Raw genomic sequence first — 288,358 nt, forward strand, 5'->3', positions numbered from 1 at the left:
CCAGATGAAAAAAATTACTTCTGTAAGGTTATCTCCCATGCAGGATTCTGTGGGCAGGGATTCGTGGTGGAGTGGTTTATAATAATATCCTTTCCCTTAGTCATACGTAATTGATTCGATCAAGAAGCAATGAATCTTCTTATGGATTCCCTGAGAACTCAGCATAGAGAAGGCTAACTCCTACCTCCAAGTACCATTTCTGAGGAGCAGTGAAGAGCCAAGTCCTTTGTGAAACACCTACGCCATTTCTCCAAAGCTATACTCCTATTTCCTAGCCCCTGTGTTTGAACAATAGTGTAGCAGGGCTGTGTGTGCTCTGCAGGTTTTTGGCCCCATGCACAAGGAGCTAGAATTCTTTTGAGATCTTTCTAGCACCTAGTTGCTCCAGACCTTGCTCAGGGCTGGCACTGATAATCTATTTTCTGTAACAAATGCTTTTATAACTATCCAGTAGCTAGCTATTAATTTTGAAACTCAAGATGTGAATAGCTAAATCAACTCTCCAGAAACATGGCTATAAATCTACAGAAGAAATTGGCAGAATGAAACTGCATTTCAACTGCTCAAGTAGAGAAGTAACGCATTAGAACACCAGTAATGAAGCAACATGACGTGCAGTTTGACTTCAACAGCTGAGTAGCAGCAGTAGTTTTATAGTGCCCATGTTGTTATCAACTGCACTGGAACCGCATTTTCCTGCAGAACTGGATTATGAAATCAGCAGGGCTGTAAGTCTCCCTGCCTACCCTGTAATGGCAAATGAGGTCTTGTGATGGGTTACAGTTAGTTTGATTCACACGGAGGATGTGGTACGGCTGATTCAGCCTGCTAAAAATGGCCCAGGGACTGAGGAAGCCACAGTGAACAGAGCTACATAGACGACTTGTACTTGCTAATCAAAGCTTGTATTTACTTCCCAGTCTACCAACACTCTAAACATCTGTCTTGGTTTTTGGTTTTTCTTTTAATTCCTGGTAGCATACTATCATCAGCACGATAGGCACCCATCAGCCAACAGTTTCAGCAGATGGACCAGTTGGTGGCCAGCTTTCCCCTTGCCTCACAGCTCACTGCAGTGCAGTATTGAATAACCCATGCTACTGTGGCCTATGTTACCTCTCTCTTATGAAAACAGATTGAGGCTACTGGTTTGTAATTACTCAAGGACAATAAAGTTACTGATAGTGAGCAAGAATTGTACTTTTAAGAAATTAACTGACCTAAAATTTCCAAGACCTTTACTCTGGTTTCCCAGAAGTTTTTAGATAGATAAAAGGCAAAGTGAGCTACCGTATTCACATCCTGTAAGAGATACAGAATTGAGGTGGGTTTATAGCCCCTTTGCAGGACACTGCTGTCGTAGTTCAAGATAGCCTGTACATTTGAATACTCAATTGCTCTTCCCTTTGACAAGCTTTCCAAGTTTCTGCCACGTCTTTGTGCTTCTGACAGGGAGAAGTCCTGCAAGTCATCATCTTCACATCCTGGTCCCTGAGTCAAAAACTGTTTTTCATTGGTGTTTTTCCTCTGTAAGACTATTTAGAATTTAGCCCTCCTATAAGCTCCGTGAGCTACAGAGAAGGGTGAAAGTTGAAGTAGCAGGGAATAAATTATTACAGAAAAGCATATTGATTTATGTAAAGCATCAGAGAGAATAGAGTTAAAAACAAGAACAGACCTATATTCATATTTTCTTTAATATAATTTTCATACTCTGTAAATTAGGTCCCGCTTGTCCCAGGGCCCTTCTCCACTGTGTCTGGATGAGGCAATCTAACCCCTTGCTTCTGTCTCAGAGTGCCCTAAATCTGATTTTGTTGGGTTTCTTTTTACTTATCTTGTTCCAAAACTCTACCTCTGTCCTGGAACACCTCAATAAGCTGGTACAATTTACACTTTTTAAGATGGAGATGAAATTTCAGCAGTGGATTTAGAATATTTGATCATCAGCAATTAAGTTAAGCGTCACTGCTCATTTAAGTAGAGAGAAGTAAAATCCTTCAGAATGGAATTAACTTTTTTCCTCTGTGTCGCAGAAAGTGTGATTGTGTATGTATATAAAGTGTTGAAAATACTAGTTAAAATCATAAGGACATCTCCCACACTTTTTCAGTCTCAGACACAAACCTGCAGAATCCACTCCTGTAATTTTTAATTCCTTTCGAGGATTTGCTATTCTAGTTAAATATCAGGTGTGGTCCCACTGTTGGTTGTGAAGGGTTGTTACAATCCAGGGTACAGCCATCTTTTCTGCACCAGCTGTTAGAGGGGTCTTATGTGTGTCAGTGACTGCCAATGACGGCTAATGAATACATAAATGTGAGTATCTTCCCTTTTTGAATATTTTGTATTTGGTAAGAAAAAAATTAAGTTCACAAGTACATTTCTAAGGAAATGTAATTTTTAAGTAGCTAAAGGCACAATTGTTCCTGGGCTTTGTGCCTCACACTGTAACTGAGTTTTGCAGCAATGAAGGTGACTTCCTATTGTGTCTTATCACTTAAATATTTATCAGTGGTGAGCCCTACATCTGTTATCATCATGCATTTTCCATACAGCGCAGCAACTAAGCAATACTACAAAGCCAAGCTAATCTTCAGAGCTGGCTCTCCACATTTGCCTATTAATATGCATTGGCATTTTGAGGGCTAAACCCCGCCTAAGGACACACACATGAAATGACTATTGAAATGACTTGTATGTTCTGTCAATAGGCAAGGAGTATGCATACATATCCTGGTAAAACAAAACAGGCTCAATGGGCCTCTTCATCCAAAGTATTCCAAGGATACTGAAGTTGAGTCTCTTCACCCTTTCCTCTGATTAAAGAGTGTTACAGTGATAACAATTAGAAGAATAACCTTCGTTTGTTGCAGTGAACTTTACTCCAGAATCAACTAGTCCTTCCTCTCACAAGCTTTCTGTTTTCCCTGCCTATTTTTCAAAGGAAGCCTCTCAAGTATGGAGAGATATCATACGGAAAGTGACTGATCTCTCGATCTCTCTCGGTCAGAGCAGGTAAATTTATTGGAAAGTCAAAAAGGAAAGTGAAAGATGAGACAGAGCAAGTAGGAGCAATTTCATATGTTTTTTCATATTTTTATTATATTTTATAATTTTTATTTTTTCCACACTTATTGTTGCTCTGGACCCAATATATAATCAGTCATATAATGGGATAAATTCATGTGCAGTCACACAGAGTTGTTTTTACTGAAGCATATGAAGGTGTGTAATTTTTGCTATATAAAGGACGCTAAATGACAGAGCTTTTTAGTGTTGGGGTTTTTTTCCCAGAATGTGCTAATGGCCAAACATATGCACACAGTTCCAGAGAAAACAAAGGAATACACAAATATTAAATACTAACAGCTGCTCTGTTCAGGCAGCAGCCACATGCTGGCCTGTTTTATGAAAATTAATTGGAAAAACTTCCACATAAAATAATCATCGTACTTGAATTTTTAAGAGCCAATTTAAAATGTTTTACTTTCAGAGGAATGGCTTCCTACAGAGTTCAGATCTACATTTGGTTGTAAAAGTACCTGCCTTGTATTGCCAGAGAGCATGAAATGTAAAGCCCAAAGTGATTGTCAGAAATCTACCAGTTCTAGCCTAGTCCTTTCTGGTGAGTTAGAACATATTCATCTTTGTCTAAATGTCCTTAAAATCTTTTCTGTATGGAGAGTCTGCAAATTAATTTTCCCTCTTGTTCTTGCTCCAGTGACCAATGAAAACAATTGATTGCATCTTTGTTACAGAAGCAGGGGGGTAATATCAAATTAAAACAGGTGAGCTTAATGAATTTGTGTATGGAGAGTACGGTAGGCTGTCTTGCCCAAACTGGAAAATACAAACATTATTTGTCCCACGCAATACCCTTGTTTCTATATTATGGCATCTTGATTGGGGCCCTATTAGTCTTTCACTTTTTAGAACAAATAAGAACCTATTCACTTTGAGCTTTCACAAGCAGGCCATAAATTTTAATACTCTAATCATTTTTGCTGATCTGCTTTAGAGGGTCCCTCCAGTTTTTCTGCATTTTTCAATTATGCGTGAAGCCATTTCACAGACCGTGATGCATTTGTGAAGGATTTTTCTCTATATATTCCTCTATATACATGTATATGTATCTAACTACATGTATAACATTCACCAACTAATTATTTGCCTGGTTACTGAGGATATGCCTTTGTACTTTCAAGCTTATAATGAAAAATGAGTAGTCAGCAAGGCCATAGATAACCTGTGGCAAACATATCAGCCTTAATAAACACCCTTTGTGTTAGTGCTCTCCCCCCCCAATCCTTGTAATTTAAAATAATCAAAAATCCTTGTAGGATGTATTTTGAAATGTTTGGAACGTAATAAACATAATATCTTGCTAAGGCTTATTTTCCATTTACTAGTTTAGCAGTAAATATTTTCTCACAGGTGTCAAGCAGCTTGATGCATAATGCGATTTGAAATGAGATTATTTAAAGATTAGTTGTCAGCAACATTTCTACTTTTCTACTTCCATTTGGGACTTTTGGCATTATATGTGTTTTAGCATATAATATGTGTTTTTAGCATCTTAACATTTCTCACTAGCTTATTCCTCAGTCCTTCACTACAAAAATAGAATGGCCTCTATTGAGCTACAGGGGTTTTATTTTGGCCATGTTAGACGTCATGCTTGTTTTTCAGTTTTGAATTCTGCACTTCTTGCCGCCCTTCTTTTTCCTAGCCTGAGAGTGGGGAATATTTTATTAAAAATTCTACGGACAAAAAAGTCAGTAGACCCCATTGACGACAGTTTTTTGTGACACAAGGCACAAGTTTATGTAGACAGATTGTCCAGCTAATCATCTAGAGGAGACTGAGCAAGGCTGTGTGACCCAGCTTTACACTCTTCTCTTTGAAAGATATTCACAACTGCAATGACCAGTAGTTGAGGTAAACAGAAAGGAAGGCATGAAAGAAAGACCTGGTGGACTTATGGTTGGGTACCGAAGGCAGCCAAGAGCCCAGCTTGAGAGGCAGATGGAGGTTATGAAGCAGCTGTGGCAGAACTCTGAATCTCCCTTTCCTGGTATTAGTTAAACTGCAAACAGTGGATTCTTGTGCAGATGTCCCTTTTGTCCTGTTTTTGTGTTTTCTTGTTGCTGTAGGCTTGTAGATGGGATTACCACTTCAAGGTCTAAGAAACCGTTGTCACCTGATAGTCATGTCACTCACGTATGAGGAAACCTTGCCTCACCTGTGTCTTTCAGCAAGCCACTTAAATTCTCCATGCATGGTTCTCATACCTGTTGATGGGGTTGTAATGCACAATAATTTTGTGCATTAACATTGGTGGCTATGCTACATCAAGGCATTCAGTAGTCTACAACTGCCTCAAACTAAAGCATCTTGACTTTTCCGTAACTGGAATAGACCACACAGAATATGTTCATTTGAGCAGCTCTGTCAGCACTGTATATGCCTACAAAGATGGTGAGCTTCTTCCCTTGCATATACACTGTGTTAGCTACCAATATCTTTGTCACTGATTATTTCAGTTCCTTATGTTTGGGGAGTTTAATCATGTCTTCTGGAACATAGTGCTCTGTTCTTTACAAAACTCTTCTCTGAGGCTTGCACACATAGACAAGGCAACTGGCTTTTAAAAGAAGCAGTGTGATCTGCAGCATATATCATAAGACAGAAAAAAGCCTAGAAAACATATTGAGAGACAGATGCTACCTCAGATACCAAAGTTTTTATTTCTGGATACTAGCTTTTCATCTGTGAAACTTGTGCTTTGGTCTGAACACTTTTGCTGCTCACTCAAGAAAATAACTAGTTGTACCATTTAATTTAGAGAACCATTTAATTTACGTGAAAAGTTATTGTGTCTATTTGAATAAACTTAAAGTGAAGGGATCGTCTTCTATTAAGTGTGTATTCAGGCAGTATGTATATTTATATACACTCAGGTTACAGCGTTATTTAGAGTCAACAGCTAAATAGAGCCACGTGCTTAAATAATCTTCATTCTATTCTTCTTTGCCTTAATTTGTTGTTCTATTGTCATAAACATTAGATTATGTGAATGGACTCAGTTTATATGAATGGAAGATTCTTCACATTTTGATGTGTAAAACTATAAAGTAGACATAAAAAATATACAGTTGTCATTTGGTGAGATTATTTTCTGTGTCCGACATTTCATTTAAAAGAGAATTTAAGAGGCTGGAAGCTGATGCTTGACGAACTGTATTTTGAGTTGACAGTTCCATAATGAAATTAAGCAAAACCAGGAATGTATGTGTTGTCTCCAGGTACTTAATGAAATAAGCAGCATGCACTTGACCGAGGTTCCTATTCTCTAAAATAAGAAGTGATTTCTCTTTTTGCTTACCATTAGGTTTTCCCATTCTTCCAGTTCTGGAAAGTTAGGCCATTTATTTGGAATACGTACTCTGTCCGTATTGGTTTATAAAATGTTCCTATTTGGGCACTTGTTAATCAAGGTATGTGAATTGGGAAACACTCCTGAGAATTAAAGATTCCTCCAAGCAGTGACTACCAGAATCGGTTCCCACTATGGGAAGTGGCAGTGTTTGCTTTATCTGCAAGTGAAACGCTGCATTGCAGATAAAGGGAGATGGCAAAGTCAAGATTCTGTGTGCATGTAATGGTAACCACAGGAGTGACTTACAAATCTTAACATGCAACAAGATTTTGATTAAAGTAACAGCAGAATAACAAATTTAATAACCCTCCTCTTTTTTAAAGTGTATTTGGATTCTGAAAGCATTCTTGTCCTTAAACAGCACATTGCCTTTTAAAACAACATATTGGGTGACTTATTCTGTACTGACTCACTATTTATTGTTCTACCAACAACGTTTTGTGAGGCTGAGAGCTACGTACCAGGCAAGCATCTTAAACTGAGTTGCATAATTTTAGCCATTATGAGTTACGCACAGCAATAACCAGGATAATACAGTGAGAAAAGCTATGCTTTTACTGCAGGCCATTTTTTCAGAGTTCCTCTTCCAAACATAGCACAAGGAGAAATAATCTTTTATTTTCTCAGTGCACTTTCCCATTTTTCATCCTATTAGCATTTTTCTCAAATGCTTTTTTCTGCTGCAATTCATCCAGCAAGCATTCCTCTCTTTTGCCTTCCATTCCTTTCATTTTAATAGCTCTTGCACTTACCTATTTTTAGAGGGGTTGTAAGTACACAAGCATACGTAAATACATGTTCTATCTCACATCTCTTTATTTGATGTGCCTTTCACTTGGGGTTCAGCCTATGTTTTCTTCTTAGGTTCTCAAGCTTCAAATCATACAAAGCACCGAAAAAATAGTTCATAATACGTTCGTTTCCTTGGTGTAAGGTAGAAGCTAAGAAGCGATACATGAGCCCACCAATGTGTCCGGCTCATCACAAAAGCAATTAGTTCAACAGAGGTTTCTTCCAGTGGTAGCACCAAGACACTGAAAAATAAGAAGGTGAAGAAATGCTGGCAAATCTAGTGTCATAGATCCAAGCACTGTCTTATCATCATGATGAGTCACAGCATTGTAATATGGAGATGCCAGGAGCTAACCACACTACGTCTGGGTAACTCAATACTGAAAAGGATGAGTGACAAAAGCATTTATAATGACAAATTTTCCCTGTAATTGGAAGCAGGAGGTAATTCCCTGTGGCTTGTTCCTTTCTTCACTGAGGCCTGCTGACAACACTGCACAATGGTATTTCTATAGTTAGGTTGTAAGGCGGTCTAATTATTCCTGAGGACTAAAGTGTAATCAAGCACCCCATCCATCCTCAGGGAATTAGTTCAGTGGGCTTCTTGCTTGGAGGCCGGACCTAGGTTGGCTGCTGCCATGTCCTCTTATGGCATATGTTTAAGATGGTGTGTGGGTGTGTTTCTGTTTGGGGATAAATAACCCCTCTCCATTGATTACAGAAGGAGAACCTAGAGTAGATAGTCAACTTTTATACAACTGAAGTTGTGAGATGAGTAACCATACTACTCTGCAAATGCTATGGTCTTACTTACGCTTATGGGAAGTCAGGTAGGTGTTACATAGCAAGTACCAGTGCTACTGGCCAGTTTCATATGCACACAAGTCTGTCTAGCCATTCCATTTGCTTAAAATCAAGTCGATCTGCATATTTTTAACTTTCTGTGGGTCCCAAGTGAAAAATAATGAGTTCACCTACCCTAATAGTAAAAGCCTTAACATTTTTGTCTGGATTTGGTGTTGGATTGTGCTCCCATAAGCACAGCTATGCCTGAAATGCAGATGCATGTGACAGCGTTACAGTGCTTGTTGGTGCCAGCCAGGGTTGTTCTGTGCATTGCTGTTACAGGACATTCAGAAAAAACCTACATTAGTATTCCCCACTGAAACACAGGAGACTTCATTTTACCTCTACAAAAAGCAAACTTTTTTTTTCAAGCAGGTCTCTGGGCCTTAATAAGTTTCTGAAAGCTGCAGTTGTATTTTCAAATGACTACTTGATGCAAATGCTTTCTGCAATTTGTGTGAATTTGTTGTAGCTGGGAATGCCTACATACTATTAACACACACAAGTAAATCCAATGGAAATGTTGTGAATTATACCCAAGAATGTTATTTCAAACATGCACAGGAATTCTCCAGCAGAGATCATTATGTAGGTATGAGACTCTTACCTCAACAAAAGCCTTGATCAGGCAGCTTGGTTATAAAATGAGCAAATGCAAAGGGCCACATGGAATAATCACTGTTGTCCAGATTGTGAAAGCCATTCCATTGAATCTAATCCCTGCTCGAGGCATGGTGGTCCCTTTGATCACACTCCAGCCCTTTCTTCTCCAACTTGCACCTGCCCTTGCTGAAGCCCGCCCTATTACTACACTCCGTTTATAGCATACAGATAAATTAAAAGAGATGATGCCAGAGGCTGAAATTTAGGAATATGCAATGCAGTCTTTGGTTTTCACCAAACTAGAAATTTGTTGTGCTTTGTAAATGACTCTAAACTGTGTCTCTTGGTTGCAGCCCTGAGTAACTTCTGTTTTTCCTGTCTAGAAAATTTGACTCTATGTAAATGACTCTAAACTGTGTCTCTTGGTTGCAGCCCTGAGTAACTTCTGTTTTTCCTGTCTAGAAAATTTGACTCTATTACAGGAGAAATGAGGACACCTATCCTAGGCGACAAAATGCTACCTATGGCTTCATTGCCAGGGGAATCTCTACAACTGAAAAGACAGGCATAGGATATATATATTTACTGACATGGTAAGATTTTATAATATGCCCTTCATAGGCCTGGGGTGGAAACTGTAGGGCAAATGTAAACTTCTTCATAGCTGCAGGAAGTAGAGAAGCCAGTATTTGCCTTGGGCAACTGCAGAGAGGTAAGGGTCAGCCATAGGAAATATCAGCAGTCAGAAACAACTCTCCAGAGCTCAGTTTCCTCAGATCTGAGAGGAGGAGCTAGGAACAAAACCTGCCTATAGCCCCAGCTAAGCTGGATACAGATACTGGTGTTTGGATTTGGGTCACTTGCATCATGTCTTATGTAGAAAGCAGTTTCTACTAGAAACTGATATATCAGAGGAAGTTCATCCTAGCCAAAGTTATATTGAAGGGTTTAAGCTCAGCTGCACAACTGTCTTCACAAATAAAAAGGAGGCCAGCGCTCAGTGCCTCTCAGAGACACATGCGTGAGAGGGCCCTCCGAGGGGAAGAGAAGAATAGGCAGGAAGGGGTGTGGAAAGCTTTCTTATGACTAATTGCTGTTTGCAGCTGCAGGTGCTTAATTATCTGCTATATGCATGCAAATTTGGTTTGCTGTCACTAGAGTCCAGATGTTCCCTGCCATTATACTAAGTACAACAAACAAAAGGAAAAGGGTCAGAGAGCAAAATAAAGGGGGCCAGGAGTGCCAGCTTCGTGCTGTTTTCCTTCCTGTCATATGCTAGGCCTGGCCTACCATTTTTCTGAACTCCCCAACACAGACAGAGATTTGTGAGTTCATAGGCTGAGCATCTGGTCAGAGAGGAGGTGAAGCCTGAGAAAAGCTGTTCCCCCAGCTCCCCTCCCCGGGCAATAGTGGGGAAGGGGTGCAGGCAGGCACCCAGCCCCGCAGCAGGCAGAGGCCGGGCTGCAGAGGGGGCTGGGGCACCGGGGTGCCATGCAGGCATGCAGGAGCTGCCCAGGAGCATAGCACTGAGTCTTGGGTTGGAAGGGAGCAGTGGCTGGGCTCCTTGACACCACCATGTAGCATGAAATTGTTCAGTCAAGCTAACAGTCATCACAGTTTCTAACTAGCTTGTCTCCTGTAGACATTTCCCTTGGCAGGTGTAAATCCTCTCGGAGCAGTCCTAAGGCTTACTTTTCCTTACATACCTTTCCTTCTTCAGCTATAAAGTCTTTTTCTTTCTATCCATCCTCTAGACTCATATCTGTTCTTTAGGTAATTTTTTGTACTGATAAAAAAATACAGTATTTTTTTCACAGAAAGTTAATTGAAACTTTCTTTGTTTTAACTCTTTGTAGCAAAGTGCTTTTCATAAGATCTATACACTGTGTTCCCAACATTTAAAAACAAGAGGCTACATAAACAAGACTAGATCCTTTTCTCCTATCAGCCCAAAGCCAGGAACAATAGAGCTATGTTGATTTATACTGATCATGCACCTGGCCTTTATTCTGTTTGATGGCATTCAGTGTTCTTTGGAAGATTTAACCTATTCATTCCATTTTAATTAAATAATGATGATCATTAGTGGTTTTGTGGTGTCTGTTTTGAATTAAATTTGTTCTGAGTATATACATCATGTTGATTTGTTTTATCTTTTGTGATAAATGCAATATACATAGATTCAGTGATCACATGTCCTTGTAAGTGGCTCAGCAGTGGGAACATTTCCTTCCTTTACCATGGTAATATCAAGTTACAAGAATCTGCCTAAATACAACTTAGTTAAAAATTTGGTCCTACTCCTCTGCATGCAAGGATAATGAAATTTCCAGAAGGGTTTTCTTTTCTTTGAGCCTGGTAAAGGCATAGTGGGATGACTGCAGTTACTTCTGATTTCAAGGAGCATGGTGTGCTGGTTTTGGCTGGGGTACAGTTAATTTTCTTCATAATAGCTAGTATGGGGCTATGTTCTGGCTTTGTGCTGAAAACAGTGTTGATAACACAGGGATGTTTTAGTTATTGCTGAGCAGCGCTGACACAGAGTCAAGACCTTTTCTGCATCTCACCCCACCCCACCAGCGAGTAGGCTGGGGGGGCACAAGAAGCTGGGAGGGGACACGGCTGGGACAGCTGACCCCAACTGCCCAAAGGGACATTCCGTACCATATGACGCCGTGCTCAGCATATAAAGCTGGGGGAAGAAGAAGGAAGGGGGGATGTTTGGAGTGACGGCGTTTGTCTGCCCAAGTCACCATTATGCGTGATGGAGCCCTGCTTTCCTGGAGATGGCTGAACACCTGCCTGCCCATGGGGAGGAGTGAATGAATCCCTTGTTTCGCTTTGCTTGTGGGTGTGGCTTTTGCTTTCCCTATTAAACTGTCTTTATCTCAGCCCACGAGTTTTCTCACTTTTACCCTTCCGATTCTCTCCCCCATCCCAGCAGGGGGGAGTGAGCGAGTGGCTGTGTGGGGCTTAGTTGCCAGCTGGGGTTAAACCATGCCACACAGGAAAGGGCTGAGCCCAGGCAGACTCTTCAGGCTCACAGATGGTGGTCTGAGACCACCCCCCAGTGCTGCCTTCACCACTGACACTCATCAGGCAGAATGGTTTATCTGCGTGGTCTCCTTGCCTCTACCCCTATTGCTGATGCAAATACCCTTTGCATTTGTGTAAAGTTTCCATTTATGTATATTTACATAAAAAGGGTTATCTTAGGTTTTCTGGAGACTGTCCTGCCCTGTATTACGTAACAGATTTAATCTGCAATAACAATTCCCTATAAACCTTGGCAATATCTTAGAATACATTTTTTTATAAACTGTATGTAAGATTTTCTGAATGTTTTAATAAGGTGTGTGAGCCAAAGTCCTGTGAAGTGCTTGGATCTTTCCACTAAGCCACTGAACTTTGGATCACCCCTACGTGTGTTCTTGGAGAACTGCCCAGAGCGCCTTTAGCTTCTTTACTACTTATGTTACTGTCCCCAGGGGTATGTCATTACTTTTGATTTAACTGAGTACAGCAAAAGGAAAGTTAGAACTTTATTACTGATTTGACACCTTGTTCTCAGGTAAATTTTATTAGTGGAAACCCTTGCCTTAGCCAGGGGAATCGGTATCCAGGTGTATTACTGACTTTCTAGGCTTGTAGCATCCAGACAGTAATTCTGATCAGAAAGTAATCAGAAGGATCTAGAATTAAGATTTATGGCAGGTGCTGTTACCTAACAATATAAATCCTCTATTAAGTAATATCTCATGCTGATAGACTTCAGCTCATTATGTTATTAACACATTGTTAATTAAAACTGTGTGTGCAAGAGCTGGACACAGAGCCATTTATTTCTGTATCCTTTAAAATGATTTTCTTCATTATGCCTTCAGGCTTCAAAAAATTGATCTGAACAGTTCTTTCTGGATTGAAATTCTAACAGTATTCTTCCATATTAATTTATAAATTACTGACATTTCTATGAATGTAATTATTCATTCTTACTAGTGCATAGTCCTCCTGTGACAGGAATCTTAGACATAGGCTCCCGCACAATAGAGAAATCTGTTGCTGTTCCCAGTTTAAATATAACTGAACAGAGACAAAAGATCATGATGCCAACTATCTGTCTTTTTATTCTGTGTAATAATACAGCAGTGCTCAATCTTTATCAACGAGCGGGTGACATCTTAACAAAGAAACTGTGTCCCATGGAACATTTCATGTATGCTTCACATTCAGAACAACCTGTAGGAAACACAGTAACTGGCTGAGGTCTAAAGTAATGATAGGAGAGTGTTTAAAAAAATCTTATCTATTTTGAATGCTATCATCAGCTGCAAACTGGGAGACACAGTATGATACGAACAACAGGTCATAGTTTGGTTTCATTGCTACAGAGGATCCCCAAAATTGACAGAGAGAACATAAAGACTCATTGGTTATTTTGCTTGCAATTCTTTATACTCAGAGGATGCTTCATTGCAGGTCTGGCAATGACCAGCCTCTTGCAGTTTTGAGATGTCTGGGCCAGCTGCACAAAGGAGGTTTATGCTTATGCCTTGCAGTCTTAATGCCTCCAGTGAAGCTATAACATTGTATTATGGCACTATCCCCTTTAACGTAAAGTAGTTCCTTTTGCCAGGGACATCCATTTAATGTATTTTTAGAAAATACAGACAGATTTACAGAAGACTGGACCATTGTGCCCTAAATTTCTTTACATCATTGGAGAAAGATGCAGCAGTTTTTTTTAAATGAGGAAACCACAAAGAGAATGGTAAGACGCAAAAAGCATGGCAAGAGTTCATTACAAAGCCATAATGCATTTATAGCGTTTTCAGTAAGACCGCATTTTCCAGGCTATTTTTGAGGAGCAGAAAGGAAGCAGAGGGGAGAAAAAAACCCAAATAATTCACAGAGTACTCCAGAAGAGGCAAAGCTACTATCAAGAGGAAGGGATAAAATGAAATGGCTCACAGGTGACTCCAAACAAGTGGTTACAAAACTGGAGAAAGTTAACTCACCCAATTCATTTTGCTGCTGACAGAAGTGAAAGGTTGATGGCTCTGGATTTTACATGAAAGCTTTACAGTAACAAAAGCACAGACCTTCAAGCTCAGGTACAGGAAGGCTGTTAAGAGGTTTTACTTGGAAGCTTTTGTTTTTAGAAACGTAAGTTACAGTATCGTTTATAAGCACTGAAAAGGAAAAATGTTTTCCTTGTATATATATGCTCTTTTCTGCACTGAATGTGTATTTCTTCCTACATTGCCCTGTGACCTATTTCGTTTTATTTGCCTGCAGTTCTCAGTGTTAGGTTCCCTAACTGTCTTTCAGCTCCCATTAATCTGGCTGTGTTTTGTCGTTATAATAAATGGAACTTGGTGTCGTCCGCCTCAGATAACATGATCCTCTTAAGTCTAATTCAAATTAACTGGAGGAGAACCCTTTACCCTTGATACTTTTATGGACAAGAGAGAGATTTGGTGCTAGCAATACCTATGTGGTTTAGTCTGGAGAGGAAATCTTCTGCTCTCCTTATGTAATTAATTTGGGATTCAGATGAGCCATTATGGCAATCTAAACACACTGTTAAAGATTGTGGGTTTTTAGCCATGCATTCTGTGTGTATTGAACACTATATTAGATCCTTTTTCATTAAACTTTTCAAAACTTTCCTCAGAAGCTTGAATTTCAAGAAGTACAAACCATATAGCAAAATCTTGCCAGCAGACATTAACATATGCATTTCTTTGGTTATTACTTCTAATTTTAAGGTGGATGAAGCAAAATGCAAGCTGTAATACCTTTGCACCCTTGAACACAAGCAATGAGTAATAAATGTAGGCTTAGAAAGGATGACTGGAGTTGAGAGTTTTTCACCATTGAAAATATTAGTATTAGTTAAAGGCTTGAATAGCAAACAGTAAAGATGACTAGAGAATAAAAAATTACAGGGAAAGCCTCTCCTGTGGGAGTTATTTACTTTTGTTCTAACACAGAAATTGATAGATAACGGGGGGCCACCTGAAATGCTATAGACAGAGGAGGTAAATAATCCATGGAAGTTACTGTCAAATGGCAACACTTGGATGATGAAAGCCTTGGAAATACTACTTATAACAATAAAAAACCCATGACACAGTGTTTACCCAAGGCTCACATTGCTATTTATTCACATAACAGTTCATCTTACTAAAAGATTTAGTCACATCTGGTCTGCTATAAAATGTATTGGGGGAATTGTTAATTTTGACTTTAACAGAGATCTTTGCTGGTGAACCTGAAGAGAAGGAATCTTTACAATTGAAATTATGTCTACCATTCATGACTTGAAATGCTTGAAAATTGCATGAAGCCCCCATAATCCAAGGGGAAATGGTTAGTGACCTGCTACACCACTTAGACACACACAAGTCTATGGGGCCGGATGGGATCCACCCAAGGGTACTGAGGAAGCTGGCAGAAGTGCTCACTAAGCCACTTTCAATCCTTCATCAGCAGTCCTGGCTAACCGGGGAGGTCCCAGTTGACCGGAGATTAGCACATGTGACGCCCGTCTACAAGAGGGGCCGGAAGGAGGCTCTGGGGAACTACAGGGCTGTCAGCCTGACCTCGGTGCTGGGGAAGGTTATGGAGCAGATCCTCTTGAGTGCCATCACACAGCACATACAGGACAGCCAGGTGATCAGGCCCAGTCAGCATGAGTTTATGAAAGGCAGGTCCTGCTTGACCAACCTGATCTCCTTCTATGAGAAGGTGACCCGCCTAATGGATGAGGGGAAGGCTGTGGATGTTGTCTACCTAGACTTTAGTAAAGCTTTTGACACAGTTTCCCACAGCATTCTCCTGGAGAAACTGCCGGCTCATGGCTTGGATGGGTGTACTCTTTTCTGGGTAAAAAACTGGCTGGATGGCCGGGCCCAAAGAGTGGTGGTGAATGGAGTTAAATCCAGTTGGTGGCCAGTCACAGGTGGTGTTCCCCAGGGCTCTGTGTTGGGGCCAGTTCTGTTTAATACCTTTATCAATCATCTGGACAAAGGGATCGAGTGCACCCTCAGTAAGTTTGCAGATGACACCAAGTTGTGCGAGAGTGTTGATCTGCTTGAGGGTAGGAAGGCTCTACAGAGGGATCTGGACAGGCTGGATCGATGGGCTGAGGCCAACTGTACGAGGTTCAACAAGGCCGAGGCCAATTGTATGAGATTCAACAAGGCCGAGTGCCAACAACCCCATGCAACGCTACAGGCTTGGGGAAGAGTGGCTGGAAAGCTGCCTGGTGGAAAAGAACCTGGGGGTGTTGGTCAACAGCCAGCTGAACATGAGCCAGCAGTGTGCCCAGGTGGCCAAGAAGGCCAATGGCATCCTGGCTTGTATCAGAAACAGTGTGGCCAGCAGGACTAGGGAAGTGATTGGCCCCCTGTACTCAGCACTGGTGAGGCCGCACCTCGAATGCTGTGTTCAGTTTTGGGTGCTTCACTACAAGAGAGACATGGAGGTGCTGGAGCATGTCCAGAGAAGGGCAACAAAGCTGGTGAACGGTCTGGAGCACAAGGCTTATGGAGAGTGGCTGAGGGAACTGGGGTTGTTTAGCCTGGAGAAAAGGAGGCTGAGGGGAGACCTTATCACTCTCTACAACTACCTGAAAGGAGGCTGTAGCCAGGTGGGTGTCGGTCTCTTCTCCCAAGTAACAAGCCATAGGACATGAGGAAATGGCCTCAATTTGCACCAGGAGAGGTTTGGATTGGGTATTAGGAAAAACTTATTCACCAAAAGGTTTGTCAAGCATTGGAACAGGCTGCCCAGGGAAGTGGTTGAGTCACCATCCCCGGACGTATTTAAAAGACATGTAGATGTGGTGCTTAGGGACATGGTGTAGTGGTGGACTTGGCAGTGCTAGGTCAACAGTTGGACTTGATCACCTTAAATGTCTTTTCCAACCTAAACAATTCTATCATTCTGTGAAAATTCAGGCTCTTGTTTTCCAGAAGATGTTTCCCATGTGAGAAAAATTCAGAATATTCTAAGCACAGAACGGACCATGCATGAAATACAGTTCAGTGTCCCTGTGGATTTCTTCAATAATAAGAAGTCTTCATCAGACTAATCTAAACAGGACAACTTCTTTCCTCATATAAAGATTATCCACTGGCTCTTCAGGATCAAAAAGCTTTTTACTAAGTGTTTATCACTTTTTACTAAGTGTTTAAAGCTTTTTACTTAGTGTTTATAAACACTAAGTGTTTATCAGTTTATCATAGATTTATCTATGTTAAAGTACAAAACCTGAAACTCTAGTTGGCTTTTATTGATTGTCCCAACAATATGTGACAGACTGACTATATGGAAGCAATACAACTGAAGCAACTGGGGGAAAAAACCCAACAACCAAGAACCTTAAAAACCAGAGAAACTTTTCTACTTTTTTGTTATGCATTAGGAATGTACTGGAATTAATACTTACTAATCATTATAACTTATATTTACTCAAGTCTTTATACATTTTTCATTTCTTCTTGTCAGCATTAAAGCTGCTTCTGATAAAATAAAATCAGATGGAAGGGAATTGAAATCCAGGACTGGCTCCAGGTTGTGATGCAAAAATCTTTGCCATGTTTGCTTTTTCTGAGGGGGGAAGGGAAGAAGGAAAAGGCTTTTTTGTGACTAGGGAAAAATCTGCTTCAGAGAGCAGCCTGGTGGGCATGAGATACGAAATGTTACTAGAGAATTGCTTGATAAAGTCTAGCTGTTCTTCCTTTCTCTTTGTGGAAATTTTCAGTGCCAACTAAAGCCAGTAAATCAATTGACTATTTCCACAGTTTTGGTCACCTGAATATTTGACAATCTACTTCAAAGGCAGGGAGCTTTACGTGTAGAAAGGATTCAGTTGTTGCTATCTGAAAAGATGATTTCCAGACCCCACCACCTCCAGGCCGACAGGTGTTTCTGTCTCACATGGCAGGCAGCCATACAGGAGAAGCTGTTTCTGCAGAGCATCTCCAGAGAGAGGGCTCTGCCATTACGTGCAAATCCTCTGCTCCCTCAGAGGTCTCAACCCCGGGCATGCTTTTACTGCATCCCATTCGGTCCAAAACTAGGTCTACAGATAAGAAACCTCTGTATGGACAAAGATTTGCCTGTAGCAGAGTTGCCAATAAAAGAAAAAGGACAAGCTGGAGAAGTGGGCCTGTGTGAACCTCATGAGGTTCACCAAGGTCAAATGCAGGGTCCTACACCTGGGTCAGGGCAATCCTCGGTTTCAATACAGGCTGGGGGATGATGTGATCGAGAGCAGCCCTGCAGAGAAGGACTTGGGGGTACTGATGGATGAAAGGCTGGATATGAGCCAACAATGTGCGCTCACAGCCCAGAAGGCCAACCGTGTCCTGGGCTGCATCAAAAGAAGCGTGGCCAGCAGGTCAAGGGCAGCAATTCTGCCCCTCTACTCTGGTCTGGTGAGACCTCACCTGGAGTACTGCATCCAGCTCTGGAGTCCTCAGCACAAGGAGGACATGGAGCTGTTGGAGTGAGTCCAGAGGAGGGCCACAAAAATGATCAGAGGGCTGGAACACCTCTCCTGCAAGGACAGGCTGAGAGAGTTGGGGTTGTTCAGCCTGGAGAAGAGAAGGCTCCAGAGAGACCTTATAGCAGCCTTCCAGTACTTAAAGGGGGCCTATAGGAAAGACGGGGACAGACTTTTTAGCAAGGCCTGTTGTGACAGGACAAGGAGCAATGGTTGTAAACTAAGGGAGGGCAGATTTAGACTGGATTTAAGAAAGAAATGTTTTACAATGAGGGTGGTGAGGCACTGGAACAGGTTGCCCAGAGAGGTAGTGGAGGCCCCATCCCTGGAAACATTCAAGGTCAGGTTGGACGGGGCTCTGAGCAACCTGATCTAGTGAAAGGCATCCCTGCCCATGGCAGGGGGGTTGGACTAGATGACCTGTAAAGGTCCCTTCCAATCCAAAGCATTCTATGATTCTATGAAAAAGCAACACAGGATTTGGTGTGAACAGCTTTCTGACACTTTTGCCATCCTGCAAAGCTGCAAAAATTTGATAAGGGATTAATGACCAAAGCCATAAGGGCTATTGGTCTGGCATCTTCTTCTATTAATCCAGCTAGCACCTCATTCCAAACACACTGAGGACATGCTGCTGCACCTTGAGCAAGAAGGCAGTGGAAGGTGCGAGCAAACGTTGCATTAGGTGGGAAGGAGGGTTTGTTTGCATCGCTGTCTACTGCCACCTAGGACCAGCCTTAGAAAGTGTTTTAATTTTGGTAAAGAGGGTTGGCATCAGGGAATTGGGAAAAAAAAAAAGTAACTATCAAAATGCTGCTTCTGAATGATAGTGAAAGAAGCCGCCATGTCAAGTCTATTCAGTCCAGCCCTGTATTCAGAAGAATAAGGCAAACTGGGTCCCCCCCCTCCACCATGGGTCATGATCAGGTACAAAGTAAAGATCTGAATGTCAAAGAAAACAGTTTTGCTGGTTTAGTCCTGCAATTCATGCTACATAACTGTAGCAGGTGCAACTGCTGTTCCTAATATAACTTGTCTTCATTTAATAAAAAAAAAAAAAAGCCCATGGAGGAGACTTTCTGGCTCTGAAGATTACAAGAAAAATTACTCTGAGGTTTTTATATAACCAAATTCAAATAAGCAGAGATGATGGACTCCTGCTTATTCAGGAAAATAAGCTTCTTAAAGCTACAGAAATATTTGCATAAAGCAAGCAGGATTTAGCAGCCTGTAAAAAGCACAAAAAATAAACACCAGGTTAAAATAACCAAACAAGAAGATGGATGGTTTTAGGAACATACTGCATTTATTTGGTCCCAGAATTCCTAGCATTGTAACAAACTCCCAGAGTTTCACTCCTTAAAGTGCTTCAAACTCCATTTATATTATTATTACTTTTAACATTAATGTACATTTCTGTATAAACATCAATCCAAAGAGATTTATATTTTTATAAAATTCTTTATATTAGTGGATCAAATTTGCTCTCAAGATGACCAGCATTAAGGCAAATTTCCAAAATTAAGACACTGGAGTTACTCAAGTCTGTGCTGTTGTGGGCGAGAGCAGAATTTGGCCCTGTAGGGTATATACAATTCTATTTTCTGCATATATTTCAAAAGGCACAATGGATTACCTTGGAAATCAATAACATTTAAAAGGGAGTTTATCAAAGCAAATACTTTTAATTTGCTTTGGCGCAGTCCACATCCAGAGGATGCATTTGCTCACCAGCTGTTCTGAATAACCAGCCTGATGACAGTGACAAGGTGATCAGCAGAAGGGGAACCCACGTTGTATGAATTCACACAGTACTTCAGCAGACCCAACCCGATGTGCGTACAAGTACCATAACAGCAAAGTTACTTCGCTGGGCACCCGTGCAAACTCACTACACCGTGAACCTCTGAAATTCTCCTGGTGGAGACATGTTTGTCATTGATGCTAATATTCCGAAGACAACCAAAAAATGGGTCTTTAACTGGAAGCCACAGCATGTCCAAATTTGCTACAAAAAACAAGGCAGAAAGATCAAGTTAATAAAATGAGAATAATTTTAAAGAACATTAATTACTGCAAGGCTTTCAAAAGAGGGGGGATTATATAGGACTACATGCATGAATGGGACCTTTGTTTTGGAAAGGAAAAAAAGCCAGTAGATACATGAAAAAATAGGAAGCAATAATATTACCTGGAATTTTGCCAAAGTAGAGTGGCTGATGAACATGTCTAGGAGGAGAGGGTGGAAGTCCAGTGGTATAGTTACTTTGTGTGCCCACCTCTAGCTGCACCATGTTCTCCTTCTGTGAGACTGCAAAGAAGCAGGTAAATGAGTGCTCTTTCTTATCCCTATTACAGAATCAACTAGATATGGCACTATTTTTAAATAGCATCTGTCTTGAAATTTAACTTGTAGGAAAAATAGATTTTATTTTAATTCAAAGTCAGATTGACACATCTAGGTACTCTGGGGCTAAATACAGTCCAACAAACCCATCTTATGTAAAGCCTTGAATTAACACAAGACACTTACATTTTTCCAAAGAGTATTTTCAGAATAAACAGAAGTGAAATGATTAATAAAAATCTGGAGCTGCAAGGCTCTGTGCCCACCGTCCTTTCAAAGTTTCAGAAGAACTGGTATGATATAATGTACCTGCAATAGTATGCCACTGTCCATTAGACAGAGGTTGCTCAGGTGTGACTGATATCTGGAATTCTCCAGCACCAATATTTCCAGCAGCAATGACCTGTAAAAAAAAAGTTATCTTTTAGGTTAGCGTGGCAAAGAAAAGAGCAACAGAAAAATACAGTACTTTAAGTAATTTACTGAACTTGTGATGGCTGGGTTTCACCTAGTTTTAAGAGTCACAGTCATTGTATACATATTTCAGAAATTATCCTCTCCCAGAGGAAAGTAAATTTCCCTAATAGAATCCCAGGAGAGGATATCTGACAAATTTTACAAGCATAAATACATACCTTTGTCTTTCCCCCTCAATCTTACAAAATTATGGTAATTCTTTTGACATAATCTCTCTGAGACAAGGTCTTTCCTACTGGGCCCTCCTTTCCCAAAGCAGTCATCTATACGCTTGGCATCTCCTGAGAGAATCTCTGCAATATATTTCTCTGGCCTTTCACACAGTTTTCTGTTCTGAGTCCAAGACTCACATTCTGAAGCTGTTACATTATGAAAGAGCAACAGTGATAATAATCACCACCATGACACACTCATCAACTAGAGGAGAAGATGTTAACACACAGCAAGACTCATAATACTCATAATTCACTGACAAAGCTTGCAGCCTGACTATTTAGGATGACATTCTGAACAAGCACCTGCTTGTGCTTTCTCACATCTTGCTTCTCATTCCTTGTAAGTGCATTATTTTTTTTTCAACATCTTCCTTTCAAACTCTCTTTTGGTGTGAAGGTTACAACAAACTTGGTAATGGTCAGGTAACTGATATGCTGAGTCCACTTCCTATCAGGCTGATTGATGGTGTCGCATTGACCTTTTATTCCTTCCTGTTGCATCCTGTCCATACTGACAGCCAGCATGAATCTAAGTTACTGCTGAAAAAAGTGGTCAATCTTGCCCTTAAGGAGTCCCCAGCTGTTGATGCCCCTGCTTCCATGTTCTAGTTGTGTCTTGAACCAGATCAGTGATCTGGGGGAAAATAACTGATGACAGAAGGATAAATAATAAAAGCAAGTTCCCTAATCTGGGAAGAGAAGAGCAAAGCTGAGCTTTCTAGAGTTAGGTAGACACATGCTGGTTAAACCGTGTCATGAGACAGCAGGTTCTGTGGAGCGCTGACATCTTTCTATTTGATGTCCTTCCAGCAGCAACCACAATAGTTTTGTAGTCCAAGACTCACATTCTGAAGCTGTTACATTATGAAAAAGCAACAGTGATAATAATCACCACCATGACACACCCATCAACTAGAGGAGAAGATGTTAACACACAGCAAGACTGCTCAAGTTCTATAACGGATGTGGTTACCGAGCTGCATCAGTACAGCCACATGATGGCTGATGTAGGAATGGGAATAAGCCACGGAGTTCTGGAGCCCCTGGCCAAAACCCCAGTGCATTTTTGCAAAGGCTCAGAAGCCTGAGAAAATTAAGACTGTGCCCTGCTGCTGACCACTGTGAAGAAGGCATGTGCAAGCTAGTGTGCACACAATGGAAGCTGCTAATGTAGGCATAGAGACAGGTTAAATGCTCAGTTTTCCATGCAATGGTTTTGAACAACTCTGAGGAAGTTGTTTAATGTTATACCTACAGACAAATGTTGTAACACGTTAAGTCCAAAGTTCAAGGTCAGAATTCCCCCTGCTGAATGAGGGCAATACAGCTGAAATGGAAACACAGCCTGTACTTACCTTTCCTCCTTCCATGTAAATAGTCAAGTAGTTGTCCTGCTTGCTTCCAGCATGGAGGAGTATACCTGTTGAAGTCCTTGGTCGAATGGTAAATACAATCCTAAAATCCAAGCCCATCAGCAAATTACCTGTGGAGAATTAAACAGTGGGTAGAGGAATGATCATAGGAGGAGATACTTGGAAAACCACGTAAAAAATAAATAAATCAATCCTTACACATACCCACTTAAGACATAATTCCATACACCATAATCTCTACACAGCTTACCAATGGTGATGTATCCTCCGTTATTAAAGAAAAAAATCCCCGTGACCATGGGAGCATCCAGACATGGAAGTATGCCATTTTTTTGCTGAGGTGCATTCATGACTTTTCCATTCATCTTAAAATTCCTCAGGCAACCCTTGAAACTGTTCATTGGTATATTCTGAAAGCATATTTCAAAACATGAATACTAAAGCATGACAATTTTTTTAGTAAGAATACCCATTAGTTCTTTTGTACTGTTGGACTGTAGAAAGCCAACTGGTACTAAAGGCACCTAAAACCCATCTCTGATGCAGTGAAAGGGTATTCTGAAGTTTAAAAAAAGAGCTTAAAATATGAAAGTAACAGTTGATTCTGAGTTATCTGTTCTGCAAGCAGAAATTATGTTATTTCCCAATGATGTGTCAAAAAGACAATGCAACAGGAGTTGTGAAATCTCAAGGACACCCTTCCCTTCCAAAGAGGCTGTTTATTTAAATCTGATTTTATAAAATGCCCTGCATCATTGATTGTCCAATTTTTAAAGTAATAGGAACCACACATATTTCAGGTTAAAATCCAGTTCTACATTCATAATTCCTTAATGAGAAGGATTCCTTTGCTTCTCTACAGATTATCACTTAGTCCACTGAGGTAAATATTGTGCGGGACGAGGGTATTCCTGGAATTACAAATGTGACTTCGGTCTTTTCTATTTTTTAAATAATTGAAATGAAAATAGTACATGGTTGTCATCAGTGTCTCAGCAACACACGTTGAAAATATGGGTCCAGCTGAGAGCTGTATGAACAGGTGAGGAAAAAGATCTGTAATGAACAACTGCAAACACCAGTCACAGATGGTGCTCACTCGGTGCTCAGAAATATCCCCCAAACCTTTTCAGCATGGAAATCCTGCATATTAACAGTTTCACATGTAATTAGTGCAGCATGGGGAGTGTGTGGGGGTGGATGTGTCAGTTACTTACCTGTCTTTTCAGTGATGGCAGCCCTCCCAGGTAGATTGGTGGCTTAATGCTGATGGCAGAATTTCTTGCTAATCTTCTATGCTGGGCCCTTAGACCATCAACAACAAGGCGGACATTCTTCCCATCTGTGCTGAAGACCACCTTTGCAGGGTGCAAACACAACAGAATGAAAAACCCCAGGGCCAATGAAAGCCACTGGAGATTTTTTTCCTTGACCTTAAACACCATACTGTTGAAATATTTAAACTGAAAATAACATGCTGGGACCATCAATAAGCTCTCTCATAACAGAGACCTGTCAACCACATGAACTTTCAGGCATAGGAATTAACTTCAGGTGACCAAAATGGGATTTCTAAACTTAAAAATTCAATAGGCTGTGCCTGCTGAATGTTAGTTGTGGTTTCACAATGGTTCCTGTGCCATACTACTTACAGTGTGCCATTGCCCATCATTATATTTAATACTGGTTTTGATTTTGATTCGTTTTCCTCCAAAGCCAAGTGAAAAGACAAAACGTCCTTTTGAAATGTGGAGAGCCATAAAAGAGTCCTCAGACTTGTCCTCCATGAAAACTATTAATCCTCTTGTTGATTGAGTCCGTACATCTACAGAAAAATTTAACCTGTAGTGGAAAGTAAGCATATTTAAATATAGGTCTATTTTGTCAGTTGTATTCTTTCTGTTCTCCAGAAAAACACCAGTGAAACTCCATTTGTGAAATGCAGAATAGCTTTTGGGTGGAATCACAGTGTTCTACATTGCCTGCATTTCTGAATGTGAATGAAAGTTGACATATTCAGGCTTAGGACTTGGCATCAATATGCACTGTAATTGTTCACCACATCCAAGTCAATCTACTCAGTCTGGGTAAATGTTAGTGAAGAAAAAAAATGCCTAAACCGTTAGAACCACTCTTCCGTTATGCCCCAAGACATGAGCAAGAAGAAAGTCCTAGCTCTTAGCACTCAAAGATTCAAGCAGCTTTGACCATTCACGTATTAGGAGGAGAACAGAGAACATTTGTATTACCTGTCTGTAGATGACAGTGGAGAAAACATGTAGGATATGAAACTGTTGGTTGTGTTTCCAAGGAGATATGCTTCACCGCTGACATTTAACTGAGTTGGTAAAGTGTGCTTTTGCACATTAGCGGCTTTCAAATAATCAAGGTATTTTTCATTCTGTACCTGTAAGACAGAATTGAAATATTTATTATACGTGGACATGAAAAAAAACCATTTCAATCTAACATTTAAGAGTTCCCACCTGAGGCAGTCAACAGCCTCCTCTAAATGACAGAGAAGCTGTTGTCATTCTGGACAGGTACGGGTTTAGCATGGAACTTCAACACAGAAAGAACTTGCTTCAGATGTGAGATGGAAGGAAAATAACATCTGAATCTCAGTTCTACAAACCATGGCTGTGCAGACAAAGCCTTGGCAACAATATGGAGTGAAGATGACAGTAAAAATAAGCATACCTTGAGCATCCGAAACCTGAAAGGATTTTTAAATTCTTCCAGCAGCAGTGGTTCAAGGTTCTTGTATTTGTGGCAAGCTCCGAGGGCTACACCAGTCTTCGCAGTATTATTAACAAGATTTTGAACCTCAGGGAGCTGACCGGCCCTAGAGTGATGAAAGCAGTAAATGCTGTGACACAGCATTTCTTTTCTTTAGTGTAATCAACAACATACTGTAAAACTGTGTTCTGTACAAAATAGATTTCCCAGTGACCTGATGTTAAAGTACCAGTTTTCATTTTTCAATGAACAGCATAGGTTCAATGCTTTAAAAAGTATTCATATTTGTCCTGGTTCTGCCCATTTGTTTTTGGCTATGGAAAACACACCAGTGCTTTGTTCTCATATCTTCTTCTACACAAAGTATTTTTTGCTAAAAGCTATCTATTTTAAAAAAACAAACGTTGCCATTGAAAAAAAGGTGAAAAAATGACAGCAGCCTTGATTGAATAAGATTTCTGGATCAGGCTACAAAACTTTGCTGGTTAATTATGCATAACCAGTGGCAGATCAAGAAAAAATGGCAACATCAGGTCCTGCTAACTCGATTCACTCTCTCCTTAAATAAGATCTTCTAGTGAGATTTGTCAAGGGGCAAAGCCCATCACAACTTAATATGTAGCTGTAGTATTATAGCCAAATTATCAGAAAGACTGTCAAAACCAACTCCTGGTGTGTATAAAGAATAATATTAAAGTAATACTATCATTTTGTAAGTTGTACACAGCATCTCTAATCAGTAAATTACAAAACACTTTATGACTAGAAAAAGCAATGAAGCTCCTTGCCCATGGTTTTCTATGAGAAGAGTGGCACAGTTGGGAGCAGAACCTGAACTTCTTCAATTCCTGTCCAGTTCTCCATTCACTTGATCAGACTAGCTACAATATTAATTCTCCATCTATTTTTGTACTAAAAGCAATTTTCCAAATTTGGCTTCTGATGGGGAGGTTAATATACAAGTTACTTCATTGTCTTGCAGTTCTTTAAATGAAGATATAATTTGAGCAACCTGATCTAGTGAAGGATGTCCCTGCCCGTGGCAGGGGGGTTGAACTAGATGATCTTTAAAGGTCCCTTCCAACCCAAACCATTCTGTGATTCTATGATAATCAAATCCAAATACACTATTTTTTGTAAACTCTACACATGTATAAACATTCATCAAAACTTAGCTAAAATAAAGCCCAGTGGGACATCACTTGTGACCCAAGGGGTACTATTCTTTAAAAAAGAAAAAACCAAACATATTTATGCCTAATTTTTCTCCTAAATTTTGCCTGAAAGATGTCTCTAATAACCAGAAAAACACATGTGAACAAAAGAGACAACATAAATCAGGCATTTAATTTTTATACATATGCCCTCATTTGTTTGTGTAACTGTTTTGGTTCTGCCAGTAAGCTTCCTTCATTTCATTACCTGGCTCCCTGGGTAGCTATAATGATACAATCTAGCAGATCTTTTTGGATGCCTTGTTGGGATACTTCCAATTCACTGTGTTGAGTTTATTCTTTGATTAAAAGATTACTAAACAGGTATGATTCAGACTAAAATTCCTTTACATCTGAACAGCAGATTTACTTACAACTTGATACCATGTATAATCTGCCTGAATAAAATAATATTTTGAGGCAGCAAAGTTATGCATTCATGAAGGCTTCACACATGTAGAAGAGCAGCAATTTAGCTAAAAGTGATTCTGCATGATTAAAGAAGGAAAACAGGCCAAAATGCATGAAATTAAAATCTTTCTAGGCCAAATACCTCTTTATAAAGATGTTTGAGATGCAACCTTCAAAATTATCTCCACCAAATTTTATAGTTTCAGTTAATGCCTGTGGTCTTGGAGAGCCAAATGATGCCGATTCATCATCAACCATCAGATATACTCTGAAACAAAGTGAATAAAAATAAGCATGAAATATAAAGAAATAGTTATGAACCTAAATGAAAAATACATATTAAAAAAGAACCATTTGACAGATGTGTTTTCTTGTTATATTGTAACTACGCTAGAGCTTCATTAGCTTAATTCTGGGATTTTTTCAGTATGTGCTCATTGACTGCTACGAAACTGCTCTGCTTTTCGGTAGTAGATACTGAGCAAGAGTTGAAGCTAGTACTTCAGTCCTACAGTGAAATCCTGGTCCAACTGAAATTTCATGAAAAAAACTCTCATTGACAACTATGGGACAGGATTTCATCCTTTGTGTCAAAATGGTGCACTTGACATGTTAGCAACAGCTAGTACAGATAATATGAAGTTATAAGTACCTGAAATTATAGCCAATCATTCAAAACTTTCCACTTTAACTAACACTTATGTCATTTTATGTGTTCCACAGAAATCAATATGATTTAGGAACTTTTCAGTAAATTGTGTCTTCTGATATCTACATAACAGATCATTGTTGAAAAAACAGACACAATATTAGCTTCTCCCCTGGGCCTTTAACCACCTATGTTAGTGACATATGTAAAGGCTATGGGAAGGGGAAGAGCTCCAAAGCTCCAGCTTGACAATCAGTCAAAACTCACACAATCTATAAAAGACATGCATAGTGATGTATGTACAGCTGAAACATCACAGGTACCAACATGCACATTCATAGAACAAAAATCTCCTTTTGCTTCATTATTTCAGTATCCTTTGCTAGCAGAGGCCATTTGTAGCTATGTACCCAAAGAACAAGTCACACAAAATTTTAATCTTTCTCCAACCACAACATAAAAGAACCAGATAAAGAACTGGACTCACCTGTTGTCTGTTTCTATTACTGTCACATAATGCATTGACCCATCTTCGTATTTCTTTCTCAGTTCAATTTTGTTCTCTCCCATCTTTGCAATTACAAAGCCAGGTCTCAGAAAGATGGTAAGAATATCAGGCTATAAAAGAATCCCACAAAACGATCAGGTAAATGCAATATCGCAATATCTCCTTGATATTGTCATTAATGCAGTTCTCAGTGCTCTCTTATGGGAAATAAATTTTCTTACACTGAAACTGCATTTCTCAGTCATCTAGTACCAGATATTACGCCCCATTCTGCACGATTAGCATAGTTCCTGTTTTAAAATAGCTCTGCACTCTGAATACCAAACAGTTATTTAAAATACTTGTTTAAATTATTTTTACAAAACACAGAGGATTCAGTTTTCCATCTCTCAAATGCCTGGTGTGCACTCACTTAAGTTCTCCAGCCACCAAGAATGGGGTTTCGCTTGAATCTCCCTGCTTTCTGAGGGAACATAGCCAAAATCAACCCCTTTTCTCTGCATATTTGATCATGGCAACATTTCGGTGTGGGCAGAATGCCAGTTTTTCCTGAGAAAATTTCCAGCCAACTGTATTAGGCAACAGTTATCTTACTGGGATGGTGGTGTGATGGTGCATGAGCACCTCTGCAGAAGGCTCAAGTTCAAAGCTCAGTTACTTGTCGAATCAGTTGTTAGCTGAGTGAAGAAATTGCCAGGATGAGTTTCTGTGGCCTATGACATGCAAGATGTCATGCTCAAAAAATGATTCATAGCCATTTCTTGCCTTAAAATACAGGAATCTACATGAGACTTATGACAAACTGATGCCAAACTGACACAGTCACAAATAGACATGACTGATCCAGAAATAAAACCAATCACGTATTCTAAGTTTAACATGTTTCATACCTGTAGATTGTAATTTAAGAGTGTTCCAGTCGATGCCATGGTCTGAAAGCCAAAGCCAACTTGGAAATCCTTGGGAACTGGGAAACCCGCTGCACTCAGGCTCAGTGTTCCCTTCTTGGAGAAAGCTGCTGATCTGATGAGCTGAAAGAGAGACAATAATGTTTTCAGTTATTTTCTTTTTAATCAGAAGAAATGGCAACATGGGACAACTGCCCTACTCAACATAAGTGCGACTAACTCCAGTCGGCAAGGCAAACTGCAAGTACAATTATTTCAGTATAGAACAGACTGACTGAATTGGTTCCACCAGCATTAACTATGATCTGAGAAACTCTTAAGGGAGATGAGCTTGCTGAGTATAACGAGCTGTTCATCTCTAGCTACTCTTTGCATTGACATGATGGCTTTGCAAGCTTTCACATTTGGGGACACAAAAGTGAGCAGCTGGAGGAATGGTTCATAAGTATGGAGCTGTGCAGATGAGCTACATAACTGAAACTGTGCAAGTCACAGGACAGAATATACCTGGGCCTTTTTGAACACAACATGTTTTAATATGAGAGGTTATACAGGTACAGAGAGAGAATGAAGGTCAGACCTTCTGCATAGGGAAATGGCCTGCAAAGAAATTTCTCTGTGAAAAGTTTAGATGCCACAAAAGGAAAGCAAACGAGCACAAACTTTCAGTGCAATGCCATAGTAAAAAGGGCAAATGGGATGATGCACCATGTGAGTAGCAGTAAGTAGAAGCAGAAGGGTAGTTTTCATCTGTCCATGCAGCATTGGTTAAACCAACACTGAAATGTCACATTGTCTCATTTTAAAAAGAACGTGGCAAAACTCAAGGGTGCACAGAAACTAATTATAAAACAGTCAGATGAGTGGAGCAATAGCCTTACAAAGAGACTTCGGCGGAAGTAGGGTCTGCTTAGCTCTTTCAAGAAAAAAGGTTGAGAGGTCATATAATTAGGAAGCATAAGCGCCTTGGCGAGAAGAAAGATCCTGAGTAGTATTAAGTAACTAAGTATTCTGGCCTAATCAATAACAGAACTGGAAGCCAACAAGTTTACATGGTAAATGTGAATTCTTAATTGTACACAGTATTAATTAAGAGGGTGGACTATTGTCCTGGAGCAAGCTATCACAGTAGGAGTGGAATCTCCTTTCTTCCATATCTTCATACCAAGCTCAGGTTCTTTTATTACCATCACATGTTAACCAAATACAATTTTTGACCTAAGTAAAACATAATGGTCCAGGATTTATAGACAAACCAGACTCTGTGAACTCTAGCAGAAGTTTTTAAGGAACTTTGTTAGTTACCTTCCAGTCATCTGAACATTTCTTGCTGACACCAACAGTCTCATCAAAAACAACAGATGCAGTGTTAGGGTTTTTCACATTCTTCATGCAGCCCCGGAATGGAGGTGTGGATATATTAAAGCTGGTTTCAGGGAGTGGAAGGAAAAAGAGTTCAGTAGGCTTGCATTTCAAAGCACACACCAGTATAGTAGCCTGTAAATGCTGACAATATAAGAAACAGAAAAACAAAACAAGACCAATCTTTCTTGCACACACATACTTCATGCTGATGAAATCCAATCTTCAGGATACAGTCCAACAAAGATCCCCTTAGCCAAAAATCACAGATTACGATTATGTATTATACACTGGTTATTTTCCTATTGTGTATGACACCCGATACAGTGTGAAAGAAATTGCCTAAGGAAAGAGTTTAGATGGAGTTTCCATACAAAGACTGTGTATTAGTCTTTTTATAGTTACTCACCGTTCCCGTAGAGAAGGTGGAATTCCACCTAGATAATACTTAGTGAAAAAGAAGACATTTATGCGGGCTTTAATATTAGGACTGACATGAACAGTATTCGTACTTCGGGCAAGCACCAAATGAATCTGAAATAAGTGAATAATGAGAATTACTTCACTTAGCAGAAACAAAAATCATTTAGCAGATTAAAAGTACTCCCACAGAGCAGGACACAATGTTCTTTTTTTCCCTCCTCTTGTTTACTACTGCCTTAAATCCAGAATAATTGCAGTAGTTCAAAGATACTTTGCAAAATTTGGGCATTTAGCCAAAGCAAATGCCTAAGGAAAATGCTTTACTATCTAAATACAAGGTGAGGTTTTATTTTCCTCAGGAAGATTGCCCTAAAAATACACCTCCTTTGTTTTGTTCAAACAAAACCTTTGTTTTGTTCAAACAAAGGTTTGAACAATGTCTTTATGATTTCACTCTAGTAGTGCTATAAAACAGCTAGACTGAAGCTAAGTAGACAAGCAACAAAAAGACTACAAAAAAGTAAGCTCTGTAAAGATAAGCCTGGCCTGAAGAAATAAACCCTTAGGTGGTAAAAACACTAATCTAAGTATTAAAATAATGCTAATAATTGCAATGTATACCACTCACTCTAAATAAAGCAATGCTCTGTCAAAGAGGTTTTTTCTCTGGTGGTTTTTCTGTTAAAACTGAACTTATTCACAGGAAAGCAAGACAGTAGAAAGGTTAATTTTCACATGTCCAAACTAATCCCCAACAGCTTGATCTCCTCAACACAAAAGGAAAACTTCACAACTAAACTTTACAACAAGATGTTTAGTTTCAGCTGATGTGTATTTTTACAAATAATGTTCACTTGATTGTTTAAAATGACATACTTGTTTATATGTTCCATCATTTACAGTTGCACTGCTTTCTATTTCTTGTGGAGGCTGAGAGCCAACTTTGTATCTAAAAACTGTATGGCCATCTCTAATGAGCACACTGATGAACTCATCCTGCAATAAAAAAACCACCATCACAGTTAATAACTGCCAACATTTCATATATATTTCACTGTCATGTGATTAATTTTAATGAAGCTATCTAGTTGTTTCAGTAAAGCTTTTGGAGGAAAAGATAATGCAAAGCAGACTAAAACTTATAAGAATAACAGCCATAATTACATAATTACTTTAAACTGTTATAAACAGATCTGGTATCAGCTCCAGATGTATTCTCCAAATCTCTAGAGGACTTTTTGTCATTTCAAGATGTCTACTGACTTTTTACAGCATTGAGAAATTATCCAGAACATGTCACAGTGATTGCAAACATGCCTATAATATTATCAGGTAAGTAGCATCACTGCTGTTTTGAGCACCTTTACAGGTATAAGTTACCACATCACTTTCTAAATTCTTCCTTACTCTGTTACCACCCATAGCTAGATTTGGGAAGAGTGCACTTCCACTTTTGGAGGATTTCAGTATTTCAAAATTGGTTTGATCCAAATTACATCCTCCCTGCCTGCCCCTCGTTCTGAATTCTCTCCATGGCCTAATGGAGGAGCTACTTGGAGTTATTTTTTTCTCAGCCTTGACAAAGTGAGTATTCAGCAGCCATTATAGAATCATAGAATATCTCAAGATGGAAGGGACCCACAAGGATCATCGAGTCCAACTCCCTGCTCCTCGCAGGACTACCTAAAACTAAACCATATGACATTAAGCATACAGCAGAATCTACTAATCTGCCACACTGACAAAAATAACACTTTCAAGAAATTTCCTTACAGTTATTACTAAATCTAACATGTTCTTGAGTAAGAGAAGTTTTAAAAAATGTTTTTGGACCACAAAACAGACAGAAGCATTGCACAAATTACCTCATTTGCTGCAAAAAACACAATGCCTTCATCTGCAGTAGTCTCAATTGTCTGCTCGTAGCGTACTTGCCTGGGGGTATTTGGTTCTTTCACTGTGACACTGGCATAACCAGTGCCTTCAAAATAGGTTTGGTCAGTCTCTTCTTTATACCTGTAATAATTCAGTGTCACAGAGGTGAATATATGAGAGCAAAAACTATTACCACATGGACTTACTGTCATTATAATTTTAAAAAAGCTTAAGTTAAAGCATTTGGTACAGGGCCACTAATAGGGCCAAATTCTGATCTAACCCAAGTAAAGAGAAAACCTTCCACTGGCTTCTATTGGATTCGCATATGGTATTTAGAGAGGAAATCATTAGTAACTGACTTCTTGCACTTAATGTAATATTTATCCTAAAAAGGAGCTGAATACATTAGTCCATTAACTGTGTCTGGGTATTGTAACATTTACATTGTTGGCCAGTGGACTGAGATTGCCATAGAAGTGAATCGTGCCAACACTGAGGATTTTCTCTAAGAAATGTAGTAATGACCAAGAGTTAGAAAAAAATCACCAGTTTAGCCACAGTGGTTATTCTCCTGGATGTGAAAAGACAAGAATTCATCATGATAGAGTTACAGAACTGTGAAACACTTCTGTCTTTATATCATACCTTCTGCAGGGTTGCACTTCAGTGGTATTGAGATTAAATGTCCTCCTGAAGTTGTAAAGGCTGATAAAATGCTCATTTAGGTTGTCTAATTCAATGCAGCCTTCATAATGAGGATAGTCTAGCTTAGGTGGAGGCTGCAAAACAGTATTATCAAAAACATTCCATCAACATCAGCTGACAAAGTTTTACATTGACATGTAACTGCTAAGACTTACTTCAAATATTAAGACACAGAATATGATATTCTAAATACCATAAAACTATTATATCTTCATGTATAATATCCAAACCATCTGATACCACCCGAGGAGTTCTGCAGCACAATTTAAAGCAGAGTCATATGGATGGATTGCGAATAGTACTTAGCAGGCCTGGACAGGTTTCACGCTGTCCTCAACAGATGAAATACCATCATGCTCCCTTCTTTGAGTTCTAGCATACTACAAGCCAGGCAGCTTCTGTAGGAAGTAGCATCTCCTTGCATCCCATCTATTCCTACTGACATGGATGAACTTTTACACAGCCTTTGAAAGACTGCTAGTTCCAATCTTTACTTGTAAGAACAACAGAATAATTAACACGGAAATCTCTTTAAAAGACTAAGCAACTGTTTGTACCCTAAAATCTGGTGGGTATCCTCCAACATAAAAGACAACAGTGCTGGGATCAAGATTTAGGAGAGTGTCATTGCCTCCACTGCTTGCAGTCAAAGGGCTTGTATGCTCTGGAGAAGTTGATGTTGCTGCTTTGATGTAATTCAGCTTCACATACTGATAAATCCTAAAACCAAAACAGACAGGCAAAATATCACATCACACTAATAAAAGGTGTTCTTAGCAGGTTTTAGAAAAGACTGTTGTGCATTGTGGATGTTATACCTTTCAAACTTAACTTGATCCATAACGGCTTCCTCAGTTTCGCTTTGAGTCACAGATGTCTGCACGTCTATTTCTACATCGCCGCCTCCCAGGTTATAGACACAAGTGAGGTGACCGCCTTTCACAGCCATACCAATATAGTCCTTGGAAGCCTAAGAATAGCAAAGCAAATAATTATTCATAAATGATTAATGTTAATGAAGGTAAAATACAGCAGCACTTCCTCAGAGACATGATCATACTCTGCATGAGTCATAAGAAATCCACCCACCTAACCATGATAATTGTTATTAAGTTTATCGGTTCTGGGAAGAAAAAGTTGTAATCTTGCATGTTGCACTGATTCAGTGAATATAGTTATAAATTAATTGAAGAGTCATGTGTGTCTTTTTATTTTTATAACAATACTAGCTAAAATAATTTTCACATTTGTAACATCTCCCAGCTAAAGCCATGAAAACATGACACCTTTACTGAAAATTAGACTCAACATTTGTGAAATAAAAAAGATGTTCGGAACAACACTAAGTCAAGGACAATGGTTCTTACTGAGGTGACTGGAAGCAGTCATTTTCCCCAAACAATTCACGTTTTATTTCTCCAACATACCATATTTCACAAGTAACAATTAAAATGCTGTCAACAGAAGTCCTGGTCAGATATTCAAGGGATAAAAAGGTGAAATCCAGTGTAGAACAACTACCTTTAAACAGCTTTCTGTGTATGCACAAGACTCCCTACAGATACAGCTGCTGTCAGATAACAAGACTTAAAAATACATACTTAGGAACCACATGCAGGAAATTTTTAAACTGTTTGATGGTGCTTGAGCAAGCCTGAATGCATAAGCAGGTCTGTACTATTCTGCATATTCAGAAGAGAAAGAAATTAAGGGCTGAGGGACTGAATTTTAAAACTGAAATGATCACTTTTTTTCAAGCAGAGAAACTCGCAGTGACTTATATTGTGGCAAGAGTCAAAGCTCTGAGGCAGGACTTGGGCTGATTTTGTGCTGACTGCTGCAGAACCTGACACTTCTGACAAGACTGTATGATGGTATCCATGACTGAGAAGTAACTTCCAAAGGAGCAAAACAGCAAAGCAGTCAGTCACCCAACAAGTTACTTTGCCGGTGGAGGAATGAACTATTCTTCACAAAACACTTCTGCCGCCACATAATGGCAATTATAAAGAAATGGGCCAACAGTAGCTATAAACTTCAGTCAAAATAAATCTTCTCCCATCCATTTCTCAAAGCCTGTTGTCTATTCTAAAAATCAGATTAAGTCTCAAAATATACCTACATCTTTATTACCCAGGTACAGTACAAACTTATTTGATGCCCTCTGGGGGGTGTCTAAGCTTGTCTGAGGTCTTTGCAGAAAGAAAGAAAGTGAAGTATAGCCTTTCAGGTCTTCAAGGTTGCTCGGAGGTCGAACCTCTACACCAGAGCTGCCATTGAACCTCATAGGAATAGCAACCTGTTAAGAAAAACAAAATTCAGTACACTATAATTATCTATTGCTACTACTCCTACTTATTTCACTGTTGTGTTTAATTGCCAGAAGTAACCTATTACATATCCTAGTCATGTTACAGCCATCAATTACTACAGATTTGGACTCTGATCCTACCAAGCAATATAATTAGGAAACAGATTGGATAATACAGTATTCTGTATTATCAATACTTATCCCTTAACACAGCACTTTTTCACTCCAGACATCAGTTAATCAACCCCTACCACGCCTGTCAAGTAATTGTTACCTTCAGTACACAGACAGGGAGGGATGTACCCTACAGCTCTAAAGAGCAAGCCTATGAATTATTTAGATGTCTACATACATATCCTGATGCTTCACTTAGCTGGACTTGACTGTCTGTTGGAAATTATAATGCACCTCTGATATTAATAAAGACACATCCTATTACAGCCATTTACACCATGGTCACAGATTCCTCTTATTCATTGTAACTGTAGGTTATTTGTGATGACCTCAGGGATGCTCCTCAGGGACCTGAGACCACTCTTATCCCTTGAGAAACTACAGCAGTTGCTTAAATGGATAAAGGGCAGGCTAATAAAAAGCTGCTAGTAGCCGACTGCTAATGTCTTGGGGCAGCTGGAGACATGAGAGCACAGGGCTACACAACTTCTTTGGCAGTGTCAGCATTCAACTGGCCATGCAGAGGTCGAGAGCCCTGCCTCTAAGCTGCAGAGCCGACTGCCCCTGCTGCCAAAGCCACCACAACGTACCTTGGAAGGCAAGAGGCTATTGTACAAATAAGTATTGCAGAGATGCCCTGGAAAAAACCCTACGGGAGGAGGATGGAGCAGGATGCTACTGCATCCACTCATTTTTATGTACAAATTATTATGCTTCCCATCATCACAGTTACTTTAAGTGCTGGGTGGTGCTGTTGAATTAAATTTATGTCTGGTCTTTCACACACATTTTAACAAAGTGATTTAGAAAGAGGAAGAGGAAAAAAAAAAGTACTGCTGTGTGTCCAAATCGCTGAGGTCAAGCATGATTGCAATGTTCAGGACAGACCTTATTTGCAGCATCTCTTGCCTGCTGAATCAGCTCTCTTATGCGATTTACGTTCTCAGAGATGTTGCTTATTGGCATCAGCTGTTGGTTGATACTCTCGATCTTGCTGAACAGATCTGGAAGTTTGTTTGTTAATTTTTTCACTGCAATGAAAGAAAAAAATCATTGATGACAGAAAGGAGGAGGAAAACAGATGCAAAAATATGATACCACTACACGATTATCAGATGATGACAGAACTGTTTTCATTAGTCCTACAATATTAGGAAGCCCTCACTGAAACCAGCAGTTTATACAGAGGTTATTGTACTCCTGGAATTTGTGGCCAAAGGTATTTGTGGAAGCAGAAAGAAACAGCACTTTCAAAAATGTAATAGATAAATTCAGGTCCAGAAAAAAATATTAAATAGAACAGACAGGGATGTGCTCTCTAACATTATCAACCAGTGACTGTGGATGCTAGGGTAGGATGAGGATAATGCACAGCAGACAGGGGTCAGGCTTATGTGCATTCCCTGAGTAGAATCTCCTGCTGTCACTGTTGGAGAGTGAATACTGGGCTAGGCCGACTGCTGGCCTGACCAAGTAGGGCATGTCTTATATTCTTGTGTCAGGGTTGCTAGCCATCACAATTCAGTAGTGAGCCTTACTCTGGGCAGGTTTAATCTGGGCAGGTTTATTTCAGGAGAAAAGGAGATACTATGAGAATTTCTACTTTCATTAAAACAGGAAACAATTTTTCATCTCCTGTGATTGAAAAAAAGCCTGAAAGTATTAGCAGACTGCAACCCTATGATGCAGAAGGCAAATAAAAATCCAGACCTATTATTTTTCTAAATATGGCTTCTAAGCCGGTCTTGTCCAACCTCTGTGCTCAAGCACAGCCATCTTGTTCCAGTTGCCCAGAATCATGTCTAGACGGCTTTTGAATATCTCCAAGGATAGAGACTCCACAACCTCTCTGGGCAACCTGTGCCAGGGCTCGACCACCCTCACAGTAAAAGTGAGGGTGATGTTCCTGATGTTTAGAGGGAACTTCCCGTGTTCCAGCCTTTGCTGCAAGGGCACATTGCTGATTCATGTTCAGCTTGGTGCCCGCTAGGAGCCCCAGGTCCTTTTCTGCAAAGCTGTGTTCCAGCTTGGCCCCCCCCCAGCATATATTGGTGCATGGGGTTGTTTCTCCTCAGGTGCAGGACTTCAACTTCATGAAGTTCCTGTCAGCCCATTTTTGTAGCCTGTTGAGGTCCCTCTGGATGGCAGCATGACCCTCTGGTGTATCAGCCACTCCTCCCAGTTCTGTGTCATCAGCAAACTTGCTGAGGGTGCACTCTGTCCCATCATCCAGATCATTAATGAAGATGTTAAACAGGATTGGACCCAGTACTGAACCCTGGGATACCCTGCTAGTCACTGGCCTCCAACTCTTTAGAGAGCAGTCATGGTATCAGCTTTTAACACATACCACAGGACGGCCTGAATCACCTTCTGCTGTACTTGTCCCTTTCCACTGGCAATAAAGGAAGCTCAGAATACTAGCTTAGGCTAGGTGCCTAACTTTTTCATGACTAAAATTTCTGCTGCAAAACTGCCTGTGTTCATCTAACAGTGACTTGGCAGGTCTCAGATAGCACCTGCAACAGCAAATACAACACCTACCTGAACTGTTTGCCTCCATCAGTGCTTTACTGAAACCAGCACTCTGCGTGCTTCCATAGGTACTCTTCATTTTTTCCACATCTACTTGAATTGGGAGCAGTTCATCCAATACATTAGTTGTGACATCCTTGGCACTTTTTACCATGTTCTTTGCACTGGTGATGATGCTGTCGATGTCATCTGAAACACACAAAAATGCATGTGCAGATTCTTATAGTAACAGATGAAAGAGGCAAAACAGAAGTGAGCATTAAGTAACTGACCTCTGTTTATCCCATTAAGATTATTTTGAAGAGTGACAAGATCAATTTGCAGTGTATTCTTCTTTCCATCAGCAACATCAAGTCTTTGCTTTATGTCTTCAAGGGTTAGACCAACAGCTGCAAAACAGTGAATGCCCTGTATGAATTTTATACAGAAATACCACCTCCCTGTTGGACAGGTGGTGTGGCAGCAACAGTCTGCACTCTTACACAGCTCATGTTGCCAGTGAGCACTGAATGAGCATTTGCACTGCAAAACAAGTACAAGGCTAAGGATTTGCTGGACAGGAGTACTGCAAAGGTGTATAGCATAGCAGAGGTACGAAATCCACTTTCTTGCCTTTTTGCCATTGGCAATATCCATCACCAGATGTCCCATTGTAATGGAACTAGCCTCTTCTGGTTAAATGTGCGCTGCAGAGCTTTGCTGAACTGTGAAAATTCATGGTTCAATGAAAGCTTGTCATGCTGTGCCAACATTTCTACTATCACTTTCTTTCCCAGTACCTTGCAATGTCCTTTCAGTCTCCTGTGCTTGATTCAAGAGTGCACTGCTCTCTGTTTTTAACTTTGCAGCTTTTCCTGATAGGTCTTCTCTCTTCACAGTCTGGTAACAGAAGCACGGTACTGTAAGACTGCTTTAATAATTATACTAAAATTTAAAGAGTAAAAGAGATAGCCCAATCCAGTTTAAAAACCCAACTATACAAGGGCAGAGATTTCATGTGAAGAACACCACCTTAAATAACAATTATCAAGATGAATTTAATCATAATACAACCTTGGTCTTTAGCAAACTTCTGATGGATTTTGGGGCATTTGGAAGAAATGACTAGTACACAGCTGTTAGATGCTACTCCTCTGCTGAAGAGCTTGTGGCTATTACTACTGCAAAGTAAAAGAGAATACCTGACATCACCTTCAGTGATCACCAGGCTTGCCTTATGCAGATCTCTCTATTTTGCACTGAAAGGAACAGTTAGTATTCATATGGACAGCCTCATCAGAAATGCAGTAACTAGCCTGTTTAGTGCTGAACCAAGACTAATTCATGAACATGCAGAATATCAGCTCATATAATGGCCACAGACAAATAAGGCCTGCCAAGACACATGGGTCTTTTTTTGGTGCCTCTCTGATAGTTAAAAAAAGAAATCTATTTGTAACAAGTTTACCATCATTTGGCCACTTAGGGGTACTTACCAATAAAGCTGAGTCAGCTGCATTCCCAGCTTTGTTGGCTGCTTCCTCTGCCGCTTTGATGGCATTAATAATATTGTCATAGGCAGTAGAAGCTTCCACAGCACAGCCTACCAACTCGTCCTTCCTGGCACTGTTCTTTATTCTGTGGGAAACAGGGTGAAAAATGCAGCCTTCTGCAAAGACCATGGCCTATGAGAAGTATTCTGAATCCACCTGAACTCAGTATTTTCTAATTAATGCCAATACAGAAAGTGTTTTTCAATTAGATCTCTAATTTCATTCTGCAAAAATATCAAACTTAGAGGCAGACCAATACGAAAAGGTCCTTCAGAAGATGGGATTGATTCAGGTGCTTGGAAAAGGACAGCTGTGGGCCTCCAAAGCAGTCTTTAAATGATTAAGATTGTGAGAATTCACCAAGGCACAGGGTCAATAAGCCACCTCCATCACAGCCCCCCAAATACACTCCAGTTCAGAGAACTGCAGCTTCCAGATAATCTCTGGGTGCTCCAGCATCCTACAGGAGCAGCAAGGAGCACAAGATGGAGCAACTACACGACCCTTGGGCTTTTCCCAAAGAACGAGCGCAGCAGCTCTGGAATCAGAAACAACAGACAAAATCTCTTGTACCCACTCCCCGTGAGCTATACAACTGCCCAATATTAGCTGCCTTGTATTTGTGAGAACAATGTCTTCTTAACTGAAAAAAATCACACTGAAAACTAACAAAAAGTTAATGATTTTTTTTTTAACCAAGAATTTTCCATCTGAATTAAGTATTTTGGAATTTAACTTTGAGAGTTTCTAGTTGGTGTAACAACAAAATGCAAACAATTTGCACAGGGAAAAAAAAAAAAATCAGGGTTTCACTTTTTTCATTTTGTTCTGATGTACCATAGAAGGCCTCCAAAACCTCACTCATAACTCCCAGGTAAAGTACAAGTAATGGAGAGAGAAACGATTAATATCAAGTTTTTCATATTTTTGCCTTTCTAGAAGATTCCTCGAAGGATGAGAAAACTATAGGAATTCTTCTCCTCATTAAAGCTAAACAGGCATGTCTGAAGACTCTGCCAAGACAACATTTCTTCCAGTTATTTGCCCCAATTCATTGACATCATAAAGGTATCCCTGAGTATACATACAGAAATAACACTACAAAAAAGGTATTCTAAACATTTTCCCACTCTGTACACGAGGATTTTCTCTCGGTAGTAAGAAGTTAATGAAGTGTTAATGCAGTAATATAAAGCTGTATTATAGGAGTCCCCACTTCTGGGGGGAAAAAAAAATCAGGAAAAATACAGGAAGACCTGGTTTGTGGGGGAAAAAAGAAAAAACATCTGTACATCATGAAGAAGCAGAAAAAGACAAACCTAACTTCTTTCTAACTTTGCAAATGGTCGTTAAAGCAAGTGAAGTTACAGACAGAGCATTGCAACTATGGATGTTATGTACAAAAATTGCTCATTTACAGGAATAGCAACATACTCTTCCAGTTGTTTTGCCAAATCTTGCAAAGATTTGGCATGTTCCTCAGCCCTCACCACCAACGGTTCTTTGCTTGCTGATAAGGAGTGATTTGTCAGCTTTTCATTCATATCCTTCCTTGCTCCATCCAGCTGAGCAGCTAGGCTTTCATATTCCTATGGGTTTATAAAGATAAAATTTTATTTGTATTCATACATGTTTGATTTTGTCCTCGTCTCCTTCAGTGTTACATATACCTTGCACCTGAGGAGACCAAAGGGAAAAACATTCCCTTCCAACTTACTCTGCAGGTTACTGGAAACAACTGCTAGTCATTACATTATGCTTCTAGACCCATTATGTAAAAACAAACCCTGCTGTACTGAGTCAGACCAAAGGCCCTTCTAGCCCAGTATCCTGTCTCTGACAGTGGCTAAAAGCAATTGCCTAGAAAGAAATACAAGAATAGCACAATCATTTATGATATTTCTCACAGATATTCTCCCAAATTCAGATATCTGCAGTTCAGTGTCTTCCTCAGACTCATCACAGCTTTCAATAAGCTTCTCTTACAGAAACCTGTGCAGGCAGGCTCCCTTTGCACCCAGGATGGGCTGTGAGATCCTTCCCTTTTTGGAAGGCTAGATAAGCCTCGTGTCCTAGCCATTGAGCTATGCTACCCATTACAGTGACAGCAAGATATTGGGGGTTTTAACCTTAACTTAAGAAGGTTAACTATACCTCTTTGCTCTTCTGCAATAATCCAAGTACACTGTTAGCTTGCGTCAGGGAAGATCGGGCAGAGCTCAGAATATCCAGGATACTGTTCTGTTGTACATTTGTCTCCTCAATCCGTTTCTGAGGAAAAAGAAAAGGTTGAAAAACATGTGATTGGGTTAAAAATGAGAGGCAGGGAAAGCCATATCTACCTAATCTAGCTTGCAGTAGGATTTACCAAAGGTAGTATCGCTGTGTTAATCAGATGCCTATAGTGTTTAGGGACTAAAGCTATCCTACTGATTAGGAGAGTGAGAAAGCTCAGGAGTCTGCAGTAGTAGAGCATACAGCTGGGCACCAGGCTATAGTAGTTCAGTTATTAAAGCTCAGGCAAAGTAAAAGTAGTACGGGTCAGCTGAGACAAACTGTCAGGACAGACCATCTCTCAAACCTGGAAACTTCAAACCTGGTAACTTTAAAAACAGCTCCCTGGTGACTACCCTGATCTTTTCTGTTCTCTCAAACGCAGAAATAAAATGATTACACTATCTCTTCATCTGGGGATGTAAACAGAAAGGGGGTGTGAAACCTCCCCACCTTATCATCTTGAAAGCTCTGAGGGGAAAACGAATGAAGCTCCTTGATCTAGAGCAGCCCTGTGACAATCCACAGCATAGATCTAGGGTAATGGCACACCACAAACACAGCCAGACAAGTGGTGTTGCAGGAAAGGATGCATTAGCTCTTTTCAGCTGGGTTTCTATCATTGTAACATGTCAAATCTCTCTCTACCAGAGAAGTGTATCAGGAGATTTGACTTGTGCAGATGCATCCATCTTTTAAGACAACTGTGCATACTTGTGTGGCACACGTATTGTACGGTCCATGCACATAAAGGTACAATTAAATATTGAAAGGGACAGTTGAATGTACAAATTCTTTTGTTCAAGCAGTGTTAGCAAACTGGATGGACACGAGTGTGCTAAAACAGTGATATACTTCAGCAAAACCACAATTAATTTAAAAGAATGGGTCCTGCAACACACCCTTATTTCTTGTACTATTTCACCAGCTCTAAGAAATCAAGCACTGCTCCGGAATGACAGCTGTTTCTTGTCACCTTTCTAATGAGACCTCAGAAGCAGTTCTGTAGAGTATCTGATATAATGCCCAAATAATTTAACAGTGTTGCACACATTATTGCTCCCATCTTTCATGGCTGTTAAAGCCAAATACTTGAAGGAACTTATGAGAAGTACATCAGCATCAGGGATTTGATCTATAAGAGGAAACAAAAAGGCTAGTGGCAGCTGAAGAGAAGGGCTAGGCAGAGACTCTGAGCTATATCTTGGTCAGACTGTCCTGGTCCCACAAAGAGGCCGCAAGTGCAAGTAGACTACATTTATACCTGTCCATACATACATCAAAAGGTGGAAAGAGACCTTGGAGGAAGTCTAAAGAATTAGTGCTACTTGGCTTTGCAAGGTCAAAAGCAACAATCAAAAGCATTTCTTATCTCCTGAGGTTTAACTTTCTTCTCCCGAACCCTGACGTTACCTTAATGTCTTCCAACAGAACTCCATTATCTCTGTTTAAGTTTTCAGCCTGCTTGATTTGTCCCGTCGCCTCATTCAGAGCTTCACGAAGGTCAGTGATTTTGGATTCATACTCATTCAATGAATCCCTCACAATTTTAATAAGCCCATGATTTTCCTGGTGGTACTTTTGTAGTTCATTCTTAATACGTGCCAGTACTGCAGTATCAGGACCAGAAAGAAAAGTTTTGTTCAGAGAAGAAGGGAACCAGAACAAACTTCCTTCAAAAGGGCTTGACATTTAGGATTAGAAAAGCTGTGGTTGTGTGAAATACTGAATATCCTTTGCAGTGCTAATTTTAGTGTTACTATAGCAGAGATGCTATTCAGCATCTCTCTGGATCAAATCTGCTCACAAGTTTGCTGCTGCAGACACAGAGCACAGAAAAACATTTATTTGGCTATTTCTAAATTAAGTAAAGATGAAGATGGTCTGCAAATACTGAATCATTTTCTTTTTCTACATGGAACTAACACAATTTCATCAACAACTTCATCTACAATGTAGACATCTACATCTGCGCTAGTCAAAGCTTCCTCTGTAATCAATGGAGAGATACAGGCACATTTCATCTCAAAGAAGGTAGAAACATAAAAAAGGTCAAATGAATCACACTCTTAAGAGCGCCCATTTCACTGCCTGCAAGATAGAATACAGAAGAGTTACTCAGAGGTAGGTATCAAAGTTAGGGGAAATTACTATCACTCGTAAGGTCTTTCACATTTCTCCACTATACCCCTGGTTAGGAGATAAGGCTGTGACTTTGCTGTTCTTGCTGCCTCTAATGTCCAGAATCAGGTTTCTGAATGTCCCAGTCAAATACATGCAGAGAACATAAAAGGGAGTACAACTAGTACAACTAAAACTTCTGAACTTCCTTATCCTTGTATGATCTGGCCCTTGGACTACCCTAGCAGCTTCTTAAAATCTGTTGTTAAATTACATGTGTAATTTCTCTAATAGCTGCATGTGCCATAGCTTATATATTATAATACACCAAAGCGCTGCATGATTGGCTACGTCTTTGTTTTACTGTGATTCATCAGTTATTAAAGAAGGATCTACTGGGTTTCTTCCCCAGCTCAACTCATGAGCTCAACTAAAAATGCCTTTAAATCCTCTCCAGAACTACCACTTTCCTGTTGACTAACAACTGCTACAGATCCCAGGGATACATTGCAAAATGCCCCTCCCTGCACTCCATCCCAAATAATCAATAATGCTTCAGATTTAAGATTGATCTTTCTAGAGAGTAAGAAGCTGAGAGAACAAGGCCTTACACAGCTGAGCTTCTGTTCTCTCCTTCTCCGCCTCTGCTTGAAGTTGGCCAAAGTTGCGGTTTCGCATCTCCGTCATCATGCGTTGAGCTTCGGCCAGTTCTTTGGCAGCATCTCCCAAGGGCAAGTTGTTACTTTCTGCATTTGTACCAGCTATTTGTTCCAAGAACACTGAAAACAAGTATTGTCAAAGTCAAAGAGAGGATGCGCTTAAGCCTATGCAAAAGACACAAACGAGAGGGCCCATCTCTTTTCTGAAAAAGGCATGCCTATTCCTGAATTCCTTAATGAAGCAGATTCATTTTGCATTAATTGTATTAAGCTGAAAAATATCCCATGTCACACAACCAGAGCTAGTAAGATGGCATCGGGCTTGAAATTTGTCCCAAATGACCAAGTTCACAGCAATAATTTTAAGCTTCTAACTTAGAAGAGACTATGATAGCAACCCAGACTAAAGTCACACTAAAGTCAGGATAGCCTATTGCTCTAAATGTCCCTGTGGTAAAGCTTCTCTGTCCTTATTCACCATATAGGGAAGGTAGACTCCTAAAGTAACATTATATATTAGATTTCTAACAGGAATAGTGAATTCCACAGCTATGTCTAAATTCTGATTTATGAAGTTTTTTTCTAAGAAGTTGTTTTCTTAATTCATGCTTAATTAAGAATATTGTAAATAAACTGAAAAGATTCCATAAAACAAAACATGTTATGGAGTTAGAAACTATTTTTACCTTGTATATTGTTGACAACTACTTGTATTCGTGAAACCAAATCCTTTCCTTTCTGATTAATTTCGCCAAAATTATTAAATAACATCTCAGCTGCTTTGTAGTTCACTTCAGCCTAGCAAGGGAAAAAACTGATTAGATTAAAAATACCTGGATACAACATGCTAATATGTAGTCAAGAGATGTGTATTTTTAAATTGATTTGGTAAGTCACCTTTTCCTGGAGAGCATCTAAATCATGATTTAGGTTAATGAATTCTGTCTCCAACTCATCTACCTTTGAACCCTGATTACGAACAACAGAATGGTAATTGTTCAATAAGACCTGAAAAGAAAGAAAAAACATAATCCAATAAATCACCCATACACAGGAGACAAAAAGCTAAAATTCACTGGGTTAGATCTTTACCCAAGATAAATAAAAGCAGCATTACTGACATGAAGGCTGACCAATTGCTGCCCAAAACCTCAGCTTTTTTATCTGTGAGTATAGCAACTGCTATTCCAACCAAAGAAAATTTTTTTAGGATGAATTTTGGTATTGGCAAATGGAATGTTGGGGTTTTTTGGTAATGCAGAGACATGAAGTGCTGGAAAAAGACAGAGCTATAGAGAAACCTCAGAGATATAGCTTTGAAGGTGAGCAGGCCTCAGAAAAAGCAGAGATACTGATTCTCTTTCAGAGCATGTCATGGAAACAATAGCTGTCTTCTAACAGGTGAAGCCCAGTGCTGTCAGCATCTGGTATTTGATATCAAAAGTTGATGTATGTTTCCTTGCAAGCTGACAAAAAGATGGTATAAGTTCAGCTCTTATCCGCTTAATCTGAAATCCACTTTTCTGTTTATGTGTGCCTACCTTTAAGTCCTTGATGCGTGTTTCCAGACGTCTCATCTGCTCCAGTGTGTGGGTACTTGCATGGACATTTTGCAGCTGAGATTTAATCAGCTGAAGCTCGTCACCTATTGTGCTCAAATCCTTCAGCAGTGTAATTACACAGCTATCACAAGCTGGAGGGAGCATGAGCAAAGGAAAAAAATATATATATTATTGGTATTTGGTGCAGAGAATATTTCACTGAGTACATTAATAAATGAGATGCAATGGAAACACTTTGATGCTTGTCACCTGGTCCCACCTGAAGAACAAAGGCAACAAAGCCCACAGTATTAAGGAGAGTGACCAAAACCAGAAATAAGGAGGAAGCCCCATTTACATCTGGCTAGCTGACCACCTCTTTTATAATTTTTCCAAGTGTTTGGTTGAATGTTTCTTTTAAAAGATTCATTACAGGACACCTCCAGTCCTTTTTAAACTCTGCCACCCTTAAGAGAGTCATCAGTATATGTCTGAAGTCAGCAGACAGCAATCTAAGTGCAGTTCTATTTTATTACTTACAGTCACAATCTTCATTTGGATCCACATCTTTTGGTTCGTTATTGAAACATTCTGAAATCACAAGACTTTCATCAGTAACCAAAGCTTTCTTATAGAAATACTACTATTGCATTTTTGCCCTCACTTTTCATGGTTGGAAGCCATTAAAACACAGTGCTGCCCCTTCATAAATCCATACCCACTGTGAACAAGCTGAAATGCCCAGAAGGCTTGAGCTTGCCAAAACATTCAGCTCCCACTTATGCCTTGCTGAGATCAATACCTTTTTCATCTCTCAAAGGAAACTGACTGTAACCCCCCCCAATATATGCTACTTGGGTAGCAGCAGGAGCCTCTCTCACATCAAGTGTGCTGAATGTATTGCTAGAATTTGCCTAGAATAACACCACTGCGACTGGAGCCAAGACTGCATTGTTAAAGCATTTTACTCAGAACATAGGTTCAAACCCCTTTATCTACTTCAGCATCCACGTTCAAACCGCAGATTCGGATTCCCCAAAGGATGTCTTACCCACAAGCAACTAAGAAATGTTTATGGCCTTCCTTCATACCTGTCACAGCTTGCAAGATTAAGGGATTAATCAAGCTTGAGAGAAATCCACGGTGTGTTCATGGAAGGAGGCACTGTATGTAACCCAAGGCATGGAGCTTGGACCACAGAAACGGGTGGTATGTAGCAAACGTTGCCCTCAGACTTTCCAACAAGCTAGCACAAATGACTGCCTGTCCAGTGTGCTGTTTTGTTTGTTTGTTTTACAAACCCTGTTATAAGAAGCTTAACATTCTTCAGGTGCACGTGGGATTGTAACATCCTGGGATCCTAACTTCTAGGAGGTAGGAGAAGAACTGGCTCCTAAAAATGCCATCATATAAGATAGGAGTCTCCCCGCCTTGATGCCCAAGTCCATTTTACAGGCTTGGTCCTACTGCCAAACTCATCTCCTCTTGAAAATGAAAAGGGCTGTGCATGTCTTTTGCTCTAAGGAAAAGGATGCACTCGGGGTATAGGCTGCTGCTGTCAAGAGTCAACAACAGCTTGCAACTGTGAGAGGTTACAGTGATAAAATTGGACCTGAACTTTAACAGCAGCATGAAACAGCCTGGAACAAACTGCCTAGCTGTGCCATTTCCTTTGGCACTTGCACATTAAGTCATCAGGAAGTAAAATGGAATTGGTAGCAAGCACTGCTGCCAAAAGAAGACAAGTCAAAGAATGTATTTGTAAGAGAACGAAGGAAATTATTCCTAAATTCAAATACCCGTGCAGTTCTGCTGTTATGTAATTCAGCTAACACCAGACACATTTCAACTGTCACTGTGAAGTACCAATTAAATAAAACTATTATTACAGCTTGTGCACAAACAACATCAGCCAAGAAACGGTGAAATGAAAAAGTCTGGCCAAGTGCCGAACATCACGCACAAGAAACCTGCTAGAACATGCTGTGCTGATGATCACAGAGGGTTTTACTCCTAATGTGGAGAAAGAGACAGCTGATCAGAATATAGAGTTGGAGACAAACTGAAAACAAACTGGCTTGTTGAATTTTGCCCTACTGTCACGGTTTAACCCCAACCAGCAACTAAGCACCATGCAGCTGCTCACTCACTCCCCCCCTGGTGGGACGGGAGAGAGAACTGAAGAGCAAAAGTGAGAAAACTTGTGGGTTGAGATAAGAACAGTTTAATAATGGAAATAACATCTAATAATAATAATCATAACAACAACAATAATAATTTTTTAAAAATGGTAATGAAAAGGAAAACAACAAGAAAGAGAGAAACAAAACCCAGAGAAAAAAAAACTCAAGTGATGCAACTGCTCACCATCCGCTGACCGATCCCAGCCCATCCCTGAGCAGCAATCACTGCCCCATGGCCAACTCCCCCCAGCTTATATACTGCGCACGATGTCATATGGTATGGAATAACCCTTTGGACAGTTTGGGTTAGTTGTCCTAGCTATGCTCCCTCCCAGCTTCTTGTGCCCCTCCTCGCTGGCAGAGTATGGGAAGCTGAAAAGTCCTTGACTTAGTATAAATACTGCTTAGCAACAACTAAAATACTAGTGTGTTATCACATTATTCTCATGCTAAATCCAAAATACAGCACTATACCAGCTACTAGGAAGAAAATTAACTCTATCCCAGCCGAAACCAGGACACCTATGCATTAGTTTGTCCTAGCAAACTCTTGCTTCAAGAAGAAAGGAATGAAAAAACATCAAGCACTGCTTGGATCTGTTCCACACAAGGTATAAATATAATAAAGATGTATTACTTCAATAAAGAAATATGAAATGAGAACTAGCTATTGAAAAATTGCACCAGCTGCCAACAGCAATTCATATCACTTGCTGGTTTTCTAATTTCTGTGACCAAGGAAAAATAAGGTGATCCTTGGCAGTCATTTGAATGCAGTATGAAGAGCAGTGCAGAGAAATGAAGAGCATGGAAATATTAGGAATTATTAATTTGACATTTCACTAACATCTGAGGAGGAAAAGCTGCCTACAGGGAAAGGGGAATTTTTAATTTTAAATTTTAATTTTATTGGGGAATGAAAATATGGGCCAACCAAGGTCCTTTTCAGGAGCAGTGGCCTATGTGTTTCTGAACAGAAATGAGTATCCCAAGGGATTAAAGTGAATTGAAGTAAAGACAGTCTGAGGAATGTAGGCTCAGGCCCTTTACTTCAGAACTATAATAGATAAAGCAAATATATGCCAATGGCATAATATTCTCATAAGATCTTACTAGTAGTGCAGTACACGTGTGACTGATACTGGGAAAATCACAGATGTCTTAGATGGCAGAATGGTGTAGAGCAGGATTTATAAAACAGCCTCCTGAGTCAGTTCCTAACCTCCACTGTAAACACAGTTAGCTTGGATACCTAAGATGGCAGTGCCTGATGCAGATTCTGAAGATGTCACTGATCTGTCCCAAATACATTTTAAAAATGCATACTGAGACTGCTCAGTTTCATAAGCCCATAACACAAACTGGCAAGATATGACTTAACCATGTCAGAAGAGGAACCATAATGCATTTAAAAACATACCCGTGAAACAGAAAAACAAAACAAAATTGGTAGTATTCATCAAAGGAAATAGATGATAAAATGGCTTACAAGGGTGAACTCGATTACTCAGGACAGCCCTTGTACTACCATGGTGTTATGTTTTAGGAAACCTTACTTTTTGTCAAAAATGATCTGCATTTCCTGTAAGTCTACATCTTTCCTTCAGTTCAACTGATCTAAGTACCTTCCTTCTCTGCTTCCCAGAGAGAAAACAATGCTCCCTTCCATGTTCATAGGCCCTCACGTACCTCCAGTCAGGCGGTCACAGCTAGCCAGCTGTCCATTATTGTTACAATTACATATCTGGCAGTAGCCTCCATATTTTTGTGGATTTCCAAAATATCCTGGAGCACAGCTAGATAAAGAGATACAAATAATTTTTATTAAATATTTGAAGCTGCTTTTGTGAAATACTTTCCCTTGACAAAAAACCCAGTTATTCTCCTGAATAAACTTTCAAGAACTTTTGATTTCATGTCTTGACTTAGACAAAAAGGGTGTATTTTTGGTTTACAGTATCCTCTGCACTATGCTAAAAATATCTTCCCAAATACTGCAGATTTTTTTTCTAAAAATAAAAGAACTTCCACAATGCTCATATAGGAATAGGTCACTTAATCTGAAAGAACACAATGCACACAGATACATACATATATAGAGAATTTGGCAAAGCTTAACCCAGCAAACCACACCATTCTGGTCTGTGATCCCACCAGAAAACACATATGAAGGAGGATCATACTGCAAGCACATGTTGAGATTTCAAAACAGCAATGGCACTGAATGACATTATCACCTTTCTGCTGGGTGATACCTCCTCTTGCCATCTGCCAGCAAAGAAGTCTGTGTGAGTGATCCGTAAATATTTTATAGGTAAAATATATTGCCCAGACTGGCTAGCTAATATTTCTAGAAGACACTCTGTTGTAAGATCTATAGGAGCGGTAATGCATGATTAAAGAGCCATGATGAGCAGCTGAGGTACAGCTAGATCTGGAAGAGAAAATCTGTCTATAACCTGCAGCTTAGATGTCAAAGGTAACAGTCTTGAAGCACAAGACAATGTGCTACTGGAGGTATTGTCTTCAGGTGAGACATCATGACTTATTGGCCTCAAGTTTCCAAACCAGATAACACCACTCCATTATGCTTAAATTCCCCCTGGATTTCAAACTCAGTGAAATTGCTTCCTCTGCCTGCCAGAAACCGCCATGCTCTTCCTCTTGTGCTTTGCCAAACTGCTGCAATCTTCCAGCAAAAGAGATGGCTTCAGTGTTGTGTTTGTAGGCTCCACCTGTGGAGCACATCAGAATGATCTGGGATGAAGGATATGGTGTTAATGTGGTTGCTGTTGGATAACTACGAAAACTGAAGCACCATCAGGTACATTGGAGGAAACAGGAAAATGTTTTTAACTTGAAAAAGGAAAAGTGGGAGTCACTGTTATCAGAAAGAGTGGCAAGGATAAGGCAAGACACAGGGCACTTAAGCGAAGAGGCTGACATTTCTCTTTTTGGTAAAAATTGTGTAGTGACTAAATAGGCTGTAGAGAATTGTTTACATTTCTTCAGGGAGTGTTGGGTTTACATCTAGAATTATACTATAGCACCACACTATAGCAGCTGTTTATATAAACAGATACTCCCTAAGCGTGTGCATACTACGCATATGCATACATCCATATATTACCCAATACAGACATACCTCCTTTTATGGTGCCTCTCAAAAACCTTGGTCTTGAGAAACAAGTCACTTACCGTTCACAACGAACTCCAGTATAGCCTTCTTTGCAGAGACATTGAATTTCTTCACCATTTGCCACACAGCCAGTTGCAAATCTTTAAGAAGCAAAAAACATTATGGTAAGCACATCATCAAATAGGTTTTACACTCTAGAGGCTAAGCTCAGTTAAATGACTTTCAGATTACAAAGTTTTTATACCACCAAATTACTTCTCAGCTAATTTAATTGCCTCTAGATAAATTGCTGTGACTAATTCTTTGAAGTTTCATATTTTTCCTCTAAATTCTTTCCTTAGACAAAAAAATAATAATTTCCTGACCCTCTGGACTGAGTATAATAGTTCATTACCCAAAGGAATGCCTAAAATAAACCTTAATAGTGATGTTGTAAAATAAAACAAGTCTGGGTAGCTATTTTATCTTAGTAGGCAAGAATCAATAGCCTATGCTAGACAACACTTCCTCCTGTTTGGATAGCTTGTTTTTTTTTTTTTAATGGATGGAAACATTAGAGGATATTTTCATGTAGCTAATATTGTTTGGGTTTTTTTTAACTAAGGCAGAATAGAATTGTGCACCATTTTGGGGAGCTCTAGAGTATATCTGGTTAATGCAATGAACATTTTTGTCTGCTTTTTCTAGCAGATTAATCTAGATTCACATTTCTCTGTGGAGGAAAACCATTATTTGGCTGATGTTTGGTAAGGAGAAGGCAGGAGGCAAAGTGGGGATAGCCCATGTTTGCTATTTCCATTTTTTAACCTATGAAGAGTTGGTTAAAGAAAGTCTGTGTATCAAAGACAGATGTCTGCACTAAGAATTACATATAACTTGACTAGGTGGAAAACTGTCAACTCCAATAATGCCAGGTGGGGTGCATTTCCTACGACAGAAATGGTATTTACCACCCTAATGTGCAGCTATGAAACTGCACGGGTTTATGGTCTCCCTAGGTATTTCAGCACTCTTAAAGCACAAGATGACCAAAAATATGTTCAGTCAGCCTCAGGCACCTGCACCTGCAGAAGAGGCCAATGCTGTCGAAACCAGATCTATCAGAGAGTTCTCTGATAAATGAAAAACCTGTCTATTGTCTGCTAGTGTAAATCTCTTACTTAAGGCTACTTGGTGTTTGCTAATGTACCTGGCAAATACTATGTGGTACCTTTAGCAATTTATAGCTTAGTTTTTTTAAAATAATATTTTTTATTTAACACATTTCACATTTCAGAACTGACCAATGATGACAAACAATGTGGCTAAACATACTATGCATTTAAAATGCAATTTACTGCCCAATTTTAAAAGCCTGGCAACTTTATTAGATCCAAGGAAATTTAATTTTTTCTAGCTCAGTATGTTTGCACTTCAAATGGAGCTTCCACCTGAAGAGCAACCATACTCTTTCAGAACTCTAGATACGTGCTTAAAAGCTTTAACATTTTTATATTATTTTTGCATCTTACTAAATTTTCTGAATTCATATAAAAGGCTTGTTTCATCGTTGTCACTTATCTCCTAGACAGAGTAATGGTGTTAAACGTGAGACTAAAGATAACTTACATCATGCTTTTCAGTAAACAAGAAAGATTCTGGATATGCCCAGTAAGGGAAAAGACTTCCATCCTATATTTCTCAGTATGAAGGAGTTACTGGTGGTTTTGTGCATAAGCCCATTACAACTGCCTGTGGCTCCCCCATGCAATGAGCAGTGTGCCTTTGTGGTTCAGGAACTGAGTGAGAATTGGAATACTCAGCTTATTAAAAAAGGCAGTACCATGAGACAAGAGCACCAAGTTACTGCTGGTCTAACATGCCTCAAATGGGTCTGATGCCCCACCATGTCGGGTGATATGAGAGTACAGGAAAAGATCATTATCCTCCTATGGTAGCAAGTTCTTTTTCTTATTTTCTTTTTCCCCTCCCCTTTACCCTCTGCTTGACTACCCGTGACCTTTTACTGTACCTGTTTGTATAAGGGCAAGGACACACCCGACAGGAACCTTGAGTGGCATCTCCAAAATACCCATCTTTACAGCGCTCACATTTCTCCCCAGCAGTATTATACTGACAGTTCTTAAAAGGAAACAAGCAAGACAGTTATCAGTGCTTTACCACTCAATATGGCTTTATTATTATTTTAAAAAAATTATAACCAATCTACTCAGAGGATATGTTCTTTCCCTTCCACATAATCAAGCATTTACTGCCAAACTGCCTTCATGACCAGGATAGATTGATTCCAGTCATTCTGTAATTGTAGAAAGCACGATTTGCTTACCATTGTGCAAAAGCAACATACAAATAAGCAGCATTAAACATATTTTTAAAGAAATTCAATCAGATGCATAGTTTAAGGAACATTCTATTAATGCACTCTCTTGTCTTGATATTTCAATTAAATGTCTTGATATTTGAATTAAAAATCACTATGTTTAAATGGAACAGTAGATTTTGCATTTTAACACTAATTAGAAGGCAGATATAATTTAAAAGCATGCAATTAATTGAGCCCAAGTACATTCTTAAAAAAATCCCATTAAATTAATACAAAAAGTATTTATCTTAGTAGATTCAGATCAGAATTGAATTTCATGTACTTTCTTCAGTGTATATGTAATTCTTATTTATCTGGGGTAACTGGAATAAATAACGAAAAGCAAAGGCTAGGAAAACAATTGAAACTGATACAACGGAGCCACTTTTTCCACGACAAAATTGTTGGGAGTTATGTCTTATTTTAGAAACATTCTTATTCCTGGTGCTGTCTAATTGTCACATACATTCAGTTGGACTCAATGATCTTAAAGGTCTTTTCCAACCTAAATGATTCTCTGATTCTATGATTCTACCTTTATACATTATGGGAAGAGGATGAGCAAGTTGCTTTTGCATTACCTAAAGCGATGCTAATTTAAAATAGAAGTTGTTCAAATACATTTTTGAGCAGCCATAAAAATTCCATGTGACCAACACTCAATAGGCATTAAAGCTCCCAAGTTCTAAAACTGTCTTCATCAATGTGCAACAGACTGATCCAGTGTCCCACAGAGCTGAGGGTGTACTAATAAAGTGAAAGATGGAAAAAGAAAGTGGGAAATTGGCTGGAAGCAGTCACTGAGCAGATCGCACTCCCATTTCATGAACTTAGACGGCTTAGGGCTATGGTTGAAGGCCTACTACCATGTTTTGCAGCAGAGCAGCTTTTTTCCCTACAAATGAGAAACCGTTCTCTCTCCCACCTCTTACACTCCATTCTCCTCCACATTTCTTCACACCCAGATTCCTTCAACCACATCAACAGCCCTTCCCTCAGACTCTGCATGTAGTAACCCCTAATTTGTTTTCATTTTGGTTAAAGAACTAAATTTGTGGCTCACTTGTGAAAGATCCTGAGAAAGAACAGGAAAAGCTCTGGTTCACATATGGGCCATTTAACTAGGGGAAGCTAAAGTAATGTGAAGGCACTATGTTTGTAAAAGGAACCATTTTAAAACGCAGCCTCTGTAAAAGCTGGTGCATATATTCCTGCAAAAAGCTAATGGAAAATTCAGAATGTTTCTGAATAATTACTGCACATTTTGATAAACCTGAAGAATATATTAAACTGCAAAAGAGTAAGAGAGGTATTTAAAAATATTTGTGTTGGTTTCATCTTGGAGCAACCTCCCCCCCCAAGTTATCTCCTGGCTTTTGTTTTGCTCACTCTGTCTGTAGAAACTGAAGCAATTCCATGACTGCCGAAGAAAGTTTAAGCTATTTCACATATAAGCCACTCGGAATGTGCCATGCTGTTCCTCTAGCTACATGGCGTAGAAGGACTGGAGAACATAATCCAGTGCCCCCAAGGCATGGTGGAATGAAGCCAGAGCAGCAACTCCCTCATGCGTCTTCAAGTTTCATAGGGCCAGAGACACCCTTGGAGTCACAGCATCTCCAAACCATCAAGTATTGCAAACTCTGAAAGGAAGACTCTCAGCTGACCCCATATGCACCCATATGGTACAGGGAAGTGAGAGAAGAGCGTGTCAGGGCCACAACAGAAACACCTATGTACATGGGGTTACGTGACATGAAACAACATGTCGTGGGACGGGCTAGTCTCAGCACCGTGCTGCTGCTGAGGGGACTTGCCTTTCAGGAGGAGGGGCAGGGACCACGAGGACACAAAGCGTGATTAATGGCAGAGGGACAGCTTTTCCCCACACATGAGAACCAGTGCTTCTGTCTTCTCCACCTCCTCCTGTATTCTGTTCTCCTCCACTTTCAGCAGTGCAGCACCGCACCCCTCTCCTTCCACCAGCACACAGCAGGATAGCTATCACCTGAGCTGGGGAGGATTGCACTGCTGCCACAGAGGAAAGAGTCAGCCTGGGCTTGGCCTCACAAAGCCTTCTGTGGAGGCTGTCGCTGGAGAGAAGCGGACATGTGAAGGTACTGGGGCCCAGTGCTCCAGGTGAGCAGGAAGAAGGAGCCCAAGTGAGCAAGCTTTGCACTTTGGATATGAAACTTGATGACTCTGCTTTGGGAAGCCTCCTTGCCTTCTCTGCACCGCTGCAGGTCTTTGTCCCATGGCTGCTCTACAGAGACAAACTTGTTCCTTATAGGTGGAGGCTCATGATGGAAATATAGGCCCTCTGGGCTTTCATTTTTCACCGCATTATCCTGGATGACTTTGCTTGCCCTAAATTTTGTCCCAGGGCCAAGTGTCAATTTAACTCTACCTGAAAATTAAACCAGCTGTGACAAGGAGGGGACAAAGAGAAACCTAAAGCACATACTTCACGAGGTAAGAGTGAAATCTGCTTTTTTTCCTTTATAATTTTCATCTGAAGTAAAACTTCCTCGTCTTTATAGCTCTGCTGCGGCACTTTCCTGTCACGGCCTGCCCTGCCTCTCCAAAGCAGCAGCCTGTAAGTCATCCCCCAGAACGTGCTGAATTGGTTTATAGTTTCCGTTAAAGCAAGAGGGTTGGTTGAGACAAAGTCGGGGGGAATGACACAACGCGCAGGAATGCACCGCAGGCAGAACAGATGCAGCACGAACAAGGAAGAAATAACAGAGAAGACAGACCATGAAAGATGTTGGCAAGGTTCTTGTTCATACAGTAAGTGAAAAATTAGTGAAAAGTTTTAAAGTGGGAATTTTTCAGAACAAACTGTTCAAAGAAGCGTCAGGGATATATGCTGGAGAAGCACAGTCGGCCAAACGTCACACTTGCATTGCTACGAGGGCTGATCCACTGCCATGAGGCTGCTTTAGGTTTAATACGGTATGCCAGGGAGTGAAATCTGCCCCACTGTACCTTCTGTAACAGCTGAAATGTTCTAATTAATCTAACTTCAACCCCCTTTATCTCATCTTATTTAATGCAGTATTTTTAATCCATCTAGCTGTAAATTAAGATAAGTGGTGATTTACTGATGCTGATTAAACACACGATCCTGCAAAGACTATGCTATGCATGAATGTGCTATTTGTCAGCATTGGCAAACCCTAGTATATATGTATAAAACTAAGGACTGCATATGCCAGGATAAAACCCCATATTTATTATAAATAACTGCAAACACTTACATATGTGCTAATTTAGTGACCTTTTGTACCATGAGCTAACAAAAAATATAGGAGAAAGAAGAAAACAAAAACAAGGACACAAATTATTCTGATCACCCACAGTTACATTAAGCATACATGTAAGTGTATGCAACTTGCACTCATTAACAGTACAAGATATAGAGAATGAAGCATGCAAGGATTATTTTTAGTTGCTAGGAATTTAACAATACTATATAGTGCATACTGCTGTAAGGTAAATTTTTTTCTCCTTTTTTTCAAATTAATTTCTTGAACATTAGTATTTACTTACAATACATTTTCCAGTACCATCTTGACACCTATTTGAATTTCCATTGCAGTTGCAGGGGAGACAGTGTCCAGTAAATAGTCCTTTATTCTCACGATAAAATCCAAGGCCACATTCCTAGGCAGTAAGCAGAGAGAAAAAAAATAGTGAGTGTTGGTGGAAAGAAAGTTTTACAGATTATGGGAAGGGCATTTTGAAATTGTTTGCCATTTCCAAGGAGTAGTGGAGGTGTACGTTTCCTGGCAAGCTCTTCTAAGCCATTATTATTGCTTAAATAGTAAGTGTTTTAACACAACAAATGACAATTAAGAATGGAGCTGAAGAAGTTTCAGCCTAAGCATCTGAACCCCGTGCTCTACACTTTGTGGTAGTGGGGATTTTATCAGCTTGACTCTAACCTCTGAGCAAAACACATTTCCTGTGGCTACGTACAAAGGTGTACAATATGACTTTTAAACCACAGAAAAAGATTTAGATATAGATTCATACTACAGTCTTCTCAAAGAATAATCCTCCTGGGGGCTATTACAAGTCAAATGAAGCACGTGATTGGGAAAAGCTAGCATGGATTCACCAAGGGTGAGTCGTGCTTGACAAACCTGATTGCCTTCTACGACAAAGCAACCTGCTCAGTTGATTTGGGGCAAGTGGACATTGTCTACCTGGATTTCTGCAAGGCTTTCAATACGGTTTCCCACAGCCTCCTAGAGATACTGATGCATTACGGTCTAGACAAGTGGTTTGTGCAGTGAGTGGGGAACTGGCTGACAGGCTGCACCCAGAGGGTGGTGGTAAATAGCTCCTTTTAGAACTGGCAACCTGTAACAAACGGAGTCCCCCAGGGATCGATATTGGGCCCAATGCTGTTTAATATTTTCATAAATGATCTGGATGATGGGATCAAGTGTACCCTGATGAAGTTTGCCGATGATACCAAACTGAGTGGGGAAGTGGACACTTCAGAAGGGGGAGCCACCCTGCAGGAAGAGCTGGATAGGCTGGAAGAGTGGGCTAACAAGAGCCTTATGAAGTTCAACAAAGACAAATGTAAGGTCTTGCACCTGGGAAAACATAATCCAGGAGTGCAACACAGGCTGGGATCTACCAAGCTGGGGAGCAGCTCTGTGGAAAGGGACCTAGGGGTCCTGGTGGACAACAAGCTTAACATGAGTGAACAGTGTGCTGCTGCAGCAAAGAAAGTCAACAGGATGCTGGGTTGCATCAAGGGCATTACCAGCAGAGATAAAGAAGTCATTATCCCACTCTACTCAGCACTTGTCAGGCCACACCTGGAATACTGTTCAGTTTTGCTCCTTGCCATACAAAACCGATGTGGACATGCTGGAGAGGGTCCAGAGAAGGGCCACAAAGATGATCAAAGGACTGGGAAGCCTGTCATATGAGGAAAGGCTGAGAGAACTGGGTTTGTTCAGCCTTGAGAAAAGAAGGCTTAGGGGAGACCTTATTACCATGTTCCAGTATTTAAAGGGTGGCTACAAAGAAGATGGAGACTCCCTTTCTACAAGGAGTCACATGGAAGAGGCGAAGGGTAATGGGTACAAGTTACTCCTGGGGAGATTCCTATTGGACACAAGAGGAAAATTTTTCACAATGAGGACAATCAGCCATTGGAATAATCTCCCCAGGGAAGTGGTGGATTCCCCAACATTGGACACTTTTAAGATTCGACTGGACAGGGTGCTGGGCCATCTTGTCTAGACCGTGCTTTTGCCAAGAAAGGTTGGAGCAGATGATCCTTGAGGTCCCTTCCAACCTGGTATTCTATGATTCTATGAACATATGGAAATCTCACATATTAGCTAGTGGTTACATTAAATATTTATCTTAATTTAACTACGGTGTATTCCTTGGAAATACTTCTAATGAGGTATCTCTTACATGAATTCATCATGACTTCCACAATAAGTCTACCTAGAGCTATAGAAAGCCATGCTTAGACAGAGCTAGGTGATATAACAAAACACACAGCAGTCTAATTTCTAAGTACAGGCTTGTCCCAGAGACCTGGGAAGCTTGAGAAGAATGTTCAGCTATTGAGGGCACAGGAGCAGGAGCACAGCCTGTCGTATCAAAGTCAGGTTTAAATAGGGAGCTGAACCAGAGGAAGATTATGAACTAAAACAAGACACATGAAGTTTGTTAGCCTACACCAGGAAGGCAGTAACTAATATGTTAAAGCCAGGTTCTTGCTTGGCATGGGCAGGGAAAGCACAAGGGTAGGGAAAGTATAAGGAACTCTTCCTGGGCGTGGAGCCTTCCCATATACAGACCAATTCAAAAATTCATGCTCACCTTCTCTGCTCACTATCCTCCTGGCACACCAACTACACCAAAAATGACTGGACATAAGTCTATTGCTTCTATTCCCTAACTCGTTTTCACTAGTAACTAAGCTGGTGTGGTGCAAGGAAGATCAGAGGCTATATGGAAGCGGGGAGAAAGCAGTGCTCCCCACAAAGCAAACACCTCCCAGGTTCCTGCCTCCAGCAATGTACTTCTGCACCATACCTATACCTCACCTGTACCTCACCATTAGGGGCTGGCCCCAATGAGATTCAGAAAACAAGTGACAGTTGAAATTTAAAGCCATAAATCTTTTCTCATAGCAATTGCACCATCAAGACTGATGGGACTAATCTGAAGAGCAAAGGGTTTGCGGGACAGTGTCTCAAATCATGTACCAGTGGTTTGAGGTGTAAGTATTTATGCAGGGACAGGATTAACCAGTGAATTTATCAACCATGTAACTACCAGAGAAAAAAAAAAAATTCACCTCTCCCAAAGCAGATCCCAAAAGGAATATTGAGTTATTGCTGTTTAAACAACAAAGGTGCTAGTGGCACCTTTGCCTTCTTTACATGTGGGATAGATGGGGGGAAAAAAAAAAAGTATGCAGAATACAAATATCATCAACAGCTTTTAATACTGACTTCAGTGTGAGCAGGGACTGAATTTAGAAGCACTTGAAATTTTTCAGATACATTTTTAAAAGGGTGGATATGTTCCTTGAACAACAGGGAGCCAATATACACATCTTCTGAAGAAACCAGGGCCTGAAATACATTAAACTGCATGACTAAGTAAAATATAGGCTCTAATGCATAGAAATTTTATTTACTGAAAGTCTCTTTTTGGAGAGCAAAATGAATCACTCATTTTAAAAATATATCCAAATGCATTTGGAAAAAATCTATGCAGCTTTTTGTTTTTCTATTTATGCTGTCTTTAAAACAACACATTTGGAGTACGTGGGCACTTTGTTGTCAAAGCAGCATTCATGATACTGAGAAATTGATTCCGTACGAAGATAAAGCTCTAGGCACTTTCAAGTGCTTAGCAGTTCAGGCTGACTGTTTTCAAGTAAACAAGAATTTAAAAGAAGCTTCTCGCACACACATTTGTTAGCAAAGTACTTAGAGATATAAGATTAGCCTTCTTATTACTTTTATATTAAGTAATTTAGAAATTGTTATCAAGTTAGTTCATTTAAAAACAAAGAGAAAGGAGGAAGCAAGCGAGAAAGGGAAAATTAACAAATTACCTGTCTCGGGTAAAAATCCCTTTGAACTTGCTGCTGCTGACTCCTCTCCTGAAGGTGAGGATACCACAGCCTCTGTTGCAGGCCTTGTGCTAAGCAACACCCCAGGGCTACTAACGTGACAACCAGCCATCCTACATTCCTCGGCCCCTTCACCTGGGCCATCATTTTACTTTAGCTCCACTGTGAACATACACTGCTATCCTTCTGGCGCTCACCCCTTCTCTTATACTCTCCCTTCTCCAGCTTCTGACTCAGATTAATGAGGCTCTGTGCTGTGATGGGCCCCACCTTTAAACTTTATACATGAGTCAAGTTGTACAGCACACATTACCATTCCTGAGGTTAACAAGTAACCCCGCAGTTCCTGTAGCTCATTATATACCTAAATCGGGGTGTGGCAGGCATCACCTCCTCCCCACCTAAGGCAGCCAGACAGAGCTAGGTGATTACAGCAGTAAATCACTGCCTGAGTAATGCTGTATAAACATACGGGGCTTAGGAACTACCCAGGTGAGTGTCTTGATCACTTCCTTTGGCTATGTATTTCCACTAGGTTATATAAAAAAACCCAACACCTTAGTTTATGAAGGCAGTATGTTGAAAGCAATGGGACGGCAGTAGGGATTTCAGTCAATGCTCGTCAATTTGCATGTGGCACAGAACATAAAATGTGTGAAAAAATGAGTTTCTAGAAATATTTCCAAAATGGTATTCGGCAGATGATGAAGAGCTGCCCTGAGCAGTAGATGTACACGCAGGACATAAGCCAACCGTAAATGTTTTGTTCAGTCTCTCTGCAGCTGCTCTGGTCTAGATACTATTCTTTCATTCTCATTTCGAAAACATTTACAAGGTTAGTACAGCAATTGCTGCTTTATGGTAACCCTCAACCATTTTTTGACAGAATAATTCCTCATATTTTGTGCACTTTGTACACCGCTTATCTCTCCAGTACTTTACTTTATTCTGCTGCCTTGAGTGCTTACACATGGGAACAGTCAAGCTCTAAGCTAAGCAAAGTGACAACCAAAAGAACTACAGTTACAGGAACAGCATCAGGGATAGGATATACAGTTGCGTCTAGGATTTCACCATTCTTCAGGTAACAGCATTACTTTGCAGTGCTTACATTGTCTTTCATAAGTATATCTCCAAATATTTTTTTTTTAATATTTTAACTTCAGCTTTCAAATATTTTCCTATAAAAATAGGAAAAGTGTTAGTCACTCTGTGAAAATAGGAAAGTATCCAGAATTGTCTAGGTTCAGGTTACTTCCCTTGGACCTTATCATGTATTTCCCTGATAAAATAAGGAACCTTGTCCACATGTAGGGTCTCAGAGACTTTGATCAAGTCAACTCTGACCTTCCCTCCATTAAAGTAAGTATCGACCGAGATTATTCAGCCTCTCGTAGGGCATCACAGAAGAATCCCTCATTATAGTGCCTTACACATGTAAAATGACATTCACAGTTCCGCAAAAGCAATCATGAGTTGAATAACCCTACAGTGCTTCTTAGACAGTGAAAGTATTTGAGCCATTGAAAGTGCACAGGCTTACAAGAAGCATGTTTAATTACTTTAATAACTAGCCTGTTCCTCTAACTAAACCAGTAGGTATAGCTGTAGGCAAGAGAGGAGATAATGGTACAGTATGGAGGCAAACGCTTCCTACCTGACATGAGTCACCAGCGTACTCCGGAGGGCAGGAGCATGTCTCTACACTGTATGCAATGCTGCCGCTTCCTGCGCTGGTGGCTTCTTCCAGCCCAACCTCACCCAGGGTTAATCGCTGAGTCTCCGTGAAGTAAAGGCCTCTGATATGTAAGCCATCTAGTCTAGACAGGATTATCATCAGTTCTTCTCTGGATACAAGGTTATTGCTGCTGGCATGCCTGAAGTTTCCCTGCACATTAAGGGTACAAAATGAGCAAAGCCCTGCTGCTTCTTAAAAAGAGTATCATCTGCAAAGAAGACAGGATGACAGAAAAAGGGAGAAAAACCCCATGGAACAGACCCCTATAGTGCCAATTAGTGTGAGGTGAAATAGACATCAGGAAAATAAATATAACGAATGTAAACACAGGATAGGTGGGAAAAGGAATAATGAGCATAAAAAGGGATGTACCCTTTACTTTGCAAGGTACATATGGCTTTGGGGTATCGAAAAGTGAAGAAGCATATAGGTGCTTCTTCAGTCATCCAAATTTCTTTGAGGTATCACCCACCAAATCATAAAAGGGTGGAGGAAAATGCTTTTATTTTTACGAGTAAGCGACGTCCTAGAAGTCTAATCTTTGAGGGCTCCTTCACATGCTTTCTTGCTGCTAATAGACAGAGCATTACTGAAAATGGAATCTGGCTTGAAGAAACATCTTCCGCTGGAGAAACAGCGGCTGAGGGGAGACCTTATCGCTCTCTACAACTACATGAAAGGAGGTTGTAGTGAGGTGGGTGTTGGTCTCTTCTGCCAAGTAACTAGTGGTAGGACGAGAGGAAATGGCCTCAAGTTGCATCAGGAGAGGTTTAGATTGGATATTAGGAAAAATTTCTTTACTGAAAGGGTGGTCAAGCATTGGAACAAGCTGCCCAGAGAGGTGGTGGAGTCACCATCCCTGGAGAAGTTAAAAAAATGTGTAGATGTGGCACTTCAGGACATGGTTTAGTAGGCATGGAGGTGTTGGGTTGACGGTTGGACTAGATGATCCTAGAGGTCTTTTCCAACCTTAATGATTCTGTGATTCTATGATCTTTTTTGCCTATATATGAGACAGAAATAAATAACCTAGTTGGACCTTCTGAGCACAGATTTAAGGTAGGAATAATTCCTACTAAGTTCACCTGCCTGAATGTTGGACACCCATTCTAAACTAGGTAGTTAGACACCAAGTAAAACAGATAACAGTTCATTCCATCCCTGTTAAGTACAGTCTGGGGCTGCAATGAATCATCTTCCATTGATGACTGATTCAGTATTACTCCACTGGCCCTGGAGGGAGTGCTAAGGGCTAAATTGGACAAGATGCCTAACTTAGAGATGCTAAAATTAGGTGGCATGAACCAGAACCTAGGTTCAATGTGGCAGTAAAGAGAGAGAAAAAATGTTTATATTTAAGGTCTACAGTATTTAAGTTCATATTCATTAACATTATCAAGTATTTGGTATTTCTGCATGTATTACCTGCGTATTTTTTATGTGCCACTGGGAAGAAAAGGGAAGGCCATTCCATTTTCATTTCTTACCTCAACTAGCTGCACACGGCCATAATATTGACGGTCAGGCAGTGGGTTGTTGGGATCCATATAAACAACTTTCATTTGCTGGCCCTATGTGAGAATGAGGATATAACATTGCCATTTCACTACTTTTTGTGGTAAAGTGTTCAAATGCAATAAAATTTGGTGAAGCACATTAATCCTGTTCTTTGGGGGATAAAAACTAAGTAATACGAGGAAAACTGTATGTGATTTTGTCAGTGAAGTGGTATAGCAAGCACTGTGTTCTAGTGTCATCAGGGTTTTCACTGCTCTTGCCTACTAACAACCTTACTTTCAAATAAAACACCAAAAGAATTAAATTAATGCTGACCAATTTTCACAGGAACTAGTTATTACGTTTGAGTAAAAATATTTTTGCATTTTCAAACACTCTCCTTTGCATCCTGGTGCACAAACAACTTTGGATACTACTGTAGTAGTTTATGAGGCATGTTTCCCAATAAGAATCCTAGAATACTGAATTGGTATTTCTGATGGTCTGAAGAAACAAAACCACCCCGTTGGGAATGTCAACAAACAGTAAAAGATTTCAATTTTGGCCCTAAAGTGGTTAAATTAAAAAACTGTTAACCTAAAATGCATTTTTACTTCAGTCCCTTGAAGCCTTATAATTATGCTTAATTTTATGCTGAAGAAAATTCTCACAGAAAATTAGACTAATTACACATGGAATCCAGGGCATATTTTGCAGCGTCAAGGCTATACTTGTTGACAAGTGTGCAAGGCATTAATTAATTTTTTTCCACAGGTGCATTTTACAGAGAAAATTCTGTTTTATGTTTTTATTTGCTCTCAAGTCAGTTATGCTTAATAATATGTTACTTTGGCAACAGAGATAGGTGTGTTGACAGCTTTGAGCAAAATGCAGTAAAATCACTTTTATAGAAATGCAGCAGGTTGCTATAAAAGTTAAGCACACTGTAGGAGCAAAATTTGCCATAGTTGTGAGGTAACAGAAAAAAATCATGGTATTGTTATTGCTTGAAATAAAATAATATTTCAAAACTTACTGTTAGTTGTATATCAGGTCTCTTATCCAGAAGAACCATGCCCTCACTAGGTAAGCCAAAAGATTTCACTTGGTAACTTAGGAAGCCACCATATGAAGAAAGCTATAATAAAATGCACAGGACCAGAGATACTTTACTGCACTATTGCTTGATATTAATATAACTTTGTATTCAAGTTTACCCCATTTTCCAGCACTGTAAATAATATATTCACTCTTTGTTCTTTAGTCCAAATATGAAAATACGTGTTGCTTGGAAGAAATTACTTTTAATTTTGTTTACTTTGTGTATCCGACATCACGTTTTGAGCAGTACCTGTTACTGTTCTCTGGAAGGTTACCTGCATTGGGGTTTTTTTTCATACCTGGGATCATGCCATCTGTGGTCATGGACAAATCACATGTTCACATGAACACTGTTCTTCCCCAAGACTCTACAGAACAGGTTTGGCTCATCAAGAGCAGATGTCAGACTGACAGTGAAAGCGGTAATGAACCCCATGAACAGCTATGGATCAAAAGGAGAACTCAGACTAAGCATGTTTAAAGGTGGCTTTCATAGGCCAGCATTTTCTAACCTTACCACAAACATGAATCTAATCAGGAAATCTTTGCTCCACTTTCTGGAGGACAGGACTTCTACTGATATCAACTGATTATCAGCTCTGTTGTAAACAGACCGTTGCTGTAGGCTGCACCGAAACCACATTTCTTTAGGCTCCACTATAGGTGACCACAGGCAACCTCAAACCCAACCAAATACATAGGCTGCTGCTCAAAACAAACACTTAGGCAAGTATGTTTGAATCATCTGACAAACAGCTTCATGGGTTGTGTATGAGTGAGTCAGTTCAAAACACACAGAGAGGAAAAGAAGCTCCAGGCACAGCCTAGCCAGTTTTTGTTCCAAGAAGAGCCTAGAAGGAAGGTTTGTGGGTACTAGGTGAAATCAGGTGTTTTGCCACAGATATACTACTTTGTTTTGCACCCCTTGCTGTTTGCCCTTATAGCTTATGCTTGGTTTTGACATGGGAGGAAGAACTGCTTTGTCAGGTTTTGGTGTTCTGCAGGTAAGCATCAGCCTTCGCTCTACCTCTTTCCATATACTTTGATGAATTACAAACAAAACACAGACATCTCAGTACTAAATTTATTCCTGGGATCACAGGGCCGTAATTAACGCTATTACCTTTAGCCAACTGCATTTTCAAAAGCGTCATTTGGAACATTGGCTATATTTTGCCAACACAATCAAAACATCCCTGTATAAATAACTTTTTTGAAAAATATAAGAAAATTCAGATCAGAGCTAATTTCCTGTTTAACGCACATTTTAGCACCATATGACAGGCTGTTACATTACTGCTTTTTAACTTTTTAATGGAAAAATATTGGTGTTACAAACTACCCTTTGTATTGTATATGTACAGTATTTATTTTCTAACATTAAGAGCACTCAAAGAGAATGTTAAAATACACAAGAGCAGAAAATGGGGGTGATGTGATCTGAATTTCCCAATGACAGTTTCTGCACTGCTATAGATTTTATATTTGATTCCCTTTTAACTTTGTAAACAAATGATAGAGAGAGGAAAGGAAATATACTCTGCTAAATATTAATGTTCCAGTGGAACTAGCTAAAAGGTTTAAGATAATGGAAAAAAGTATTTATACCCTCATTATAATGAAAAATGTCTGGAGTGATCTTGTTCACATTTTCCAAAAGAGGTGCTATCACTGAAGTAGACCAAAACCTGACATTTTCAGAATACAATAAAGTAAATGATTGGTAAATTTATGAGCTTGTAAAACTAAGAATCAAGATACCATTTTGGGGGGGACTTTCACTACTGTAGTACAGCCAGTGCCAAAACATATACTTACACACAGTGTACGGTAAAAGCAGGTCCAAAAATATAACTATTTTATTTACAGTGTTGTTATGGCAAATAAAAGCAAGTCATGGCATGCCTAGTTAGATACTGTGACATGCAACATAAAACTCATAGCACTGTTCTTAATAGCTGTGTTTAAAAAGAGTTATTGCCTGCTTTATATTTTGTTATCGGAACAACAAAAGTCCTTCTGGTTTAACACTGTAGTAGATAAAGTATTCTTTATCATGAAATTTCTTTGCAAAATCACTTGTAGACATTGAAACAAGAACTTCTATAACATTAACAATATGCACCCTAACTAAACATGCTGCTCAACTAAAAGATATTTACCTCTAAGCATAGGAGAACAGGATGGAAAATACTGCTCTAGTCCTTAAAATGGGGACTAAGAGGAACTTCAAAAATTGTACCATCTTTAATGCTCTCGTGTCTACCCCATTTGTTTTCACTTGTGTGACAGTAGGATTGCATTTGAAAAGCCTGCGTGCCCTACAACTGGCTTGCAACTATCGACACTGTTGCAAACAGGGAGAACCTGGGGCTCTGGGCCTGCAAGGCACCACTAGCAAAGTCCCCCTGGTCGGTGTAATCCCCAGGCTGAAATGTTGATAGGTGTTAATCATGAGCAAGGGACTGCCCCCATGCATGAGTAGAAAGAGCAGCAAGCAGTTCAAAGAATACAAAGGTTAGAAAACCAGGTGTTGCTCTTCCCAAGCAACATATTGAAAGCAAAAGGTTGGGGTTTTTGCGTGCCACTGAGCACATAATCACCTTTTATTCTTTTGGAAATCTGCCCAGGAGGTACTCTTGGGAGTCTAAAGGATATTTGGGCACATTGGCAAGCTCTATGTGTTCTGGGTTTCAGAAAAGCGGCTGAAGGTACCAGCTCCCTTAACCATAGCTCCTGACCATGCTGTTCACATAAAGACCTCTCTGGCACCCAGCAAGATGATTAATTCTGTATTATTGGTTATAATTTTAACACTGTACTCAAAAGTCAAATGCTGTGATTCCTAGAATGTCAGGGAAGAGAGATAAGAATCTCGTGAGGGAAGAGACAGAAATGTATCTAAGAAAAACAAGGAGACTGTTTATCAATGATGCTGGCAAAAAATGAATACATGTTATTAAAACAGATGAGCTAGGTGTCATTTACCTTCTCTCCCAGGTAAGATGGCGGTGCTTTCCAGTACAAACTACGCACTGAAGCAGGCAATTCTTGAACATCAGCCACTACACTGTTACTGACTGGATTGAAAGTGACTGGAATGTCAATATTTTCATCCACTGCCTCCAAGCGCCAGTTCCTCATGTCCACAAACTAATGAAAATACATAAAGGAAATAAAAGCTTGTTTCATCCTTTATTAAACTTTACCAGCACCAAGTAATGAGGAGAAATCGTTTAGCCTCTGTAATTCCCCAAGCATGAAATTCAGCCCCTTCAGAGATAGCCTAAAATCTTTGCTCAACAGACGTTGCAAGGACCTCAAAAGACAGCGTAAGTGGGACAGATGTGCCAAAGCTACTTGGGATGCAGGCATTTGGTTTATCAGCTGCAAACTAAATTCTATCTTCAGTCACATGAAGGCATAACCCTTCTGGAGATGACTAGGAGTTGTGTACACAAACGCAAGGACATAATTGGGAGGCGCTTTTTTAAGTCCATTCCAAAATCAAACCAAGGACACTAACCTAAAAGACAGAGTGCGGACCTGCTGTGGTACATTAACTAGGAGAGAGGGGACATGGCAGGATATTTTGGGAAGGCATGCAATGTAGCCTAATATTCTGGCTCTTTGATAATGCACATTTTATGTTAATGGCTCTTGTTTCATGAAAGACCATACATCCTGTTATTTATCATTATGCTGGGGGAAAGACAGCATCATGCATATGTATCAGAACAGTTCTGTGGTGGGTTGACCATGGCTGTCCAGAGCAATAAAACAAAAAGATAGACATGTTTTCAAAAACAGTCTTTGGTGAGGACAAGTAATCACTAGAGGAAATCTTCCTAAAGCAAATGGAAGTTTGCTACTGACTTCGCTGAGGCCAGATTTTTGTCCTTTGTGTGTAAACAATAAAGTGCCACAATCTCGATTGTATCAAGTCTATGTCTAACCCTAAAGTCCTCATCCATCATTCTGGGGCTCTGCTTCTCTCTTTTCTTTCTCTTGCATTGTTTCAGGCAGTTGTTCCTTCTTTTTCAGCCATCTTACCATTCAATTATGCTACTAAAAATCTATCTTCCTCTTTTCTCACCCTTGATGTAATATGTTTTTTAATAGGGAGGGAAGAAAGACAATATTTACAATCTCTGTGGAATCTGTCACACATTTCTTAGGTTTCATAATGCACCTACGATATAGACAGGTAAAATGACACATGCGCTTATCAAAGCATCTTGAAGGACACCATTGACTTTAATAATGAACTAGTGTCTGAAAATAAAGCAATAGAAGGCCAGCTCAACTTCACTCCAACTAGTGATTTGTAAACAAACACGTGAAAATGGCCATTTCTGCTGAAAGGCACTTTCAGACCACCTAAGTCTTAACAAGGCTGCACTAAATCTGCACAATTGCTCGGAGAATATTTCTCATCATCATCAACTATTAAAATATATCTCTCATTATCAACTATTACATATATTTTCAATTTTGGAAGAAATCTGGCATTTCCTTAATGGAATAAATGCAGGTTCATGAGAGCAAAGAAAAAAACTATTGAATACACCTTGGTTCTACGACGATTTGTGCTGTGACAGTTGCTGGTTGCCCCAAAACAAAAGCAAGAGGTGCATCCCTTGGGATTAGAAGGGTCCAGATAAAAGGATCCTGGTCGGCAAGTATCACATGCTGCACCTTCAACATTCTCCTGTTAAGGCATAGTTGAAAGAAATCTCAGAGTTTTCCTTTTGGTTTTGGTGAGGCCCCCAAAACCTCCTGCACATAAAACAAATCTTCTGAAAGAATATTTATTTAAATGTATGGAAACATGAATGAAAATGTGTGATTGTTTGGATACACCATATTCCAAATGTAAATAAAACTGACTTCTTGGAGACTATCTTAGTTACAAGCTGCCTTTCCAGTTTATAAAGTGAACCACTGAGTAATAGATATTAGTCAGAGACAGCTGGCAACTTCCCTGCCAAAACCCTCCTGCTGGCTTTTCCAAACCTACAATATAAAAGGTCACTTGTGAAAGTTCACATTTATCACATTCAATTATGCAGACCAGAACAAAAGAAGATTTCCTGGATATAATGATGTGGTGAAATGTCGACTGACATAATATGGCTAAAAAAAGCATGGGACCTGGTTAACATCCAAAAGTCGAGATGCAGATGCATAAAGTGGATCTGTGCAGGGTACAGGCTGCTTCGGTGAATCAATGGACATCTACTCTGTAGCACTCTAACACCTTGCAAAGCCTAAGACTGCCTGTAAAACTGACAGATACTGAACTCATTAAAAATGGCATTTAACTGCTACCATGATAATCTGTGCACATACTGCAAGGTGTGGTCGTTTCATACAGCTGCATTTAATTCTTACTGAAAACTTAATGATAAACTCACTTCATTCACCCCATTAAATACGAAATAGTCACTGATGTGCAAACGATGCTTGTGAATGCAGAAGTAATTTGATTTATCTGACCTTACAGAGACAAATTCCTGTCTGGGGATCGCAAACATCTGGTTCTGTTCCGTCTCTGTTACAGTTACATGGCACGCAGTTTGGGAAACCGTAAGTACCAGGAGCACACTGATCACACTGCCGTCCTTTTATTCCTGGTTTGCATCTTTATCAACAAACAAACACAGAGGAGGGAGTCAATAGGGGAGGCAGGAATGGAGCGAGGAAGGGGAGATTAAAACAAAAGGCAGGTGGATCTTTGTAGTGATTGCATGGCTATGACACAACTTTATGACTTCAATGGAGAAACAGCAGCAGTTTAGTATTGTTCTCAGATTTGAATGGTGAGATGTTTTATATGGTCACAGAACTGATTAGGAATGGATTTGATTTTGAAGGATATAAATGCTCACAGTGGAATTAGACTTCTGCAGCTATTCAGTGCTTGCAGTGCAGAACTACTCCCTCTATACACCAAACTGTGAAACATGGATGTTTTACACAGGTAAGTGGAGCTAGAAGAAGATTTATAACTGGAGGATGTGACTGGGCATTTCTCAAAGCACTCACCTGCTAACAAAAAGGTGGAGAATCCCAGGCATATGAATAATTATGGGGACTTCAACCTGCCACAAGGCTTGGGTTTTACAGTTTACAACTGTTCACAAAGAGTAAAATCCACTTTGCTCACAGTGAAGGCTGAATGCCCTGGATTTACGTAGGTGAAGTACAAAAGATGCAAAAAACACCACCAAAATATGAATAAGGCTTGAGATAAGAGAGAACATCTTTCAGTGGCAGCAGCTACTTCATCCTACCTTTACAACAAACTTGCACAGGTTGATAAAACTGGTGAAAATGTAGGTCTGATGATCCCTCTTGCTTCTGTCTATGCTGGCAATGTCTGTACCAGCCCAAAGTAGGTTTCAAGACAGTAAGGATCCATTGATACAGAATGTCTGCCACCACCACCATCCATATCTTTACATTTTGTTGTGATACGATAATTTTTAAAAGTCTCAGTAAGTTGGTGGAGTCTCCTTTGTCTCTCAGCACTGAATTTATATGTGCACTAACACTACAAATTTAATGGAAATAAACAGTTAAATTATGCGGACAAGGTAGACTGCACTTCATGTAATCCATGAAAGCAATTAGTCAATTCACCAAACAATGGGTGAGGTTTCTCAGAATCTCTCTGAATGCATTACCTGCTGCCCCCAGATAACAGGAGCTGGATGGGGACTTTGAACTTCATGTAATCCACAGAAGGAAAGGTATTAATCAGGATGTAGTAGTTAGCTATGTACTTCAGTAAGCAGTCCAAAAGTATTTGCTAAATGTCAAGTTTTGCTTCAGAATTTTTTACCAATAAGCTGTCATTTCTTTGGTATTACCAACTAGGCTGCACATGAGAAATATCACCATTATAATCAGGCAATACAGCTTTTCACCGAAATGGAAAAATCTGACTATTTCTGCAAAAATTATCCTCGTTTTTACTTGAGTAGAAATATCCTAAGCCCTTTCTTTGAAGTATTAGGTTTTAGTTGACTGAAGTATTTATTTTATTTATTTTTGCATAGTATTTATTTTTATGTTGTTTTGTATTGTATGGGGAAAATGAAAGCAGAGACTAATGAGATTGAGAGTGCATCAGGAGATACAGAATATGTTACACTTTAACGCTGAACCCCAACTTCCACATATGAAAATTCTTGTTTTGCCCTTGGGATAAGACAATTACTCACTTTATATGACAAGGACAAACTTAGGAAAATAATTTAAATTCAGGAAATAATATGAGTATTCTCTGAAAATGAGTATTCTCTGTCATATTTACAGGATTAATGGCAGAGCAGGAAGGATCACATTTCTCTTTGTTAGGACCCTGCAAAAACATAGCCAAACCAATCAAACTGAACTAATCCTGGCCTTACACAACCTACTGGCTATCAAGTATTTGCGCTTGCTATTTAAGGACTTGATCTGCCCAAGGAAATAATAGAAATGTTCCACTATACTAATACTCACAGCATCTGAATTTAAGATAATTCCCTATGATTGTGGCTGTATGCTATATATATTTTAGAGAATATAAATAAGAGAATAAAACTAAAGAATTTATTTTTACTTCACTACGCTGAGTTACAGAAAAATAAGCGTATGTCATACAGAAGGAATAATTTTCAGGGCAATTATCACCTATGGCTCCAACTGAACAATATTTTCCAAGCGGACAGTACCTATCATGAAAGTTTCTCAAAACTCATTGCAAACGTTCAAGCTTTACAGTACTTAAAAACCCCATTAGACTGAAACCCAGACATCAAACTGTGGAAGGTCAACCGCAAAATTTTAAGAATCTGGGAGGTAATGTACACCATTACAAATGATGTACATGTCCAGAAGTTGGGAGCTCTGATCTGAGGTCCTCTATGAGATGGACAGAGATTCAGGGACTTACCATGAGTGACACAGCATGTCACTGGCAAACAGAATGCAAGCCCAGGAATCCCAGGTCCCACCATTAGTTACATGCACAAACCATGTTTCCACTGAAACACTGCAGGTATCCCTGAAACAGCTGAGTCCTCGCTATTGCCAAGCACTGCTTAAATCCCTATTCATCATCATCAAAGTCTCCCACATCCCCTCCAAATACCTGAAAAGAAAGGTGAAGCAAACCACTCACACACTGTTTATAGTGCACATGACCCAAACTTACTTGCATTGCCCATTGGTTTTTTCACATTCTGGGCTTGCCACATTAATGACTCCTTTTTCTGAACAGTTGCAGCTCTCGCAGCCAGCAAGAGGGTGATAGCTGAAGTAATGTTTCTCGCACACTTCACACTTTGGTTTCACAGTTCGTGGAGGGCAAATGCATTTACCAGTCACGTCATCACAAAGACGCTGCCCACAGTTGCATACTAGGTCAAAGAAAATGTTCTACAAATTAATCACATCTCAACTTTACAACGGTCAACTCTTATCGAACTTGTATATGAAACAAACACACACAACCTCTATGTACAAAAGACATGATTCTTTTCTCTCTTCCACTGGTTTTCAGCTCAGCTGGCTTGTTTGACTTCAACTATCACAATGATGTGAGACTGAGACAAACCAGGGTCATTGAAACCAACTATGTGACCGTAATGGTAGTTTCAAATGGTAGTTTCAAAGAACATCTTGAGACCTTGGCTCTTTTCCACAGATTCGTTGCTTAACTTCACCACAGGCATTTATTATCACTTCCCGAAACTGCCAAGCTTTAAACAATGAATAGTTTTGGCATTAAGGGCACCACTTTTACAAAGTAATGTTAATAAACATAGAGTATAATATCTGGGAAAGCAGCTGAAGACTGTTGGTGTAATCTATAAATCTGTTGATGTTATTAAGAATAACATCAGAAAAAAGAGGAATTAAGAATGCTGACTCTGATTATGTATGGAAAATCTTGACGGTATAAACTGGGATACAAGAGTAATAACTTAGAAACGCTTTAGCAGTCAGTGCAGAAAAATCCATTTGACTGAAAGAGTGGCAATATCGATTTTAACCAGTAAAACTGTAAGCCTACGACACCTGATCAGACAACACATGCGAAGGCACACTTCATTGTGAAACAGGTGTACTTAAAGGGAATGTGGTTACTTCTGTGTTAGAATGAAAGCTATGCTGTGCTAAATCTAAGATAGGGCCTCTCATAGGATCAAGCCCTGTAAAGAAACATGAGGCTGTGGTACCTATGCAGTAAAATCAGAGAATTAAATAAAAGGTCGGGTCAGGTGCTGCATAAGTCCGAGCATGTACTTACACTTGCAGAATGGAAATCCATAGTAGCCAGTTTGGCATCGGCTGCACTGACGACCGATGACATGAGGTCTGCAAATACACTGTCCTCCCAAGGGGCTGCAAGTAGGGCTCGTGGCACCTGCGCTATGGCAATTACATGGCAGGGCTCCGTTGTTGTAGAAAGCCACGAGTGACCTTACAGAGTCCTTACAGAAGGCCGATGATCCTTCGGGGCTATTTAAATGGAAATATAAATCAAGTAAGTACTGGCACTTGAGAATTGTTATGAGCGTGCTTTGCAGTGGTTCAGTAAATTAAGGTCCTAACTTTGTTCTTTGACAGGAGGATGGCATCGGTACACATGCAAGGATATACTTTAATTAAATTAGTGGTGAATAGCTTTGAACATGCAGGTAAGAGATTTTTTTTCAAAGAAAGTGCGTATATTAGTCATATGAGTTCAGACATGCCAAGCAAAATACCAAATACCAAAGATGGAAATACCAAAGACAGAAAGATGAAATAGATTTTCCTCTTTTGTACTGTGAGCAATAAAGCTCTACCTTTACATTTAATTTACAATAGAAAGTAATGGAAAAATGACTCATGGAAATTTAATGGGCCAGCATAAGCCATGAAAAGCATTTTAATGTTGCACAGTGATGGGGATTTTATATGTATGTCTTTAATACAGAGTGAAAATAATATTAATTCCCAGCTTGTTGTCAAATGTTCAGTTTTTTAGAAAGCGATGCTTACTCAATATAAAAACTGTTTCCTCCACACTGGCTGATAAAATCAAATGACTTGTCCACTGTCTTTTTGTCAAGAATTTTGTAACTGTAGGTGTCTGCTGGAACAACTAAGACATTTTCCTTAAAACAACAAAAAAGCTAAATTGTACATTTCAGAGAAAAGCAAAAAACACAAGCTAAGGCATTTATATATTTAAATGTTGCTTCATCATGCATTCTGGATTTTCTCAAAACCCGTAACATTTTAACTGAAAAAAAAAAGGAAAATATACTTATCTTCCCCCCAGAGCTGTGATGCTACAAGCAGTGTACAATAAAAACAGTGTATGGTATCTTAAAAATTTAAAATAAAACAGAAACAGTGCACAAGATCCTAAAAATCTGAAACACAACATTAAAAAACAAATTCTTTCTTTTTGGCTTTCATCTTTGCATCTATCTCTAAATGAATGGTGAAACTGAGAATAACATTTCCAAGTACATTTATGTAATAAACGTACCAGAACCAGCATTCTTCCATCAGGTATCATCACTGTAACAGAGACCTCAGGTTCAGAAATGTCAAGCTCAATTTGGTTTTCTGCAATCACCTGATCCCGACAGCCAGAGGTATGAGGGCAGAACGAAGCATTGAAGGAACCTAGAAGAAAAAACGTAATGCAAAAAATGCTCCATGTGCCAAAATGCTGAGAAAGGAAAGGGGTTAGATCAAATTCAGATGCTTACCTGACCACACACGTCCCGCATCCACACGCACTTGCACAGGGAACGCTGGGTATGCTGGCTGATAAAAATGTACCACAAATACATATCTGCCCAAGCGGGGCACTCTGCCACTCAAGGTAATCTGGTTCTGCAGAAACAAGAACAGCTCTGATATAGTATATTTGTTTTGTGAGATATTCTTGGGTTTATGAGCTGTGCTCTGTGCCACCTACCTGCAATGAAAGAGAGGGGACTTAGCATCTCTCTTTCATTCAAATGGAAGTTAACATTTCCTTCAAAAGGAAGTTAACAATCTCTTTTCAAAGAGTATGGCATTACAACTGCATGTTCCTATCTGTTTGCATGTCAAGCATATCTAATGCTCTTCTGCAGTCTGTGAGACTACTGCCTAGTTTATTAAGAAGCTGGCATTTTTGTTTCTCTTTCTGTGTATTATCTTGGTGGCTTGCTCAGTCTGCAACATTTTGATCATATCACATCATTCAGTTTTGATTCTCTTGAAGTGCTTCATCTACTCAACTTTACTAAGAACATACTTTGTGACTTAGGAAACAGTATTTTCAAAATATGAGATACCTGTAACGGTGTCAAGGTGACTCCATTAACTGAGTCAGAAGGTAAGGGGGCACTCAGTGGATCATAGAGTATATTTCTCCGTACTTCAGAAATTTTCCCATCCTTGAATGCATCCAAAACCAGAGCTGCCAGTGGAGTTTCATACACTGAGGGAATGCATGTTGCCCTAAACACAGAATTATATTAATTACTCTCGGGGCCAGGAAAAGTCCTTAGGCATCATGAAAGAAAAAGCAGACAACTCACAGAAGTTAATATATTAGAATGTAGTACAATTAATAATGCAAAGTAACCACTGTTACTCTTTGGATTCTATGTAAATGATCAGAAAGTAAATGAAAACAAGAGCGCAGATTTAACTCACGAAGGGGGAAAATGTACATTAACTGATTTTATTCACTCAAAATTTCAATAACCTGATGAGCGTCAATGGAAAGAGTTTGCTAAGGAAGATGAAACCTAAGGGAACCAAGAGTGTTAAAAAAGCCCCAGTTAAATACATTTTAGTGAATCCAGTTAGTTACATTCACCGGAATCTGTACTACTATTGAATTCTCAGTTCTACAAATATTTACATAGGTGTATCCTTTAAACATGCAAGTTTTCCCACTGAAGTCAATGGGACTACTTAAGTACTTAGAAGTTAAGTATACACTCAAATACTTGTAGAATTGGAGCCAAAATAAATAACAGTGCTCCTTGAAAGCATCCTTATTCATTCACTGCTGTGTTTAACTATTTCTTCCTTGGTATATTTAATTCTCAAGAACTTCACTGAGAGAAGTATTTTCCAAGACTGCAGGAAAAAATGGTTTGGGGGGTTTCCTGCTAGTATTTGTTCACTTCTCGTAAGTACTCAACAGACAATAATTAATCTTTGCTCAAGACAGGCCCAGAACTGGAATGGCAAGTGTGTTTCAGGGCCAGAATTGAGATGTATTTGCCAGGCCTGTGTGGGAAATCACGTGCAGCATCCTGCATGATACTGTTAAACTGAGCCAAGACTCTGCATCTTTCAACTTGGTGAACACTAAACACTTTCAGGAAAGCAAAAATGCTGCCAGATAATGGTTGTAATAACAGAACATAAATATACAATAAATATAACAAGAGATTAAAAAAAAACCAACACAAAACCAAAGTAAAAGGTACAAATTTCTACATTAGCTTTATTTTAAATCATGTTTTTTACCCAGCCTCTTTCCCCCATTTTACTCAGAATATTAACGCACAGGAATGCAAAATACTTTTGGTGCAAGGACAAGCATCTTCAGTCTTAGAAAGCTACTCTCAGTTGTAGCACTCTGAGCAGAAGAATTAAAGCTGTGATTCAATGCTATGCATGCTTGGAAGCCAAGTACAGTCACATGCTTTTATCCAATTTACTATCCAGATTTTTCTGCTTGCTATTTCAATTCAACCATTATATTAGAAGCTACTGTCTGGAAAACTATTAGACCTAGTCACCAACGCTTTCTGCCTCTGAAGTCCTGCAAATGACATTTACTTTTACTTTGAGGCCCTTCCCATTGCCAGATCGGCAGGAAGAAAGCCTCATGGCAGGAGTAGCATCATGAGGGACATCCTGGGGAGTGCAACAGGAACTGAAATGTGGGGCTCCCTAATTTGGAACCTGCAGTGATAGTTCCTCTCCAGCCCAAAGAATAAAACATATGGAGAGGGGAAGACCTTCAACAGGATGGAGAAAGTGCTCTGCAGAACCCCAAACTGACCACTTGGGAAGTGAAAGTTCAGGTTCAGATCTTTGCAGCAAGAGAAGAGACATCAACCTGAGTCAACCAAGCTGCACACAAGTGCTCTAATTACTGGTCCTATAAAAGTATAATGGAGGAGAAGGATCACCTGGCATTGCTGTGTGGGGTGAATGCTGAGGGCACACCTACCGTACAGGCCCCATGATGAGATGGACAAGGGAATGGCTTGTTTGTGAAGCAGGGGTTTACATGTTGAGTAGCTTGCTGCTGCCAAGTTGAACTAGTGGATTTGTGCCTGAAAGGGCAGTCACATTCCCTACCTAATGACAAATGAAAGCCATTTTGGAACAGCTGAAGCAGTAACATGCAGAATGAAACTCCAGACAGAGTGGTAAGCATTTCAGGCCACCAAACTAGCAATGTTTCTCCAGCTTGGAAGCCTAGACAGCATGTGAAAGATGTGTGTATTCTAACACATCAGCACTCCATAGTTCAGATGGGCCAGGAAGAGGCTAATATTAACAAAATCCTGGGCAAAGACTGTCTAGATTAACACTAACACTTCAGCTTTTTTACAAATACTACTTTGCAGAAGTGGCCTACAAATCACCTGTGAGTCACTGAGCAAAGCTTCATTCAAAAGAATTAAAATGCCATTTAGTCTGCCTTTCAAGGTCTTTTTCAGAAAATATGAAGGGTAAATATGAGCAAGTTACCTTCCATCACGGGTACTCTTGTAAGTAGCTATGCACTGTACTTTAGGATCCACATATTCTGGAGAAAATTCTTCGGCTGAAATAATACAAACCTTGTGCTGAAAAATAAGCACAAGGCACAATTAACAATTAATATTGTAAGCAACAGGACCAGGCCTGAAGAGGAAGGATGGAGCCTAGTTTTAGCATAGGGAGACCTGAGTCCAAAGCCATGTTCTGTCATGGACTTTCTACAAGATTTTGGATCCCTTTACCTGCCTGCACCTGAATGCCTCAGTGTTGAATAGCATTTTCCTGTCCTTCTCAGGAGAATGTTGGCTGTTGAGAAGTTAAATAAATTAAAACCTAAGTATACATGTGGCAATGAGAATGACAGAAGACCAGCTTGTGGGGTCAGAAGCTAGCCAAGGAGTGTACAGAGGTGGGAGGGAAAAGCCCTCATCTGTGGTGTTAGAGACTTTTGGACCCTGGGGGAATTCCTAGACCTTCCAAAATGCAGGCACAAACAGTTGCTCACACAAAGTCCTTAGGAGTGAGTTTCAGTGACACCAGGATTTCTCCCAGTGGATTCAGAACTCATTTTAAAAGCTGATGAGACCTCATATGATTTTTTTTTTACTAAAACTAGACATGAGCAAATGAAGCTGTGGTAGTCCTGCTGTAGCCATGGGGGTAAGGACATAAGGCTTGTAGGTAGACACAACAGTTTGCACAAATAAAATATATTATCCACGCTTACAAAATACATAAATGCAGGTTACAAAATTTGTGCATGAACTATTTGAAAAGGAGATAAAAATGCCTGATAAGCAGTAAGATAACTAACACTACATATTAATGCAAATAAAAATTGCATTGGGATAATTCATTAATATGCAAAGTGATTCGGTTTAGAAGCAGGTCCTAAGGGAGCTCAGCTTGTGTTTTACCAGTAGCGAGCACGAAGAAACCCTTTATAAGCTAGAAGGCAAAGTGCTCAAAGTCCCTTTCCTGAGCAGCAAACATTGTGCCTATCCTGCATGTAACAACCCACAGGACTCCAGCCCATTGCAGCAGAACAAGGGTAGACTCTGAAGCTCTGAACTGCACTTTATGAGCGGCTAAAATGTCAGTGAGAAACATGGTCTGGGTTTAGGCAGCTTGTATGCATCAGTGTGAGATAAAGACTATCAATATATATCAATAAAGACTATCAATATATATCAATAACATATTCAGAGAATGAAAACTAGAATTTAGAAATAAAAATACAGATATTCCTAGCACAAGAGATGTGCACATGTGGAGAGACAGACTAATAATATCAACGTCTTTTGGGGATGGATCTTGTTAGCACAGCAGTTGCTGCAGGGAGCTAACAGACAATTTAAATGGTATTTGTTCACACTGAACACTGCGTCATGAAATGAAGAAAGCATGTATCACTTGTTAGTCCTAATAGTTCCACGAAACTACTCTGTGTTTATAGCTGGGTTTCAACTCTAGATTTTAACCAACTGTGTAACTTGCCTTGTGTTTCTACAATGGAAAACACAGAAACAGAAGAAAATTCAGGCTCCAGAAAAATTTATTCCTTGTGTGGCCAAAAGAGGGCAGTGAAGGCTTTTTATTCAAAGTATTTAAAAGTTCTATCATTTTAAAAATGCATTTATTACCTGAAATTTTGTAAGAGACCAAGAAAATCCAGTATTGGTTTTGAGGATTTAAAAAAAGTGAAAAGTAGAGGAAAAGAAATATAATGATGAAGTATAAAAGCTACCAGCAGATTTTTCATTTAAAGTTTACATGTAGAAAAGAGAGGGGAACTGAAATAAAGCACAAGAGAGTTGGAAAAACCCTTGCCAAGAAAGGCAAATTTCTGTTTATCTTTGAAACTGACCAAGTTTGACTCAGTATTCTCTGAGTATATATAAAGAAACATCTTCAACACACATTATCTCCTTTCACACATTACCATAGAGCATGTGAACATAGAGAGAAAAGAATCTCTTTTTAACGACTCAGGGAACAAGTATTACAAAAGTGAAAAGAAAATGAAAACTTACCAGAAGAAAATTAATTGACGATGCCTTAAGATGTATCTTTGTATCTGCTAGAAGGTCATAGACTGCAATGCGATTCCTATTGTCAACTACAACGCTGCGACAAAGGAAACTGAGACAGAAAGCACGATTAAAAATGAGCCTGCTGGCATTGCCATGTTGTTTATGCCATTGCCTAGCTCAGCTGCCTAGCTTTTGGCTAGCCTCACCACTGGTGCCTAGCCATCCTGCTGGATTGTAAGTAACCTTTGGCCGCTGGTGAACATGCAGTATCCTCGCTAGTGAGACAAAGGATGTACCATGTACAAAATATTGCTTGTCCTTTGTGGGTTGACCTACCCAGAGCCCAAACCTCCAGACCTCAGCTCAGATCTCCATTTGAGCTACTGCTTTAAGTAGGATGTGAATAGACAGGTACACACACATGCTATCTGCAGATGCTTCCACGCTGTGTAACATGACATATAACTAATATTCTGTGCCTGGTTCGTGCTCCTTGAGGTGCCAGCATGTATCAGCTGCTGCTTTCCACTACTGCCATGTGCCATTGATGGTGTGGATTAGCAGCTCTCACCCATGCAATGGCAGTTGGGCAAGCCTTTATTTTAGGAAGCTATCTGTACACTGAGATACTCCTCAATACAAGTGAAAAAATGTAGGTCTGCCTCTTATGGACTACCTTCGACTGGCTGCGATCTTTGGTAAAGACAAATACATACTAAAGAGGAACAGTCTTGCTAAAGGCTTTGAACTCTGCCTTGTTCAGGGAGTGTGACCCCTGCAATTTGCCAAAAGTAGCAACAGTTCCGTTTTGCTGAAGAGAAGAAGTCATATAAGGCTCTAATTTCTCTTCTTGCTTCTGCACTCTGCTCAGCTAGGCCAGCCAGCATGCCATGGGTGAGAAGCTGTAACCACCGTACAACTGCTTCTCTGTTTCCCCTCGAGGGATCAGAGAATGAGAAAGTTTCACTCTTGTTTAGAGCACAGCTCAGAAATAAGGTCAGCTCAGGGCTAATGACATTTAAGACCAGAGAAATATAGGTCCCTTATTTGTGATTCGCTGGAAGCTTGCCATGTTTTATTCTCTTACAATGCTTTATTGGGAATAATCAAGCTCACAGATCTTTAAGAAGGGCTGGCACAATATATTCCTGATTCTACAAGTTATTCTTATCTGCATGTACCTCACTATGTCATTTCTCGATTTATTTTTTAACAGAAGAGACTTTTAGCTTCCTGCTTAGGAAAGATGACACAGCAACTTACTTGCAGTGTGACTATTAGCTTCACGCAGAATGGCCGTAGAAGGGATTTACTGCATTGCTACATTAAAGTAGCAAGTGTGTTCTTTGTCTTTTCATGAGCGAGTTCTTAATGTATCATATGAAAAAACAAGTATGTTCAAAATTAGCCCATAAAATGTATTTGGGGGAAAAAAAAAGCAATAAAACAGAAGATTTGTAGCAAATAGTTTGTGGCTCAACGTGTTACATAACAGGCTAAAATGAGAGCTTTCCCCAGCAATAACCTGACAAGGTCACTGCTCCATATAGCTCTGCTCTGTATCACAAACATGCTGATGAAGATGATTTTTCTTACTGGGCAATTTCATCCTGAATATCCCTAAGCCTCCAGTCTGCCAAACACTTGGGTCACGGGAAAAAGGGATGCAAGTCTGTAGTGCCCTGGCACTGGGTAGACTCTCCCAAGGCCACAAACGTCTGCAGGATCACAATCCTAACTTGAATCATAAGCTGAAATGCTCAAGTGTTAAAGACAGTGTCACTCAGGACAGACAAAATCTCTGCTGCAGAAACACCTGCAGTAACCTCAGTAGTCAACAAGGACAAAGAAGCATTCGGCTGAAGACCTTGCCTACAGCCTAACAGCCTGAGGATGCCTACACTCAGAATTTCAGAGAGACATTCATACTTCTGCTTCAGAAGATCTTGTTAGAAATGGTGGGAATACCCTTCTAAAACTGGCTGCTACTTTTTTACAGCCAAAGCCCTTGCACATGCTTTTAACTAAATAAAAATAGTGCAGGCATCTGCAGTGAACAGTGATGCTCTTTCACTGGACTCTGAGATTAACAGCTTATAAGGATTTACGAATGTACATTAAAAAAGTAACCCTTTCTATAGGAAAACAGTTCACCGAAGCAGTTGCAATATTTAATGAGCTGATTGCACAGAGATAATTAAAATCTGTACAATACCCAGAGTCATGTACTTGCTTTTAAATCACCCTAAAATTCAAACAGTCTATATAGTAAAATGGATTCCAATATATAAAAAAGTATAATTATATCCTAAATGCTTATTTATTCATTTAGTGATTACTTCAGAAATTCTTACCTGTATTTACAACTGTATATTCTCACTCTGCCTTCAGTGACAGGTCCAGGGCTATGTATTATTACCTCAGCAGTGTATAACCGATTCTCTTCATTGGCATATTCAAAAACCAGAACATAGCGACCGACTTGAGGAACATTTATGGTCATCTGTAAATTGACCTAGGTCAAGATCATTGAAAAAGAAAAAAGCCGTTAGATTTTTCACTCCCTTTCTTGCAGGAAGCTCCCTTTTCCTGCCCTGCAAGCCAACCGGTCAGCATTAGGCCAGGGCCAGTCCTGTAATGTCTCAGCAAAAGACATCCAGCAGAATGGAAGCAATGCTTATAAACATCACTTTGACCTCTAATAAGAGTCAACCAAGTTCAAGAAACAGCTGCCATTATAACGGTTCTAGGAAGGCTGTAAAATAAGCCTAGGAAATGAGCATATTATTATTTCTCTTCTTCTCCGTAGAAAGTGCCAGTGAGGAAACTTTAATGATACTAAAATATTGTCGCTGTCATCTCTAAGCTATCTTTAATAACATATAAAAATTGAGTCTACTTCTCCACTGAAAAGAATATTTCCAGGAACACAATTCCTACTACAGCAGTGCTGTATATTGATTCCCTACAAAGAGTGAAAGCATCTTCTCCAGCAAACAGCCAATGCCACTTTCTGAAGCATCAAGTTTTTCTTTTAGTTTACCTGCACCAACTAATTAACACAATATTTGATGCAAAATAGTTCGAAGTAGTTGCATGAAAAGTGCTGTGGTTACAGAGTTTTTTGCTACAGTTGGCTATATAATTATTTTCAAATTCAAACTGTTTCTTTTCAATATTTCCTTAGGCTATGAACACTTAAACATGTAAATAATTCTGACAACAGCCCTCTTGACTTCACTGCAATTATTCATACCAGTAAAGTTTTGCACATGCATCAGTCATGAAGCACCAGGGCCTGTGGCGTGTAAGTATTCTTGTTGCACTTGGTATTTTTAAAAGCAATATCCAAGCACAGTAATAGAGGGCATAATCGTTTTACATGTTATTATCATGTAATTGATAAAATACCTTTTTTTTACCAAACACACTTCTAGTATAACTTCTCATTTCATAAAACATATGTTTCTCTTCCAGTGGACCTACAGCAGTGGCACAATTGCTTCTGCTTGTTTTTTAGTAAAGCAAATATTTTACATAAGTATAGCTATTTAAGAAAAAAAAATAAGTTTAATTTAGAGTGATGTATGTACACCATTTCTGCTGACAAACCATTATGCCATTTCTGCTGCAATTAAACAGTATGCTGAACAAGCCAGTATGCCTAAAGCAGAGGGATTTTTATTTAATAAAATACTTTTGTCAGAGTGAAACGTCCAGTCTAGTCACAGTTATAAATCTGCCTACACTGATCTGTTCACACAGTTCTGTATAAAATGCAGAACTTGGTGCAGAGTTTGTTTTAGGGATACGTTACAGATCTGCAAATCCTGAGCTGTAAATCTGCAGCCATTTTAGTCCAGTAGGTTTATAGTCAACAGTGCAGACAGGCCTGCAATTAGCAGGCAGGAACCTGACCTCTCTTCCGCTGATACGGGTCATCACTGGTTGATCAGGAGTTGGCTGTCGCACAGGTATTCTTCTGTATTCTCCCCCATGTCTGAAATACGCTGCCTCTGAACCAAGGACACAGGAAAATCTGCCCAATGGCAAATGCTGATAGAGCAAGCAGCTTACACAAAAAAAAAACAAACAAAACACAGGATTATTATTGTTTTCAAGTGCAGCAGGGTAATAATAAAATAATCCAAGGCACTGGTTTATTCTGTAGCATATATACTGACTGCTCTGTTGAAGCGTGTCCTGAATAGGTGCAAGGCTCTGTAACTTGTATCTGCAAGATGGATGCTTCGTAGTAATCACTAGGTAACAGCACCATATAATCCTAAGAACAAAGAATACAACAAATGCAAGATCATGCAGAAAATTACAAAAGGAACATCTCTAGACTTTCACAATGTAGCAATGAACAACACCAACCACGTAAATAATTTTTGCAGAGGATATCTGCGAGACATGGATATTTTTTGTTGTTACATGGGCCCATGAGATCAGAAGGTGCCTCCCTAACTCTGTTTATACCTTCATAGAGATGGGACGAAGACAGCTGCCCTGTGAGCAGGGAAACTCTGAAGCCCCTCTCCCATCATATGTTGTACAAGACAGTGCTCATAAAGGAGCCTCCCCATGGCTTAGTAACACACAGCCAGCTGGGTGCAGTTTTCACCCGTGAGTGCAATCCACATGCACACAACTCAACTGTGTGACTCCAACAAGGGAGATTCACATATCCCAGGTGACTTGATAAAAATATTCCATGTAATCTATTAAGTTGTGCTTCAAAAGCTGGTTTAAATGAGCATATTAGAGCTTATTTATAAAAACTGTTATTGTGAGAACTTGCTGGGCTAAGATCATTAACAAATTCTTTTTCAAAGGTATTAGTAAAAAATCAGGCACAATAAGTACTGTCACCTTCAGCAAGAAATATGTTTGCAAGCTCTTTAGTAACATTTTATGTGGTATTCCATAAATTTAACAGAGCCTCAGGCTTAATGACTAAAGACACTGGCTACTGGTTAAACCTATAAAATATACATAGGAATTTTAGTATGCTGTCTTTGTAATCATGTATGTTTAAGGTTTTTCATAAATGATCACCTCAAACAATTTGCCTTTTTATAGCAATTTCTCAGAACTACTTTCAAAAAATTTTTCAGTTTTTCAGTGAGTGAAAGGAAAGTAATGATGGGAGGATAAAAACATTTAGAAAATGACCTGCTAATCATGCAGCCCATCTTATAATACTTTTCTGAAGAATCTTTGTCAAGAAATTAAGGCCTTGGTCATCTGTAGCTGAGCCAAGCTTCAGATACGACATCTGATATGTAAGAATTATGAATTTCTGTGAGCATTTGTGCTCAACCAATTGTGCTGTATGTTAATATTACTTTATCCTTTGAAGGTACAGATTCCAGATAGACTTAAAGTCTGTAAGCACAAGAAAAATTAGAGCAGGTGAAAGTCAGAGAAGAAAAAAAATTAAATAAGATGCAGAACTGTAAATTTTCATAACAATATTCTGCTGCTGTATTCTTTTCACTAGTGCTGATTTTCAATTGCTTGCAGGGTTCTTCCTGGCAAATAACTCCAGAGCAATACTATCATGACAGCCTTCAAGCACTTGTTTTCCCCAATTGTTTTCTTACCAAGAGGACTTCCTCTGCCATTATACTGACAGTCCATGTGCCTGGAACCAGTGAGAAAGGCTCTGTGGAGCTTTTTCCTGGGATTGTGACAAAAGCTGGCTCCTTGCTGGGTGGGAAGACAAACTCTTTGCTCTGAGCAGCCCCTGCCAGCAAAAAAAAATCAAGTAAAAAAATAAGGGACTGTGTAAAATATCTCTGTTTGCTTAGTGTGCTGCACTGATGATTTCACCCATTAAACTTGGTCTAACAGGAGCTGATCAATGCTCTTCTGTCAAGATATATTAACAGTGCATCCGACCACACACAGTAAGCTACAGACCTATGCAGTGGTTGTTGTCTTCGTTCTTATTAGTCTTGAGCAAATTGGTTCAGAAAAGCAGAGTTCTGCCCCTGTAGTGACCAGTTTTGCAACATTCTGAAATGCTCACTTCTTCACTTTCCCCTTCCATTATTTTCCATTCAGCCTCTCTCTGCACTGACTCACAATACGTTCAGCTGACACAAGGCCTGTTCTCATGTGACTTTCAGCCAAATATTTCAGATACGGGAGGTTCTCAGTAGCATCTAAAATGTTTAGTTACAGATAGCAACTGAAGGTAACTTCTAAGCAGAGATGATGTACAACAGAAACGTAGCTGTGGTATGCTTTATCAAACAGAAGTCATGAGGATCAATTGTTATGAATATTAAAGGTTTCCTCTTTGAAGCCCCTGGACACAGACAAAAGCTGGTTCCCTGCCTCCCAGGCAGTATAAGCCAGACATGACCACAAACTGTTGCCACTCTGGTGAGTAGCATCTGTGAAGTCTTCAGTTTTGCCTCCTCCAAATTACAAAAAGGATCTATGACTAAATTCCATTAGCTACCATCAGTATGCTGAGGTTAGGCATAAGAAGAGATAATTCTGCATATAGGCTTGGCATGCCTCTACCATTCAAAGGATGTGGAGTACTTATCTTTTATCAGGGCCCAAAAGGCACCACATGCTGTTGAGGTCTGTAATAAGAGCTAACTTGGTGGATTGGATTCATCATTAAATAAATGTTATTCATGGAATGAAGGCAGAAGCCACCTTTAAACTGAAATCTTAAAAGCAACTAAACCAAAATAAGTGCTGTTATCCCTTCTTTAAAAGCTTCATAAAATACACAGTTCAGAGCTTCCAAGTGCAGAACTGGAAGTATAGAGTTTGGCAAACAATTTGAAAAAACAAATGTTGATTACTGCTGTAAGCCGGGGTTTCATGCAAACACAGCCACATCAATTACATGGCAAAATATATTAGGAAAAGCACAAAAGCACCGACATTGTTAAAAGTGATGCATTTTAAGCAACATTACAAATTTGACTTAGGTGCACCTTGAAAAGGCTCCTCTGATCTAACATTCATCTGATCTGTTGTGCCGCTGGGTTGCACCTACCTGTTTCAAGCCGAGACTGACAAGCAGATATGCGACCAGATAATGTTTCACCTCCAGGGTTAATATACCTCAGGATAATGCGAAATAAGTAGAGGTTTGATTTTTCCACATTCAAAGTTATCCTCACTTCATTCTGAAAAATGGAAGTTAATAAACAAAAACAGCCGTAAAGTGCTGAAGAGAGGAACAGTTAGAAGCCATGCAAGCACCATACTAAAGTCCTACAAGAAAAACACACATGCAGGCAAGTATATACTGGACTGGCAATGCTGGTGTACGACAGAGGAAGACAGGCAAGCCTAGTGAGAAAATTAATTCACTTACAAGTATAATTAGTGCCAAAATGTTTTCCCTCAGCAACTGAGATCTTTCCTTTAGAGCTTTTTGAGCCCAGGCTGACATAGCGCAGGACTAGGTAGAAGAGCTTAGGGGAAGCCACAGTGATAGGCACAACCACCTCTGGCTGGGAAAAATAAAAAGAAAGGGAAAAAGGAGGAAAGGAAAGTATATTATTTATTACTAGCACCCAGAGAAAGAAAAACCATTTGGCAAAGACAAACTCCATAACAGAAAAGAAAGGCTCAGGCAGCTTACAAAAGAATATAGAACAAAACCTCCTGTGAAATAAAACTCTTGTTGAATAATAGCTTATCCAGAAAGACACAGAATGGCTGAACCAACACGTGTGTTGATATTGCCTTGACACATGGACAGTATTTTACTGTTATTCTCCCCTCCCGTGCCATAAAGGGGGCAACTAGTGACAAGGGCTTCCCAAGGAACAGGCCAGAATCACTGATCCTAGTCTGAGATCACACACAACACTCCACAGCATGCAGATGTCTCACACCATTGCTGAAACTTCTTCTGCTCCACCACCAGATCCCTCAGCTTCTTAGACATGCGATAGCATGCACGACTGTGCCCTTGGGCTGAACTGACAACTCTGGAGCCACACAGTTCTTGAGCCCACAGGAGGCTGCATTCGCACAGCCCCCATTATTTAGTTTGCACAGCAACAGAATCGGCAGAGACACGTTCAAAGGTTGGTGGTGGATTAGGAAAAAGTAGGATTAGTGCAACCTCAAGGGTTTGGCTTCCTTCTTTCCATCCTAAATCCTAATGCTCCCCTCATAATCCAGCTCCCACCAGTTCACCCATCACAATCCACTCGCTCTCCCCTTCCAGGATGCTTGTGGTACAGTGACCTCCCCACCACTGTGGTCCATTCTGCTTCCCCAAATGCACGCAGGTTTTCTCTGTTCCATACATTTGAGAACGGAGCACAAAGCCTCATTTTCTCTTACTCCTAAAAGCTACAATAAATGCAAGATTGCCAGCTCCCATATGCTGCTCTGAATGTATATTGTCAATTCTGTCATCATCATCCCAGAGACCTCCACCTTTTTAACAGAAATGCAAAGCAGAAAGCAAAGATAGGCATACGACAGATGGCAGGGCTGAGGGATCTACAGATAGCTAAAATCTACGTGACTGCAGAAGGGCAGTGGACCAGAATGGAAAATACAGACAAGTAGGGGAAGGTTTTACAAGTGTTGTTTTAAATGGAGAAGGATGACTTCTGAAGGATACTATATGGATAAGACAGGCACTGAGGGAACAAACGGATAGGAACAAAAAAGAAAAGGCGAAAGAAATAAAGAACATGCTTCAGGAGATTTATCAAAATGGTTTCTAAGCTTTTATGGAAAATCTAGAAGACACACTGAAGGGAGAGAAAGAAGAGATATGTGAGGAATGAGGGAGGGAGAGATGTCAGTCCCTGGCTTCAAGCAAAGGCAGGGAGTGGGGTGAAATTATTCTTTGTCACAAACTTAGGCAACTCTGGCCAGTGCTTTAAAATCTGAGCCCGACTGTCAGCTTCTCAGTCTATAATGAGACACCCATGTCGGCAGCATGACAGGGCACCAGTGACCTCCACTGAGGTCATACACAGCTTATTTATTTCACCTCAGAAATTTTTAATTGTATTGAAATAGTCTCTTTCCACAAAAAGTTGTTACATTAGCCTTTTTTGTGGTAGATATGGTAACACTGTTTGTCTTCTACAAAATAAATGTCAGGAGGATTATTTCAGGGTCCTGCAAGACACTGAAATGCTATGTCAAAATTAGGAAAGTTCCTTGAAATGAAGAACGTGAGACTATCTATCTCAGTTATGCAAGGATCTAAGGAGGGCCTGGAGCTGGCAATTACTTACATGAGTAAAAGGCTTTATCCAGGTAAGCAAAATAATGCACAAGTTTTGGCAAGATTAGAGACTAAGCCCTTTCACTACCTCTTTACAAAATGACACTGGATATGAAATGCAAAAAGCAGCTGAGTTAGAAAGCAGAAGTTAAGAAATCACAGCTACTGGAGAGTTGCCTTCATTTGTGAATGTAGAATAATTCTGAAGATCATATGAGCTCTGGGATTAAAAAAAAAAAAAAAAAAAAGAGGAAAGAGTGAAAAATGAGGAACAGAATTGCACACTATGCTTGTGCAATATGTGCTTATGTCTCAGTCTATAGTGATCCAAGTTAGTCCTTGGACAACTTACAGAGGCTGGACACAACTATACCAGAGTACTACTTTTAAGAAGAGTGAGCAAATCCCATTTATTGCTCAAATCTACTCTTTTAAAATCCTGGTTCACTTGCTCAGCAGTTCAGTCCAAAGTCAGACAGGTCCCTTCTCACACAATTAAATTATGGTGACATTCTTCCTGTGATTTACTTATTCCCTCTGCTGTCATTTAGTTTATTTGTAGACTGTCATGAGACTAAAATTAATGTTGCCAATATGCTCCAGCTCACAGCTTCGTTTACTGAATCACACATTTTCCTGTTTGCTGTAATGTGAAGGTATCATTCCTAATAAAAGTTAGCACCTTTCTATTCCTCACCCAATACAAGTTGCAAGTGTAAGAGTCCAGTGACAGCACTGTGATGGTACCTGAAAAATCTTATGGACACAGACTGCCATGGAATTGTGTAATTCAAATTATTTAGCCAAGTGTCAATCTTCTGGTGTTTCCACTGTCCTTGGCATGACAAGAATTTCTGCACTTAATATTATAGAGTTTAAAGCTATTAGTTCTTTTCTTTACACCTATCGCAAAATGCGTATTTCTCACAAAAAAAAAATCAAAAAACATTTCTGAAGAACACATATTTGCACAAGCAACGACCAACTTACAATAATACCAACACTCACTAATCCAAACAGTGATACAGTGCCAAAGGGTTTGGATTGGTGAGATCCTGTCCTTTTTTCTGGTTTCTCCATGACCTTGCACAACCATAGCAGTACTAGAGAGACCTACATACCATACACTTACGTTTTCACTCCAAAGCCTTGAGCAAAATACCAGCTTACTTGTATAGAGGACATCCGGGCATATCCTCTCCAACTGAAGCTAGGAAATTCCCGAGGATCATAGCCAAACCGGATTTCCCTTCCCTTGACAGTAGTGCCATCTTCAATCTCAAACTTCATGTGGTGCAGATCAGGGAAAAAATAGTTTTTTTCAGGCCTTTCAAGGAGAAAAAAAACAACAAAGAACTACCAGTCGCTATATGGTCTACATCTTAGAGCATAAAGCAGTGGAAGGGAGGTGACCTACTGATGACTGAGGAATCCTGATTGCAGCTAATAAATTCAAGACAGCTGATAAGATGGATGTAATGAGAATTCTTTTTCCAGAAGCTTTTACAACTGTACATTTTCCTATGTAACTCTTGATAGCTATATAGATCCATATGCAATATTATTGCACAACAGGTATTGGTTATTTGGGGAAACAAGTTAAAAAAATCTTATTAAAATAACAGAAGAAACCTGCCAGGCAAAACGAGTATCAGTAACGAATACCACAATTTACCAGCTTATTTATCAACAAATCCAGAATCTCACGTGAAAGGATAGCAAGGGACTTGTGGGCAGTTTCAAAAGAGCTATGCTGAAGCACGAGCTAGCAGGAGCTACCACCAGACTCACTCCCGACAGGCCGTCCCCACGACGTGCGCCCTGCACTGGCAGCCACCCGAGGCCTCGGCACACACCGGGCTGAGGGATCCTCCAACATCACACCGGCAGCCTGTCAGGCAAAGAGCAGAAGCCAAATATCCCATCAGAAAAAAAGTGATAAAAGTTACCAGCAAACACACCTCACTTCTGATAATTAAACACCGTTAATGACTTGTTTCCTCCTTCTGGAACCCTTCAGACTCCCCTCCCCTCAGACTCTTTCAAACACATGTTAACACACGTGCATAAGCTGCAATTATTTCTGGCTTCCCATGATTGTGGTTGTTTTCTTTTTTTTCTTCTTGTAACGTGACAAAAAAAAATTTTTTGTCAAAAAAATTTTTAAAAAATCACAAGTATTAAGCCATGCCACATTTACTAAATGCTGGGTTACGGTTTTGCAGAGCAGCCATTCAAATGTTTTCAAATTTGAAGTCAGAATTTCTACAGCAGTATCAGGATTAATAATTATTTTTTAAAAAACAGAAAAAAACCCTAATGTACAAAAAGTGTAAGATGTTAATTTTTCAGAGTCTGCTACCCTAAGATTGAATTTATCTTACAAAAATTGCACAGAACAAGAACATATGTGTTTATATAATAGCATATGCATATTTTTAACCAATACTGGACAACAATATTGAACGACTTACTACAGGAGACAGGACTTGTGGCACAAACTAAAGGACACCTCTAGTAATGAGGTATAATGTATTGTACCAAGGAACAAGTATGCCTAGGCTAAAAATTTCAAACTGAATTGAAAGGTTGAAAGTTCCTAAACATGTATTTACATCGTAGTGTAAAAGCGTCTAGTTTTCTCAGACATGTTAAGCACCTGTAATCTCACTGAAATCAAGGATAATGAAAGTATTTGACACCTTTGTGAAACCAGATCCCTTTCATTAGGTCCTGGGTTTGCACATTAGGCATGAAAGCTTTGTTTGATACGGTCGCCATTATTTTTAACTTTGCACATATTAAATGATTGTTAGAAGTACTTCAATGCTTTAAAAATAAATCTCTTGCATCAACCCTGGACAGGCATAAAGCACACTGAAGTCAATGAAAGTGCTTTCAATAATTTTAACAAACCTAAATCTACAGTGGGGGGACAAGGAGGGAAGGGAACTGTTGAAGTAGCCCTACATCACTCAAAACACATGGCAGAGCAAGTATCCTTCAGAAGAAGGACCACTTTCTTCACATCACAGCTGCATCTGGCTCTGCTTCAAAACACGTTGAGCCCTAGGCTAAAGCAATACACGAATATACCTGCAAAAAAAAATCAAGCTAGTATCTGTTGTAACATTTTAAGTTCTTATTGCAGCAGCAGACCTTAGAAAACTGCTAAGTGGAACAGAGCACTACCACTCTTACAGGTAACGCTTGCAGGAAAATCAGCCATCCCTGGCCCCACAACTCGGGAGAAGGAGTGAGAGGAGGAATGACTCTCAGTTATCTTATTTGATAACAGCTTTAGCAGCGCCTGGTGCGATCTCACTGCGGGCTTTGACAGAGAAGCCTCAGGCAAGTGGTAAATGAGGCACCGGGGAAGGCGAGGTGAAGGTCAATGAACTCAAAGAGGAACACCTTTCCTCACGTGAGTGAGCCACAAAATGGCTGGGAACCACAGTGGTAACATCTGCCTTGTTCTTTCTCCCTTTGGAAGGCACAGGAGGAGTTACATGGGTTACAAGCAATGGCAAGCAGTAGTGCAAAAGGCTGTGCATGAGAGTGATTCAACAAATACATCCACACTTTCAGAATACAACCTAGGGAATTCTAAAGACTTTTGTGCTAAGTGCAAATGTGCTACTAGAGATGTCCTTTATTCATTTTACCTCGGCAGCCAAAATAATTCTTGTTTTCGAGAGCATAATAACCAGCTTCACAAGTGCCACAGGAATCTCCACAAACATCAGGTTTGCAGTAACAATGCCCATTTTCCTGTGAAGAAAACAATTCCATCAAAAATGTTTCAGCACCTTTTTCAGAACTTTAATCTTTCAAAACTTTGAATTCCCTCTAATTCTAAAGAGGAAAAACATTCTAGTCTCAACAACAAATATTATCGGACATAACTTCTGTCATTTATAATCTTCAATGAACAGACTAGAAAATACGTAAACTCAAGATGATGAAAAATTTTCAGAACTTATACATCCCTAGGATGTACAAAACTTCTGTATAAAACTGCTTCTTTGCAGTATAAAACCAGCCACTTTATGTGCAAAAGCAATAATCAGTACTAAGATTTCTACCTTACCAAATGTTACAACAATTTATCTTTTAAAAAATCAATTTAATTCATGTCTTTCTTTTAATTTCACTTTACCTGCTGACATTCTCCAACTCCACTTAGTGTTCCACTCACATCACACTGGCATGCTGCACAGATGAAAAAAAGACAATCTGCATTTTGTCTTTTCCAGATACTTTGCAGGAAAAAAACCCACCACCCTGAATCTGCAATTTTGAGTCATAGTGCCACAAGGTGGATTGTACTCCAGAAGGTCCAGAATAGCAAACAGATACTGGCACAAGGTGAGAAGAAAAAGCAAAGGAGAAAGCATGAGGACTTCTACGTATGTGCGATTCACTGGTGTGTTTTAAAGTGTTCTAATTTGTGTTTAACAAAAACAGTCTTGAGTTTGGATTTACAATTGTTTTCTTTCTTAGAAACATTCAGATAATTGATGCAAAACAGTGTCTTCCAGCCTGACTGGCAGCTCCTATTCTGCAGTGCTACTTTGGGACCAGTTCAACTCTCTGTATGAAATATAAAGGAAGCAAATATTGTGGGAAGGAGCTATTCTGACCTAGAGGTTTGGTGAAACCCAGTATTGACTCTGTGACTGAAGGCAGAGAAGGTGTATTACATGAAAGGTGCAGTAATTAATCTTTGAGGAGATATTTAGACTGTATAGTATTTAGAGATTTAGAGTGAAAGATGTAATGATATTGGTATAGGCTCTAAGGCTACTCATCCTATCTAGGTGGCTGTTGTGGTGGAACCTGTTGGAAAGGAATTTGCTGGGGAGAAAAAAATCTTTAAAGATTTTTTATCTTTATCCTTTTTTAATCTTTAAAATTATTATAATCTGCCTGAAAAACACACACTCACTGTTAGCAAACATTGAAAATTGCAAACAGATTGGTATTATGCAGACATAAACCATAACAGATTTGTCACATCCTGAGGCTACAAGAAGGCTTTTCACTCCTCTACAAGCTAGGAGATGATAATAAATGAAAAAACACCTTTTTCTCAAAACAATGAACCAAATTCTGGTTTCAGTGTTAAGGGCAGAAATCCCATCTCACTCCAGTAACACTGCCATAAGGGCATATGAAGTACACATCATTGTAAGTCAGAGCACACCTTGGTCCAGCACTAGCAAACACTCATGAAATTATGGTCTAATTTCTAAAAGTAACTGCTGGTATCATGGGTGATACGGTGTTACAATTAAGTAGCATGAAAAACATGCTGTTAACAAGAGTTGTGAAAGTCACTGAGCACCAAAGATGGTGACAGTGAATAAAGATGACTTTCAAAAGAATTTGACATATTCCATAAGCCAAAGAAATATGTCATTAAGCCCTACCTGTACATCCCTCAGGGTTTTCTTTGGCCAGGTTCCAGTACAATGGTTTGCATCTATTACAGGTAGGACCTTCAGTGTGCTGAAGACATTGACAATAGCCCTAATGACAGAAAGGAGTTAATATGCGTTCATCTGTTTCATAAAAAACATACTGCTCTTTAGTACTAAGAAAAATCTAATATTATTAACAGCTCAGGCAGTTTACTGACTTTTACAGATGCATGGAAACTGTGGCTGATTCAGACTTCTTAGATTTTTCTGTCTCATACTATCAGCACAGGATTGTTCCACCCTGTGTATTTTTTCCATATCCAATTTATTCTAAATGTCCCAACAGATGTACTTTCCAATTATTTTATAGCCTTATTAGAACTGCTCTAAAGTATTAACTGTTTTGCAAAAAGTTTAAAAAGCAAATGTCCTTAAAAATAATCATTAATTTTCATATTTACTCCTTCCTTTATTAGTGGAAGACGCATATAGCTGTATGAATGAGCCTATATAGATACCTCTTCCATCTGTCAGACTTATCCTCTAGGTCTTCTTTGCTACACATTTAGCAATGACTGTGATTTCTGGTAATATGCTACTAATAATAACCATCAGTGTATTAATAACAATAATAGTGGAATAGTAACAAAGAGATAATTTTTTCAAGAATAATTTGATGCTGAAATGGCCCATTGCTACCCAGAACCAGAAGGTCTTTGAGACATCATGCATAGGTATATATGCACATCTGCATGTATGTATCAGTGTTCTAGTGTACCAAGAAGACATAAACAGTATGCATATTCCATATATAAAAGATTTTTAAAAAATCCTTAACAGGTAATTGCATTGATATGATCAAAGAACAAAACACAAAGTTTATTTCCACTCTTACTCTGCAAATAAGCTTGTGCAATTCTTTCACAGTCTAAGGGCAGGCTTCAGGGCTTGAGCAATGAAGTGAATGTGTTCAGGAAAGGCACATGAATTATCAAGATATATTGTTAGCTGCAATGGTAGAATACTTACAGAATGAGAACCAATGCTACCTGAAGGGTCACATTCGCTGTTGACACCTTTATGAAATTAAAAAACAAACACATTGAAAGATCTTTTGAAAACAGAGCTGTGGAATGTAGTAGTGCAGAAGTACAATGTAGCAGGTGTGAGTTTGAAAGGGCTTTTTAATACGGTTACCTTGGAGGGACTCAAATACTTTAAACTTCAAAGACCAGCAGAAGCCTTTAATAATGATTTTTCAAATGCATATTTAGCCTACTTTAGACTATTTGGTTTGGGTATGCAAAGTAGTCACTTGGAAAAATATAGCACTAACCTACAGAACTGAGAGACCTTTTCTTAAAGTTCCTGTGCCATCATCTAAAAAAGGTTTTAAACTTATAGTTCACTTCATGAAATAACATAGAGAACGATGAATAAGCTCATCTAATATGTACTCCTGGTGTGTCCCTCCCTCCCCGCTATAGAAACTCCACTTCAGTGGGTTTCTATAAAACTTTGCATTCATCAGACTGCCCTGGAGAACACTGCAATAAAAACAGGGGCAATCCAAATCAGAATGGAGGATTTTCCGTCAGAAGTGTTACCTTTGCAGTAGGGGAAACTGTCGGCTGCAGAAAGACACCTGTCACACTGTTGCCCCGTGATGCCTGTTTGACACTTGCACTGGCCCGATGCTGGCTCACACATGCCGTGCTGGGAACCGTCAGGAGAGCACTGACAAGCTACACAACAACAAACACTGATAGCGGTGGAAGGGTTCACCCTATAGGTATTAAGCAATAACTTCCCAAAACTTTAGTACTGGGTTTTGTACTAAAACTTTAGTACAAAACTTTAGAGGTTTGAGTACTATTTGTCTAGAGTGTTCTTAATTTTCCTGTGCAATAAATAGCTCACAAGGTCCTCCTATAACTCACAGGGTCCTCACCCCTGCTTGGAACCTATGAGTTTGAGGTGACCTGTACCACCTTGGCATTATTTTCTTCCCCTATTCTTGACAGAAACAGGTAGGATAATCTAAAACCATAATAAACCTCTCTTCTTCAACTTCTTTGTCCCATCCTAAGAGCAGACTTGGTTTTCCCTTTCTGCTTTCTTGATCTTCTTATGGTTACAGAAAGCACAGGGCAAATTCTGTAATTAGACCTGCACTTAAAAATATGATGGCAAAATATAGAATATAAAATTGTATGCCCATCGCACCTTTAGATCTGAGGGCAGAGGAGGCCAGAAGCAATCTTTAAAATACAGCATGCAACAGTCTTACTGTTTCAGATTCCTATGTAAGGTCTCAGTTTGGCAGTGATTTATACACACAGGGTAAATAAGAATAATGCCACAAAAAAGAACAATGCTGCTACATCCCAGGGGACTAATCTTTGCTCAGATAGAGTCTAAGGGTGAAATGGTTAATGACAATTATTTTAGTAAAGTAGTAGCCAGTCAAACCTGTCAGATTATTTTTTGCTGTGGTTGTGATTAGTAATAGCAGAATTTTGAGGATACATTGCTTCTTTAGCACTAATAATCTTTTGATTTCTAGGAAAGAGCAGTCCTGTTCATGATGATCAAGTGGCTTGCTGATTTGAATGACAGAGCCTGCAGATTTCCCTCTGCTTGATGTGAAAAACCTATACAAATATACTGGGCCTGATCAATTGATCCATGTGGGCAGGAAAAATTGCTGATATGATGGATGATTTGCAGAGTCAAGTCCTTCTAGACTAGGATTTATGGTCCAATATTGGCACATGTCAAGAGCACATACTAATGAACTTAAAAGTTTACAAGACAGTGTATCAAACATTAGAAGCCCAAACCAGTTGAAACACAGCTTATGTTCTGTAAGTTGAGTGAGCCAGAACTCATAAAGGTACATGCCCATTGCCCAGCCTAAGCTTTAGATTTCATATTTTAAAAAAGAGATACAAATGTGCCAAGCCCAAACACTGCCATGCTCACATTAATCCAACTAGTACAGGAACAGCGATGATGTGCCAGGGAGGACTACTAGAGTGCATGTCTGCCAAGAAGCCTGGCCACTGGCTGGATCTTCAGTGGTTTTGTTGCCAGCTTTGGATGGAACAAAACTATCATAGTTACACAGGTGACTCCAGTAAAAGGAAGAAAGGCTTTTACTCACGCAAGCAGCTGGGATAGCTGTAATAACCTGGAGCGCACTGGTCACATCTAAGTCCAGCGTAGTTACTATGGCACAGACACTGACCTCTAGGACCACATGTATTCTCCACTGAGCCAACAGCATCACAGTTACACTCTGCACAGATTAAAAAAATAACTGTCCTAACAGATACATGTCTAAACCAGTAGTTATTTAAACCAGAGTGCAAAAAAAAAAAAAAAGTAACCTTTGAATGTAATCATGAGGAATCCAGATGAACCATAATTTTACCACAAAAAAAAAAAATCCTGAAATAGATACTTATAATGTAATTGCCTCCTCAACCATCGATAATCAGGTTCTTACTGTAATTCTGTAATGTACAGTTTAGAGATTTAGTTTGATGCCTTGCAAAACACATGTGTAAGGGACAGAAATCCATCTTAAAATGGGAAGAACGTCACATGAGAGAAGTACTTAACATCTTTAAAGAAATAACCTCTGAGAAACAGCATCCACAAAGCTAGGCTAGGTCTAATGGCTAACAAGAAGGTTATTAGTCAAGCAGTTAATGATGCACAAGCATAGGTTCATGATGCACAAATAAATAATGCACAAGGTAAAAATGGCTGACATCTTAATTCTACAAGCTGGCAAGCAGTGCATTGCAGGAATCTGCATCTAATACACAAGGCACGTTGTCAGACTGTAACAACTAGCTGGATGGCTGCTTCTCTTGGAGTTACCACTATTTTAGGCTAACAGCTCTATCACAGATGAGATGTGCTATTTTATTGAAATGATGCTGGCAGTTACACAGGCCCACACTTTATAGGTACATGAATGGGAACCCATCTGGGAATCCCAGCTGCCCCAGGTACAAGCTGAAGTGTTGCAGTTAATCACCTGGCTTTTATGACCAACAGAAATGGCTGACTGACAGAAATATAAAACAAACAGTGTTGTTCTGTTCCGTGTTCATGTTCCTGGTTCCCCCTTTCGGTTCCTCTTTCTACTGCAGCCAAGGACATCTGACTTTGCTGTGTTTACTTCAGAGATGCCTGGAAAGATGGAGGGCTTGCTGGGAAGTTGGTTTAAGAGAAATACAAATACTGAAGCTTCCAAAAACATCACATACACTGGACTCCATCCCCAGCTGAACATTATAGTGCATTCTCTCCTCATTTTAATGACATTGAATAGTTTAAAGGCTTTATTTTGATATCACTCCTATTGAATAAAGCCTCTATTGAGTTCAACAAGGCAAGACCTGAGAGATCAGTTTTAGCTGCAGGAGCCAAAAAGTTATAGATCTACCTCCCTTCCGAAGATGACAACTCCAAATAGGAGTAGCAGGCTGGGCTCCTCACTTTCCACCACAGTTTGCAGCATGCTGCATTAGTTTAAATTTAAACCCATGGCAGCTTATGTTAACAGAACAAGCTGTGAACTGCAGCAGTTTTGAGTCTGTGTTTTCAACTATTTTTATCTGTCTTTTACAATCTGTTTTTTTGCACGCTCTTTTAAGCTTTTATGTCTCTTTTCAGCTTTTGGTGTTACAAGTTTAAATGTATTCAATATGGGTTTGAATTGCTGTAAGATTGCTACCTGATTCAGTTCTAAGAAAAAAAAAAGTGGTTTTTTAAAACCAGTGAACAGCGTGTACCAACACAGAACCCTGATGTTATGGTTTTCATTAAAAAATGTTAATCTGCTCCAGACCATAAAGACTCAGTCATGTGGTATTTCTTTATTCCACCCATTATGTTTGGTAACACAACATAATATATCTTTGCAAGGGCATAAAGAATTCTGCTGTCTATTCATAGGACATAAACAAGTATGTAAGCCCAAAAGGAAGAAGACTGCTATAGCCAACAACCAAAAATAATGAGAGAAGAAAGTAAATCATAATGTTCCGTACAACTCTTGTTAAGCTGCACAGGAAAGTACATACCAGAACTCAGCAATATCCTATATTCTTTCCCAATGTAAAATTCACTAAGGATTAAGGGCCTCTCTCTCACTCACTGCAAAGGCAAATGAAACCTAGGGGCCAGATAGGACTTGATGGGTTCATCATATGCACACAAAGACATTATGATATTCCAGGTTATACTTTATCAATTTTCCTCTCTCATAAAAAGCAGGCTAGCCCTGGGTGGCAGGTACACTGGTGGAACCCCCTAGACATCATTCATGTTCCATGATTACATGAAGAGAGTTTGGCTCGGTGCCTCTCCTATGATCTTAAAATGAGTGAGAAATCACTGTGAAGGGCAAAATGGGAGCTTTCGTTTACAGATCTACAGAACACACATTTTGCAAGGTACCAAACAAAGATCCTCAGTAAAAGTAGATTAGTGCTTCACAACTCTGCTTGGTTTTTTACTATGCCAGTTCCTTAGCAGTCAAGCATGCTCTGTTGCTGTAGGTCTCTGTGTGAAAACAGCTTTCAAATTCTTTGGTTATTAGTAAGATAGCAGTGCTTACTGAGGCTATATCAAACTGTCTGGCCATGCAAAAAACAGCCTGTGAGAAAACCCACTATATAATTCTTCCCTACTATGGAAGCATTCCTGGAATTAATGCGTGGAGAATGAGAATGTATGAGGACTTCACTGTAGAGAACAAGAGTCCCTTGCTCATTTACTGCTGGGAACATTGCTTCAGCCACTGCAAAAATGGTACCTGAAAAGCAGTCCTGTCTGCCTGTTCAGGGACCTGTTTGATGCTGTACATGCGATCAGCGGCCTTACCTTGACAGGCAGGGAATGAGTGGCGGCCAGGCTGACAGCCGTCACACTGAAGTCCAGCTACCCCTGAGCGACAAAGACACCTCCCAAGAAAATCACAGACTTCGGGCTGGGTACCCGCCGAGTTACACTCGCACACTGCAAACGAGAAAAGACATTTCAGAGACAGCCTCTACACAGGCTCTCTTATCTTTCTTTAAATAAACAAAAAATATTTAAAAAGTGCCGCTCCCTGATGCTCAACAGGACCAAAATCTTCCCATCAAATTTATTTTGATTCATAACAGCTTTTATTGATTGCCCACATCAGTAATAATTCACTATCGAGGGAGACATCAATGAAAGAGCAAAAGAATCTGGCTCACAGTAACTACTGTGTTCAATATCAGCATTGAAGTACTACACTTAGCCTGTCCCCCCTCAGAGTCTGATTTATCAATGCCAAGGGGTATGCCAACTATTGAAAGTAATTCCATCCTTTCTATGACTAAAATGAAACAATTTATGGTTTGGATTTACAATCTCAGGTGGGAAGGGTTAATAAAATGCCTAAAAAGACAGTACGGAGATGGTTAATAAAGTTTAAAAACAGTCAGTTTTCTAGTATTGATTAGAAAGGGCAGCTTGATGCATCAAAGCGAGGCTGCAAACTCAAATTCAATTTTTAAATAAAAATAAACACAAATAAAATTTTTAAAAAACAAGGATAAGTAACAGAAATGTTTCCATTGTTATTCTAAATTTCATCAATGTTACTAAATCCAACCTCAAACTGGAGCCTGACTGCTGCATCACACAGTAGATAGTGATCAATGAAACAGGGGCATTTTTAGATAGAAATCCCCCCCTCATCACATTTTTCGTCTTCTTTGACTTCTGTGAGTTTTGGGAGAGCCCCTTATGAACATATCTTTGTGGCAAAAAGGACTGAAATTGCCTCAGTGTAAAACTTGTGTCTGTATTTTGGATATGCTTGCTGAAAGGGAATGTTTTGGCTTACCCTGGCAGAAGGGGTAATGAAAATACCCAACTGCGCAAGTATCACAGGAAAACCCCTGAAATCCAGTCTGACATCTGCACTGTCCGGTATTTCCATCGCAGTCACCTCCCAGCACTCCTGCACCGTGGCACTGGCATGCTGAAGAGCACATTTGTAAAGAAAACATTTGCAGCATTACGATCTTTGTTCCTGTTTCACTTGGAAGCTGAAGGCTGGCATTTACATCGGAGCGCAGGCTCCAAGCGTCAAAGAAACTATGGCACTTACGCAGACACTGGAGGCCAAAATACCCTGGTTTGCAGCCACCTTCTGGTTACAACAGGAAGGGAAAAGAAAGCAAGGAACAATAAATGCATAAAATCACACAACTCCTCGTATTTTTGCAGAGAAAAACAGGTCGGTGCTTTGTAATTATTACTCTTGAACCAACAAAACTATTTGTATGACCCTTACACGCAAATCTCATTTAAAAAAATAATAATCTATAGTCATGCTCAGTCTGCCAGCACAAATTTACAACTACAGACACAGAGGCTTCCACTTAGAGGCAGCTAGCTGCCTTTCTTAAGCCTTGCTCTTATGACTCAGATGCTACTCGCTGAAAATGTAAATAGCTCAAGATCTGTTTCCTCCTGTTTATATTTACTCATTTTTCTCTGGAGTTTTCTTTCTTCTTCCTTTTAAAAATATGTGAGAGAAGGGGATATGCGACAGAGCGTACCCAGAGGCCTACCAGAGCAATTATTTTGGATGCTGTACAAAGGAGGTAAGTGGTACAGGGGACTGAGGCTTTGTGGGCTGTGATGGCAACTGCAGACACTTTCAAGAAAACAATTGGGACTTGTAAATACATACATGGATTTATACTGTCTGCTTAAGTCTAAGTGTCTGCGACATTCACAGAAGAAAACACTTTTTCATTTGCCAACATAAACTCCAGTTCTATTAAAGCTAATAGAAATAAAGGGGAAAAATTTTTATTTTAGGATATGAAAAAGGTTTTGAGATTTTTTAAAGTTATTAGTCCTGAAGTGCATTACAAGTATGTATGCTCTAGCTGTGATGATGTCTCTGTTCTGCAGTATAACAATACATACTAAAAAATATAAGCCCACTGAGGGAATCATTGTATGGATTTCAGGCAGCTTTGCAGTGGGCTAAATAAGAAATACGTAGCTCTCTCAGAAAGTTTTTCACTGCCAAGGGCAATGTACAACCTGCCAGGTGCAAGAGGACAGTCCAGAAGCAGAGGCCATTTAGCCTTAAGAAAGAGATTTACACTGCAAAGCAGGTGACACGTTGTACATGTCAGAAAGTCTTGATGGATCTGTTCATAAGAGCAACAAACAAGATGCTCAGCCTATTCTGCAGATGTTTGCCAGAGGCTGGTCAAACTTATTTTGATCTGTAGCTCTTTCTGAAACTAGCCTACTAAACTGTTCAATATGAACATGACAGTATGATGAACTTCTGGCATGAACAAAGGCTCTCTGAACGATAATACCAACAGTGGCAAAATTACTACATAAACCTCCATGAAAGAGCAGGCACCACCGAAACAGTGAAAAATAGCCACACGAGGAAAAACAGTGAAATGAGGGGGAAAAAAAACCACCAAGAACTTGCCAATTATGTCACCAGCCATAGCATCTCTTGGATTTGGAGAAGTAAAAGGATATACAGGAATACCTTTAAAACAAAAGAAACAATGAAGTGTATTTGAAACAGACACAGTTATTTCATTAAAAATCATAACAAACCATGAAGGAATCTCCTGTCAATACAGAGAGCATGATATTCACATGACCAACTAGTAACCAACTTCAGCTTAGTTTCCCTTCAGTTAGGAACAGGATAAGAAACATTTTACTTTTGCTCTCCAATTCAGGTGCAAACATCCCTTCTCAAAAGAACAGTATGAAAGGCCAGACACCATTTGGAAATGCTACCAGGTTGCTTCTCTGCTCCCTACCCTTTTGTACAGAAAGGTTTCTCAAGCTAGACGGTGTTATGAGAGCTATCTAGGGAGCTCCATATTTATTTCACACTCCCTGCTTCCAGCTGAAGGTCCATCCCCTGCTATGTGCCACTATCACTTGCTACCTGAACTGCCAGAATTCATGGCATGCATGTTACATCTTGGGAGCTTTTTATTTGAGAATCCTTTTATCTGAGATTATGAATGGGAAAGACATCCCAACAAACTTTCCTCCATTAAGATGGGATCCAAAGTTGATGTGCTACAAACATCAGTGGGACTTAGATCAAGTGGGACACCAGTGGGATGTCCATCAGTGGGACAACAGGGGGACTCAGGACTTAGTCTACCTGACCTGAACTTACTTAAAAATGTGGGATTACAAACAAGAGGATAAATGAGATGTGATAATCTAGAGTATGGTGTACAGAGAGGATTTATTCTATCACAGCCATTGCATTTAAACAACATTCCATTTTTTACACTATTTTTTTCCTTTGTTTCATATTGATTTCCCTCTTCTTCCATTTTTATCATGGTACCTCTGTTTTAGTCAGACCTCAAATCTTGCCCCAGAACAACACCTGTTTTATTGGCTGTCAGAAGCACACTTCTCCTGAGGACACAAAACAGCCCACTGATGCATTTTTAGAATCTGATCATGGAGTCACATGTTTTTATGCAGCAAACACAATCCTGATGTTACTTTTTTCCTCAGTTATTTTATACATAATTTGTTTATGGGGAAAGCATTTAATTTGCTGAATTCCCAACACTTAATTTTAATCTCTTTATTTTAAAGTAAAAATCTAATTTGCAATTAATCAATAGCATTAGATAGCATTCTGTTACCATTTCCAATAAGCAGAAGCACTCAGCATTTGTGTCACATTGGTTTTTCTAATATGTTTATTTTCTTTGGATTTACAAACACCTTTCCTTCAACCATTTCTTAAAAAATCTGAAGCACACTGGAACCCTTCCTTTGACCACATATCCGCACCTACCTGCAGTCCAGCAAAAATAAGAGGGCATGGCTGAGAGCCCTATGCTCTGCCAGGAGGGCCTTTCCAACATCACGCAGGCACTATTTTAGAATTATTTTTATTTATTTTAGAATCCTCCAAAAGCGCACAAGCTTTGTTTATCAGGGATGCAAGTTCCAAATCCTAGGAGGTGTCAAGGAGAACACATAACCATTTTCTCCCCTCTCTCTCACTACAGGCATGTTCCACTTCCCAGTCCAAGTGGTCTTTATACCTTAAGACCCTGAGACATGTTTAAACAATTTGTCCAGGGCTTTAGGACTGAAGTTCATGACTTACTAGGACATAGGCTGTAGACTCAAGAAAGATGTCTTAAATTAACTCAGAATTGTGAGAATGCAGCACAATCTATTTGATTTTCAAGTAACCATCATTTTGTAAAATAAACCAGTTTCTCTTCAGTATTATGACAACTGATTTATCAGAACGTGTAAGCATGTGAAGCTGAAATGCCAGATGTTTTAACCAAGTCAAGTGTAATGAAAACTGCTAATTCTTTAATGCACATTTAAAATACTGGAAAAGAGGCATTTTTATTTGTATACTTACGGAGACAAGACGGATAACCATAGAATCCGTCAGCACAGTGTTCACAGTTTTCTCCCTGGAAATTCTGTTTACAGAAGCAGCGGCCAGACCCTTCCTCACAGCCCTCTGCATGCTCCAGGTTACAACTGCAGGCTAAATAGGTATCAGCAATTAGGCACTCTTTGGAAAATAATTAATTTGCCTTTTACAGCAGTGCACAATTACATTATAATAGTAAATTTGCAGTTGTGAATGCCTCATTGTTTGAAGAAGTAACATTTGCATGCTGTTACATATTTTCGAAGTAGTCTATATCACCTTTAATTGAGGTGGATCACAATTAATCTTTGTGATATCCCTTAGAAGTAAGACCTATGTTATTTTCTTAGAGCGTTGAGTATTTTTAATTCAGCAAACTGCATGTTATTACTCCACAGCACTGCAGCAACTATCTTTTCTGTGGCATCCGCTCATCTCTCTCCATGGTCTAGGCTAAGCACCACGCTCCATCCACCTTCCCTTGCACACCATGTGCAACATTATGGCAGCATGCCACGGCTCTGTTGACTTCCCATTCATTTCAATACCCAAACTCAACAAACTGTAGCTTCCTCCTACCTGTCACAAGGCTCCTTCAGCCTGTTTGTAATTCAACTCTTATCTCTTACCTATACTCAGTTCTTCTTTTTAAAATGTTATATTAGTAATTATCCTATTGCATTATTTATTAGAAGTTAGGTTCAGCACTGCATAAAGAAGTAGTAGTGAACCTCATGACCTTTTGAGCTATAGAATAAAATTTTTAAGTGACCAAGAGCCAAAGGATACCTCATATATACAGCAGAGAGCTAAGAGAAGCAAAGTCATGAGGGTAGGAGATAAGAGTGGCTTCGTAGAGGTGGCGGACTTGGCAGTGTTAGGTTTACAGTTGGACTTGATGAACTTAAAGGTCTTTTCCAACCTAAATGATTCTATGATTCTATGATTCTATGCCACCTCACTGTGGGGTGTGTAGCAGCACCCCAGGCTTACATGATCCTATCTCCTCAGCAGCCTCTTCTGCCTTACTTCCTCCTATTGTCCTGCTGATGGACTGAAGCTTTAGGCTCATATGACACATAAGTTGAGAAGAAAGGGTCTAAAAGGGTCTAAAGCAAAACAGAAAGTCATTCGCAGTTGTTCTCCAGCATCTTTTGGCCACTCTTTCATTTTTCCTCCCCAAAAGATGCATCCCATGCCTTCATTATAGCAAAAAAACCCCAAGCCACCACCATGAGAAGATACTTAATAGAAAAGGGCTCACGTATACAGCCATCAGGAGCTCTCACTGGAACACCATAAGGACGATAGTAACCTTTTGCACACTTCTCACAGTTAATACCAGCTGTGTTATGCTGTGCAAAATAAAACAGAAGTAGAGTATGAGATAAAAAGGGGAACTTGGAAGAATTAAGAAATAATAACATCCTTTACACTGTTTCTATATACAACTAAAAAGGATCAGCACAGGAAAAAAAATGAAATATGACTGCAATAAAGACAGCATTCATCATTTGCTGTTCTTTAACCACCTGTTCTCTACAGAATTCTGAATCATTGTATTCTCACATAAAGCAGCTGAACTTTATCTTTAAAGCATGATAAAAAAGAGCTATTTTAACAAAAAAAAAGTAAATCTAGGAAAAAAATTTGTTTTCACTATCACGTGATATTTATCTCTTTTTATACTACTTTCTTATTATAACATACACATCGTTCAGGCAACTGCATCATTAATTTTTCCTCATACTATATATTACTTTTTTGAATACCCTAAGATCACCAACATCTAAATAAACCAAAATGTGATCAGTCAGTCAGCACAAAACAGATCTTCCATTAGAAAAGCATACCTCTCTACAAACATGTGTTTTAGGCACACAGAAAAAATATCGTAAGTAACTTGAACCACAGCAAAAATATATAAATCCGCAGTGAACACAGTCCTGAGTGTATTTAAACTCGTGCAGCAAAGCTCTCCCCTGTGGTGGGGGCAGCAGGAGTATGCAGCAGCGACAGCATTCACCAGTTGAGTAAATCATGGTCACAAGGCATTCTGGTGGGCCCGTAGTCTCGGAGCGGGGAACCGGAGGTGGAGGGGAAGCTTTGCCCTGGAGCAACCAAAGCAGCTGTCCCCAGCTCCCACTCTCTGTTTAGTTCCTCCTTAGGGAGTGTTGCAATTCAGGGCTGAGCAGGGACCCAGGTGGGTCAGTTTGTGAGCAGGGCACCCAGGACGCTGGTGGGGCTGCTGCTCGTGGTTGGAGCTCTCAGTTTGTGCAGTAGTTTTGGGTTGTTCTGCTTCGAGTTCTGCTGGGAGCTTCTTCCAGCATCTTCAGATCTGAGCTACTGCTGGGAAAGGCTGACCCTAGGTCAGGGAGGGTGACCCTCACATTGCACAGCAGCGGAGATGCAGTAGTTGCTGCAGCACTTAGCAAGGCAGGAGCATAGCTGTTGTCTCACAAACGGAGTTCGTTACCTGGTGTGCAACATCCAATATGCACACAGAGCCGAGATATCGATTTATTTCTGGTTTTGCACAAAACCGGGTGCTAGGTGGTAATTCCACAAGGCTAGCACACTGCTCATTCATGCAGGTACAATATTTATACAGCCTAGCTATACATGTGCATAAGTAATTACGCAAAGCGGTTTTCTATTGGTCTATATCTTCTTGTCTCGATCTTAAAGCTACAGTGCTACTTTAATATTCTGTGCATGCTCAAAGGTGAGGGGTCTCTGCTTGGGCCGGGGTCTCCAGCTCAAGGGGTGTGATTTTCAGTGTTATAATGAGGATAGTTCACATGAGGGTGCTTCTTATCACACTTCTACTAGTAGTTTCAGATTGTTCCCAAAACATCTTAACTAGCTTACCTATTTCTCCAGGATGTGCTTTACTCCCAAGGACAATAATTCTTGATTAGACGTTCCACATTCCAGTATGAATCCCACTTATCAACTTTACGTATGTCTCGGCCTTCCACCAGCTCTAGTATACTTCTCACATCTAAATATTTAGATCAGACCGACCTTCCACGCATACCTGTATAACACTGAACTGACTACACAGCGGGGCCCAGCATCTCGCTCAGAACTGTGTAGGGCTACTTGGAGATTGTGCAGTGATGGTCTCAACACATTGCAGGGCACATTCTTTGGACATTACTGGTGCTAACACCCCTGGCACATCAGAGATCCCACCCCAGACAGAGCTCCGGGAGGGTGGATGCCACTGTCCAGATCTGGGGCTGCAGAGAATGCCTGGGCCTCTCCCTGGGACTGGGGCAGGTGATGAACCTGTGCAGAGCTTGTGGGTAAGGATCAGAGGACAGAGCAGCACAGCTGATATTGCAGTAGGTGTCTGTTACAAACCACCTGAACAAGGAGGCAGATGAAGGCTTCTTTAGGCAGCTAGAGAAAGCCTTGGTACTCGTGGATGACTTTAACCACCTCAATATCTGCCGGAAGGACAATGCAGCTGTATGCAAACAGTCCAGAAGTTATCTCAAATGTATCAAAGAATTTCTGTATGTAGAGATTCATAAACCAGTTAGGGGAGATGCTCAGTTCCAACTGACACCCACTAACAAGGAAGAACACGTGAAAGTTGAGGGCAGCCTTGGCTGCAGGGATCCCGAGACTGTGGATTTTAAGATCCTGAGACAAGTAAGCAAGACAAATAGCAGGGTTACGGTCCTGGGCTTCAGAAAAGCAGATTTTGGCTTGTTCAGGTATCTGCTTGGCAAGATCCTGTGTGAAACTTCCCTGGAGGGGAAAGTGGACCAGGAGAGCTAGTTGATTCTCACAGATAGCCTCCATAGCACAAGAACAGTTCTTTCCAACATGCAGAAAGTCAAGTAAGTATGGCAGAAAGCCAGCACAGATAAATACAGAGTTCCTGATTGATCTCAAACTCAAAAAGAGAGTATACAGAAGGTGGAAGCAGGAACAGACTACTTGGTGGCAATACAAAGACATTGCCCACACATGTAGGAGTGGAGTTAGGAAAGCCAAAACTTAGCTGGAGTTAAAACTAGCAAGGGTGGTGAAGTGTGAAAAGAAAGGTTTCTAGGAGTACATCAGCAGCAAAAGAAAAGATAATGGGAGTATGGGCCCATTGCTCAGTGGGGAAGGAGATCCAGTGAACAAATCAGCTTAGAAGCCATTTCTAAACACATGAAGGACAGGAAGGTGATTGGACGTATTCAACATAAATTTATCTAGGGCAAAGTATGCCCAATCAACCTCATTGCTCTCTGTGATAAGATGACTTGTGCTGTCAGAGCCACCAAGATGGTGAGGGACTGAAGCACATGACACCCAAGAAGAGGCTGACAGCTGGGCCTCTTCAGCATTAAGAAGAGAAGGGAGAACTTACTATCTACAACTACCTGATCAGAGGCTACAGAGGGGATGGAGCCAGACTCTCTTCTCAGAGGTCAACAGCAATAGGATGAGAGGCAACAGGCACAGATTGGAATATGGAAAATTCCAATTAGATATTAGGGAAAAAAAATTATCATGAAAGTGGTCAAACACCGAAACATGTTGCCATGAGTGGTTGTGGCATCTCCATCCTTGGAGGTGTTCAAGGCTTGACTGGACAAGTCCCTGAGCAACCTGATCTAATTAGACCTGCTCTGAATAGGGGGCTGGACTACATGATTTCCAGAGCTCCCTTGTTATCAGACTCTAAAGAAACTGAATCGATCTTTGTATGCAACATTTCAATTCTATCACTTCTTTGTTCAAGCATCCATTCCTAACACTTTTTTCCCTGACATAAACAAAAAAATAAATTAAAATCCATGTGCTTTATCCATGAAAAAAAAATGCTATAATTAGATTTATGATAAACTCATTTAATTGAGCATAGCTTCCACCAAATTAGGTTACAAATAATTAATGTCAGTCATATAACTAAGACTCAGAGATTTAGATTAATTTTGCTCTTTTCTATCCTGGAAGCAGTATAAGATAAATGTTCTTTCATGAACAAAGAGCTGACAGGAAGGACCAACATGATAAATCTTACCAGACTGCATGGACAAAGTTCTGCACAGAAATGTCAACTGGAAGACAAAGAACATTTCTTCTACTCTTGCTAGTAAAAATAACTCTACTCTCTTCTGACTGCCTTTTGGACAATATCTGATTATGCTGTGGCAATAAGATGGAAAACATACCCTATAAATTTTACTGGATATTTCTTTTTTTATGTTACTTAAATACCACTATATTTTTAAATGCACAGCATGGTAATACATAAATCATGATGCATAGGTTTCATAAGAACATAGGCTTGATGATAATTTTCCTTCTGAATTACGTTCTGGTCAGCTGCTTGTCATCATACTTGAGATGACTTGACAACAAAAGGAAGACAGACTTCCAAATAAGTCTGAATGTATTTAACCCTGAGATCACTGAACCAATGAATAATTTAGGTTGTAAAGGACCTCAGGAGGTCAGGTGGTTCAGTCCCACTCAAAGCAGAGATAACTCCAAGATTAGATCAAGTTGATCAGAGCCTTGCATGATCTTTCCTGATAGTAATTAGCCGGAGTAGGACAAAAGTTACGCAGGATGACAGACATTCTTTCTCCTTCCAAGAACGTGCTATTCATTAATGACAGATACAGTGTAAAGTCTCTGATTCCAAATTTACATTTGTTGATTCAATCCCACCGAACCTCTACGAGAGTTAAGGGGCTGGAGCATGTGACACATAAGGAGAAACTGACGGAATGGCTTTGGCTGGCTTGGAGAAGAGATGTTCAAGGAGGGTAGAGGTGTCTAATGGCAGTTTTCGTCTACCTAAGAGGGGGGTTACACAGAAGACAGAGCCAACTCTTCTCAGACATGCACAGCAAAAGGACAAAAGCCAACTGTCACTAGTTGCAATTGGGGGAAATTCCTACTGAACAGTAACAAAAATCTCTTTACCACAACAGCAATTAAGTGCTGTCAAAGATTACCCAGAGTCTGTGTAATCTCCATCCTCAGAAATTTTCAGAACTCAACTGGACATTTCTCAGTGCAGCCTGATACAACTTTGCATCTAGTCTTGGTTTGAGTGGAGCACTAGTCTAGATGACTTACAGAGGCCCCTTCTACGATTCTGTGCTTTTTCAATACCTATAAGCTTCCTTCTTGGTATAGCCTATGTCCTCCTTTACTCCTACTGATGAGGGAGAGCCCTCTGTGTTTTGCTGCAGTAAGGAACCAGCTGGCCTGAGATGGAATTTTATTTGGTTAATTTTACTTCCTTCTGTTTCAGGGGAACGGCAGAGTTTGTAATAACAGCAAAGGGAGCTTTTGTAGTTGATTTAACTGTTGCATTGTGTGGCTTTATTTGAATCACACAGGACTGAGCATAAATGCAATTTGTATGTGTCTTTTATACATTAACAAGCAATGTTGTACAATGTAAATTATTTTCAGACACCTTTTTTCCTGCTTTGTGTACAAGTAACAACCCCAGAGAAATGGAGCTATCTAGACTGGTCAGCCTCCAAACTATTGGTGTGGGCGCAGTTCCACTGCAGTAGCCCTTCTTCAAATGTCATTTATTTAAACTGACCAAAACCTCCTTTTTACCTGGCAATTCATGCAGACTCCTCCACCTTCATAATGCCCGTGGATGTTTAAGCTTTCTTGATGCTGATCAACATCAGCATCATAGTAGCAATCAGTGGCATGTCCATGGCAATTGCAGGCTGAAAAAGTAATATTCCAAGTCAGCTTCCATTATAATGCTGGAATTCAGTAATGTAGCAGAGGTGAAAAACAAGCTTAGATTTTTTATGTATAGATATACTCAGGTATGTTGGAGTATGTTCAAATACACATATTTACCTATTAACAACCAGATTTTCACACCAGAAACATAGTAAGATCATCTAGATATGAGGAAAACCTGTGCTGCTAGGCTTATCAGAGGAGGCAACAGTTGTACCATCTCAAAACAATATATTTATGCATAAAGGCAGAACTAGGAAGCTCCAGAAGAATGGTCACAGCAGTTTTTAAAAATTATCAAAAACATGTTCAAATGTTTATTCTACTTTTGCATGTCTAAAAATACATCTGGGCTGAAGCTGTGTGCACTAAACCTTTATTTAAAATAAATAATTATAGAGAAGACATACACATTTGAATAAAAAGACCTACACCAAAGAACTCTCATACTCAGCCATAGATACAGATATACCAGTAAACTTGGCTATACATTTACCCAGCTGCTGTCTTCTGAATGGAGAAGTTTTAGGTACGAGTTCATTCTACTTCCTGGGAATTGTGGATTCAAAAAGAAGTATAGTTTAAAGAAGTATGGTATGAAGAACAATAATAACACCAACAATAATAAATTATTATTATTATATAGAAAAGGATAGAATTAGGTGACTGAGGTAACTCATTTCCCCAGTGTGTGATTGTTTATAGTCTCAGCTATGATGAATTTTACTTTGGGTGGTTTGTGGTTAGCTCCTTTCCTTTATTTTTCCCTTCTGTTAAGCCAAAAAAAGGTAACAGCTGAACTCACAGTGGCTCTGAATCCATCTCTACATACATGTTCTGCTATGCTTTTAACCCCTTCTAACAGATGTTAATATTGCAGTGCTCAAAAGACATCGAAAGAGAGATACCTGTGAGGTTTTGCTTGCACGTCAGCCTCACATATGTCTCAGTCTAGGAAGTTCACCTATTGAAAACATCTGAGAAACATCCATCTAATTTCCTAGAGATCAGTTATGTGTATCTCATAATCTTCCTATCTTTGTTAAAATGAATCTCTTCCCGCTGGTCATGTAAAGCTCTGCCTGTCTTCACTGAAATCTTCCAGAACTATAATATAAATCTGAGTAGGAACCAACCATAGTAGCAAGCACACAGAATAAATCAGAGGGCAGGACCATGGTTTTGCCATAAACTCATCCTATGTCCCTTTTTTCCTGATCTGATCTTTTCTCACTGGAGAGGAACAACAGGAATTTTTCTGAAAGAATGCAGGAAGCAAAAAAGGCTTCCCCAAGCATCTGGGTGCTAGGTGAGCTTTTAATTACAGATGTTCCAGCACTCCAGGGAAACCTTCCCAGGAAATTCCTGAAGTTTTGATTTTATAAAGCTATGACTTCATGTTTAGGGAAATCCTCCCTTCATCTGGACCAGGGGATAAGATACTCTGGAAGGCAATGGGTTCTCGAAAGCACCTCAAAACAGAAGCTAAGGGCCCTGGCCCTACTTTCTTCATGATGAGGGAAGTGTATGGGAAGTAATCCTTCCAAACTCTATTCCAAGTACCTGGCAAAACTGGGAGCACAACCCAGGGACAACTGATTCTCCATGCCTTTCCACGTGATCATACAGACAAGAGAAGAGAAACTGGATCATTCTCTGTATCTCCTCTACGTCTTTATATCTGAACAGCTTTGGACAAGGAAGCCTTTTCCTAGGAACTACCAACAACACAGCTGAGGTGGTGGCCTGCCATCAGGTTCCCTTATGGTCTGCTGACAGGAACCAGACAGGTCGAGACTGGGTTCCCTGGCCAGGTTGTGATAGCTTTTGAAGATCTTTGGGGTTTCTATTCATATAATTCTTCAAGAAAATAAAACATTGCACAAATGAGATGCTGGTTCAAGATACAAAGTCAGAAAAGGAAAGAAGAGAACATCCAAAAAAAAAAAAGATTTACAACGTAAATAAAAGCTCCTTGCCTCTAGGGCGAAACCATCTGTGAGCTACAGCTCACAAGTATGTCTTCTAACAGCTACAGGAAATTATTTGCTCTGATTATAGTAATAGCATTTTCTCTCACAGGGGAATAGAAACCCCTTCTACCTCATCAAGCATCTTCTCACCACTTTGGGCCATTTGTTGACCCATACAGTACTGGGAAACTCATAGCAAAACGTTGGGCTTATCCCTACAAGCTCCCACCAACCTCTTTCAATCAGTTTCTCTCAAGGGACCTCAGGCATCTGGGAAGCTTAACGAGGTTGCTTTAATTCCTTCCCTACTGGCTGCCAGGAAAAGAGGTCTGCACCTGGCAAATGCTCTCAACAAATCACCTCAAACCACTCGGAGCAATCCATACTAAAAAGGGTATTTTTTCAGAGGTGGTTAGAAGCAAAGTTGTTTTGGCTCAGACTCTTGTAGATGATCTTCTATAAACTCATTCTTTAAAAAACATGACATTATTTATGCTCTTTGTCTATCTCTTTCCTGGCAGAAAATGCTTTCCTTTCAAAGAGGAGAATTTAAATGAGGTTTCAAATATTGTCCAAAAATTGTGTCCCAACATGCCTATCTCCTATCAAGCATTTTAATCATCTTCCTCCCCATCCCGCAACACTCAGTCTTAGTTCTGCAGTTTTGATTAAACAAGCCATCTCTTTATTCCTCAGACTAATTATATAGGTACATCTCTTTGGCTTTCAAATAAGGTTCCCCTGTTAACGGTTTGTACCCACCGGCTACGCTACTCTCAGGAAAGGTTGATGAGGAAAATAAATTAGGCCAGACACAAAGGAAACTGCAGGCTGCCACCACATTTGCTCAGAATAGGATGTGCACAGAGATGGCTGACACTGTCTGTACCACACTCACTGGTTTCTGGCCAGAAGGATGCAAACCACCCATGTGTTACAGTACATACCCGTCCATCAAAAAGGGGTCCATGCCGTCATTTTCTTTCACAAAAGAAGGAAACACAGGGGAGGTGGGAGAAAGGTCAGTGGGCTTCTTCAGCTTGACTACTCAGTCTGTGGGGCCAAAGCACTCCAAACTCCCAACTACGAGCACAGGAAGGGGTGCAAGTGTGGAATTGCCTGGACTCCCCACCAGGAACATCTTTGTGCCCGCTGATGCCCAGTCAGCGAGGGACGACCATCAGGAGGAGAATGGAGGGCAGCGCACACGCCTGTAAGCAGTGGCAGCCTTAATCAATCTCTCTGCATCCTGAACACCAAGAGGCTGGGTGATGGGGAGGCAAATTCTGAAGTTGTACAAGATGCCTATAGTCTCTGCTAGGGGGGATCCATGATCTGTCAGGAGACAGCTATGACTGGGGAGAGATGTTGACTCAATGTACTACAAGAAGGCTTCCACTTTCCTCATGTGATATTCTCACATGAATGACTATTTTCATTGATTAATAAGAGAGAAGAACATAAATAATATTCACTGCATCATCTGTTCCTTACTGCTGTATGGAAAGAATTTTCTCAGTAAAGAAAAAAGGTGTTAAAACATGCAGTGTGCTACTTATGCTCCATGAACGTGTCTGCTGTGGCTAATTCCCACCCACTTGACAACATCTCTTTTAACCGAGCATCTTTTAGGCTACTCACGTTCACATATATTTGTGCTCCCAGCTGTTGCAGGTTGCCACCGTTTCTGATTATATCCAGGACAGCAGTGATCACAGGTTTCCCCACAAGTGTTATGCTGACATTCACACTGAAACCTACAGAAATGAAAGCCTCTTATTCTACTGAAGCTGGATTTAAACTTTTTTTCTTAATTTTATTGCAGTCCAAGACTTACACATAGTGTGAAAAGGACAGGACATAAGCTCACAGGTAAAGAGGTCAAACAGTAATGCTAGAACATTTTGGAACTTTCCTAAAATTCTTCATTATTAATTACTTTAATAATGTGATTTTGAGTTTATTAGCACAAATTACATACAGAGAACATTTGTAATTGGATTCAATAGACTGGATTATGAAACTTTATTCTAGAATATTAAATCAAGCTGATATAGAACACTTTAGGATGTATCCTATTTTAGCTTCATTCCAAGGCTCAAGCTTGTTGACCTACAGTAAATCAAAATATTTATCATCTTTATATGCATGTCTTCATCATTTTTCCATTATGCTTTGTTTACAATAATCTTATTAGTGTTTTTAATAAAGCAAGAGCATAACTTCATCTTGTTATTTTTAAAATAGTGCATAGTATTCATCAAGAAAATGTAGTTCATATTTATTTCGATTTAGCTGAATAGCCTACTTAAAGGGCAGGCTCTCATTATCGGCTAGGTCTTACTATCATGCATAGTAACTGAAACCCAGGAGGAACAAAGAGACCTTGAGACTGGAGAGGCTTTTTCCAACATTCCTTTCTTATCTGTGTAGTGTAATAACCAAGGGGCAATACAATTTTTGAGAATAACCATTCTATTCCTGTAGATTTCACACCTTCTGTAGTTACTTTTCTCTAGCATAGACATCTGGAAAGGAGGCATCCATCTGCCCACTTACTCATCATTAAAACACAACTGAAAATATTGCATTGTCCTGATAAAAGTCTGTTTCAATACCATCATGGATAAGAGCAACAGCTGGTTTAAACCAGACTTTTAAAATATGTTTTAGACAGCCTGACTATTCAGTCACTTCCCTATAGCACATGAGCCATATGGTCTGATCTAACTCCTTGTGAAATCAATATGGAGATCATAAACTTCACAGGGAAAGGCAACTTCACAGGGAAAGGGAATAGTTCATTCAGTTTCTGTTTTTATTTTTTCTAGTAGTGACCAAAAGCCATTAGATCTTGGCTGAGCTCAGTTATAATACTCAATATCTCCAGGAAGTTCACCAACTTTGTTCTCAAGTTGGGCTTCTAATTCCTGCTGTTGGAAGGTGATATCAACTATGTTTGCCAAAAAGAACTAAGGGTTTCTAAGAAATTATTCTATCTGCCAAACTTTTATTTCAATTAAAAAGAAAAATCTAAGTAAAGACTTCTTATTATTATATTTCACACACAATTGCTTTTGACATGTTTTCTTGTCAATCATTAGCAGATTCCAGTTTTTTAAATATAATGAAAAATCCCTGTAAGACTATATCATTCTATAGTAAAAAAGGTCATTTGAAAACATTCACATATTGTTTTTCTCACATTAAATTAGTTATGCTCAGTTTACTTACTGGTATTGGTTTTCAGCACTCTTTGCATTACATACTTCGGCATGGCCATGGCAAACACATCGACCACCAATACTGATGTCCTTTATACTGTAGTAATACTATGGAACAAGCACAAGAAGTATGTATAGGTCTTTCCTTACTTGTATTACGTCAGAAATAGCAATATCAGATTGTTAAACTTTGCTTATCAGAATTTTAAAGGCATGACTTTACAAAAAGCCAAAGTCAGGCAGCCAGTGGTCAAACCTCTGTTGATGTCTATGTCTCAGTATGAGTACCAGCAAATCAAAGTCAATACCCATGGAGTGCCTGATAGCAACAGGCTTGTGCTCACACCAAATGCATATTGCTGTAGCTCTCCATTCCCCAGCAGCTACACAGCTACCAGCACCCAAGCCCAAAGCTCCTTCAAAGCCAGCTTGAGGATGGAGATGTAAAGCACTGTCAAAGCATCAATTTGTGAGACCTTGGTCTGGTCAACAAACCAGACACGCTGGTATGGGCAGTGCAGTTTCCCCATTCAGTCAGACATGATCACTAAACACTGGAAACAGACCAAAATCACCAGCTCAGTCAAAATCACTCATGACTCAAGCTGGATTTGAAATTGTGACCTGAAGCTGAAACACTTTGTATCTCATCCTCATGCCTTGCAGGCATCCAGAAAACAGAAGATAAAAATTTAATTGGTTCAACTCAGTGAAAATACAATTACTGTATATATATCAATAGTAACTTCTGCATACATTTTTGTAGCTCAGAAGTTGTTTCCTTGTCTCCTTAGAGCACCAGGCAGAACGGAGAGCTGGTTGTAAATCTTGATCTCTATGTACCTCCAGAAAAATTAAAGGGGCAGATTTAATGCCACTGGAGGCTGAAGAGAAAAAGGGTCAGAAGATTATGCAGTTATGTCCCCTGTGCTCACTCTATTCACAATACAGCCCCTCTAAGTGGTATATATAGCCTCTCTCAGTGGTGATCCTTCCCCTCTACTCAGCACTGGTGAGGCCACACCTGGAGTGCTGTGTCCAGTTCTGGGCTCCCCAGTACAACACATGCTGGACATACTGGAGAAAGTCCAACGAAGGGCCACGAAGATCATACAGAGACTGGAGCACCTCTCCTATGAGGAAAGATTGAGAGAGCTGGGACTGCTCAGCCTGGAGAAGAGAAGGCTTGGGGGGGGATCTTATCAATGTGTATAAATACCTGAAGGGAGGATGCAAAGAGGATGGAGCCAGGCTCTTGTTAGTGGTGCCCAGTGACAGGACCAGAGGCAACAGGCACAAACTGAAATGCAGGACGTGCCCTCTGAACATCAAGAAACACTTTTTCACTGTGAGGGTGACTGGCACAGGTTGCCCAGAGACGTTGTGGAGTCTCCCTCCTTGGAGGTACTCAAGAGCTGTCTGGACATGGTCCTGGCCAACCAGCTCTAGGTGACCTTGCTTGAGCAAGGGAGGTTGGACCAGATGACCTCCAGAGGCCCCTTCCAACCTCAACCATTCTGTGATTCATTTCAGTTGCATATACGTTCTCTACTTTTATGTAGGTTGCACATACGTTCTCTACTTTTATGTAGCATCTCGTCTTTTAAGGGAGCTTTTCCAACTAGCTCTCTCTTTGCTCTAGGCAGGTGAAGAACAGTAGATGGGATATACAGACTAGGAAATATTTTTTGCCTTCTGAGCTATCTCTATTCAAATATACACATTCATTTCTAACTATGCATACCATTTTCATACCACAAGTAAAACCTATGCTTTCAGTGTTTTCAGCAAAGCTAGAAATGATCACTGTGACTCCCACCAACATATTTGACTGGTTTTTGTGTAAGAGTCTTCACAACCCAGTCTATAGTTTCATACAGCCTTGCAGAGCAACACTTTACTACTAACAGTAATTGTACTGTCACTGGTCAGTAATAAGTCAAATAGGCCAAAACAATTAATAGGCCAAACTGCCACAGTTTAGACATAAAACATACTGTATATATTTCAGTGTGTCATGAACTCAAACCATTAACAGGGGAAGCTAGGCTTTTACTTGGATAGGAGAACAGAACTGGTCTGGTTTTCATCTGTTTCTATAATAAGTTTAACACAAAGATTTTCCTTAAGAATATTAACTCTTTCCTAGACTTGGAAGGTCTCTACAATGAAAACTTGCGCTCTCTTTTAACAATTTAATAAAACACTCAACATTTCATTCATCTATCCTACATCCCATGGCTATGATAACATCAGAAGTTCCTTACACTAAAGTTGTGCTGCTTGCCAAGTAAACTAAATACTGCATTTACATCTGCCTGTGAGCAACATCTTAAAATTTACTTAAGACAATAAAGGTACTTAATGGGAGTGCTATCAAGTAACTGGAATAGTTTTATGTTTTTCGATGCAGAAACTCTCACACACATTTGTGCAGTGCCTCACCCCAGAGTTTCCTCCAATTGTTATCGAATCTTCATTTTAAATGAAAATGTTAAAAATAACAATACAATATAAAGTCTGTAATCTCTCTAGGTATATGAATTTCTATGCGGTGTTCCCTTGAGGGAGCTGAATTTCCTTACATTTCCCCACTGAATGGGAGTGGGACTTTGGCTTTCAAGCTCTTGGATAGCCCCAAATCCACTGAAAACACCTAGGCATCTCAAATGATTTGTGGAAAGATAGTAACTTCCAAGTACACCCTTTGATTCCTGCTCCTTCAGAAACTCGGGTACTGTTTCCTGAATATCTTTCTTTGAATAAATAAGGGAAAGTAGTGTCAAATAAAGCTGAAGAGATTTAGTTCCTCAGCCCTACGTAAGACAGTTTAGAAGATTTTGGCTCCTTATAGCTCCCGTGATGCACCCAACTTCCTTCCATATTCAAAAACAGGGAAAGAAGACAGTCTGTTACAAAACCGTTAATCATTACTTCCCCTCCATAAATCTGTGCTGACCCAGTTACCTTCTTGTCTCAAACGAACCTGGAGAAAATATGGGGATTTAAAGGTGGGTCACTGTAAAATTTGATTGTTAAAACATTCAGATTATTTTTTGGTCTCTAACATGCTGAATACAATTGTTGAGTATATCTCAGTGAAAACAGTACTTACTCTACGGGTTACAGTGGGGTCTCGTTGAGCTTTCGATATCAAGTGTCCAAGAAGGGTATTAGTTCTGAGAAAATGAAGGCGGACATTTGTTGCTTTTGTGAATTCTTGAAGACTAGGGGAATACGTGAAGTTTTTTGCTCCTGGGCGGCCATTTACCAAAGATACTACAATCTAACAAAGAAGTAAGCACAATTTTTGTTAAAATATATCAGCAAGTGTCAGTAGCGGCACAGAGCAAAATTAGTAACAGAATCCAAGAACTTACTATTGTTTCTGACCATATTTGCAGTAACAAATACACATTTCATACTGAAGCCAGGACATGGGAAAAATAATCTTTAGTCTTGGACCCTCCTGAATTCTCATTACCTCTATGGCACATCGGGAAAAAAAAGTACCTCTATCTGTTTTGAAAACCGTAGGTATAACACACAAAAAGTACATGCTTTAATAGGAAAAAACAACAGGAATAGTTGCAAATAGTTATATTAACACTTGATAGTGTCAATGGGAGTTTTGCCTGAGTAAAAACATCAGGTTTTGGCTCTTTCCCAAAGCACATTTATTTTTGGGTTAAGGCACAAACATTCCTGGAAAATATTATTGTTACCAAGTCCAGTGCCTGGGAGACTATTAATGGTCTTTTGGAAGAAAGTACACAGTGTTGCTTTAGAAAATCCCCTCACATGAAAGCAGGTTTATCTGACTTTCAAAACAAGGGCTCTGGTACTTTTTTATTTTTTAAAGAAACAGATGCCAGCAGCCTAGCAATCATGAATCTCTATTAAATTAACAATCCAATGTGCATGTAGAGGACTGAGTAAGGACTTTCATTTATTTATAACTGACCAGATAACAGATTTCTATTTTCAAGTGGCTCCTATACTCCAAGCATGTAACAACAGAACGGTGACTGTCCTGATTGCAGCACAATTCCTTTAGGAAAAGTCATACAGCATGTAAAGGGGATGGCACCAGCAGTGTTCTTCTATGGAAATTATTCTTTACAATATTTTATTAAGAAAATTTTCCAGATATGTTAATAAACAAATTCTACTTTAATATGAAACAACAACCCCGGATCCCTATGCTCAAAAATCTGGATAACTCTTGATGAGTTCAGATATGGATTCTAACCACATCAGGCAGAAAAGGAGAACGTCAGCAGGAGCCATCAGCACAGCCAGGAGTTTAACATTCATTCAAATAACACAAGCCACAGTTCTGCCTAGCAAGGAACAACAGCTAAAATCAGAGCAATGTTTTCCAAATACATGTATTATAAACATGTAGCATTTTATACATTCTTTTCTTAGATAGCTACTTATTCTTGAATAGTAAATATCTGTTTCTACAGCCTTTACTCCCATGAGCAATCCTGATGCAGTAAATTCTGCTATGTACATTGGAAGCATTCAGAAAATGCAGTCAAAACCTTCAAATGCATATGGCTAAAGTGAGGTACCTAAATCGTAATAAAAATCAACACACGTGGCTCTGAGCAGCCCCTACCCCCACAGGGAATGGTGAAAGTTAGGAGGAGCCAGCTCACCCTCCAAAAATCTCACCAGCTACTTAAGTGCTTGGTTATGGACTTATTAATGTAGATTCAAGCAGTCATAGCTGAAAAATTACTTCCAGTTCTAGGTTTTTATTGAAACAGCAAACTTCTGAAACCAATGCTGTTTGCTTCCAGTGTTACACATGACTTTCCTAAAAGCACTTACCTCTCCGTTTTCAAGTGGGAGAATGCGAGAGTACTCTGTGGTGCAAAGGACATCGCTGTCCCTCCTCACCGGAAGATTAGCTTCCTTTCTGAAGTGCTCCAAGCAATCTGATTTGGAGTCTAGTCAAGTGAGAACAAAATTATTTTTATATGTGAAAATAAACACTATTGTTCTAATTTAAATTAACAAAGAAGTATACCCTGTCCTTTCAGGTAAATTCTCCCCTGTAATTGAATAATAACACTGATTGTGTCACTCAGCACAGAAAAACGGAAATTCCTAAAAACAAATCATTTCTCATCTTAAGCAATTCAATGGCGCCTGACAAGACATAGCACAATATTTCTCATATCCTCACCAAAAAAGCTATATATGTGCTCCAAGATTTTGCATTTGTATTTCACTTTGATTTTTGCAAGGAACTCTGGGGTCCCATGGGATGAAGGACACTGTAGTTCTGACATACCCCAAAACCAAGACAAACAAAAAGAAACAAAAATTACCAACAGACTGAAAAATATTCCTATGCTGAGTTACACTTTCAAAGTATCATACTCATTTTTAGTTACACTCTTGTCAGTAACTTATTGTGGATAACTAAGACAAGAGAAATGTATTTCATGTTCAGTGTCTTCACTGCAGATGAAATCTTCAGCGAGACCCACGGTCTGATTTTCCTGCTACTGCGTGAATGATTAAAGAAACCTGTCCACAAAAGAGCAGTGACACAAGGATTGATACTCACGAGCAAAATACTGCCAGGGAGTGTAAGTTCTTCCAAAGTCCACTGATCTTTCTAAGATCCAGAGATCTGGACGAGGAGAATTTGCAAACTTGATAAGGATATAGGCAACATGGAAGAGCTGGTAACAGAATATACACAGATCTTATCAGGAGCTTTTTGAACCATATAAAAGTACTGCAATACTAAAACTAATGCCAATAAACACCTTTTCTTTAGTGTACAGTGAGAAGGTTATCCTCTGCAGTTTCATTCCCCTTAAAATAATAGGCCAGATTCTCAGCTGGCTACCTCACCTGGCAACGTGCTCCAATACATTAAGAAAGCCTCAACAGGACTGTGTTACATGCCACCTCTTACATTTCAGAACAGCTGTTTTGCACATGACTGATTGTTTGGGTGTGTTAAGGGTATAGTACTTAACCTTGAAAAATTAGCATCTCAACACAACATTGAACTAAGATACTTTTGCAGCTTTCTGGTACGTCTGTGTTGCATTCCAATCATGTAATTGTGCTTCTAGTAAAGAAAAATCACAATGATGTAAGAGAAAATGCACACACCCTTTATACTGGGACTCCTTTGGTTGCCTTTGATAGTAATCTAAGCCACCTGTTCCCTCACTTTAAGAATATTTCTAGAAAATTTTGCCACTTGACAGACTTTCCAAGTAATAGAAGCAAGCCACTGCAGAGTTTTGTGGGTATCAACACAGGAGAGATTCTTATGACTGGTCATAAGAAGTTCATTCATTGTCTGAAACAGCTCAAAGAGCTTCACCAGCTCAAGGTTTCCAAGGCCGAGTCCCATCTGGCTTCTTTAGGTGCTCATTGTGTATCACAGCGATAGACCACACAGACAGAAAGCTCCCAAACACTAGAGCAAAAATGGATTTGACGAGAAAGGAAATCTTCCTGTAAGCTTCTTGGGATAGTCCACAGTCATAAAAATCAGAACATCAGTAAAATTACCTCTACAGAAAAGGCTGAACACAGATTGATTCTAAGGGTCATTCAGAATTTAGACAACCACAACATGGATATGAGCTGTCAATAAAAGTTATCTGATACTGAGGCACAGTCAATATTCAAGTGAAGCTGCACTGGAATTTCCCACTCAACAACCTCAATTCAGAATCATCTGCTTGCAAGAGATTCTTACTTTGGTGGGGGAGGCAGGAAGTTATAGTCAACAGTCTGTCAGGTAACTGCTGCGAGAGCCCTCACATCAAATAATACCCCTATGCAGTTTATCTTTGCTCAAACATCACAAATGTCATAACCCTGAAGTGAATACTTTGCACAGGTTATTAGACTCCAAACCACAAGTGCGTACAAGCTCCCAACCACAAAGAGGCATCTGTTGCCATGCCTGGCCCATTCAACTGCCAGCTAGGACCAATTCAATAGCTGTCATACCAGCTGGGGCCACCAAGAGCCAGATGCAAATGGTGAACAATGCAGGGAGCAGATACCTGGAAATATTTGTCCCTAACCAGTACTGCACATGCCGATCCCTTGGCTGCACGCACATTGCAGTCATACAGCTATGTGCAGCCTCAATCTTCACACATCTATTTCAGACATCAGCTTCTGAATATCAAAAGGATTCACAGAAGAAAGTAAAACCTTCTCACAGAGATATAGGAGGAATTCAGGGACTTCGTGACCTCATGGAGCATACTCTAATGATAATACCTCACATCCCAGAAGAAAAAAATGAAGCTTTTTCGTTGTGCATTCATTTAATGCAGTATGTACAATTACCCAGGGTAACCGCCTGTTTTATACACACCAAGGCATCACTGCAGCACGTGTCATACCTTGAAACCTATTTCAGAAACTGTTGATTTGCTGAATGTTGTTTACCTAGGTTAGTGGAGAGAGAACTGGGGGAAAAAAACCCTTTCATGTTAGTGTTGGAATTTATCCTGCCTACTTAACACAGCCTGACAAGCACCAGCTTCACCTCCTGTGATACTAAATTAGATAGATACCTAAATAGCCAGACAGTATCTACATATGGAAAATGACTTACTAGACAACCGTATTGAGCAAAGTAAGTGGCAGCCATTCTCTTGACAGAACCATGACAGAACCCAGAACTATGCACAATGACTGCACAGGTGGAGTAATGCCCTTAAATTACCGACAGAAAGTCTCTACACTGATTGTCAGAAATAGGTTAATACTTTGGCAAGATTTGCCCTTACTGAGTTTCTGATACTCTTTGCCTAAGTAACTTCCGCTACTTGACTGACAAGTTTCAGAGTAGGGATATTGGCCATATGGACATTACATGTCATCCAGTATGGCCATTCAGTGTGAAGACTGGTATCCTCCCAGGAAAGCATAACAGTTCTGAAATTCCTAAAGAAAAAGTGCTTCATGTTCTTGCTTTTGGCCAGCTGAATCTTTCAAGGGGCATTGCCCTGTTCAAACCATGTTTGCACTGGGCAGGCAACTGCCTATCCATTAATAGTCTTGCTTCCCCTATGTTTTTAGGTCTTTGGGAGTCCCATCCTTATATGCATGCTAATGAGCGTGGATAACCCTCTGTGTGTTGACTGATACAGATTTATTCAAGACAAATGGTTTAGAAAGCTCAAGAGGAAACAAAAGAAGCATACAGAAAAGGTCCTGCCTTCTCCAGGGCCCCATTGCTTGTAGTCACGTTGTGGAATCATTACAACAATGACCTTCTACCTACTCTCCAAAAAAGTAGATGACATCTGCTTCAGCTTGTCATACAGTTATTATATTCTTTTACACAGATGCTATTCAAAGTGCTGACACAGCCAGTCTCATCTCTTCTCGTAACAGATGATACTTTCTCATAAGTGTGAGCAAAATAGTAGCAGTGAATTCCATTTCCACTGTGCTTCCACCCTGCTGAAGAAATATGAGACATGCTCACTTACACGTCAGTGTCATCCTGGATAACCTTTCATAAGCATCCTTTTCATAAAGGATAAAGTGGCCAAAATGAATGCACACAACAGTAAAACAGCTGAATCAGCATGTGGCACCCGTCAAACACCTCTATGCCACATCTGCTATGCAGCTGTGGAATTTGCTTAAGCCTATGACTACTCAATGCGTGTGAAGTTGAAGTGCTGTCCAATATGTGTACTATATCAGGAAAAAAACTTCACCAAAAAATCCGAAATCTGGCTTAATCAAAATTCTGACAGTCTTCTTATATGAATGAAGAATTAAGTTTAAAGTAGAAACAGTATTTTGTTTCCAGTAATGGAAACAATCCACTCTGGAAATGCATGCTTGAAAGAGGATGTATTCCTGTAAATGTCCCGACACCATATCCTGCTGTAATCTAGCAGCATGGGTCAAACCTGATGGATTATCAACAGCTGGAATTTAACCAGTTCCATATTGATGTGGCCTTTTCCTGTTCACTCAAGTTTGTTCAGATTTGAAATATTCTTGCAGGTAGTGGCCTTGAAGATTTATAAAAACCCAGACAAAATTTTAAAAAATCATCCAGTAGAATGAGCAAAATGTCTTGCTCATTTGATAACGGAAATTATAATTTAGTGTTAGGAATTACTAATATTATATTATAAAGACAGAAACATTTCTATAGAAGCCCTTACAGGTGAATTAAAGACTACCTTGAAAGAGCTCATTTAAATTGAATGAGAATCACACTGTACCATTATTGTTGATGATAAAATATTCATTATCTCTAACAGAATGCGTACTACTTACTTCTTTTAACCCAACAGAAAGAAAGCTTCCTATGACACATTGCATTCTCATGAGAATTCTAAAAATTACAATAATATTCATTAAAAATCTTTTCTCCATTTTCTCCTTAAAAGTTTAAACAACTCTTTAAATAGAGGAATTTCCAAGATTTGTCTGAATCCTGAAATACATATGCAATTGGAAGAAAGATGTGCATATACAAAAGTATAGTATATTTTCCTCCATTCCTACCACCATCGACTCAATACATAATATTAAAATACTGGAATGACTTGTTAGTTAAATGCTGGACATAAACTAGTACAAAAGAAAAACACACTATGTTCTGAACAATCATTATGCTGTGTGCTGCACATGTAGGAAAGGATTGTTCTCCCTGTTTGGCTCATGAAGAATAAAAATTCCTGGAGTGTGGTAATAACAAGAACACAACTAAAGTCAGGTAGACCATCTATCTGAGGCATTCTATAGATCTCAAGAGGTGTTCAAAAAGATACCACAACAATGTCTCTTCATGTAATCTGAATTGTAGAGGTATGGAGAACAGCTGTTTCTAGCAGGATGGTATTTCCTCGGACTGTATTAACAGATATATCTATGCCACCAAAACTTCCCTCAACATAATATGACTGTTCTTCTAGGCCTCTGATGTTATCTTGAATAATGACGCCGTGGTTGGCATTGCACATTACTCAGAAGATAGTGAGGTCCCTGCACTGAAGGACCTCTGTGAAAAATGCCCTGCATTAGCAGACACGCCACCTTTCTCTGCTTGCTAGATATGTTAGTAAAGAAAGTGAGAAAGAGGCAGAAATCTGATGATCATTCAGTACCTGAACTAAGCTTCTCAGACATGGACCAATGCAGGAGTGGGATTCAAGGAAGTGTGAATTGTGCTTAGCACCTGCTCCAGAACACACCTTAGTGCCACTGATTTCACAGGGCTGGCGTGTACATGCCCATTAGTTTCTTAACGTAATGAAGCCCGAAGGTCTTGAGCACTGATTTTTCTCAAAAAACGAGACATAAAAATAACAATCTATCTAAATGAAATAAAAATCCCATGTACTCTGGTTAAAATGAAAGGCTTTGATTTCTTGTGGTTGCAAAGAGGTCAGCACCCCCTTTCTTCAGTAACCTCTCAGCAGGACTTGAGGCACCCTTGCAATCCAGAAACTTAATAAAACACTCCTGACAGTCAGTATTTGGTAATCCCCAACAATGTATTTTGCAGATGAACCTGCAATATAAAAAATGCCAACTAGAGAGAGCTGAACCAGCCTTTTTCACTTGCACAGCATGTAGAAGTCATTACTTGCATGCCAGCTTCACAGTCTGGGGTGCAGGAGGCAAAAATAAGTGCAGGACTTCCAACATTGCTCAGTTAGCACTGTACGTGTTGTATTCATATCACTTTTTCATTTAACTAGCCACTGAGGCTAAAAAGCTACACTTTTATTTAGTTATGGAAGTCAGTGCCTGTGAATATGCCTCACTGAAATGGCTAGAGATGTTAAGTCTTTTCTCTATCACAATGAGCAGGACCAGAAGGAAGAAGCTCTCCATGCTTCACAGGCAGTATTCTGGAATGAAGAAACACTTCCCGAAATGAAAGGGTAGTCCATTGTCCAGGTTCAATCAGTCCTTGGTCTTTTTGCCAAGACTGCAGGCAAATACATCAATGATTGTCAGTTATTATCCTGAAACTTCTCATGCAGCCACTTTTCCATTGGGATTTGGACAAAGACCAACTCAATGCTCATAACTATTTCTTACATATGGCCTATTTCTTCACAGAACACTGAAGCTATTCATATGGGAAAGGATTTGTACGATTCAGACTTCAGTTTTTCAGGAGATAAACATCCCCCTATGAGGGCTGCAGTCCAAAGTAAAAAGAGCACAGCAATACTGTCAGCACTGGAAGGAAACACAGGGAAGCACGGAGGGTTGGCAGTTCTGCTTGTACAATATTGAGTTGAAAGTGAGGTATTTAGGACAACATATCACAAAATGAAAGTAATGTGTAGGAATGAGCATAGGAAGGGAGGTGGGAGAAGCAGAAGTACAGACATCGAGGGAAGTGAGATCATTGAGTGGGAACAAAGACCTTCCTAAAGGGATGCTGAAGAAGAACTGGAGGAAGACAGTGTCAGGAAAGCTAAGGAGAGCAAGACTTGAAACGTACTTTTTTCTGTATGTTTTGGGAATAATACCAAATTAATACCAAAACCATATTTTAAAGCAAATGACATAGATCTATTAATGCAAAAATATGAAAAAAATTACTGAGCCATTCAAAAGATCTTTAATTAAAGCTTTAAGAAAACACAACACATTGACTACATCTTAAAGGATAACATATGAACAAGAAAGGATGTAGTTAGGGTATTTCCCTGATTAGGGCTGGCAGCTCAGGTCAGAAAGAGCTGCTTGTAGTGTGATTGAGGAATAAACGGAATGTGCATTACCTGTTACAACTTTCAGAAACTTCTATCAGACAGCTGCTACTTGATCAGCTGAAGTTGTGTTAATCTAGAGTTTGCAAGTAGATTCACCTTACTGTGGTATGAGCCAAAATCAACTAACTTCAAAGCATAGTGTTTTGTGGCATGATCCAAAGTCAGCTTCTGCACAAACTGAAATACTCAGAACCAGAGTTCTCTAATACGAAGTAAGGCAAGATTATCTGTGATGTTGGCATCCCCATTTTTGGGTATTACAGGGACAATATTTTACCTTCCCCAGACCTCAGAGCCCCTTTTCTCCCCAGTGTGAAAACCACAACAGCAGAGCAGGGGTCAGCGCTGCTGCGGAGGCAGAGCTGTGCAGGGGTTCCAGAAGAAAGGCTTCGCCTCACTGCTGGGGCAGTTCTGTAGGACTGCAGAAGCTTTATGCAGTGGTTCTTGTGCCCTAATTTGTAGGGCTTCTTGGTGTTATTATAGAGGTTACGCAATTCCACACCAGAGCTGGGTCTAATTTCAGGGTCCGCAGTAACATAAAGTCTTCACTAGTCAAGCACAATGAATGCAATGACTACTTTTGGAAGCCCAGTTCAATGCATTTTATGATAAATCTCCCACCACCTTGACAGTTTCTCCCTACAGGAGAATGGCCTAAAGGACACTTTATATTTTACAGAATGATAGTTAAATTAACTGTAACTTCAGACCCATTTTAAGAAATTATGTCAGATCTTTTGTAAGTTAAGAACAATTGTTTTTAATAACAACAATGAGTAATAGCTGATTAACATTCCCAACAACAAATACTGTTTCTAAAGCTATGCACATAAAGGATTGCTATCAAATATAAAAATTAAACCCATAAGAAATACCTACTATATAAAAGCAACTCAGAACATTTGCCAAACTGCGAGCCATTTTTACAAAATGTTTACATGCTTTAATTGGCAGATAAAAGAATCAAGTCCTCCACAGGCCATACCACTTATCTCATATTTATGGTTGAGTTTCCCTCCCTCCCTAATAAAAGTACTAATTTGGACATTACATTCCACCATGTGCCTTTAATTTACAACAGTGACTAATAATATCACTACATAAAAACTATTCGACCTATTAGTGCACAAGACTTCACCGAGTCTTCACTGAGCTTTTCAGCACTATATTATGCCACAAAAGCACAGTAAAGAAATGACATGTAACTAAAAGCAACAATAAGATTTGTGGACTACACTTTTTGAAGTGTAACAGTTAGACATTTCTTTTTCATCACACACTATCATGCTATCCTGAACCTTCATCTTCTACTTCTGAAGACAGCGTTCAGAAAAATACCTGGGGGAGTATTACTGTAATACCTGCTGAGCATTAAGAAAGCCAAAGATGAGGGCACACCTGCTGAAATTAGGCAATCCAAAGAGTCAGGGGCAGGGCAATGAACTTAAGTCAGACATTCTGGATTCAGAAGTTTAAAATATGTTGAAAACTACATTGGGAAAATCAGGACCAATTAAAGGAATAAATGAGACTTCATTTGATCTAAATATTTTAAACAAGTCTGGAATAGCCACAGCATAAGCAAGTATGCTAACAGGATCGAGAGACTGCCTCAGGGATCAACATTATAATTATTATTCAGAAGGACGGTGATTGATTAGAATTGTAACTATAGCACAGAAAGTCAGAAAGGGAAGTAAAGCAGGGCTTTTGCTTTAAGGTTTTTACTTTTTCTCATATTACAAAGTACAGCAAAATGAGCATTTTTCTAGCAGAAAGTTTTAACATCCTGAAGGGATTTTGACTTTCAAAATCACCCTTAGCCCTTGTGAAACAGAAACAGCAGCAGGTGCGTGTTCTGTTCCAACTCCATGGTAGTGAGCACTCAAAGTTCCATCAAGCAGCTATTCAATTAAATATTGTCATCAGACCATGGCAAAAGGCTCCACTGGGACTCCGCCCTCAGTCTTAAAGATATAATGGCAGGAACGCAGCAAATTAAAAGCTTTTGACATTGCACTAAGTTCTGCTTCCTCTAATTGTGGATATTTGATGACCAACTTACAACTCAGTCATTGCTTCCCTGCACGCATATGTACCTTACTCTTTGTCATGTTTTGCACATGCAAAAACATTTCCATGTTTTGTTTGCAGAAAAAGGTGCCTTGTGTCAAAATAAAGAACAGGACAACTACTCAGTGAGGAAAACTACATCCCTGCTATCTTTTCAATATTGCAGCCTGTGGTTCTGCAAGGTATTTAGGCACACATCTAACTTTAAGAACATTTATTTTTCCTTAAAAACCAAAACCTTCATTTCAGCTCACTTGAGGGGGAATTGCATTCTGAAAATTTCTGTCTCTGTCAACTACTGAGAAAGTCTGCATGACTAACACACACTAAGCTCTTAATTTTTAGGACCCTGGAATAAGGTAAGGTGAATTGGGGTCTCAGTGTTTACCTGTTCGCTTGAGGAGACTTACTCTGTCACAGTATTTAATTTTCTTCTTCATTATTAGTATTGTGCATTACTGTATGAATTTGGTGTGTGAGAATACTAGGCAAAATGTCAAAAGTGAATCTCAAATTCAAACAGATCCTGAGATTAAGGTTTAACTGACTGAATGCAGATATGAGATAATGGCGGGGGGGGGGAAATCACATTAATCCTACTAAACCCTCATCCATCCACCAACTACAATTATCCCCTCCTGATCACAAGACCTGAAGTCATTTTGACCTTTGTCTTGGGTTTTCCCCATTTCCAAGTAAGGGAGTTCAGAGTCACCTTTACAAGCGGTACCAGGGTAAAGAAAGAGAAACACACAGCCTCCCACTGAGAAATCCTTTAATAATGACAAGAATTTTATCATACAGCAGGTGGTCTCCAAGGAGTCCCATGAGAAGAGGGCACTCAGTCCACATCCTTCCTCTGAATGAAGGAGGTTTCTCAGAAGTTTACTCAACACATAAAAGATAAGGTGTCTGTCGGCAGGTCCTCCAAAGAAACTAACAAGTACACAGTGGGAATAGAAGTTTTGGATGGAGCAATGTGCTACACAAGTGGATGATGATGATGATGCACAAGTGTTGGTCACAAATATGCTGGACTACACCACAAGACAAATTACAGCCTGAAACATAATTCTGCACTTGCAGAGACCATGATGGATGCAAGCAGCTCAGAAGATAAGGTCTGCTTTACTGGGAGGTGATTGCCTTCCCATGCCTATTCACAGCACCCTGCTCTGCATTCAGTGTCCGTACCCTGTATGCCCAGCCTGAAAGACACACTTCCCTACAGTTTCCTGGGAAAGAATGACTGAGCAACTCACTTCACAGGAGCACAAAGCATCAGGGGATGCAACACTCCTCAACTCTACAGTGTAACAGAAAGAGCAACACAACTTGGACATAGGTCCAACCACTGTGGGCTAGGCTAATGTGGACGCTGTGGCCTAAAAATTCATCAGCTTCTACATAGCTCTCCTTTCTTTCATGGTACACTGGAGAAAAGCAACCAAGAAAACAGGCATGTTATTTGTTTAATTAATAGAAATGCAAATTCAATAATCACAGCAGTTTACTTTAACTACTGATACTCTCTATCTTAAGTTGTCTGGCATTTCTGCACTGCTGGCGCACTGGATCCACAAACACTGAATGACGATATCCTCAAAGTGAGAACCATTCCAGTCATGTGAGGGACAGGAGCATTAAAACCCCATGTAACAGAAGATGTAAAATAATTTGCACCTGAATCCGCAACAAAATGGCAGCTAACTCAGAGAAACATTTTTCCTTAGTTATTCCTCCCCTTGCTGTCAACTAAATTGAATGCCTATTCAAAAAAATTCTGTCCTATATAATCACTCAATAAACAGTTACTACTGTCCAAAATACATATGCATATGTATACATATATTTTGCAGCCTCCAACATATATTTATAGTCATATATTTTCAGCTGGTGTGAACTTGCAGAGCGTAACTAATTTCACTGGATCAGTGCCAAATTATGGCAGCTGAGAATCTGTCCCTATGACTTAAAATAGATACAGAGGCTTTACTGTTAGCTACTTGCCTATCGCCTGCAGAGGAAATACAGGTGTTCATGTTATTGCCATATTACTAATTCATATTACACTAGTTTTGCTGTCCCTTCCCTTTTAGACCATGTTATCAGTACTTTTCTGTCTATCTTGAAGATCTGGCTAGATGATAGAGAAACCAGAAGGACCCCGAGGCAAAAGCAGGCTCCAAACATTATTCTCAAAATGTGTGCATGGTAAGAGACCATGAAATCTTCTCTCTCTCTCTGTGCCCATGGAAAAGGAGAATATGAAATGGAAGGTAGAGCCCCAGTTTCAACTGACCAATCCCGCCAGTAACCTCAGGTTAATGAGTTACAGTGTCTGTGCAAGAAAGCACACAGTCATTAAATCTGTGTGATGCCAGTTGCAAGAACTCACATCATCAAAATTCCTGAAGGAAAATAATCACTTTATTAAAAGTTAACTTGGTAAAAAAATACAGAACGTAAACCAGACAAAAAAAAGCTGTGGTGTCGGAAGTTAATATCATCAGTTCAAACATCTCTCCTAATTGCAAAGCTTGTATATAAATGCAAGAAATGACCAAACCTCACCTAATAGCTCATGCACTCACCTGTCCCAGATCTAACGTGACATTGACTTCGTTGTACTTCAAGCCCATAGAAAGAGGAGGACTTTGCCACCAGCGCTCTGTGCCATCAATTGCGTTGGTTACCGGGTGAGCTTTACTGGGATCAGCAGCATTGCAATAATCACAAAACTGCCCCTGAAACACAATAAATTAAAAAGATGGTCTCGGTTGAAATCTTATGCACTGCAGACACATGCTGTTGTTAATTGAGATTCTGAACTAGAGCGTTGACTAAAAATGGGGTTAAATTTTGTCTCTCTCTTTATAAAGCGTAAGTTTTAATGTATAAATGATTCCCCTGGCAATTAAATTACACACTTATATCCTGAAACACACTAAATTTTATGTTACAAATTAAAATTTCAGAAATCTCTTTATGGAAACTACAATAAGTCTTTCTTTTTTAATGAATTTATTGATACTTTGGTGAAATTACTTATATTACATCTGCAGGGCTGTCCGCAGGAAATTAATGAAACAAAGATTCTTAAAACTGGATTAAGACCAACACACAAATTATCCTCAATTCTCCTAAAAGACTGTGAAATATCCATATATGTACATAGCCTAGTATTAACAAAACCATTAAAAAATACTCTGTTACTTGCTTATAAGTTTGGTGTTACAATTTTGTAATGTTGCTTTCATTTTTTTCATGCCATTATAATACATTCTGAATCAGAGACTTCTGAAGAATATGCACTTGTGGAAAATGCAATGGATCCTATAGAGTGTTCCCTTTAAGTTTTCCTTTAAATAATCCCATTGTATCTTCGTTTGCAGAAGTTACCGCCCAATTTCCAGTCCACAACTAAAGCCACACTCCGGAGATGCCCTGATAATCTCTCTTTGATAGACTCTAAAGCTCTTTGTACTCTTCTGTACAATAATGATTATAAACTTCAGGAAACTTAATTGTCTTTTAATTTGGCATCTTGGCTTGCCCCACAAGCAGTATTTTTATCTTCAAGAAACTGCATTTTACAGTCTACTAAGATTAGTGCTGACGCATTGTAATTAGTTATTAAGGGATCTTTTTAGTGCCCCATTCACTTCTTACTCCAGTCACTGGGTGGAGATAATCAGTGAAAACGCTAAAGTGTGCCAGGCACAGATCTTTGTAGAACCCCAATAGAAAAATGACATTTTCATTAAATGGCAATACCCTCTTAATGGTTACTTCAGTCAGACAGTTGCTTAACACATTAAGTCTGTGAGGTCCTGATGCTGTGTTGGACCCATGTTTTAAATAAGGTAATAGTTGCACCATTCTCTTTATCAGCAAAGCGTATCTTCATCAAAAAGATGTGACAAATCTTTTGTTGTTTCCACAACCCATGTTGCCTGGCATGAAGTATATTCCTACCTTTTAAGTATTAACATATCCCATATAACTGCCTTTATTTTGTTTGTCGCTGCTGTCAGACTAACCAGTGTAAAGTAACTGGAGCAATCATACTTGTCCACTTTTAATAGAGGAATAACATTAGGGCTCTCACATTCTTCCTGGGCTCTCACAGTCTTGAAGCTTGGTGAATTTAAGATATTTATCTCTAGCAGAATTTGTTTAACATCTGCCATAGTTACTAATGGATTGGAAACTACTACATCATTCTCATGTGATACAAATACACCATCTTGTGTCTTTCAAATACAAAACATAGTTGTTCACTGAATATTTCTACATCAGCAGTAATATTTTCAGCATCTGCATCTAGCAGTGGTTCCATCCTCATCCTGCTCTTCTGGAAAGCCCAGAATACGATGCTGTTTCCAGAAGACATGGCTACCATTAGCTATTCTGATTCAGCACTGCAGGTGTCAACCTGGCTGAGGGTTAACCCTTGAGAATTCAGAGTTGTTTAGAGACTTACTAAATCCTCACGCACATAGGTTGGTTAACTATATCTGGGGTCATGTTATAACATGATTCTCCTCCAGCTCTGTTAGAGAAGACGGTTTGGCTGATTTTTGTACAACTACAATATGCCAGGACACTGCTGGATTCAGATACAGTTTGCTGCAGCAGACACCACATCAGCCCGTGCCAGCTACAGGCAATGTTGCCAGTTTCTGCAGTGATGACAAAGAACATCGTGTCACTATCTGCAAAATCAATACACTGAGAAATCAATCTATGCACCAACAACTGTAGTTACTACCACATGAGAGCATGTTTCCTGACAAATGCATACTTGGAGTTCTGACATATATGTTACAACAGTACAAGCTTCCCCAAATAGTTTTATAATGTGCATGAAACGTGGTCTTTAGATCTAAATTCACATTCACAATGATCAGGCTGGAAATACACAGGAAACAGTTGCTGCTACAGCAGTTTCAGCTCCGATCTGGAAACAGCCTCAAAGAAAAGCTGAATGAGCAGAAAACAAAAATTAAATGCAAGCGTTATATTTACATGCACCTATGTGATTTCAGTATACCAGAGCACTTGATCTGAACTCAAGATACCATCTTTTTCTTTTTGGGCACATAATGCAAAGAATTTCATTGCAACAGCTGGAGTTTCAGTTATTTAAAATACATTCCAGCAACCCTGCCAACAAGGCAGCAAAACAAAAAATGAAAGAAAATAAATTATTGGACAGAGCAGCCCTCCCTGCTTCCCACTGGCAGTATCTCAGGCACGCCGCGCTCAGCCTTCTGCTACAGGACACGTCTCCATTCCAGGAGACTGGGCCTCGAGTCTTTGTTTGATTTTGGCTGCAGTTCATCAGGCAGGCACGTGTGCATTTGCTGCTGACCTTGTTACCCTCCTTTCCCCTGGTTCTCCTGAGTGAAGGAGAAAACTGGAACTGCATGAAGGAGTTTGCTGAAGTACACTGGTGTGGACCAGAGACACCCAGGGATGAAAACGCCTCGCCCGTAAGTTATAGCAAGTGACGACAATGAAGGATTTGTTCACTATTTAATACCTAGCAGTTCTGTCTGGCAGGGCAGGACAGGTATGCAGTTTAATTCATACCCGCACACCGCTGTGAACAGACTGGCAGACAAAACCAGGCATGTCATTTATCTATCAGTTGCTGAAATATTTTACACTGCGGTGCATCTCTTCACTCAACACTGTTCTTATTAAGTCATTGTCCCACTTGCCGATGTGCTAAATAAGGGAAACATACTGCTTTCCACAGCGTATGCCCAGCACTGCCTTAAGAGCCTTGGTTGAGCTGCCCACCTCACTGATCACCTTGCGGAAGAGCTTTAAACGACCTCCAAACACTCTTTCTGGATTTGCCAGGTACTACAGACTTCATTAAAAGACACATCACCAAATGACAAGCTGAACGGGAGAGGCCAATGGCAGAGCAGTGGAAATGAAGCTGGGGCTGCTCTTCCTCTCTGCCTTATTTTCAGTGCTTGGGATAGCACTGGCAACAGAGCCATCTGCTCCCTTCGTCAGAATGAGATCACCCTCCGCACCTTCTTTCCAATTTCCCTATTCATAGAGCAACAGCCGCAACCTAGTCTTGTAGAGACCCCGAGTGTACAGCATTGCTTTAACTTGAATTGGCCTGACACGGTGGCTATTACACCTATCACTTTATGTAAAAGCCACATGACCTTCCCTCAGACTCTTAAGAAACAACATGTGAATACTTACGCTGATTTTAAATCTTTCTATGTAAGCTCAGCTTCTGTAAGACTAATGCACTTCTCTCCAATTTTCCACGAAAGAAGAGATTCTCTTATTAACAGTGTCTTTGAACTTGTGAGGTGGAGTGGCTTGATAATACGTACATTGTGCTGTTATCGCATTTTCCATGGCTGGATTTCCCTGGCCTTTTGAAAGACTTTCCAACCTTTCTTGAACCACAATGACTACTGGTAAACCACAGAAGTATTCATGTTATGTATCTCAATGGAGCTTTGTTAAAACTGGAAAGAGACGCTGCTGTATCCGTGCTTGCACAAATGCTGTAAGAGGCATAACATGCTTCCTTGTGTCAGGGCTGAGCTATCAGTAGTCCTTCTGGGAACTTGAATCAGGCATGAACCATAACTGCCCTCTAACCTAGGACCTGTAAGGCAAATATTTAACAAGAGGAACTCCCCCCTTTCTAGCCTCTTCCTATATACAGCAAACCCTCATTCCAGTTGGGTGTCAGTATATAAAGGGAACAATTACAAAAACCATCAATGGGAACGTGCATCACACAACAGGCTTTGTTCTGCTTGCTTGACATGTTTATCTGATGTTTGCTTTGGCTGATTTTTGTTATACTGTGATTTCTAATATTCCAAGGCACGTTAGTATGAGATTTCACTGCGGCAGCAGGCTATAGCATGTTGCTGAGAGATTATTGGGCTTGCTATTCACCTGGTGGCACGGTTGTTTCAGGCAACTTTAAACATGGGTGTTGTGTTCAGTATGGAGGGATGGATGCCTAAACTTCAGAGGTGTGTTAGAAACAGAGGACCAAGCAGTTTCCTGATCATCACAGCCTTTTTTTGTAACCTTAGTTTAAGCACGTAATACCTGCGACCCAGTTTTGCTATTAGTAAAACTGTGTATTACTCAGCCTGTAAGCATCTCCAAAGCACTTTGAGCTTTTTATGACGGAGGGCACTACACAGATATAAGGTAAACTGAGATTTCATGGCAGAGAGAAGTTCAGGGCAAAGCACACTGCTGGCTGTAGCTGCCTAATGAACTGTGAGGGCAGGCTGCGCGATGGTGCATGCTCCCTTCGGGCACAGGACAAGGCGTACCTGCACAGTACACACCAGACAAGGAGTCCTCTCCCCCTCTCTTGAGCATCTGTCCCCATTAAAAAATGAGAAGAACAACTCTCTTATCCGTTGCAGCCTCTTCTGAAACCAGACATTATGGGTTATTTCACTATTAAAACATACAAACACCTCATAAGCCTTCGAAACACTAACCCTTCTTCCAAGATGCTAAAAATTTACTTGCATTCTTTCTGTACTGCCTGGAGTCAGAAAGCGGACCTTAAAGCTTTTGAAATCCCTTTCAAATTGCAGTTTCATTCTGGCTCTCTTCTCCTCCCACCAAGAGAGAGTACAAATAAAGTAGCTTTGAAAGGTCTGAGGCTTTAGGAAAGTCCCCCCTTTAACAAAGTTCTGATCAAACTGATACTGAACATCCATCACAGTACATCACAGAGTTTGGTGCGTTTGTTACTCCTTCCTTACCCTCTAACAGACATGTTCATACAAGTTTCCACCAAAGGAAAAATACATTTCCATTAACCCTTTGCCAGGACTTTTGCCGTTTATTGTTGTCCTTCTTGTGAGTGGCACAAACTGTGTGTAATAATCTTATGCTATGCTAGGAGAGAACGTCCCTCACCTTCACTGCCCTGCGTGTTTATAATCCCTGTCAGAGTCACAAGGAATCTTTAGCTTCCTCCCATAAGCAATGCAAGGCATAGACGATGAGCCTCACATTTACTGCTTGTAAAATACCACAAAGCCACCTGACTAAAACCGGACCTCTTTTCCCGCCGCCCCCCGGAAAGATGCCCGCTCTCCACTGAGAGGTTACCAGTGCAGCACGTCCCCATCCATTCCCCCCTAGGCTCACTGCTTTACCCCCAGAAGCATCACGCTGCTCTCCGCGGACCGCGGGCCATGGGCTGAGGCCACAAAACACCGCCCGAGGTACTCCCTAAGCCACCTCCCGGCGCCCGAGCGCCCGGCGGGACGAGCGGCTGAGGCATCCCCGGGAGCGGCCGCAGCACCGTGGGCAGCGGCAGCGGCTGGGACGTCGGGGCCAGAGGGGGGGAGCCGCTCCCCGCGGCGGGGGGTAGGGGGGGTGTGCGGTCTCCAGAAGGTGCCGGGACACCTGAAGGCAGAAGCGCGGGCAGAAGCGCCGCTGCCCGCCTCCACCCTGCCCAGCGCTTCCCTGCCCGGGGTCCCGCTGGTCCACGCTCCCCTCCTCTGCCCGTGGCACACGCCCAGCCAGGAGAAAACGCTCGAGAAAATGAGACCACGCACCCCAGGGTAACGCCAGCACCCCCAGAGGGGCCGGGGCTCCCCGAAAGGACACCCCCGCCTCCCCAAGCTACGCGGGACGGGGAGCCGGCTGCGAGGGAGGGGGGTCCCGGCGCCGCGACCCCTCTCCGGCCCCACACGACGGCCCGGTTACCTGGATGGCGCGGCCCAGGGGGGCGGCGGCCGGTCCCCCCACCAGCTTGCAGTACAGCTCCGGCCGCCCGCCGCCGCCCGCCGCCGCCGCCTCCCCGCAAGTGGCCGTCGCCCAGATGCTGGCTGCCGCGGCCAGGTTGAAGTACGGCGGGTGGAGGCTGAGCCCCATCCCGCGGGAGCCGGGGGGCTCCGGCTGCGCGGGGCAGAGGGCGAGGAGCGGCGGGAGGAGCGCCCAGAGGAGCGGGGAGCCCGGCCCCGCGGCCATCCTGCGCCGGGCTCTGCCCTCGCCGCCCCCAGGGCGGCCCTATAGCTGCGGTGGGCGGGCGGGCCGGGCCGGGAGGCGGCGGGAGGAGGCCGGGGGGTGCCCGCGCTCTGCCCGCGCCTCACGGCCTGCGGGGCGCGGGCTGAGGCGGGGCGGGGCGAGATGCAGCCCCGGTGCGGGTGTGCGGGACGGGGCGGCACGGGGCGGAGGAAGGAAGGGAAGGGAAGGGAAGGGAAGGAGGAAGGAAGGGTCTCCGGGCCGGGGGGGTTGCCCCAGGTGTGTGCCCTGACGCCCAGCTCCGCGGGCATGCCGAGAGGCGACACACCCCCCGCACCACCACCACCCCACGGCTCAGCTGGAGCTTTCTCATCCTCCCCTTCCTCGGTAAGTGTCCGGCTTAATATTTTTAACGGAGCGTGAAGAAATCTCAGGGCATCCCACGCTCGTAAGCCGTGACCCGTCCTGTCACATATGGGCAGTAAAATCAAGGTTTGCCAGCTTTCTCCTTGCGCAAGGCTATCTCCACACAAGGTGTACCCTGCTTCTATCTGCAGGTCCTTGGGAAGACAGCCTGCGTAACTGTGCTGTGGAAAATCACAACTCCTCTTGCTATTTTCAGTGCTCTGAGGCTGCTGGAAACAGTGCAGCCCAGGCCACCACGCTGCAATGCACACCCAGTGCTGTCGTCTCCTTGTGAAATGGGTGTTCCTGCTCATCCAGGGCAGACAATGAACTTCCTGTCATTTTCATAGAATCACAGAAGGGTTTAGGTAGGAAGGAACCTGAAGGATCATCTAGTTCCACCCCCTTGCCATGGTCAGGGATAGCTTCCACTAGACCAGGTATTTGGCACGGGCTCTGGATAACACAGAAGCTGGTGGGGAAGTTGGGGTGGGAGAAGGACGCCTAAGAACCATGTCATCTGTATCAGGAGTTGCACTGCTTAATGGCATTGCTATCCTAAGTTTCATACCTGTTCACTTTTCCAACCACACACACACTCACACATCCAGTGCCCAGTTCTCTTAATAAAATTTGCTGGATTCAGGCACAAAGATATGGCTAGATACACATACCTCCAATATTTGAATAGTGATTCATGTGAGTAGCAAAGTATTTCATAACTTTATGAGGGCTTTGCTACATGCCATACAGCACTAGCAAAGGAGATCCCTGGTATACTGTTTCAGGAAGCACCAGCCGCAAGCTATGGATTTTGTCCACAAGAAAATATCGCCACCCTTGGTTTTGTGCCACTATGGCTTTAGCACACTATAGAGACATATCTGTAGGAGACAATTTTTGTGTCCTCCATAGTAAAAGTTGGCTTTCATACATGTAGCATGCTGCCAATTTAAATATATCAGATTTGGCTATTCTATCCATAAATGTTTTCAATTTCTAGAACAGCTTAAAATACTCTCCTTTTCCAACTGTGACATTGTGGAAAGGAAATTATCTTATTGCACATGCCCATCATGTCACTTCTTACAATAGTTTGTACTTCATAAAAACTAGGAGAGGTTTGAGTACAAAAAAGCAACACCATCTTCAAATGTTCCATTAAACAAAATGCCCCATTATCAGATAGAATATCCACTGGTCTTTTCAACCTATTTCTTGAAAACCTGTTAAGTCCTCAGACATTTGGAGTATATCAGTTTTTACAAATGGAGATCTGGAAGTATCTGAGGTAAGTGGCCTTTAAGTCCACAGCAAGCAAGCTCTTACAAAGACCTGCTGTCCGTTAACTTGCTGAGCATCCTTGTCCTCTTTATTGTTAGAGGAATTAAATCAAATTGAATAAAAGCTGAGCAGAGCATGTTCCTGGTAGAAAAGAAATGTTTGGGTACTTTAAGGGAAATCCATTATAAAGTACAATATTAAGAGGAACCGATGAAGATTACAATTACTAAGATTACAAAATCATCACGATCTCTTTCAGAGTAGTAGATTCTCTCCAGGCTGGACATTCAGTTAGCAGTCTCTGAAAGATGTTGCCTCTGTATATATCCAACAAGCCATGAAAGATTTTCTCCTCTTTAACCAGAAAGAAACTTACTGTCTGTCACAACATTTGGGGAAATTAGTTTACTCCAGTTATCCTGTACGTTCCTACAAATTGGACTCCAGTGGTGGGATTGCTGATTTTAATGACAAGGCATCTTTTGCTAGGAATGCTTCAAATTGAAATAACTGCAAAAGAAATAACCTTTAGTTAGTTTGGACACATTTCTTGTACAGAGCCCTGCCTCTCCATGTGTGGGGATTATAAGCAGCACTTCCATGTTCTGAGTTTTGAACGCTTCTTCTGCACCTCTGTCCCTGGTCTCCAGAATAAACACTTGGGAAGGGTTTTCTGAAAAGCATAAGCCTAGAATAAGAATAAGCAGAACATAAACCAGGTGATTCAAATACATTTGATGAAGCTTTAAAAAAAATCACAGGATGTACTGTGAAAGTATAGAAAATAAGTGCCTAAACTAAGAATTTGAGGTGGAGAGCGAAATACTGTCTCTACTAGAATCTGCTCCAAATTTTCTTTGACTGCATTGGTGCAGAGTAATACCTGACAAATTTTTCTGGCATAGTTTTGTGGGTAGTTCAGGTAAGGAATCCAGCTGCAGGAGATCCTTTGTAATCTCACATTCAAGAGAAGTTTCTTGTAAGCTGTCTGGTAGGTTGCACAGCACAAAAGGCAGCCCTTGCTCATGAGAGATGTCCTTTCTCAAACAGGGAGTATCAGTGAACTTACTGGGAAGTATCACATGAGAAAGCATGGCTTACATGAGCAAGAACCTAATACTTTAGTAAAATAATGACATGTTCTTGGATCTGTTTCCTAAAAGTCAAAAACACGGATGAAACTTTGCAAACATTCAGAAAATTAGCCTACCAGATAGAAAAAGAGAGGAAGAAATCTTCCTGTTCCCTTCTTCATAAAAATATGTGCATTTTGCTTAATGTATAGCTAGATTTTAAAATATTTTGTTGGCCTTCTGGGTGATTTTTCTGTCCTTTTGTTAAACCATTACACCAAACAAGCTTTTTTTATTCAGTGTGTTTTCTAGAAATGGAGACTAACTTGCCACCTTCTAGATGTTCTTGAAAAATCTCTAGAGATACCTAAAGATGTGGACAGATTTTAGGAAAAATGTTATGACAGCTTTTGCCTTTGCCTCAAAGCAGTTGGAAAAAAAATGTTTATAGCAGCATTCCCAATATGGGTACTCAATAACTTGATTTCTATAAAAAGTCTAAGCGACCAAAAATTTTATGCAGAGACGCTGGAGTTATGTAAAGCCAGAGTGAATCATGTATGTGAGGAAGGAGACAGGAGCAGGACTGTGGGTGTATTGTGGAGATGACAGTGGCCTGTCACTAGCAGATAGAAATTGTCTAGCAGATTGGTCCTCCTGTTCCGATAGCATTGTGCAGACTGCAGTATAACCATGTGCAGGCACGAGTCTAGCCTGGCTTCTGCAGGGCTTTAGGACCACAGGAAGGAAGGGTAGAGTAAGGAGAACAGAGGAGTGAGAAAGTTTTTTTTTGAATGCAACTCTCCGAATTTATAAACTCCGTATCTCTCTTTTTTAATCTATTTTAAGCCAAAGCCAAAGCCAGCAGAGACCCACAGAAAAGCACTTACTGACTTCATCGAGCTTTGGCTCACCCTGTCTAGCGTAGAACTTCATCCTGTAAAAAGGTCAATGTCAATAATTCATGGGATGATACTTCATCTTCCCCTCATGTCATGTTTTGTTGTAATTACAGGTTCCAGAAACACAGCTAAGAATTTATTAGCTGGCAGCTCTCAGCAATCAGCATTTATAAGACAGTGGCCCTCTGCAGAAAACATTTTTCTCCAGCTATCTGCCTTTTTACCTCCCAGTAAATCCTCTCCTCCTTTTTCCTTCAGTCTTTATACAGTTTGCTTTCCCTGTTTCTTCCTGCCTGCAAGGAGTAGACTTTGTTACTTGAGAGATGTCGAGCCCTTTATTGAATAAATGTAGGCAATTGACAGTATTTCCAGATCTGTATTCTTTTAACATACACAGATTATGTTACATTAGTAGGCATTTACACTACTATGATTATAGATAATTCTTTGTGTTCGTGCTTTCTATTTTAAAAGAGGTTCATTTAAGAATGGATTTAAAATTTCAAGTCAAGAATATTTGCTCCAAAATAGCCTTTCTGATAGAATTTCTGTTTCATTCTCGTACTGATATGTGCAGTATAGCACCTCTCATCTCATCCTGCCATTTCATAACATATTTAGGACTTGGCATATTCAGCTCACCAACCAGAAACTTGCAGTGAAAATGAGATCATAAAAAAATAGTCTCAGTGAGTAATACTAGTGGTAATATTTAGCTCCTACTTCATATAAGTTACCAGAGAAAGTGGAAGGTGGCACCAAGTACCCCAGAACTTAAGAGAGAGCAAAGCTAGCATGGAGGAGGACTTGTGAACTGTGCTACGTGAGCTGCACAGCAGGTCAGTGGAAAAGGTGGGAACAAAACCTCTGATTCCTGTGCAGGCACCACATTCACCATCCTACGTTGCCACGCTGGGTGATGTGGGAATTCGCTCTTTCTTTGAGATAATAATGAACCAATATGCTAACAGGTAGCTAGAAAGTCTCTCAGATTAGTTCGATCTGAGTCTCTACTCAGTGATCATTAAAGATCATTAAAGTGATCATTAAATTGTGCATCTTGTCCCCCCATAAAAGTTTCATATCTGGTATTTATGTTGAAGCCAGTCCTAAGGATTTAGTCTGTGGAAGAGTCTTCCTGCAAAGTATTGGAGCTCTCTTCACTCCTTCAAAATTACAATCAGTTAAGCACATCTGTAGCCTAGAGTGTAAATACCAAACCAGAACATTTCAAGCTCAGATTAGGGTCCCTACTTTTATCAAGGAAATAAGGCATTTATCACATCCTGTCACAAATGCTTATGCATGATTATTATTCAGTTTGTGTCTGTAAGTAAACTTTCATTAGTTTTACTAAAAGCTTTTTGCAGTACACCTAGTCTAAAAAAAGGTTACTTGCACACACTCTGGTTTAACAGCAAAATGGTGCAGTGTGCATTTATGTGCTGGCAAGTCCTATGTCTTTACTGCATTTCATCAGGAAAGATGCATTCTGTTAAGATCATTTTGGTCTCCGCTTTTCTGATGAAAATATCTTTTTCGTCTTGCAGAAATTTCTTGTACCACAATACTTGAGGACCCTACCATATCACTTTGAAAAAGAGAAATTATCCTCTTTGTAATTGGAACACTGAGGCACACAGAAGCTAGAACCAAGGTCTAAAATGCAGTTCTGTCAGCAGAAACAGTTTAGATGCTTAGTGTAATCCAGAACTCAATTATTCAGAACAGCACTTTTGTCTTGTCCTTTTGTTTGATTTATTTTTTCTTGTTTCTTTCACCTGTTTCTTTCTGGATGTACACACTAGGATGATGCCATCTTTCTTCATAGACCATCTTTTTCTGAATGTCCTTGTACTGTGCCTGCTAGATCTTATTATCCATCCAGATGGAGCCTCTCTTTTCTCTGTCCTATCATCTCACATGATTCAGGTATCTCAGTTGATGCTCTTTCAGCTTTTTCATGACTGGGTGTCTGCATAATGTTGCAGTACCACGCAACTGTGCTTGTTGCATGGTAGTTTAGTAGCTGCCATTTTAGTTAGCATCCCTCTACAGCCTAATATCAGGTCTGTCTTTTCTTCTGTCAGCCAGAAATTTCATGTACCAAGATTTTCCTGCACGTTTTGCTTCCTAAATTTACTTGACATATTCTTCTAACAGAAAACCACTATGAATTCTCTCACTTTCCAAGGGCTCTCAAGGTAAATTGCAACATCTGCAGCCACATTCTCATTATTGCTCAACCCTGAACCATTACACTCTTGTATAGACTTAAAATAATACCATCTAATCTCGCTGGTTTCTCATTGTCTTTCTCAGTGAAGCATCTCATCTATTTTGGCTGACTCAAACTACCATCTTCTAAAGTAGCTCTTGATTGTTCTAGATATATCATCTTTGTCTTTGCTGCATAACATAATAGGAAAAGTTAATGATTTGTTCCTTAACCCTCTGCATGAGGCCAGTCATTACAGTTTTGAATAGAGATAGGCTAAGTAGTGATCCTTGATGTAAGAGGTGACTTGCTTACTGAACTGCCTCTCAGTACTGCTGCACTCCTCTGATGCATGGTGTCTGAATGCACGCCTTTGGCAGACTGCACAGCTAGTAACAAACTACATCAGAGCCTTTTCCAAGTCCATGACACGTTAAGTGCAATTTTTTATATCTTTTGGTCTCTCTCGAAATGTTCTAGCTACAAACATCTTCCTAGCGAGCACTCATGACTTAGAATCATAGAATCATTTAGGTTGGAAAAGACCTTTAAGATCATCCACTGTGTTGACTACAGAGCCTGATGTATCTTACTTGAAGAAACTTCCTAATGGGCAACATTAAAATACATCCACTTTATTTTTTTGCTTCTTAATGGATTTCCTTTTTATTCTTGGCTTTCTGTACTCTTTAATACAGTTGCTCATGGACTTAAAGTTCAAAAAGAAGAAAACAAGTCTTGGTCATATAATGCCTGATTCTTTGTGAAGAAGCATGTTCTCCCTTTGGTCAGTACCCGATGACTCGTCAGTCAAACATCTGGAGAAAAATAAAATGTTTACTCTCATATTTTTCACATCCTCTTTTTTTATTTGCTGACATCGGTGGTATTATTGCTGCTTTGGTCATCATAATTGGGGAAAACAGCTATGCACAGTCTCATTGCCACAGTACACTGAGCAGCTCCTCATGGAAACCACTTCTTGGTAAACTGCTGTTCTTAACAGACTTTCAAACCATTGGTTAGATTAGATTGGCATCTGAGTTTCATAGTTTTCTCTGCAAGAATTTTCTATGATCTGATCTCTATTAATAAGGCAATGCTTTTTCTGGGATCTGTTTCCAGCAAGGTTTTTGTATTTTTAGGTAGTGTTGCTGTCACAAATTTAGACGGTGCCTCAGGTTTACTTCAACTTCAGCTCTAGCCTGACCATAGTCTCATCAAGTTCTTAAGTTTTAAATAGAACCTTATGTTTAAATGTGGTAGGAAGCCAGACCTTCAGCAGTATAAACTGAGGAGAGTCCAGTGTTATATTGGTTTATTCCAGCTGAGTATAAGGCAACAAATGTAACTAAGAATTCTAACAGATGCATCTTCTATGCTAAATACAGAGCAGTTTTGTGGTTCTTGTGCAGCGCTAATGAGGTGTGTGTCCCTTTAACACATGTGTATACTTAGGCTTGGGATGATAACTAGAATTTGGCCCAATTTCTTATATTTAGGTTTTTTCTATCTTAGTTATGCAAAACTTCCACTTACAAGAATAGGAGTCAGTTATATTCTGTGGGAAAAAACCAGCAAACCCTAGATAATCTGTTGGTTTTCCTACCCATAGTACCATATGGGATATAACACGCATTGTTCTCCCACTCATGCAATACGTATGTTCTCAGACCCACATCACCTCCCACAGTAGAGTTATATACAATAATATACAAGCAATAGCTGGGAAGAATGGCCACGGCATGATTTTGTTTGAATACGCCTTTATATTTCGAGAGCTTCACTGCCCATCAAGTTTAGATTCCCCATGGACTCAGACGGCCATTCTCATTATCTGCACCAGTATCAGTGTCAGTTAAGTGCCACGTGTGGAATTAGAAAGCCTGTAAACCCAAAGCACCTGAACTCAGGCTCACTGGCTTCTCTCTGGCTGAGCAGATGGAAAATAGGTAAACAGTTAAATTCAGACTGAGTCATAAAATCAACATATACAGAGGATAAGCAGGGAAAGGAAAAGGAAATGATAGATGAAGAAAACATACACTCAGTCTGTACACTCTATCTTAAAGCAATAAAACTTCAGGAGAGCAATATTCCAAGACTGGGAGGGGAAGGATGAAAAATTTTAAAGCATGATGTACCTGTACAGATGCTAACATAGAGGTGTTTAAGTTCAGCTGTTTGATGGCTGAAAGGCATTTGCACTAAAGTGAAGATGGTGTGCTGGTGCTTATACTGGACTGGAAATTGGTCTTGGATGGTAGTTGTAGTCCTTTCTTTGACTTCCTTGACATGTCACTTAGTCTCTGTGGCTAAAAGCATTAATTTGCTGGGAACAAATGGAAAAGAGGAAACAAAAGAGCAAATTCACTGAAACACTCAAATGACAATTTGTGGAGATTATTCTGTACTACTTATTCAAGTACAATGCTAACTTCTGTCTGATTCCTAGGTCACTAGCCCAGGCATCAGTTTGAAGGTCCACGTGAAGGAAGTTAATAACACTCGTGTGGTTCCTAGCAGCTAGATGTCTTTACACCAGCTTATACCAGCAAATTTGACATGAAATTTGATATCATAGGAGGCCTCAGCAAAAGGACCATGGAGTGAAAAGAAAGATTCAAGGTAACAGCTCCCTAGAAGGATGAATGCATACAGTTATGAATGTGTTGGGTAAACTATTTCTATTATTAGATAAACTTCTCCTTTTTCAGGTCCAGTTTTGTAAATTCTCCATTCTATTTTTAAAAGGTTTATAGGATACACAAATATTTGGTACAGTTTTCCTGAGAAGTCTGCAGGATTTTTTTCTAAAGTAATTTTTAGTATTTCTCTTATTATCACTATTCATTTCCGAGAGTATCTCCCAAAATAAAGAGTAACTCAAAGTACATTCTCTGTAGACTAGTTTTAGTAAAATAGGCCTGTATTTTTGTAAATATTATAGAAACAAGAAACAGCCCATGTAGCTGGTTATGCTACAGTTTAGCAAGGGAAAGATTAATGTAAATTATAGGCCAGATGGAAAATCTTTTGTTTTATAGACTGCTTTATTGAAGATACTGCTGATGATTTAAATACATTTTCTTGAACAAGAAAAATTTAAATTAACTAACAGTGCACAATCATAAGACAGTTTATTTGCAGGGCATTTATGATTTCTGTCTTTTTTTGGAAAGGAAAGAAGTAGATTAATTATGATCTTACACTGTAAGAAGCTAAGCTTTACTTTAATTGTTTTAAAATTTTAGTATTTCACAAATTTCACCAGTACAGTCATAATGCAAACTTCAAGACTTCTCAGTCTAGTAAAAGTAGCAACTTCAGGTAATGCAAAAGATACAATATATTTTAGAAAACTAATAACATGCTGGAAAGATCCCACCATTTCAGCATTAACTGGAAGAATATTGCTACAGTCTTCCTATTGTTTTCATGATTTAAACTCAGGCATATCTTAAATGACTGCTCTGCTTCTTTTATAATGAAATAAATTAATAAAGATAAACTGTTTAAAGATATACTGACTTGCTGTAACTCTGGAAAAGACAGACCAACCATTCATTTCTTCCACTCTTCAGAGCATCATTCTCTGCAGAGGTACTCATCAGAGTCTGAATTCAGCATGAACGTTTAAAGCTTCAGCCCCGAGCTCCATCACCTGTGTGAAAGGAATAATTGGTAGCACTTATTCAGCATGTGGGACAGGCATTGGGAGGAACCTCTTTTTGCCAGCACTTCACAGACTTACTTTCCAGATTACTAAAATCTGTTACCAACTCTTAAATGGAAGCTGGTTGAGGATGGCAATGAAGGCAGCGCGGTCAAGTGTCATAGGAAAAGCTCTCATGGGAAGCTCTGCGTTTGAGTGGATATCATGAAAGCTGGTCAGAATGGGTTGCTGTGTCCCACAAAGGTTCGTGTTATACAGCTCAAAGCGGCTGGAACTCAAACTATTAAGCAAAGAAGACCTCTGCTGTATCTCTTGGAGAAAGGTAGAAACAGCACATTTTTTTTCCAAGGGCAGTGCTATTTAAGGGATAGGAGCTTCTAGCTGTTACACTTTTCCATGGAGTACTGGGAATGAAATGTATGTCTTAGGCTAGGCTCATGAGAGACCTTGCATTGCCTACTTACGGAGACAGAGTTAACGATGGATGTTAGCAGAAGAGCTGTAATGTGAATTTGTGGTTTCTTTACAGTACACAACTTTCTTAAAGGTACATAGCAGATTATTTGTTTCTCTGGCACAAAGAAGGACTCTAGTTAAGAAGCCTGAGCTATATACTCAGTGGAGACAACAAGTAGAGAGCACTGTGCGACTAGAATTTGGCTTTGGGACTGAATGAGTTACAATATGTTACATGGAATACATGCCAATTATATTCTTCAGAAGTTTATGTTTCAGCCAAGTGCAGACTCTAGTCCCAAAGCTTCTATGAGCATGCTATGTGATCTTGGAAAAAATTGCTCAGTTTCCCTTACCTAGGCATTACCACCTGTATAACAGAGATACAAGTATGACTTTAAAAAAAAAAAAAGTTCTTTACATGAAAAGCTCAGTACACAAGTTGAATTGAAGACTATAGTGTTTCTGGTAGTTATAAAATTGACAGTCACTCAATCTATTAGATTAATTTTCTCTGAATTTTGCAATATTCCATTTTCAAATTAAATTAGCTTCTACAACAAAGAAATCAACAAAACCAGGTAAGATTCCTTAAAGAATCACACATAAGTGCTTCCCAAAGCCTGAAATAGGTCTCATAAAAGAGGGTGCAAATATATTGGAAAGACATTACAGCATGAATTAACCTGATGCAATGCTATGAGTTAATCCTAGGAGTTGTCATTGGATAGTGGGATTGTATTGTATGTAATTTCAGTGTCTCAAGTATCAGCTCTTCCTGAGGTTATGTTATTGAAATCTTTTTCCACAGAGTGCTAGCAAGAATAACATTTTAGCTTGAAAAGAACAGCATCTTTTTTGTTCATAAATAGATTAAGTTAGGGGATTACATACCACCTCAGTAGCAAGGCTGTGAGGCACCTAGCATGTCTGTGTGCCTATGCATTTTCACAGTGACACATTGATGGATGTGTACTGGCGCTTTCATGATTTAAGACTCTTCGTACACACAAGTGAATGCTGGAAATAAAATATCAGTTTGCCGAACTGATTTAGAAACACCTCTCAGTTCTGTCACTATTCCTCTTTTTAAGAGTAGTTGTCTAAAAATATATTGAAAGACAGTTGGAATAACAATAATATATTGCACTGGAATTAATATTCACCTCATAATGTCCTAGAATTTTGCAAACAAAGGTTAGTTAATTACATAAGCAAAAATCCATCTGAGACACACAGCCGGTTATATCTGTGGTTGTTCAAGTGTTTCACATGAGATGAGCAGTGCTATTCTCATTTAAAGAAGGAAGCCGAGATATTCAACCCTAAGTGCCTCTGAAGGAGCCAAACGGCATTAAAAGTTGCAGCCAAGAAGCAGCTGAGGATTCCCTTTGGGCAGAAGAATACTCCCAGGTAGTATAGCATGCTGGATTAGGAATGATTAATACTCTCAGGCAGAGGATGGGCATGCCCAGGCACTCTGGGGTGTATCATTCTTGTTGCACAGGTACAAGCTGATGACACAAGCTGTGCTTAGTAGATACAGCATGCTTGGAAAGTATCATCTTTATTTTGCATGCTCTGTACCATGAATTTGCCTATGCATAGTGCACCCTGAAAATGTTGAGTTCATGTAGAGGGTTGATGGAGCACGTGTACATGAAGTCTACAGTAAATCACAGTGGGCAGGCAGATTTCCAGATGTTTTGTGGCCCATTTGTAGGTACTGCGGGACATCTGTAAGTCCTGGGCAAATAACGAGACTTCCCAGATCCTCACTGGATGAGAGAACACGCACAGGGCTTGGGGAAGGAGCGGTGGCCCAAGGCTTTGTCTACTTTTCAGGCAGGAGGGTAGGTCAACATGGCTATACCAGCCAGCTTATTATTAGGTATTTTTTCTACACTGAAGACTGCATTGCAGTGTAGAGATATCTAAGCTAGCTATGGTAGCAGTAGCAATCTACTTTGCACAACACAGGTCGTCTACATTTGCGAGTAGTGCAGACTAACAGGAGCGGACCTGTAGAGCAAAGAGTTGGTGCTGAGGGCCCAAAGTCTACATTTGTACCCATTTCATGTTTGGTTTGTGTGTTTTTTTTAATTCAGACTGGCTGTCATTCAGTCCCAGGACATGATTACCCATTTGCAGCTGCAGTCCACTAAGTCTGCTCCTGGAGAAATTCTTCGAGTTTAGTTCAGAAATGGATCCAGTTTGCATAGAGCAAGATCCCTCCACAATGAGAACAACAGCACAGCAAAGGGAGACAACTGGGAGATTCACTTCAGAAGCATGCTCCTGATCCAGACTAAAACACTAATGTAGACATCCCCAGAGAGATCAGTGTGAACTAATTTAGCTAGCCAAGCAGTTGGACTCATTGGCCTACATAGACCTCCATGCTGCCACAGCAGAACTGCTGGTGGTGTCCGAGCTGGCCAACTTGGTTCACTCCACAGTGCAGTGCAGGCTTTAGCCAAGATTAAGAGTGATTTTAGCAACATAAAGGGTCCAAAGATCAGGGAAAGAGAAAGAAGTTTCAGAGCTGCTGTCTTATTGTGTGCTGATATTGAATCTTGCTGACAAAAACTGATGTGCAAAAACCATAGGCTGATGCTGGCAAAAGTAGCCTTTGTCCTGAGTGTCTGCGTTTTGAGTTACAAGGTAAGAGAATGTAAGAAAGCCAAAGTGAGAGGCCATTTTTGAAGATTTTCGCACAAAAGGCTTGCCCAGGCCCACACAGGAGGCCACAGGCAGAAACACACAGCAGTCCTCTAAAAGGCAATGATCAAGGATTTTTAAATTATGCAGAGAAAACTAGAGTAGTAAAGAGGATTTATACCTTAGTAAAATGGAAATACAATTTCTTCTTCACATTAGCCAGGGATATTACTATTGTTGTCTGGGTAAAATCAGGCTTCAAAATTTGTAACTGAAACTGCTGAAGATTGCTCTGATTTACATTTTAAATTACCTTTTCTTTTTAATCTTTGGATAAAGTAATTTATTTCTGGAAAAGCATACAAACCTATTTACATTTTTTAAATATTTAAATAACTAAATGTTCATGGAAGCAAATGCCCCAGGAAAGAAGACAATGCAGATACAGCCGAAATCAATAACATTATAGTAAGATCTCCACCTTCTGTAAAACTTTAGAAAAAAATAAGTTACAGTCAGAGAATAAATGTCACAGGCTCCCATCAATGGTCTTTATACAGGTGATATTGGAAGCAAGTGCATCAACACTAAGGACATACATGAGAAAAGTGAGAAAATGAGAAAAGTTAGTGCAGAAATGTATTTGACAGTGCAGTATCTCCTGAGTTATACAGATGCAGGGTGTGATACACTCTGCAGTAAAGAGCTCTGGAGTCTAGAAGATGGCAGTCAAATTTAGCAATAGATTCTCAAGAAGGGGGCAGAATCCAGTGTCAGACCTCACTGAAGTTACAGAACATACAGTAACCGCCATACTCTGCTGAAATATATTTATCCGTTTACATACACAGCAAGCAAACTTATATTGCTCTTCACTGACACTTCTAAACGTGTACTTGCTTGTTGCTCACTATTTCTTAAAGCAAATAGAAATGAATGTATGTGTTTGCATAAAAACTTGTAGATATTCGGATCAAGATCTCCAAATGAATGTTTTGGCTAACCCAAAATTTGTGCCACTTTTTTAGTTCTCCATATATAGCTGTGCCTGAACTGTTTTGGCTTAGGTGAGGTTTGTCTGTGACTTACACAGCATCGTTGGATCACCTTTTAAAGGCAATGGTTTCATTTGTTCCACCAATTCATTTTAGATATCCTTCAGATTTGTACAAAGCAACATGACTCAGGATATTTGAAATAATCACTGTGATGAAATATTAGGTGGTGGGAATGCAACCTGCTGCCCTGCTGGTGAATTCTGCCAAACAGGTAACAAATCCCAACCAGTTCAAATATCTTGCAATCTTAAATATCCTGCCAAGAATCAAGAACAGGGGAGATGTGGGTAGCGTAACCACATAGCCCTAAAATACAGTATTCCCACTGCTAGTAACAGGCACTGAGTTTGCAAGGCCTCAGGACTGAGGCTTGTCAGACTTGCTCTGTTGACCTCCTCTCAACTTTGTTTTACATGGTTTAGCTCTAACAGCAGTTTATCTAATTGACCAAGCGTCTATGAGTAATTTGTTTTACTTTTGTTTACCTTTGTATAGTACCACTATGGCTTTACTACGCTAACATAACGATGCAGCGCAGAGGAATGCAGACCTGGTGTGACTGAGAAGTGGCGACACAGGGTGCAGGGTACCTGAGCATGGGCATGGGATGATAAGAGGTGGGACACAAGCTTGGGACTGGTGACCCCACAGCTATAAACAACTCGCCAATAGTCAGGTACAAAAATGCAGAGCTGGAGCTGGACAAAACTGGATTTAAGGATAACAAAAGGAACTAAAAAGTAATATCTAACAAACATAAAAGACACCATGTGTACTACGTTTGGTTGTAATGTGGAGCTGTGAAGACCAGTGAAGAAAGAACAAGATGTAAAAGTGTGTTAGCAAACATATAAAATGACCCTATCTGGGTCCTAGAGGGAGGAAAAAGAAGCCATCGACATCAACTCATATTCCCTGCAGCGACCAACTCCAGATGCTGACAGCTCACCGTAACATCCCAAGCCACCACCACCAGAATGAAACCACCAACTTTAGGACCCAGCAGAGCAGGGGAAGGGCGAGGACAATATAAAGAAAAGGAGTAAAAACTAGGAAGTGTGTATAAGTTTTAACGGTAGTATTAGGAATATTGATTTTTTTTCTGCATAGACTTTTTTTCTTTTTCTGCAATAATTATATCTGCTCTAGTAATGATTCTGGGATTAGACTGCTAAGATTCAGTTATACTAATTATAAATTCTTGGTTTTATATATATATGAGGTGTGTTTCCTCTTTGCCCATAAAGAAGATTTTGAGTGTAACAATAGAGAGAGACATGCACCAAAAAAGATAGTTTCTAAATGCTTTCTGGGATAAACTTTCAAAGGGTCACCAAAAAAGAACATACCTTATATATGTATTTCTGTATTCAACAGTTCTGACAAATTATTGCACCTGAATATGAAAACAGCAAAATCACAAGAAACCATGTGCAACTGCAAAGAGGTGCAGTTTCAGATTTTGTGGGCAAATTAAGAAAGGCACTTCAAAATTTGTCCCTTGACATCTAAAATAAATACAGACCCAAAAAAACGTGTACTGTGTTAGTCTCCTTTGTTGCCGTTCATCCAGAGAATTCTTTGTTTTTTCTTTGTCTAAATATTTAACATTTTGGCTGACGAATGTGAAAAGATGGGCATGTTATTCACAATAGATTGAATAAATGCAGGGATTTTCCAGGGGTGAGGCAGGGAGTGTGTACAGATTAGTAATATTTTCCTCTGTCAGTGGGCAAGCATCACTGTACAACTGAATCAGAGCAAGGATGACTCTTAACTATGCAATCTACTGAGTTTATTCAGTATTTTTAAGTTTAAGAAAAAATCAGAATGGTCATCCATGTTTGTATGATCTTCTCAGTAATTAAGGTGAGGTTCATACCAGGCCATGCATTCTGAGATGAGCTTATGCTATTAGCAGCTTTCATCTGCTTGCCTACGGTTTGTTTTACTGTATGCACAGATGAATATTGCCTCAGGAAAAAAACCTGCAGAAAATCCTCCAATTGCAGTTTTGTAGAATGAACTATTTGGATCTTAGTGCGAGTATTTTCTCTCAATGCACACGCGTAATTTTCTCATGCATGGGATTTATGTGTGCACATCAAAAGAAGAAAATCCCTAAGGGCTCAGTTTAAACCAACAATAGCAAAGAAATTTGGGAATCTCCCACCGGAGCATGCCCTGTTTTGCTTACTTTATATCGCACAGACTTTGAAAGAAATCTGCGGCAGCCAGGCGAAACAGGACATGCATTGGCTTTATGGTTGCTCATTTTTAAAGGCTTAAAATTAAGCCCTTAAGAATTTACTGTCTTCCTAATGACAGCGCATCACCCACGGGAGATAGTGTTGGTGACAGCTGGATACGTGCAAGGTGAGGGAACGCTCACCCTCACATGCTTGTGCGGCTGCAGCGTGGGTATACTCACAACGATACCTTTTGACAGTTTTTTCCTAGATAGGAAGGGAAAAGGCTGTGAAACGCAAAAGAGCTGCCATGGGGGTGGCATTAGCTCCGTGAGGAGACCCGGGCTGGGGTGGGGGTGCCTGGGTTTCAGACCATTTCAGTGCTATTTCGGAGCGGCGGGGGCCCGATCTATAGGTCTGAACAGTATGGGGCTGAGCAGTGTGGGTTCCCCCCGTGGGGTCTTGCTTTTGGGATGATGCTGCTGGAGCGGGGGGTGCGGGTGGCTGCGGGGGAGCCGTGCCCACCGATTAATAATAACACCACCACTAATGATAATAACAATAACAACCCTAACGCTGCCCTCCCCGCAAAAAAAACAAAAAAAACCAAAAAACCCCCACCACCTTTAAAGAGGAATAACAGCCAGAAACTCGTGAGCATAAAGGCATGCGGGAGGGAGGCGCCGGCCCCGCGCCGCGCCCCGCCCCGGCCCCGCGCAGCCCCGGGGCGCGGATCGGCGCGGATCGGCGCGGAGCTGCGCGGAGCAGCGCGGAGCAGCGCGGAGGCGGGGCGCTGCGATGTGCAGGATGTCGTTCAAGGTGAGCCGGGCGCCGGGGAGAGGGGCGGGGGGACGCGCCTTTGGCCTCCCGCTTTGTGGTCACCGTGCCGGCAGCCCGGGAAGTGCTCCGTCAGATGCTTGGATTTAGGGATTCTTTTAATTTTTTTTTTTATTTTGTTTTAGGAAAAACAGGGATGGTTTAGGGCGGGAGGAAAGAAAACAGAAGCGTCCTTCCCGGGCTATGGGGTGCCCCGGGAGTGCTGCGGTGGCAGCTGATGGAGCGGATGCTTCCCAGAGCTGACATCCCCAAAGGATGCATGGTTGGCGTTACATAAACTGCAAGCCTCCATGAAGCTTCACGCCGGCTTTAGGGTGGCCGGGCTCAGCACTGCGGGGTTTGGTGCAGTCGGGAGCCTCCTCTTCACTGGTCCGATCATCTCTGCTAGTGCTGGTTGTGTAATTAGTTAGGAGGCAGCACTTATCCGTGCTCTTCGTTTCAGGCTGCGGTGGCCACTGAAGCCAGGCTGGTTTGTTCCCTTTTCTGTCTGTGATTCCTGTCACTTTTTGTACTTCTTCCACCCAAAACCATGCAAGAGCAGTCGTTTTCAAAAGATCACCTGAAATAAGTTTTTTAATCTGAGGGCAGGATTAGTAAAATCAATCGGCAAAGAGGGAAGCAAGCAGCAATTTACTGATGCTAACGGGTAATATTGATGCTAGATGTACATCATCTCCTCAGTTATGCACTTTCTGGATGCTGTGCTTGCCCTTTTTTTATTGATCACCAGCTCTGTGCCAGTCCTTTGCCATGTTGCTTGTGTTGCATTGCTTTATTTGGTGGTGCAGCAGGTGGTTTCCACCTGCAGTTAAAGCCCTGATGTGGCAGGGAGCAGGGTACCTTTGCTGACAGTGCAGCTCAGCCTTACACTGGGTCATTAAATCTCTGTGGTCATCCCCTTTTTGGTCCTGCATTGGTCTGATACCTGGGGGTTTTTTCTTAGTCTCTTCTGGCCCTCCTTTCTGTCTCTGTGAGTTTTTTCCCACCTTCATTTCTCACAAGCATCCACCCTAACGGATGCTAGCCCCACGGTCCTGGTGGTGCCAGCCCCTTCTTGCTTTCTTCTCCTTTTCTGGCCTCCTTGGTTTTTTACCTTGTCCTTCAGGTCTTTTTTCTATTCTGTCCCTATCAGCTCCTTTTCTGTGCCCTATTTCTCACTTTCTACTCCCTCAAGCAGTCCCGTTCAAGGTAGCTTGCTGCCTGCTCCCTCTCCCTCTGGAGAATTGCAGCCCCCATCTCCCTCTGCTTTCTCTCTCTTTTCTGTGTCTTTTTGCTTGGCATCTTTTCTTTCTCTCAGAAGACTGTATACTTACCGTGGATTCCTACTGTCTCTCTTTGCCACTGTCTATTCATGTTTTCCATCTTATTATCCTACTTACACATGAGGTAGCATTCTTCTTTCTTTCTCACTGTCTATACCCATGAATATCCTCTCTTCTTCTACCAGCTTTTGCCTGTCTAAACTTACATTTATATCTTGAATGACCTTTCTTTTTTATCAGGATCCTTCATGTAGGATGTATTGCTATCTAATAAAGTCCTCTAAGTCCCACTAACATTTTCCATTGTACCATGCTTGATCCTGATTTCCAGTTCTTCTTAAAACTTTTTACTCCATTCCTCCTTTCCATTAGGACTGGTTTGGAAACTGAGAAAGAACAGGGAATTTTCTTGTATTTTGACAGTACAAGGAACAAGCTGCCAGGCGAGTGTTCTCTTTCTCCTCTCTCTTCTTTCTCTTTGCCTATTGCCTCTTTCATCTTCAAGACCAGTGTTTAAGAACTGCACTCTTCCTCCTCAGCTGGTACCCCACTGTGACCTGCCTCTTCTCTGCAGACAGCAAGTCAAAGGTAGGGCAGGGAGCAGGAGCTGCTGATCACAGCATTTAAATGATAGTTTTCCCCTCAATATTCCTAAGACAACACATACACATACATCATCACATTTTATTTTTTCTGTATTCCTGCATAGAAATGGTCTTGTCAGATTTATAACATGTATTTTCCTCTAGGCCATCTTTGAATGAATAAGTATTTTTGCTTGATGTCAGTGCAGCATGAATATAATGCCAGCTTTTCACCTTTGGGCTCTTGTAAAAGCATATAAACAATTGAAATGACTAGCACAGCCAGAGTTTGAAATAATGCTTTAGAGATCCTGATGAAGTGGAGGAAATTGTATCCTGAAAGTTGCTGATGCTGGAGCAAATGACATAATGAAACATGTTATTTTCACCAAAGCTATTAGCTAATCACTTTTTCAAACATTATTACGTTCTGTTCCCAGACTGTCAATGCTGAGGATCAACTGTTTACTTTAAGGAGGCTTTAGAAGCAGACTAGCTTTATAATAAGAATGACATGAAAATTGTATCCAGTTATTCTCTTGAAATTCAACATTACCTCTCCCTAAGAAGTATCTGACGAGACAGGACTGAGTTCATAACTCAACAACAGCAGTCAAGGCTTATGTCACATCCTGCAGTTTAAAACCCATTTATTGCTCAAAAATTATTCAATTAATCAGATTATTAATCCCAAAGTAGTGTGTTACATTTTGCCTACCAGTGATGTCAGTATTGCTGATATCGCCTGAAAATGAAGAGCACAGAGGTATAAATCCCTGGTTTGAAAGCAGAAGAGAAATTGCCACATGGTACTCCTCGAGGCTGTCCTTGTAGGGTGCCCAGATCATCTGAATGATTTTGCACATTCCATTCATCTGAGCAGGTAAAATAGCTCAGATTTGTGTTTGCTTTTTTTATCTAATCACTACATGGTTGATGGTCAGAGTGTGCTGTATACTCTACTTTTATACAAGGAATCCCCAGCAACGCAGGGACACGAGGGGAAGTACAAGTACTGATAGCAGTCACTCCAAATTGGGTCAAAAGCACCACCGGGAAAAACCTGATTTCAGGTCCTTGATGCACTGGAGAATTTTTCCATTCCTTGGGTCTGATCCAAAGTATGAGGACAACTTTGCTGGAGAGCTACTGTAGGAATTACAGGGGACAAAAAGAGATAGGAATTTATGACTCACAAGGCTAAAGACTTTGGACTTCTACTTCCAGATTAGGGTAGCACTGGCAACTTAGTTCTCGTCTCTCCTCATGTGAACTGATGAAAGCAGGTAAACAATTCCTGAATATTGATTCCGGTTCCTGCCTACCTGATTGATGAAGGAAGGCGCTGTTGTATGGTAGGCATAATAAAATGCAGTTACATTGCTACTGTGCCCTCATAGTGAAAACCGGGCTGGATTAAATAAATCTTTCCATGTATGGATATATTGCCATACCCCAAAGCTTTCTAAAACTTTAAGGGATAGAGTGAGACAATAAAAGGTAAGGAATTTGATTTCCCATTCTGTAAGGTGTAAATATCATTCTTTTGCAATAGCTTCCCACTGAATATCATAATAATAAAGACAATAAGACACTATTCCTAACTACCAGCTCTATAAATAAGTATCGGCCTAATAAATCAGAGCAAAAAGGGCAACCTGGGCCACTGTGTGTGTAGGTCAATTGTTTGCATTTACATAAGATGTTAGTGGTTGTAAGGGTAAAGATAGGAAAACACTACTGCATTGCCTGCAAGGAGGGTATAAACTGCTAGCTCTACTTTGATCAACATTATCTACAGATTCACCAGGGGAAGTGTATTAGCTGTAAAAAGAAGATCAGAAGTTAGCCTATTGTGCTTGCTAAATTTTTCGGACTCCTGCCCCTATGTGTGCTGCTACAAGAAATAATTGCTATCAATTTATAGGAAGTGTCTTATAATTTATTGAATGGCTGAAACTTCTCTTGTCTCAAACAGCTGCCAATTTTCCAACCTATGAATATTAAAAATGCAACCCATGGAAAGTGCTCAGTGCGATGGATCTTTGATAGATTCACACAGTATTGGTCTTGTGTCTGCTGGTTTCTGTGAGGTTTATTACTTGCGTGTCAGTGAAGGGAGCAATTTAAACTCTGCTCTATGTGTGCATTTTAAGTATCAACCATAAAACCATTCAATCCTGGTTCTCCACCGCATTACACGTGCGCATTGACATTCAGACATGGAGAAGTGTGTATTACATTTTCTGAAGCAGAATGATTGAATTTTGTATCCACTCTGCACTCTCTTTGGGTTATCTCGAAGGCAGGATTCACTGGAGAGCAAGGCCCCCGGGTATTTTTGACACTGTTTTGGTCTAAGATGACTATCAGTGAAACGATGCTTTACTGAACTGTTGGTGGTTTGGGGCCTTATTAAAAACTCAGCAGCATGAGCCTGCTCTAGGATACATACCGTTGCCATCACAGCGTAGTTTCTCATCCGCACTTCATCCACCGCAGTGCTTACCTGTCAGGGCAGCATTTTGGCAGGTGCCTGCATGGATCAGATAAAGAGGTCAGGAGCAAAGTCTGTGCTTTTTCTGCTGTCCTCCTCCTATGCTGGGCAGTGATAATTTGCTCCTACCCAAGAAAAGTCACACTGTGGCATTGTTTCTAGGACTAAGAAAGCCTCAGAAGAGTATTATATTACTACCAATTTGTTTAACAGTGGCCTGTGTTATCTGGATTTCAGAGTTTCCCAATTTTACCTTACATACTGCCTTGCATACTAGTAAATGAATCCATAAATCTATAGACAGCAAGATTTTAGCCTTTTTTGTCTAGCATCACTCAGGAGATATCTCATGTGCCCACATTTACAGGGTGTTAATTCCAGGGAGGAGGCAGACCAAACAGTATGGGAGATGCATAAGCAATACTTTTCCTGTATGGGGACTTTATATGCAGAAAAGAAGGAGAGGGCAGAGAGCTAACCTGAAACCCAGGAGGATGTCCTGCAGCAGGACAAGTCAGAAGGATGATTCAGCCTCTCTGACTGTGCCCAGCCCCACCACAGAGGCACACAATACAGGTACCAGTTAGCACGTTGTTTTCTGTGATGTTTCCCTGTGGATCTGGACTAGCATTGTCGTCTCTCATTACAGAGCAAGCTAAGAGACATAGGCTGCCATGGACACAGGGAAGACCTGAAACAACATCAGGTAGCACAGGGAGCCTGATCTCTTTAATTGCACAAAGAACAGCACACTAAGCTGAAACTTGCCTGGCTTGAATGCAGAATTTGCATGTGTGTGTTTGTCCAATGTATCTTCCAAAGTGTTTTATTTCTGCCTTTTTTTTTTTCACCAGAAAGAAACACCACTCGCCAATGCTGCGTTTTGGGCTGCGAGAAAAGGAAACCTGGCTCTCCTCCAGCTGCTGCTGAACAGTGGGCGAGTAGATGTGGACTGCAAAGACAGTGTATGCGCACAATGCACCTACACCCACAGCACTGATTTTGCATCGCTTTCCATAGCCCACTGTGCCGAGGGCGTAGCAGGGATCTAACATGAGACATTTGAGAGTCCTATGGCACTTAGGGATGATTTAAAACCTTCTCTTGTCAGGAAGCAAGTTTGAAACTCAGGATGAAATAGCGTGATGATTTACGTCAGTGGCAAGGGGTTAGGAATTTGCCACCACTCAAAAATGTGTCTTACACAGTTATTTGTGGCGCTGACATTAAAAACACAGATCCTAGCACCTCGGGCTTCTCTTTGCAAGAAAATGTCATTGTAGTAATAGATCACGGTGAAGAGTCAACTCAACCGAGCCCAGGTAGCAATGATTCTGTCAGCTAGCAGAGCTCCTCATAATTAGTTTTTTTAAAAAATAACCCTGGATCACAGTTTCCATGTAGGCAATGTAGAAGTTTGCATTTGATGTGCAGCTGTTCCCGCCCTGTGTGGCATGCAGTGTCCCACACCCAGCGGTGCCATCAGAACTGCTGGCCTCCTAACTTCTTCCTCCCCCCACCCCAGTATCTCCTGGACTTAGCACCGACATGAAGGCACAGTACCATTTCCAAGCAAAGAGGAGCCCAGATACATGACAGAAAGATTTCACGGGGATTTCCTTACTGTAATTTGCATGGGTTGAAATTAGTTTTGAGATTAGAAAGGGGTTGAAAACACAGATAATGGGTATGTCTTGCTATTCTGCCTACAATATATGGAGAGATACTTGACTGTACTAAGCTATGGCAAAGAGCAGGGGAAAACCAAGGTTGAGAAGTTCCCAGGTTTCTTTCGTTTGGCATTGGGACTGACTTACTGAGGGTCGTGCCTGTGTTGTCCTGGATTAGTGCCCCTTCCAGCCTGAAACATGAACCTGCCACAGCTTCTCTCACTTTGAATACCTTCAAAGTGCAAGAGATTTTCTAAGCCCATTGACTTTAATCTGTCTTTTCATTTTCATTTCATTTTTGCCCTTTAGGCAAGTATTTGTCCTGCAGTACTTCTGGAGCTGATGCTATGACTGTCATTCTGACATGTGGTTTCTGCATATTGTCCATACACCACATACATAACCTAAAGCTTATTTGGTTCACTGGAGCAGTGGCCTTACGGGGTACTGAGGGAACCTGAACACGTAGTTCTGGTGTGGAAAGTTCTCTCGTACAACGTGAAGAGTCACAGAGTGAGTTTGCTCTTGTCGTTTGGGTAGGGAATTAGTATTCAGATCACCTGGACCTTACTCCTGATGATGACTCACAATTAAGTGACTCAGCTAAGTCACTCAGCTCCTGTGTCTAAGGTTATTCTTCTGGAAGTTATGCAAAGATCTTTGGGATTCTCTGATAAAAATGCTGTGTATAAACCAAAAATATTCTTATTTCTCTTTTTGCACTTATTTTGGGACAATAAGGCGAAGTTATGGCATACATATTTGTTGAACGGTCAGGCCTTAGCACTGCAGGCAAGTCTGTAATGTTGTTGCTTTAACACCTGCTAACTGCTCATTTTCAAAGTATTCTTGATCGTAAGCTTCAAATGATAGCAAATTTTTCAATGATCATAAGCTTCCTTCAGCTTTTCAGAAGAGGTGCTGTCTCTTCCAGACAGCCTGATTCATTGCCGGAGGTGTCTGTTGAAGGTACTGACTTGTTTTTCCTTACTCCCAGCTTGGCACAACAGCTCTGATGGTAGCATCTTACTATGGCCACATAGATTGTGTACGGGAATTGGTGTTGCAAGGAGCAGATATCAATCTGCAGAGAGAGGTAGGAGAAGTTCTGCATTCAAAAAGGGATTGAGTAAGTGACCATTGGTTTATTACAAATAATAAAAGTGTTGTCTGTTGTTTTTTGCCAATTGCTTATTTGTCACTTGCTGTGCAGTGCATGTATAAATAGGGTGTGTTCTCCTGAGGACACCAAGGAGTCAGATGTCTGGAGTTTATAATAGAAAATGAGTTGCTAGAGGTACATTTAGAAATAATTCATCAAACATTTCCAGCACATCTGGCTGGTGAGGGGCAGTTAACATCTGAGATGTAACCCCCCAGGGTTACACCATTATTCATCTGCAGTTTTACTTACTGGTACAGTAATTTACAGCTCTCTGGATGGGATAAATGATAAGGACAAGTCCTTTACCTTTTGATTTGCAGAGTCTGGTCATTAAAATGGAGTGGATGCCATTGCTATCCCAGGGATTATTTTGACTCAGTATGCTTTGGAGTTTCTGCTTCTTAGTCTGAGCCAAGTCATCTCTAACCATCACACAGCTTAATCACCCATACCCTTCCCTGCATCTCTGCTTTGCATTCAAGGCATCTCTCGCACCGTGACATGCTTGCTTGTGGAAGGGACAATGTCAGTGGCTGGTTTTGGGAAAGTGCCTTCCCTTCATACTCCGTGCAAATGATTGTAAGGAGTACCTGCAGCCACTCTGGTCTGTGCGCTGGCTACACAGAGAGCAGAATTGTTCTGGGACAACGGCAACTGTACTGGTCCAGAGAGAAGAGCAGTTTAAGGAGGGCATGCAGTAACACGGGATGGCGGCAGGCAGTGCAGGACAGGAGTATGCTCATCACTTTAACAATACAAGCAAATGTTTCTCACTTTCCTTGGTTACCTGGAACTAAAGCATTAATCTCATGCTGACATCTGCAAGTTACTGAGTCAGTGAATGCCATGTTTGATGATATAAGTGTCTTTGCATTTACTGGCCTAAACTTGCTCTAACTGTGACTGTCAGTGTCTTTCAGTGGGGTCCCGTTCCAAAAAGACATGTATTTAAACATGTCCCTTCCCTTAGGTAAACATTGCTTGAAAAGCAGCAACAAAAGGAGAAGTTGAGAACAGTTTTATGGAGCTGCTCTTGAGTATCACTCAGGACATACTGATTCAGCAAGCTGACAAAATGAGAAATGCTGAAATCCTCCAAAATCACTCTGTTGCAGAGAGGAAGCAAACCAGATGAAGTTTAAGCCCTAAAGACCAACGGCACTGTTCTGAAACTAAATCCACATACTCAAACCAGTGTTCTGGTACTCTGAAGTTGTTGTGAAGCTTGGGGAAGTGAGAGCCCCATAAGTGTGTCTGGGAGAGGGGGGCTCTGAAATGGTCTCAAGGGGCCATGTGCTGTTGTAAAGGCTTTTGACACTTGAGTGAATTTCATGTGTAGCTCCCTTTTCCTGCACCTTCTACATGGGATGAGAGAGCCCAAAGTCAGGAAAGCTTGCTTGTCTGTCTCTCTGTCTTTCCTTCCTTCTTTCCTTCCTTCTTTCCTTCCTTCTTTCCTTCCTTCTTTCCTTCCTTCTTTCCTTCCTTCTTTCCTTCCTTCTTTCCTTCCTTCTTTCCTTCCTTCTTTCCTTCCTTCTTTCCTTCCTTCTTTCCTTCCTTCTGTCCAGCCATTACAATCTTACATATTCATTTTTTTGGGTCCTGATTTACTCACATGTCAATGACAGTATTTTATACAAGTAGTATAAAATATGGGGTTTCTGTTCTTCAGTGAGGTTAAGGGAAAGCAGGAGTTGCAGGGCTGGTTATAGTTGCTTGAAGGCCGCTTGGCTGGATGGGGCTCTACTACTGCAAGAGGCAAGGATGACTTACGCCAACAGCAGTCACATTTTGTCAGTGGAGAGTCAAGCAAGGTGGAGCTCTGCTGTACTAAATAACTGCCTCCATGGTCTTTCCACACCCTGATCCAAATCCATCCCATGCTCCTATTTGTCTCAGGTTGTCGTGGCAGGTGGAATAGGGGTTGGTTTCAAATTGTCTGCTCCTCTGTTGTGCAAGACTCTTATTTTCTCACTCTGGGCTTGCTTTCCCTGTCTGGTGACTGGGTAGAAGTGAGTGAATCCTAAGAGGTCTATATTAGAAATGCTGTGCAGAAGCCCCTTGTGAAACTCGGATTTTACTCAAATGTATGATGCTGGACAGATTTCTCAGTGCAATGGGAAGAAAACTGACCTAAGATACCTGGTGTCCTCTGGAGTCCTCAAAATCATTGTGTCTTTCCAGCTGATATTCACCTGATTGTGCTCAATACTTTTTAATTTGAAATGTATGTACTTCAGTCAAGTGTGTTTGGGGTTTTTTTAATCCATTTTTTCCTTACAGTCAGGTGCAACTTCTCTGTTCTTTGCTGCACAGCAAGGCCACAACGATGTTGTGAAGTTTCTCTTTGAATTTGGAGCCTCCACTGAATTTAAGAATAAAGTAAGATAATGGGTCTATGTTTGCATGCTGATACATTCTGACAATCAAGGCTGTTTTTTCCTGTTCACATGAAACATTACATGGCAGCAGGAAGATGATAAAAGGATTTTCTCACTTGAATATTTTCTGAGTAATATGAGTAATGCAACATGTTGTGAAAATATTAATTTGGGACTAGCTTTTACTACCTAGACTTAATGGCATAAGTTGATCAAAGATCAGTCCCTTGGTAGTGATATCAGTCTTTCCTCTTAAGCCATCCTCCAATACAAGAACAAAGGGTCTTTTTGTACATGTTAGATAGGATCCCATTTTAGGTGTATATGTACTTCACTTGCATAGACTGAAATTTCTTCTACATTGGGATGTCTCTGCATACCACCATAGGAGACATAAGAGTATAATGGCTTCGGTCCTCCCTAAATTCCCATTTACCCATCTGTGACAAGAAGATGAAATGCACAGGCAGGTTCTTTTTCAAAATCTTCTTCGAATAGCCAAAAGCACAGATGGCAGAGCCTGGGTCTGGGTCATCACCCCTCATGGGGTGAACAGCATTAAGAACAGCAGTTCATCACTGACAGCAGTACATCAACTCAGTTTCTTGGCCTAAGGCAGTACTAGCACCCCTGCTTTCAGAACCAAAAGCACCAGATTTTCATTAAACATTCTTGCCCTTGACATGCTGGCCACATTTTGGAGCATTCCCATAATCTGGGGAGGACACTTGCCAGTCACTTACCCTGGGATCCATAGCGATGTGTTTGAAGAAGAAGGAATAGTTCTTTACCCCACAGTAACCAATTTTTCAAGATGTTATAGTCTGTGATTTGAATGACTCCCTCAACTCATACCTGCCTTCCAGAGACCCTGGAAATATAGGCTTTAAATACTAAGGGAATTGATGGAACATCAGAGACTCAGCTCCTTATGCTCCAGGGACTAAAAATCCTGAGGTTTTGTGGCCAGAGTCCACACACACCCATACAGTAGGATTCCAGTACCCCAGGGATCTATGCTTGTGGTAAGCAACTCCCTGACCACAGCAGCAATCAGTAAATTTAAAAACATGAATGAAATTGTGGCTGTTTAACACAACATGGAGTGCAGCTGTGGAACTTGATAATGTAGGAGGTTGCAATGTTAAATACAACAGCTGGATTTTAAAGTGCTGGATAATCTCATGTGGGACAGGGTTATTGGGAGAAGCTGCACATTAAAATAAGAATCGCTTCTCAGTCTTTTATTTCAAGGGTTAGCAAGATTCAGAAGGATCATCTTCTCTTGCATTCAGCTGTATAAAGTTGGGCGAGTGAACTTACACTGTTCTTTGAGTCAACTGGCCTATAAAAAGGCCACAAAGCCATGCTGAAGGAGCAAAGGTGTCCCAGGCATAGGAAGAGCCTGGACTACTCACTGCAGCTCAGCGTGCAATTGGGCAGTGTTTTTGCAGAGGGAGGGACAGCAGTGAATGCAGGAAACTTGTAAAGGAGGGAAGACAGAGGCTGAGTACCTTATTCTGTCTAGAGACACAGTTACATCTTCACCAAACCTTTGCACAGCCTGTGAACTAGGAGTTTGTGAAGAGGCCAAGACTTGGCCCAGAAAGTGAACAGCAGGCTTGAAATTGCCTGATTGTCATTGCCATGACAATATATGACCTTTTATGAAGCATGCAAAATATATTGATGTGAGCAACTAGGGCAGATAAAAGAGAGTAAAGATCTAAATGATAAGAAAATATTCCTGCATTCAGCTGCTCCTAATGGCTTCCATCTTTGGACAAATGCAGGTTTGGGCTCTACTGTTGCTCACCTTGAAACTTTGCTCCCAGCCCCCATATTCCTGCCTGCCTCCTCTTCTGAATTCAGACCTGACTTGACCCATGTGCCAGTCCTAAGTATCTTTTAAGCTGCAGGTTGGTCTTCCTCTCCAGGCCACAGTTTTCTGCCACTTCCAGTCAAGCTGATCATAAGACAACACCAGCTCCCACAGCATATAACATGACAAACTGGCGCATGATGTGCATATGAGGCTATTTCTCAGCAGCATCAAATGTGCCTGGCCAAGCACTCTGTCCTTCTCATCACCTCTTCAAGAGGTGTATCAGTCACTTCAGCACTCATGGTATGACACAAGCTATAGTACCTGAAAAGGCTCTTAAAAGCTGAACAAAGGATGGGTGAGTTAGAATTAATCTGTGCAAGATTAAAGTGACGCTGGTTTAAAAGTTGAGGTTAGCTATCATGTCCATGCCCTCTTTGCTGAAAGGATCTGCTCTCTCTGAACAGTAGTATGAGGGCTTTGCTAGTGGAAATTGCCATGTTCATTCTTTCACTCATTCCTTGCTTGGGGACTGCAGTTCTTCTTCTGAAATGAGGATCTAGACACAGGAATCCAAATGCTTACAGCTTCCAGACTGGGCTTTGGCAACCCACTGAAATTTTAGACTGAGGCTGGGTGGGAAACTAACTTTTACTTTGTGCAGCAGCGTGTACCTGAGCAGGAGGCACCACTGAGAACGTACTGCATTGACAGTATGCATCTTCCATTGTCCTGCTAGTGTGTTTTTGTATCAGTTCAATTTTCTGATTTCATAATGTGGGTTTTGTAGCCTGGAATTATTCCATCAAACCATCATTCTGTTAACAGGCAACTAAGATAACGAGCTCCTCCATGCCCCCCAAACCCCAGAAACAATATAGTTGACAAAATATGCCTTTTCAGGTCAGAGATAAGGCATTTTCTGATTAAGGCACTCGGCTGGGAGCAGCACTGGAAAAGATATGGCTGATCTTGGCTGGTTTTAAAGGGCACTGCAAATGTAATCAATTTGCAGAGAACTTTCTATTATAAATGAAGATGTGGAATTGAAATAAGAAAACAAATTGAATGTAACCTAGAAACAGAGACTTTAAAGCAAGGAAATACAAAGCCCAACATCTTTCTCATGTACCTCTCTGTAAATTGTCATTACTGCATTTGTTACTCATATACAAGAGTGATGGAGAACTATCTTAATATAGGCATTCAATTCTTGTTACCCCTTGTATCATTAGAGTTGATCTTCACTACAGGAGGCAAAGCAAACGTGTTCTAAAACAGTGTAATAAAGTAATTAGCAATAATTTCTGGTGTTGTAAAGAGAATAAATAGTACTATTGAAAGTTATTATGTATATATTATAAAATACATATTATTCAATAATGTTATTCTGCATCATCCCAGCCTGACATCCCTAGAAGTATGCATCATAAAATGAAACATGTCCTCTTTTCTTACTCTGAGACATGTTATGAGCATGTGGGTTCTTAAAAGGGTTTGCACGGTAGCATATTTTCTGAGCAATGCTGCAGGTTGAACGGTATGTCAGAGGCTATTTTTCAGCAGGTAGTGATTGCAGAAGATTAGTTCCCCTCCCTTGTAGCATATTTCAGAGGTGATAAAGCACCATATAATTCAAAGCTGCTTTCAGGCAATGATGACAGAGGTGAAGGAAGAGGTAGGCAAATAGAGAGGTCTACACCAGATAGCGTGGTCTTATCAGGTGCTGCAGTTCCAAGTGCTTACACAGGAGATTGGCAGCTGCTGTGTGTGCCACCGGTAGGGAGGACAGACTGTGTGGGGATAAGAAAAAAAGTTTCAGAGGAAGAATTGCAGAGGTAGCTGAGAGGACTAGCTCCTATCTGTGTTCTTGGTGTGCTGGAAGGGTTTGCAGTGAAGGATTAATAGAAGCTTCATTGTGTCAGGAAAACAGGATATGAGCAAGAAATAAACCCAAGACCATGTGCCTTCTCTGTACCGCTGGCCTCCCGCCCACCAGGGAAGGGCGATTGCCCTCGAAGTGCCTCTGTGGTTGCTCACGTGTCCCTGCTCCCACTTGCTGCCCTGCTCAGAGTTTCCAAGAGGCTTGCCAGTACCAAAGATGCTGCGTCAGCTTTTTACTCATCTCAGCTGAAGCCAAAAAGGAAAGAAAAGAGGGAATCACATGGCTGAAAAGGATTTTAAAACTCTGTCATTTACTTCTTTCCCCGCCCCCCCCCCCCCCCCCCGTAACTCATCTGCCTTCCCAATAGCCTTTAAAACATTGGGGTCTCCAGCTAGAACTTGCTGGAGGAAAGGCTCTTGTGCTGGCAAAAAGGGAAGAAAGTGTAAGAGAAAGCAAGATGGAAGCTCAATAGGGGTGGGAGGGGGCTGAGTTTTTCTCCTCCTAAGAAACCATGGACCTTCACACTGTTTGACAATTCCTCAATTTAACTGCGTGCTGTCTTACCACATGGTCTTTTCAGTGAAAAAGATTTCTGGACCCAGCTTCCCTTTTTTTACAGCAAGACTTTTCTCTTTATCAGAGCATTCAAATGAATCTCAGTCTCCTCTTTTGAACGTATTCAGCTTTGCAGGAGTCACAGCAGAGCAGGTCTTAGAGACCAGTTGTCTTCCTGATCAAGGACCAAACTTTTGAGCCAAGGAGTTTGTTACCCAATTCTCTCAGTAAATATTTGATTCAGGGTGGGCAGCTAGAACTGGGGACTACCAAATGCTTTTTTCTGATGCCTGGACTCTGATCAGGGTGATCTAGGAAACCTGGTCACTCTAGTCTGAAAGATCTAAATGGTATCTTTTGGAAATGTGTTATTCTTTCAAAAAATGTATCTGTCTAAAACTGTTCACTGGATTCAGCCAGACACTTCGTCAGGATCCCCATTTTGAGACACTTAGACATACCCTGCGAGAAGTGTCTCCCTTCGTAAACCTCAAGCTGTGACATCTCCCAAGGTAGGATCACACAGTCAGACTCCAAGTGTTGGGCTTCAGCTCTGTTGTGCTAACTGCGGTTAGCTTTGCAGGCCTGCCTTTTACTTGGGACCTCTCATTTGGTTCCCTCCAGAAATTATGTTAATAGCCAAACAATCTTCTTAACATACCAGGAGTTTGTTGAGAACACAAGAATTTTAGAAAACAAAAAACAGACCATAAAGCAATAAACAAACTATACCCATATGCAGCTAACTGAGCATGTCCATTTACCCTCCACACAGGGAACCTCAATATTTTTAAGCTTCCTAAAACTCGTCCTTCCCTGCCTCTCCACAGAGGACCTCCAATCTGGATAGCACAGTTTCTCTTCTTAACTCACTAACCTTTCTCTCTCCATTTCGTTCAGGGAAAGAGTCTTTAAAAATGTCTCTTTTTTGTTTGTAGCCCTTTGATCTGGTAACTCACTATTCGAGCAAAGTGGCTTTCACCTGGCTGGAGACAGGAAATAGTTTTCATGAAGCTATTAGCTTTTGCCATTGTCTCTTAAGTGTGTATGAGGTGTTTTTTAATCCAGGAACCATTGCTTTTGTGTTTTGTTCCAGCAGTTCCTATTAAATTAGGGTTGTTTAATTTGACAGGAAGGTCTAATGACTCATTGCAGCTATAGAGTAACGTAACTCCACTGACCTGATTACACACTATATTTACTCACATAATCCAGAATTAATATGCAATTCTTAGATTGTCACATAACAGCTTCACATCTGTGACTTTGCTGACACTCAACCCTTGTTTGCTTTTCAATGTCGGAGGGAGGAAGGGTGAATATGAGGTTTTGAGAGTAGCTATAGACAGTGCCTGTGGGTTAGTTCAGTCATGTAAGAGCTTGAGATTTCATGAGGTTATTATAGGCATGAAATAGCACCACAGATTAATAAATTTGATTGGCACTTCCCATTATAAAAGATCCATTTGGCATTCAAGCTGTAACTTCTCTTGTGGATATTTGTCTGTGTGGAAAATTTCAGACAAAACTTTGGAGCTGTTTCAGAGAACAAGGCTAAGGGAAAACACAATCTTTTGCCCACATTAATAACAGCTCTAGAAACCATTTATCTGAAATACTTTAGATAGCTTATCTTGTGGAGGAGGGGCTTGAGACTGGGAGAAGGCAGGGAAGGAGAGAGAAGACCTCTGGTGTGGATGACTTGGGGTGTGCATCATCCTTGCACAATGGCATGGTGCTATCCCAGGCAGAAGATAAGAACTTCCTCTCCGTATCAGTGTCAGAAATAATGGTCATTTTTGAGTGGGGCACAGTGCACTTAAGATGGCAAGACCCACATTTGCTATCGCAGTTGTTTCAGCTGGCTTGGAGTCAATTGCCAGTGACACTGAGGTGTTTCCTGTCTCAGACGGCTCCCAGGGGAGCATCTCTACAAGCAGGATTTGATGCATGTGCCTAGGTCTCCCTTTAGTGGTGGTGTGCAGCAACTATAACTGCCTGGGATTGATCCTACCTGCACGGATCACTTCTTCAGCAGAAGTAACGGGGCTTTCACTGATGGTCATGGGTTTGGTCTGATTCACACTTCCACAGTTAGCTAGCATGCTTTAAAATGCATTCTCCCTACTCTTCTTCAAGCCAGCAATCAACAGGTGAGAGGCAGGACATGACAGGGCATGAGGTTCTGGCCAAAGAAGAGTAGATGATCAGCAGGCTTTGGAGCAGGGGGAAGGTGTGCTGTCCTTCAATAGGTGGAAAAGCTTGGCAGGGGTGGGGGATTTGGCTGTAAAGGGAAGAGACATGGAGGAGCTTAGAGTTGTGAAGGGAACAAAGCTTCTAGTCGGAAGGCAGAAGACAAGGAAGAAAAAGCAGAATTTTCTTCATTCCTGTCCCTCACTAAAAAAACCTCAGGAGAAAAATGTTTATAGTGACAGAGCCAAGTTTAAAGATTTATGCGGCAAGACTTGGTATTAAAATTATGAAAGATTCAGTAGCTAGTCAGTACAGAACTGCTGTGAGCCAAATTCTGAAAAGCCTTAAAATTTGCTTTTTTTTTTAAATGGTGATGTTCAGTCCAGCACCTGCCCTGTCACCTGACTGTACCCATTCTTTGCTTTTTCACAGGATGGAGGTACTGCTCTTCTAGCTGCTTGTCAGTACGGGCATGCAAAAGTAGTGGAAACTCTGTTGAAGCACGGTGCCAACATTCACGATCAACTTTATGTGAGTTATTTGACACAGATAATATTGACAACACTGGTGGTGGAAAAAATGTGCTGTTGGTTGGACAACAGTGGATACTCTGGCTCCAGCACAGAGAAGCATTTGCCAAACGTTGTGGTTTTATAGTACTCTGCTCTTCTAAGATGTGAATTTTGTTAACTGTCTGGTTTTCATGATCCTGGGAGGAGTAGCACAAAATCAGAAAAGATGTTTTGGCTGCCTTTTGGTTCATTATCTGTATGAAGGATATGTACCAAATCTGGATCAGATTTGTGCTACCCATTAGCTTTGAACAAAAGACCATGTCATGTTCTACCATGCTTTGCATTGCAGAAAGAAGAGTGAATAGCTATAAAGCCCCTGAGGTACTAGAGAATCAGTTTATCAGTTTTCTGCCGAAACAGTAGTAAAAGTTTAAATCTTTAAATATCTTCAAAATATGTTTTTAAAATACTAGTTAAAATTATGTTATTTGGTATTTGTGCATCTCTAGCTTGTCAGTGTTTGGGGCAAAGAATGGTTAAAATGGCTGAACTGACGTTGTTTAGTTGACTTTTCAGAAAGCTGGATTGAGCCAATGAAGCACTGGATTTAATTTACTCCAACAGAGACACAAATAAGTTGAGCTTTTCAGCATTCAACAGAAATGAGCGGCAGATTTTCCCCTCCACTTCCCACCACTCTTTCCTACCCCAGGGCACTCAAGACTGACAAAGAGGAAGTTGTTCCCCAGGGATATACAAGTTTTTTTCAGGCATTTCCATGGGCTTTGGATCTGCAGGATGCTGTTGCACTCTCAGCTCCCACAAGCGTGCACGGGAGCCGAGGGCTGGTGACTGCAGAAGCCACCAGTGCACTGGGGGCTGTGCACTGGTCCCACAGGGGATCCCCACCTCTGTGCTGCCCACACCCTGGATTTATAAAGAAGGGTGTTCCACCCTTGCTGCTGTGCAAATAGCAATTGCCTTTCTAATCTGAGGGCAGTGATTCATACCTCTGCACGGTAATCCCAGGGATTACCACTCAGTTTAAAAATAGCCATGCTGCCACACCTGCAGACACTTACCCAGAAGCGAAGGCAGTAAAATAACTTCCTTGTTGTCTCTCCTGGAAATGAGCAATGTTTGCAATTGGATTTAGAGATGTATTTTTATTGCTCACAGCCATTGGGCAAAACCAGTCAGACACAGCTGCTTAATACAATAAGAACATAATCTCTTGAAAACGAGCATTAGCCTGGCTCCTTTTGTGGGATCTTGCCAAGCTGCTTTTGCAAAGAGGTATCTGGCTGGCAGTTTCACTGGCAGGTGGCCAAATGAGCAGGATTTTGAGCATGCATTTGGGTAGTCCTCCCAAAACCATCAAGATAGATGTTTTAACCTTAAATTGGCTCACATGAGGGGTAGAGGAGAAGAAAAGAGAATACCCTAACTAAACAGTATTTCTTGCAGAAATATCTTATAGCCTCAAAACAGCTTTCTCATTACAGCATCAATTCAAACCAAGTACAAAAACCTAATAATTAATTTTTAAAATGGTTGGATGATAGGGAACCCAAGGTGCTCTATCTCGATTGATGCTATAATAAAGAGCTCTTTTACTATTACACAACCTTGTTTACTTTCTAAATGGAAGTGTTCTTACTACCCCTGTCTCTGGAAAGGTACCCTGCAAAGGACCTGATCCCATCACCCTATTTCATGTACTCGTATAGCAACCAGAGAAAACAGCCCCTCAGAGGGCCTAGGGGTATGCATTTGTAGTGCCAGCAGACACCTCTCTTGTTTACCAGGACATTTGTCTTGAAATCAAGGTCAAACATTCTCAATTCAGTCCCTGGGGCACTATATTCAGCTCATGTTTCACTAAGTCTGTGCTGAGTTTTGCAGGAAGAGGAGTAGCTAAGCAGTATCTCTCGGCAGACAACGGCATTCGGTCCCAACATAGTGGTATGCCAACAAGGTCAACAACAGGCTTTCACTAAAATGCCCTGCATTTTGTAATAAGCATATGCATAAATTGGCTGGAAGATGTGTACTTGTACATCTGAGATGCGGTGAAGGGGTTCATTCATGTCTCTATTTAAATGAAAAGAGTCTCACCTCCTGGGAAAACTTGCCCTAGCACGCTCTGTGCTGAGCACTGTGGATACAGGATGGGTAAACACCTGTCCCAGCCTCAGTGCAGGTTTCCACTTCCAGTTGGTTGGATGGATTCTAATGCTATTTGAAATGTTTTTTATCAAAAAAACTTAATTAAATATTACTTTTAAACTTTTTTCCTAAGGAAAAAGCTTCTGTGAAGCCAAATGCCGAGAACATCTCCACATGAAAGACATGCTAAGGAAAAAAATCCCGTATTTGTTCATTTCTTTCACATGCTTTTTGCAGGAAAATGCTGCTTTCACAGAATCACAGAATCACAGAATCGTATAGGTTGGAAAAGGCCTTTAAGATCATTGAGTCCAACCATAAACCTAACACTACCAAGACCACCACTAAACCATGTCCCTAAGTACCTCATCCAAACGTCTTTTAAATACTTCCAGCGATGGCAACTCAACCACTTCCGTGGGCAGCCTGTTCCAATGCTTGACAACCCTTTCGGTGAAGTAAAATTTCCTAATATCCAGTCTAAACCTCCCCTGGTGCAACTTGAGGCTATTTCCTCTCGTCCTATCATTTGTTATTTGGGAGAAGAGACCGACCCCCACCTCTCTACAACCTCCTGTCAGGTAGTTGTAGAGAGCGATAAGGTCTCCCCTCAGTCTCCTTTTCTCCAGGCTAAACAACCCCGGTTCCCTCAGCCGCTCCTCATAAGACTTGTGCTCCAGACCCTTCACCAGCTTCATTGCCCTTCTCTGGACATGCCCCAGCACCTCCATGTCTCTCTTGTAGTGAGGGGCCCAAAACTGAACACAGCATTCGAGGTGTGGCCTCACCAGTGCCGAGTACAGGGGCACGATCACTTCCCTAGTCCTGCTGGCCACGCTATTTTTGATACAAGCCAGGATGCCATTGGCTGCCTTGGCCACCTGGGCACACTGCTGGCTCATACTCAGCCAGCTGTCAACCAACACCCCCAGGACCTTTTCTGCCAGGCAGCTTACCAGCCACTCTTCCCCAAGCCTGTAGCGTGGCAGGGGGTTGCTGTGGCCCAAGTGCAGGACCCACCACTTGGCCTTGTTGAACCCCATACAATTGGCCCCAGCCCATGGATCCAGCCTGTCCAGGTCCCTCTGCAGAGCCTTCCTACCCTCAAGCAGATCAACACTCCCACACAACTTGGTGTCATCTGCAAACTTACTGAGGGTGCACTTGATCCCCTCATCCAGATGATTGATAAAGGTATTAAACAGAACTGGCCCCAACACAGAGCCCTGGGGAACACCGCTTGTGACCGGCTGCCAACTGGAGTAAACTCCATTCACCACCACTCTTTGGGCCCGGCCATCCAGCCAGTTTTTTACCCAGCAAAGAGTACACCCATCCAAGCCATGAGCAGCCAGTTTCTCCAGGAGAATGCTGTGGGAAACCATGTCAAAGGCTTTACTAAAGTCTAGATAGACAACATCCACAGCCTTCCCCTCATCCATTAGGCGGGTCACCTTGTCATAGAAGGAGATCAGGTTGGTCAAGCAGGACCTGCCTTTCCTAAACCGATGCTGGCTGGGCCTGATCCCTTGGTTATCCTAAAAAAATTTTTAAACTGGTTTCTGATAGGACTATGAGACACTCTGTCTTGCACGTGCTATTTTTAAATTATTATATTACAGGTGAAGTCTCTTCTACAAGATGTGCCAGAGCAGTAGCATGGTAGTTGCTGGGGTGGCACAGCAGTATGGCACAGTACTTACTCCTTCAGCCTAAAGGGCAGACTTCAATGCTGGAGCCTCCAGTTCTGCAAAGTACTTGAACATGTTTTCACTATGTGTGTCTATGTAGCAGAACACTTCTGCATGAACATATAAAAGCTAGATGTACCAAAATAAATATATTTTGCTATATAGGAATGGATTTCTTGTTACGTAGATCAATGCTTCAATGAACTAGACTCTTAGTATTCCAGACCCGGGTTTTAATGCTCGGTTTGGTACCTGATGGGAGCCAGTATTTGTGCATGCTGAATGAAAATGTTACCATAGTTTGTTATGAACTAGACTTCGGATTTTGGTAATTATTTCTTGAGCTTGGTTATATATGTGCTGTTACACTGCATAATGGCTTAAGAAGGAGAACTTGATTCAGTTTGATTTGGTTTTGTATGGAAAAAACGGCATCATTTCAACACAGTGTAACCTGGATGTATTCGTTCTTAGGATGGAGCTTCTGCAATTTTCCTGGCAGCACAAGGAGGCTATCTGGATGTCATCCGATTGCTGCTTTCTTCAGGAGCAAAAGTTAACCAGCCACGGCAGGTAAGCTTAACACTTCAGAGAAGAGCTGGGGTCTAATTACTAAATTTTACAGTTATGAAAAATTAACACTGGATTAGAGAGATTTCATAGATGTTAAACTGAGGGATACGTAAGCATACATGATGTAGAGAGACATATATAAAGGCTCCCTTGGTTTCCAAAAAAGGGTTTCTTAACTACTTAGATGTTTCTTGACTTTAAAATCAGTGCTTAAACAGCACATTTAGATGCTGCTTTGAATAGCCAGATGTGGGAATTGCACAGCTAGCTGTACTCCCAGCACCTAAAAATGTCTGGTTAGAGACAGGGCTTCCCAGGAATCTTTGCCTGCTTTGAGAGAGCCTCCCCTGTGGTCCGCTGAAACCCTGCAGGCAATGTAGCTGTCCCGGGTCTTCACTGCACATTTTAAATTGATGGGATAAGGTCTCGTCCTTGCAATCAGTCATGTATGGCTGCCAGGTGGCTGTGATCACTGACTGCAGCAAGTAAAAAATCAGCAGGCAGGAGCAAATGAACGTGAAAACTCTAATAAAGAGTGGACAACGTGGCATGTGACAAGCTTTGCCAGGTATTTTCAGTATTTCCTTTCATCTACACCAAAAAGCTGGACAAATCATAGCCTGGCAGCAGAGGTTGATCTATATGACTTCTGCTGCATCTGTAGGTCTGCATAGCCTCCCTGCTACTCCTGTAGTGTAAGGAAACTGGATTAGCATTTTATGTGCCCAAACTAAAGTCATTTTCCTGCTGCCTCTTCCCCCACCTTTCCAGCACCAGAGCTATGCTGGCAGCTACTCCCTGGACTGATGCTTTAGTTGCTCCTAGGCTACCTCCACACTGTCTGCCAAGATCAAAATCAAGAAATATTGTTAAAAGCTCTTAACTAATGCAGTCTAAAAGATCAATGTAGAAGGATAGACCAAGGTATGCATTAATGCCTTTTGAGTCGGTCAAAATAAAGTTAGGGAGCCTTAGATTTATCTCCACCATGTTGCCATAAAAACTGCATTCTACTAACCATAATTACAATGCCCCAGCTAATTCTTTCTGACAATATTTTTTTAGCTCTCTAATCCAATTTCTACAACACAATGTTTCATGAGGCATTTTAAAATCTTAGTTGAGGCAAAGACTTGACTCTGTGTGAATGTTCCTCCTGGCTCTGTTTCATATCCTTCAATTCGGGCTTACTTTGCTTCAGGGTACCTCCGATCCCTGCTAAGATTATGCCTGGATAAGTGTATGGCATTTGTATTTGGGCTCACTGTAACCTGAAACATTTCCTTAACAAATGGAACATTTTTACTGTTTAATTAGTAAAGTAATGGTTGGATGGACTTCAGTCTCTTTCTTACTAACAAATTTGTACTTTGTTCGAAGGCGGCATGTTGGTCATGAGGAATGTAGTTCTAGATGGGGCAGTTTCAATGCCAGATGACTCCCACTGTCAGTTACAAACTACACTGCTCTCACTGCTGTAGGAAACTTTTGTAAGCAATGTAACATCGAATACAGGGCTGGCCACAGCTGCAGAGCGCCAGGTGTGAGTTCATGCTTCCCCTTCCTCATGGTGTCCAGGTTTTCCTCTCTACCTTGTGAATTTGTGGGCTTAATTCATCTGCCCGAGCATGTGCATCTGCCCTGTATGTCTTCTGCTGCTGCTGCAGTGGGTACCAGTTCCCCTTTGGTCTCGTGCCCCATCTCCCAGTCCCACAGAGTGCTCCTGACACCATAGAGCATCTCAGATGGCACTGACTGTCCATGTGCAGGCCCTTCAGCTCAGCTCTCACAAGACTGAATAGCAAAGCTTCCTGGCAAGTTTCTTCCCTGGCAATGTCATTTCTCTTGGTTTTTAGCTGCCTTCTGTTCTTTCTGGCATTGCGGAGCCAAGCAGGAATTCTTTTGTCATCTTTTTGTCTAGACAGAACTGGAGGCAGTGTCTGAAGCCTGGTGCAGGAGGTGTTTCTTTGCTTCTCCAACTCAAAAACAAAGCAAGAAGATTATTTGCCAATGAATTTTACACTCTGTTTTGGCAGCCTGTGTCCCAGCAGGCTTTAGTCTGACTGGCTAAGCAGATTCAAAATACTCTGAAAATTAATGTTTTTTTCTTAACACATCATATGCAATTACACATATATGTAAGCCAGTAAACCTATATAGGGTGTAGACTTCAGACAAGCGAGCAATTTTTTATTAGCAAGAATTCAGCTGGTGTAGTGGTGCGAGTGGACTGATGGGCAGAAGAGTGGAGGAGATGAGACTGAGTAGCCTGAGAACAGGAGCTCTCTGTCCCTGGAAGTCCCTACTGGGGATTCGAGGGGCATTTCACCTCCCACCCTAATGTGGCCCTTGCTAAAACTCCAAGCCACAAGCAAACGCTGAGATTCAAAGCCGCAAAGCAAAGTCAGTAGTTAATGGGTAAGAGAAACAGCATCAGAAATTTCGGTCAGAGTATGTTTGGAGCTGCTGGCTGCTGGATATAACGAGACGTAGTCCATATATATTAGCTTGTAATCAAATAAAGAAATAAGCATAGCTTAAAAACATATGGGGTATTTAACAGTGTTCTAGGAATGTAATGGTCTGCAGTTTGCTGTGTGCGCAGAGGGACAAGGACAGGAAAGTAGTTTTTGAACTGCGTCTTTCCCTGTTCTTTCTGCCTGACTCATCTCCAAGCCCTAACATCTGTTTACACAGGAATTCTCATGTGGCCTCTTAGTACAACGTAGTATCTCTTTTGCACCATACACCAACATGAAAATGGACAGAAATCTCATCTGCTCCATATAAATCTTATACATGTTTGCATAAACCTGCCTGTTAGATGCTGTTTGCTTCAGAGAGAGAAGCTGACAATAGTCAATGGGAGCCCACCATCGACTTAATCATCTTTCTTCTCTTCGGGCTAAGTCCTCCAAAACAGTCACTCTTTCTCACAATGTAATTTTGCCTCTAGCCTATAACTGAGGATGATGTCTAACAGCAATACTATTAAGGACAGTTAACGGTAACAGTGATGTTGCCCAACACTTGTATTTCCTTCTGCTCCTTTTAATTTATACCTGAAAATAAGAGTTGTTCTTACAAACTTCACTGTGAGTAAAAGAAAGCTGCTATGTTTCCTGTGCTGTGCTTGTGCATGCATTTCTTGTGTAAATAGAAGCATGGATTTGCACAGCATTGGATCTTCATGCAGATTAAATTATGTAGGCTGCTTTCAGATATTTTCCAAGTTTTATAGGCTTTTTCAGCATCCCTGTTGCTATTTTCTAGAGCCCTCTGGTGGGAGGAGATTAGAAAAAATATGAGGTGCCAGCTTACTGGTAGGGAAAACACTATAAATTGGAGAGGGACAGTTTTTGCCATCGTGCTAACATCACATATGCCGTGTACAAGACAGCCTTTGTTATTTTCGAATCACAAAAAACACTCATTGTATTAACAGGATATATACTAGAATGACGTCAGTCACTAATTTCAATGAGTTAATTTATAGAGAAATGATACAAGAGTGGGCAAAGATCCTGTTCCTCACCATTTGAGAAGACTGAAGATCTCAGGATGTGCATTTGCTCTTTCTCAGAATCAGAAAAAGGGAAGCCCAGAATATTATATCAAAGGAAGAAATAACTTTTCTGTTTCTTCCAGAGGATTAAGTCACTAGCCCATAGAAAGCAAAGAACTGGTTCAACAGTGTTTTTTTGGATTCCACAAGCAAGTCATATGAATCTTCAGCTGGCACTGAGGAGAGAGATTGCTTCTTTGATCAAGGTGGAAATATCTTATTTAAAGTAAAAAGTTGCTTTCTTCAGAATCTTCTCATTAAGGCTCTTTTGGAAGCCCCAGTATATTTTGTCTTCCTTTTTCCTGCCAAGTCTTCAGGCTGCGGAGGGTGGGGAGGGGAACTGGCAAGCACTGAAGGCAGAAGCAGGCACCCTACTACGTGAGGCTTCACTTCTATGTTAAAGTCCATACAGGCAAAGCCTTTTGTTAAAGGCCCAGGAGAAGCAATCTGGCACCACATAACCGCTGGAGTCCTCCTGTAGTCTGGAGAATCCAGCCATTTAGAAGCAAAAGGAGGAAAAGACACAAAATTAAATTCTAATTGCGGCGAGAAATACTTCTAGTGCTTCAACTCACCTTTGCCCTTGGGATGGAAATCCATCACAAAGTTTAGCTTATTCTGAATGTGCATTTTATTTTCTGAGGTTTTCTGCTCAAATAATGATTGCATAGGACAGTTTTCCCAAACCAGATTGTTTCACGCTGGCTTCCTTGATCATCGCCTTGTTTTCTAGCAGAGTGCTTGAAGATAAAATTCTCTTGAAGAGAAATACATCACTGTAAGGCAAGATGTTTTTACCAGATTCCCTGAGGGTGGATAATGTCACAACATTAAAAGCTGGTGATCACCTTACATTGCTCCTTAGCTTCTATAAACAGCTTCCACTCCATATGTACAGAGACGCAGCTGCAGAATCTGCCCCTGCATGCTGAGATCTACCTGTATCTTCCATCATGTCTAGCCACCGAGAGTTCAAAGCACGCAGGATGCCTTTGGCCTTTACGTTTCAAACTTCCCTATGTATTTTAGGCACGACTGGTAAGCCAAAGAGGGCTTTAACTGTTCGCACAGCAATGCACGTTTCAGGGCAGCTATGCAAGAGAAAGCAGCTAAGGGTGGCTCTACTCCACAACTGGAGCAGTTCAGACTTGATATACCAAGCTCCCATGTACTTTTGGAAGCAGCTCTGCATATGTCTATCTGTGATGCAGGATTTAATTGAGAAATTGAAGTACGTTCATTCCAGTAAGTAGACTTGGGCAGTAAAATACCAGGGAGCACAGGATCTCAGAGTGAAACCAGGACACTTTAGCAGTCTTATTTTGTTTGCAGGATGGGACGGCTCCCTTGTGGATTGCATCGCAGATGGGTCACAGTGAAGTGGTGCGAGTCATGCTGCTCCGGGGAGCTGAGCGAGATGCCGCACGGGACGTGAGTAGCAATTCTTCCTGCGCTCTGTCTGCAGCTTCATGCCTCCTAGCTTTTTTTCAGGTTGCAAGTCTGCCTGAATGGAAGCCCGGTGTCCCCAGAGCCCGTCTTGTTTGCCAGGCTGTAAAGTCCCACCATGGGCTCCCTTTTTCCTGTTGTGTCTGGGACAGCTTCCTAGAGGGACCTCCTGGAATAAGGGAATGGAATGTCCATATAAATGAGAGACAAAGATGATATATGGTGTCACAGGTTCATTTTACCCTGAAGTTTTCACCTGCCAGAGGAACAATCCTCCAGATGCCCTAAAACCAGCAGCATATGCTGTGGACATGCCTCCTCAAAGACGATGAGCAGAGGAGACCCTCCTCTCAGAGGTGTGGGGGAGAGCTGGCATTTCCCTCCAGCCGAGGGGAACGTGGGTAAAGTATTGGTAACAACTGAACCAACCTTCCTCTCGCTTTTAAAGGATGGTACAACTGCTTTACTGAAGGCTGCCATTAAAGGGTACAACAATGTGATAGAAGAGTTGCTGAAATTCTCTCCCACGCTTGGTCTGCTGAAGGTTAGTCGTGAAACACACAGATTTTTAGGCAGAAGCTCAAGAAGGCAAAGGGTCTGATGAAAGACCTGATGTTTATGACTATGCCAGTGGAAGATGATAAGGAGCTTGAGCCCAAAAAAGTGAAGAGAAAAATGAAATTATCTTATTTAGCCTTTAATGCCACACACAAATGAATCTTTTCAAACAAAATTGTGAATTTGATTTTTAGAAGGAGGAAGCACATTGTGTCGCAGCAGGCATTCTCCTGCTTTTCTGATTTTATTTCTACGGTATATGGATTACTCTCCATGGTTCAGTTTTTAGCATTATGCCCTGCCCTCTGTTGCATTTAGTCAGCAAAATAGTATTCTAAGAGATCTGTTGTGAGCAGATTCTCTACTTGATTCTGTTTTCCTCTGAATTCAAAAAGTGACTTGAAAAAGAACAGATATTTGGAAGCTGCTTTTTAATAGCTGATCTAATTTTATGTGCCTATAAATCACATACTTTGATAGCCTCTGTGCATGCAACTAATTGGTAATTTTGATGTACTTGAAAAATCTAGGTGGCATTAACTTAGTTGTTAATTACAAGTATGAAATAGCTTCCACACTTATTTGAACTGTCATTTTGCAGCCACAAACAAAAGGCCAGCCATAAAAGAATCACCATTCCGCTGTCTGACATTGAGATCATTAATCATCAGAGAAAGACGATAAAATGCACAAATGGTTTTCATTACTGCTTTTGCTTCTGTTTCACTTGCTAATGACTGATTTTGCCAGGCAGAAGCAAGTGCTGTGTTCATTTCACCTCTAATCTATTGACAAGGGTAATTTTTAAAAGGAAATATTGCTGTGGTACAATGAACTTGACTTTCATTTTTATTAAAGCATTTAAAATCACCTCCTTCATAGCCCACTAGCCTGCCAGCACCCTGTCTAAATCAGACCCTATACCTTTGAGGACCTAATCTCTTCCGTGTTACTTCTTTCTTGTTCTTAGGCTTGTTCTTTGCAAACAGTCGTGTTTCACTGCCTTTTGATTGCTTCCCATGTACGGTACAAACATCTACATTGGTATTTTCCAGAACGGGACCTCTGCTCTCCACGCGGCCGTCCTGAGCGGCAACGCGAGGACAGTGGCGCTGCTTCTCGAGGCAGGAGCGGACCCATGCCTGAGGAACAAGGTAGGTCCTGGCAGGCCGTCCCGGGCGAGGAGCAGGCAGGGAGCACTGGGTGGCAGAGCCGTGTGTGCTGCGGAGCCAGTGGCAGTCCACGTGTCTGTGTCGGTCCGTGGTTGCCTCTTGATCCTCTCCTGAAGCATCACCACTCAGTCTGTTCATTTCTGTATACAAGCATTTATGAGGGTGCTAGGCATCGCCGCTGGTGATGCCTGTACTTGTGAAGTTACATCAATCTGAGAATAACTAAACCATGCACTCATTCACTTGAGCACCACAGATTAAATTGTTAACTATAGCTAGTCATGGGCTTGCTAGGTTGCATTTTAGGGAAACAGTAATCTGTGACTGTTTTGATAAGTCATAAATCATATTTGTGTCTCCTGTGAGAAATATGCAAGGAAGATATTTCAGCAGCAAGAGAAATATATATCTGGGTGCCTTTGGTAAGAAAACTCGGTTAGGATTCAGCACATTGCTAACGCAAAAAATATCTCAAATTACAGGCATCTTTCCCATATCTTACTATAAATCTGTTAGTTTATTGAAATAGTTTCATATTCATTTTATGGCAGCAACTTTTCTGCAGAAAACTTGTCTTGTTTTTTATGCTGTAAAGTGTTTTAACATTACATGTGTGATAATTTCCATTAAAATGTCTTCCTCTGAGTTGTGTTTATGAACTATTTGCCACTAGTATTTGATATCTAGTTGGGTTTGTTAAGCTATGAATGGGTGGTCTGGTGTTTACTTCTGGTTTATGATTGGGTGAATGAAAGTTTGTAATACAAGTAATCCAGCATATACCTTCTAAATGTTTTGGTCATTTAATATAAAATCTGTGCCTGTTTTTTCTGTATCATTCCACTTGATGGCAGCAGAGTTAGTGCCTCTCATACAGTAGTTCGTGTTAATAAGCATTTTGTTTTGATACTATCATCCAAACAATGTGCAAGATTTTTCTGCTACTGACAGTGATTTGCAGCAGGAGGGTGTGCAGTATAAGAAAGTCTGTGGCTGTAACCTCTCCTACTGATTTTTTTTTTTAAATAACTTGCAATTTGGCACAACAGAGTACATTTGCAGGACAGAACTACTGATTTTCAGAAGTAGCTTCATTATAAATAATTTATGTTACCAAAATTGTATTCAATAAACACAGAAGACCAAACTCTGATGTTCTATCATTACCAATCCTACAGAATAGCACTATTTCATAGCAATTAAAGTCTTTCCTTGGATTTTTATGGACTTCGGTACTTAAAGACCTGCCTCTTCTCCCCCCAAAAATAAGCAGCTATGTTCCCTTTTAATTTTGTGGCAGAAGTATAGGGAGCCCAAGGGATACCATTTAGCCTGGACAGTCAGCACAAAATAAGCTGACCACTCAAATCCCATGCTGGGATTATTTTGAAGACTTAAGTGAGACTTGCCCACTGTGTGGAAAGGTGACTTCTTAAGATATCTCCAACAGTGGTGGAGACAACACTGGAATAAGCACGTCATTATCATACCCAGTACCATCTTCTTTAGAGTTTAACGCTTTTAAGCCATGTTTTGGAAATACTCGTTCATCTCTGCTAACCTCAAGGTTTTTTTGTTCCAGGCAAATGAACTGCCAGCAGAACTAACAAAAAATGAACGCATCCTCCGACTCCTCCGTACGAAGGAAAAGCAAAGGAAAAGCTAATGCAGCCCTGTAGCACATGCAGTTTGACAGAGATGCTCCCTGACCACAGTAGCATGACAGTAAACCTAGGTTGCCCGAGAAGGGCTTGTTGGAACAGTTTGCAGAACTGATTAGCCTCTCCAGTACATGCTCCCTGAATGCACAAGGCCCTTGCCACGGGGTTGCCACAGGCTAGGGCCTCCACCTGGCATCACTGAACGCAGAAGGACTGCAATGGGAGCAGCATTTGGCCTGGGAGCTGCATTTGCACTGCAGCCCTGCCCATACTCCAGGATCCCACCAGTCCCAGCACCGACGTTTGCTCCTCCGTGCCTGCAGCGTACGCATCCCCGCACGCACAAGTGCTCCCGCCATTTCAGATACGTGTCCCCATACTGGCATGGCCGCACACCTGTAACAGGTGCCTCGGGGTGCACGTGTAGGTCGGGAGCACTTGGCCCTTGTGCCAAAAGGACACCCAGACCTCACAGCTGTTTGGATGCAGTTGGTCCTGGAGCAGCCCCACGGTGCCACTGCCCTCCCTTTGCTGGTAGAGCTAGCTCTGACCATTCCTCTCTACCTCCAAGTGCCACATGGGGCTAGAGGTGAGATCCCACCTGCAACATCCCAACAGGAAAAGTCCTCCTGCCAGCCCAGGGCTTTGGTAACATTTTGCCTACTACATGAAGCTCCGTAAAAATGATCCAGAGCGTTACAAGTTATGCCAAAAGCTACCGACCAAACAATAAGCAAGAAGATGTCCTCCTCAGTTGTAGCATCTTGATCTGTCAATCTGTCCAGCAACAGAAACACAGAGGAGCAGTTGGTAGCATGTTGCAATGCGTACGCAGTGCTATGAGGATCCATCCACAACTCTACAGTCTGCGTACATCCATTTTTGTGGGTAGGGGAGGACCGGTTACTGAGCAAACCAACCAGGGCATATCATTCACTGGCACAAGTACATCAGAAATTTAGCTGTCAGGCACAACAGCACAGATGCTATAGAAGTAGTATACGTATGTTCTGCACACGCATATATGTGACACTGTGGTTTAGTACCCACAGCTACTATGCAATGCACTTGTTCCCCAGGTCTGTGATGGGAGTTAAGGGAGAAGTGTACAGTGCACAGCTGTTTCAACAGCTGGTGAGATGGTTACACATAGCCACACTCAAACCGGCCCACTAATTAACGCGGCCATGGAAAATGAACCCTCAACAGCAATTTTGACCTTTGTTGTGGTTGAGATGCTTAGACACGCTTCTAGTGCCTGCGTGGGGAAGGCAGTGCAAATTGTAGATGGCTTGTGAAGAGCTATGTTTTAACCGTGTTGCTGTAAGACACCCCATTAAAACCCAGTCATTTTTGCAGTATAAACAGTATATACTACATCCTGTTAGCCACAAAAACATTAGAGATTATTTTACAGTGAGTTGAGGTATAAAGTTAGTTCAGTACATAAATCCAGGTACTTCACCTGCCTTCAAACCTTGGTAAATTACTGAAAAATTGCTTTAAAAGTTAAGACAGAGAAGATTGTAAGGAAACAAAGTATTCCCTACTTAAAAAATGTCTGCCTAGGATTCAGTTGAACTGTTGCGCTTTTACTTCAGTGAGTTAACAAAAAATCTTTTAGTGAGCTAGCACAAATGAATGTAGTTTACTTAGTGCAAATTAGTCATATATATTACCAAATCATAAAGTTATTCTTTTTCTGAGTAAGTTAGGTAAGAAGTCAGGGTTCTGGTGGAGAGAACAGAAGTGGGCGTACCTTCGCTTGCGAGCTGGAATTGCTATTCAATTTCTATTCAGCATTAGAAAGGAAAGCTTTAAGTTTTCCAACAATATAAGAAGACACCAGAAAAATCTATTTGTTTAGGTAATTTATGCTGCTCTATTTTTAAATTAAAATAATGTTGTGCCTAACAGAAACTTGCAGACAGACTGGTACAGAGCCAAAGAATTATGCAAGATGCGTAGAGGATGATTGTATCCAGGGTTAAGTTCTGCAAAAGACTAAAAAATACTGAGCATGCAGAAATCTCAAGAGCCTTATTGGGAACTTAAGTTGCACAGCATTACATGGGACTGGACTCTAACTTCTTTAACAAGCAACACTGGAGAGGATAGGGTTATTCGGAGCCCCCAGTGAGTTGAAGGTGAACATATTGTTTTGGAACACTAGAGGGACTCTAGGCAGCCTGGTCTCAACATTGATCTTTCTCCCTAAAGTTTCTTCAGATCAACAGCTGGGAACAACCACGCTGTTAAGATGAAAAGCCCTTTCACAGTTGTAAAGGAGGAGGATAATCATTAGAAGGTCTTCAGTGGTCGTGCTGGGTGAGCAATAAATAGTCTTAATATCAGACAGGCTGTAATGATCAAGCAGTCTTCCTAAAAGATGTGGAAGCACCCACTGCTGGTGAGGGTCTCCTATTTTTTCCTGATAGCAGAGCATAGGAGAGAGGACAGGGCAAGCCAACAGTGGTCCTGTGACAGCTGAAGTAAGCAAGCTGAGACAACAACATGCAGGTGTCCAGTACCTGCAGGTGGCCTCTCCTTTCTGCCAGGTGTATTTTCTTGTGAGAGTGGTGTCACCCCAAAGGGGCCAGCTACTCAGCAAAGAGCTTCTTCTTGAACTATGCCTGTCCATGGGAAGATGCATGTCTGCTCCCCACCATTTAGAGCAGGACTTTCCAAGTCGTGTGTCCAGCTGCCTCCGTGACTGCCACCACCAGGGCTCTCATGCAACAAGTGAAGAATGCCTGGGATGCTGCGTCCCGTACAGAGCATCTGCTGACCTTCTTCTGAGAGGATGCAGTTACCAGGTCCTCTTTTTTTGAGTGATATTGGGCTATAACTGGCTTTTCTTATTTCTAAACAAAATTTGAAATGTGGGGCTAGCACAGGCTGAAGGGAGAGGCTTGCAGCTCCCTCCTCGCTCTCATTAATGCTGGCTGATACGGCAGACAGGCTGTATGTGTGTGGGGGGCTCCGCGGTGGAGAGCTGGCAGCGAAGTCTTTCTGTGCCCCGTTCAGGCTGAATTTGAATCTAGCTTCAGCAAAGACACTATTCGGCCAACACGGGATTTTTAGGCACGGAAACCTTCCTGTTGGGAGCATCTGTTTCATCTCGGAGCCTTTGGAGAGAGGGCTGGTTTTAGTTTTGGGTTCCCTGTAACCAAAAGGTGCTTATTCTGCCTGTAGATGGGCTCCAAAGTTGCAATACCGTTTCTCACCATGCAATTAACCTTTTCACAAAGAAACCTTAATAATTCTTAGTATTTATGCAGCTGCTGTTACCTTTTAAGTGCTCAGTAAATACTGCTGTGGTTTGTTTGTTGTTCTAAAATGGAAACCTGCTTTCCCTTTGTGGCTGAAGTGATTCACTAATATTGACAGTAGTTCTTCACATAGTTGTCGTGCCTTTTGTGCAAGGCTTTCAAAGTGCTCTGCAGACACTATTACCTTTGTAAGTTCCAAAATGCATTGCTGGGGGAGGCAGGGAAATAGATTATTTCATTCACACACCAGTGAAATGCAGCAGCTGTTCATCAGTTCATGTCAATAGACAAGAGTAAATTTAGACTAGAAATTAAGGGGCAGCAAATCCATTTCATAGATGGCAGGATGAAGGTAGGTACCATATAATGATGTGAAATAGAACTGGAACAGGGTAGCAGGCCAAATTGTTTTTTGGGTTGGGTTTGGGGGTTTCTTTTCCCCAAAAAGTGCCATACACATGTCCATCTTACACCCCAAAAAATTCAGCTCCACTAGCACACTGCTTTTAGGCTTGCCTCTCTGCACGTTCAGATCCAGGGGCCCAGCCTGCTGTCCTCTCCACCTGGGATTTATGGAGGTGCTATAGCCTGGTGACTTCCCATCAGCTGCAAGTGAGTACAAAGGATGTGCAACCAAAAACAGGCTACACAAATGAGTCAAGGAAAAGTATAGGGCATCTTTCTTTTATTTCACTAGTACCGAGCCCTTGTAGGATGGGGATGAGCACAAGGAAAGGCCCACGGGGTATAAAGAGAAGTGGCATCCCATCAGTGACATGGTAGTGGTGTAGCCTCAGAGGTCCCAAATACACAGAGCTTTTCATTTAAGATGATCACTGCAGTGCAGTGTGCAGGGACATCTACTCAGTAATGACACAAAAGGCAATGTTGTACCTCCTGACTTGCACATGCTGTTCTTCCCTTGGAGCAAAACCATCTCACTGTTGATCCACCCACCTTTGTTTAGTTTAGAAGAGCTGAGAGGATTAGAACACCAGATCAAACAGCTGGAAGTCATATTTAATGCACTTCAACAATGATGATTATTTGCCTCAGAGTCAGAGCCTAATTGAAAGAATAATTCACGCTTCTTTATTCAGCCAGTCATGGTGACTATTGGGAAATCCATAAATAAACTGAATCTCGTGTTGACTCAGAAATTTCAGAATTGTTGTACAGAAAATGAGGTAGCACAAACCCTGGCCCATTTGTACTTCACTTAATATGAACACTGAACAGACATAAAATACTGCCTTTGTCTGGAACCCTTGAGTCAGCGGCGTTAAAATGTTAACGTTTGCTACGAGTCCAACCAAAGATCATACACAAGGCTCTTTTTTCCAGCAACGGAATATTGTACTGCACACACGGGACTAAATGGAGTTATGCCTTCTCACAGCGGCTCTGCATTTGGTCCTTGGGAATGTCACAGTAGTTCCATATTTTTCTGAATTCCACAGTTTGTTTTGACCTGCCCTGTTACGCATTTGATAAAACCTATATATATTTATGTAACTCTGTGCAAGACTAATATTCTGCAACAGGAATGTTGCTTTGCTAAAACACATTTTTCCATACCATCATTTCAATAAAAATTAATATACTACTCGGATTATCTTGTCTGCATACTTCAATATTTCTTTCTTCTGTATTCTACTCTTTCTCTTTGTAGAATATCAGAATTAATTTCCTATTTGTCCACTTTGTCCTATTCCACTTGATTGATTAGACTTTTATTATTTTCCAAGTCTTTACAGATGAGACAGCGTTCACAAAACAAATAAAGCCAATGCCCTGTCTTGAGAAACAGGAAAACTTAATTTAGCAGGACATAACAAGGTTTGTTTCAAAGATCCAGATGTCACTGACAGACTCCCCTTGACATTAACATCCATTAGGTCAGATCTGAAGGGAAGATTATAAAAAGCAACTTAGGAACCAAAGGAATAAGACTATACTTTTATTCAGTTAGTCAAACATGTCTTCGTGGTTCTGTTACTATTCCTAAATGTAAAACTGGCCCTTCCACTGATCTGACTTACTTCAGTTAAAAAAAAGTCAACACCCTGCTGATATGCTTATTATGGTATGCAGTGGATTATGCGCGTCATAAAAGGGGAAAAGAGTCTACACTGAAAACCGTATTTTTGATCTTGTGTTTGACATCCCAGGCTTTTTGCCTTATTCCTACGATTTTCCATTGTGATGAGCTACATTTTGAATCATCGTCAAAAACTCCTACAGCCACAACTCAGTAAAACATCTCCATCTATTCAGAGAATATCAAGAGAAAGTGCTGTGTCTTGTTCATGGCCTAAATCACTACAAAGGATGATTTCTGGTAGCAGAAAGCTCCTTAATTTTCCCCATGAAAGCATAACAAAACAGTGTCAAGAGGCTGAAACTAGACAAATTCAAACTTCAAGCTGTAGATTTTCAAGAGTGAGGATAATTATCTATTGAAACAAATTGCCGAGATGATTCCTTCATCATTTGAGTTTAAAAAAAAAACAATTACTTTTCATTCTGAAAGATGCATTTCACCTGAAACATTTTGTGTTTGATGCAGGAATTACTGGATGAAATTATACAATATGCAGGAACTAACATTATGTGATCATAATAGTCTCCTTGATCTTAAAATATGTGAATCAATACATTTTTTGCTTTATCTCCTCAGTGATGTAACGAGATCCTAACTCTCATGAGATCAATAACAAGACCATATGCCTAGCAACTGTGGCTGTAGCTGCACGGCAAAATGAAATCTGAGACACATACCTAAGTTGTGTCTAAATAATCCATTTCGCTCTCACAATGTTGACAAGGCATTTTAACTGGACTAATGCTTTAATGTCCTGCTTTTAATGTCGAGTCAGTTCATTCAGAGCTGGCACAAGGGCTGCGTAGTGCTGCACCTTGCCAAGGAGCAGGGATCAGCAGAGCAATCCGGGATGAGCCGGTGGGGAACACAGCTAAGTCAGGAAGGAACAAGGGACGCAACTTTTTGCTATGGCAAATGTTTCACTGGCTCGGATGCACAGATGGAGCATGACACTAATTTACAACACAGACTTGAAACAGGCTGCAATTTTATATATACCACACAGATGTGTTCTTGTGTGGTATATATGTATACATGCATGCATACATACTTTATATCCAGCATATGGATATAGGCTCCTATAATCCCCTTGGAAAAGTGATACCAGAACCTCGTGGTCTGCTTGTCTGGACTACGTCACATCAAGAGGCAGAAGAACTACTCCATCTTCTGAAGACTCCAAGAACAGTCTCTGCAGGCGCTCCCTTGGCCATGCTACTGTATTGGACCCTACTCACTGGGACAACCGTTATAAAACTGACAAAATGTCTTCAAGTCCAGCCATAAACAGGCTGTTCCTCAGGTGAATTGTGGCTTATAAACCTGTCTCCTGTTCCTCCTGCCAAGTCAGATTTTGGTAGTGCCTTCAGGGACTCCCCTGTAACAGTTCTGCCCATATTTTCCACTTTGACAGCAAATCCTGAGTTACTCACCAAGTAGCAGCATGATGCTCACAGGGACTCAGTAAACCAACATTAATGCAAACCAGGAGCCATACACAGCCGTTAATAGGTCAAACCTTGAATTTGTTAGCATATCAGTGCTTATGCACAGTATCTGGCACGAGTATGCACTGCACCTATTTGCTCACAGCAACAAGTGCGGCGTGTCTCCAGACTCTGCTGCAATAATAAGCTGCGTTTCTATAGTGTTTTCCTTCAGCAGCTCACTGGTTGACACCTGGTTTTGGAGCTCTTGGGCCACATGCTGCCATGCAATTGGCACCACTTTACAGAAGAGGAAATTGCACTGGAGGGGTTGGGACCAGCAAGTTTGTAGCAAAACTGGAACAAACTTTGAATCTTTGGAATTCAAGTCCCAAGCTTTTGCTACTAGGCAATAACTAACTTTGTCTAACTGTAATAAAAATGAACAAGTTTCAATGACCTCAATGATAAATGCAGAAAGGATGTGATCTTAAAGAGTGACTATAGGACTTACTAAGGTTAGACAGGGACACATTAGCACAGGTTGGTAGAGCAGCCATCAAAATACACTAGGGCAGATACAAAGATGAAAAGGTAAAAAGACTTGATTCAGCATCTCCTGACATACTACATGTATATTTAAGTGACTACTGGCAGTATCAGGCAAATTGCTCTCAGCCCCCTCAGTCTGATTTGATCCCATATGGAAAGTCTGAAGCCAAGAGCATCTGACCAAAGTAATAGGTACATTGAGGCGGGTATAATTAAAAGGCAAGCAGGCCTCCACAAGTGAGGAAGGCTGACAAATGAGGCTTGATGAAAAGAATATGATTTGCTCACAACGCCAAATAGGAAACACCAGCTTTCTTTAATACAAGTATTATTCTGGTTTGGCTGGAAAAATATTCTTGGAACAAGCTATAGTGGTTTGGACTGGCTCTACAAAAAAGCGGAGGTGTGAGAAATTGGGTGAAACTTCTCACCCACCTGTTGCAGCTTGTCTTCACGCAGATTGCAAGACGGCCAAGGAGAATATCCCGCTTTCCCATGTGCTTGTGCAGGGTGTTGCTTAACGTAGCTCCCACTTCTTGCAAGTGCTTCTGGGTACTATCGCAATAGAAATAATAAAGGCTCAAAATAAATGATGGAGAATAAACAGCAATGGACATTTTAATTGATTTTGCTGCAAAGCCATCATGTACCATGTTTCCATGTGTACGCGCAAGTAATTCTTCAGACAGATTGCAAGGTCTAGAAATTGCAAGGCCGTTACCACTAGGCGCTTGACTTTCTAGCGGAAGCGGCAGCACAAGTTTCATTTCTCATTTAGCAAAGCGATGGAAACAAGAGTGAAGCCTATACCTCTGAAAGCAACGCTCAGGGCTTTCTGTCAAAGATGTAGAACAGAACAAAGCAGGCAGCTATTTTACACAAGCTTCCTGGCAGGCACCTTTACACCATTCAAGGTATTCAGTGAGGGAAAGAGCTTATTTGATCCTAACGGACAATTAAAGGACTTGTTTGGTGTGATGGAGACACCAAGTGACACCTTACACTGTGAATTAATATTGGCCTCTTCTTCCAGGCAGCAGAATTTAGTTTTGTGTACACTGCTGAGAACCAGAATAAGTATTCCCCATTAGCCTTCCAAGCAGACAGTCCGTAACAGCTATGCATAATCCTGGGTTTAAAAGGGAACCTTATAAGACATAACTTGAAAAATGTCCTTCAACAAGAGCAGCTGGGAGGAGGGATGGTCTTTTTTGGGCCATGTGTACCACAGACAAGGCAATGAGCTTCTGGCACCATTGATCTGGGTTAATTATTCAGGGCTACTTTTTCCCTGCCCTGGAAGGAAAGAGATTACTTTAAGATGACACAGTCAACAGTGCCAACTTTATCACTGATAACACTCATGCAACCACACTTAAACACCCAGAAGCTGCTAGAGATAGCTCCGCATCCTCACCCCCTGAATATGGCACGCAGCCGCAACGAAGACCGAAGGCTGCAGCAAGACTGAAGGAATACCCTGCTCTGGTCTGCTGGCTGCCAGCATACAGAGGCAACATAAAAACAGATACAGGTTTGAGTTTCTGCCTCTGCCATTACGCAAGATTTCAGAAGTCTCTGTGACCAAAGATAGGCTTAGTCTGGTGTTTGTGAATCAGTCTTCACACCTATACCACTTCACTGTAGCTTGTGGGTGCAAAAAGGCAGCACTCTCTGAGGGATTGCACGGGAATAACAGTGTCAATTTAGACAGCCATCTAAATATACATACCCATCAGAGATTTAGATAAATTTTAAAATACTACCTCTTCTCTCTGTTTATACTGTAGGTGGTAGACAAATGTGATGTTATGAACTTAATTAGTTTATGGTGGAAGTTGTCACTGCAGTAGATTCCCTTTCGCTTGTTTTGCAACATTATAAATTGGTTCTCTCTCACCTATGATTCTTAAATCATTTCTTCTCTATGTAATTCATTCAGAAAGGAAATGCCATTTCTGTTTAGTCAGTTTTGCTATCCTTCACCTTTTTCACAAGCACTGAAACAAGGTTCTTGCATTTTTTTAACTTGTAGCTATGCAAGCTATGGCCACTGCATGCTCTGCTTATGTGGAGTGCCTAGAAAATGTGGCAACTCGGTCCCCTGCTTTTAGGATCACACTGCATAGTGCTGAATAAATTTTTTATTTATGACATCCAAATTAAAACACAATATAATTTTAGCTACTCTAGCTTTGTCTAGCACCTGCCAAATGCCAAGTCCCACACCTGGGATGGAATAACCTCATGGAAAAGTACAAGCTCGGCAGTGACTGGATGCAAAGCAATTTTGCAGAAAAGAACAGGGTGGTTGGGCTGGGCAAGATGCTCAACATGAGTCAGTGGGCTGTATCAGCAAGGAAGTGGCCAGTAGGTCAAGGCTTGGGGTTATTCCTCTCTCTTTGGGACTTGTCAGAGCACATCTGGAGTACTGTTGTCTGGGTTTGGGCTCCCCAGAATAAAAAAAAGACACCGACATACTGGAGGAAGTCCAGTTCACTGCCACCACGCGGGCTGGGGCTGCTGGAGCACGTGAGCTGTGTTTGCGCAGCCCTAGGCAGAAAGCTGGCTCTGGGGACAACTGACTGCTCTCCGCAGCTACCAGATGGGAGGATGCGGAAAAGGGGGAGCCACACTCTTCCCAGGCAGGCACAGTGACAGCACAAGAGGCAACAGCCTCAAGCTGGAATATGGGAGAACCTCTTTAGATACAGGAAAAAAACTGTTTTACTGTGAGTGTGGTGGAAGAGTGGAACAGTTTGGCCAAAGAGGCTGTGAAATCTCCATCTCTGAAGCTATTCGAAACACAACCGAACAATTCCCTGAGCAGCCTGACCTAAATGGATTCTGCCTTCAGCAGCAAGTTGGGCAATATAACCCTCCAGAGGTCCCCGGCCAACATAAATCAGCCCCTGAAGCTATGACACCAAGACTAATCTGCATTTTTGTCAGCAGATGGCAATATCAGCTAAATTACATATTTTATTCCGGCAGCACAATGTGCACTACCTGGCCGCGAAGGCAATAAAGTGGCCGGGAAATCACAGAGAGGCCTCACGGGAACGCACCGCACCCCGCTTTTAGCGTGCCTCCTCCCAGCAAGATCCCAAACTGATCCCAAACAGGTCCCAAACAAACAGATCCCAAACAGAGCAACGGAGTGCAAACGAGCACTCCCGAAACTGCTGATTGCAACATGGCTCCGGCCACCTGATGTCAGCCGGTCAGGAGCAGCAGACGCCGCTCGCCAGCCAAACTCACCGCCAGCAAAACCCCGGGCACGCAGCCCGACGCGCCTTGCTTGGGAGTCGTATTCATTGCAGCTGCACGGTAATAGCACACGCGATCGTGAGGCTAAATGCTTGGAAATCATGAATTAGTAACTTTGAAGCAAAATTAAGTCGCTTTTGTCAAAGCCGGGATTTTTAAAGCCACTTTGATATTTATAAACGACGTGATTAACACTTCCGCGCCCATACAAAGCCGCTGACCGGCTGCCCGTGCAGCCCAGGCGGGATTTTCCATTCCGAAGAGGCACAGCTCCGCTCTGACACCGGGCCGAGCCGCCCCCCGCCCTTCCGCAGAGCAGCCCACACGCCACCGCCGCCGCCTGAGGCGCGGCCCGCCCGTGGCGTGAGGCGCGGCCCCGCCCCGCCGCTGGAGGGAGGCGGTGCCCGGGGGTGGGGCGGCGGCGGCGGTTGGCGGCGGCGCACGGGCGCGGCCCCCCCCGCCGCTGCTGGAAGGGGCCGGCAGCCCCGCCCGGCCTGGCGAGAGCGGCCATTCCGGAGCTGCTGCCTGCCCGCCTCCCCTTCCCGCCTCCCCTCCGCCGCCTCTCGGTGCTGCGGCCGAGCGCCCTGCCGGCTCCCCGTGCTCCTGCCCGCGCCGCCATGGGGAGCCCGCAAGGCAGCCCCGGGCGGGGCGGCCTCGGCCTGCTCGTCCTCTTCCTCCTTCTGCTTCTGTCGCCCGTGCGGGTGAGTCCCTCCCGGGGAGGGCGCCGCGGGGCGGCCGTGCCTGCGGTGGGGGAGACCGGGCCTCCTGGCACCGTCGGCAGGGGAGGGAGCGGCGGGTGCCCGCCGTGGGGAGCGGGATCTCGCCGGGTGTTGCTTCGGAGCTGGGGGGAGCCGCCGTGGCTCTCCGCGCTGCCTGAAGCCGCGGGTCTCCCGGGCAGGGAAGCTGGCCGGGGGAGGCGGGTGTCCCGTCAGCTGCCAGGTGTGGGTTAGGCCGCTGGGCTCGGGGCGGTGCGAAGCTGAAGCGTGCTACCAGGGTGCCCCCAACTTGTCCCCGGTGGGGCTCTCCCTCCCCTTTCCCTCACTCCTCGACCCGGTGCCGGGCGGGACAGCCCGGTGACACAGCAGGCCCGCCTGGGAGCACCTGCGGCGCGAAACCGGGCGTGCTCCGGCTTAGCAAACTGCAACTTGTGCCCAGTCCTAGTCACCTGCGATTGCATACAGCAGCAGCTGCCCGGGATGCCGCGTCCCTGTAGTGTGCCCTGGTTATGCAATGCCCCATGCATGTGAGTAGCCATGCAGTCACATGTTCGTGCAGAGGCTTGCAGATGTCCTCAGTGTCTGGTTCGGTTTGCTTAGAGTGTTTCTTATGCTAGGTGACAGCTTCCTGGAAGTAATAGGCTGTGTGTAGTAAGATCTGCTATTTATTGATGTGCCAATATTAAGACTATGTGTTTTCTTAAAATTAAGGACTAGAATAAGTTGGACTTCTTGATACTTCAGAAAAAATAACGCAAAACCTTCACTCCTCTCTTCTTGGTCACATTTTGTTTACGCTGTAGTCCAAGATAGGAGTGAGATATTCCACATTCCTCTGGAGAAACAAGGAGTGTCTTGTAAGCCTTAGTGGTTTTTTGTTGGTTTCTTTTTTTTCCCCCCTCTCTAACCAACTTGGAAACATACTTTCTAGGTCAAGTTTTATGCTTAACCCTTTTTAAACTCACAAGTCTGTCATGCTGTGTGTGTGCTGAGGTTTTCCTGTTCTCTTATCATCTTCAAACAACCTTTAAAGAGCTTGAACAGAAAACTAGGAATTCATTCTTCTATTACCACTGGAGAAGCTGATTGTTTAGTTATGACTCATGATCTCCAGGTGGGTAGGTAATGGACTTCACACCTTACCAATATTCCTTTATGTAATGTTTTTGGAGGGAGATACCATGTTGTAGTAGTGAGGTGTGTCCTAGGCTGGTAAGGAAATGACAAGATGCTTTCCTTTGGGTGACAGAAGGATAATGAGCTAGAGGAGCTTGAAGCAAGTTCTCCTAAGATTTAGGGGATCCTTGTAGAGGACGTGGCTTTGTGGTCCATAAGAAGTAAAGATTGCAAAATGACTTTAACCATGCAGGTTTCAGTTTGGTAATATAAGAAGGCAAAATTTGAATTCTTTTGCCATTAACTCTTATTTACAGCCTAAAACTGCACAAAGAGGATCTTGATATCTTCAAAGGAGAAGCTGGTCCTTCGGTTAGACTGAGCCTATATAGTGTTAGATGCTTGCAGAAGAGAAGCATTGTGAAGGTGAACCTGTTCTCTGCCTCAAGTATACTGGTAGTGTAATGTTTTCATGCTTTCGGCTGTGGTGTGTATAAACCAAAGTGCCATATGTCATGTTTCTTCTTTTTGAAGAAGTCAGTGGGCTAGAGTGGCATTTCAGTTTGCAATTCTTCCATTACATACACTTTCACAATGAACTTGAAGTGTTCAGCCTGTATAGGATGTATCTTTCTCTCTGAACAGTGCGTGGTACAAGACTTGTGCCAGCTAACCCATTACTAGTTGATAGTTAACTACCCATTAATACCATCTAAGAACTACATTGAAAATCTTGGTTCCTTTAGTCCCATTTCTGAATGTGGACTTACAGGAGGATAAAGTCTTGAAACTGTTCTTGTTCTCTTACGAATATTCTAAGGTACTGGATGGCATCTTGTGTGCTTAATGGCAGCTGTTTCAGTTGATCCTTGTATCATTATACTAAAACACAGGCTGTCAAATTAGTGTCTAAACCAGGCTGGACACAGGTTTCCTATTGGCAACTGGGATCCCAAGCTGTAGGATATATTTGAGTTTCTGAAATCCTATGGGGAGATGTTAATGGCAGGTGCTGCTCTGTCTCAAACTTGCCAGGTGGCCTGCAGCGCGGTGTTACCTGACCTTGGGCACGAAGTTCTGAAATGCCGGTGTGGAGCAACTTGCTTGGCGGGGACGGCAATGTAGCTTCAGAACAAGACAGTAACCACTTAAGTTACTCCCTGGAAAATCAGGAGTGACTTGTTCATAGTCTTTCTGGATGGAAAGTGAGGAAGCCTTCTTAGAAAGGGTGAGATGACTGAAGGGAATGACTGGTAGAATTGAATAGTACTTTGCTGGGCAGTAGACAAAACAATCTAAGTGTTGTGCAGTATTATTACTACTCCCCTGCAGGGTATCAGAGGTATTTTGGTGCAGATGGCCTTAGTTGCAGACAGCTGCTAGTTAGTGGCCCTGTGCTTTCTGATCATGCATGCAGGAAGTGTGTATTTTCCCCATAAAGCAATGTCAGCTAACACTAGCTTGCTCCCACAGATACCAAACTATTACCATTATTGCAGCTTTCTCTTCCTACTTGACCTTGACTTTCCTGTGACATATGAAGCATGCTTGGATAACTCCAGAACTGGGGTTTGCTTTGCCTGACCAGGAGTAGCTAATGATTTTTCTGTCTGAAAGGGAATGGTCCCTTACCTATGAGCAAAGGAACAAGAGGAGCTTTATAGACAAAGCTTGTCTCTGAATTGGCTGCCTCTGAACAAGTTACTGAAAGAGACAAAGTAAGAGTAAGAATTAAACCTGTAAAGTTTCCTTTAGTCCTTGGGCAACCTCCTGTCATAGGGAGGGCTGTGAGGCAATGTGCAACTTCTGGGGCATATCTGCAAACTTGACCTGCTCACCTATTTCTGTAAACCAGTCTTGCCATTTATTAAGGGTAATGTGGTATTGTGTTTCCCTAGAACTCAATTTCTCAACCTAGTGGGCAATATCAGCTATTAAGTGTGATGTGGACTAGTTATTAAGGGGGTGGGGAGAAGAGTATGCTGTTTCCTGGAATATTTCTTCTTGCCCTGCAAGATCTCAGATGTACCATCCTAGATGAAGAAAGGGGAAACAGCTGTATCTGATGCTGTTGCCTTTTCCATACATTAGTAATCTTAATTTGGAGATCCAAACAATGTTCGCTTGTCATCTGGTATTTGCAAGACTACAAATAGTTGCTGTTTCTGTATACAACATCATCGTTGTTCTTTGTCTGCCTAACAGCTACATATTCATTGTTGGTGATGGCTAATGTTGCTGGAAGCATTAAAGATTATTGATTTGCTTCAACATGCAGTTGAAGAAACTTGGGCTGAAGTAAATGTGTTTATGATCTGTTGGAACACTAGTTTTATTACAAACAAATGATAATGCCTGGGAACCAGAATGCTGTAACAGAACCTTTGTAGAATGTTAATAGTCATGAAATGCCCATACTTCCTTGTGTGCAAGTTCTTTATTAGGGCTCCTGGAGCTGTGACCTGAGGTGAAATTTCTCTTCAAACAGAATACATCTGCCAGAAGTAGGAATACACTTTTCTGAACTCTGGGGATGTACTGAAGGCTAGTGTTAGTGTACTGCCAGATGGTTTCTAAGCTGTGATGGGGGCAGGAGGGAACAGCCTTAATCTAAGGTTATGTTGCTATTGCTTTGTGAAGTACTTAAGAAAGTATTTTTAAACACTCTCCCATTTTAAAATATGGAGCACTAAGTAATGTGATCTTTTTAATAAAAAAAAAAACAAAAACCAAACCTGTGTTAGTCTTATGGAGTATCTTGCCTTGTGTTGAACCCAACTAACTTCTAAACAGCATTTCTCTGTTAATTTTGGGTCTAGGAGGCTTTCACCTATTTAAGATGATTGTTCACCCAAATCTTGAGTGACTTGAAAGTGTGACTCTGCAAGCAGTAGCTTTGTTAACTATACTTATTTACAACCACACTTACTCATCCCAATCTCTTCCTACCAGTGCAGGAATGTTCTTCAGAAAGAATGGAAAGAGCAAAGTACTTGTCTTATTCTGTAACTTACTCTGGCTTTTACTAGAGCGTTTTTGGGGAAAGAACTTCCAGCTATATCTTATCAGTGCTAATGGAGTAGTTACTTAGTTACTTGTAGTATCGCTGAATACTGTCTGAACCCTAGGAGACCAGCCCTCTCCCATATTTTGTGGCTGACTCAGTGATGAAGCATGCTATTGACTTGTTAATGTCTGAGAGCTATGTTGGTGACTTTAGGCTGCTGACTTTGAATGGTTTGGTGTTTTTTAGGCTTATTGACTTGGTTCAACCACTGTAAATCAAGGATCACCAATGCTTACCGGTTCAGGGAAGAAATTCAGGCTTTTATTAGTGAGATCCTGCTAGGTCATGGCATAAATATCTAATCTTAGATTGTCTCCAAAATTGAATTCTTGGTGTTAATTCTGAAACAGAGTATTCAAATTTGCAGTTCTAGGTCTAAGTGCTCTTCTAGTAGTTAAAAGTAACTGATCTGTTCAGCTTTTCTAAACAGGCTGAAAGTTTGAGTGATAAATATGTTGTTTTTTCCAGTGTAGGTTTTATTGATGTGGAACTTCAATTCCTTATTCAAATTACAAGGGTAAACTAACACTAGGCTGAAACACCTCATCTTGCTTTATTTTCTTGTGTATTTAGCTGAATACTTTTTGGTGTGTGACCAAGTGTCATGTGCAAGTAAGTTGCTTTCTGTTCTGGCCTGAAAACAATGGCAAAAAGCCTTGTAGGTAAATTTATAGATATAATATAGCTTGTATTTTATTTTGTATCTGTGTAGTTATAACCAAGGAAGTGTTACCTTGAAATACAGATAACACTTTTAAAACAATAGAACTATCAGTCAGCCTGATGTGGCAGCTGAAATTTACTTTAAGTTTTTCTATGTAAGAAGTGCCCTCATAATTTTTTTTTTTTGTAACTGGTAACTGCATTACCAGTTTTACCATGCTTTCCACTCTGGAATAAGCTAAGCCTTTCTGAAAAGAGTAGGTTGGTAATTTTGTGGGTTTTAAAAATCAAGAAGTGTTAGATAAGACTTAATGAAGCATAGAAAGTGGTTTTTTAGCAAGTGTTCATAGAAAGTATGATTACAAACTATTCTAGACTAAACATGGAAGCCAGCCTGATATTAAAGAAATACCTAATTCTGTTCTCATGGGCAGCAGTAAGCAGCTCAAAATTCTTTGCCCTTTTGCAAGAATAGCAGTGAATCTGTGCTTCCTCTTGAAGAGATGAGTAATTCACTTGTGACAGTGGTAGATACAAACACTAAACTATCTTCTTTCCCCACTAGTAGGTTGTTTGCTGTTAAAACTGGGGTATACAGGTGTGAGGAAGCAGAGGTGAAGATAGTGACTTCTACATTTGCATCAAAGAAGTGTTGACTTCTTAGATTAATTTAATGCATGAACAAATTTACAATGTCATTTCTGTAAATAGTCTCCAAGTTATGGGAATTTAACTTTTTGGCTTATGCTGGTGTTAAACATTCAGTGTTTACAAGTGCAATCTTAAGGGATGCTTTCCAACTAGTATGTAACAATATGGTGATATTTTGCAGCTAGTTACAGGTTTAGCTAGAAGAAATGCTAGAGTAGACAAATGAAATAGTGATCTGGATGAGTGGTACTTAAACTGACTTTTGGACCTGGCTTATAGTGAGTAACTTTGAATCGGGCCATGTTGCCTAGGTTAAGTTAAAGGGAAAACAATTCTAACACGGTCAGGTAAATTGGTGATGGTTATTGTCCCTGATTAAAAAAAAAAAAACCAAAAAAAACCCAAAAACAATTACTGATGTACTTTCTGAAGAACTGTCAGTGTTGTTCAGCAGAAAAATTAATGTTGTGGAGGCATTGTAATTCTGGGTAGCTCTTGGGCATTATGAATACAGCCTTTCAGGGGCCTCTCTGGTCAGTAAACAATATTATTCATGGTCAAGCACAAAGCAGAGCAGTCTGTCCTTGCAGTGTAAGCATATGGTGTTTCTACAAATGCTAGGTCAAGGTTGTTCAGGAGATAAAAATAGGTCAGTTATCTCTCAAACTGTACCATGCAAACTTCTGATCAGAGCTGGCAGAAGGGTAGTAAATGTTTGTGCAGTCTGCTTTCTGCTTGCAGCACAGGTGCATAGGAAAACCTTGGAGCTGTCTTAAAGCTTTTGCTGTAAATAACTTGTTATTGCATTAAATGTTTTAATTTTCAGAATAAATATTTTGGTTTAGCGTTTCAGATGTCTCTGTCAGTACCACTGAACAAAAATACAAGGCTTGCAAGGTGCCATTGTACTTTTTCAGTTTCCTTTATATGCATAATAAAGAACAGATTCCTGAAATTTTCAATAGTCCCTTAAATTGAAACATCTTTAAAATGAGACTTGAAGCTTTCTTCTTTTTACTTAGCACTGTAAGCCCATTTAAATGTTGCATGCTTAGGCTTGAAAGTGGTGATGGAGAACATCCTTTGAGATTGTGACAATACATGGCATTCTATGGCAAGTGCGAAGCTGTGAACTTCTGCTTCAGAATCCACTGTATGCTGCTACTTCTGCAATGTGTCACTGTAAGTGACTGAGTTTACAAGAAGGATTAAAAGGTGGCAGGAGGAACTGAAGTAATGCATCTAAGCAATACACTTCTCTCCATGTACACTGACTCACGTTCTCTAAAGTGACAGTTTAACCCACTGATCATATGCATTGTCTTGCATGAACAAATTATTTTCTACATCACCTTATATTTGGAGATGCTTTTCAAGTATTGATTTAGGTTTTTCTTAAGTAACTCTTATACTTGGTCTTAACTATAGACAGTGCACTTCCTGTTTCTCGACTGGGCAAGGAAGGGTGGGGAGCTGAGCTGGAGATCAGTGGTGGTGTACACCATGTCAGAAACACATGCTTTTGTTAATGGGTGTTTTATGTAGTACATGCTGATGTTTAAATTAGCAGGAAGTTATCTAATCTGGATTTTAAATTACTTTTGGAATGGTAGCACATAAACTCTACAACAGGTGAGGAATTTGGCAACTGTTCCTTGCAGTTAATCAATTATATTGTGTTGATTAGGTACTTCCACAATTGTGTGTCTGGTATGGGGAATGTGGAGTTGCTCTTGGAGACAAGAGATACAACTGTGCATATGATGGACCACCAATAGCACTACCAGAGGATGGCTATGACTTAATGCAGGTGAGCTTCTTTTGGAGGTCTGCTGCTAAAAAAAGTCTCGTACACTTTAGAGTTCTGTATTGGGTTCTGTTGGACCTGCACTATGACCTTTAGCTTTTTTGTCCTAACTTGATGAGAAAATGAACAGATTATCTCTGATTTCTCAGGTATAGCTCATAGCCCCACCTGTGTGAATGTGATATACCTCAGTTTCTGTTCAGAGATATGAGAAGTCTCCAACACATGTGACTACAGGCTTTCACAAGCATAACCTTAAATACAGGATTGGTTCATTTTCCTGCATAATTTTCCTCACTGTTTTAAGCACTCTTCAGTCAGATTGGTTTTTTAGGACTCTTCCGAACTACAACGCATTCCAGTTATGCCCTTCTGATCTCTAAAGGACAAGACTAAACTATGTTTTCCATCGAATGATCATTCCTGATCTCTTCCTTAAATAGGCAGGCAGTAACTGGCACCCATTCAAATGGAGCAAACTTGGACAAAGTTCAGTCTCCTTAGCTGTGCCTTGTGTGAGACCATATTTACTTATCTGGGCTTTAGTTGTCAAAGTGAACAAAACCAAAGTAAAAATAGTTTGTGGATTTGATGCACGATATAGGATGATATTGCCAGACTTGCCTTTTGGCAGATGATAGTTCAAAGCTTTAAAGTATGAAATAGCTGTAGAGTTAAACAATAGTTTGGCTGGTGGCAGGAGTGACTTAAATATGGAGGTGAGCTAACTACTGTTTTGTACTGTTTGTGAAGACTTAATGTACAGTTCTTGTATGTTACTGTCAGTTATACTTGTATCAAATGCATTTATCTTCTAGAAACTGAACATGAAGTAGCTCTTCCAGGTAGTCAATGATTTTGTGGTTAGTGGCTTGCCTTCTGAGACTTTAGAATCTGATACTGTCCGGAAGGTATACCAGAGGATAAGCTGCAGGAATACTTTCAACTTGGATAAACATGTGTTGTCCTCTTACTAATAGACTCTCAAATACCATTATCATTCTATATATAGCCCCTGGTGACTAAATATCATCTGAAGGAGCTTTTTAAAAGGAAGTGATGCCTTGAATAAAATAAGTGATTCTTCTCCCTAGTCTCTAAAGAATCTCATTGGCTAGACTGATTTTTTTTTTCTAAGCATCTCCCACAGCAACAGTTACTGTCTTCTGAAATATGCTGAAGCAGAACCCATAACTATAATGAGTTATGAAGTCTTAAACATGCTTTTCCTTCCTTCCCCCCTGATCTCAATACTGTTTTTATTTAAGGAACTCTGTCCAGGTTTATTCTTTGGCAATGTTAGCACTTGCTGTGATGTTCGTCAGCTTCAGACTTTGAAAAACAACTTGCAGCTGCCTCTGCAGTTTCTCTTCAGGTATGCTAATGAATGGCAAAGCAACTAGAGCTTTGTAACATCATAAGAAAGCACATTAAGACTCTTCTGTTCAAGTAGACTGTTGAAAAGGTGGTAACTTAATTTAAAGGCTTATTGGAACAAGCTCTTGGAGAGACTTCCTCATCCATATCAGGAGGCTTTAATTTCATGAAACAACTACTTGCAGTCTGGATTAAGTTAGTTGGTAGAATAAACATTGCCTTAGTTTGTCTCAAGCTACTGTACTTGTAATGAAGCCTCCAGAAGAGGGTGACACAAAGTACTGTTCAGTCTTCTTGTTCTAACAGAAGTCTTCCTGCTAGCAAAAGTTAAGTTTTCCTTCAAATTGTAGTAAAATTCTGCTTGTATCTGCTATTTGAGGTAGGCAATTTTGCTAGTGAATGATGTTGATGCTACTGATGAGTATTAAGCAATTTTAAGCACCGACTACTGTTGTATTGCTAACTTAAAACTTGCAGAATTTAAATATTTTGTTCTGTCACTCTAAGCAGAATGTTTACACTTCCTGTGTAGGTCAAATCAGATATCCCTTGCATCTTTACTTCTTATCTGATTGCTGTTCATTGACTTTCCTACCCAGATGTCCATCGTGTTTTTACAACTTGATAAACCTCTTCTGTGAACTGACTTGCAGTCCAAATCAGTCTGACTTTTTGAATGTTACAAGCACCATACCTTATTATGATCCAATTTCAAAAGAGAACAAAAGCAGCATTACAGAGCTGCAGTACTTTATTGGAGAACGCTTTGCAAATGGTGAGTAAGCAGTGTGTTAATTTACCTAGGCTTTTGTCAAGGTAACAAGACCAGTGCTTTCCCGGGAAGAATTGGAAGGGGGAAACATCTCTGACTGTCTTTTGAAGTTTGAGGCATCAAATATGTACTAGTAGGTCCCCCTTGAAACTGCTGGAACACTAACTTCTGCCTGGGTAGGAGGCATTACACTGACGCTGCTAATAACAGTGTTTTTGAAGACTCAGCTGAGACTGGACGCCTATGCAAATGGTTAATAGCTGATAACCCTGATGACTTTAACTTCAGAAAAACAAAGTTGCTGCCAAATACTGAATGTCCAAAGCCTACCTGATATTGAAACTGTCTGGCAAGTATGATAGTGAAGTTTGTGCACAGTGCCCTACAATGGTTCTCCAAGAGGCACTCATTCCTCTTGAAATGGACTGTTCTAGTCCTTTGTCAAATCCAAAGATGTTTTTTCTAAGAACAAACGAATTTGGGTTGTATTTTGGTTTTATAGCAAGCTTGAAGCATTAATTCAGTCCTTGTACACTTTGTGCAGTAACTTAATCAAGTTATGAGACACTTGAAAGTCATATATGGCCTACAGGTCAAAAGTACCTCAAATATTTGTCACAACTGTCCCTGAAAGCAACTTTATATTAAGTACCATTCCCTCTCAAACAGTACTGTAGGTTCTAGCATAATGCAGATTCAGGTGGCCTACTCAGAGTAAGATAGCTGTAACAAAGTATTGCAACCTTGAATACTGTAAATACAACTGAAAGCATTATTTCACTATCTTAAGATGTTTTGTCTTGAAAGCTATATGCACATTCTTTGAACTTGGTGAGTCTAGTTATTGGAAATACTTGGAATGCTCACTGAATTAGTAACATCGGTTTAATGACTCTTCTGTCTTCATGCACTCTTCCTAGCGATGTATAATGCCTGCAAAGATGTGGAGGCTCCATCAAGTAATGTTAAAGCACTCGGGCTGCTGTGTGGGAAGGATGTCAAGGACTGCAATGCAACCAACTGGATTGAGTACATGTTTAGTAAAGACAATGGACAAACTCCTTTCAGCATTATTCCTATCTTTTCAGGTAAGAAACTTAATAGTCCTTGCCTTTGACGCTTCTGTCAAAGGCTGTGTGCTATAGCTAGTATACTGATTTGTTAAATAGCTGCTCAGCAATGAATGTCTGCCATCAGAGGCTTTCAAAGCAATGTGAGAGAAACTGATTGTCTTTGATTTCTGCTTGGAAGTCATACGTTGCACTTGCTTTGTACGCAGCTTCTTGCTGTATAGATCTCTCAAACTCCTTAAGGGATGGGCTGAGCTTAGGCAACTGGATAGCTTGTATTCCTTGGGAAACTAGGGCAGTACCCTGACCCTTTCAGACTTCTTTGTAAGGAAATTGTTACACATTTCACAATGAACAGATGAGGGGGTTGGCAAATCATTGCTGGGATGATAGAAGTATGTGCTTATTAGTTTTACAGGCTGAAGTGTTCTAAAACATGACCAGTCATTTAGTTAGTAGACAACTGTAAATAGTCAATACCTGCTATGGAAAAGGCAGTGGCTTCTTCAGCTCTAAGACCAAGAAAAGCTACTCTATATGGAAGCTAGGTGCTTTCATATAAAGGGTTAACTAATTTAACTGGGAAGATTGTGTTGTGAAGGTCTGCATTTTTACCTGGTAGTAAACTGGCTCTGCGACTTGTGATTTGTCACAGATGTTCCTGTCTATGGAATGAATCCTATGAACAATGCTACCAAAGGCTGTAATGAGTCTATGGATGATTCAACAGGACCATGCAGCTGTCAGGACTGTTCAATTGTTTGTGGTCCAAAACCTCAACCCCCTCCATTGCCTGCTCCTTGGCTTTTGTTTGGTTTGGATGCTGTGTATGTCATCATGTGGATCTCCTACATGGGATTTCTACTTATATTTTTTGCACTAGTTTTTGGAGTCTGGTGTTACAGGTAAAGCATTCAAAAAGCTCAGCTCTGAAAGTCACTTGCCTTTTCCCTGAAAACTTCCTTTGCCCAGGACAGAACGCTTATGTCTCTACTTCTTCACCTAGCCAAAAGTCATGTTCTGTGGCAGATGCTTACACCTGGGGAGTGTTCTAACACCTAAAACCATGTGGTAGAAAGCGAGTGCAGAAGTCGGTTTAGCTGATGCACAGCTCTCATAGCATCCCTAGCTACAGGATCAAATACACAAATCTATAACTTTGTAAGCAAGAACTTGAGAGTATGCAAAAGTCTGGGGAAATGCATATATCTGCTTCATCTGACTGACATTAAGCGTTTGTGGTAAAGACCAAAGTCTCACTTCAACTGTGTCTGTTCTTGGATGGTATGCATTAAAATATCAGAGCACTGTCTTCCAGGAACAGTGAACTGTCTTCATACTCAAATGTCAAACTTCTCTGGAAGCTGTGGGGTTTTACAGTGCTTCAGAGTAGGTCAGTATGCTAATAAACTAATATCTTGGAGAACCCATATGACTAAGTAAAAATGCATTCCTGTTCTCTTCAAGTCACTTGTTCCGTAAGTTGTAATTGGAATGAGCTGGAAAATTCCAGTGATGGAGAGGCCTGTTTACTACATGCAGTGTTTCATTAAAGTCTTCATTACTTCTGGCTGTTAAACACTGTTGCACATGTAACACACCATACTTTGTCAGGAGATGTGTCTGAGTGGGAAAGAATCACTGTAAGTTTGACTTAGATAATGGGATTGTGGGAACTCAATTCAGGACCTGTGGGAGAGAGCAAGATCTAGTATTTGCAGCAACATGCAATCATAATGTAGCTTTCATGCAGACTGGTACTTGTAATAAAACAATCACTGCCCTATTGCAAATTAAGTCATGGATACTTTTCCTCAGTGTCCTGTTTTGAAAAAACTAAATAAAAGCTGAGCTTCCAGTAATTATAGCATTTTGTAAAGTAAGGGGCAGCAAGCCAGCTTCTCTGTACTATGTGATACTTGCTAGTAAAGTGCACAAGTAGCTGTAACTGTAAATACTTTGGTGTGGGTGTGCTAGCAATCTGGAGCAGTGGAAACCTATCATATTTCTTAATAGTGGAAGCCTCTGGAAAATGCTATGTAATATCCTTAAGTATGGTGGTACTTCTTAGTGCAACTTCAATATTGTTCAATTATGATCAGGAATCTGAAATTGCTGTATAATTGTGTAAGGAACGTGTGCTTGATCCAAGCTGGAAAAGTTTATTAAGACAGCCAACGTGGCTATAAGTTGTTCCAAAGGATCATAAAGCTGGAGATTGCTGTTCTTGAGTGGATGGGTGTACGGGGAACACGATGCCTGTAGATTCTGGAGGAGTCAAATATCAAATTTTTTACTAGCATTGGACTCTATTCTTACTGTACAAACCCCCCAAAATACCTTTTTGGGGGAGCAGGGTAACATAGCTTTTTGTCTTGCAGGAGGCGGCACTTTGTCTCAGAGTACACACCAATTGACAGCAATATAGCCTTTTCTGTGAATTCCCATCGTGACAATGGTATGTCTTGGATAAGAGTAATAGATTTATTAGAAACTCAGCTTAAGTGCATCCCACTCCTGTGGATGGGCTCTGGCATTTTAGCTTTGTTAGGCCATGTAATCCATTCTTACAGGGCTTTATTTCAGTCTTTTGGACAGTATCTCTCTTCTTTTATAGTACTTAACCCTAGTTTGCTGGATGCTGAAAGCCCTGGTTGCACAGTTTATGGGTCTAGCTATGCTAATAAGAAGTTCTGGAGAGCTTTGTAGCTGAGAGCAAAGGGGGGCAACATGATGGTAAAATCAATTTGATCATGTTCTGACCCATCCCTGTATCCATTCAAAGCATGCCATGAAAGAACTGTAGTCTAACTCGTGTAGCAGCTGAGGTAGCTCACTTTAATGCCTATGTAATTTTTTTAGCTGCTTCCCACCTTTATTTGCTGTGCCTACTGCTATCAAAGATAATTTTGCATTAGAAGGGGCAGTGTTAAGTACAAGCTGTTTTCGTCCCCCTTGACCTCAGTCAAGGACTGGTCCCTGGGTCTGACTGTCAGTGTAGACATAGCTTCTGGTGCTTACTACAAACAGAGCTAGAATAAAATTTCATCTTTCCTAGTGGACTTCAAGAAAATGCTGCTTAACTGATTTCTCAAATGTTTACTGTTTACTTCTTGCTCTTACAGGGAAAATTACCTGTGGTGAAAGGCTTGGTGAAAGGTTTGAGAATGGCCTAAGAATGACATTCACATCATGGGGGGCTTTCTGTGTCAGAAATCCACGTCCTGTTATCCTCTTCTCTGTGGTCTTCATTGCAATGTGCTGCTCAGGCTTCGTATATGTTAAAGCGACTACAAACCCTGTAGATCTCTGGTCAGCCCCAAGCAGCCAAGCTCGCAAGGAGAAGGAGTACTTTGACACACACTTTGGGCCTTTCTTTCGTACTGAACAAATTATTATTCAAGCACCAAACAGCTATCCAGACACCTATTCACCTTTCCCGTCGGGAACAGATGTACCTTTTGGGCCTCCACTTCGCAAAGAGATTCTCCATCAGGTAATTGTGACTTCCCAAGAGCAAAGACCTAAACATACCTAACAGGTATAACCATATGGAGTTGGCTTCCATCTGTAATGCCATGCGTGCATCAAAACAGTCACTAGATATTCATATTAAAAATCCTAGTCTTACTATAAAACCTCTTTGCTGAAAACCTTGTCTTTTGATCTCTTCTGTTAGAGGTAGACTTGCAAGCTAAGTCCCAGTAAGTATTCTTAGTGTAAACATAGAAATAAAGAGATTTAGTCATGTGCTTCTATTCATGTGTGTCACTGCCTTTGGAAACTTACAGGGATATAGCATGCACTTAAGTTCTGTCTTGCTAAGGAAATGCTTTCTTGTGCTGCTCTTAAACTATGGTTTGGCTTGTTTTTTATTTTTTCAAGGTGCTGAATTTGCAGGATGCTATTGTCAACATAACTGCTTCTTTCGACAATGAGACTGTAATGCTGAAAGACATTTGCCTGGCTCCTCTTGCTCCCTACAACAACAACTGCACTATACTGAGTGTACTCAACTACTTTCAGAACAGTCATTCTGTACTAGATCACACTATTGCAGATGAGTTTTTTGTCATTGCTGACTACCACACTCACTTCTTATACTGTGTTCGGTAAGCAGTACAATTGCATGTTTCTGTAACTGTAGGCCAGCTAGGTATTTATCTTGCTGGCAAACAAAACTAGCTAGTTCTTGCTGCCCCCTTGAACCTTTTCTTACCCCTTTTTAAACTCACAATACTATGTGGAACTGCAGATTAGTATAGATTGCTTCTGTTTCTTTGTCTTAGTACTACACCAGAAGCTGCATTTTAATCAGGTTTCAGGTTAAGCTTGGCTTGGGGCAGACACTGGCTCTGTTTTACCTTAACCATGTTTTAAACACCCCTGAGAATTAGAATTCTGATACAAAAGACAGTTTCTAAGCTTTCACTTCAGTTTATAGTTCAGTTGGGTAGAAACCACTCCTTGTCTCAGAAGCTATCAGGAAGACACCTTTAAAACTGTATTTAAATTCAAAGCAAACATAGCCCAAGGGCAATGTATCACTAGCAGTCTTTTCTCATTTCTCTCTTGATAGTCAGTTATAACACAACAACTTTTTACTCTTTGTCCTGTGGTGCTGTGCCTTAGTTGTCAAGCAGAAGCTAACAATTATTGCTGGTGATCTCTTTAGGGCTCCAGCATCACTGAATGACACAAGCTTGCTTCACGATCCCTGCTTAGGAACATTTGGTGGACCTGTATTTCCATGGCTGGTGTTGGGAGGATACGATGGTAGGTGGCAAAACAGTGTTGCAGATTAAGTCTTGAAAGTGCATACTTGTGTGCTGCCTTAGGCACTAAAGGTGCATTCTCAATCAACGCACATTTAAATGCACTCCAGAGAAAATGGAGTTTTGTTAAACTTTAAGGATGTTTTAAATAAACTCAACTTTTTAAAAATAAAGTTTAAAATAAACTTTTTTAAATAAAATAGATCAGTGCTGAGATTGGAGGCAGACTGCTTGCATTTAGCATTTGAGAGTAGCCTATTACTGGAACGTACTTGTCATGTTGACAAATATGCAAGTGTTCAGTCTGCTTTGGGCCTGCTAAAGGATCTTTAGTTTTTGGAGACGAGATAAAGATATGAAGTATTTCAAGTTGGCATGCTGGCATACGCATGTATTTTGCTTTTGAGTTAGAATAGAGTTTTATCACTGATCCGACAAAGGAGTTAAGAATAGATTAAGATGTTCACAAAGGAAATCCTTTCATAATTATTCTGAAGCCAGAATTTTGTTGAAGCAATTTATCCAATGAAACATAACTTGATAGATCTATCAAACACAAATGTACTAAAACAGCCCTTGAAGGCAAGCACATTAAACTGTAGATTTTTGTACTTGTTTTGCGTAAAACCTAAGTATGCAAGAGGCACCACGTTTAAGAAACCACATCCCGTTATCACTAGATGGGAAGTCATAAGCACTGGTTGTATAGTAGCCCTTTGTCTAACCACATAACGATTTGATGTTGGGGTGCCATGAACGTGGTAAATAATGGATGATTATTTTTTAATACAATCTGGAGTGCTTATCAACTTCCATTCTTATTTCAGTAATGTCTTTCTTATTTCAGTAGTGTTTTTGAGGACTCAGTGTTGTTAAACAGATTGCATTTAATGGAGTTGTGGGGATGGGCTTGCTTTGGACAATACTAACTTTAAACTTAATTGTACCTGCCTATACTGGAATGTAAGCTCCATTTTGTAATGCTTGACAATTTTTTTTCCTACTCTATAGATGATAACTATAATAATGCTACAGCTCTTGTTATTACTTTTCCTGTCAACAACTACTACAATGACTCAAGAAAGCTAATGAAAGCCTTGGCATGGGAAAAAGAGTAAGTAGGCTTCTTGTATTCTGAAATGCATGCATTACTTAGAGCACCCTTTAAATGTAGATACATGAAAAACACCTATACTGCCCTGGTAGTTTTTCAGTATAACTACAGGGATGTTTTGAGAAGCAATAAAACCTGTTAAGGACAGACTATACTGGTCATAAGACTTTCACTTTATCTGGCATAATTCATTTGCTTTGAGGAGATAAGTTCTAGTTTTGTAAGTGACCATCTAGTCCAGTAGTACTTTAGAAAGGATTTTATATATTTCACTTTGGCTAGAATTACACAGGTAGACTCTCCAATCTACTGGATGATTACCACCAGTGGAAAGGTCCAGCATTATATTGTAATTCTTAAACTGTAATTTTTGTAAGTCTTCCAGATGAGGATCTAAAGCTTTCATCCCCTTCAGCATCTTGAAGAGCTGATGTTGGCTTACACAGGCCAATTGCTCTGGCTAACAGTTTGGATAAAAAATACTGTACTTGAAAGTCTGAGACTAAGTACAAGTATAACTAGTGTCTACCTGTGTCACAAGCACCTCCCTTCAGTTAGAGGACCTGAAGTACGGGCTAATAAATTGTTCAAGTACTGTAAGCAAGCTGCAGTCATATTTCATGTGTGTACTTTTAAGTCTAGCTTTGAGGAAAACTGCACTTATGCTTTGAAATAGTTTACACTTATGCAAGATATCTGGTTTCCTCCAGCTCTGGAGAGAGCATGGAAGGCATTTCAGCATAGTGTATATCTAGTGCTTGGAGTAGAGTTCTAGGGATGTGTAGTCACCACCTCTCTCTTAAAAATGAGGAATGTCCCGTAAAGTGTCTGGCTACAGTGCACTCTTGTACCACACAGATGACTTAAATTTGCCTTCAGCTGATTTCCAAGTATTTCTAATACAAGATGTTTTATCCTTTAAAGTGTGACTGACTCTTTTCTTTTAGGTTTATTAACTTCTTGAAGAACTACAATAATCCAAACTTAACTATATCATTTTCTGCGGAACGGAGCATTGAAGATGAAATCAATCGTGAAAGCAAGAGTGATATTGGCACTGTGTTGATAAGCTATATTGTAATGTTTATGTACATCTCCATAGCTTTGGGACATATCCAGAGCTGTAGAAGACTGCTGGTACGTGTATAGTTCTCATTGCTATAAACACTGAAGCTGCAGCTTGCTGACTAGTTTTTCTTAGCTTTAAGTGACTGAAATATTTTTGCAGGCTGCTCATATTTGATCTTGTCTTAAAGCATTGAGTCATCCTTGGGCAGGAGGTAGGGGGAGCATTGTCCTTCATGTCATACTTGACAATTCATGTGCTTCATAGCCTCAGCTAAGCCTATTTTCACTTGAGATGTACAGTTAATTAAAGCTCTAAGGCTTGTAGCTTCAAGGTTTTTTTAAAATATCTGGATCTTCAAAAGAACCAGAAAAGTAAGTTTTCTATTAACGACACTAAATGTAAGAATATGGTTTTTACTTTTGCTATAATCTGTCCTGTGTGATGATGCTGGTTTGGTTGACAGTCATTACAACTTTTTTAGGTGGATTCAAAGATCTCCCTGGGCATTGCAGGCATCTTGATTGTATTGAGCTCAGTGGCATGTTCTGTAGGCATTTTCAGCTACTTTGGAATCCCACTGACACTGATTGTGATAGAAGTAATTCCCTTCTTGGTGCTGGCTATTGGGGTGGACAACATTTTCATTATAGTCCAAACGCTTCAGGTATGTATTCTTTCATACAGACTCTTCTAAATGTGCCTGTTATCTTTGAAGGCTGTTAACTTGGAGCGGAAAGTCTTCTGCATTCCAGTGCTCAGCCCAGTCTGAGCAGCTCTGGACTCTCACAGGTTATCTAGTAGTCTTGAAGAGAGACAAGATTATATGTGCATTCCCCCCCAAAAAAAAAAATTAAAACATCTGTTTTTTTCTCACTGCTGGTTGATATCAAGTTCCTTTAACATAGTTTCTGGTCCACATACTAATGATGTACAAATGAATAGTATTTTTAACATCCTTCTCTGGTAGTTGTAGAACTTGACTACTATTTTGATCACTTGTAATTTTAGTGTATTGAGCAGTAATTGTGGACTAAACTACATGCTTCAGACCAGGGACTTCTGACACTAAGTCTTAGTGGGTAATCTGCTTTCTAATTTGACAGGCTCAATAACCCACTGAAACTGGCACTGCCCCTGGCGAGTTTGTGGTTTTGGCTGAAGTACTGAACTTACTACTGTATTTTAAGTTAAGTTTCAAGCAAGGCAACAGAGGGATGTTCATGCTGCTTTTGTATTAGAGAATCTCTGCTTTTTTTATCTAACTTATGTTAATGCAGTGAAAACGATAAAAGATGGGTTTGGATGTTTGAAAGTTGTTTTGTGTGGGTTTTTAAGCCACATGAAAGCACTTTCTAAAGTGCATGATTCCTAATTATTATAAATTATTGCCTTAAAACAGAGAGATGAGCGCCTTCAGGGTGAAACTCTGGATAAACAGATTGGCAGAGTCTTGGGAGATGTGGCACCCAGTATGTTTCTCTCATCTCTTTCGGAGACTGTGGCATTCTTTCTTGGTAAGACTTCTGTAATATTTGAAGATAAGGGCCTTATCATACCTGCATGTTGCAAGAATAAATGCAAAGCTAAAATATAAAAACAAAGCAAGAATTTGTAGAAGAAGTTTAGTTGTTCATTGCTTGTAATCAAGTTTAACTTGACCTCTGCTGAGGATAGGCATTGTAGTACTTTGAGAGACTGGCACAGTTAAAAAGATGTAATTCTGAATCTGTCAAGCTCTTCAGCTTGAAAGGCTGGAGCTTTTTACTGATTTGTCGTGACTGACAAGTCTAAACTTGACCTTACTAATATATCAAATATCAGGGTGTACTAGTTCCTACATTGCATTCAGTCACCTTGCCACTGCTTGGAAAAATGCCCCTATGACAGACTATGTTTGAGGTTCACTCTTATGGTATGTGTTAGAGGTGTACCTCATGTTGTTACCCTTCAAGTATAAATTGGCCTTCTTTCATAATGAACTTGTTTACTTGGAGTGTTATTTGCCATTGGTTCAACTTGCATTGAGTGGCTTAATATTGAAGCAAGATCTTGCTTGACAGCACTCCTTAACTACCCTCTTATGCAGCCTGCACAAGACTAGTAACTTTGGAATTGAGAAATGTCTTAAAGCTAGTCACTTCTTTGCACAGCCTTAATGCTGTCAAACAGGTCAAAGACAGCAGTTGTAGTCAGGCTTATATCAGCTGTCTTCTTTATTCTTAAGAGAATGGCTCTTTGTCCTGCTAATGCTTCAGTTGGATATCTGTCTAGAAAATGCTCATGCATTTCTTAAACAAGAGAGCTTGTTTGTTTAACAAACTGGGTCACTTCCTTCAGGGACACTGTCTACGATGCCAGCGGTTCGCACATTCTCCCTTTTTGCTGGAATGGCTGTGCTCATAGACTTTATTCTTCAAGTCACTTGCTTCATAAGTCTCCTGGGCTTGGATATTAAGCGTCAAGAGGTGAGTATAAATGCACCTGTAATTGCAGTGTAATAAAGAAGGCATCTTCTGCAGAACTGTACTAATCTATTTAATCTGTTTTCAGAGGAATAGACTGGATATTCTGTGTTGCATCAAAAGCAATGAAGAAACAAGCGGAGTCCAACGTTCTGAGAGCATCTTATTTCTGTTCTTCAAAAATCTATATTCTCCATATCTGCTTAAGGATTGGATGAGACCAATAGTAGTATGTATACTCTGTTTACAGTAAGCAAGTCATCTAAACTTGAGCAAAAGTGTAGCAAGCCTGAATGTCTCATACTGAAGAAGAATCTTCAACACAATGAAACAAACAAAGCTTGTAGGATTTTTGCTTTCAGCATTAGTATTGGAATAAGCTTTTGTAACTGCAAGAGTATTTCTAGTAAATAAGGGGCTTGACCTTGGATTGTCCAAGGCCCGGATTTAAGAGTTGCATTACTGACAATCACATCACTCTAGGCGTATGTCAAAAGTTAGCACATGTTGGCTCCTACACTGCGTTAATCTAGAGTGGTGTTGCTGAATCTGTGATTCAGTTTGATGTTACTGTGCTTATTTACAGAAAGTGTTTGGCATTATCTTTCACTGCTGCCTTCTAAGTATAAATTTTCCCTTATGGCTCCAAAGGGAACTTGAGTAGTTAGGTTTTATTGCCACTGTTGTACTAAGCCTGGGTAGCATACTTAAACTAAAGCCTCTTTGCATGGGTGCTATTAACTTGGTAAATTACTTCTATTGCTTGTTGTTTCTCCACAGTTCTCACTTCCATGAATCTGCTTTTTTGCAGATAGCAGTGTTTGTGGGCGTTCTGTCATTCAGTACAGCAGTTATGCACAATATAGAGATTGGACTGGATCAGTCTCTCTCAATGCCAGATGTAAGTCTTAAGATCATATCGCTCTTCAGCAATTTGTGGCTGAATTGAAACCTTGATATCTTGTGCTGCCTCACCATTATGTAATAGTAACTAAAAACTTTCACTTTAAGGACTCCTATGTAATGGATTACTTCAGCCAGCTCAGCAAGTACCTGCATGCAGGTCCTCCTGTCTACTTCGTCCTAGAAGAAGGGCACAACTACACCTCTTTGGAAGGGCAGAACATGGTGTGTGGTGGAATGGGATGTAATAATGATTCTCTTGTCCAGCAAGTCTTCAATGCTGCAGAAATTGGTAGCTAGTAAGTATTTCATGTTTTTTCTCTGCATAGTCACTGTAGCTGACCAGTGTGTCCTTTTAATTTAGTTCAGGCTCAGCTGTTGATCGTACAAGTGACACTCTATTGTACTTGCTTTATGCTGGGGGCGGGGGGGGGGTGGGCGCGGGCAGGGAAGGGAAGAAGCTCTGGCAATCTCCTAGAATGAGGATAAAACCTGTCTGGACTGGTGGGATATATTCATGTACTTGTGTTTGGAAAAGGGGCTTGATCCTTCAAGGAATCTGGGTATTGTAGGAAGAAGAACTGATGACATCCTCTCAGTACAGTTAAGCTTTCCTGGAAAATGACTTGCATGCTCAGCTTCTAAACTTGGTGGATAAACTAGCCTAGCCTAGCAAGGCTAAGCAGGAATTGTATCTGGAGTTCAGTTGCTAACAACTGAAGAAAGTCTCTTCCTGATTCCTTCCACTGTAGTTCAGTGGTTTTACTTCAGCCTAACTGAAGGAGAAGCCTTGCTTGAAAACTAAGGCAACAATATCTGGAATAGCATGGGGCATAGAGTAGACAGGGGAATGGAAAGCTGAGTTTGGCGGTGGAACTTCAATGCAGGGAAGAAGCTCCTGCTATTTGCTAGCTGCAGTGTTACGAGCAAGACTGGCTCTTGGATGGGGTACTGGAGTAGGGGACTATATGGAGAGCTAAGTACCATGGACCAGAAAGTGTTGACATGGAATAAATCAGCACTGGAGAGATCAAGGGATGTGTTCTGAAATGAAACATAAAATTACTGATGATGGTTATGTTATTTTATTAGCACGAGGATAGGCTATGCCCCATCATCCTGGATTGATGACTACTTTGACTGGGTGAAGCCACAGTCATCCTGTTGCAGAGTCTACAATACCACTGGACAGTTTTGCAATGCTTCAGGTATTAGCATCCATCTTGCTGCTAAGGGATTAGCTTGTTTGGCTGTGAAACTTATAAATCACTTTATCATGGTATGAGTCAGGTGAATAGCTTTTCTTACTGTGAGCAGGCACCTCTTGAGTTGCCCTCTAACTTGTCTGAACTGCTGTTTGAGTGAACTTAAACATCCTCCTGGAATGTCGCAGGTTGAAGACAGCCTACCCAGACAGCCAATGTAATGACTATTCAAAAAATAACTTGTTATAAAAAATTTTGATCCTTCTGCTGGTTTCATTAGAGCACACAAACTTAGTGCTCTGGTTTTGCTCAGATCCTTCAGTTTGGTATAATTCTCATCAGGTCTAATGTAGATAGTGCACAAGTAACTGAGTTCTCAGGTAGTCCTTGCCTTAGTAGTAATAAATAAAAACAAAGGACTACAAATTTTGCACAGAATTTCAGGGCTGATCAGTTATTTCATCAGTGAAAATGCTTTTTATGGACTTGTATCCTGTAGTATTGCAAGTCAGAAGTTACTAGTGTTATGACAAAGAATACTTGATCGTGTAGCTGACCTTCTTCCTGTATTTCTTCAGTCACTGATCCATCCTGCACTCGTTGTCGACCACTGACTCAAGAAGGCAAGCAGAGACCACAGGGCAAAGACTTCATGACATTTTTGCCAATGTTCCTATCGGACAACCCTAATCCTAAATGTGGCAAAGGGTAAGAGCCATATTCTACATATCTTGCTTAGACCAGTGTGTCAAAGATACTTGCTCTGGACGTGTGACTTTTTTTATGTCTGCAAGGTTGGATATCTAATGACCTTCTAAAAGGCATACAAACATTGACATCTCACCTGTTCTATAGTATTTTCTGAAATAAAACTGGGAAAGCAAATGAATGCATTGTCAACTAAATGGAACAGCAGCTTTCCCCCGTACAAAGAGAAACAACTTCTATAGTCAGTCTGTTCTAGTATATCTTGTGTAATCTTGAAATGTATTGTGCTCTGAAGCTTTTATCAGTTTTGGAAACTGTTAGAAACAAGATTATAAGTTACAAAAGCTAATAAATTGGAATGGTGCTCAGTGACATTGACATCTAAAACGTTACTATGTTTACATAGAGGACATGCTGCATATAACTCTGCTGTCAACTTTATAAACAACAACTCTGATGTTGGAGCTACTTATTTTATGACTTACCATACTGTACTGAAAACATCATCTGATTTTATTGATGCTATGAAGAAAGCTCGGGTTATAGCAGATAATATAACTGAAACCATGGGCATCAAAGAGAAGAACTACCGGGTGTTTCCTTACAGGTATGCTTAAATCTTTCTTGCCTTAGTGACAAATATTCAACTTGAACTGAGAAAAGGTACTGGTTAATAACATCTTGGAGACTTGAGTTTTGTCTAACAGGAGGTAATATAGAGACTCTGGAATGTCTAGTAAAACCACAGAAATGCAACTTGCATCCACTGTACTAACTTCTCTTTACTGTGGTTGATAACTAACTTAAATCAAGAAACCTGTCCTTCACCACAAAGGCAGCTCTAGCTTCAGCTTGGGCACTTCCTAGCTTTCATAGTAGGGTTTAATAGTTCTAACAAGCAGATGTGTTGACCTGGGTCGTGGCAAGCTGTAATGTGAATGTATTGACTTCAACCTTAAGTTATTTAAACTTAAAGCAAAGGCAGCAGTGATGTCAAGTACTGCTTGTCTAATGCTTGCATGATTAACATACTAAAGACTCTGTATAAGAGTACCACAATGAAATTGAATTGGAATTGATATCTGTACAGTTGAAATATTAATCTCTTTGCTTCAAAGAATCCTATCCATCCTTATAGTCTCACTGCATAATGAATCAGTTCAGACCCTCTGCAGTAGTTCCTGCAGATACCACAATCAATCTGAGGAACTACCTTCTGGCAACTACTGTAGCTGCTTATATTGAAGTGTGGGGATTACCCTGACTTCCAAATACAACCTTTATTTGAAGTGTTAGTGAAGAGCTCTCATATAACAGCCAGTGTTCTGTAGGAGTCATTCCACTGATGCTAGGAAGCCAGTTCCTGTTTGGTGACTTCTAGAAGGAAGAAACCACTTTATCCTTAGCACAGGAGCTGATCTATTGGCACATTACAAGGAAGATGGCTAACTACAACTTCTGTTCTTTCCACAGTGTGTTTTATGTCTTCTATGAACAATACTTGACAATTGTGCATGATGCTATCTTTAACCTCTGCATCTCCTTGGGATCAATATTTTTGGTGACAACTGTGCTGCTTGGTTTTGAAGTATGGGCTGCTGTTATAGTTTCAATAACTATTGCTATGATAATCATCAACATGTTTGGACTGATGTGGCTCTGGGGCATCAGCTTGAATGCAGTTTCATTAGTAAATCTTGTCATGGTAAGTTAACAAGACATCCCTCTGCTTCTGTTTCCAAGTCTTGAACAGTTCTATGTGTCTTCTGTATATATTCATGATGCCAAGTAGTAGTTTCTACTAAACTTTGACAGGCAGTTGAACAGTAGTGGAACTATCTTAATACATCTAGATGGTGTGTAGAAAACTGATTTTATTCTGACAACTAGTCCTAGTACTGATAAAATACAGCAATTGAACTGTAAGCTGTACTGCATCTGGTGGTGCTTTCTTCTGTTCTGCAGCAACAGTTGTATTGCTACTATATAGGCTAGGTGCTGTTGCACATCAGCAGAGGTTGTTCATGCCTAAGGTAAGGATACGTAGGTTAGTGTTAAGGCTTCTGCTGTATTTATGTTCTACAGAGTAGATCTGTGACATGCTAGCACCAGTGTTGTTCCTGCATAAATGGATCATAGAATCCTTTAGGTTGGAAAGGACCTTTAAGATCGAGTCCAACTGTTAACCTAGCACTGCCAAGCCCACCACTACACCATGTCCCTAAGCACCACATCTACACATCTTTTAAATACTGCCAGGAATGGTGACCCAACCACTTCCCTGGGCAGCCTGTTCCAACACTTGACAACCCTTTCCGTGACGATGTTTTTCCTAATCTCCAATCTAAACCTTCCCTGGTACAACTTGAGGCCATTTCTTCTCCCAAGTAACAAGTGATAGGGCAAGAAGAGACCAACACCCACCTCTCTACAACTTCCTGTCAGGTAGTTTTAGAGAGCAGTAAGGTCTCCCCTCAGCCTCCTTTTCTCCAGGCTAAACAGCCCCAGTTCCCTCAGCCGCTCCTCATAAGACTTGTGCTCCAGACCCTTCACCAGCTGCTTTGCCCTTCTCTGGACATGCCCCAGCACCTCCATGTCTCTCTTGTAGTGAGGGGCCCAAAACTGAACACAGTACTCGAGGTGTGGCCTCACCAGTGCCGAGTACAGAGGGACGATCACTTCCCTAGTCCTGCTGGCCACACTGTTTCTGATACAAGCCAGGATGCTATTGGCTGCCTTGGCCACCTGGGCACACTGCTGGCTCATATTCAGCTGGCTGTTGACCAACACCCCCAGGTCCTTTTCCACTGGGCAGCTTTCCAGCCACTCTTCCCCAAGCCTGTAGCATTGCATGGGGTTGCTGTGACCTAAGTGCAGGACCTTGCACTTAGCCTTGTTGAACCTCATACAATTGGCCTCGGCCCATGGATCCAGCCTGTCCAGATCCCTCCATAGAGCCAGACCAACAACTCCTGCCCGCCCAACTTGGTGTCATCTGCAAACTTACTGAGGGTGCACTCGATCCCCTCATCCAGATGATTGATAAAGATATTAAACAGAACTGGCCCCAACACTGAGCCCTGGGGAACACCACTTGTGACTGGCCACCAACTGGATTTAACTCCATTCACCACCACTCTTTGGGCCCGGCTATCCAGCCACTTTTTTACCCAGAGAAGCATATGCCTGTCCAAGCCACAAGCAGCCAGTTTCTCCAGGAGAATGCTGTGGGAACAGTGTCAAAGGCTTTACTAAAGTCTAGGTAGACAACATCCACAGCCTTCCCCTCATCCATTAGGCGGGTCACCTTGTCATAGAAGGAGATCAGGTTGGTCAAGCAGGACCTGCCTTTCATAAACCCATGCTGGCTGGGCCTGATCACCTGGTTGTCCTGTATGTGCTGTGTGATGGCACTCAAGCAGATCTGCTCCATAACCTTCCCTGGCACCGAGGTCAGACTGACAGCCCTGTAGTTCCCCAGATCCTCCTTCTGGCCTCTCTTGTAGATGCGCAGGAAGTGCCTTGCTGAAACACTCCAGAATTTAGTATCTAATAGCTGAGTGCTGGAGCTCTAGCTTACCTTGCTCTCCAGAGATTTGTTGCAGATCTGAGAAAGTTTTGAAAGCACCATGTTACAACTAGGCTTATGTTCATGCAAGTCTACCTGCTAGATAAGTCTAAGATTTGCCAGCTGGTCAACCAATAAACAGCTTGTTTTTAAGATTAAACAGCTGAGTTTAACACTTCAGAATTATTATGGTATCAAATCAGCATGTACACTCAGTGTTGCTCTAAAGCAATGTTATTGCAGCTAATACCTGTAAACTGATTTCAGTGGTGTTCACTGCATGTACTGTATTGAAACCAGCTTTCTTCAACATCAAGAAACTTTTGTCTTCCAAAACAATCTCATGTTCTGATTCCTGTTTAATCAGATTAATTGTCCATTAGTAATGACTGGTGGTAAAATGCCATACAGTACCTGTAACAGCCTCTAATAACCGAGTAATGCTGAGCTTGTAACTTCCAACAACATTTTAACCCTGCAAACTGCACACAGCTGCTAGAACCTCTAGGCTGTTTAAAGTTCCGAGTAGAGACCTTACCATCAAAATGTTCATCTAAATTATATTTTCATGTATGTTTCTTTTCACTCTCTAGAGTTGTGGTATTGCTGTGGAATTCTGTAGTCACGTGACAAGAGCGTTCACTGTTAGTACCAAGGGCAGTAGAGTAGAGCGTGCAGAAGAAGCTCTGTCTCACATGGGCAGTTCAGTAAGTATCTACTGTATGGGGAGGGGGGGAAATGAGTAGCTAAGTTATAACTTTACAGACTATGCCAATATCCTTAAGTCATAAGGATGGCCTTGCCTTTTCTTTTTGGAATACTTGATTAAAGCTCTTTAGAGGTCAGCCTGGGCTTCTTGTAGTAATATGGGTGACCAAGACTCAATTTTTAGTCTGATGTTACTACTACCTAGTAGTAGAGAACAGAGCTAAAAGCCTTAGTTGAACTAGTAGTTTGGATTAACCTTGAATTGTCCCATTAACACTTAAGTGCTTCTCTCTTCCAAATACTCAGAGGTGACTAGGAAAGGTTGTTCTGAATATGGGATGCAATTGAAGCTGTGGGAATGCAAGCAGGGCTCAGTATTCAGGCAGTACTGTCATCTTACTTAAACTAAGATAAGCAACCTGGATGGGTTTGGAATAGACTGTTCTGGTGATACACGTACTGGACCCAGGTAAGGAACTTCACTGGAATGTGAGTTACTTCAGTAATGGCTTTCATCTGTATCTGCCTGACAAAGTTGAACTAAAACTAGGTGGCTGTACAGATTAAACTTTTAATTGTACTGAGCCTGGCCTGTGGTGTCGGTTCTAGTGGGACCAAGCAGTTGAACTCTTCTCCTGAGCAGGTCTCAGATTTTGTTCCAAGGACTAACAGGTAAGGAGGTATACTGCATATAGGAGCCTCAAATTACACAGGAATTTTAGCAAATGTTAAATACTTAAAGCAAATGGATTACATAAAGCTCTACTTGCCACTTAAAACCACTTTTTTTATTGACAGGTTTTCAGTGGTATCACACTGACCAAATTTGGAGGAATTGTAGTACTGGCTTTTTCCAAATCTCAAATCTTCAAGATATTCTACTTCAGGATGTATCTAGCTATGGTTCTGCTGGGAGCAACACATGGACTAGTATTTCTTCCGGTTCTGCTTAGTTATATAGGTGAGATGTGACAGTCTGCTCTAAAACACACTTCAAACAAAAATAGCTAGCTACCTGTGGACACTTTCCTCTGTTAAATAGGAAGGACTGCGAGGATAAAAAGCAGGCCTTGACTGTGCCTCTCTGTCACTCAAGTAGCTGGTGTGATGGAATGCAAGGGCTGACTGGTGGCAGTGCGAGCTCACCATTACAGGCATGCTGAACTGAAGCGGGCACAGCCGGCCCCATGTGGTTGCACTGTGCTGTTCTTCATGGAGGTGGCTGCCTAGGCTCATGTGGCCCAACAGGCAGCAGCACAATTAATGTCTCTAAACCTGGGGACAGGATGGTGGGTGGAAGCAACAAACCTGCATTTGCAGAAGCAATCTTGCTTTGCAGTAAGGATGGTCCAAACACTGTCCTCTTGAATTTGGAAATTCATGCCTGTGGTGTAGTTCTTAAAAGCAGACTTTAACTGAGCCTTACTTAAGGGGGTTAAGACTGATGGGGATTTGCCTACTGCCCTTGCTGCTGCTGACAGCTATTAACAGCTGAGCAGAAGCATGTTTCTGAAGTCTCATCAATGTTAAGCTGGACCTAGACAACTAAGATCATGCATGCTTCTTGATTACTGACAGATCTGCTGTAACGTTAAGACTGGAATAACTCTATTTTCTCTCGCTCAGGCCCATCAGTAAATAAAGCTAAAACTCGTGCTGCACAAGAGAGGACCAGAGGTACGGAACGGGAGAGACTCCTCTACTTCTAGTTTTTAACAGTGTTCAGTGGACTCCATGAACTGTGGCTTAGGCCCAACTCTTCTCAAGAACTGAAGTGCAGCAATGTTCTATGACTATCACACTGTAACCACCACTGACTTGACTCCTGCACCGATTCGACTAGAAGACATCAGCTGCAGCTTTGGACATAGCTTTTAAACTCAGGAAATGCTACGTGTGGCTCATGTAACAGTATTACTAAAACTAGATGTGTTAACAAGATTACTAAAACACTTCTGGTTTCAAGAGGTTGCATCTTTTTCTTCTAGAAACCTAAACCAGCTGTATTGTGAGTTGAATAGCTTTTTTGTCAATGAAACTGAGGTGATGTGTATGAGAATGGACTGCTAAACCACTGACACTAATTTTAAATGCAGGTCAATGCAATCTTTGTCTCTATTTTTAGGGGGAAGCCATCACAAGTTGTAATATTTTTAGTACTATTTGCCAAAATGTCTTGTATATACTTTATTATAAAATAGCAATTTTGTAGTTCAAAAATCTACTTAAATGCAATAAATTAAGTTTATACATTTCACTGGAAGAGTCTTTCAGAATGTTGTGGGCTTCATGAGAGCTTGTTCTCCAAAAACTTGTTTGAAGAAGGTGACATGTTCTTCACAGTGCTCACCTAAGGGGGTCAAAATAAAAGTTAATGTTAACTTTAAAACTCAGAAACTGAGAAGCAAGACTGTGTAGTTTCACTTACCTCAATTTATAAGTACTAATTCTTATCTTTAATGCCTTTGAGTAACAGAGTTTAACAATTTTAAAGCAGTGGAACAGTGAGGTATCTCCAGTCCTGTGACAGGTATTCTTGTGGTGAAGCAGATGTCTGATCTAGTTCCTGTATCTAACCAGCAGATTCACATCTATGAGTTCTTTACTGTCAAGATGTAAGATCTTGGAGTGGGATTCTGTGCCTGTAGCCTATCTGGTGATTAAGAACATGCTGCCAGTGCAAGCAGTTTAGCTTGGTTTTTAAAGTGAGAGGAACTGTAGTATAAAACAGGCCTTGAATTTTTGTAATCTGTAGGAACAGACAACTGAACTCAAAGGCTTCTTGACCCAGTTCCTGGCTTCAGGAGAAAGCACTAATTGGAGTGAATGGCTTTGCTAAACTAAGCAGTGCAAGCAACTGCAAACCAAACAGGTTACTTAATCTGCAAGTTCCTGTTTGGCTCAGTCTCTTTAGTCCTGGGTGCAGTACACAAAGGGGTAAGACAAATTAACTTTGGAACTATGCTTAAAGGTAAGTCTAAAATACAGGCTGGAATGCACCAAGAGTTTTTATCTTAACAATACAGACTCTGCTGGAGTGGAAGTGAAACAAGTCTTAGTTCTGTTTTGCAGAACTGAGTATCTTGGTCTAACTGCTTATTGCTTACCTGGTGTGAAACTAGGGTTTCCCCGTAACCGCTGATTTCTTTGTTCAAAGAATCGGAATATAGTATAGAAAAGCATGTCGTCATCTGCTTGTTTTGCTGCGTCAAGGAACTTGCGGGCTGAAATGCTGTCGTGTCCTCCAATACCCCTGATGAATCTCAAGGCAGCCAAAACTTGGTGTTTGGACAACAGAACTTCCACTATTTCATCATTTGCTGTGGAAAGTCTCTGTGAAGTCAATCACAGCTGTAAGACTATGCTTCTAACATGACCAAGATGCTAGCTAGTCACTTCAAGCTTGGTCAGGTAAGCTGTTTGACAAGTCTAACCCCCATGTGACATGGAGTTACTATAGTCTGAAATGCTTACTTTTAACATGTCCAGAGAGAGCTGGTGTGCAGGAGGGTAAATGCTTTCCAGGGACAGTAACAGACAAGCCTAGGGCAAAAGTAGAAATAACCTTAAAATTCTGAAGACTTCCCACCTCCATCACTAGCTTATTGAAGCACCTTGTCTTACATACCAAAGGCTTTGAGTCACTGAGCACATGGTACTGCAGAAACTGATGGAGCATGTAGAACAAGTTGTGTTGAACAAGGGTTTTGATGACCAGCTCATACAAGTAGTGCTGTGAATGCAGGAAGAAGACTATCAAAGGTGCGTCTTAATACTAGTTTTTACAGTCTAGAAGGTAGTGTTGTATAGGACTTAAACACATGACTGAGACTGATCTGAAACTCCATGTCATTTCATAGAGTGAGGTGATATACTTGGCATGTAAGTACTCTACCTGAACTGCAATCTGGAACTGGTTAAGAGAGCGAATGTATTCCATCAAGACTGCTATAGTGAACTTATGAGGTGCTTCCTGGACAAGAAAAAAGTGTTAGGTGGAACTTGTGTAGCTTCCCCTGTTAATGACAACCCTGTAAGAATGGGCATCAAAATACCGTAATCCTAACAAGAAAGCCTTCTGCAGGCTATTTCAAGCAGTCAGCTTAAGCTTGCTGCTCTGAGACTCCTGCCAAACTAGCACTTAAAATTAACTTACCTTCTTCTCTGTGAATACAGATAAAACATGTGTGTACATGTCAGACTGGTCAATAACCGCTTGAGTGCGGACTGGACGTTTCAGGAGTGGATTACTTCTGCTCAGGCCTGCTTCTACCACCTACAAGAAGAAAGCCTTTTTAAAAGAAAACTGTAGTCTTGTAGTACAGTTGTAGTCAGTCTCATCCGTACAGAGACTGTTTTCCACTGAGAACATAACAAAACATGTTTCATTACTGAGCAAATTTACATCTGTGGTCATGTTATACTGGATGCATTCTCTTCTGTGTGGGCTTAGTATTAAATTTAAAACTGCTTTTAAAAGTTATATAAATGTAGCTGCTGTTATGCTTCAAAACCAGGAGATTAATCAAACTTACTATGTTGACACAGGCCCTGAGCTTTAGAAGGATTTTTAGCATGTGGCTGTACTATGTGAGTTAGTACTTGAACTTGATATTTTAACAGAAGTAATTGAGATGCATCAGAGCTGCATATGTTGTGCAGTGGTATATCAGTGGTTTGGAAACTGTTTTGAGTGATAGTTATGGATTCCAAGTTGCTTTTTGAGCTTCTACCCTCTTTCTGCTTTCAAGCACTGGGGTATGTTACTTGTCATGCTGGAGATGAACTATGCAGCACCTGCCACCACAGAGTGCTAAGGGGGGTGCACAGTGCACCTTGCACAGTAGACCTTCTACTGTGAGCCTGAGGCAGTCAGGACCTTGGGGTAGGCCTGAATTTCCTAAGTAGAAAAGAGCATGCCTTCACCATGATGCAACCTGAAATGCAAATAGCATCATCCTATCTTTGTAAGCTGCTGTAGCTAAACATGGTTTACCATAGTATAGCTTTGCTCAGCTTCCAAGTACTTCTTATATTCATGATTCAGTTTGTCAAAAACAGTTGCAATCACAGACAGTGATCCCCTTTCTGGCTCACTGAGCACTGAAAAGATAAAAAGAAAAAAGAACTATGAGGAGAAATAACCAGGGGCTTTAATGTTGCCTTTTTCAAAATGTGATCTCTACTCTAAACTTGATTCTAAACTTAAAAAGAAACCTTCAGTCATAAGTGGGGGGGTGGGAGGGAGTTGAATTCTTTCATGCTGTTAAAAAATTCCTTTAGAATGGTGACTGAGGGTAGGCTAGGCAAATAACATCTTACAGGACCAAGCTAGCTTCAGAGGTGATCTCAAATCTAAGAACAGCCCAGCTAACTTGTATATTTATGAATAAGCAGTATTGTACTTTCAGGAGACAGACAAAGCACATGAACTTACTTTGAGAGCATACAGATAGGATAACCATTTTGCATTCTTTCCTTTGGAGAAGGAAATCCATTAGTTTTCCTTTATCTAGCAAGAGGTTAACTACAGGTTCAAGTTTCACTTGAAGACTCCAGAGGTAACCTTGATTTGAAGGAGTAAAACAAGAAGTGAATTGCCTTATATAGTATAGCCTAGACATCCAACTTTTCCACCTTTAAATGAGAACACATCTAGATTATTATTTGCCTTCCTAAGTTTGTTTTAAAGCAGCATTACTCCTGAAAAGTTGTAGTAAAGATATGGTCGTCCTCACTTATCACTACCATGAGTAGTCATCTTACTTGGTACATCTGTTTTGTCACTTTGTTTTAAGCTGCTTTGTGCACTGAAGGTATAAGCTAGCCCCTCTTTGACACTGAGTATAGTAGAGTCAAACAGCTCCCCACTTACCTTCACTTGCACTGATGATAATATCAGGTTGAAAGACAATCCAAGAAGAAGAATCTAAATGTTAAAGTTCTAACATCCATATTAACATTGATTCTAAACTGTTACTACTGACTTCACATTACCGTACTGAAGCAGATCCCATTAACATACTTTCATTTACTGTCACCTTTTCTTGTAAAGTCTTGAACCATATTCTTGGAATTGTATCTTAATTTCATGGTGTACCCATTCAGTAATTTCATACATGCATCTCAAATGACCAAGAAATGTGGTATTGTATTATACTAGATTTCCATATTTATAACACTCTGAAAGCATTACTATCTCTTATGAAGCATACTATTTTGTCTTGAAGTAAATATGCATAATCAGCTAAAGCTGCACTTAATGGGTCAAGGTAACAAATGCTAGCTTCATCTGTGCTTGGTACATAGAATGAGGCTTCAGTAAGACTCTTGCACTTGTGGGGTATTTAAAGGATACAGAGTTTACATGGAACAGGAGACTGACTTGTCACAGACGCTGGACCTGCAGAAAAATTAACATCAGGTAAAGAACAGCAGTACTCTGGCAGCTCTCCTACACTAACAAAATACAAACTACAAGCTTACACTGAAAAGGCAAGTATGGATTGTAACACGGCTAGCAGTCCTATAGCACACAGGCAAAAGAGAGATATACCCATTTATGTAGCCAGATCATCTACAAAGAAAATCTGACACTGTGAGAAGGCAAACAAGTTCTTCAAAATATGATTGTTTTGTTTTTCAGCCAAGTGAAATCATGAATGCAGAAGTATTCCATCTCTGGTACTATAATTCTAAATACATACACTCCATTTGCTGTATTTATGCATAATCACTTCAGTTTCTTAAAAAGCAAGACTGGTTTGTACTTTCTGATCCTAACCTTTGTTTAATACAAACCTCCACCTGGACATTTATCAGTCATACTTGGTCTTAGTGACTTCAATGTTCAGATGTTAAAGAGCTTTTAAGGTGCAATCATTCCTGTAGAAGCATCTTTCTCTTCTATAAAGAGAACCACACTGCTTTGCCATATGCTAGTGGAATTATGCTCAGACTATTTAGAGCTACTTCCAGCTTGAGGGTAATTATCTGCTACACTTCTAGGACAGCAGAACAGAAAGATAATCCAAGAAGAAGAATCTAAGTGTTGAAGTCCTAACATTGATCTTAGCATTGCTTCTAAACTAGTCCTAAACTTGACTCTAAACTTGGATTGTCTTTCTGCCTCTTTATGTGACTTAGGAACTTAAATAGTCATGACTTAAGCCAGAAAAGCATGAAGTGCTTTTGAGTACATACACAAGCTTTTACAGCTGTGGCAAAAAAAAAAAATCCCACAAAACACCAAAAAACTTTGAAGTGTAAAAGCAAAGTGCTATGGGAAGTATGCAACAGCAACTCTTACTCTTCTGTAGTAGGCACAAGTTTGGAACACAAATTTATGCTCAATTCCTTCTTACCTTTGTTCTTCCTCTCACCCTCTCCTAAATATGTATAATAGAAATGTTAGTAACCAGCATCCTAAAAACTGAAGCACTCTGGTATGCCAGCTGTTACATTTAGATAATCTTGATAGCAGTGTTAGGATATTTATTATATAGTAGTTCTACCTGCTACAGGTATTTGATAGGGTTGTATTGATCGAGGTGGAAGTACAAATTGGTGGATGGTTGTAGACCCATCAAATTCTCCTTTTAGCTTGATGTCAAATATAACTGAAGTCTGCAATTGAGAAGAGGAAATTAGTATTCACAAATGTGAATTGCCATCCATTTACATGTATTCAGGCTGCTTTTCACATTTTCATCTTGTGTTCTCCATTAGAATCATAGAACGGTGTGGGTTGGAAGGAATGTGCTGTGGGCAGGGACATCTTTCACTGCATCAGGCTGCTCAAAGCCCTGTCCAACCTAACTTTGAATACATCCAATGATGGGGCAATCCACAACTTCCCTGGGCAACCTGTTCCAGGGTCTCACCACCCTCACTGTAAATAGTTTCTTTCTTATATCCAATCTAAATCTACCCTCCTTCAGTTTAAAACCATTGCCCCTTGAACTGTCACTACAGGCCCTGGTAAAAAGTCTCTCTCAGTCTGTCTTATACACCTCCTTATAAGAGATTCATGTCAAATTCAAAGCTTAGTTATGAATGCTAGAAACTGTGAGGAAAATTCTGCATCTTCCTATGATACCCTCATACTTCTACCATTCAGTCTTGTTGAACTCGAGTCACTAACGCTTCTACGCAGTATGGACCACGTTCTTAGCCTTGCACAGTGGAAATTAGCTTCACTTTCAGTGCTAATGAAACATGACTTCAATTATTGGTATCCACCCTATTCAGTCTGATTTTGTCTTCTGTGTTTATATAGTCACATTTATAGCTTGACCAAAATGCTGGAGAATAAGTGCTCTGGGTTAAATGCTCATGTATAGAATTAACACAAATTATAACTGAAACATCAACTAATCATCCTAATGAGAAAACATGCCCCAGTTCTTGAAGCTGCCCAAGAGAAGATATACAAGAAGCCAAAGCCTCTCCACAAGTTAAGAGCAAAGTACCACTTTAGCTTTACCCCTCATCAAGCCTTGCTACTGAGACTACAGACAAGCAAGTTTTACCTATGCTACCATATGCATAAGATCATTTGTGTTCATAGAAGTTTTTGCAGATCTGGGCCTTCAAACTAAAGAAGCCTAAGTTTGTGTCATAGAAACATATTAGTCAAATGTGTGCAATGTGAGAAGTTCCCAGGATTAATGATTTAGTATCCAATTTAACTCTACCTCTTCGTATAATGCCTTAAAAGCCTACACAGTGCAGCAGCAGAGTGTCATAGGAAACTAACAAGAAAAAAAAAAAGTGTATGAAAAAACAGGCATCAGCAACAGCCCTGATTAAATGTTAGCCCAACAAGATAAAAGGATAACTTTGAATCTCTTATACCCTTATGGTTTTGTTCCTCAAATACACTGGCTTTTGGCAAAGCTAAGCACATGCAAAAATATTTTCTAGAGCTAACAGGCGTCATTATTAAAATCTGCCCATAACTTTCAAAAGTTAAAGCACAACATTATATAAATAAATCACACCTCAGTATCCTGATGATGTACTACCACCAAGTTATCCACAACATTCAGTGCAAACTTTCCCGTTCTGTTCAGCTTTAAAATATGTGTCTTCTTACAGGAACCCTCTCTATGGAAAGAGAGATGAGAAGAACCGGTCAGTAAGCCTGTTTAAACTAGAAAAGCAGATGTGTCTTTCACGCATGTGAATTGCCACTGATGTTCTTCATTCTGCTCTTACCTTGGTAAGTGATAGAGGACTACTTCTGCTCCTGTACTATTGGAAGTCCTGGAGTGATGCCTCAAATAGAGAACATAAAGCTGCCCATATCTAACGGGACAACAGGATTAAAGCATTATTTTCAAATAAGAGTTCTACCAGTCTGTTAGAGCCATACATTTTATCCTAAAAGAACAGATGTGAGATTACCTAAGTCAAGTGATCAATTAATTAGAAGTGAAAGACTAAAACAGCACTGGATAAATCACAATGCATGGCCTATACTCATGCAAGTTAGGCATCTAAGAACAACTCTACCAACACATCAGTTAAAAAATGAAGCATTCTCAAAATTTCTGTACTAATCGAGAACAATTTCATGTAAGACTTCTCAGTTAGCTTCCCCTCCCCACCTTGCCCCAACAGAGTTGTTCAGATGCTTTGTTCAAGGCAGTAACTGAAGCACTTTTAAGCAGTAGTGCTGCTAAAACAAGAAACAAGTTCAAACATGTTAATGTTCTTTTCTCAGCATCCCCAAACTATAATACTTTCCCAAGAAAGGCTTGATTAGATACATACATTGTAGCCATAGCAATATCTCTTTCAGAAAGGCTGAGCTTGGAGGACTTGGGTGCTGCAGGTAACTCGATTTCAAATTTTGATAGTTTTGACATTGTTCCACTCTGTTAAACAGCAAAAAACCCCAAAGAAATCCATTGTTAAGACTTGAAACAGAAACGTCTCAAGTAACCTTTCATCAAACGCTGCATCAATAGCACCCCCATGAGGTGAAGAATGGTGATAGCCGAAAAGAAAAAAAAGGGTTTGACACTTTTTTCCTACTGTGATCCTAAACACATACTTCCGGTATTATAATTTTAGCAGCTTTATCATCTTGATTTTATAACATCAGCTTCAGCTAGCAAAATATTTCCATTTTAATTAAGTCAAGACAAAGTCGTATGCAGATCCCATTTACAGTTGGCCTGGAGATCTCAAACAGCAGTTCTCTTAACTTTCTTCCTCTTTTCCAGCAAAATATATGCTCCAACTCTTAAATAACTGCTTACTGGGAAGGGGAAAATATCAGTACCTCCTACCAGTCACAGTCTCCTTTTGTTCCTGCTAACTTCAGAATCTGCCTTATACTCAGAGCATATTCCTGCTCCTGCCCAAGGTTTCCTCTCTCCTCTTCCTCTTTTCCTATAGAATTTATATTTAAGCAAATTTTCAGAGTTTCCAAAGCTTCTACTGAAATTCACTTCCCGTCCTCATTAACTCCTCCTTGAGTGTGAAGTGTGAACACTACAGAAATAGATCCTTTGCTAGAGCGCTATTTTCAAAGATTATTTTAGTACAGTACCTTTCTCAGGAAATCTTTAAAGATCACTTTCTGAACACAAAATAAAAATTATCGAGCTTCAAGCTACAACTTGACACAAAACGTTAAGGAGGGGGAAGCATGACCTAAGTCCTTAAAAAGAAAGCTGTGAGAGGCTAGTAAGTTCCACCTAGCCACCTAAGAGAACATCATTTCAGGATCCAGTACAGAGTCTACACAAGATCAAATCAGGAAACCCATTTGAATAAGCTTCTTTTTAATCTCTTCCCTTAGACTACCAGAGAAATCCTCCTAATCCTCTGAGAGAAGTAAGACGAACTCTGTAGTTCTCTTCCTCATTCTTTAAATCATCTTACTGCATGATTAACTTCAAACAGATTCTAGTTTTTACTACACACTTTTTCCAAGCCAAAAAGAAAAATATTTTCCCAGTAAGTGTTGTCCACAGGGAAGAACACTCAGAGAAATAAATACTGTAAAAAAAGCCCTCTCATGCTTGGGACAATAGTTGTTTCTTAAGCGCTACCTTTTTGCTTTCTTTTTCAAATTAATCCACTCACATTTGGAAGGTTGTAGTTATAATCACAAGTGAAAAGCCCTTAATTTTCTCTATTACTGCACTACAGAGTGCAAATGCCCATAGTAAAAGTAAATAATATATACTTAAGTGAAAAAAAGATCTCTTGAAAGATATTTAAGTTGTCAAATGTTGGGTCACTAATTTTTTTTTTCCTTTCTCAAGGTCAACCGTCCAACATTAGCTGGACACACCTCCTTCCAAAGAGGACACAAGAAAGAGCGAATTACTTAAAATTAAGCCATCACCTAGGAACTGCCTTATAGATTTTTGCCTTGTCCTTTGCTTATTGTCATATACGGATGTGAACACATGCACCTCTTGGAAGAAATCCAGGAAAAGCAATAGAATATTTGAGTGAAGAAGCAGCCTAAAAAAATGGAAGCACACAAAATGAAAAGTTTGGAATGTATCGCTTTACCTTGAAATAGAATGGCTGCAGGACATTGCCAAGGACAGTGGTCGACAGAAGAATAACAGAGCTCTCTGGACAATACATGTACCAGTTGACATTAATACTCTGATTCTTCAGAAGTTTTAAACTTCGTTTCTCTGGTAATACCTGGAAACACAGGATATTAGCATTATATTACCATCAGGATTCCAACAGCATAAATGGTACTACACAGTAGCTAGGAATGTTAAGTGAGAAACAGTTAAGTGTAAGGTCATTTACAGTGCTAGAATTAAAAATCAGACACCTGACAATTACAGCTTAGGCCCCAGTTTCCTGTAGCTAAGGAAACACACATCAAATCCTCCTCAAATTCGAATGAGCTGAAAGGTGCTGTCTCTTCCCCATCATCCAGGGCTGGGTAAAAGTTCTGTCCATAATGGAGAAAACACCTAGCTTGATACAACTAGTGAAGTTTTATTAAAAAGTTATTACAATATCTTTGCTGCCTTCACTCCCCAGCTTCCTTAATCTTTTATTTTAAGAACTAAGACAGTATATAAATTAATTTGTTTCATTTTAAGGGCTTAAATAAAATAAGTGTGTTTTTGAGATAAGTTATTTAGTCCTTTTACTTCCAGGGTTGACATTCATAATCCTTTTAGGTGCCAAATACATTGTTCTCCCTCAATCAGGAGGAAATAACGCTGCTTTTTCAGTTACTTTCTTTAGTACTAGCTGTTAGTAACAGTAATTATGTGAAACACCGTGTCTTACCTCCAGGACTGGAACTATTGGGAAATGCACAACTTTAGAGGAAGTTTATAATATCCCTCATCATGAATGTCTGAAAGGGCTATTTATTCATTAGATTTCTCCAAAAACATATACAAAGGAAATTACACGTAACACAGAGGAACTCAGACAATGAGATCAACGTAGGAGGAAGCTGCCAATTTGCAGAAGGGTATCACTGTCTCGGTCAATTATTTGTTCTTCGCTGCATTTTAAGCATGCACACATCCTCCCCAATGCTGATTTGTTTTGCATGAAGTGATATTTCACATTAGATTTAGATACTCATTTCCATACAAGCCAAGAGCATCTATTAATCTGGAGTTCTCAAGGCTTAATTCAGTACTCCTTTATAGAGGATCTTTGTTAGCTGTGCTAAATAACCTGTTAGCATTAAGTTCCCCCTGCCCCAAAAAGTATTCCTCTCAAAGAAAAATAATTGTAGTCTGCAAACAGAACAGCAGAATTTCTTTTTTTAGTTGTGCGTTCTCAATCAGAGAGCTAGAAGAAAGGAATTAAAAGATACAGACACAAATTTACATTTTCAAATCTCTAAATATGTCTGTCCTACAGGAGTTACTTGTATTACCTGATAGAATTCAATTCCTTGATCTGTGATGAAGACAATTTCTGTAGAACTTGTCCAGCAGAATCCTAGAATATTGGCATTCTTTGTCTTTTAACAAACAAGCAAATAAACACTCTTTTACTTGGAAAAATTAACTATTCAGATAAGCTAATATTACTAAATGAAGAACGCAAGACCCAAGGCAATTTAGTTATCCAGTCACTGGAGTTAGTACTTTTGGCCAACAAGACACCCAGCATGCATCAGCTACTTTTGTAAAGACTTCCAAATCTATGTATGAACACAACTACCGTACGACCTGAATTTTTGGCAGCATGTAAGATTTACAAGTTTATTACACAGTCAAATTTTCTTTTCGCCCTAAATAACCAAGTTCTTCTGGTCCAAACCATACTACCAATTCAACCAACTCCTGATATGAAACACATGTTCCTTCTGTTGACAGAAATTAAGAACTAAGTGGAAATATTTGCCATGACTTCACTCAGAACGCTACCATAAATGCTTTGCTAGAATGGTTTACTCAAACACATAATCCTAAACAATGAAGCAGAGAATGCTTCAGCTTTGAAGTCTACAGGAATAAAGGGATCTGTGCAAAGCAGATGTTTAAAAATTTACTTTAGCATTCTATTGCCCAAAAATGTAAATTATGTTAGTTAAAAGTTGGAAAGTACCAAACAATGACAATGGTACTTGTTTCTTGTAAAATAATCATCAAAAAACTAGAAGGGTTGTTTAAAAATACCAAACATAGTATGCAAACTAGTAATAGCTTACTATCACTGATCAGTGAAATTAGGGTAAAACATCCACATTAACATATCTGGCATTAGTATAATTACTGTCCACTGTTTCCGTATCATCAGCACTTTGTCTCTTCTCCTTCCCAAACCTTGACATTTGTTGCCTCCACAGCATTTCTGGTCCTTTCTAGGAAAGAATTAAAGTGACTGGACCAGGAAGTTTTTTTATGGTATTGTTAATACCTGTTCATTTACCTCAATTCAGATAGATAGTAGTGCCTACGTATCTCGTTTACTTCATGTTAGTGTTTTGGAAGGCATCACAATTAGTTTTTTCAGAGTAGAGGCCACCAGCGTAACTAAGATTAGAGTTTCACCCAAGCATATAAGCTTTGGACATTTACTTAACTTACCTTACATTCCTGTGTATATTCTAGCTGAGGGCTATCTGGAATAAAATTCAAAAAATCCTGCAAAAACACCCATGAAGTGTGTTAGCAATTATGAAGCACAGACAAGATACATACGTAGATACAAAAGAATAGATATTAGTTTATCAAATTATTTTGCATGACATATATAGAAGAAAAACTTGACTTACTATATTCCAGTTCACCCCTGCCAGGGAATTCTTTATAGGAGTTGGCTCCCCCCACACTTTTTCTTAAATGATGATACTAGTAAGACAACAATGTTGCCTATTCAGCCTCGCAGGATGATAGAAGAATTTACTACAGCTGTTGTTAGCCACCAGACCTCTTCAACTTTTGTCTCAGAGGCTTCTACTATGGTACTGTAAGTAGAAGATTTACAGCTCCAATTCCCTATCTGCAGGATGTAGGTTTCTTACCACACTCTTCAAAGTTCTCTGCACAGCCAGTATCTTGTTCCCCAAGGAAAACTTGATGCACTTCACTTCTCCTTTGTCTTCCATCCTATACAGAAAGAAAAAGAAGTTATGGAAATATCATCTAAAATAGCTTATTGCAGAACTCTGTAATACACCCTCAAAAAGGCAATGAGAGAGGAAAAAAAATGTGTAATGCAAATGCTTTTGAATACAACTTATGAGTGTTGCCAGACAAGTACGGGATTCAAAATTCAGACTGGAAGATAATGGCAGTTCACTCTTCAGTCCTGAACACATCCATTACAGAAACATGGCTAAGATTGCACAAATTAGCACCTGAAGTTACTGTAAATGCTCAACTCTGTTGGCCTACGATGTGGAACTGGAAGACTGTGGAACTATTCAAACTTGTGTTTCTCAGTTCCATCCCAGTGAGTCTGGAGTTCTGTGACACTCACCAACATCCTGCAATCAGCTCCTTTACTTCCAGAACTACTGCTAAGTGACCCAAGCCTACTCGCTTCCCCATTAGGACACATCCTCTAGAAGAATTTCTGATGCTAAAGGGAGAGGGAGGCTGCTTTCACATCATGTGAAAAAATAAAAAATGTCTTCTTACAAACAAGCATCAGTACCATTGGCATGAATAAGGTAGTTCTACTTCCAGTATACGTTATTAAGCCCAGACAAAGAGAGAGATAGATAGTCAAGCAGGAAAACTGTGGAACCTCCTGAAGTTCACTGAGTATTTTCAGCTCCCTCAGCATTTGCGACAAGGGTAGTCAAATTAAAAAGTCAAATAAAAATACCAACTTTCAGGACAGGCCCTATGTAATACCTGACAGATCGCAGTAAAGACACCTCAGCTACAAATTGTTTCATCCCTGTCTGGACTGAAGCAACCTTCGAGCAAAAGAGTACTTCCTTACATATGGACAGCAGAGTACAGAGAGCCATTGCTCTTAACAGAGGCATATATAAAATAGTTTTCTAAAGACAAAGTAGTTTCATTGAAAGTACTGTTGTTAGATTCTGCAAAAAGCATTTCAACAAAAAAACGGAGATATAAAAGACAACAACTTAAACAGAATGTAAGAAACCTACATGTAGGAAACACTGTGCTTAAATCACAGGCATGAACTTCAGAAATTATGGTTCTCTACACATTTAAGTTTACTTCATTTTGTTTAACTTGCTAAACTGCATCCTTGGATAAGTCACTGCTGTTGTAGGAATCACAAGTTTGAATCTCCACACTCTGTCACATATATAGCATGTTTTAATAAAACATTGCTGTTTAAAAAAAAAGCCACAGCCTACTAACTTTTTTTTCCCCAGAAGACTATAAATTCATGAGGGCAAAGCATAACATCTTAATTGCAAGATTATGCCTAAGAACAAAATCAAAATATGATAACAACTACTTATAAGTTTTATGCCTGAATTAGAATAAGTCAGGACTAAGTACCACATACTTTTAAGACTGCAGAATTCTATCCCAAGACAACAATGATGAAGGTGCCTTACCTGAAGGAAATGGGATTTCTATCCTCCAAACCTTTAACAACAACTCCTGTAGCTCCACCAGATCGAACAGCAAAAACCTATTAAAAAGTTTTGAACATGTTTGTAGCTTATTCAAAATCATAACCTTAACATGCTTTCTTTTCTATAAGCCATACCTTTAATTTTTTTACTAGACACAATTTTTGTTCTTACACAGATCTGCCAATTCACACTGAGATTCAGGAAATAATCAATTCCTCCCTCTGGAGCTCCAAGTTTACTTAGAGTTGACAGGTTTCCAATGGTACTGTAACAGTCTTGTAGGCATATTCTGAACTACTGGGCAAGTTAAAATGGTAAAAGTCTGTATAAGCTTTTCTCTCTCTTTTTTTTTTTAAATATTCGTGTTTTCCTAAGTCAAGTACTATTAAAAGTATCTGAGACATCAGGGCATTGTTTAAAACAAAAAGGAAATCAGCTTGGGGATTGTGAAGAGATGCAACTCAATGACCCAGAAGCTTGATCTTCTCAGAACATGTTATTAGATAGGAATAGTTTAATAGTAATCTGCAGTTTTGCATGTACCTAAGAAGTTTCAGCTGACTTACACTAACAACTTAAAGAATTCATTTTAGCACAACTGCACATATATATGTATAAAACCTGCTAGAGCTATATACGGCTTGTTGAGCTGGAATAAGATAACATTAAAAAAAAAGTCATGCTGGTACAAACTTTAACTGGCTTAGAAAAAGAAAGTCAGGCAGATGCCTTATTTGTACTTGTTGTACATGTAGAAGCACTAGACACACAGATCAGGTCTCAGAATAACAGCTATGTTGCTTGGTAATATTAGCCATGCTACTGGTGCAGTATGCTCATGCAGGAATACAGGTGTCAAGGCTAAACTGCAAGCAAGTCCACAGCGTTACAAGAATAATAAATACTTAAACTACTTTTATGACTGATGTAGATAGAAAATGAAGGAAACACTCTCTTAATCTTTGCGAGATGACAAGATAGCAAGGACAGATCTCCCAGAAGGCCGTTCACGTGGGAAACTGTCATTGAAATGCTGGTTACAAATGATTTAGAGACACACTGGAAATTGAACAATTTTAGAGTAGCAAGACAACATGGAGAATTAAATGTACAGTTGCAAATAAGTTTCTTTCAAGTGAGCTCTTAAAAACCAGTTTCTGTGTAGTTATATCATATTCACACTGTGATATAGTGTCTCCTGACAGGCACGTTTAAGTAAACTTATTTCAACTGGCCCTCAAAATGTAAGTAAAGGGTTATGGTTTATAAAGAGAAAGGACACCAATAATTCTGAACAGAGTGCAACAGCAAGAAACACATCCCAGAAATACTCCCCCCTCTCCAAATATGCCACTGATCATGTCCACGCCACACATGGGAAACCATGCCATTTATACGGGGAAGAAAGCTTGAACATTTCAATTCTGTGAATGCTGAGGTCACAGAATGGTGACAGGAATTAAACAGCACAATGTATCCACATCTATATAAAACTCATGACAGGCTGTGGATCTTTTAGCTATACCGAGTTGAACACTCAGAAGCCCATAGGGATATTAAGGAGAAATACTCTTAAAAGAACTAAAGCTAAGAAATGAAAAGCAAAGCATCCACTCAGGTCCGAGCCACAAGCTACAAGTATTAATTTTTATGAATATACTGAACTTTAGGAATTGAAAAGGGAAAAAATGGAGCTAACAGTGAAGTGACAAAAGTTTGCCAGTAATGTTGGGACATTTGGAATAGAAAGAAAAAGCGCTGACTCTGAAGAATTCCAGAAAGATCTTCCAGCAGTGAGAGTAAAGGCAGGTGAAATTCAACCTAATAAATCTATGTTGATACATTTGAGAAAAAAAAATTCTACCGTCTCTAGCAGGATGACAAGTTCCGAGCCAGCCACCCAGCAGCTAGACCTCGCACCGTGGCACTTCCACAGAAGGGGAACAACCAGCCTCATGCTCAGCAGCCGAGGAAAGGGGAGGAAATCAAACCCAGGCAGGAGAGCCTCCAGACCCCTCTTCTCGGAGAGGCAACCGAGCAGCAGCGGGAAAGGCTGAGGCCACAGGCCCGATGCCGCGACCCCAGGCTGCAAAGCCATGCGAGGCACGGAGGGGGCGACCAGGATCCGCCGGCCGCTCCCTCTCCCCAGACGCCCACCAGGGCAGGCTGGGGGCTCGGCACTGACATAAGGCAGCGGTCCTCCCTCACACTCCGGCCGAGGCCCAGAGGCGACATCCGTCGGTCGACAAACACCGCCCAGCAGCCCGTCAGGACGGGGGAGCGCGGCCTCCCGCCGCCCCCGCGGGGAGGGCCCGCCGCCGCCGTGCCCACCTGCTTGTTGGCCTCGTCGAAGAAGACGCAGTTGACGGGGTTGGCCTTCTCGAAGTGCACGGGCCGCGCGCACAGCGCCAGGTAGCAGCCGCCCTCCCCGGCTCTCGCTCTCCCATCTTCTCCTCCTCCCGGCGCCTCTTCCTCCCCCGGCGGCGGCTCGCGGCTCATGGCGGCGGCTCCCGGCGCAAGTCACCCGGCGCAAACGGTCCCCAACGAACCCACCCCACCTCCCGGCCGGCCGCTTCCTGTTTACACTCCCCTCACACGTGACGCGGGACCGGTTTGCCTTAAAGGCGCAGGGCGCCGAGGCAGCGGCAGGAGCGGAGCGCGCGGCTGACGGCCGCCGCCAGCCCGGCAGGGGAGGAAGCGGCGGCTCCGGGCTGAAAGGGCCCCGCCCCGCAGGCGGTAGGCGCGCGGAGGGCGGGGCTGCGCCGCCTACCCCGCTGCTCTCTTCACAGCCCCGGTTCGCCTCCGCCGGCAGCATGGCGCGGCGTTGCCGGCCGGGCCCTCTGCCCTTCGCCGCCGCTTACCGCCCACGGGCAGGGCGGGCCTTCGTGGGAAGAGGTCCTTCAGCGCGGGGCCCTCTGTGACCCCAAGCATCTCGCCGCCTGCGCCGTGGGGCCTTCCCGCGCCTCGCCGCGCCCTGAGGCGGCCCCGGGCCCGCCGCCCCTTCCCTCGCCCCGTGTTCCAGGCTGTGGACAAAACGCTACGGAAAAAGGCCGCGGGACCGCGGCATCGGGCTCCTCGCGGGCGGGTGTCGCGACCTAGGTCTTGTCCGGAGAGGCACCGAAGCGCACATCGGAGGAGGCCGGAACGGCAGGGGCTGGGCCTGCGCAGCCAGCCCGAGCCCGCCCTGCTGCCGGCCCCTGCCGGGAGAGCGGCCGCTGCGCCCGGCGGGGCAACCGGCCCTTCCGGAGAGCAGCCGAGCTTCAGACGCGGGCTGTGGTGCTGCCGGCGTGGGAGCGCCGGCGCTTCCATACCGCTGTGCGCTGCCCTGTCACGCCGGAATCCCTTCCTATACCTTAGATGGGCCTCTTAGGTAGCTAGCCGGTGGCTTTGCTAGCCTCCTGGAAGGAAAATACTTAGACCTGAGACGTGTCACACGGGAGATAAATACGTTTGGCCCAAGCTTTTATAGTGCCTTCTCGAAAAAAACCCCAAACTTTTAGTTGGGGGGGCCGGGGGGGGAAGGAACCAACTGGTTCAGAGCTCTGCCTTCATTTGTGCACACTTACTGCATCATCATTGAAAGGCAGTCACTGTTAACACTGCTTTTGGGCATGAACCTGCTTTTTAGTGGCTAGTTGTAAAATAGAACAGAAAGGGAAATTATACTCTGAAAATAGGCCTTATTTCAGGAACAAGATTAATAAAGCATTTTTGAAGTTAAAGTCTGGGTTGTTTCTCAGCATTTATGCTCATTTGTATTTTAGTTGGGACAATAAACTAGCAATGGGGTTTTTTGGTTGATGCACTGCGTAATGCTGTAGTTCCCTAGTTCTAAAACCTACAGTATAATTTAGAAATCGTGTGAGAACATAATCAATTACATATTTGCTTATTGATTTAGAAAGGGAAATAAAGGAAATAAAAAACAGAGGGAGGAGTAAGACTGAGATCATACCAATTTAGAAGTTTTCAGACTAGATCGGAGTGGCACAACTTACTACAGGAGAAACAGAAATTTAGGTACCAGATGCTAACACAGTCTCACACAAACAACTGCTTGCTGACTTGTAACTGCAAAAATTTCACGAGACGAGAGAAACTAAAGTCACAACTAGCAATGACAAGCAGCTATTTGTTCTGCAGAACCCTCCTGTGCCATCAAACAATTCTATGTTAACTAGAAAGGACAAGTATTTCCAGAACATTTCAAGTGCCTTAAAGTTTATCATTTTCCACAAAATCAAAAAGTTATTGCATGTTAGCCAAAAGTTTAGTTAATCCAAGGTCAAAATTTAAGAAATTTTACTGACATTTAGCCTCCTACTTCCCTATAGGACAGCAAGCACTTTCTGCAATTGCAATAGGAATATTAAGATAGTAGAAAGAGAGGTAGATGGGGGGGAAAATCAGCAAACAAGTATGCAAACACACAACTGGAAACTATTGTGATAGTTTTAGAATTGGCCATTAGAATAGTCATAATGTCAGAAAAGTTAATTAATTGGCTTAATTAACAATGGCTTAATTAACGATGAAAAAAATCTAGATTTACTTCTAAGACTATTTGCTCGATAATAATCCTAGAACCTCTTATTTCAAAGGACTCAGGACAATGCTTGTTTTAGCAACTTCTTCCTTGTTTTCAATCACTTGACAATGTGCCCAGACATCTTCAAATCTCAAAGCAAATTCCTGAGCCAGTTTTGCTGCTGGAAGTGAAAAGATGTTGAGGCAATATAATTGGGCCCATTAGCTTTAAATCATAGACTTGAGGACCATTGCTTCATTTATTTGGGTTTTTTGTGGTTTTTTTTTTAATCTGATAGACAGATTTTAGAAAGAAATTTAAAATGACAAGAATAACTGCATCTTCAGTCCAAGCACAACGATACAAACAGGTGTCTGTGTCAAATGACAGCTCAAAAAAACCACCCTCCCCTCACTTCCCCTTATTTCTGCTCTCTCTTCCTCTCACTTGATGCAAATATCTTTAACAATCAACATCTTTCCTAGACAAGCACGTTTTAAGGCATTAGCAACTGCTTTGAGATATTTTTTCCCCCCAAGAAATGTTACAGTATCGAACCTTGTAATAAGCCTAGAATAGGACAATCCTTTTCTTTTTAAAAGCCGTCTCCTCTGAAGGAGATTTGGTTATATTTGACAACAGAAGCCATCAGTCTTCCTGACAGGGTTAGATAACCGTAGCACCTCCCTCTCAGTACCTAGTCTGTTCTTTCCCTGATACCATTATTTTGGGCAACTGTTTCACTGAGCAATTACGAATAGACTGAAGTATCCAAAAGACAAATTCCTTTATTTCAGAAGTAAATGTCTAATATAGAAAAGGGAAGAGTATCTAAGTACTAGGATGAAACTGGCAAAAAGGCCAAGGTTGTTTACTGTTTATGTAGCACCCACCAAAACAGTCATTTTTCTGTTGTTATAACAAACTAGTGTAGTCCTACCCTAACAATGCTTTAGTGCAGCACCGAGGATCAATGAAGGCCTGTATGATGCAAAGAACCACACAAGAATACCACCACAAGATCTTAAGTTTTTACTTCACCACCAGTTTTCCAACCAAAAAAAAAATTAAAAAAAAAATCACTTTCACAGCACACTGTGAGAATGTCACATGTAGTAACAGTATATTCTGCTTGATAAAAGAGCAGCTTCAGAAGCAGCAGAGTTAAAAAGAAGTTGATCGGAATTTCTTAATTCCGTCACTACATCAGTCCATCTTTAGAGGTGTTGTTTTGGAGAGAAACGTTGCTAGATTTTTAGAACTTGCTAAAATAAAAAGACTGACATTAAGAATAAAAGCATGAGAAAAAGACAAATTTGAGTATTCTTTTTGCATTAGCAAGCAACAAGCTTTGTTTAAAAATAATGATGATCAATATTTAGTTTTCCTAGTTTATTATTATCTTTGGGGTGAGTAAGAATGTTTGATGTTCTACCCAGGATTTCAGTTTAGAGACAGGATTATTACAGACAATTTTTTTTTTTTTTTTTTGCTTGCACTGAGTTCTTAGAACCACTTGCATATTCAGAGTGAAGCTAACTGAACTTACTCTTTGTAACACAACTTGGATACAGCCCTCAGGATTTCCTGGCATGCCACCAAAGAAGTCCTCTGCTGGTTGGATTCAAATATGTTTCTCATGTAATACCCAATTGTATTTACAGAGACAGTTAGAGCCACATTCCATGTACTTCAAATAAAAAGGTCCAGACTTTGGCACATATAGACATTGGTTTGTTAAATTAACATTTTCATCTGATTGCAGCGCATAGTTTGACTTCTCATTTTTCCCTTGGTGGAGAAGGATGAAAGGTTCACTGCATTGTGTCCATACAAAATTTTTACTTAGTTTTTCAATTAGCAATAGGGAAAAAAAAAAAAAAGGGACTATCCTAGCGTGCTTTCCCACTAAATACTTCAGATGATCTAGATGATTTTAAAAAAATTTTATTTTTTTTAAAAACTAAAACATATAAGCTCTGAATCATGCAAAATATGACCACCTCAGCTACATTAGTCTAATGTAACTGGGCAACTGGTGAAGTTGTCAGACCATCTGAAGAGGTAGTGACAGTCCATTCTCACAGTGCCAGCCTGATGCATGGGCTAAGTTAAAAAAAAAAAAAACAAACAAACCACTGAGGCATCACCGTATGCTCGCTGTGTTTTCCATTTTGGTATTCCCAGTCAACCACTCTCTCTTGACATTGGTAGTTGACGTTTACCACTGCACCAACATAGTTAGAAGCAGTAAATTCGTGTTTCATTTTGTTAGCAGCTATACACTCAGTGCTATTCATCATATATAGGTGGGTCTCCATCGCTTGAAAACATTGACAGTTTCTTTCCATGATTCTGCACATGATCTTCATTCATCTTCTCCAAAGCTTCAATCTAGAGAGCCAAAAATAAATCCATGCTGAAATCATAAAACCACACCTGCACCAGAATGTTTCTAAACAGCATTAAAAGGTAGCTTTAGATGACTGATCAGGTATATCCAATATTGCTATGTCAAAGAGTCAGTCACGTGTATGGAGCAACATATTTTGGAAGTACATCTTGAAACATCTGTTCTCAACAGGTTAGTAAAAGGAGTAGCACTCCGTCACAGTTTCATGCTATGTAATGAAATGCATGAGTTGCAGGGAGAACTGGATGATTCTTAAGACTTCAGCTGTATTCCTCGAAGTACAGAAGCATCCCTTTCTCCAACTCTGAACACCTCTACTGTAACTCAGCCAATCCATCAGCATTGGAGAAATTCCAAGTAACACTAAGATTACAAATCCACTGCAACCATTTTTAACAGTGAAAGTTGAAGACAACTTTATACTTCAATGTTTTGTGCAATCAAAGTAACACAGTACAGTAGCTTATTTTGATCTTCAGATTGTTATGGTTGGATTACTTTCTCTTTTGTACTCCAGGGGAGATAATTGTCACTACTAGCGACTAAAATCAAAGTCTGAAGTTTAAGGATGGGCTGCTCAAATTCACCTCTATGTAAACAGCAATGCAAGTCTTTCCCATAACACTTTAAGCACAAAAGATGACATAAAACAACAACAACAAAAAAAACACCCCCAACCCTACACCCCAATGCTCACAACACAGTCAGTGAGGGAATTAGTTTTTGCTTGATTAACTGGTACATAAGGATCGTGGAACAGTGACATTGTATTCCCTTTATCTCTTCCTCACTTTGAGGATCTACCCCTGGAGTTAACCAGTTTCAAGTTCCCACCTACTACATGCTGGACTAGCATAAACCTACACTGTTATTAAGAATCAAGTAGAGTAGAATTGCCATGTTGTCCTTACTTTAGTTAGTAAATACGGAATGTTTGACAACTTATTTTTATAAATGTCTGATATCAGAATGCACGCCTTGAGGAGTTACAGCCAAAATTTGAAAATTAAAAGCCAAAGGTGACCAAAGATTCCTAGTCCATACTTACGTTAGCATGATTTTAGGCTTGAAAATTGAAAATGCTAGCCTAAACTTTTAACTTCAAGTAAGTTAACATCTAAAACATGAAAAACAAGCAGCAGAACAATTATTATTTTTAACTCAGCTTTCCTTTCTCTGTGCAACCTTTAACATATGTAAGGAAAGGCAACAAAGCTAGCTTTTAAACTAAAACAGATCACTAAGTTTTCCTTAACACTGAAAGAAGAAATTATATGCAACATGAAGCCTTTTATACTTGGGAGCAGGGGGATCGGGAAAGGGGGTGGAGAGGTGTGTAATCTGAGTTTCTGAAAACATTTGTACTAGCTTGAAATAATCAAGTTTTGAAAGAGAGATGCAGAATCATTGCTGAAATTATACTCGCACACACTAATCATACAAACTAAACCTGGAGAGTTAAGGTATTACAATAGCTACTATAGCTAACCAAATTAAAATCTTAGACACAGAGAAAGCTATACCTCTGCTTGGAAGTCTACTTCATTGTCAGCTGTAATATTTAAACCTGAGACAGCATTGAAGAGTTCACGCTCATTAAGTGCTTCTGCCACACCTCCTTTCTGGAAGAACTAGTCAATATAAAAAGCACACATTAAACACTTTACTACACAAAACAAAATATTCCTTTTCCTTCCCCAAGTTACAACTACAATATTTAGTCAAAATGTCATTTTTGCTTTTGTTTGCTTTCAGAGAGCACCATCAGTATGGACAATATGCAAGAGTAATCTTATATGTGGTGGTGATCATTTTTTACGGAGTTGTATCGGCTGATTTTTAGTCAGCATAACAGAGGAGTGTCAGATGAAGAGGTCCTACCTGTGAAACATTCCTACAGTCTCTGAATAAAAACTCAAGTCCATGAGGATGTGTTGGCTCCACAGACTGACTGACATCAATAAGCCAGACCTATGGTCACAGAGAGAGCGCAATTCACTTTGTATTAACATTTCACATTAGATGAAACCTCTCCTTCCCACATTAAGAATAAGCTCACCTTCCCATCATGCCAAAGCATGTTGTATTCACTCAGATCTGCATGGACAAGGTTGCACTCCTTATACAACTGTTGCATCATCTGCAAAGAACCAAATTAATGAATGAATGAAGTACGCTATACTCCAAATAAATATCGTTTGCATGACTATAACCAAAAAAAAAAAGCCTCTCCCCAATCATCCACCCAGTTTACATAATTTTTTTTCTAAGTCTTCAATAAAGTTCCATAGAGGGAATAGCAGTTTTGGTAAACTGCCAGTAAACAAAGCTTTTATCACTGAGTTTAGCTTTGGCAAGTCAGAAGAATCAGTCTGGTAAACTCACGTCAACTCTGCCCACCAGTTCAAGTGCATGAGACAGATAAACACGTTCTCTAAATATACCTGTCATTCTCACTCCTAACACACAGGAAAGAAGTCTCACAGTTTTAGATAGTGAATCCTAACTAGTATGCATATTCACTTAAAACATGGTTGTGTTGCTCTACTGGTCTCAAGATTTGAGGCACAGACCATTCATATTATCAAGCTCCTGGGTTGGATGGTTGGATTTTTTAATGTCTATAATGTAATAGTAAGTGGACAGTTAGCAGGTACATGTTTGAACCAATTACAGCAGATAATAGGAAAGTAAAGTATCCACCATGCAATATTCTAATTCATTCTCTGATTTCTAGATTTGCTAAAGAGGAGGGTGGGTAGGGGGCTACCCACTGGAGAGTGCTTAAGTATTGTAAATTAAGCATTCAGTAAGACCAGAAAGACTTCAGAGAACTTTCTAAACCACATACTGCTTCTATGAAAGGAGGGCTACTTGCTCATAATTCTTCTACTGCGAAGTATCTGTTTGTCATCAATTTCCAGCAGGTTTTCCACTCAGATTAAGATTCAATTTATTTTTTTTTAGTGCATAATTTCTTATTTATTCTAAGTCATACATTAAACAGCAGCAAAATAAGCCTTTGGACTCCATATCTTACAAGTGATGCAAGTATCCTGAAAAGTAAATAAATGCTGATTTGTCCTTTAAGTTATTCCCCTAAAAGAAAACACAACCCAGGATTGGAGGAGAAATCAGCATTGTCTTACATCAAGAATCTGATAGTAGGCCTTTTTCATATCTTCACTACTAAGCGTTACATCCTTTAGTTTAGGAGCTGGGATTTGATCCTGGCCAATGAAAGACATAACCAAGACGTGCTTCTTAAGGATAACCACTTGAGGACAAGGAATTCCTGCATTTTGCATTCTGTGGATCAGAAAATAGATACTGATTAAGAAAAACAAAACCATACCCCCAAAACCCTACAGTTCTAGTTCCTGCTTGCTCATTTCCAATGTTAGAGAGCTGTGACAAACTTGATCCAGAATCAAAAAGTCTTTGAAACAGACCAAATTGAAAACTGAATAAATACATATATTTTTCACAGTATTTTATATTGGAAAATTCAGAACTTAAAGTCGTAAGTCAGACTAAAAATGCTCACTGAAAGCTAATCACTTTTACAGCTACAGCCTGTTAACTTCATGGGCTTGTAAATTCTGCTGCCAAATCGTTGAAGATGCTGACAATTCATTAAACTGCAAGAAACTAGAGAGTTATTCAATCTGTGCCAGGTTGTATATTATTTAGACTAAAAATCAAATCTAAACTCCTACCCAGATGTAGTGTATCTTCCTTAAACAGAGAATAGGAAACCAACAGGCATTTGGCAACTACACTTTTTTTTCTTTACCTTGTTAAGTTATGCATTTCTTTCTCAGCCCACATACGAATAATCTTCCGTGGATTCAATTTACTGAAGCGGTCTTTAAATCTGTAGTCATCCTTAATGTATTTGTCACGGTTCTTGAATTCATTAAGAGTTGTTTTAAACACTTTGATGGCACATTCTGGAGGTATAACTTTATCTTCAGTTGCACTTCTCATGGAAAAAGTCAAATACATAACAAAGTTAACTATTTGCACCTTTACAAGAAAATGCATGGTTTTGGTTTTGTTTTATTTTTAAAAAATATTGCAAGATACAGCGATTTTTAATATAAGAGAGGAAAAGATCTGATTTTCTATCAAATTTGGAAGCCAATTCAGGTTAAGTTTATAACAGTTCTATGATTAAGCCTATATATGAATGCTTGGGTTTTGGCATTTTGATTATATGTTGCTTATCAAATAGGTTCCATCTCCCAATCTGTTAATGTTTTACTTAAACGTCATAGCTAATAACAGCCCTGTTAATGGATGTACTTGCTTCAAGAAGTTACAAGTGAAAAAAGTCTTGCATTAGAACAATAATGGTAGCATCACAATGTTTTGTTAAGCACGATAAAGGTATTGCCCATTGAATACTACTAAGCAAAACAGAACACTCCTGAACATCATTCAAGCAAAGGTCAATTAAAGAAAAAAAAAAAAAGGCACATCTTTTCTTTTCTCCCCACCCCCAACTTAACCTCTCTCTCGACATCTCTAAATAGATTATCTGTATTTGGGTTTTATTAGTTCTTCCTTAACTCACTTTAAACTAGTGGTGTTTCAATGCACTACAATCACTACCAACATACTACAATCCTTCCAGTGTGGTAGTCTTTAAAACTGGACTCTTGCATGATTTGCAAAGTGAACAGCATCCCAACACTATTCTCAAGGTAACCCAAAAGTAACAAACAGCACCTTCACTGAACTGCACAGATGGAGCTGATAATACAGCAGTCTGTATGGAAAGACAATCTTCAAGTAGCTGAAGATCATCACGACAGCTCTGTAGTCTGGGGCAGGCCGGTGGAAAGAGTTCCTCAAAATCTCAAGACTTCTTTTTATAAAAGGAGTACATATTTTGCCACAGAAAGCTGTAGTGGATTTGTCCCCATTCATTAAATGGTCTCCAAGAAGGAAAGTGGGGATTTTTTTTACTTTACAGTTGGTATCATTTGGTTTCCAGATTTTATTATTATCTGCATATACATGAATGCAAACTTTAAGTCTTGGGAATGAAAAAAGTGCAGATTGTTCAAATATTTTTGTGGTTTCTGCTTTTTAAGCCATCTCCGGTACTTAAAGCTACTGTCAGTAACAAACAATATACTTACTTTCCTCCATACGCATGAAAAACAACAGATTCTTTTCCTGTGCTGATGCAGCCTGTGATGGTCTCCAGCATGCCAGCATTGACCATCTTGTACAGAAGTAAACGTGTTTTAGGATCCACTGCTTTCTCCTACAGGCAAGAAATGAATACTCAATTCATTAAAATAATTCTTTGCTTTACAGTGAGTTTAGAGTATTTATATACTGCAAGTGTTCAACTAGGGGGAAAGAGTAATGTATTAAGAGCATTCTCTCAATTGATAGAGAGAAAAAAAAACACACACAAAGAGATGAAGCAAAGCCAAACTGCTCCAGCACTGACATATTAAGATTTAATACTTTCAGGTGCCTTATCAGCTGTGTAGCACACAGTATTTCACCAATTCCACATGAAGTACAGACTGTGGCTCAAGACCACTTTCTACAGTGTTTTCCAGAAGTCTTTACAAATCATGAATCAAAACATCCCAAATATTATATTCCTTTTATATTAGTAACAATAACATAAAGCAAAACACCCAAATTTGAAGAAGTCCACAGCAGGAATTACCAGAGGCCCTGCTCTAAACTCACCCATAAAGCATATCAACTGACTTCCTAAATTATTCAGTCAGAGTTTACTTGGTCACCTCTTCTTCCTGAAACCTGCTATGAAGACAGATATTTGTAGCCACATGGTTCAGCTGCAGAGGATTAGTCCTCTGGATGCTTTCTATAAAAAATTTCTAGTCGGTTTATTCATTGTAGCTGGTTAAGAGATGAGTTTAGAAAGACAAAGAGAAAAAAATGGAAGCTGCTTGCTCTTATTTTGATATGGCTCTCACAGTAATGCAGCTCAAATAAAGACAGCCTTTTTCTAGTAGGAGCTGGCCGATACCACCTCCTTCAGCAATGTTAACATAACATTGCTTAACTGTTTTACTAAAAATGGAATGTTTCAAGAAGTTACCAAAACAGTGTCCAGCTGTTACACAAGATAAAAAGTATAGAGAGAGACTTTCTTAAAAACATACAGCAGTGGAGTGCTCCTTCTTTTCATGGAGCCTTGCACTTCGACGTTCCTCAGAGTATGCATGTTGCTTTAGGGCATTGAAGACTTGATTTGACAGCTTTAAGTCCATCCCGATTCCATCCCCAACTTGGAATTCAGGTGCAAACTACAAAGTAGAAATAATAGAAATGTAAGCATTGTTACTAGCAGACACAAAAGCTGGCACAAGCAGAAATTTCTCATTCTGATTTGAAAAAAACTAGGGTAGATTAGGACCTATGTGAAACCCACTTTGTGTAATGTCACTATGTTAAAAAAATATTGCTCTAAACTCAGAACTCGAAGTTCTGCCCAAAACGATATGAGATTACCTAACATCCTGTAAAAATGGCACTTGCAGCATTTCCTTATCTGCAGAAGTTGCACCAGTTACATTAAAGAAAAACAAAAGGTATGTACTATGGATAAACAGACTGAAAAGCTGTAAGTCAAACAATTGGCTGAAAATAAGTTACTTGGCTCATCAGGCAAAATGAATTAAAAAAAAAATTAGGTTACACAATAGCTATGCTTCTCAAAAACAGCCTTGGTGTTTTATTTGCCTGTGTACCAAACTTGCTGTTTTGTTTTTTTTTTTTGCCAGAACAGTTCTGTGCAAATTCTTGAATCATGGTCATTAACAAACTATTATTAAACAAAAAACCCACACAACTCAAACTGCCAGTTTGAATAACTAATCCAAATATTACATTCCTTTCATCCGGTGAAAAAAAAAAATAATCAGCAGCATATACAGTAGCACAGATGGACAAGCATTACTTCTTTGGTTGAATTACAGCATTCCAGTTTTACACACAAAATAAGCTTCCCTAAGTTTTCACTTACATTTTCCATGCGAGCAGTGTTCTTTCTTCCACATACCACTTCATCATGTTTAGTAGTAATGTCTTTTCCTTTTCCTATAAAGCCCTTTCTCGGTGTAGTGGTAGGTTTATCTGCCAGCAGTGAAAAAAATAAATCAAACTTTACATCTAAACAAACGTAACTGATGCTCACAAAGGTTCCACTATGCCCACTAAAGTAACATAATTTTATCTATTAAACAGAATAAAATACTTCAATTGTGTGATCTTAATGCAGCCTTCTCTTATCCTAAACATGACAGCCTCTTTTGCTATGTTATGACTGACTTTTATATCTTCTCTGGGGTGTCAGACACACTTGTGGCACATTAAAGACAGGAACATTCAGTGTCATGTGCAGATGCCCCTAGCCAAATGTAGATGACATACGCATACCCCACAATACTTTCCACGTACAATAGTTATTTTGCCAGATTCAGACACTGAAGCCAACATACTGGGAGACAGAAGCCTGAAGCATTGGGCAGGAGTGTTGATCTGCTTGAGGGTAGGAAGGCACTACAGAGGGATCTGGGCCCATCAGTCCTGCCTGTTGAGGCCAATTGTATGAGGTTCAACAAGGGTAAGTGCCAAGTCCTGCACTTGGGTCACAACTACCCCATGCAACGCTACAGACACGAGGAAGAGTAGCTGGAAAGCTGCCCAGCAAAAAAGGACTGGGGGTGTTGGTCGACAGCCAGCTGAATATGAGCCAGCAGTGTGCCCAGGTGGCCAAGAAAGCCAATAGCATCCTGGCTTGTACCAGAAACAGTGTGGCCAGCAGGACTAGGGAGGTGATCGTCCCTCTGTACTCAGCACTGGTGAGGCCGCACCTCGAATACTGTGTTCAGTTTTGGGCCCCTCACTACAAGAAAGACATGGAGGTGCTGGGGCATGTCCAGAGAAGGGCAAAGCAGCTGGTGAAGGGTCTGGAGCACAAGTCTTATGAGGAGCGGCTGAGGGAACTGTTTAGCCTGGAGAAAAGGAGGCTGAGGGGAGACCTTACTGCTCTCTAAAACTACCTGACAGGAAGTTGTAGAGAGGTGGGTGCTGTTACTCGGGAGAAGAGACCAAGTGATAGGACAAGAGGAAATGGCCTCAAGTTGCGCCACGGGAGATTTAAAGTGGATATTAGGAAAAACTTCGTCACGGAAAGGGTTGTCAAGTGTTGGAACAGGCTGCCCAGGGAAGTGGTTGAGTCACCATTCCTGGCAGTATTTAAAAGATGTGTAGATGTGGTGCTTAGGGACATGGTGTAGTGGTGGGCTTGGCAGTGCTAGGTTAACAGTTGGACTCGATGATCTTAAAGGTCCTTTCCAACTTAAACGATTCTATCATTCTATGATTCTAAGTTACCTGCCCAACTTCCTGCATAACACCTCCCAATTAGGTGACCTGATTTTACATACAACTGGTATGCCTCCTTACGTTCAAAAAACCTAATTTAACTATGTCATATTCTTAGGTCTATTAACTGAAGAAATTGTATTGTTTAAAACTGCCACGTACCTGCTCTATAAGGATCATGTCGGGTATCCTGCCAATCAACCTCATCTTCTGAGCTGTCACTGTCATAGGGATGCACCTTCCGATAATTTTCAAAGGATATGGAGACTTGAGAAAAAAAATAAAAAAAGCATGTCCATGATTATCAGGGATTTGCTACTTCCTCACAGCTCTGTGAACTTAAGCAGAGTGCCAAGAATATCTTCAAAGCAAAAGTATTTCTTCTGATGCAGGTACCTTTGCTATCGCCATTGATCTTCTTTTCTTCACGCCGAAGCTGTGCATCATATTCCCTGTCAAATTCCATCTGCAGCATCTGAGCTAGCATTAGGTCACTAGAAGTGTCAATATTTTCTCCTGTAATAAACGGTCCTTCAGCAACACTATGTAAAATGGAAACAGAAATTTAAAAAATTAAACACAGTAACCTAAACAGAAACACTGCTTTATACCATTTCATCACTCTATACAAAAGACTTCATGCAGAGCTGCATAGAAACTAATGGATCCCAACTGCCTGCCCCCCCTTCAAGCCAACACTGTCTATTAATAGAGCATGAGTTCATTTCTCTTTGCCACTCCTTTACAATGCAAATATTACTTAAACTTTTACTTGTTTACCATTCTGTAAGAAGCATTAGGCTCTATTTTTAAGATGCCCTTCAAGAAAGAGAAAGGAGGCATGCAGGTGTATGTGTACACATATATTTATATATTTTTATAAATAAAAAAATAAAATTTTTTAAAAAACCCAAACAAATAGTGTTGCTTCTTTGCTCCACTTCACAGAAAAGACCGTAGGCAAAATTTGTATGAGTTTAGAACTAGTAAGCTCTTGGCCTATGCTTAGAGCTTCCAAGTATTAGGAGGATACAGGTGATACATTTGACAGTTCTCAAAATAACATTGTACAGTGTTAACAAGAGTCTCTAAAAGGGAAGGAAAAAAAAACATTTCTGACAACATTTCTCAAAATGTAGCTTACAGACTGGCTTAAAGCACCAAAACAATGTGAAGAAAACATCAAGAAAGAAGGAAGGGTGACAGAGAAGAGAATCTAAGGAAGAGTTTTAACTGGGGAAGGCATCTTCACTGAAAAAGACCTGAAGAAGCAGAGTTAGGAGATAACAGGCAAAGCATTTACTATATCGCTACGCATTAAGCACATTGTAAGAAAATGCACAAGAGATAGAAGATGGCTTCACAACTGTGGAGATCACTAATCCAGGATTTAAACTTACGCAACCACTTCAGGAAAAGCAGCATTTTCTTCTTCCAGCTGCAGCTCTTTCGCCAGCTGTTCACTCATGACATCAGCAAGGGAACACGATATTGATGTTGTGTTAGGGGCTCCCCACGGACACTGTAAATAAACATTTTATTCAAGTCAGCAAGAAATGCAGTGACAACACAATAATCAGGATAATTAGCTATCGCTGGCTCTAAAATAAGCTCATATAATCTTATAAGAGCTTGTCTTCTACACTCAGGGAAGTATGATGAACTAAAGTACAGAAAATACCTCAGGGAGTAGTTTCATAAACTCAATAGGGAGAACTGTGATTGAAAGGATGTTGATAGTCACTTACTAATGGGGGGGGAAGAGTCAGTTTGTCGGTGTCACTATCCTCTGAAGACAGAGGCAAAGCCTTCCCAGAAAGTTTGCTTACAAGTGTGTACACACAGTCTACATAAAACTTATCTTGGAGTAACACGATATTAACGGCCTATGCACAGCTTCCTCCCCCATTTCTAGAGCCCTGAAAGGACAGTCACCACAAACATCCTCTCAAAAACACAGAAGCACGCACACAACTTTGCCTGGGGAGGCGGGGTTAGGAAATGATGCATCCAGCCAAGTTGTGACTCACTGCCTACCGCCTTGATAACCAAACTCACTTAGATCTAATTCCCTGCTCACCAACAGAGCCTGGAGAGAAGCAACTCATTTATCAGGCTCTAACAGCAGCGTTCTCCACCAGGAAGATATTTGCTAGCAGCACTGAACCACGCCATACCCTGTCCAGCGCGGCTCGTCACTCACTCAGGCAGCGGAGCCAAGCGCTCAGTTTGCCAAATAACCGCGACCCTTGTTTTGTTGACACCACTTCACAGCGTCCTCTCGACGGCCTCAGCCCGCTCAGAGGACGGCGGGCGGGAGAAGCGCGGCCGCGTACCGGAGTTCCCTACGTGCCTGCCCCCCTGCCGTGAGGGTGACCGTGCCCCGCCGTGCCGTTGTCTCCCTCCACCCCCGAGGAGTCAGGCCAGCGGCGGCCGCACTTCTACGGCCCCGGAGGGTCGACGTGCCGCGGGCGGCCGCGGGGTGCCGGACACAGCCCCGCGGGCCGCCGCCGCGGCCTTGCAGTGCCCAGCCGCCGCCGTTAAGGCCCGTCGGGCCTGCGCCCGCGCCCCCCGCCCAGCCCGCGCTCACCTTGCTCTGCCAGGCGGGGCCCGGCCCGGCGTCGGCGACTCCCACCGGGTCCATCTGCGCATGCAAGGGCGGGCGGCACGGCGACAGCAGCGACGGGGGCTCCGCTCAGGGCAGCGACGCTCCAAATGCGAAGCCTTCCGGGTTCTCCGCCGTTCTCTCTTACCGTCACCTGCCGTCAGGCTCCCCATTGGCCGGCGGCTCGGGGCCTCACCCGCCTTTCCGGTGATGTCACAGGGGCAGCGGGGCGGCCGTGGCGTCAGCGGCGGACGCCGGAGCCCCTCGGGCTGCCTGCGAGTTGAGGCGGCGGGCCGGCTGCCCGCACCCCGGGAGCTAGTGGGTGGCGCTGGGTGCGAGGGCGATGGCAGGCTGCCCGCGGAGCCGGTGCTGACGGAAAAACAAATCGGATGAAATTAGATCGGTGACGTTTGCTTTTATCTAAGGAAGTAACCAAGGGAAGGGGAAAACCAAAAAACCCATAAGCGAACAAATTAATTTGATCCTGATCCCATAACTCACTGTAAATACAAGATTAAATACTCCGCATGTGATCTGACACCCATTACACCTCAGTTTTATATCTAATGTTTATCTGGAAAAGAGTGTTGTGATTAAAACGCCCTGTTTCCAGGATGGGGGCAAGTGGATGGTGTTTTGCCACAGTACAGTCATGTCTGACATCTGCTCGAGCAAGTTTCCCAACAGGATGGAAGCGATGCCTAGAAACCTCCTCAGACCTGGCTCAGCACCAGCTACCAGAGGTACCCGCAAACGTAGACTACTGTGCCGTCACGGCCGCTGTCGATAACCAGAAAACCAGCCCAGCAAAGCTGGCTGGCTCCAAGAGCAGGAGGGGTGTAAGGGGTCGTACAGCCCCTGCGGCATCACCCAGAGTGCTCAAAGTTCCCTATTACACACCTAGCAAAGCCGACGCTGCCAGGGCAGGCCCAGCAAAAGCCACTCTCATCGACCGTTAGGCATGCAAGAATCGGCTTGGTCAGCCAAAGTTCATCTAATTTGTCCTTAAAAGCCTGCAATGACGTAAGACATTGTGCTCTCCCAAGACAATCTGTTGAGCGTTCACTCCTGCAGAAGGTCCCCAACTAAGGGGCGGACGGTTTGGAAGAGGGTAGGGACCCAGGTCGCAACGCCTGACTCAGCTACGCGCAGCCTGCAGGCTGACACAGGCGTGTGCCACGGAGACGGCTTAGTCTGGTGATGCCGTACCAGTGTGGTTCTTATCCTCTCTGCCCTTAGCCCTGGCAGAAAGAGATTATTTCTTTCCCTTTGCAGCCGCCTTTTGGGGTGTGAAGATTGCTGCCATGCCCTCTTCAATCTTCTTTGGCTAAATTTATCAGTTTTATAAATGAGCAGAATGTCAAAGCAATGTCCTGCTGCCCCAAGAAAATCATTACTCTGGCACAGCTGCACAAGCACTGATTAAGAAAATGGGTTTGGTAGTTTTTGATTCAAAAAGACATTAACATTAATATTCCTATGTCTTTTTATTCAGTTTTTAATTTTCAGAAATAAGTCTTCTGTATTAGTCTCTTAAATATTACCTGATTAGGCCTTGATCCCACGACCTCTTACATGAATGGATCAAGCTTTGAACTGAATTATATTAAGAATAAATGTTCTGTAAAATGACATGTAAACACAATCATTTGCCACACATTCACGTCTCCTAATAATAATAGTTAAAAATCTAGCTAGGGCAGAAACTCCCCTTCATATTACTCAAAATAATTCCAAAGCTGTATAGCAATTACTTAATATGTAATTCAAGTTAGTTGTGATAAACAACATTGGCAGAAATTTATATCTTCATTCTTAATCCCTCACTGTAAGTGGCTTACAAGAATTCAAACCTGCCTCTGCATCTTGCTGTAGGAAGGTATATAATCTTTGCCCAGGTCTCCCACTTTTAATACGAAATACTGCAAGAAACACAGAGAGAGAGATCACTGTAATATTCTGCATTAAAATGATACTCCACTAAAATAAAAAGTCAAAAATACTCTTATCACGTGCTTACATTAGTCTTTGTAGATACCTGTAAACTTTTCTTATTCCTTTTTAAAGCTTTACAGGCTGAGTTTTTGGCACAATGCAAAGTTATACCTTTGTTTGCAAAGTACACATTTGACATGCTTGCATAAACACAGGCTCTGCGAAGTTGTATCACCTACCCTGCCATCTCTACTGCATCCGTTACAGTGGCATGTCAGTGATCTCTGTAGGCCTGGATGGACCAAACCTTTCAGCACCGGAAATCCAATATCTCCTTTGGGCCACCTCCTTGCAAACCAGATAGGATTGCATCTGATGGACCAAAACGCTTGAATTTGTTTTGGTGCAGTGGAGACCATTCAGCTGTCACGCTCTCTCTGCTGACTTTTGTCTTTCGAGGCTAAGCGTAGCAGGTTAGACAGGCTCATTTTGTGGGCTGGATTTGGCCTCTGGTCTACCAGTTAGTGCCCCCCTCGCTCCCCAGTTTAGGCCACGCTCAGTTCCTTCTTTATGCTGCTTTGCTCTGTCCTCTAAAAATAGGGTGTATGTGTACAGAGGGAGCCCTGTACTTTGCATTACCTGAGCAAAGCGAAGGTGAGAACTGCAGAGATAGGGCCTTGCTAATACCATGTCTTGGAAGAATGAGGCTTACCTAGGCCATAATAAAAGAACGCCCAGTAATTGTGACTAGATAGGGCATGTCTTTCACTGCTTCTCTACCTCCCTGGGATATTTAGTTTACATGTCACCAATGAATCATAGAATCACAGAATCATAGAATAGTTTGGGTTGGAAGGGACCTTTAAAGGTCATCTAGTCCAACCTCCCTGCAATGAGCAGGGACATCTTCAACTAGACCAGGTTGCTCAGAGCCCTGTCCAACCTGACCTTGAATGTTTCCAGGGACGGGGCATCTACCACCTCTCTGGGCAACCTCTCCCAGTGTTTCACCACCCTCACCGTAAAAAATTTCTTCCTTATATCTAGTCTGAATCTATCCTCCTTTAGTTTAAAACCATTAGCCCTGGTCCTATCGCAACAGGCCCTGCTAAAGAGTCCCTCCCTGTCTTTCCTATAAGCCCCCTTTAAGTACTGGAAGGCTGCTATAAGGTCTCTCTGGAGCCTTCTCTTCTCCAGGCTGAACAACCCCAACTCTCTCAGCCTGTCCTCATAGGAGAGGTGTTCCAGTCCTCTGATCATTTTCGTGGCCCTCCTCTGGACCCGCTCCAACAGCTCCACGTCTTTCCTGTGCTGAGGGCTCCAGAGCTGGACGCAGTACTGCAGGTGGGCTCTCACCAGAGCGGAGTAGAGGGGCAGAACCACCTCCCCCGACCTGCTGGCCACGCTACTTTTGATGCAGCCCGGGATACAGTTGGCCTGGGCTGCGAGCGCACACTGCCGGCTCACGCCCAGCTTTCCACGCAGCGGCAACCCCAGCCCTCCTCCGCGGGGCAGCGAGGCGGCAGCACCGGCCCTTTAAGGAGGCGGCGCCCGGCGGTGGGAGCCCGGTGCCCATTGGCGCGGCCGCGGCGCTACGTGTCGCTGCGATGGCCGCCGCCGGCCGGGCCCGGGCGCTGAGGCGTTCGCGGCGGGGCGTGCGGTGACAGATGTATTTGAAGAGGCCGGCGGGCGGCCTCGCCTTCTGCCTCTTCTACCTGGCGTCCTGCTTCACCAACAAGGTGAGGGCGGGCGCGGAGCCACCCCGGTCTCGGAGGGGCCGGGGCCGGGCGAGGGGGAGGGAAACGCGGGGGCGGCTGGGCGGTTCATCCGCTGTAGCAGGAGAGCGGGGGGCTGCGCCTGAGAGGGCGAGGTAAGTGCAGGGACCCAGGAGGAGGAGGAGGAGGAGGAGGAGGAGGAGGAGGAGGAGGAGGGATGGTGCCCTCTGCTTGTCCTGCCCGGGGCGGGGAGAGCCGGCGGGTCAGCCCCTCCCGGAGGAGGGCTACCCCACGAGTGAAAAAAACCCCCGGCATTTCAGCCCAAAGGCCCACCGCCGCCCATCCCCGTGTGCACTCGTAATTGACAGTGTAGCTGTCTTCTGCGGGTCTCGTTTTTCTCAGTGTGTGACATCTTTACCTTTCCACGACACATACGTTTCAATACTGGCGTATTTAGGAGAGTAAAAAGGTGACATCGTATTATTCAAACGAATGAAATGTTAGTTACAGAGACAGAAATTATGCTGCTTTGAAAGCATCAGTGATGCTGAATGTATTTTATTATTGAGTATCTAGCAACCACTGAATGAATGCACAGTCATGTACAGCAGTAAATCTGTTAATTGCAACAATAATACCAAGTGTCCAAGGGAAAAATCCGAAATACTCAAAGCAGTGTAGTAGTAGTGAAACAAATATTAACTTCCATGGACCCTTTGACAGTTTAATTAACCTGGAAATTAAGGACCTGAATTCTGTGCAACTTAATTGCCTGTTGGTATTGCTGAAAGGTCTAAGAAGAAGGAGAAGTAGGCTGAAGATGGCCACATTGTCAATAAAATTGTGTAGCTTAAACATAGTTTGAAGTAGTTTGTTTACTCTGGGAGGAGGAGATAGAGTAACTGCTCCTTGCTGTCCTATTTATTAGAGAGTGTATCTGTGTTTCTGGTGCAGATTTCTGAAAGAAAAGATGTTTTTGAAGCAACTAGGGTATGGATTTCCAGAGGGAGAGTTAGAGAAAAGCAGCATTTTAGAGGTGAAAATGAAATCTCTTCTCAGCATCGGCCACTGGTTTCTGTTCAAAGGTACACTTGCCATTAAGGATGCCCAGAAGTAGACTGAAGTCCAGACATGAAGCAAAGTTCATAGGCAGAGATAATACACTTGATTTGACAGACTGCTATGAGCAGTGATTAGTTAAACAGAAAGGGGCTAGAAGAGCTGCCAGATTGCATCATGCATTGGAAAAGGTACTTGGCTTAACTATACTTGAGAGGAAGTTGGAAGGACTTTGACATAGGGCCTCCATTTTCAAACCTGAATGTAGGTTTCAGTGTAATAAAGTTAAAAATAACCAGAATGTAGACCTTTCAATTGTTGCAGGTGGTATGTAAACGCAAACAGAGGTACGGACATGTGCAAGTATATCGTCCTGATTTAAAACCCATGTGGCAGTTCAGACAAGTGTATGTGTAACATGACCCTTTATGAATCAACATGCCTTGTCTCTGTATAATAATGCCAGCTTCTTAGCGACACCCCACACACCTAAAAACTGGACCTTGCAAAGTGCTCAGCATAGTTTCCTCTCTGTTGAAAGCTTTCAGCTTATCTGTTTGCCATTGACAACTTCTGTTGGCTTCTGGAAGGAATGGCAGGTACCTTTCCTTCCCTCTGAGGAAGCTTCAGTCATTCGTCTCCTTTGCGGAAATAGTATTTATATACTTCATTACGGGAAGTTCTTAGATCCTGATATACACATCGAAAGGCATATGTATTTCTGCCTCATATTTACATATATACGTATGTAGTGGGAAAAGACACGAGCATCCATATGCACAGACCCTGACAAAACTTGCTAAAGCAGTGACACAGAGTCTTTGCTTCCCCCCCCATATATTACATCTCCGAAGGGCTTTATTTTACTTAATATTTGCTTAATATTTTACACAAAATGGTGTGTGAACAGAATATTAGGTCTGTGAGATGAATTAATCATCAGGAGACAATTATGTTAAGATTATTGGTCTTAATTCTGCTAAAGGTTGCCTCTGTGGTATGATATGATTTCAACTGACAAGTGCTTATGTCTTTTTGTTCCTATTAATCCTTTTCCCATTCAGTGTGATGCATGGATGTGCTCAGAAAGTGAAAGAGCAATTCAGAAAGTAGCCTTCTCTCCATCATTCAGTGTGTCTACTACATACCTCATGTACTTTAGTGTCTGCTACCTTCCACAGTGACTGGGGCAGCATCCAGCAGTTCTGGTGTGGGAAGAGAAATTACTGAAAACGCTTTTTGTCTTTTTATTTTTCTTTATTTTGGTAGAAACTTTTTGTGTTTTGTTGCTCTCGTGGTTGTTTGTTAATGTTATAATGCTGTAGGTGTTTGATGTCCATTAATTTGGTATTTGTTTTCCAGTATGTCCTGTCTGTCCTGAAATTTACCTACCCTACCCTTTTTCAAGGGTAAGTACTGTTTTAAGAATACAGTTGTTTGAAAAATTACTTTAGTCAGTAAATGTCTTGCTGTTCTATGCTGAAGCTAACTTTAGTACCTCTTGTCATTACCGGCTTTTGCTGTCTAGAGAGCTTACTTCATGAAGCCTTAGTAAGGCATTCGTTAATGTGTCTTGGTTAATTTTTAAACATCATGATGGTGATGTAATTAAGATATATAGACTCCATAATTTCTCATTTTTCTGAAAGTCTTAACACTTCAGCATAGAAAAGTAACAATTATAGTACAGCCTGTCTTCTCTGGAAATAGCACTCATGGATAATGTGCAGTTGTGTATTCTTTCACTATGCTAATGAAAACCAACCTTAAACCCATGTTTAGGCATACACAAATACCATGTTGCTTATTTTCATGCTTAGCCTTTGTTGTAACTCTGCATCACAAGTCACTATCATATCTTAATGATTGTAGAGAGAAATTTAATGTTTTGTCAAATATCCATATATACCATCAGTGCTGTTAATAATTTGTGAGACATTTAGTGAAAATCTGGCTTCTTAGAGTCAAGACTTCCCCCATTTGTTCTTCTGAGATAATGGTAAAGTCTGCAGACACTGCGTATCTTTAATTCCTTTACTGCTGTTTAGCATGGCTTATATTTCTGCCTGACGTACAGCCCCAGGACTGCAATCAACTCTAGGAATAATTGCCTTGGGAATCTCAATTTTCTTTGAGTGTACTCAGCTCTATTAAATAAGCAACAAATGCTTTCTTCAGTTCTGACACACACAGAGACTGTCTCTTGGACAAGGCTTTTATCATATGGGGAAAGGGTTTTGAGTAATGTATGTAAAATACAAGTGTGGTGAATCAACAGTAAAAAAGCATATTTCAATGGCAAGCAACTGCCTTATGGTATCTGTGTTACCAGTTATTTCCTTTTTCTATTATTTGGAAATGCATCTCAGCATCTTAGTATTTTTCCGTAAGTTCTGGCTTTTAAAGGTGACCTTTCCTTGAAAATTATTAAGTGGCTCAGATGCACTTTCATTTAGAGCTATGGCAGATGAGCAAAGGAGGAAAAGAGTGTTATTCTCAGTTCATGCTGTTACCGTTTGTTGTCAGTTTTTGTTGCCTATATAATCTAAGACTATACTGCATAGTGCTAAGCATCTGAAACTGTTACTAACTTCAACTTCTGTCCTTAAAACCTGAGACAAGAAGAAATTCTTCACAATAAAATTGATGGGAATTCATCACTGGCTTGCAATAGAGCAGGGTCAAGCCTGCAGCAAACATCAGGGTTACCTGGCTTTTAAGCTCTCATATGCTCCTCATCTAAAAAAAGGTGAAGTGAGCTGTGATAGTAGCACTAACTATTCATCATACCCATGTGGACAGTGAGCTTGCTCTTTTCTGACACTGTCCAACAGTATGTAATACTGCATAGAGTGAATATTTGTTTATTTGCATATGTGTGAGAGATATTTTAAATAATTGCTTAAATGCATTGCAATGAGTGGGAATAATAAATAAAACCACTTCTATACCTGTTACAGATGTTAATGTGATTTAACACTGTAGTACAGTATCTCTGTCTGAACTATGCTAGATGTTCAAGGATTTTTACCCAAGAAACATGAAACACGTCTCTGAAAACCACTAGCTTAAGGAAGAAGGAAGCTAATAACTTATTTTAAAGTTTTAAAAAAAATCAGTGTGTATCACTACTAATTTTAAGCTATCTGCAAGCATTTCTAAGGCCTCACATACTATTTCCGTAATAGACTAAGAACGCCTTTATGGTAGGATAAGTCATTATATAGATAAGTCAATGAAGAATGTATGTAATTGTTATATACCTTTTCAATGAGAAAACCACAGTATTGTGGTTTATATGCAAGGTTATCTGGCTGTAAAGATGTTTTCTCTAGAGGTTCTGAATCAGAGGCTCATGCGGCATAATGATGTTATTGTTGATGACACTTGGTGCTTGCTACACAAGATGCAGGGCCGGGGGGCAAAGCAGTCTGAGTTTGAGGGAGCTTGTAATCTAAGCCCAGCATGAATAACCATGGGAAGTCATAGAGCTAATGTTTGAAGCTACCAGGACTACACACGTCATCCTTGGGGCTTATTACTTCAGATGAAGCGAGTCTTTGAATCCTGAAGTCATGTTTATTTGTTCTAACAACAGCAGTTTATGTATGAAAAGATATTCATCTCTTGTCACAAACCTTGCCTCACTTGCATCTTCAGATAATCTTGGCTGTAACATCACTATTATTATTGTAAACCTTGTATGGGAAGAGATGATAAAATGGGGATTCAGTAACATGACTAAGGTAATTGTGGTAGATGGTAATTTACAAAACATTTGAAACAGGAGGTGGAAGAACCAGAGTATTAGAAAATTTGGAGGAAATGAAGGCCCACAAAAATGAAAGATTCAAAGGGGAGTAGTGGCATCCCTGGTAACCTGGAGAAACAGTAGATAACTAGAGTCATGGGTGTGCTGTGAGAAATTCTGTGGATTCTAAGGTCATGCTCCACGTGGTTAAAAAGGACAAACAATTCAGAGATGCTGTTTTGTTTCTATTTCAGGTGGCAGACATTAGTGGGTGGACTTCTGCTTCATGTCTCCTGGAAGCTGGGCTGGGTGGAGATAAACTTGTGTTCAAGGTACTGTGGGGTTTTCAGTATCTGCTAAATACTTGCTTTCTGTAGCTGGGTTACGACATAGTAACTTCCACAACCAACTTAACTAACTTGCTAAAATATAAGTCAGTGTGTGTGTGTTTGTATGTGTTCTGCTTCACAGGTGTAGGAGAGATCTTGTGTTTTAGTCTAACAAATGTTCAATGATGCGCACTTCAACTGATTACTAATATAAAGTGGATTCAATTTAACCTTGGTAAAACAATCAAAAAAGCATAGCCATTAGTGAGAACTATAAGGATAACTTATCCAACAATCTGTCCACATCTCTTCCCTGGATTATTCTATAGTATTATAAGAGAAACCTTGGTAATGTTAGCTAAGAGCATTGACACACGCTTCCCCAAAACCTCAGTGCAGTGAAGTCCACAAATGTGATCTGCCTTTTTCTCTAAGAAGTGTGTCCCATAAATGGGAATCATTCACCCTTGACTAAGTCTAGCATTTATAACCTCACAGCAAGAGCAGCCATTGCAATACAGGATTGACATAATAATCAAACTCCAAATTAGAAGGTGCTTTGTAGACAAAGATCATCTGCTTGAACTGAGTGTGACGGCAACTCAGAAGAGTTGTCCAGCATACGGTACTGTGCTCAGGTGGATCCATTCTGTGGTATGGAACGTGGCGTACCTTTTTTTATTTTGCAAAATGTTACAATTTATAAGATGTATGCCCACAGCAATTGTTGAATCTCTGTCTCTGGAGATACTCAGAACTTTTCTGGACAATGACCTGAGCAATGTGACTTGATTCTGAAGCTGGGGAGGATTGGACTAGATGACTGCCAGAGTTCCCTTCTAATGTAACTTTTTTCATCAATTCTGTATTAGCAAGTGACAACTGATGAATTTTCTGTTTGGGATTCAAACAATTGGCTTGCAAAACTGAATCTCCTCATTTGGAATGAAATCCTGCATGTATGTGAGAAGAACCAGGCGAAGCTCTGTTTTCATGTCTGCCCAAGTGACTACATCACCACTGAAACTTAAGTCAAGTTGTAAATGGAAACAGAATTTAACTTCCTAGCTTTTATCTGCAGTGTAGATAAAATTGAGGATATTGGTGTAAAAGCTGTCAATGATATTGGTAGAGGCAGGATTAGGGTCCAAACCTCGCTTTAGTGGCAGTTACTGATATATATATTATTGTCAAATGTATATTGTCTTCACAGAACAGTCTAAAGGACAAAGGAATACAGCCGTCAGTAACGTCCTTTTTAGTTTAACTTTGCATCACTAGATGATTACTTTTGCTTTAAATCGTGAAATTAAAGAAGTTGAATCTTTTTTCCAGCTTGGAAAAGATATTTTCATTTTTTCAAAACTTGGAAGACATTAAAGAAAATACTGGACAAGAACCATTTTCTGCTGTTGAAGAGGATGTTTTTATCTAAGAAAAGTTTTGGTGATAAATTAATTCGTGTTTTGGCGATGGAGACTTGAGGCCACTAGATGTCAGCACACTGTAGGAAAAGTGATTAAAAGACATTTTGAGAAACCTCTTAGTTCAGCTAATACAGAATGCCTGTTCTAGAATAGACTGAATGAAATGACCAGAATTAATTGACATGATTTGGCTATAATTCAGCTAACTGCTTAAGGGGGAGTTTAAATCTATCTTTCTTCAGAAGAATTAGGCACATGCTTTAATGCTTTGCTGAACTGGACTTGTAATGTATATCTCCTGTATTTAAAAAAAACAAACCAACAACCAAACCCAAACCCCCCAAAAACCAACCAAAAAACTCCCCAACAAACAAACATAATGTCTCAAAGCTTCTTTCTCCCACTTCCTGTCAAGCTCCTTCCCCCTCCAAATGTAATTTTTCTTAGTACTACCACTGGGATAAGGACATTTCCCCCCCAGATGTTGGTCTCTGAATCTGTCTGGGGTTTTTTTGTGTGTATGTGTAGGATACTTAAGAGTACCATATCCAGTCCTCAGTCTTGTCATGCTTCAAATAATAAACTGCCACCCATTTGTTTGTTTATTCCCACAAAGCCTCAGTATTTCTGTCATGTGGACCGATCTCATATGCTTTTTGAGCCAATTCAGGTTATCCCAAAGTGTCTCAGCAGAATTATTTTATTACGTAGAGATCGTCGCCCTTTGTCTAAAGTCCAGAATACTAGCTTCACAATAAAGACCAAATAAAAACATATTACTTAGAGTAATTTCTCTTAGGTTTTGTGGATATCCTGCTTTTCATCTGCTTCCCCCCAGTACTCCCAGCTGTAAGGGACTCTGTTACCATCACTGTTGCTTCTGAAGGGTGAATGGTGACTACAAAACTTGTATCCAAAATAAGGGCTCTGTGGAGCACAGAGGAATATGTGTAGCATCTGCATATATCTTCCAGCTATCTTCAGCTATATATCTTCAGCTATCTTCCAGCGCTGCGATCTGCTCTCCAGCTTCTGCCTAACCCTTGTAGGCACATAAGTCCTATGTGTTCTGGTTGGCATTTCTTGTAGTGCTGAATTTTCCCCATAGCTAAGCAGCAGCTCAGAGCCTCGCTTAAACCAAAGCTCCAAAGTGTGGTTTAGGGGAAGCTACCTATTGACTTTAGTGGGCTTTGGATCTAGGCCTACAACCACAAGCTCATCAGTTCTTTTATGTCACTGAGCTTTCCTGTTTTGCATGTACATCACTATCGCCAACATAAGAAGCTGCTAATTGGTTTACATACAAGACAGATTGTTGGTGCTGACACATTATATCAAACATCCATGCATTCTTTTTCAGTCCTGAAATTCCCATTTGACAACATAAAATTCTACCCTTATATCATGGAAAAAGCATCTGAAGTCCTTTTCCATTGCACTTCGCAGTATTGCATTGGAGATAAAGAGATGTTTGGGATTCCTACAATTTAGTGGTGGGGAACATGAGAGAGTGTTATGTTCTAAATGAAAGTTCAGTTTTCATCGTGTGTTCCTTTCATCTTACCAGTCCTCCCTTCTTTTCTTCCCTCCCCCTTTCTTCCAGTTGTTGCAGTTCCAGTAGGGTGGGGGTGTTTTTGTTGGTGTCTGATGTGAACTCGTTGGTAATGACATATGACAGTTTTAGATCCTGGTCTTGGTGAAATTCCATTTGAAGTCAATAACCTTAAAAGGAACAGTGTTTTTATAAAAAATTATGGTGACTACCCCAAAAAACAGAGCAAATATTTATGCCAGTGAAAGGATCTAAAGATTACTCTATTTTTGTTACCCTGGGTTTTTGATCAAGTAGCTTAGAAAATTATGTATATTAAAAAAGAGGAAATGTGATGTTTAGGGTTTTTTCCTGGTCTGTGTTTACATGGATCTTTGGGCATGTTTTATCTTCATTCAGACTTTCCTGATTTCATCATTTAGTGGTCTATTTTTCTTGTGTTCCCTGACGTGTGGCAGTGTAGCGGTACCTATAATTACGTTCTAACTTGTACGTGCTAGTTGGAAGTGTAATCCAAATTCAGGAACTACAAGCAGTTTAGTTTCGTTTTGAGAAGCAGCATTATTCACAAACATTTTCTTGACTTTAGTTCAAAGCTTGGGAAGAGTGAATGGGGGTAGCAGTGTCTTCAGTCCTGGAAAGCCTTTGGATCGGGGCTTTAGATCACTGCTACTTCTTTCCTCCTGTGCTCAAAATCTTATGTTATTCTCTCTGAAATTTACCACCTACCTGATCCCTTTTTCCCATTAAGTACCAAGATCAAAAAAGGAAAAGTGCAAATTTTGAAGCCTCTTCTCAGAACCGAAACCTGACCCTGCTGCAATAACCATAGCTAAAAAATATCAGATCAATCTGTGATGACTTCATTCCTCCATTAGTTGTCAAACTGCCTCTAGGAGTTTGGCTTAGTCAAAGGAGCATCATTAGGAAATCTCAAGAGACAGGCTCCCACAGAGACAATCTGATCTTTAGGAAGAATCGTTTTGTAAGCCTGGCTGAGAAATGAATGTGTGGGTGGGCAAGTGTATTTGTACATAGTGAAAATGTGTGCTGTCTGTGCAAGTACGCTGTTTTATGCCTTCATTTGTCAGTTTTTCTTCCTTTTACAGTGCATCAAGGAAATTAGTTGAAATTTCTCTCCCTTAAAACCAATAGGAGTAATTCTTATGAAACAAACAATTTTGCAGGGAGAGGAGCCAAGGGAAGAGTAAAAGAAGGAAAATATATCTGCAGATAGCTCCTATCTGGGATTAGATGAAGTGATTAATTTCTGTCTTGGACTTCTTTACTACATGGGATGAATACTGAACAATCAGACAATGAATTTAATATGCACACCTTTGAAATATATGTACATATGTATATGTATTATTATATTCTTTGCAAGCAACTGTTGCTGACTGTATGTAAACAGAATGTGGTGAAGTAATGGGAGTTTAATTGTTTTCACAGGTCTGAAATCCTGTCATGGCTTCCTGCTTCAGTACTCTTTGTTGGCATTATTTATGCTGGCTCTAGGGCACTGTCTAGCTTGGTAAGAAACACACAAGTAGAAGTCAGTTCTTTATTACCTCTACGTTATGAGCAAAGAACATTCCCTTCATACAAGGTGTTTAATGCTGTTCCTGGGTTGGGAGGAAAGAAGGGAGGAGGGGGGGGGTTAAATAATACATACGTTGTTAATGGTGCTAGAGCAGCAGTCCAATCCTGCGAAGTGTAGGACAGTATCAAAAAGCACTTCTGTGACAGGCTAAAGCACTCAGCATCTCTCCAGAGTACTCAGTGTTTTGCAGAACAGATCCCGCACGGTCTGAATTGTGCAAGTAGGGAAGAAGCTGAAGAAGTTACTAGCTGTAACTTTGCAAAAGGGGGAATGGGGCTGTGGGATCTGTGGGAAATCCTTCCAGGAAAAGGATGAAGACTATTTCAGTGGAAGGCTTTTGATGCTTTACAGGATTTGAAAAAATAAATTGAAAGTTGGAAAGAGATTATGGGAAGGGTTAGATTAATCATTTTTTGGATCCATTTGAATCACAATAACCTGCCAAATGTTTAGAGGATATCAAATCTGCTTTCATTAAAGTTGAATGCTTTTTACTTAAATGATACAGTCTTTCTTAAAAAAAAAAACAAAGTGGTGACATGAATTTATAAAAACCAGCAATGTTATGGTGTTACGCAGTCTGCAAGGCCAGATTCTGCACTAGTTCCCTTCTGCATTCTGTCAATGCATCTTTATCTAATTCTAGAGCCAGCTCGCTCTTGCCAGCTCCTAAACCCCAAGAAGGATCAAAAGGGAATTTTTGACAAGATTCTGCTTGTAGTGATCCCTTGAACATCCCAGTGGAGAGGTAGGGCAGAAAGGGACGGGAGGTCTCTGTCCTCATGAACAAGGCTGGGGGCCTCGTCCCAGACCCAAGTGACCTTTGGAAAGCACAGGCATGTGCTCAGAACCCCCATGCCTCCAGATTAGCTCTGTCTCAGGGTGATTGCATTTACTTCCTCTTGGTTCCTTGTCAAAGCAAGTTCCATTGAGCTTCCCTGGTGTAAACTGAGCAAAGATCCCTAAGGAGAGCCCTGTCTGGAAACAGCAGTAAAGCCTTGGCAGCAGCGTCTTTTCTGTCTGCTTACCTGGGAGGTGGAGGAGGTATGAATCACATCCTCTCTGCTATTTCTTCTTACTTCCTAGTCATCCCGTAAGTTACCTAGTTTTCCTCCTGTTCCTGCTCTGGTTGTTCAAGAGTGAGATGCACTGGAGTGGCAGAGGGGCTGTGAATGGTTTTGATTTGTATCCCAAAGCTTTCTTAAGGAGCATCTCCCATTTCTGAATGGCTTTTTGTTGTACATGAATAGGGATTTAGAGGCCTAATTCTGTGGCCATTTTAGGAGGAAAGACAAAAGGACAAGTAGTCTTAGGCCATAGTTACTATGTAATGCCTTGTACAGGGGCTAAATTCGATCCTACATCGAAGCTTTACTTACAATAACTTTGTGTACAACAATTTTATGACACAGTGAGGAGGAAAATGGACTCTCCCAAACTCATACCTGAATTGGCTCACCTCAGCAGTGTATTTGAATTAAGTGGATTTATTCCTAAAGCAGAAGTTATGTGCACCTTTTTGATCAAAGCCAGGGAGACCCACTTTCAAACACTCCTATATACTGGCAGGGCTACAGTCTTAATCTCTGTTTGTGCCTCTCCCTAGAGGTGCTGGCAGTCTCCCCTGCCCAGGAGTTCAGGGCTGGAACTGGAGGAGGGCTGCTTAGCTCCGGACTGCGATGCATTAACAAAAGTATGCAGAGCTGCAAGGGGAGGTTTGTACAGAGTCTGTTCACCCTGCCTGCCCAACCAGTAAACCTTTCTTTTCGTAAGCATTAAGCCCACTCACAAATTTAAGAAATACTCACATCAAAGACAATAGACATATGGAGAAGGTTAACTGGGCTAGGCAAACTGGAGCCATTGTTGGCTCCAAAACACATTTGGAAGAGCCAAAAATGGGGGGGGGAAGAAAAACCCAATAAATTGGCTTCACAAAAGGAAGAATGTAAATTCTGCTGTAAACTTTCCTTGTGTATGGTTATTTCTTGTATTTCCTATTATTGTGTCAGGCTCAGGATGCTTATGTTAGATACTTCAGGTTTTATGTTCTTGGTTGTCCAGCAACAGGGTTGAGAATTGATTTTCAGAATCGGTGAAGCTGGGACTGACAACTTCATGCCAGTTGTGTTTGTGTGATTTTCATTTGTTGCTAATTTAGAAGTGTTAAAAGTTATCTTGGTGTAACTGTTGTGTTTATGGGTCCACCCAAGTTGTCATTATGACTTAAAATGTTTAATTAGTGATGCTTATCCAGCTTTATGGGAATGAAAAGAAAAATCCAGAAAATACAGATTTCTGAATACAAGTCAAATTTAAGAGATCTTTGCTGCTTATATCGCCTGATACTTAAAAGGCATGGACATCACTGAGAAATTAACTCATTCTCTAGTCGTGTGATTTAAATACTATACACAAGTGGGGAAATACTGCTTCCTAAAACTGCCTTAGTCTTTAGATTATCTTAATTGGAGCAGAGAATTGCATCTGTTTCAACTGTCTGAGAAACCATGGATCTGATTTAGAGGAAGTATTATGAACCACTAATTCTGGTTGGGTTTGCCTGGGGCAATGGGTGTTTGATTCATTATTGTTATCACTGGGGTTTCTTTCTTAATGATTTCATTTTGGGATGGTGTCCAGATACCTCAGTGGGTATAATTTCAACATCACTTGTGTATGAACTGTTACATTTCTAGCCTAATTTCGGGCAGGTCTTCCTAGCAGTAACTGAAAGCAATCACCTAAAATCATCTTGCCCGTAATTCTGTTGCTAGGAGTCACACTGTATTCTTAGTACCAGTAGACAGAGATGGTAAAACTAATGAGAACTCTTTACTGTGGAGGCTGCAGGTATTTGAACAGAGAGGCAAAACTAGAGGCAGAAACCTGGAGCAAATCTCACCGAGGTAGCTGTGTACAAACAAACTGAGCACTCGAAAGTGGGAGAAGAAGCAAGCGGGGTCTGCATTTAAAGATGCCCATGCCATGTAATAGTGATTGGAATGGGTCTAAGTCCCTTTTAGGAGTTGTGGCATGGGTTTACAGCTTAAAAAACAAAACAAAACCCAAAACCACAAACATGTGGGACAGCTGTCCCTAAGAGGAGTGCCCCTTCTTATGTGTGTGACTGTTCTGGTTTGATTTGGGCATTTTTGTTCTCTCCCAATGGCAGCCAATCCCAGTGTTCCTCACTGTGCACAATGCGGCAGAAGTTATAACCTGTGGGTTCCAGAAGTTTGTGCAGAAAGAGGTAATTGATCTATTAATTGATACATTCAAGGTACCTCCTGTGATGTAATTGCCCTATAACAAGACACCTAATTTCTTTTAATAGGGGCATTAGTGCCATGTGCTTTTCTAGTCTTGCTGTGATAGCTAGTCATTAATGAGACCCAGAGAGAGCTTCGCTGTTGGCAAGTATCTATATTGATGTTTTCTTTTCCCCTTTAGTTGCTGAAACACTGCAAATGTGTATTGACAGTTTGATCTGCATTTTTAAGACTGGCTTGGTCCTGCTTGTTTTTTCCTTTTGAAAATTAATATTGCCTCTCTCTCATGCTCCATGTAAGAATCTCATTGTTTGAGCTGAGAGAGGGGAGGACTGGGTCCTTAGATCTAACCAGTATAATATATCTCGTGTTTGATATATTGTATGATTATAGATAGATCACATCTCCACATGAAATGTAGGAAAACCAGTGCATTTTTGGATTTGTTTTGAGTGCTTCAGAATCTGTCCCAAGACCTATTAAAGTCAGGAGAGTAATTCCTGCTCCCTTTAGTAAGAGGTGGGTTTGTTTCTCACAAACTGCATTGAGATCCTTCTTTTTAGGCTATGAAATGCTTTTCTAATTGACCAGAGAGCTGCTGTGTGAGGTAACACTGAGGAATCATTCATCACAAAGTCATTTCTACAGTGGCCCTTGGCTTGCCATGGAAGGGACCTTCCATTCATTACCTCTGTTGTGTATATAGAAGACAAATAAATGGCCCATGTTTGCTACTCCTTACAAACTGAAGAGGTCACTAAGGTTATGCCTAAGGGACATAGCAGTGTGTACCATGGCATGTCCCTGTGGCCTTGTCCTCTGATTAGTGTCCCTGTCAAAGTGTTTCATATTTTCCTTCTAGCTCACATGTTTATGTCTCCTCTCGTGGAAAACAAAAGCACTATGGACAAGGATAATGCAAACACAGGTCTTTCTGGGAAGCTTCAGGAGAATAATTTTGGGCCAAAGGACTGGGAAACTGATTTGGCTGGGGTAGTACCTAATTAATTAAGAATACTCAATATTTGAGTACATACAATACGTAGTTTTGGCATAGTTCACGTTAAGTTTGAGGACCAGGTATAAAGTTCATGTCTGGTTTTAGGTTTAGCTGCTGGTAAGTAATCAGAAAATATAAATCAAGTTGAAGTAGGCTAATATGTAGTCCTGGTTCTTTTTTTCAAATTAAATTTGCTAAGCAGTGCTCAAACATAATGGGCTGTTGAATGTTGCTCACTGGATTTTTAATGTGTTTGGTGCAGTAAGATCAGCTGTCATCACCTTCCTGTTTTTGGAAGGAGAAAGCACTATTTCACCATTTTTATTTTTAAATTGTAATTTTTTTAATCATACTTTCTTTTTTACAGCAGACCTCTCATCTGAAAGTCTGTAGGTAAGCTTTTAAAACTGCTCAGATTCAGATTCTGACTTGTTTTGGATCCAGCTTCTGTATTTGCTTCAGATAATGGCACACCAAAACAATGAAGAATGTAAGGCACAGTCCTGTGGGCGGTGAGCCTAAATTGCAACATAGGAGTAATTAAATATTTTTAAAATGTATTTTCTTTTTATTTTTTTTTTAACAATTGCTTAAATAGATACATTTTTTCTCCTTATAAAAATAAAAAAAGGGCAGAAGGCCAGTCTTCCTGAGTAACAAAGCAGTGCTTGTAAGTATGTTTTTGGAAAGGAGATAGAAATCAGGTTTGAAGTTCCAGTGGGTAATCTTAAACAGTAAGAGAAAGATAGTTAATGTGATAGAAAATAGCTAAAAATGCCTTTCCTAAGAAGGAAAAAGTGAGTGATACCCAGTTCTGCTAGTATCATTTACATTAAGCTGCATAACCTATCAACCCTCATTGGCCCTAGTTTAGGCTTCAAAAAGGAGATAGAAAGGGACAAACAGAAGTCAGCCAGTCATGTATTAAAAGTTTCATTCTTCCGCCCCATCCCCTTGAAGAGCACATATTTGCTGTCCTCCACATTCTGTAATCTTTTAGCTGTACTTAGAGTGGGTAATGTTGGGTTTTTATTTAGTGTACTTAGAGGCACCACCTTCCTAATTTCTTCCTGTTGTTTCCATTATCTGACTTATTGTGGCCTTGTTTTCACCACTGGATTATTGTCAAGGATACCAGTTTTTTTATCATCTTTATTCTGTCTTTTCCTATGCCCCTAGAGAGCAGGAAAATAAGCTGCAAAAGCAAATGTTTGTTATTATTAATAGTGACAGTCCACAGAAATTCCACATCAGTGTATTCAGCGTGGCCTGTAGAAATACTGACTCAACTACAGGTTAAGAATTTATTTAGTCCAAGTTAGCGGACTAGGGGAGGATTTGTGCTGTCCTTAAGCCATTTCTAGCGTAATACCACCACTCACTCCCAGTTTGCTCTGTGTTCTGGAGTTACACCATAACTTTTAATGGAGTCACCTCTGCTGGAATTGTTGTAATAGGCAATTCACCTTAAGGAAATAACTTTTTGGTAGCTGTTCAAATCCAGAAATTGGTTGATTTTGGCTTTCTGAAGCAGCCTAGGGAACCTAGATGGCAAGTGAAGAGTAATATTCCCTACCAAAAAACTTGTTTTCATCACTGCTGAGATGTTTTGTGCTGCTTCTCTTTTCATACAACTTTGCTGTGTACAAGTTAGGAAGAATGCATAATGTAAAACCTCATTTTGGTGGCAGAAATTACTTTTTAAATATGGAATAAAAATTAAACAAATGAAATGTCAGTGTAAAATTGAGTGGAATTGCCTATACTTTGCTGAGAGTACGAATCCTGGTTATGAGATTTTGGTCTTACTTGTTTTTTTTCTCTTCTCCACAGTGTGCTGTTCCTCCTGGTAGCAGCAGTGTGCCTTCCTTTATGTGACGCACAGGTGAGCTCTGCTTTGTAAAGGAGCTCTAGTTAGACCTTGATGTTTGACATCTTGTTAGCACATGAGGGATGCAGCTCTTACTTGTAAGCTAGGGTGGTATTCCTGTGAAGGAATTGTAAATGTTGCCTATTGCTGCCTTGTAGTCTTGCTGGTTTTAATGTGTTTGCATCATGGTAAAACCTCTGAGCAGTGCAGACATGCAGCTCTTCGGTGAAGCTGGTGGCTGGGGAAACCATAGTTAACTTCATATAGGGCTTAGAGCAAATCACTTAGGTTTGAATTAATTGCATGTACTTTCAGGAGGTTCCTAAATTAGCTTTGTAATCACTCTACATGCTTTCTGTAGCTACTGGATAAAGAAAGGAAGTACCTCCAGAGAGTAGCTCAGTCCAGCAAAGATCTATTCCTTGGAGGTGCTTTTCTCTTTTGGAGACTTAGGAAGGCTGCTTCCTTGTTTTAGGTACTTTAGTTAATATCTGAAGTCAGGTGGGATGAATCTAGGAACTTGTCTGGATGCATCTGATCGAATGTAGCCATCAGAAGTGTTGCACCTGTGCTAGCTCCCTTCATAGCCATGGTGCAGAGCCGGAACTTCTGGTGTGTAATTCATCTCCCCTGAAGGCAGACATCTAAAATATGCCAGGTGAATTCCTCTCAAAAATGTTTATTTTTCCCCATTGATTGTGAAGAGAGCCTACCTTGCTCAGAGGCAGATGTCTGTTTAAAGCACTTTTTTGGATACTCTGTGGTTAGTGAGAGCCTTGGGGAGAGAGACTGCTTAGCTGCTGCAGGGGCTGAGAGGGGAAAGGAGACAAGGCAAAAACCTTGGTGATGTTCCTCTGATCCTCTTGCCCTCCCTGACTGCCAGTGCAAGCTTAAACAGACTGGGGTCCATATTCTCAGATGGTTTAAAACGGTGAAAGAAATAGAGCTATCCTTGCCAAGACTAGCTGAGAGCCTGGGTAAATGGCATATGCCAGGTCTCTAAGCAGGACAGGAAAAACGTTAGTCTTCTTAGTCTTTTTTAGTCGTCTTCTCTTTCTTTGTAGCATAGCTCCCACTCGCTGTACTTGCTTGCTGAAGCTCACTGCAGGGAAATAGTGATACATATGTTTCAATGACTGTGCATTTATTTATGTAGATGTTCTTTATTGCAGTTTGATCCAAACGGTTATTTATGGGCTCTAATTCACTTGATCTGTGTGGGTAAGTAATTTTCTTTTGGAAAAAGAATTAGGAAGAGTAAATGTGTTGGAGAACCAAATGAACTTTATTATGAAGTTACTGATATTTAAGGTTCTTGATGTAAGAAACACTTGGAAAGAATGGAGAAGCTCAGTAAAGATAAGAAAGTGGTTCCTTTTATAGCTTTTACATTGAAAACAACAACAGAATAAACTAGATATTGCAGTCAGTTAACAGTGGATGAGAAAATGTATGTACAATTTTAATCAGCACTAAGCTTTTCTGGGAGTTTTTGATGGTTGCCTACTAAGAGACACTTCTTTCTGAGGGGAGAAGAAACATGAAAAAATCCAAGCAATAACTTGTAGTTGGAGCTTTATTGCACACACTGATTTTATTTAAAAACTTACAAAAATATTCTAAAATATCATGGAATATTCTCCCAGAGGAAGGATGTTGAAATGTTGGGGTTTTTTATGCAATCATATGCATTTTTTAAAAATTTTAACGAGTTGCATAACCTGTCAGGTTTTCTTTTGTCTTTTTCAGACTAAACATTGATTTGGATAAATCTAATTCTTCCCTGAAAAGCTAGAAACAGTCAGACCCAGAAAATCTGAAGAAAACAAGAATAGTGATTTTTAACAGGGAGATTTGTGTCTTTTGGAACATTAGGCTAGATAATAAGGGACTTTTATTTGGTTCTTAGCTGTCCTATATACTTAGCGAGTGACTCATTCATATGTTAAGTCTTGTCTGCAAATTAGGGATGATTCCTTCTTTATTTTGTCTATTCATACTGTAAAATTTTCAGGGCAGAGGTTATGTGTTTATATGTATTTGTGTCTAGGGAGGTCTAGAGATCCCACTGGAAAATGTTGTTAACATACAAATAAGAAATAATATTTGTTTTCCCTTTAGGAAATGTTATATGGTAAACATTTGCTCATTTAGATAAAACAAAAAGCTAAGGATTTTTCACTTCAAATACTTGTTTGCTCTAACGAGTGATGTTACTGCTTTCTGAAAGCTGAGAGGTCTCATTTGTAAAGCACTGCTAGGCCACAGAGGTGGAAAGCTGCTTAGAGAGTCTTCAGGAGACCTCTTCTGTGTGCTGGAAATGTGTAGGAAGTGCCAACATAAAGTTTATGCTCAAAATATAGCTTCTTTCCATTTATCTTATTTTTGAAAGTTGTTGATATGACTGCTGGGGGTTTTTTGTGTAATTAGATTTCCTATCAGCTAACACAGAATGAAGATGCTACAAGAAATGGCAAACAGATGAACTAGCTTGTCACACAGTTAATCAAGACAGAGCATTAGAGAAAGGATATATGTTCTATCCTTCAGCTTGGCTAACGGAGGCAGAATTGAGGACATCTATTACATAGTGTTCTACTGGGTTTGCTTTTCATGTTCTGGTTTTCCTTGTGAATCAAAAAAACCCCCACAAAGCCTTGAAGAAAGGGTCTGAAAAAATAAGACCCTGAAACTGTATTGTTCCTTCCTTGAGTGCTTAAAGCTTTTCCCAGAATAAAAATGGAAGCTAACCAAGAGGTGGGTAGGTCAAGAATGTTAAGAACCTGGAGACCCTAGAGCTGAGAGAACTCTAAACAGGAAAGACGGCTCAGAGCCAACAGCTGTAGGGGTCTATGTAGATTAACTTCTGCATCATAGAAGTTACCCAAAAAACAGGGTAGGTTGAAGAACCCATTCTGCGACACACACACACACACACACACACACTCTCCTTTGTAGTTGCCATGAGCTAGGATTTGTCTCTTCTTCAGAAGGACTAGCAGAAACACATAGCATGACAGTACTCTGAGATGATAACACTTTGAAAACCATTAATTTGAAGCGATAGGTTCATTTTACTCATGGTTTAGGCATCCTTTGTGCTGTGTTGCTAAACTGTAATTTAGAGGGGTTCCACATCTGCTGGTACCAGGGCCAAACAAGCTGTTGTGTGTCAGAATGATTGCATGTTATGGCAATTACACATGTAATTTCAATTACAGGGGCTTACAAGGTATTTCAAAAGTTATGGAAACCTAGCTCTTTAAGGTAATGTGTTTTCATATTCTTTTAAAAAGAAGGAGATTGCTATCAAAGAGGGTTAAAGACATATCTGTGTAGCAGTCAGGTAAACTGTAGGGATCTCTGCATTACCAGCATGAGCTGGGCCACTCTTGGTTAATCATTAATGACTTCTCTTGCAAGAGGAGTCTTATTTATTGTTCATAACAATAGCATGTGGTTATTGATAGTTATACTGCTAAGTTGAACACCGAATTAGTTTTAAACAGTGTATTATCAAAGGATGATGACTCAGTCCTGGAAAAAGAACCCCTAATTATTGGCACAGGTATTAAGAGGAAATGTTAGTTTGTGTTAGCTTTGAAAGCTGCATGGTTTGAATCTGTCAGTATCTCCTTTTGCGACACAGTCTCGAAAGTGTTTAGCAGCTGGTGACTTGCCACAGGACTGGAATGGCCGAGTACCTTAAAAACCTTGCACTAATTCCATGTGCATGTTAGAACCTCAGCCAGACAACAGTTGTTTTGAAAGCAGGTGGCATTACAGGTTCAGAGTGTCTATAATGTGCAGTTGTCTGTATGGATGGGGATGGATACGTTGCTACTGCATATTATATATATGTACGTAATACATGTGTCTATAGGATATGGATAAGCTCATTTGTTTCAAAACCATTTTCCATCTCTCTTTAAAGGGTCTAAATTTTAGTCAGTCTCACTTTATCGTCACTTTAAATGAGACTCCCACTGACATAGTAACAACAGAAATAATGTGCAAATGATGTATAAATTAATATGCTGATTAATATATTGATAATTTTATAATATTAATAGATTATGGTTATAATATATAATTATATTATAATGTTAGTATTACCTAATTATAACATTGTGTCATATATTATATAATATTAATATTACGCAATATTACAGTGTTATAATACTACTTAAAATACTGATCTCTTATACCAAATGAACTGCATTACTAAAGGAACACCTTTTTTTCTTTCCATCCTCTGCCAGTGATCTGGACCAACAGTACATCAACTATGTATTCAGGTAAAATGAATAAGCCTTTGATACACCATAGCTGGTTTTATGTGGTATATGTTTTCATTTTCAACCGTGGCTTGTTTAGGAAACTCATACCTACCACTACTTAAATGTATTTATTTAGCAGGACATTCACTGAAAGAACAGTGCTAAGCTGAATGACTTAGCAGCTGAATTTTTTTGGCTTTGGTTATAGGTAGACATGCCAATATACACCTGGGGAGGTAACGAGGTGTTAATTATGAATTTTTTAATCACCATGTGCACAAGTGATCTATCATTTCCAGAAATAATATTTACAGAGTAACTCCCTGGCAATACCCCACTACAGAAAATAAAACTTGTACAAAATTGCCAGAAGGGGAGGTAGTGATTACAAAAGTATGATGTGCAAAGAACATGAGCAGTAACTGATTGTTCAGAGTGCCATTAGTGGGATTGAGTAATTCAGACTTTCAGTTGTTTTTCTGATTTGGAGATATAAAAGTGACTCGTTATTTTGTAGTTAGTGAAAGAGCCTGAGTCACTGACCAGACTCCCCTGTGCTTTTTTATTTAAAAAAAAAAAAAAAGTCAGTGCTTTCCTCAAAGAGCCATATAAGTCAGAACATTCTGTGTGCATGGCTTCCGCTAGATTTTTGTGAGGCTTTATCTGAAGTAACAATTATAGAGACTTTACTAGATTCTCCTCCATCCGTAATCACATCTTGTATATGTTGACCTCTTTTCTTGGAATGGTAGCTAAAGTTGTATGGGAACACTATGGAGTACAGATACTAAGTTCTAAGAAAAGATGGTCAAAAGGAATGAAAGAGAGAGCAGAAGTTAGGAATAAGCATAACAAAAGTGAAGTTGTGCTTGTCCATTTGATTAGATGGATGTGTGCTCTTGTCTGACCACATTAAAAATCCTTGATAAGAACACATCAGGGACACCAGTGTAGGACAGTTACTTCACTTCAATTCGCATTTATCTTGTGAGCATCATCAACATGATAATACCATTTATCTCTTTCTATCTTAGTTCAATCAAATCTCCTATTTCCATAAATAAGTAATGCAGGCCTCTGATTTTGCATTTGTATGATTCCAGTGTCTATTCACCAAAGTCCCATGCATTGACAATATCTGAATGTCAGTTTGCCTGAAGTAGGCTCTTGTTTAAGTCAGTTGTTGTTTTCTATCTACTACGAAGTGCAAAGCAAATCAATTTTACTCAGAGAAGGTAGTTGTGTTTATTGAAAGTGTTTTGAATAATTAGTCATGGAACTTGCAAATATGTTGCTGTGTGCAGAAATAAACCATGAAGTCTTGAATGAGCGATAGCTATTTGTCTGTGTTGAAGGGAGAATCATGAAACAAGCAGTAAAATCAATTGATTTTTCATTTGGCACCTGCCTGACTATGGCTCTCAGCTGCCATTTTAGTTGAAAACTGCATCTGGGCCTGAACCTTTAAATTCAGATTTTGGCTGAAGGTCTTAATTTTGCAGCTTTGATTGAAAAGTCAGGGCTGGGTTCCTGCTGTGTTAGTTGATGGTATCCTTTGAAGTCTGTGAAGTTGTGTCCAGCAGAGAGCAGGAGTTCCACATTACATGGAAAGTATGATTATTGATTTAGAGGCTTTTGAAAGGGAGAAACTTCTTGCTAAAGAACTGTGAGGTGTAGTGGTATGTATTTTGAAACTGTTATTTAAAGAAAAAAAAACAACAAAAACCAACAATGGAATTGTGCAAACTGGAAGATGGCTTTTTTTAGCATCTGCTTAAAAGCAAAAATGTGTTATCAAAGCTTGCAAAGATTTTCACCATTAAGGGGTTTAAAGGTCAGTGTAGCTTGTGAGATAATGGTGCAAAGCAATTGCTGGAAAATAGGTGGCTTAGAGGAGGTAGAAGACTGGATGCTTATTTGTTTGGGTGGGGTCTGTGGATATCTATATGTCTATGTATCTATATATGTATATATTTCTATGTGTTAGAGAAGCTTGTAGTCCATAGCATTTGGACCTCATCTTATCTAGGGAAAACAAACATGGGCAATGGGATAAGTGACACCTGATTCCTTTTAGAGTTTTGTTTTGTCGTAACAGCAGATGATGTTTGAAAGGGTGTGAAATTTGGCAGAAGCGCTCTCCTTGTTTGTCGCTTCCATGACGTGCCACTGCCATGAAGGTCCTCCAGTGTCTAATGGGGCTGAAATCTTTCTGCTGAAGAAGGCACTGGCAGGGTTTGTCTCTGTGAGACCTCTGTGCATGTAGTTATCTTGGAGATGACTGCCACTTCCCAAATTTGGATGAAGCTGGTCAGTGTGTTTGAGAGCTATGTAGAACTATGTATATATGTGTACACAAAGATTTATTGCACAAGCTCAATTTCTGTAGAAAATAGTCAAAAGTATTTTTAAATCACGCTGAGTAGAGGGTGTTTTACTCTGAACATTCTCTGAATGAGTGCTAAGTCCTCACGGGCAGTTCTGGGTCAGAATTACTGTAAACGTGTGCTTATCTCTGTCAGAGGGTGCCCAGCACTGAATTTTGTGCTTTAGCAGGCATTGAGGTATATGCTGCTTCCTCTACTCAGGGCTTCTCAAGGACTGTTTCAGCCATGACAGGATCCCAGTTCCACCTCTACCACAGGACAGTCCAGTGTGTACCGGTGGTCTTGTCTGTACGAGCATGATTCTATGATTCTATGATTTATGAAGGAACTTGCTAGTGTGGTATCAGTGCAACTTTCTTCTCTTAGCACTATTATCAATAGGCCTTTATAGCTCCTTATTTCTAACCTAGATCAGACAGCTGACATGCGGCTGTGCGGGGAAGAGAAAGCAGCTGTGTGGGCACAGACAGATAGTGTTTAGAATCATAGAATCATAGAATCATTTAGGTTGGAAAAGACCCTGAAGATCATTGAGTATAACCATAAACCTAGCACTGCCAAGTCCACCACTGAACCATGTCCCTAAGCACCACATCAACACGTCTTTTAAATACCTCCAGGGATGGTGACTCAACCACTTCTCTGGGCAGCCTGTTCCAGTGCTTGATAACCCTTTTGGTGAAGAAATTTTTCCTAATATATAGGAAAATGTACAGGTTTGTTATAGAGGCTGTTCAAAGCGTTTCTGTTCGGTACTAAAGCACAGTTTTAATCTGAGTGTAGAGATTGCCTGGATAGAGCAGATTAAAAGTTCTGCCCCAAGCTACTGGATGTTAGAATGTACCAATAAGTTAGATTTTAAAAATACATATTTAGATCAAAAAGAAACATTGACTGTATTGGCTCTGTTGGACACTTCCAGAGGTACAACTGAAATTAGCAAAGTCTCCTAACATATGCTGTCCCTACATGCCATGCACTGTTTCTTGTTTTAAAATCTGGAATAATTTGGGAGGGGAGAACGTCTTAAGCAGGTGTACGTGAACGGAAACTTTCCAGAACCAAACAGATCTGAAGAAATATTTGCTGATGTTGAAAGTGTGATGTTCTTCTCACTTCATCGCTTACAGCATGATTATTCAATGGCTTTTAAAAAGGAAGCCAGGCCAGGAACAAGTGTAGGAGGGAAAGCAGAGCGGTGCTATGCGGAGAAGGGAGGGGTGATGTTGCTTCTCAGTGCCCAACCCCATCCTGTTCATCCATCTCCCTTGTGTTTAAGCATGTGGGGCAGGGAAGGGGAGGAAGAGAAGAGGGGAAATGTACTTCCAAGAACCTCCCTCTAATCCTCCAGTCTTGTTCCCACCACCTTTTTTTACTGCAGTATTGTATTTCCCTGCACTCTGACTTCTGTATTAGCGTTCTACTTCCTAGTGTTTTTTCCAGTAATCTTGCGTTTTCTTTTATTCCTTTCCAGTCCCCCACTTTTTATCAAGGAGGGAGCCAGATTTCTCCCCTCTGCAGCCAGCTGGCAAGGGGTGGCGTGAGGGGTGGGGTAGTAATGTCTACCTGGCATGTTGAGGGATACATAATGTGTCTTACAAGTGGGTCACGGCTTATCTTGGCCTTTCTCCTATGCTGAGGCAGGTAGAGATATGTTACTTCTTGTGGAGAACCTGGAAGAAGGTTTCAGCACATCCCAGTATCTGTCACTGTCTGATATTTGTTCACAAAGGCATGCCAGATAGCCTAGCAGTCACTGGTGAGGAGAAAACAAAGACTTACAGCGGGAGAGTTTCAAATGGTGAATAAATGGCACTGACAAAGGTGTGAGGTAAAGGCTCTACTCTATACAGCTAAACTACATCTGGCTTCTGGAAGAGCTGCTAATCTGTCACTTTTGTGAATTAAAAAAGCTGCGGTAGATTTTCTGCAATGGGGAAGGGCAGGTTTGCAGGCATAAGTTGCTGTTCTTGCTGACAAAACCTCTTTTTAGCCAGAAAGAAAACCACGGGTGACCCAGCCCTCAGTACTGAGTACAGGGGAAGAAGAGAGGAGCAGAGAAATCTGGCACAGGGATTTTGTTTTTGCTTCAGCCTGATGTCCAGGCTGTCCTGCTGGAAACCTCTGAATCCCTAATGCAGTTCTACAACATCATGGTGTCTCTTCTAGTGATGTTCTTTTCAGAGCAGAGTTACAGTACAGCTTTAATACCATCTAACCCATTTGCCTTAACCTGCCCTGCACG

General features: G+C 40.7%; 6 protein-coding genes across 11 annotated transcripts in view; 3 read left to right on the forward strand and 3 right to left on the reverse strand.

The window, feature by feature from the left end:
• Positions 1–19,744: 19,744 nt before the first annotated feature.
• Positions 19,745–141,467, reverse strand: LAMA3 (laminin subunit alpha 3). Its single transcript, XM_072852611.1, has 78 exons — positions 141,204–141,467; positions 135,053–135,205; positions 124,199–124,316; positions 123,454–123,572; positions 121,727–121,897; positions 118,622–118,719; positions 117,029–117,144; positions 113,274–113,392; positions 107,941–108,031; positions 106,659–106,790; positions 104,712–104,774; positions 103,353–103,394; positions 103,086–103,223; positions 102,089–102,223; positions 99,351–99,485; positions 97,792–97,929; positions 97,214–97,260; positions 96,194–96,293; positions 94,921–94,973; positions 94,427–94,532; positions 92,553–92,652; positions 91,932–92,088; positions 88,875–89,013; positions 87,130–87,272; positions 85,705–85,805; positions 85,439–85,592; positions 83,875–84,035; positions 81,521–81,629; positions 79,476–79,573; positions 77,045–77,210; positions 76,469–76,595; positions 76,243–76,382; positions 75,747–75,862; positions 75,010–75,221; positions 73,912–74,116; positions 71,205–71,349; positions 70,276–70,416; positions 68,694–68,858; positions 65,641–65,742; positions 64,595–64,678; positions 63,027–63,257; positions 57,793–57,906; positions 53,890–53,999; positions 51,938–52,018; positions 50,429–50,535; positions 47,097–47,147; positions 46,557–46,708; positions 45,913–46,023; positions 45,702–45,813; positions 44,968–45,135; positions 43,649–43,845; positions 42,116–42,232; positions 41,396–41,550; positions 39,905–40,046; positions 39,209–39,308; positions 38,702–38,818; positions 38,439–38,618; positions 36,783–36,925; positions 35,532–35,708; positions 34,228–34,379; positions 33,967–34,129; positions 33,350–33,483; positions 32,692–32,842; positions 31,703–31,822; positions 30,813–30,937; positions 30,347–30,467; positions 29,024–29,164; positions 28,113–28,243; positions 27,119–27,244; positions 25,313–25,457; positions 24,862–25,019; positions 24,265–24,454; positions 23,830–23,970; positions 22,863–23,022; positions 22,595–22,722; positions 20,857–20,950; positions 20,392–20,511; positions 19,745–20,208 (listed from the first exon to the last, which is right to left on the reverse strand). The coding sequence occupies exons 1-78, from the start codon at positions 141,465–141,467 to the stop codon at positions 20,063–20,065; spliced, it is 10,314 nt and encodes a 3,437-aa protein (XP_072708712.1). The 3' UTR covers positions 19,745–20,062.
• Positions 141,468–158,086: 16,619 nt separating this feature from the next.
• ANKRD29 (ankyrin repeat domain 29) lies at positions 158,087–192,424 on the forward strand. The gene is made up of 10 exons (XM_072852624.1): positions 158,087–158,202; positions 163,418–163,528; positions 165,231–165,329; positions 167,679–167,777; positions 174,667–174,765; positions 179,084–179,182; positions 184,080–184,178; positions 184,642–184,737; positions 185,807–185,905; positions 187,506–192,424. The coding sequence occupies exons 1-10, from the start codon at positions 158,182–158,184 to the stop codon at positions 187,587–187,589; spliced, it is 906 nt and encodes a 301-aa protein (XP_072708725.1). The 5' UTR covers positions 158,087–158,181; the 3' UTR covers positions 187,590–192,424.
• Positions 192,425–198,692: 6,268 nt separating this feature from the next.
• NPC1 (NPC intracellular cholesterol transporter 1) lies at positions 198,693–228,349 on the forward strand. The gene is made up of 25 exons (XM_072852625.1): positions 198,693–198,910; positions 206,110–206,232; positions 207,498–207,604; positions 208,206–208,381; positions 209,299–209,466; positions 210,104–210,353; positions 211,830–211,906; positions 212,574–212,944; positions 213,334–213,560; positions 214,124–214,224; positions 215,235–215,337; positions 216,285–216,474; positions 216,888–217,070; positions 217,806–217,920; positions 218,744–218,871; positions 218,957–219,097; positions 219,680–219,769; positions 219,880–220,070; positions 220,864–220,979; positions 221,555–221,684; positions 222,091–222,291; positions 223,158–223,389; positions 225,846–225,959; positions 226,759–226,921; positions 227,587–228,349. Exons 1-25 carry the CDS (start codon positions 198,827–198,829, stop codon positions 227,667–227,669), a joined length of 3,864 nt encoding a protein of 1,287 aa, XP_072708726.1. The 5' UTR covers positions 198,693–198,826; the 3' UTR covers positions 227,670–228,349.
• RMC1 (regulator of MON1-CCZ1) lies at positions 228,077–245,313 on the reverse strand. The gene is made up of 20 exons (XM_072852626.1): positions 244,331–245,313; positions 241,979–242,055; positions 240,452–240,536; positions 240,015–240,071; positions 238,856–238,942; positions 237,499–237,639; positions 235,738–235,841; positions 235,180–235,269; positions 234,963–235,068; positions 233,475–233,586; positions 232,319–232,363; positions 231,836–231,889; positions 231,398–231,526; positions 230,957–231,063; positions 230,117–230,236; positions 229,856–229,933; positions 229,589–229,693; positions 229,435–229,503; positions 229,068–229,293; positions 228,077–228,310 (listed from the first exon to the last, which is right to left on the reverse strand). Exons 1-20 carry the CDS (start codon positions 244,496–244,498, stop codon positions 228,231–228,233), a joined length of 2,040 nt encoding a protein of 679 aa, XP_072708727.1. The 5' UTR covers positions 244,499–245,313; the 3' UTR covers positions 228,077–228,230.
• Positions 245,314–247,544: 2,231 nt separating this feature from the next.
• Positions 247,545–260,086, reverse strand: RIOK3 (RIO kinase 3). Its single transcript, XM_072852627.1, has 13 exons — positions 259,919–260,086; positions 258,729–258,850; positions 257,725–257,870; positions 257,491–257,595; positions 255,965–256,074; positions 255,102–255,245; positions 254,091–254,218; positions 252,737–252,925; positions 252,090–252,249; positions 251,000–251,080; positions 250,822–250,911; positions 250,464–250,571; positions 247,545–248,921 (listed from the first exon to the last, which is right to left on the reverse strand). The coding sequence occupies exons 1-13, from the start codon at positions 259,970–259,972 to the stop codon at positions 248,820–248,822; spliced, it is 1,539 nt and encodes a 512-aa protein (XP_072708728.1). The 5' UTR covers positions 259,973–260,086; the 3' UTR covers positions 247,545–248,819.
• A 3,354-nt stretch (positions 260,087–263,440) lies between these two features.
• Positions 263,441–288,358, forward strand: part of TMEM241 (transmembrane protein 241) — a 58,385-nt gene continuing 33,467 nt past the window's right edge. For 2 of the 6 annotated variants that reach the window (XM_072852633.1, XM_072852632.1), the window contains exons 1-10: positions 263,441–263,607; positions 266,005–266,051; positions 268,648–268,725; positions 273,154–273,235; positions 276,480–276,557; positions 277,944–277,969; positions 279,410–279,461; positions 280,619–280,667; positions 282,668–282,713; positions 283,709–283,744. In XM_072852633.1, coding sequence (XP_072708734.1) covers positions 263,536–263,607; positions 266,005–266,051; positions 268,648–268,725; positions 273,154–273,235; positions 276,480–276,557; positions 277,944–277,969; positions 279,410–279,461; positions 280,619–280,667; positions 282,668–282,713; positions 283,709–283,744 — 566 coding nt within the window. In that variant the 5' untranslated portion in view covers positions 263,441–263,535. The remainder of the gene's footprint in view (positions 263,608–266,004; positions 266,052–268,647; positions 268,726–273,153; positions 273,236–276,479; positions 276,558–277,943; positions 277,970–279,409; positions 279,462–280,618; positions 280,668–282,667; positions 282,714–283,708; positions 283,745–288,358) is intronic. The other 4 variants (XM_072852628.1, XM_072852630.1, XM_072852629.1 and 1 more) reach the window with 3 other exon arrangements.

This window comes from Ciconia boyciana, chromosome 2 (genome assembly GCF_034638445.1).
Source record: "Ciconia boyciana chromosome 2, ASM3463844v1, whole genome shotgun sequence".
In the NCBI taxonomy this organism is placed as follows: Eukaryota; Metazoa; Chordata; class Aves; order Ciconiiformes; family Ciconiidae; genus Ciconia; species Ciconia boyciana.

Coding starts and splice junctions, on each gene's coding strand:
- NPC1 (XM_072852625.1), top strand. CDS start 198,827: ATGGGGAGCCCGCAAGGCAGCCCCGGGCGGGGCGGCCTCGGCCTGCTC. Junction 211,907..212,573: donor GAATTCCCATCGTGACAATG/GTATGTCTTGGA, acceptor TTGCTCTTACAG/GGAAAATTACCTGTGGTGAA. Junction 217,071..217,805: donor TTATAGTCCAAACGCTTCAG/GTATGTATTCTT, acceptor GCCTTAAAACAG/AGAGATGAGCGCCTTCAGGG.
- RIOK3 (XM_072852627.1), bottom strand. CDS start 259,972: ATGGACCCGGTGGGAGTCGCCGACGCCGGGCCGGGCCCCGCCTGGCAG. Junction 257,596..257,724: donor GATCAATGGCGATAGCAAAG/GTACCTGCATCA, acceptor TTTTTTCTCAAG/TCTCCATATCCTTTGAAAAT. Junction 254,219..255,101: donor AGAAGGAGCACTCCACTGCT/GTATGTTTTTAA, acceptor TCTTGCCTGTAG/GAGAAAGCAGTGGATCCTAA.
- ANKRD29 (XM_072852624.1), top strand. CDS start 158,182: ATGTGCAGGATGTCGTTCAAG. Junction 163,529..165,230: donor ATGTGGACTGCAAAGACAGT/GTATGCGCACAA, acceptor CCTTACTCCCAG/CTTGGCACAACAGCTCTGAT. Junction 167,778..174,666: donor CCACTGAATTTAAGAATAAA/GTAAGATAATGG, acceptor GCTTTTTCACAG/GATGGAGGTACTGCTCTTCT.
- LAMA3 (XM_072852611.1), bottom strand. CDS start 141,467: ATGGCCGCGGGGCCGGGCTCCCCGCTCCTCTGGGCGCTCCTCCCGCCG. Junction 27,245..28,112: donor GTAATAGAAACAGACAACAG/GTGAGTCCAGTT, acceptor ACTTTGTTTCAG/AGTATATCTGATGGTTGATG. Junction 23,023..23,829: donor TGCCATCACTGAAAAGACAG/GTAAGTAACTGA, acceptor ATATGCTTTCAG/AATATACCAATGAACAGTTT.
- RMC1 (XM_072852626.1), bottom strand. CDS start 244,498: ATGAGCCGCGAGCCGCCGCCGGGGGAGGAAGAGGCGCCGGGAGGAGGA. Junction 237,640..238,855: donor AAGGAATTGAATTCTATCAG/GTAATACAAGTA, acceptor CTGTGTTTCCAG/GTATTACCAGAGAAACGAAG. Junction 229,934..230,116: donor CTGTATTCACAGAGAAGAAG/GTAAGTTAATTT, acceptor TTTCTTGTCCAG/GAAGCACCTCATAAGTTCAC.